At 38.9% G+C, this 288,358-nt stretch overlaps 11 protein-coding genes and 2 long non-coding RNA genes across 32 annotated transcripts; 9 read left to right on the forward strand and 4 right to left on the reverse strand.

Annotated features, from left to right (window-relative positions):
* Positions 1-3,736: 3,736 nt before the first annotated feature.
* Positions 3,737-4,831, forward strand: LOC129719545 (uncharacterized). The gene has a single exon (XM_055670940.1). It carries the CDS (start codon positions 3,737-3,739, stop codon positions 4,829-4,831), a length of 1,095 nt encoding a protein of 364 aa, XP_055526915.1.
* Positions 4,832-5,673: 842 nt separating this feature from the next.
* Positions 5,674-10,627, forward strand: LOC129721567 (probable E3 ubiquitin-protein ligase HERC4). Of its 3 annotated transcripts, none has more exons than XM_055674291.1 (10): positions 5,674-5,893; positions 6,149-6,206; positions 6,270-6,382; positions 6,436-6,622; positions 6,881-7,274; positions 7,336-7,750; positions 7,815-9,424; positions 9,485-9,710; positions 9,762-9,875; positions 9,939-10,627. In XM_055674291.1, the coding sequence occupies exons 3-10, from the start codon at positions 6,314-6,316 to the stop codon at positions 10,089-10,091; spliced, it is 3,168 nt and encodes a 1,055-aa protein (XP_055530266.1). In that variant the 5' UTR covers positions 5,674-5,893; positions 6,149-6,206; positions 6,270-6,313; the 3' UTR covers positions 10,092-10,627. The 3 variants fall into 3 exon arrangements, with proteins under 3 accessions (XP_055530266.1, XP_055530268.1, XP_055530267.1); XM_055674293.1 differs by having other exon boundaries at positions 6,436-6,607; XM_055674292.1 differs by lacking the exon at positions 6,149-6,206.
* Positions 10,628-19,865: 9,238 nt separating this feature from the next.
* LOC129721570 (uncharacterized) lies at positions 19,866-49,582 on the forward strand. Of its 3 annotated transcripts, none has more exons than XM_055674303.1 (6): positions 19,866-20,025; positions 20,083-21,054; positions 21,110-21,521; positions 21,575-22,443; positions 22,501-22,848; positions 49,457-49,582. In XM_055674303.1, the coding sequence occupies exons 1-5, from the start codon at positions 19,951-19,953 to the stop codon at positions 22,843-22,845; spliced, it is 2,673 nt and encodes an 890-aa protein (XP_055530278.1). In that variant the 5' UTR covers positions 19,866-19,950; the 3' UTR covers positions 22,846-22,848; positions 49,457-49,582. The 3 variants fall into 3 exon arrangements, with proteins under 3 accessions (XP_055530278.1, XP_055530277.1, XP_055530276.1); XM_055674302.1 differs by lacking the exon at positions 49,457-49,582 and adding an exon at positions 30,124-30,304; XM_055674301.1 differs by lacking the exon at positions 49,457-49,582 and having other exon boundaries at positions 22,501-30,304.
* Positions 31,366-130,834, forward strand: LOC129721582 (uncharacterized). 13 transcript variants are annotated; one of them, XM_055674328.1, is made up of 7 exons: positions 31,366-32,113; positions 32,177-32,397; positions 93,145-93,885; positions 111,127-111,221; positions 128,619-128,693; positions 129,883-130,131; positions 130,304-130,834. In XM_055674328.1, the coding sequence occupies exons 3-7, from the start codon at positions 93,799-93,801 to the stop codon at positions 130,425-130,427; spliced, it is 630 nt and encodes a 209-aa protein (XP_055530303.1). In that variant the 5' UTR covers positions 31,366-32,113; positions 32,177-32,397; positions 93,145-93,798; the 3' UTR covers positions 130,428-130,834. The 13 variants fall into 13 exon arrangements, with proteins under 13 accessions (XP_055530303.1, XP_055530305.1, XP_055530294.1 ...); XM_055674319.1 differs by lacking the exons at positions 31,366-32,113; positions 32,177-32,397 and adding exons at positions 57,510-58,193; positions 58,264-58,543; XM_055674321.1 differs by lacking the exons at positions 31,366-32,113; positions 32,177-32,397 and adding exons at positions 57,510-57,932; positions 57,988-58,543.
* On the forward strand, positions 49,409-50,357 carry LOC129719546 (uncharacterized). Its single transcript, XM_055670941.1, has one exon. It carries the CDS (start codon positions 49,449-49,451, stop codon positions 50,355-50,357), a length of 909 nt encoding a protein of 302 aa, XP_055526916.1. The 5' UTR covers positions 49,409-49,448.
* Positions 130,835-137,346: 6,512 nt separating the features above from the next.
* LOC129721579 (ubiquitin thioesterase OTU1) lies at positions 137,347-138,966 on the reverse strand. The gene is made up of 3 exons (XM_055674315.1): positions 138,361-138,966; positions 137,932-138,263; positions 137,347-137,873 (listed from the first exon to the last, which is right to left on the reverse strand). The coding sequence occupies exons 1-3, from the start codon at positions 138,761-138,763 to the stop codon at positions 137,661-137,663; spliced, it is 948 nt and encodes a 315-aa protein (XP_055530290.1). The 5' UTR covers positions 138,764-138,966; the 3' UTR covers positions 137,347-137,660.
* Positions 138,967-140,395: 1,429 nt separating this feature from the next.
* Positions 140,396-141,124, forward strand: LOC129721586 (protein Asterix). Of its 2 annotated transcripts, none has more exons than XM_055674335.1 (3): positions 140,396-140,495; positions 140,567-140,732; positions 140,797-141,124. In XM_055674335.1, exons 2-3 carry the CDS (start codon positions 140,612-140,614, stop codon positions 141,003-141,005), a joined length of 330 nt encoding a protein of 109 aa, XP_055530310.1. In that variant the 5' UTR covers positions 140,396-140,495; positions 140,567-140,611; the 3' UTR covers positions 141,006-141,124. The 2 variants fall into 2 exon arrangements, with proteins under 2 accessions (XP_055530310.1, XP_055530311.1); XM_055674336.1 differs by having other exon boundaries at positions 140,415-140,439; positions 140,510-140,732.
* Positions 141,125-141,245: 121 nt separating this feature from the next.
* LOC129721577 (uncharacterized) lies at positions 141,246-142,851 on the reverse strand. 2 transcript variants are annotated; one of them, XM_055674311.1, is made up of 4 exons: positions 142,641-142,851; positions 142,474-142,554; positions 142,166-142,416; positions 141,246-142,078 (listed from the first exon to the last, which is right to left on the reverse strand). In XM_055674311.1, exons 2-4 carry the CDS (start codon positions 142,524-142,526, stop codon positions 141,312-141,314), a joined length of 1,071 nt encoding a protein of 356 aa, XP_055530286.1. In that variant the 5' UTR covers positions 142,527-142,554; positions 142,641-142,851; the 3' UTR covers positions 141,246-141,311. The 2 variants fall into 2 exon arrangements, with proteins under 2 accessions (XP_055530286.1, XP_055530284.1); XM_055674309.1 differs by having other exon boundaries at positions 141,246-142,416.
* An 8,843-nt stretch (positions 142,852-151,694) lies between these two features.
* On the forward strand, positions 151,695-152,749 carry LOC129721580 (general transcription factor IIF subunit 2). Its single transcript, XM_055674316.1, has one exon. The coding sequence runs from the start codon at positions 151,818-151,820 to the stop codon at positions 152,637-152,639; it is 822 nt and encodes a 273-aa protein (XP_055530291.1). The 5' UTR covers positions 151,695-151,817; the 3' UTR covers positions 152,640-152,749.
* On the reverse strand, positions 152,627-157,042 carry LOC129721572 (importin subunit alpha-6). 2 transcript variants are annotated; one of them, XR_008727436.1, is made up of 9 exons: positions 156,888-157,042; positions 155,399-155,578; positions 155,122-155,337; positions 154,840-155,060; positions 154,518-154,781; positions 154,115-154,454; positions 153,887-154,046; positions 153,385-153,821; positions 152,627-153,323 (listed from the first exon to the last, which is right to left on the reverse strand). XR_008727436.1 is itself a non-coding variant. In XM_055674305.1 (8 exons), the coding sequence occupies exons 2-8, from the start codon at positions 155,576-155,578 to the stop codon at positions 153,637-153,639; spliced, it is 1,566 nt and encodes a 521-aa protein (XP_055530280.1). In that variant the 5' UTR covers positions 156,888-157,042; the 3' UTR covers positions 152,627-153,636. The 2 variants fall into 2 exon arrangements, 1 of the variants encoding a protein (XP_055530280.1); XM_055674305.1 differs by having other exon boundaries at positions 152,627-153,821.
* A 1,513-nt stretch (positions 157,043-158,555) lies between these two features.
* On the forward strand, positions 158,556-159,594 carry LOC129721584 (protein MIX23). The gene is made up of 3 exons (XM_055674332.1): positions 158,556-158,744; positions 158,894-159,166; positions 159,225-159,594. Exons 1-3 carry the CDS (start codon positions 158,703-158,705, stop codon positions 159,330-159,332), a joined length of 423 nt encoding a protein of 140 aa, XP_055530307.1. The 5' UTR covers positions 158,556-158,702; the 3' UTR covers positions 159,333-159,594.
* A 15,106-nt stretch (positions 159,595-174,700) lies between these two features.
* LOC129721587 (uncharacterized) lies at positions 174,701-194,419 on the reverse strand. Its single transcript, XR_008727437.1, has 3 exons — positions 194,256-194,419; positions 180,473-180,502; positions 174,701-174,975 (listed from the first exon to the last, which is right to left on the reverse strand). It is a non-coding gene; the product is annotated as an uncharacterized LOC129721587 (long non-coding RNA).
* A 15,277-nt stretch (positions 194,420-209,696) lies between these two features.
* LOC129721588 (uncharacterized) lies at positions 209,697-211,285 on the forward strand. The gene is made up of 3 exons (XR_008727438.1): positions 209,697-209,951; positions 210,098-210,163; positions 210,228-211,285. It is a non-coding gene; the product is annotated as an uncharacterized LOC129721588 (long non-coding RNA).
* Positions 211,286-288,358: the final 77,073 nt, after the last annotated feature.

Here is a 288,358-nt window from a genome sequence, read left to right on the forward strand (position 1 = left end):
ACCTTCGTCATCAACTTCAAGGCAGTCCCAAACAGGCTGAAATGCACCGACATCTCTGACTTTATTGTGCAGAAACTGAATTTTCCCCCGACTCAGGTCAAACACCTCCAAATCATCAACGGCCGTGTCTACGTTGGAACTGAATCCCCCGAGATGGCCCAGAACATGGTCCAGAGCCACAACATGCAACACGAGCTGGAACACGACGGAAAACTCTACCGCATTCCTCTATCCATGGAGGACGGTACAATGGATGTTAGGATCCATGACATTCGACCGAAAATTACCAATCATCAACTGGTACAAAGGATGAATGAATACGGACAAATTCACTCTGTGCGAGAAGAGACCTGGAAAGATTTTTGGCCTGGTGTACCTAACGGCGTTCGTATTTTACGAATGGTTCTCTCCAAACCGAGCCCATCTTACGTACACATCGATACAGAGATGTCACTCGTCACCTACCGCGGGCAAGTGGCGACGTGCAAACACTGTAACCGAAATGTACACTTTACCCAAACCTGCGCTGAATATGCTAAATCATTGCGACCATCCGTCAATGACCGCCTCACTCTCGCGGACGTCGTCAAGAACTCCAACACCGTGAGCAGCGCTGACGCTGGAAACTCGGCGGAAAACAGCTTCGATCCCTACGTGGATTTCACCGAAATCAAGCGAGCAAGGCGCAGTAAAACCAACAAAACTGTCGACAAAAATACACAACGGGACCGATCCAAATCCGCCGTTTCAATTGCTAGTCAAATTTCCATCTCCTCGACCGAATTCCCAACTGAGACGCCAGTGGGCGAGCTCGGCCCGGAGAGTGTCATATCCCCAGAGTCTGAAGCGGCATCGACATCTCACAATACAGAAGACACCAACGAAATGGACACAGCGGACACCAACGGCATCGAATCATCACCTTTCTTCGGTTTTCCCATCACTGAACTAAATAACAGCAACAATAAAAGGAAGCACAACAAACAACAGCCAGCTACAAACAACATCGATAATGGGAACCGTTCTACACAGTCCATCCCCCGTTCCCGATCCCCATCAAGAACAAAGCCCAAAAACTAAAAACACCCTCTAGCGCTCCCCCCTATACACCTACAGACAATCCCCACCCCGCTCCCAACCACTCCAATAACAATAGAAATGGATAATTCACCGCATTTTTCACCATCATTATCAGAATCGATTCCGGATGTCCAAAATAGGCCTTCGGAGAGATGCCTCGCGTTGCAGTGGAACCTCCGTGGTCTACGCGCTAACAAGTGTGAGTTAAAGCAACTCATTGCGGACTATCAACCTACTGTAATAGCCATCCAAGAAACTATGGTCAACGCCGAAACTATACCCGCAGATTTCATTGGGAAGGATTACACACTACTGGTTGAAACCGGCCCCAGCCATACGTGGACCCATGGGGTTGGCCTGGCAATCCGCGAAGGGATCCCTTACGAAAGACTCCAGATCCAGACCACCTTGCAGGCGATAGCGATTCACATGCAGATACCCACAGCTGTTACGGTGGTTTCAATCTATCTTCCGCCTAACTCAGGACACGTCGGTGACCAACTGGCAGGGCTCCTCGAGCAACTGCCTGAACCAGCTCTGGTACTAGGGGACGCACATCACCCTGCATGGGGATCCTGTCGTGCAGACACCCTCGGTCGGTTTATTGCCGAAAAAGCTCTAATGAGAAAACTCGTGATCTTAAACGATGGTTCTCCTACTCGCTTGAACCTTGCTAATGGCTCCATGTCATCGATCGATCTGTCACTCTGTTCGGACTTACTCGCCCCGAAACTAGTCTGGAAAGTCCTACCCGACACGCACAACAGTGATCACTTCCCTATCGGAATATTTTTCCCCGGGTGGTCACAGTCTGCAAAGGCTAGGCAAAAATGGCTCTACGATCGTGCAGACTGGAGCCAGTTCGAACGGCTAACCTCAGCTTCAATCCGACCCGGCGCTTTGCTCGATTTGGACACCTTCGTAGAGCGGATACTGTCGGCAGCAAAAGTTAGCATTCCACAGACAAGCGGAAAGACGGGTCCCAAGGCGGGCCCATGGTGGTGCCCGGAGGTTAAAATCGCTATCAAACTTCGGAGGAAAACTCTGCGAGCCCTACAGCGGCTTACTGACGACGAACCGAAAAAACTTGAGGCCCTGCATGCGTTCCAGCAAGCTCGAGCAACCGCAAAAAAGGCTGTCCGGGACGCCAAAAGACAATCATGGGAAACCTTCGTGGCCAAGATCTCTCCTACAAGTTCGACGACGGAATTGTGGCAGTGCATCAATACACTGGGTGGCAAACGCCGCCATAGCACTAAAGCTATTCGAGGCCCATCAGGTCCAACTGACGATCCTGCAGAAGTTGCTGAAATACTGGCTCACCGCTACAACGAAAGGTCAGCAACCTCCAGCTACCCAAAAACATTTCAAATAGCAAAGGCAAAAGCTGGGCGCAGTTCCTCCAAACCTGCGACCGGTGTTTATAAGAAATACAACGCGGATTTTACCCTCAGTGAACTCATCTGGGCGCTCGATAAAGGGAGAAGTCTCTCCACAGGCCCCGACTCAGTCGGGTACCCAATGCTAAGACGGCTTCCTTTGTCAGTAAAAACTGCACTTTTGGAGCTGTTCAACCGGATCTGGCACAACGGTGTTTTCCCGAGCAGTTGGCGGACTGGTATCGTCATCCCAATACCCAAGCCAAACTCAACCGAAACTGGACCGGCGGCCTTTCGACCCATTACACTCATAAGCTGCATATCCAAGGTCTTCGAAAGGATGATTAATAGGAGACTAATTACGGAACTGGAAGCCAATGGACGACTCTACAGACGACAACATGCCTTTCGATCCGGCCACGGGACTGACACGCATTTCGCGAACCTAGAAAGGTACCTACCAGACAAAGACGAACACTGTTTGATCGCGTCGCTGGATATTTCCAAGGCGTATGACACTACCTGGAGGCATGGCATTCTGAGGACTTTGAAGAAATGGCGTGTATCAGGACGGCTTTTCAACATACTGGCCAGCTTCTTATCGAATCGTACGTTTCAAGTAGCGGTAGCAGGGCAACTATCACAGATACATACACAAGAGAACGGAGTCCCGCAAGGCTCTGTTTTATCCGTCACTCTATTCCTCGTGGCAATGCAACCGGTTTTTCAAGCTGTTTCTAATGGAGTCCAGATTCTTCTCTACGCTGATGACATCTTGCTGGTTGTGACTGGCTCTAAAAAACAAAGGCTAGGTCGGAAACTACAAACTGCAGTCAACGCGGTCGTCAAATGGGCAAAAAGCATCGGCTTCGCAATATCGCCGACCAAATCAACCATCTTTTATGGGAGCCCCAATCTTCGCCGACAACCAAAGAAAGACATAACTATTGACCGCATCCCTGTTCCAAAAACAAACCAGCTCAAAATCTTGGGAGTTATATTAGATCGAACTTTCAGCTTTAGAGCCCACTGCAGGCTGACCGTTAAAAATTGCGCCACCAGACTACGCATTTTGACCATCGTTGGAGCAAGACTACCTCGAGGTGCCCGTCGCTCACTTCTGCAAGTAGGATCGGCGATTATCACATCACGCTTACTTTATGGAATGGGAATAATTAGCAGAGGAGACTCGACCGTGAAACTATTAACACCAACATACAACCGGATGGTCAGACTCGCTTCCCGGAGCCTTCGTCACTAGCCCTACACTCGCTATAATGGCCGAAGCCGGAGTACTGCCTTTCGACCTGCTTGTTTTACAACTTCTAGCACGACTAACAATCCGGCTGCAAGAAAAAAGCTGCGACGCTTCGAACCTCCCAGTGGTCCGCAGAACTAGAGATCTTTTCACTAGAAAGACCAATTCGACCATTCCCAACACCTGCCGACGGCCAAGATCAACAGACCGTGAATGGAATGCACCGAAACCGCTCATAATATGGGACGTGAAGCAACAAATCAGAGCTGGTGACCCTCCAGATAAGGTTCGCCCCGTAGTACATGAAGTAATTGAGCGACGCTTACACGGGTACACCCTGCTCTACACCGACGGGTCCAAAGGTGACGAAACAGTTGGGTCAGGCTTGTTCGGGATAGGCATTTCAAAATCGGAAGCACTACCACAACACTGTAGCGTTTTCTCTGCGGAGGCTCACGCTATTAACATGGCACTTAAGTTCCGGCACTCAACCCCAATAGCCATCCTAACAGATTCTGCTAGCTGCCTATCTGCTCTCGAATCCGGTAAATCTAGTCATCCCTGGATCCAAAACATCGAGAAGGCCATACGGAACAGAAACGTCCAATTCTGCTGGATTCCTGGCCACACCGGTATCCAAGGAAATATCATGGCTGACCATCTGGCGAAACAAGCCAGAAATAACAACCCACAGGAAGCCCCCATACCAGCCATGGATGCAGTAAGGGAAATCAAACACACCATACGACAGCAATGGGACCTCATTTGGCACGCATCACGGGACATAAAACTACGCGAGATTAAACACACCACCAACCCATGGAACGACAGCAAAAATGCAGCTGACCAACGGGTGCTAACACGACTCAGAATTAGACACACTAGGCTTACTCATGGGTTCCTGATCCAAAAAGCTGATCCACCTGAATGCGAATGTTGTGGAACCACTGTGGATGTTCGGCACATCTTGCTGGACTGCAGAAAATATCAAGACGCACGGATAAATGCCAACATCGATGCATCGAGTCTTCAAACAGTTCTCAAGAACAACACAGATGATGAAAACAAAGTTATAACGTATCTCAAAGAATCCAATCTGTACAACCAGTTATAATATTATATCTTCAGACACGAATGCACACCATATGTGTAAAGTGTCTTTAATAAAATAAAAAAAAAAAAAAAAAATATTTATTATTAATTTTAATTTATTATTTTATGTTCAATAAAGCATACTTCTACCACAGACAAACAGACGTGCCCCTCCAGAAAAATAACGAGAATAAAACAAAACTTAAAATAAACTTAAATCTATTTTACTGACTATAAAGTGAGCTAATCGGTGCAATTGAGAATTGCAACGATTTTTGTTGGAATTTGTTGATAATTTGACTTGACATATTTTCTAATGTTTCTACATTAGTGAGCCTATGTAGTTCGTTTGTGCTAAACCAGGGAGGACACTTCAATATCATTTTCAAAAGTTTATTCTGAATCCTTTGAAGTGTCTTCTTCCTGGTTGCACAACAACTTGTCTAGATGGAAACTGCATATAACATTGCTAGCCTAAAAATTTGTTTGTAAATTAACAGTTTATTCTTGAGACTTTGTAAAAAATTACTCATTTTAATCAGAACTGTTTTGTTTCGGGCCTAAATTTTATTAAAATTATGGACTGAAAAATTTCCTCTAACAGCGGCATAATTTTAAATAACGCAATCAATCTATCTCAAAATTAAGAAAATAGAGCATTTTTATTTCCTTTTTCTAGCAATGCTTATTGAGGTGCAGGGGGAGAGGGGGTTCAAAATGAAACGTTGTCTTCTAAAATTGGCACCTCACCCGCCCAATTAATCTTGTGTGCTGTTCTCCAACAACTTATCGGAACAAATTTTCGATGTTTTCGATCGAAGTGGCTACGACCATTTGAAAATGGCCACTTGATTTGACGAAAGGTGTCAAAAGAGAAATCTGCATGAATTTGTTATTCAGTGTGTGGTTTAAAATCGCTGAGCATTTGAGTTTAATTGCACAATTTGGAAGCGATTTTATAACACATAAAATTATAAATTTGGCTTATCAAGAGTTTGTTAAGTTTGGAAACAGGTTTTTAGTTATATGGCGAAGCATTCACAAATTCCGAAACACCCAAATCCAAGCATATTTGGAACAGCAGGTTTGTTTTGTTATTATTCTTTCGAGACTTTTCGTCGTCATAAATTCGGTCACTGTCCAACTTTTTTTCGCACACGGTGCGAATATTTTTATCAATATAAGATTATTCTAGAATAAAAGTGGATCGTAGTTACGGACTAATTGTGTCAGTAGAAAGAAACGAAAGTTCTACGTCACATCGAATTGTCAATATTGATTTTCTCTTTTTCAATTGTTTTTTTTTGTGTTTACAATGGAACACCAAACGCACTATCAGCTGTTAAATTCACTATATCTATGAATTTATCAGAACAGTAAACCGCAGCATTTGAAAAGTACGTCGATTTTTCTAGAAGTGTGAAGCTGCAAGTCATGACATTCGTGTAAATTTGTTTCAGATTTGTTTGCTCGCAGTCAGTCGAAGTATTAATCTCAACTTAAGATGGCCATCTACTGTTGGGGCAATAGCGTTCATGGTGAGCTCGGTCTGGGCGGAATCGAAGAAGAGCAGGTGAGTGTGACTTCTTACGGATTGTTTGCATCAATAACCGGTTTCAATTGTAGGTAATGCTTCCTCGAGAGATGAGCTGGTGTCACGCAACCAGCTTACAGCAGGTTGCTTGTGGTGGATCACATTCGCTGCTCCTGACCGATGATGGCAAATTGTTTGCTTGCGGAAACAACGACCTAGGCCAGCTTGGGCACGACACCGCCGACGTGCCAAATAAAAGGCCACGTATGTCGCGGTTTAGTATGTGACACTTTTGCCACAACAAACGTTTACACTAGTATTCACTTTATTTGTAGATCTGTTTTATTAATTTTTGCTTATTGCCCTGTTTTGGCTAATTTTAATTAATTTGTTGTAGTTTTCGTTAGGTTTGCTATTTAATAAGCTGCACGGAAATATTTTGTTTGGTGTGTGCATTTCTTTTCTGTGCTCACAATTCAAAATATTCTGGCTTTTATGTAACATTTTTTCGTCATTTTATATTCTCCCTACAACCAGAATTTGTTTCTTCGTTGGAGAACTATATCATTACGCAGGTCCGCAGTGGATCGGCACACTCGTTAGCTTTGACCAACTGGGGTCAGTTGTTTAGCTGGGGTTCAAATGCCGTCGGTCAGCTGGGACACGATAGCGATCAGAGCAGTTTTTCCACGCCTCGGATGGTCAAATCGATTGCAACGAAGACTATCGTCCAGATTGCTGCCGGTCAAATGCACTGTTTGGCGCTGACGAATAGTGGAGAGTTGTATGCCTGGGGTGCCAATGGATACGGGCAGCTGGGACTGGGAATGACTAATGAAAAGATATCGAGCCCAGCGCTGGTTAAATCGCTAGCAGGCGTTCCAATAGCTTTTATTGCTTGCGGTGGGTGTCACAGCTTCGCCATTTCCAAGTAAAATTTGCTGTTATATTTTATTTTGTTGTACACAATAATTGAAACATTTCATTTGTAGATCAGGAGCAATATTTTGCTGGGGTAAAAACACGTTCGGTCAACTTGGCCTAAACGATCTCAATTCACGCTGTTATCCGACCCAATTGAAAACGCTGCGTAGCCTCGGTGTACGGTATATCAGCTGCGGAGACGATTTTTCTGTATTTCTTACACAAGAAGGTGGTGTTTTGACCTGCGGGGCAGGCACTTTTGGGCAACTTGGCCATGGAACCTATAGCAATGAAATACTACCAAGAATGGTGTTCGAATTAATGGGTAGCAAGATAACGCAAATTGCATGCGGCCGGCGGCACACACTAGCTTTTGTACCGTCACGGGGCAAAATCTATGGCTTTGGATTAGGAGGTGTTGGTCAGTTGGGCGTGGGAGTAAGTACCAGTTTTAATACGCCACAGATCGTACGGGGGCCATGGGTAAGTACTATTACAAGTACATTTTAGGAAGTTGTTATATAGAAACATGATTTACCATCACCAGGTCGACTCTTCGATTCAACCGAGTACAGAGCCCCCCGAACTAGTCGTCAGTAAAATATTCTCTGGCGGGGATCAGTGTTTTGTTTCGCTTACAACATTGACACTAACAGAAATCAGTCCCGCCGACTATCGGCTGTACGAACCAGTTACCCAAATTCTTTCGATGTCTGTCGAAACTAGTAAGAAGTTATCCGTTATTCAACATGACGAAACCGTAGACATGGACCTGATTACACTGGTGGAAACGGTGTTCAAAAGTTTGGCCTGCTTCAACGGTTCCTGGTTAATGCCGAATGGTGAGCATCTGTGCTGCACATCCAAGCATCCAGGAGTGGACATCGAAGCGGCCGAAGAGGCTTTCGGAAACATTCGGAAAATCGAGCATGATACGCTTAAACAATCTATCTGGGAAGCTATTTCCTCAGATCTACTTAGTTCGTTAGTTGCCTCACCTGCCGACGTAGAAACCCTTCGAGTATACTTGACGCTTCCCATGTACCATGAATTCATCAATTCGAAGAACTACCTTAAATTGCATTCGCCTTTCAGTCGAGCAGTACAGAACTTGCAAAAAATACCGTTACAAATTGTTTCCCAGTGGTGGTCTCGGCAAACGAAAGAATACTTCGAACGGTTAGTTGAAAATTTTAAAAGTGTTATTCTGTACATAATAAATTTTAAGTTCCCAAAACCGGTTGGTGGCGAAGAAAGGCAAGCACTCTGCTATGAGGTAAATCTTGCATTAATGCTAAACATTCTGGAAATCTTGTACAAAATCAACAATACTCAGCGATCACAAAAGCTCACCCAACAACAGTTTCAAATCAATGAAATCGATGATCTGGTCGATATTCGACAGGACTACGTACGCTGGGTAATGGATGCGCACGGAAACTATTTCTCACTGTGTAATTATCCATTCATTTTCAACGCATCATCGAAAACAAGGCTTCTGCAAACGGATCAAGCTATACAGATGCACCAGGCGATGCAAAGTGCCGTAACCGCGAGCTTCTTTGCCATGTTCAACCCGGATGCAACAGTTTCGCAGTTTATTGTGCTAAATGTAACGAGAGAGAATATTGTAGCAGATACCATACGAGAACTGGCGCAATACACGGAAAATGATCTGAAGAAACCTTTGAAAATACGCTTCCATGGTGAGGAAGCAGAGGATGCTGGCGGAGTGACCAAAGAGTTTTTCATGCTTTTGCTCAAGGACGTATTGGATCCGAAGTATGGAATGTTCAAAACATATGAAGATTCCCGAGCTATTTGGTTTACTGAGGATTTCTTCGAGAATGAAGACAGAATGTTTGCGCTGATCGGAATCTTGTGCGGATTGGCGATATACAACTTCACTATAATCAATCTTCCATTCCCGTTGGCGCTGTATAAAAAGTTGCTGGGTGAAGCAGTGGATATCGGTGATCTTCGCGATTTAGCTCCAATAGTTGCCAATTCAATGCAGAGCATTCTGGACTACTCAGAGCCAGATTTCGAGGAAGTGTTTGATTTGACCTTTTCAACCACCCGAGATTATTTCGGCGAAATTCAAACGATCGAGCTAAAACCAAATGGCGAGAAAATTCGAGTAACACAAGAAAATAAGTTAGTAATCTGAGACTGATATTTTCTGAAAGATTTTGTTTTAACATTCGTCTTTTGCAGGGAGGAGTTTGTCAAACTTTACATTGACTACATACTGAACAAATCGGTGGCAAAATCATTCAAACAGTTTTACAATGGATTCATGAAAGTGTGTGGAGGTCGCGTATTAAAGCTGTTTGAAGCACAAGAACTGATGGCTGTCGTCATTGGAAACGAGGAGTACGACTGGCTGGCACTGGAAGAGAATGCCGAATATAGAAACGGATACAAGTCTAGTGATCAAACGGTGGGTTTGATTTATTTTTTTATTGCAAACAATCACTATTTTAATTATTAGATACGCTGGTTCTGGGAAGTTTTCCACGAGTTGCCTTTAGAGGAGAAAAAGAATTTTCTGCTTTTCCTAACAGGCTGTGATCGCATACCGATTCAGGGTATGAAGGCTATCAAGGTAAGCATATTTTTGGTATTAGGGTATCAATTAAAATTATAAATTCATTTTTAAATATTGCAGATCTACATTCAACCCACCACAGACGATAAATTTCTCCCTGTAGCTCACACGTGCTTCAACCTTCTGGATCTACCCCAGTATCAAACGAAGGAGAAACTGAAATACAAACTACTGCAGGCTATCCAACAGACTCAGGGTTTTAGTTTGGTGTAAACTGTCGATTGTGCGTGTTCTGAAAACCGAGCTTTACAGTATGCCGAGTTATGAATGATTACGATGTGTGAGAAAGATGATAACGCCAAATTTTACACGTTTCTTCACTTACATTCGACAGCGGTTAATTCTAAAATATATCCGTCGTGTCTATAAATCTATAATTTTTATTATTAATAATTGCTCTAATTTTGATTGAGTTTGATACAATTTAGAGCATGTTCTGCTTACACCAAAAATTCAACATTTTGCACTCTGATTCGGCCGATGGTCCTGAGATACATAGTTTGCAATTCGAAAGTACCGCTAAGATGTGCATGCATTTGGGATTGTTCTATAAATCTGATTCAATGTTATTGTTATTTTTTATTGTTTTGAAATTTTGAGGTTATAGCTTTTCTGATAAAACAACTTTGTTAATGCGAAATTTTGCGAACCTTTTTGTTGCGCATAGGTAAGCTGTTGTCTAGTTTCGCAAGTATTACGAAAATTGAGGATTGTCTAGAATTGAAACTGTTAATAAGAGACTTTTTCATAAAATCATTGTTTATGTTATAATTTGAAGCGTATCCGAAAGGTCATTGTTAGGACGCTCAAAGAAAAGTCAATGATGCTAATTGGTACTTTGACTCAGGAGCTATATGGCACGGAATAAGGTATTGCTGCAGAACGTGAAGTGCTACCAAACTTGTCCCATATACGGATCTTTGGAGCAAAAGTAATGGTCCCAATCCGAAACAGAAGCGTCGTAGGTGTGACCCCGAGGCATACAAATGCCGTATGGTTGAATTCGACGAGGACACAGAGGGCTACCGAGCTCACGATCCGCGGACGAAGAAGGTATTCGAAAGCCATGATGTAACCTAACGAGGCTGATGTCGTTTCCTAGGTGTTAGAAGTTAACGATAGCACACCGATGGTCATCACGCTGGATGTTGACGATCCACCTCGGTCACAGGTGTTAAGGCGCAGTGGTCGGGAGCCCAAACTTCCGGGCGAGTACAATGATTTTGTTGTACCGTGCAAAGGTGTGCCCGTTCTAATTTTTACCAGCATGCTGAAGCAACCACTGAGGCAAGAGGTTCATGTTTGGACCCTGAGATGTCGAACCAGTTCAGCTGTGTGGCTTCTCAGCAGCAGTTGATCGACAACGGCACGTGGACTCTGACTTAACTTTCTAAAGGTAGGAAGGTGATCGTTGCAAGTGGGTATACACCTCGTCATCAAAAGTTTTTCGCAGCGAAAGGGAATAAATTATGACGAAACATACTCCTCGGTGGCTCGTCACAGTTTGCTGCGACATCTATTCGCGTGATCACTTTCCTCCAAGGTGACTTGACGGAGGAAATATTCTAAGACCGTCAAAATCCAACACTTATGTGCCAACTAAATAAGGCACTGTATGGTCTAAAGCAGACAAGCCACGTCTGGAACAGAGAGCTAGACCAGCTGCTAAAGGAGTTCGGGTTGACTCAGGCGAAGTATGACCCCTGCGTTTAATGTTGCCTCTAAGCCCGCAACATGATCTACGTGGTGTTCAAAACTGTCGACCTGAACCACTCGCGACATCTCCGATCCCCACGGCTCATCATCAAGCAGTTCTGGAACCCCCAGACTGCGGAGCAATACGCGCAACAGCTCGAAGCGGTACTACTCACGGCGGAGGGGCTTGGCGCATGCCTCCCGACGGCTGGTGCAGCATTCGAACATCTATCGGAGAGACCGCAACGGCGACACTACACTATAAAAAATCGACACGTTACTGCCAAGTGGATTCCACTTACTTCTGTGCTAATAGATGAAACATTTCATATCTAAGGGAGCATGCATAAATGACGTAGCTTTTTTTTAGGTTTTTTGACCCCCTCCTTCCCCATCGTAGCATTTCGTCACAAAGTCAGACCCTCCTCTAGATAATGACGTAGCTTTATAACATCACCCTCCCCCCTCATTACAATTTTTTTGCAAATTTTACTATCAAAAAAAAAAAACATTGTATCAAAGATGATCAAGAAAAAACAAGAAAGTAATAAAAATAACCCTAAACAGTAAAAAACCTTAATAAAAAAGAATAATTAGAAAAATCCAAATATTTTTCTTAGTTTATATTTGCTACGTAGCTTGGCTTGACCCCCCCACTCTCCTCCTTGTCTCATTTCGTCGCAAAACTGCAAGCCCCCCTTCCCCCCCCTAGAATGCTACGTCATTTATGGATGTTCCCTAAGTGGAATACACTTACGTTTCACTTCAAGTGTCTTACAATTCGGTTTGCCATGTCATGCATACCAAAATCAATCTTTTTACACTCAGATTTCAATGCTAGAACGCGTCGAATGCTAAAACACGTCAAAATACCGTGAATTCAATTATAAATCGACATGGGTCGACCTGTTAAAACGATTGGGTTGGTTTATTGGTATTCATGTGTAAAGAGCATTTGGTATGAGCGTGTGATTTTTGACGTTGACTAACGTCTATATCGAAGTTGGGCACCTGAATTTGAAAATCTAGTAATTCAACCAGGGAAAACCAGGGAAAAGTGGTCAGGTTTTGAGCGCTTATTTTTCAGTCATTTATAATCAGGTTTTCGAGGTTTTGGCATCAATCGATCAGAAATTCTTCTACGGTTTAAATTATGTAACAAAAACAAACTATTGTTTAAGATACACTATTGAAAAATTGGTAATTAATATCGATTGTCTAAATCATACCGCGCAGCCAATCACTACCTCTCTTCCCAAGCACAGTCGACACTAACGGATACAATCGATCTGACTTTGTTATTATTGTTGTTGTCACTTTCTGTTTCCGATGCTTATTTACGTTCCTTGTGATTTCATTATCTACTTAGCCCCTCCTTCTTTCTAACTACCCAACAAACAATTTTGTTGTTGGCAAGCTTATAAGGCTGTAGTTCAGCCGAGATCCACCCAATAGCAGCCTAAAAAGCTGTAAATCAACAAAATTGTTCGTTGGGTAACTGACGAAGCCTTGGTATAAAAGGTACCGTTCGAACATTTCACTCCATCAGTTCAGTTTACTAGCAGCAGACAGCAGTAGCGGACATCAACACCGATGGCAGTAGGCGAAGTGGATCAGCAGCGGGCAACAGCGGCGGTGGTAGTGGTTAGCTGCAGTTCCTACCTCTTTCAGTTCGGCTTCCCTTCGATCTGAGTTGGACCCCACCTCAGCGGTAATCCGATTCAGATATCGTTGGGTTAATACAACCCGAAACTGAAAGAGACTCGCACTGTGGTGGTTTGAGATGCCACCATCATCCAGCGTATGTATATTAGGGTGGGGAATCGTTATATGGAAAAAACAAAACTTGATAGCAGAAAGCCAGAACCAAGTTTTTTTTGTTCTGTTTGGGGCCCCAAACAATCCTGAATTTATTGCAAGTCGATTGGTTTTGTCTCCGCTGGGCGCATTGCATTTTAAATTTATATGGGAATTTGTATGGAAAAACCAACTTTTTTGCATTTTCCATTCTGAAGAGCTCAAAATGGTTCGAACCATAGGTTTCATGACTTCAAACGGTAGGTTTTTTGATGCCTAACAACTTGGCCGAAGACACTAAAGAGCTAGGGTGTGCCAAAAAAAAAATACTAGAGCTGTTCAAAGTTGAGTATGTCGAAATTTATGTTGAAAAATATTTTTTTCTGCCAACACTGCCAGTGTACCGGCGTCAGTAAGATTTCCATCAGAAGTTACCTCTGAATATTGACCTAAATTTGTTCCGCTTCCGCTTCAACCTGGTCAAGCCATCTAGCCCGTTGGGCCCTCCGATTCCTGGTGCCGGTGGGGTCCTTGAAGAGAACCAATTTTACCGCACTGTCGTCAGGCATCCTCGCGACATGCCCGGCCCATTGTAAACAAAACTTGATAGCAGAAAGCCAGAACCAAGTTTTTTTTGTTCTGTTTGGGGCCCCAAACAATCCTGAATTTATTGCAAGTCGATTGGTTTTGTCTCCGCTGGGCGCATTGCATTTTAAATTTATATGGGAATTTGTATGGAAAAACCAACTTTTTTGCATTTTCCATTCTGAAGAGCTCAAAATGGTTCGAACCATAGGTTTCATGACTTCAAACGGTAGGTTTTTTGATGCCTAACAACTTGGCCGAAGACACTAAAGAGCTAGGGTGTGCCAAAAAAAAAAATACTAGAGCTGTTCAAAGTTGAGTATGTCGAAATTTATGTTGAAAAATATTTTTTTCTGCCAACACTGCCAGTGTACCGGCGTCAGTAAGATTTCCATCAGAAGTTACCTCTGAATATTGACCTAAATTTGTTCCGCTTCCGCTTCAACCTGGTCAAGCCATCTAGCCCGTTGGGCCCTCCGATTCCTGGTGCCGGTGGGGTCCTTGAAGAGAACCAATTTTACCGCACTGTCGTCAGGCATCCTCGCGACATGCCCGGCCCATTGTAGCCTCCCGACCTTCATCAGGTGGTCAATGGGAATCTCTCCAAGTAGTGCCTGCACACCTCCCAAGTGTCTGGTATGCACCGGTAAACGGGACGCCAAACACGTCATGGGAGGCCCCAAGTGTCCGGCTGCACGGCCGGCTACTAAGCAGGCCTGAGGGTGATACAGTTAAACCTGAACCACTGCTATGCGGCGCAGCAGTTGCTACACCAAGCGGCTGCTGAGTCGTTGTCGGACGTGGCCATCGTCTCGGACCCATACCGTATCCCAACCGGAAACGGTAACTGGGTATCGGACAAGTCTGGGAAGACGGCCATTTGCACGACAGGCAGGTCCCCGGTTCAGGAGATTGTGTCGACCTCCAGAGAGGGGTACGTTATTGCCAAAGTGGATGGAGTATTCTACTGCAGTTGCTATGCTCCGCCAAGTTGGTCTACCGAAACGTTCGCGCAGATGGTCGATCAAGCAACCGTGGAACTGACGGGCCTATGGCCGTCGGTGGTTGCGGGTGACTTCAACGCTTGGGCTGTCGAGTGGGGGAGTCGCTGTACAAACCAGAGGGGCCAGGTCTTGTTGGAAGCTTTGGCAAAGCTCAACTTAGACTTGGCTAACGTTGGTACAAAATGCACCTACAGTAGAAACGGTGCCGAATCGATTATCGATGTGACGTTCTGCAGCCCGGGACTGATCACGAACTGGAGGGTAGACGACAGCTACACGAATAGCGATCACCAATCGATCCGCTATGAGGTAGGCGTGCGGAAGCAAGCAGCAAGTAGGGCCAATATTCCATCCTTCAACGGCTGGAAAACATTGCATTTCGATGCAGATGTTTTTGGGCAGGCAATTAGATGGAAGCACGAAGGGGGTGAACTGCTCCCGGATGTGGACCATCTAAATTCGATGCTGTCATGGGCGTGCGACGCCACGATGCCTAGGTCTCGTCCGCCTAGAGAGGGTAGGCCACCGACATACTGGTGGAGCGAAACGGTAGCAGGCCTGCGCAATGCATGCCTCCGTGCAAGACGGAGGATGCAACGCGCACGTTCCGACGAGCAAAGAGCGGAACGCGGTGTCGCATTCAGATCCGCTAAGGCAACGCTTAAGAGCGCAATCAGAGCCAGCAAACGAGCCTGTTTCGAACGACTCTGCGCCAGTGCCAATTCGAACCCGTGGGGTGACGCCTACAGGATCGTTATGACCAAGACTAGAGGTGCGCTAGCCCCGGCCGAACAATCACCAGCGATGCTAGAAACGATCATTCAGGGCCTCTTCCCAAGCCACGAACCAAGTCCCTGGCCTCCGGCTGACGAGTCACCACCTACCGTGAGTGACGGCAGCCGTGCAGAGGCTGACGATGCGGTAAGGGTGACGGAAGATGAATTGATCGAGATCGCAAACTCCCTGAAGGTAGGCAAGGCTCCGGGACCAGACGGAATCCCGAACTTGGCCATCAAGACGGCCATCAAAGAAGCCCCCGGGTTGTTCAGGGCGGTCATGCAGAAATGCCTTGACGACTGCCTCTTCCCGGACGTGTGGAAGCGCCAGAGGCTGGTGCTGTTGCCGAAGGTTGGGAAACCACCAGGTGACCCATCGGCATACAGACCAATCTGCCTGCTGGACACGGCGGGCAAGGTGCTTGAGAGGGTAACCCTCAATAGACTGGTGAAATATACAGAAAGTGAGAACGGTCTATCAAGCAACCAGTTCGGTTTTCGAAAAGGTAGGTCCACGGTGGATGCAATTCTCTCCGTCACCAGAACGGCTGAGGTTGCAATCCAACGCAAGAGGAGGGGCATTCGTTACTGCGCAATCGTCACGCTTGACGTGAAGAACGCGTTTAACAGTGCCAGCTGGGACTCCATAGCCTTAGCGCTACAGAGTCTCAGAGTGCCGACGCCGCTGTACAAGATTCTGGGCAACTACTTTCAGAATCGAGTGCTAGTGTATAACACAAACGAGGGTCAGAAAAGCGTTCCGGTTACCGCAGGTGTACCGCAAGGTTCCATCCTGGGTCCGGTACTGTGGAACGCTATGTATGACGGCGTGTTAAAACTAACACTCCCTCCAGGGGTGGTGATCGTGGGCTTCGCCGATGACATAACTCTTGAGGTCTATGGCGAGTCTATTAGAGAGGTAGAGTTAAAGGCCGCGCTATCAATACGCGTAGTGGAAGACTGGATGCACTCCAGGAAACTGGAGCTAGCGCACCATAAGACTGAAGTTATTGTTGTAAATAACGAAAGTCTGAGCAGGAGGCATCGATTAGTGCCGGTACATGCACTATCGCCTCAAAACGCTCGTTGAAGCTTCTGGGGGTTATGATCGACGACAAGCTCACGTTCGGGAGCCACGTCGATTATACCTGCAAGAAAGCTTCCATGGCTGTGGCAGCGCTATCTCGCATGATGGCAAACAGCTCGGCGGTTCGTAGCAGCAGGCGCAAAGTCCTTGCTAGCGTCACCACGATTATACTCAGGTATGGAGGACCAGTGTGGTCCAAGGTATTGAGTACCTCGTGCCATCGCGGCAAACTCGAGAGTACGTACAGGCTAATGCGCCTAAGGGTCGCGTGCGCATACCGAACAGTGTCGTACGAGGCGGTTTGCGTCCTGGCTGGCATGATGCCCATCATCATCATCGTCAAAGAGGATGTAGAGTGCTTCGACCAACGCGACACGAGGGGTATTCGCAACTCCATACGGTCATCCTCAATGGCCAGGTGGCAGCGGGAGTGGTCCAACACTACAAAATGTAGATGGACACACCGACTCATTCCAGAGTTAGCAGGCTGGATTAATAGGCGCCATGGGGAAGTAACCTTCCATCTGACACAGATCCTGTCAGGCCATGGCTGCTTTAGGCAGTACCTGCATAGGTTCGGGTACGCCGAGTCCCCTATGTGCCCCGCTTGTACGGGTGCGGAAGAAAGCGCAGAGCATGTGTTCTTCACATGTCCGCGCTTCGAGCGGGTACGGTACGAAATGCTGGCAATAAGTGGGATGGACACCACGCCAGAGAATATAGTGCGTAGGATGTGCGAAAATAGGGAAATCTGGGATGCGGTCATCACGGCAGCATCACAGATCGTTAGTATTTTGCAGGGCACCAATCGACGGAAAACCATCGACGTGCCCCAGTTAGTTAACGGTTAACTAACTGGCCTGTATAGGCTGCTCTGCTACCCATAGAGGTTAGTGCGTAAAGCACGACGGGCCCTCTCCCTGAAGTTATGCCTAACGGCGGTCCCGGGGAGACCAAGGGCTTTAGCTGTTCAGCTTAGGTTGCTCAGCATGGGTAAAAGCAAGTAGTGCCTGCAGCTTGCCTGCAGGTGGTCAATGGCAATCTCTCCAAGTAGTGCCTGCTGCTCGTGGTTCATACGCCTATGCCACTGTCCGTTTTTGGTTTGTACTCCACCAAATATTGTCCGCAACAAACAGATTTCGTTCAAATACGGCCAGTGCGCGTATGTCCTTCGTGAGCAGCGTCACGGTTACGAGTCCATGGATAACTACGGGTCTAATTAGGGTTTTGTACATCGTCAGTCGCAGTGGTGAAAAAAGTGTGGCCATAGGTGTCCAATAAGAAGTGTTAGAATTATGTAGAGTAAGCCATGACTGTTTGACATCAATGAAATTCTCATCATTTTTATTACATAGGTATGTCAACCGAACTAGACGTTCTTTCTTCATCAAGATACAATAGACAATTGCACGGTGACGTCACAAAAAAGAAGAACGAGATTTGACAGCTAACGCGGGTTTGTTTACATGGACTTGTAAATTTTTTGGCTAGAGTGGAAATGCGGAAGTGCGTTGTTAAAAACTGCGTTTCCAAGAATAAACTAAAATATTGCAGTTATTTTAACTTTCCATCCAATTTCCCCAACCGGTACCTGAACAATTCAAGTGCTAAACGAAGAAAACTCTGGTTTAATGCCCTTCAAATGGAGGAAAACTTTCGGTGGAGGTGTAAACATGTTTGTTCTCTACATTTTAAATTCGGTGAATGCTTCTCCAGTTTGCGGGGAGACCAAATAGTTCACGATATGGCCTGCCGTCACCGAGGATGAGATGTCGTGCGATTTGAGGTGTGCTTCATATGGGTTTACGAGCCCGATAGACCAAATTTTTTCAGCATAGCGCTTTTACTGCCTGGTGGTAACGAAATCGTATAGGCGGAGAGTTTTCCGATTTTTTTCTTACTCGTATCATTCATTTTCACTCCTATCACTAAAAGGTGAATGGAAAAAAAGTTCCAACACCTTGTAAACAAACCCGTGGGAAGTGTCAGAGAAGTGAGGTTATTTTTTATGTGCAATGATCTATAATAATGTTTGAACAAATACAGCAAATGTAAAAAAATCCTCAAATGCTGCTGAAAACCTAGCTCGAAATAAACCGCATGTGGAATAAAACAAGTACAGGGTGCGTACAACATTACTGGTCTGAATTTTAAACCTCGATATTTAATAGAATGGAAGAAATGTCAAATATAAACAGATGGCAAAAAAGAGAGTATTCGTTCCTCGGTTGTCAATTTTCCTCGCACCGAGACAAGTTGAATGTTTTCTGTGCGGCATCGTTGAATGGGATATCAATAGCAATCGCTTCACTTAAGTTTGAAATCTCGGCGACATTTTGAAACGGCCTCGTTTTCGTAAGCGATTAGGTAACTTTTTCGAATTATTTATTGAAAAATACCAAATCGTTTGAGAAAAAACCTATTTAACAGAGGTTCATTAAAGAATAGCTGCTCTGAAAATTATGTTAGTAGCATGATAATTAAGTCCGTACCCTGTAGGTGCACTTTTCTCACTTTTATGTTTTCCACCTGGATCCCCTGCAAAACTATCCGATCTGAGCCAAACTTTCTATCGGTTAGGTTTAGATCAAAAGAAAACTTTTTATGCCCTGCCTGGGGCGGGTACTGCAGTTTATCTGGTTCTAGACAATTTAATAATTCACGTTCCTCTCGAGCGACAGTAGAAACATTCGGCTTCCACAAAAACTCCCTTCGAAGTCAGTTCGGTATGTGATTAATGAAATTGCAGAGACAACGGATGTTTTCTCAAATGATGAACTTTTACTGTTAGAGCTGAATTTATTATTCATTTACAGAATCCAGTTCTAGGTGTTTGGGGCGGTTGGGTTGAACAAAGTTAAAGCCGGCTAAACATGTTTTCCCTAGATGATGGAGGCGCGTGATGTTGTATGCAACAGTTGTTAGCGACGGAGAACCATGATTTCCGTTTTTTTTATTACCATTGTGCCATTTAAGTGGGTCAAGTTCGTTAGGTCGAGGGTACGTTTTGTTTGATCGATAGGCACATCACTGTGAGGGAAACAATCCTAGTGTAAAGGCACGCCAGTAAGACCGATCCACTGGATTTTAACTTGAAAGTGAAAGTGAGTCAAACGAAAATATCTACCATGGAGGTGATGGAGGAAGGCAATCTTATGGACAGAATTCCAATTCTGCTCCAGCGAGATTTGCAGTACTACGAGGTAAAAATATTCCATCGCATAAAATCTGCTATTACGTAACATTTTCTTTTCAACAAGGCCAACCAAAAAGTTCTCCAGGAGAATATCTGTCCTGGTGTTGTAGGTGGCAAGCTGGATTTTCCGCGCTCAGCTTCCTTCGCGTCGGTGAAGATAGTAGTCTGGCTGGAGGATGAATATTTCGCAGCCTATCGGAAATACTCTGGCTTGCTACATCTAAGTGACGTCCTCCAGGATCATCATGGCAAGGACAGTGACGAAGCGGCCGGGTGTGGCGGTATAGTTAAGTCTTCGGATCCGGAGAAGTTTGTCCTGCTGGTGGTCAAATCGGTGGACAATCTGCTGGAACATCTCCACACTTTGTCACAGGAAGCTTTGGATCATGCCGACCTCACTGTGCTGACGGCCACGATCGGTGCGGCAGCTTTAGTCAAAAACAGTCTCTTTGTTTGGCTCGGATGCGTTACGAAAAATGTTTGTCCGCCGAAGGGTGACGAGAAGGGTGGTTCGCTGAAGATGAGCTACAAGCAGTATTCCGAGATGACGGAAGCGCTGGCTGAACGTTTACTCGATCTTCACTGCCGTTTGCTTACGCTTTATATCATTCAGGACTCCGACTGTCTACATTGGGAAAGTCAGCATCCATTTTTCGAATCCGAGCGTGGTTCGTACACTATTCAAATGTGGTGGCTTTATATGCAAGGTACAAAACAGGATTTATGGAACTCGGTACCCCCAACGATGGCACAGCGGGTTTTCGCTGGAATGCTGAACGAAACTCTTACCGTTCTTACTGTTCGCTATACCCAGACCGTTCCGAGTCGTGCTCGCTCAATGCTTCTTTTGGTGGACATTTCAAATATCTTGCTCTGCGTTGGCGAGCTTCTGCCGGCTATCTGTGAAAATGGAGAGGCCTTCGTTGGACTCAACATAACCAGCCAGAGCAAGATCATTCGAGACATCCACTCGAAGTGCCATGAACTTTTTTGCTGCCTGTTGCTACGAGGTGTCCCCTTGGGTGTTCTCTACAAGGTAACTGCTTTTACAGACCATTGGGTCATCAAATAAAATATACACCTAATTCCAGATCACCAAGAAAGGAGTCAACTCGATCGCTATGTTTAATCAGCGTCAGGGGCTTATTACACCTTGGACCATTTTCGTTATGCCAAAGTTGTTTCCTGTCAATCAGAATGGTCATTGGGCTACGCGTTGCTCTGAACTTCCAACGAATACGGCACTTTCGTTGGAGTTGAAGGTCCTGCTGGCGGCTCCCCAGGCCAACTGGTGGTTGCTACTGAAGGTTCTTCTTATGCGCGACGCTCATCTGTCATCGATGATTTTTCATCATTTGATCAGGAATTTGCCATCGTGCGATAATTTCATAACAAGTTCGAAACAACCATCCATCAATCGGGAGAGTATGTCGAAGAAATGCGAAGGTTTCCTCTGTGGTTTGGAATGTAACGATATCGTTCAGTGGTCACTGGAACAGCAAGGTAATTTGAACTGGTAAATGTTTTCTTCTATTGTTTTGCACGTTAATTTTCAGACCCGATTGGTCAAACCAACTACCAAGTGCTGATGGGTTTAACCTACATCGTCATCATGGCTGGTAAAACATCCGACGTTAACAAAACGCTGATTTCTGCCTTGGAGAAGAGTAAAATGAACGATTGGGCATCCTGCTTGGATCGCCGACAGGTTTGGAACCAGAAGCGTCCACCGTGGCTGGAAGCCATACTGCATCTTATCTACCCAATACTGGAGCCGATCATTGTTATGCTTGTTTCGGCTGTACAAACAACAGCTAGCGTTTACCAGGCAATGTCACTCTCCTTGTCTTGCTTTTCGGAAATGTGGGATTGCATGCCTGACTGTCTATATACAGTGATTACTTGCCTGACGGAGATTCTACCCGCTGAGATTCGACCGCTTGGTAATTCAGTACTTATTCAGCTGTTATATATGGCCCTGTATTCGAAGTTGTTAGAAGCAGCTGAGAGTGAAACTGAAGCCGAGTTGAAAGAAGCTAAAGAACCAAAAGAAGCTCAACCCTCCACTTCGGCAGAAGGTTTCGTTTCCACCGTTAACATCAAACCGAAATCAGTAATCTGCCAAACTTTGGCCGAGGCGATCTGTTTCATAGATGAGGATAATAAGCACACCGAACAGATTAATACATTGATCAATCAAGCCCGGGAAAGTCAACGAGCAGCGAATACATTGGACAATGAAATGGAAGAAGCGGTCGGATTGAGTTTTGCGAGTACTTCGAAGATTGAAGAATTAGATGCTTACATCCACAATACACCGAGTGTTCGTTCGGAGGAGGAGTTTGACGTCGAGAATGCGGAATACATTGCAGAAATGCTGGTGAGTGACATACTAGTAACGGGCGTTGGCAAGCTGAGCATGAAGGTAATTTGGCAAGTTTTTTAAAATTTTTTGGTTGATAGCTTAAAAAATAACTTCCAGATGATCTATCAATATATTCGGAAAAATTTCGAATGGATATTGCAGCAGTTGGGCGTTAGCGATGTAGAGGTTAATCCACTCCAGCAAAGTCCAGGGCAAAGTATAAAGGAGAAACAGCAGACGTTGATTGATGTTATGTTTCACATTGGAAATCAATCGTTCGATCAGCTACTCAGTGGTCAGCTGGACATTGATTACAACAGCTGGTTCCAAACGCCCATGTCGATGAGCGCGGAAAAGGCTTGGCTGCAGGTGTGCCAGCGCTGGGAGTTTCAACCTACGGCGAAGCTGTCCGTTCACGAGGCGCTGATGGTTTCCTTCATTACGGCCCAGTTGAAACCGTAAAAGGTAATACTAATTGAGCAGAAATTTTCATTAGTTTAGATATGTTATTCATTAAGCAGGGTGTGCAAAATATGCATGTCTATCATTACCATACTATACTGGATGTTAGGTAAAATCAGTCATAAAAAATCATGCGACAAAGACGCAGAATTTAGGGTAGAATAAAATTAGTAACAACTGTCTGACCTCTCAGATTAACGTAAAAATTTATTTATCGTCCACAATTTTTCATATGGCTATCGGCAGAACCATCAATGGGAATAGTTCGACTTGAAGCTGGTGGATGGTTCTTGGATTAAAATTCGGTTGAACAGGAATTCTAATCCGAAACCTGCAATTAGCTCTGCCAATGGTAGATGGACTTCTCGTGATGGCTGCTGGGTCTCATTATACCTAGAGCGTAGTTGATTCGTCCCACACCTTGATCCAGTAGAACATTGTAATTCACCTTTTCAAACGTCCCAATAATAGTGGCAGATTTCTATATCCAGGTTTTGGCGTTCTTGTTGATCTTGGTGTATACCATTGCTACAGTAGTTAGAGTTGTGACAGAAAGTGACCAAAGTTGACTTTGCTTGGGCTTGATGTATTTCCGTATGACGAAACAAATTAAGAGTAGTCGTCATTGGTAACGTTTTCCCCGTCTGTAAATTTCCGCGGTCAACGCTTGAAGGTGTCCACTGTTTACAATTTGTTTCGCCTGCCCGTTAGACAGGGGATGGTAGGAAGCGGTACGAATGTGAATGATTCCGGATTTTTCACAGGACTGCTTGAATATGGTACTGTAAATTTTGCTTCTGTATCCGTAACCATTGCATCAGGTTTTCCAAATCTTGCCGAATTCTTTTTCAAGAATTCTATTTTCAATGGCACGGTTGATTAAGAAGTTTGGAAGAATCAACGATGTCCAGATCGTACTTTTTCTTGATTGGTCCGGAGGAGTCCAAATGAATCTGTTTCCAACAACCTTCTGTTTTCGGCTACGGTTGTGGCTGAAGTTAGGGTGGCAATTTTGTTCATATTTCTGGATATTTTCATCGATCGCGATGAATCTACTTCAGTATTCTGCCACAAAAAGCCTCAAAAAGTCTTGGATCAGTGATTTGTTTGACTGCTGGCCAACCAGTGATGATGTGCTGGATATCCGTCTGAAGCAGCTTGTCTTTCGAATCATTTCGAATGTGACTGAAAAATTACTAAGCGAATCACATTAGGCGTTGTCCAATTCTTCTTCAATGACGACCGCAGCAACTACGAATTTTTCATCAGGCTTCTCGTGTTTGTTGATCAATCGTGATATGACGTTTCAATATCCGAACTGGTCAGTTGAGACATATTCCACGTCGAAGTCAAACCCAAATCAGTGTTCTTGAAGCGTTAGCGATGGTTTTGATTTGTCCATCTGAAAACTAATACATGATAATGGCACCTATTTCTGTCTTCGAGGCATCCCCTGCTACGACGATGTTGCGAAGCAAGTTTGTAGTGAGTAGGTAACAAATCCGTCTGACTTCCTGATACCGTGCATTTACGATTTTATCACGGTCAAAAAAAAATGGGCGTGAATTTGGCGAAACCGTGAATTTTTTTGTTTCGGATTTAATTGAAATTTATGATATTTTGAGTAAAATGATGCACTTGCATAGTTGAATGGAATATAAGTTCGAGATACAAATGAATAAACAAGAAAAGGTTAGTTTTTGATATTTTCTCCATTGAATTTTCGCGGACTTTTTCATGGAAATTATACATGCAATATCAATATAATTTGTACTGCTCATTATTTAGCATAGCTAGCAGAGTCTAACGCTTGTTTATGTGAAATTGTGGAACCGCTAGATTTGATAATTTTTAAAACCACGCTATATGAGGAATTTTTAAGTTTTTAACAGATCTTCTTTATCAACTGCTCGAATAATACGTAATATTTGCTTCAAAGTCAATGAAATACGTATTTCACGGTTCATTTTTCTCATAATTATGACACGAATTATTTGTGACAGATATGACACTTGGTTGCTTCAGAAAATTGATCAACTAAATTGAGTTCATGAAACTATACACATGCAAGGACACAAGGCACACATGAAAATGATGTTTCGAATACATTTTCTTCAACTGGAAGTACATTATTCTTGATTTAAAGTTTTTAAAAAAAACGTGATAAAAACGAATAAAAACCGTGAGAAAATCGAGCGTGATGTTGGCGAGTAGTGATAAAAACGACTGTTGATAAAAGCGAAAAAGATTTGTGAAGAAAAAAAAAAGCGAAAAAGCACTGTATTACCGGAAGATTGCTCGGGGAAACTCCCCAGAAAGGTTCTGGGCCAACAAAGTTAGTAGATGACCCTAGTAAGGCTAGTAAGTCGGCCTTTTCGTTTCCTTCGATTCCACAATGACCAGGAACCCAGTATAAGTTAACCTGGTTTTTCATAGCTAACTTTTGGAGCGACAGGATATGTATACTGACGAGATTATATTTTTTTTTGATGTCCCAGCACACTTCCCGAGTGTTCCAGTGGTAGAAGCTATAAATCTTTTAAAAGATTGGCTTCTTTCTCATCGATGTGACAACTCTTGGAAAACTTAAGCACGTAGCTACTTAAAGTCACTCGACTTTGCATAGAAGACAATTATTTTTCATTTCGTGGTAAATTTTACCCTCAAACAAAAGGAGCACCGATGGGGAGTCCTCTTTCACCGTTCCTATGTGAACATTGTATGGCACATTTGGAAAATAAACTTAAGGAAAAACTCATTACAAGATCGGTAGTGGAGGTATGTGGATGATTTTTTTTTGCATTTTAAAACAGGGGAATTAAGCAGGTTTACAGAAATGTAAATAGTATTCAAAAAAATCTGGTTTACTGCGGAAATTGAACAAAACAACAGGCTCTCCTTCTTCAGATGTAGTGGTTGTTGAAAACTTCTAACACTTTGAATTCGAATTTGACATAAGAAAGATTCCCAGCTAAAAAATTACTATGTTCCAGAAAGTCGATTTTTTCGATTTTTTTTAGATAATACCAGTTCTCGACGTATCGTTCTTTTTTTCAGTGATGGCATAAACTCATGCAAAGTTGAACTGAGTAACACTTTTCCAGATTTTAATTCAACTTGAATCTGCTTCATCTCGATAGTTTGATTTATTTTTGCACAGCACATTCTGATCGATTGAGTTTAAATGCATGCAATGCATGCAGTGCACGATATATTCAACGATGCAGGCGATGATGTGACGCGATAAGTTTTGTTTTTAGATCGAAAATATGTTTTCAAAGGATGGGTTTTATGTGCAACCGAGAATAAATGAGCGAGCAAGTTTTAAAACTCACTTGGATACGAGTGCAAAGTAACACTGCCTACCCTGCTGTTTTTTCATCGATATTTTTCATGAAACTTTGACCGCTTTGAGGCACGTGTTCCCCAAAGTTCGATTGAGGTGAAAGTTGTTATGAAGGCTTTTTTCGAGAAGAAGAAACTCATTGCCGCCCTACAAAACATCAGCTTCTTATGCCTGGATACCGCCAGGCATGTCTAAACCTACCACATCACCGCTTGTGTGTTTCAAGCGATGCCACGGAGGGTATTTAGATTGCCTTCAATGCGTATACAAAACGAAAACCCCGCAGTGTTCTAGATAAAACAGCTCTTGTTCGAAAGATACGGCAAACACAGGCCCGAGTGTTCTTGATTGCGTGAGCCCTCGGGAGCCCGCATGCCTACACGTGTTTTCTCAAACGCTTCATTTTTTCAAAAGTACATATGAAAAAAAATATTGCAGGTGGTTGTATGCGATGGCTAACATCCAACTATCCATTATTATTTCATTGTCAATCTCTTCGTGGCGACTAATGCTTGTGTGTTCCCCGAAACTGCGAGCTCTCGGTTGCCTCATGTGCCGAAGTTAAAAACCCTCGGTTGGCGTGTTTACGAATGGCTCTCCAGTGTTTTGTCTTGATCTCGCGACAAAGGGTAATACGAAATTCCCTGCGTGGTGTGTTTGTTAGCAGATGGGACACATGCGCTTTGGAGTGCTGTGGTTTCTCCATGCCTGGATACCGCAGCCGATAATTTTGGACATTCTGCACTTGTTGCGAGACAGAATTTCTTATTGAAAAACACGAACTCTTGACTTGCGTGCCGCGAAAGTACTTTACTACGACGTCGCGGTTCTTCTTTCATCGTGCAATGTGAACAAACAACAAATGACATTGAATCGACACCATGCGCATCAGTTAACCTATTTATAAGACGAAAGCTTACACCAATCCTAATACATAGAATGCACATGGTACGCTCCTACCTCCTACACAACGATGAAAAGTTATAGGTATATTCGAACTTATTGAACATCTTGTAGTTTATTTTGGCACCTGGACTATTTTTTTTTGTTATTTTCGCTCATTTTCCGTCGGTCTAGTTCCGTCAGTGTTGTGCCAATCATCGACACAAAGAAATGCGACACCATCCAGCACCCTAATCCTCAGATTGTGTCGACTAGGATTGAATCTGGACCAGTTGGGTTCGTTGTAGTGAGGCTTGTATTCGCAATAATCCGGACATCCAAAAATGTGAAAGAACACTTTCAAAGTATTGTTCTTCTTACATGACTATTTATTTCATAACAATTGTATATGGTTTACAAATTTAAAACATGATTATTCTCCATTGATGTAAAAATAAGTTGTACAGACAGCTCTGGCCCAGATTTGATACAAAATGTTTGTCATCTTTGGCATTCTGCTTCTATCCGGAAAGCGTCCTCTTCATCAGAGCCCAATGATCTTCGATTGGGAGTAGCTATGAACAGTTGGGGGATTGGCGGTTTTTGGTACAATATTGAAATTATTGACTTTGTACTACTTCATCACGATATTTATTGGGGTAGTAGGCCATTTTTTTTGTCCTGAAATACTCTTCGATATCATTTCTGGCCATTGTACTTAGTGCAATAATAGCCAGTAAAGCGCTAATTACGAAATGACAAAACAAATGCAAGTAGGTGGAAGTATAGACCCCCAGCTATGTTTGAGTGAAAAGAGTCGCTCATAACTTGAATATTGCAAGATTTACACTGCCGCGCATAGTGAGTCCGTCCCATTTGCATTTTCACCAGAATTGAGTTATTAGACGGTAGCTAACTAAGCATAGATTCGATACAAAAGACGAACTCAACAACTTCCTTCTGAAAAACTTCGGGAAAACATCCAAGCATGTTGTCCCGTCTCGTAAGAAGCAATGTTATGAGATTATATAAAAACGCGTTTTTCTTGGCTTCATGCTTGTCTTTTCTCCTCAGAAAATCTCTAGAGTGTAGAAGAACATACTTGCACTGCGGAAACAACTGCTCTCACACTAAAGAGCAAATCAACGCACATGCTAGAAGAAAACGACGGACGATTTTTATCTGGCGAGCTTCCAGAAAGCACTGCGGTAGAATCTGAAATCTCTCTCTTGCGTGCGAGACCATGAACTATGGTGTACTTTCTCACACGTATGGACATTACGCACAATTATTACACAGCAGAGCTGTCTGCGGTGCTTTTTACAGTTTGTTTCTTGAGCATGGCAGAAGAGGAAAAGAGATTGGGAGAAAAAAATAGACAGCGTTGCTCGTGTCGGTCGAGTTTACTACCCTGGTTGAACTCGTTTCCGCGGTGTAGCTACACGAGAACTACACTTTTGACCGGTGGGTCGCCAGTGAACACTGAGGTGTACTTCTGCGTATTCTCTGTAGAGTGATTCACCCCTCTTGTTTCTAACAGATGTAGGGTGAGCTGGAAGTGTGTTTGTCTCTCTGTAAGTTGGTTGAGACTTGAGACACTTTGGAGTGGAGAAAGAAGTAGTGTTGTGAAAGCATTGCTGCACGCAGGCACATACTGAAAGGAAAGAGCGCGGTGAATTATTTCTCCGCTCTTTCCACATACTGAGGATAATGACAAGCATGCTTGGCTTGCTGAAACTGCAAATGGGACTGAATTGCTATGTGCGACAGTACACAGTACCACCACACAACAATCGACACTCGGCGTTGGAATTCGAAGGCCACCAGTGTGGTTTGCGGAGACGTTACCAACTACCCTAGACCGACACCCTGGGACGAGTATTTATGGTTTTTGAATTTTTTTTTTACTTCCATCGTTATCATTCTAAAGAATTTTTAAATATCTGAATGGTAAACGTTTCGTAATATCCTATTTTAAGAGCGTCGATAACATTTCTATTTTAAAATACTTATCTGTTTCGTTCTGTTTTTCAATGTTTAACAATATCGCACGCTTAGCCTTGGAACTAATAGCGGTCTCGATCAACTAGATTATAGTTGAGAGAATTCGTTATCGATATTGTTTTTGGCACATTCTGCATGTGTAGGATAAGTACAACGTGCACCGTGCCCCAGTGCTGAGTTGAGAAAATTTTCAGCTCGAAAAGCTCCTTGACTCGATCGGGAATCGAACCCGATATCACAACCGTGTGGGAGAGCTAGCCGACCGACATCGCTAACCACAGACCACTTGTTTAAATAGTACCACAATGTTTAAATAGTACCCCAATACTTTATTTCTGATATCTGTTTGGTAATTTAATTATAGTTCGATAATGATAATTAAATTTAAATTCATATTCAATCTCATTTTTTCCAGTTCCCTTTTATTTTTCATGCTTAAGTGTTCGTGGATTTTCATGTTTCAATTTTTCTTACATTTTCAAGATTTCTTCTCCTATCTTTTATTGAGTTCCTCGTAAATGACCACTCCATGTCGTTTCCAAGCTTTTTGTATTTCGCTTCAAACTCAGTTTTTCAGGTTAATGATTGTGAGCTCCCGATGAATTTTTGCTAGCTTTTTACAGCCAATACGGTTTCGCAAATCATTTCCGGAAAGGCAACGATACTGCTCAGTATAATGTGATTTTTTTCACATCCATAAAAGCATTTTCAACCCAAATTACGCTGATGCCGGGTTCCCAAGGAAATTTACTAAATTACTTCGCAGACCTTGCGACACAACATTAACTGAGTTGTAAAATAGTAAACATAGAATGGCACATGGCGTTAGCTTCTCAGTCTGCCTCGCGGCCTCGTTATGATACCGGGGTACAACAGAGTTCATTGAATATTTTATTAACCGATTTCCTTCGATTTGACGGTAGGTATACATGCGCTTCGCTGAATTTACACCAGGTCCTTACCCGCTTTAAACTGTCAACCGCCGCTCAATCGCAAGGGACCGGTTCACAAGTTCCACCAAAGTTTGCTTCTTGTATCTTTTTCAGACCGGTCGGCGACCGACGGACGGAAGATGATTGTTCACAGAAATTTACGATGCTATTTTATGTGGCCCCATTTGAGCGACGATCCCTTCGCTACGCTCATAAATTGGCGTTTCCAACATCTCATCATGTTAATAATTGATGCTTTTACTGTAGGTTCAATTTGGAACAGCAGTATGTTTAACCAGAATAAATAAATAAATAAAACTGTAGTCGCTCTTGATCAGCCGTGTTTGAATATCACGATCACCATTATCATTATTTGTTTAAAAGATGTCACTTTAGGATGTTACCAGACAAGGCTTGCAAAGTGAAAAATTGATGATAAATATCTCAGAAATGCGCTACCTTCCTGTCTGCCATCGACGGAAGCATTCACAAGTTTACACCCAGCTGCTTCCGGGTTATCTAATTGGAATCATTTTCCACCCCGATGGAGCTGCTTGACTCGGTTACACTCGATGCTGACAAACTATTAGCGTCTACCGGAGAGGAACCGCCACTCGTGGTAAAACTTTCCTACGCCACTTGATTTTTGAAAAACGCAGGAAAATTCAAGTGGTAGTAAAATTCCCGTTTGCAGCAGCATAATCTACAAAGTTGCACCACATGGAAAACGGGATGGAGAGATACCTTCAGCGGATTGTGATGCACGGATTCTGTCTGTGTAATTCTACGTTGTTTGTTCTGGATAGTAAAAATGGATGATATTCGCGAAAGATTGATGATGACGATGATGATTATAATGATGTTGATAATGATGTTGATGATGAATGTGCTGCCCCTTTTCAGTTGTCAAAATTTCAATTAAGGAGCATGTCATACAAAAATAAAAGTTAAAGATAGGTTGTAGAAGGATTGTGTTAGTTTCGTATAAATTCCAGTTTTTTTTTTAAATGTCACTGAATTTTTTGTTGGAAGTGAAATTTTGTTGGGGCCCTCAAAACGTGGGGGCCATGCCCTCCCCCTCTAGAACCGGCTGTGGTGACGATGATGATGATTTCATCAAATCCCAATCATTAAAAAAGTCGATCGATGAAATCGTGCCACTCTCGCTTGCAACGCAACATTTTCACTTGAAGAATTCTCAGCATACAACGCTGAGGTAGTACTAGATACGATGAAACGAGAATGTGAGATTGGCGAAGGGTGGTTCGCACGAACAGTTTGGGGCGCTTCGGCAGTGGGTTGATTTTCGTCGCTCGAGAGGAAACAGGGAAATAGTGCTCTTAGTAGCAAATCGGTAATCACCATCGCTACAAGCGGATCTGCACAAGGGATAGTATATACAAAGTACCCGGTGAAGCGGCACAATTCTCGCCTGATTCGGCTATCAGCAAGTCGTTCACATGTTTACCCAGTGGGTCCGTTGTAGTCGAAGCGCACTAAGCAGGAACTGATGGATTGTTTCCGTCACATGTTTTTGTTTGTGTTTGGGTGGCGTTAATTTGCTTCCTTGGTTCGCGGCGATAATTACCGTGTGCTGAACGTTCATTGATAATTATATACCAAGAGGAGTTAGGGGGAAAAGTGAGTTAAGTTCAACCACAACTTTTGAACTGTTTAACTAATAGCTGCTTCTAAAAGACAAATTGCGTCGAAGTGCATAATTTTTTAAGCAGTCATAAAACAATGTGACCATAAGGAAGCTATAATCCCCATACACTAGTAGCTTTCCAGGGGGACATTACCATATTTCCACGAAATGATAGGTCCCGGTGAATAATGTCACACTGCTTCCTGACGTTCACACTGCTATCTGATTGGAATTCTTTACGGTTTGAAGTGTACACGTTTCATTGTTAGCACTTCTCAGGCAACGCTAAAATACGGCTGTAACTCAGTACCGGGTGTCGACTTACACTGAGCGAAAATGAGTCAACTCAACTTAATATTCCTGTGTCAGTCGGAACATAAATTTCATTTCGGTGTGTTTCCTGGGAGGCGAAGGTACAGAATATGCTTATGCTACCGTGAAAAAGGACTATCCGACGTATGAACTGCACATTTTCCACCCACATGCACGACAGCACCTCTACAAGTGGTTTATTTATAGGATGAAATGGATGATATGGCTGCAACGGGGGAAACAGGATTGTCACGTACTTCTCCACCGGTTCTTCGGTAGTCTGCCCGGCGTAGTGCAAATAAGTGGAGCTTTTTGATCAACAAGTAATATTTATGATCCAGTTATCAACTGCTTCAGCCACAATGCAGTGACAACGTGAGAGAAAAAGGCGCAAACTATGTGACCGAGAGTGCAGGAAAAGAGTTAAGGTACAGCGGAAACGCGCATATACCATTTTCCAATCCTGGATTCGTCTTCGCTTCATTGTACGTTGCTCTGCTGAATTCATACAATATTTGGTTTAGGTTGATGTGCGCTTGCTTCAGGTTGAATTGATGATGAATTTTCTTTTATTTTTTTCATTATAGTTTTGTTGTTACAACCATTGTCGAATATTTTTGGAATAAAAATTGAATCATTACTTATACAGACTTACACATCAGACATTGCTAATTAATTGTGGCCCTCCGTGTGCAGGACAGAACAGCCGGCGTCATTATGAAAGGTTTTTTTTAGTATACCAGAACAATTATTTTCGAATATAACGAGTTCACCGTTGCTGAACTTCAATTTTACTTATGCCCAACAGTGCTGCGACATATGCCGCGTACAGTGAATGTTCACTAATTGCGCACAGCCGAGAATCACATTTCACATTTTGGAACAAAAGGACGAACATAAATGTTATCTGTTAACAACCACTTGCTTTGCACAGGAAAAGTCCCCTTAAGCAGACTGCCGGAATAAAAAAACACGTACATCCCCAGACGAACATTTGTAATTTACAGCCCTCATCACATGCAATTTTCAACCATCATCACATCACATCTCGTTGATTACGATTTTACGCTCGTGAAAGCTTTCGCTGCTGCACTTCTTGCTGAATGAATAAACCCTATTCTCTGGTGTTGCTCTGGAGTTGTATGCAAAGAATAAAACTATCTGCCAGCATCTGCAGTGAAGAAAACAACTCACAAATCTTCCGCCAGTAGCATCCGACGCAACGGTGACGCGGCGCGCCCCATTGAAAGAGAGTGAATTGCTATGCAGTTTAAAGCTTCAGCATTATGCGAGACAGGGTAGGTACGCAGGGATAATAAAGCGGCATTTGATTACAGTCGACCTGAATAACCTTTCGTTTGCATCACGTCGTCTAGCAGCGACACAACAGAACACTCTCGTGTGCGAAGTCGATTTTCACAGTACATCGCGAAAATAAATGATACTTTTGGCATTGAACTTTTATGGGGTGTCGAGGTTTTCCCTTCAACAAGCTTACAGTGTTGTTTACGTTGTATGTCAACTGCTTTTCTATCCGATCTGAAAGCAATTCAAGGAAATAGGTCTATTCATATATTCTACACTTTCAATGGAAATTAATGGTGTGCAATTCACCGACTTAACCTTCCGTTTGTCACATGATTGGACGGTCTTATTTGTACGACGTTGGGTGGACTCACATACATTTGTATACAATTATTCGATTTCTCATAGAAAAGCATAGCAAAAACAAATGCTCAACTCCAATCAGCTTCTTTACAATTCGGTGCAGAAATTAAAAAAAATTAAACCAATGATTCGTTCAAATCATATTTTTATATGCATTTATTATCATTAGCATGTTGCTGAAATTGCTTTTCCAATGCAATCAAATAAATAAAGCTTAACATTCTCTGCAAAAGTCGAACCTCCTTGAACTGATGTTCATCTACAGTTTCACCGATTTTTCATATAAACTCACTGTCGCAGTATCACACTTAGATTTTATTACCGAGAACTCAACAGCTGATAAACTCAGCGAAATGTTCTACAAGTTCTCGGCAGAATTTTCAAGAACTTCGGCAAACGAAACGTCAATACTTGCTGGTTTACGGTAAATCGATATATTTGCTGAATGTTCGTCGAAATATATTGCTGACATTCGTTAAAAACTTCGCCGAGCTCAATCAGCTGTTGGGAAGTTTGCCGAGATAGATTAAGTGTGAGTCCACATTTCTGTTACTCGGGGCTTTGTTTGATCTTTTGCTCGATGCTCCAGAACTATACTCTATGCAGTTTGGTTTGTATGAAACTGAACAATTTCCGAAATTAAAATTCGTCACAAAAATTGAGAATTAATTCTCAACTGAAGATAACAGAAATTAAGAAACAAAAAAAATTGTTGTGTTGACCGTTGTCGCAAGGATGTAGATTACACTGGTCTACAAAATTAAATGGTTGGTTGAAAAAGGAACAGGAACAGGAATGGTTGAATAGCTACAATCTTTCATTTTTCTCGGTTTGAGCTTTTGGAGTGAACTTATCCTGTAAAACAAAAAAAAAAAGAATACAAGAAAGAATAACTCGAAAGAAAATGAAATTTTAGGAGATTACTGAATGATTTGAACGGTTTCGTTCATATAAAATATATTAAAATTGAATTCAAAAATGGGTTTGACCGGATGCAAGTGTCCAAGAGTTAATAAAAGTACAGTATTTGTACAGCAAACGAAAATAAATGATCTGCTTAATTATTGCTAATTAAATTCGTAAGCTCATTTTCAATGAATCATGGCGTGATGCATGCAGCGAAGCGTAATTCACAGTTTTCCACGCTGTATGCTCGATGTGGCGGGAAAGTTCACTGCATTAAAAAATCCAAACCGTATGAAAAGCATAACAATACTGCATCACCAGGGGAATTTCAACCTACACGATAGCCGGCAGCTAGGATGCATCGGAACAACATTTAAACATGTATCCGGTGCCAAAGGATACAGCCAGGTGGTTACAGGAGAGTGCCGGGTGTACATCCAATGGCACACCAGACAGTTTATGTTACCGCTAGACCAACAAGTATATCTCATTATAATGTAGTTGCACTGCTTGGCTTATACTGTAGACAAAATGTCTCATGTCCTGGCCACAGACGTGTATACAGACGACACCAAGTCGTTGAAACATTTAACAGCGGATTGCATGCGGGGAGAGTTACAGCGAAAGTGATATCTTTGGACTTCGGAGAAAAAATGTGATTGGAATCCTGAACTACTCGTCCGTTCGTACGAGAAAAAAATTAATGACACAATGACATTGATGACAAGTGGCTTAATGATGCAGTAAGACAGTAAGAAGTTTTACAATCCTTAAATCAGAAAATATTAGCATTTAAAATTGAAAATTTCAACCTTTTCTTTTCTTACCTGAACCGTCACATTTCTCATCGTTGCATGAATGTCTCGGGATCAAAAATTTGACAAAAAATATGTCCGCGAGAATAAATAAAGGGTTTTTTTGATTTTTATTCGCTACACGATGAAAAGTTATTACATTCATTCGAATGTTTTCGACCGTTATCCTAGTTGGTCACGCCACAATACAAAACTGAAACGATTTTCATCTCAAATCCCAATTAACTTTTCCTTGGGACAAAATAAACACACTGAATATCACTTAGAATATCAAATACCATGCAATATTTGGGTGCCTATACCAGTGATGTTGCTCTTCTGCGAAACGTAGTAGAAGTGAGACAAAAAAGTTGCATCAGGACTTTTTTAATTAGATACTTTTAGCTATCATAAGCTACTATTCGCCTACAGACATCACAATAATACGCAATACGCATCATTGTTTAAATTTTAACAAATAAAATATTTACTTTCTTTGCTGATACTCCAGAAACTATTTTGTTCACTTTTTGAGAGACCCAAATAGTATATCAAAGAAATCGGGTAACGAAAAATGTTAACAACAATTACAGGCCTCGTTCGATTTTGGCAACACGTCCAAATTTAAATTTTTCATGATGCCTACCGGACTGAAGAGAAAATTCAATAGTTAATTACAGTGTCGGACATAAGTTAAGCAACTAGGTGGTACAGCAGATAACTTTTAGTATTGCTTGGAGTAGGATCAATTTTGCAAGTATTTATTCAATCCAAATGTTACTCTAACAACAAGTAATTACACACCATTTTGTAGAATCACGTTGGGGAAAGTTTCTTGGCAAAAATCATCGTATTTCAACTTCTTTTGTGCTTACATAATGTTATTTTAAAATAAATAACTGCAACCTCTCTGAAATGACGTAAATGAAAAAAAAAAAAAAAAACATCTGAACCCGAAAGCAATGAGTGTCGCTTAACCCTCTAGTGCCCAAATTAATTTTTAGACGGACTTCGAAAAAATCATTATGAGGCCTTATAAACATTTTTTGAGTCCTTATTGAAGCTTTTTAGAGGTTTGACTAACGACCGTCTAGAGGCGGCACTGGGCACTAGAGGGTTAAATCTATATTTTTTGAGTCTGGTTTGCATACCTCGAACTAGTTGCTTAACTTATCACACAATATTTATTTGACACGGCACAATACAAATTAATGTTTTACGGAGCCAATCAAATCGCTAAAGGCAATTTTTTTATCCTCGCTGCCGAGTACGAGCTGAAACTAAATCTAATACTAAAACTAACGTGTTTTTTTTATCCGAGATTCGTTAGTTGCTTATCCTATGTCCGACAATGTAAGTAAAGCCTTGGTGCTACATTCCGATTCGGAACTTGACCTTCTGTTTTTTTTTATACACAGACTTCGCAGCCGACTGTTTAGTGTACAGGACAATTGCGGGGCTAGCGCTACGATCCTACTGACACTAACAGTCTCTCCCAAGTAGAGACTCGATCCTACGACGACTGGCTTGTTAGGCCAGCATCGTACCTCGAGACCATCTGGGAGATGTCCGACACTGTACAGGGTGACAAAAAATTCCGGTCACACAGGAAAATCTCAATATTTTAAAGAATAAGAAGAAAATCTGAATCTGGCTTTCATAGCTTTATTCAATAACTCATAAAGATACTTCACAGACGATATCTCGGAATTACACCACCTTTTTCTGATCGAACCAGCTTCAGACGTCTCGGAAAGTCGTTGCAAGTGGCGCGCACGTGCTCCATCGGCATCTCGTCCCAGATTTTCGTGATAACTCGCTTCAATTGCTCCAAATTTGTTATTTTATAGTCGTTCAGCTTCGACATCATGTATCCCCACACGAGATAATCCAGTGGATTCAGATCCGGAGACGACGGAGGCCATTCATTCTTCGAAATGAAATCGGTCAAGTTTTCCTCACACCACGCCTGAACAACCTTTGCGGTGTGAGATGGGGCGCCATCTTGCTGGAAGCAGTAGTAATCGTCTTCAAACAATAGTTCAGCTTGAGGCAGAACATTTTTATTCAAAACCGTGTCCAGGTAGTACGCTGCGTTGATTTTGACCCCTTTATCGATAAAAATAAGAGGCAGTTTACCTTTCTTGCAAATGGCTCCAAACCATCACTGACGTCTTATTTTGGAACCGGGAAACGTTCAGCTTGTCCGCAGGAGCTTGCTGGAGGCTCACACTCCAAACTCGATCATATTGGCGATTGACTGTTTGCTTCGAAACGAACAGCTTCTCGTCCGAAAATATAATCTCGTCATCTGCGTGCCAACCGAGCAACTCCCGCGACCGTTGGTACCTCTTGTCCTTTCTAGCTTTGGTAACCCCATGAACCACCTGTTTTTTGTACGGTGTAAGTTGTAAATCCTTGCGCAGAAGCAGGCGGATTGATTCTCGGTTCATTTTAAGGTTCCTGGCCAGCTTCCGTGCAGATTGGGCGGGATTCCGGCGAATCCGGTCTCGTCTCGGAATATTCAATAAAAGAGAAGAATTGTAATTAGGTGATATTAGCAGGATGGAAAAAGGGTCGGTGTATTACAGCAGTGAGCTTGAAACAGAAGGGTAAAACTCACACACAAGCACGTATATAAATGATAAGCATATCACTTACTTTAATAGTGATACTGCCAATCATATGAAGTGCGGAGTAAAGAAAACTCCTGGGCAATATGAAAATAGATCAAATGTTTCTTGTCGCAGTGATGATTCCACACAGGAAAATAGTTGAAGAGGTTGTTTATCAGACACGGCCGCAGAGTTAACCTAGAATACGACAGCCTGTCTGATGTCAACGTTTTCCTTTTATTTTGTATGGCTGAAGGGCATTGGGACTAAAAGAGCCACTGCGGCCATCATATTGATTATTTTTTGTGGCAGGCCCTGATTGCTGTACACAGATTATGACTTTTTGATGGAGTAGGGTTGGTTGGTAGTAATGCTGTGTTCCAATTTGGTATCGCATAGTCAAATAGACTAACGACCTTTTTAGGATTAGAGTTCCATACCTGATATCGAGTATAAAGGTAATGCCCGAAGAAATAGTACCTTGCAAATGCAAGGACTTCACAATAACAAAGGAGGTGAGCGGACGTTTCAACTGCAAGGTTGCAGAAGCGAGAGTTTCCACATCCGACAATTCCGATGTTCTTCAGGTGATAAAGAGCAGGACAGTGTCCGACAGAACTGCGAATTTTCAGCAACAAAGTATCAGTTGAATATTTTTGACGTAGGACTACGTCTAACCGCACTATATCGAGATACATTCTGCGGAAACTAAAACCAAGGTGTAACGTCGGAATGAAAGATTTCAAACGGTAACACTGATGTAACCACATGATGGATCACAATAATCAATACGTCGTTGGATTGATAAAAAGATGGACAATTTTGTGATTCTTCATATATCATTGTTACTTAATTGTTAAACAGTGAAAATTGATGAAAAGTTTCAAGGTCGTATTTTCACGAACAATGTACCAATCACATGCGAGCACTCCTTGCACAGATTTCATGAGTGGACACCAACTGCCTGCTATGACAACCTCCATTCAGTGGCAAAAAAAAAAATTTGACAGGGTCTCCCCGTCCCAATAGGTCAACTAATATTTGCTTCCATGAACCTAGACTATTTTGATGTCTTGGAAGTGAAGCTTTTACGGAGAGTTCGTAACAACCTCCTTTATCAGACAGTTAAATGATCTGCTGTGAGAATGTTATTTAAACTGATGTCTTGAAGGAAAACATGCTGACACAGGCAACAGTACTGCACCGAGCCATGTATGAGAAGACGGTCGCTCGTCGTCAGTGCAGTAGCACTCGATTGCCATTTATGTGCAGTCAAGCCAAGTGGAAACAATGAAGCTGCTGTCGACGTACAGTGGTGCGTGTTCGCACACTACGCTGTGCGGCCGGGGATAAAATAATTCTGTACGCAACAGTGTATCACGATGTTGGATGTTGCATCCGATATGTGATTACAACTGAACGGATTTTGACCACCAATGCTTTGATCGAACGACGACGGTTGCCAAAGCATGTGATACAATAATTGACATATCATTGTACATTGTAGGGGTAAACAGGGTAAGACCGCCCACCGTAGTTTTACTACCAAGTTATATAATAATTGAAAAAACTCATTAACATGTCTATTACAGTATAATTACATAACATTTTGCACCCCTTTCTTTTTTGATAGTGCGTGAACGGTCACAGAAATATTCAAAAACAACCTTCCAGCTGGCAACCAGTCAATGCGCTATTGTTTTGCGGCAACGGGACTTAAGGTTTTTCTGTCTAAAAATCTATAGTTTTATTCGTGAATATACGTTTAATCGCTTGTCTGAATCTGTCTTCTTTCGGAAATATCGAAGGCCGTGAGAAATCTTGTAATTTTGACTACTTTTTCGGTGGAATATGATAATGTTCCACTGGGGGTTAAGTCGCCCACTATACATGGGGTAAAACCGCCGCGTATACAACTGCTTGTTGTTTTACTTCAAGACCCAAATGCCTCGACACTACAAAGGGTATATTTTCAGGATCAGTAAAGCAATTTCAAGCCACATAAGACACCGATGTGAAACGACCATTTTCGATTTGGTTGAAGCTTTTCTAGTAATATTTTAACGCCAATAATTTTTGAAAAAAGTAAACTTGTTTAAAAATAGTAATAATGAACAAAAATAATTTTAGAGCCAGGACGGTTTGTTTGATCGGTATGACGTCTCCGGCAGAGTTGAAAATAGTAGTTTTTTACTTCCAAAAAAGTAAACACTGTAAAAAAATTAAAAAAAAGATATAAAAATAGAATTAAATTTTTTTTTAATTTATTTCAAAAAAATCATGTTTTTGCCAGCAATATCTACAAAAGGTAAGCTAAAATTTGATGGTTGTTGAATCATGGAGTAATAAAATATTAATAGCTCAAATTTTGTAAAGAATTTTTTTTGGGCGGTTTGTTTGATGTATAGAGTGGTTGGTAATTTTGTTCTTCAAAAAATAAAAACATAAATAAATGAAAATACGAATAAAAAAATTAATAATAATTATTATTACTCTATACATAATAAGTCTTCAAAAATATCATACAGACAGGTTTATTGAGTTTTTATTTTTAGCTTAAAGACAGGTTTATTATAAATTGAAATGAAAAATCTATTTATTTTGAAGGCCACAAAATGTTACCTAAACATTGATTTGAACTTGGATAACCAAAAACAAAAAAAAGTTAAAACTTAGAAATTTTTTTCCAGATTTTTCACAGTGCATATTTTATTGAAAAAAAAAAAAATACCATCTACAACTTTGTCAAAAACACCATACCGTTAAAATCAACCGTTTTGGCCCTAAAAATATTTGTTATAATTAAAAAAATGGTGGGCGATCTTACCCCGCTGGTGGGCGGGCTTACCTCGCATGAAAAATATCTGCACATTTTCAATGAATTTTTAAAATTGAAAAAAAAAGCTGGGAAAAAACAAAAATATTTCAGTTCTTATTTTTTAAATGCGGGTATTGAATAGAAGAACCTTTTAGCGAAGAAAAAATGAAATTGCAGTCGCAACTTTTTTTTCTATAAGCAGAAATGCTTAAGGGGGCGGTCTTACCCCGCTTACCCCTACATTGAACAGTAAATTAGTAAAAAATTCAGTTGAAATCCACTTTTTCTAGTTCAGTTTCGCAGCTTTCAACCAATCACGAGCTCGCTTTATATAGCTGCAACAGATGTTTTCTCATAGTTTTAAAGTGCTTATTGTATTACAACCCCTGAACAGATTTCCACCACCAATGTCTTAATCGACAGGTAGAATATTGCGAAAGATTGTTATACAATAATTATCTCTTATCCCTTATAAATATCTCTTAAACAAAAGTTGAGTTAAAAATCGTGGACATTCTACTAATCAGAAGCTTGCTATCCCGTTGCTCGTTTCGTTCTGGTTGTCGTGACGAGTAGATTCGTTTCGTTTTGGTTGTCGTGACGAGTAGATGGCATTTGAACTGCAACCGTAGTGATTTTCATGTCCATGTTTAATGATAAAAACTTCTTTCAAACTCCTAAAATTAGAAGTTGCATTGGGTTGCTGCGTTTTAGAATTCTACACTCTGTTTTTCTCAGATTTATTTAAATGACCAACTATAGGCTATTTAAAAGACAATAGAAAACCAATATGCTTCGTAAAGATTTTTAAACAGATAGTTCAGATAGCTCGTTTAAGCTGTACTGATGGTTATATGTTTCCAGTTGAATAAATTTAGTTCAATTTGACAATCCTAGTTGCATTACGCGGTTGTGGTATAGAGAAAACCCAAATTATATGCATTTTGACGTTAGGTTTAAAACATTCATATTCGTATTTTTCAATTACAAAAATATTACATCAGCATCTGCAAGAAACTATTACTAAACATATAAATACAACCTGTCACACAACACAACATATAAACACAACCGTGTAAAGATACTAAACATGTGAACCTAAACATATGAACCTGTCATTGCCGGACTTGTAATTGAACAAAATTACGCAAACATCAGTTGGAGAGGTTAATGTTGTTTATCAAACCGAGCTAGGTTTATTTTTGAAAGAAACAGACCGATGACTTTCAAATATGGCATATTTTTGTTTGTTTTTTATTGGTATCTTGAAACTGATTAATTTTTTTCTGGTTCAGCTGTTAGTTTCAAAATTTTTGTAAATATACATTTTCCACTAAAAACTGCAACTATTTATCGTCACTTTTCCAACTAACTTGTAAATACAGGATTTTTTTATGTGACATCTTTGCTAAACAGTTGTAAGAAACTGACAATCATGCTGCTTTGGAATCGGTAAGTGAGCTATCTTTCACAAGCGCAATTGAAGATGAAAGGAAGTTTACTTTCTACTAAATCGTTCTCAATTAAGACCTATATAAAAAATTGCCTCTTCGCGTGTTGAAGAAATTTGTCTGCATTAGGATGAAAGGTATTCATCAATGTTAAAAACAGTTTTTTTTTTTCTCAAATAGATGTCCTTGAAAAAAAAATCTGAATTTTTTCGGTTGTCAAAATCGGACCATGTTAAAAGTAAACGCTTTTCTTTTTATGACTTTCTGGTGGCATATGACCTCAACAATATGTGGCCACCAACGAACTAGTTTTAGGATTGTAAGTTGTTAGAGGTGTCGCTTGATGGATTTAAGCTCAATAATCTGAAAGTATCCGGAAAGCACCGGGGACAGGTCCGCATGAAGCCTTCAACGACCTAGACACTTGATATGACCCTTCCGAGTAATTAGAGGTATAGCACGGTATTAAGTACTGCTTTGATCATGTCTATTTTGGTTTCGGCTGCGGCAACATAATGGACAAAATGGCTTTCTTTGATGGTTGATGAGTTTGAATTGGTTGAAAGCAAAACAAGAAAATTAAAGATTATGATTAAACATAACCGATCGTTTTTGGCTTATGCGTGCCAAAGTCGAACCGTGTCGAAAGTGAAACGTGGTTAAATCGAACAAAGTCTGAATTCTCTAAATGAAATATAAAACTATCGTAGTCCTACGTCAAACATGCGGTCGTGTCTTGGATACCACCCTCGTACTATTTTTTATTCTCGCTTATTTTCCGTTGGTCTTGTTCCGCCACTGTTGTTGTGCCAATCACCGACGCCCGCGAGGCCATGACCCTAACTTACGACCCGTTGATTAGCGGACCAGGCGTCGAGCGTGGTTGGCGGAGATGTTACCAATCGCGCTAGGCCCCCGCCTCAGTTGAAATTGAATGCTGTGAATATCGATTTGAGCTCGAACGAGCTGGGAATGAAATTACTTTCAGGTTAAATCGGTTGACAGTGGTAATACTGACTACTGCGATTTCGCACGCGCTGTGTTGTTTTAGCGATGTTTATGTGTTTGGGAATGTAGATGCTCATTTACTTCATCAGGTTTATGCATTGGATTGGCCCAGATCAAATATATTCTACATGTTTCTAGACAATATCATTTTTTCACTGACATGATTTTCAATGAGAATGGACACGGGTGGCACTCAATGTCAGTCTCAATCTGAGAGAATGAAATTATTGTTGTGTGATATTCATTTTGTAGTTTCGAAATTTCGCAGCTCTGGTGTCCGGTAATAACTCCCGTATAAAGACGTAGCTCACCACGCTTGAGACCGAGAAGCCTCTTGGTTGTAGCAGGGTTTCGAGAGATAAACTGTTAAGCTTGTCTGCCACTCTGTGTATTGTTCCATCGGTTAGCTATTTCTAGCGTTTTCCATGATTTGATTTCGCGCTTGACGGCGGATTTGGAGGTGCCCAGAAATGGCTCAGGTCCAATGAATTGCTGTGCTGATCCTTGTCTTGCGAGGTAGTCAGCGTTTTCATTGCCCTCGATACCACAGTGTCCATATACCCAGTACAGTAGAACTTCATTTTGCCGGGAATGTATGTGTTTATTGCAATAGGTCTGAAAATACACTCGATTGGGGTTAATCAATTTGATGATGATCAGCTCATTTACCTCTATAGCCGGCACCGGTGTAACGACAATGAACAACAGCAGAAGCTATGCGGTTTCACTCGTTGCCGTATCCAGAACAAGAATAAAGTTGAATCGCAGTTTTTCCCAGTTTCGCAATACAAATGTACGCATGCTTGTGCATCGAGTCGTGTTGCGAGGCTTTAACGACAACACTTCCGTTCTCCTGTCGGATAAAAGGGTCGAAATTTTACTGTGATGTCAAACTATAACCGTCTTTTTTCAAAACGCAATATCGTAAATGCTGTTGCGGGACTGAGAATGAGAACAAGTACAAATTACAATCGGCCCTTCTCAGGGCCACAAACACGTTTTAAGAACATTGTTGAATTATTTCTTGCCTTGATTTTGGGGCATTGTATTTCACAACAGTAATAACACTTGCCGGTTTGTTCAATACATCGACATTTCGGATTGCCATTCGCCGATGATTCTAATTCTCTTGTTATCTCTGGCAGATTTTCCTGCTATCGAAATCTTCAAACAGCTACCGAAATCTTCAAAACAGCGGCCAGATGGACGGGTGCTTAAACACCCACATACCCAGCGCGACCAGCCAGAAATTGAAACCCGACTTTCCTTTCTTCGTTACGATTTGTATGGTACCGGTATAGTCTTGGAAAGAATTATACATATAAGGGAACATCCATAAATGACGTAGCATTCTAGAGAGGAAGAGGGGGCTTTTGCAGTTCTATGACGAAATGTGACGATGGAGAATGTGGGAGGTCAAGCCAAGCTACTTAGCAAATATGAAACTAAGAAAAAAATTAGGATTTTTTCTAATTGTTCTTTTTTACTACACTGTTTTGTCCGTTTAGGGTCATTTTTATTACTTTTTTGTTTTTTCTTGTTTAGGGGGACTTGGCTCAAATGCCCTATCTTCTGTAGTGAGAGTGACTAGCGTATCGGAGATGCCTGGCGGTTATTGGGGGAAGCACAGGATTCTTTCATCAATTGACGATCCCACTTTCTATTGCTCCACAGCTGGCGATCTCATTTGCCGATTTTCAGGGGGTACAAGCACTGTTTCACTCTCAGCGATACCATGCAAGCCATTCTCAAGCGATTGCATGCTTTGGAAATCATTCAAAGCAAGGACTTGCGTTCCTTATGATTTGAAGCCAAGGGACGTACAGTGTTGTTTTTTCGCCTGTGACTAACTGCTGCAGCGGCAAGAAGCTCCACCAGACATTTCATGTTTAAACCGAAGAACAAATGTTGTTATGCGGATTGAACCCTAGAAATCCTAGTTTTTTTTGCTCTGTGCAGTGGATCCGAATACGAAGCGTGTGGATTCGTTTACAAGCAAGCGACCAATCTAAGCGTTTTCATGAAATACCGAACGTAGGATGTTTATCGTAGTTATTAACCAGTTTAATTTGAATTTTAAAACTATTTGCATCGAATTCTCGATATTATCATAGTGTAATTGTGATTTAAAACTCGACTTGTGTTTTATACTACTTTACTGTTTTTAAGACGATTTATTATTTTAGTTCAAATATTAGTATTTGCGATTTAATTGTAAATATTTTAATACAGTTCGTGTTGTTCTGATTTGGTGTTTTATGTGCTTGTTTCGTATGAAAAAAAAAAAACAAACCCCATAGAATTGTTTCTGTATCCATCACCATCAAGAAAGCGTGTTTGTACATCTGAGATACATATATTTTTTCGTCGTCGTCTGCCTCAGAGATCGAGAGCTTTCCACTACCGCGCAGGAGGAGATAACATACGAAAGTAAACAGTTTCACATTTATGTTTGCGAAGTTTACTATCAAAGAACTGACAGGGTAGAAAAGCAACAAGCATTCACTGATGACGACCCTTAAGGTGTGCTTCTGATGACGCGAAACTCATTATACAGCACTTAAAAATGTACGACAGATAATATTTACTTGTCGGGACGAGGATTAGTCTGCTCCTTGGTTTAATTGTTGTCAGGTTAGTTTGTATAGCACGATTTCGGTTTGCTATTGTTTTCCTTCAAAAGACAAATAACCACCTGTTCATCGCCATCCATTACATTAAACATTAGACATAAATGCAAAAATAATCGCATATTTAAATGTGACAAATCAGTTACGAGTTTTTCAACTGGTCCATAATCTTTTGATGATGATAAAAAATGGGGATTCCTAGAATCATGAATAAATTAAACAACACAATCTGCAGCCCGTACGACATAAATTATCCGCACTTGGTTGATAACTGTCACAAACATGAAGTTTGCATTTATTCCGGTGCATTGAACTTTACTTCATTGGGTAGCCGGCATTGTTGAGACAAAACTGTTGGGCAATGGCCTCCTCTAAGGCAACAGAGACGCCAGACGAAAACCGTTGCCAAATAAGTATTATTTATAGACCATTCTTCGCTCACTTCGAGTGTCTTTTTCTGCACCGATAAAATACGGTTGTGCAAGAGCTTTTTTCGTCGCTCATAGAGCCAGTAGAGTAGCGTTCGAAGTGCAAAGTTTTTACGAAATCAAGATCTACTTACTTTGATTAGTTCGGAAAGAAGTATATTATCGTAACGATATCACAAAAAAAAATTGCAGTAGAGAAAAGGGTATGTCATTAACTTTTATGTTTACATAATTTCCAAGATGTTGCGTCCTAAAACACAATTCGCATCAAGTACATCGTCTATCAGCTCAGAACTAAGCATTTGACAATGTTCGGGAAAGCTATGAGATTATCCGAAATGGGGGTAAAAAGGTGGCCATTTTTAATTGAATCAACTTTTACTAACCTAATTGCTCTTTCAAGCACCATTATGAAAGATGATAAAACGGTACATGTTGCTCATGAATTGAATTCAATTGTATATATTACTGCGCTGACTACTTACTTTACTTTTATGTAAATTATGACCAATATTGCAGATTTCGCATTACCATGCGTTTCTACCAAGTTTGCATCTATTATTTATTATTGAAAAAACATGCTTTTGTCCCAATTCAGAAGCTCCACACCAAAGACAAAATTTTCAACCTGGTCTTGCAAACCAAAAACACGCGACGCCCTGCACAAGTGTGTTAATAGCTGTCCGCAAACCCCTTCCCCAGGAAGAGCTCTTTAAATGTGTTTTATGCAATGTCGATTCGGGATGCATACGTTTTCTTTACGTTTCTATTATTCAGTGTGACGTTCCATCGACGACGGTAGAATGAAATCCCCGTCCCTCTTGTTACCCCAGAGGCGAGAATAGAAAATGGAAAATGCACACACGGATGCGGATGTACGCGCTGAGTTTGACTAGACGACACGATGCGGTATCTTCGTTCGGTACTGCCTGGTGCCACTGTTTTCGAAGCCAAAAATACCCTCACGCTTCGATAAGTTTTTTCATCCACTTAGCTGAACGAGCGTCGTCTCCGTGACAACATGGTGGTGACACCGGCTAGCGAACCATTCCGATTGCTTCTATGTATACATGTTATTTTCGACATTTAAGTGCGTGCCCTTCTTCTCTGATCGTTGTTGTTTTCACTGTTGAAAGGATCGCTCGTGTCACCCTGCTGTATAGTGGATTTTTTGGAAATAGTAGCACTTAGGTGGGATGGAGTTACGTTTACTGTGTTCTATCGTGCGAAAAAGTTTTCGTACTTTGAAAATTTTAATGGTTGTGAGTTAGTGCTATCTGAAGCCTGATAAAGGCCAGAAAAAAAATCTTTTTTCAAAGTAATTAGATGCTTTACTGATTCCGGACGTTTCGTACAAAAACATACATTTTACACTACCGGTTATCGATTCACAACAAAATAACAACCGAATTAGTACTACTCCTCTATCCACATGCGGTGCAGTTGTTGAACTAGCGTAAATATTAATTCGTTTGGTAGCGAAAACGTAATTGAAAATCAAATCAAAGTGTTCCCACTTTTATCGCCGAACGCGAGCTCTCCAAATACCAAAACAAGATAATCAGCATGAATGGTGGCAGAATTGGAGCGGAAACAAATTAAATTAGCCACTTGTTTGCCAACGCGACAAAACCGTAGCTCAATCAGCCGAATAATTAAGCGAGAGCCAGGTTGGAATAGTTTTAATCTGGATTTGTTTTAATCACAAAACGATCTAGCTAATGCTAGCAAAATCGGTGCCCCCCGACTGAAAGTAGTCACGTGGTAATCGTTTTGGTGCTTTATGTTTTATGCTATACGCATATAAAGCAGGAGCACAAATCAAGGATTTTACAAAAAAACTCATTTGAATTCTAAATAATTATTCAATGAATATTTTCTTAAAAATCATTTGGTTTGGGTGGGTTAATTCTTTTTATATTATTGGCTTGAACAGTGTGGTTAAGAGTACTTTCATTTTAACAAATGGCTGACCCGGCAAACTTCGACCCGCCCATTTTATTCTCCTGATTTAACTAATTTTGGAACCCGAAGGCATGAGAATTCTGAATTGTTCTTTAAAAGGTAGACCTTGCGATTTTTAAAGTCATTGCAAATGCATGGCGATTCGGATATTGGATGCGTTTGGACTCAAAAGGCAAATCGTTTGAAAGACAGACAGACAGTCGGACGGACAGACAGTTGGACAGACAGATAGTCGGACAAACAGACAGTCGGGCAGAAAGACAGTCGGACGCACAGTCGAACAGACAGACAGTCTGACAGACAGACAGTCTGACAGACAGACAATCGGACAAACAGAGAGTCGAACAGACAGACAGTCGGACAGACAGACAATCGTACAGACAGACAGTCGGACAGACAGACAATCGGACAAACAGACAGTCGGACAGAAAGATAGTCGGACGGACAGTCGGACAGACAGGCAGACAACTAATAGGCTAATAAATTATTCCAAATTTTGCTGCAAATGATTAAATAACCCTTCTGAATGTTAGGAAAGGCAGAAAAAGTAAACGAAAGTAAACAAAACGAGAGAATGGGAAAAAACATGATTTCAAATTGATTTCAGAATCGTGAAGCCCTAATCTAAATGCCAGAAATGGCCCAAAAAACGATCACAGAAGGTTGAGCACAGAAAAAATGAAGGTGAGCTGATGATGGTACATACAGCCCAAAAATGTCAATAATTCATGAATAACTAGTCTAACGTACTCGGCGTTGCTCACTATAAAATGTTTTAAAATTTCGATTTGTTTTGCGGGTCTCTTAAATTTCAAAATAATGATAGGAGTTGATTTCTGGTTTCTCAGTATCCTATCATCAAAAAAGTGCTGTGATTAAAATGATGAAAATATTCATCCCAAATCAATTGGGAAACGATTTATGATCCTAACAAGCAAAACTCAAAATCTTTTGCATTAACGATTGCTTCACGGATGACGAGTAAGGAATAAATAATTTCAGAAACCGCAATTTGATATTCATACAAGTTTTACTTGTCAACTGGTGTCCCTTTTTTCTTTTTCAAGTATAAAGTTATTTTCCAAATAAAAATTCAATGACATCGCAGTAGCCATAAACGCTAGCCTTTATTTTTATTTCGTACATAGTTGTTTGTGTCAATCGATTTATTTTGTATCGGCTTTTGTTTTTTCGTAATGCACAGCTTAACTGCCGACCATGTGGATGACCACCAGTTGGATGCAAACTACAATAGGCTGCTGTACCTGCTAAAAGGACAGATTTTGCAACTTTCCGATCCTACCGAGGTTACGATTTGCAGAAATTGGATACAACGCTTCAACACAGCCCGGCCGGAAGAAAAATTGGACCGGAACAAACTTACCAGTTTGCTGGTCGAACAACTATCGGATGATAATTTGAGCTTCCCTTTTATTTTTATGAAAAAAATCAATCAGCCACTTAGTTCTTTGGTGTCAGAATTTAAACAATCATTCACCGGTACAAGTCTAGAAGCAGATAGGCCATCTCAGATGGAGATGACCGACATTTTAACGAACTTGAATGATCTCTTGTCTGATGCTGAAACCTTAAATCTTCACGTTGAAGGTGACTTGGAATCGATTCGAAGTGATAGGAACGAAAGCGCGCATAACCAGCGTTTAAGTAAAGAAATAGAGCAATCGACTGAATTGTTGTCACAATTACGCTCTCAATTGGAGTACTACGAAACGTTGAAGGTGGAACTGCAGAATTTACTCACTCAAAAATTACCACAGCTATTCGAACATCCGGAAATAGAAATCTCCTTTAATGATCTTCTCAAACCAGCAGATATCGACTGGATCCGGTCGGCTGTGCAAACAGTCAGGCAGGAGATATGTTCGTTGCGGAAATCATCGTCCACCGTCAGCCTAAGCGAGTGCGTGGGAACCCAGACTGCAGCAGAATTTGACACGTCTGACATGGAAGCATTTTTTGAGCGGAAATTTGCCCGCCTATACGTGAGAGAGCACGCACGACAGATGGAGCAACGGTCTCGGGATGGTCTCACGCAAATTGAATTGTCGCGAAAGTTTGCCAAACGTTTTCAGCTAAAGAAATAAAAATACAATAAAATGTTTTTTTCCAGTATTCCTTTTTTTACAGTCTTTTACCAATAATATTTTATTATTATCATAACTTTTTTTAACATATAAAAAATAAAATCTACATTCGGAGACGAAAATCCACGTCGGTTGATTAAAATTCAATACAATTCTGGAGCTATCAACGGAATCGATTGTGTTTGCAAAGTGTCGCTTCATAAAGAGAGCTTGCCAAACCGAGATGAGACGCACAAAAAAATCGAACCAGTTGAGCCGTTTTAAGAATAGCACGTTCCGACATTTCGAGCACGAAGTGGATCTGATTCGAAACACCGATAGTAAAACATTTTGAAGTTTGTCTGCGAAAGCATTAATTAAAAATCATGAACCTCTCCATTGTGCACGAGAAATTGTTATTTTTCAGTGCATCAATTAAATCCTGACAGTATACCTACACTTGCGTTTGGTGCGCTACGAGCGTCGGGTACTCGACGGAAACAAGGAATGATACAAGAGTTTACGACCGAATCCAGCCGGGAGGCTCCACTTAAGGAGCGTTTCGAAATAAAACACGTGTTCTTGAATGGAACCTACTACAGCAGTGTGTATAGTGACAACTCTGGTGATGACTGCGATAGTGCCATCGAGCGGTCAAGTGCTATGTGATGGTGCTGAATTTTTACCCATTCCCCCAGCCTATAATAACATCGAGCACGAGTTTCATACTTTTGTTCAGCGAGTGCCATAGTGAAGAACGATAGAACTTTTGAAGGCTCTTTTTTTCTTTGAATTGCGTTTTCGTAGCGTTAAAATGAACCAATTTATTCTAACTGCGGAATGAGAAAGCAGCAATACGTCTTTTCTGAGGCATCCGAAGGAAAAGTTTTCAATTTCAATAAGAAAATTCAAAAGTGTTGTATGAATGTAGTTTGACGAATTCGAATGTCGATTCTCACGAAAACTACGCTTGAATTGTTTTCTACTGATTTACTTTGCGTATTGCAAACTGAATCGCAACGGAAGAATTGATTTAATATTGTTTTTTTTTTTTTCAAGACGTTGATCTATTACTATTTTGAGTTTATTCAAACATATGCGTATGGAAAATACACGTGAAGAAAATTATGCAATAAATCCTTAGTATTTTTAGAACTGAATTCCTATTTTTGATAACGGCTTTTACCCGTTAACACAAGTTCATTAAGCAGACAGTATGAGCAGTAGGGAGAGCGGGATGCGGTATATTTTTCCAAATCTGTATCATATTTCCAGTCTGCTTATTTTTCGGAAATCCTTAATAGTTTATTAATTTGTATGGATTTTGACAATAATGAAAGATTCGTAACTTCAAGATTACATAGTCTGCTTTGACAAGCGAATGGCTATGAGTTCGAATCTTAGGTCGTTTGATGTCTCAAGCATAGGTTTCTTCTCAAGCTACTCCCCCCCCCCATCCTCACTTTTAACACTTCCATCACGCTGAATTCTAGAAAAAAGAATCAGAGCAATGCACAGTTGAATATAAAATAAATCGCTCTAGGGAATTATAGTAGCCGATACCTTGGCAGAAGCAACTAACGAGGCTGGTTAAAAAAGTGCAGTATTAAGCGTAAAAGGAAGGATAAAAGTATACAAAATCCGTCATCTACCACGGTGATATGTACCTTTCTTTCTCCAAAGTCTTGGAGAGATGCAGGAGTAAACTCAGTCTCCGGCAATAACGACTGTAACACCTCCTTCTTTTCTTTCCTAACCGGGTGTAAGGAGGTAGCTGGCACCGTTATCGATCTATACAAAGCGGAAGATTGATTTTCTGTGTACATTGAAGGTAATAAATTACTTTAAAATAGTCGTCTATGTACGTGGTTTTTTTGTGCAACTTAATTAGCTCAGATCCATCAAGCTTAGTCTTGGTGCTCCATTCCGATTCGGAACCTTCTGTTTATTATACACAGACTTCACAGCCACCAGTTTAGTGTACAAGACAATTGCGGGGCTAGTGCTACGGTCCTACTGACACTCGAACTGACTCCAACCAACGACGACTGGCTTGTTAGGCCAGCATCGTACCTAGAGACCATCTGGGAGATTATGTAGCTTATATATACACTCAAACCTCCATGAGTCGATGTTTTCCTATACTCGATGATATTTTCAGTCCCTTTAATTTCCCATACAAACTCGCTCCCAGTAGTCGATATTTCTATGAGGGGCCATCCACATACCACGTGGACAGATTTTTAACGATTTTGACCCCCCCCCCTCCCTGGACAACCGTCCATGGACAACTGCCCATATAAATTCTAAAAAAATTGTATGGACCGTGGACATTAACCAACCCCCCCCCCTCCACACACACAAAGCTGTCCACGTGGTATGTGGATGGCCCCTTACTCGATGCCTCCTTCGCTCGATGGTCCCGTATGGTAACTATGCTGTTATTTGGTTTCTATGAGCCGATGTTGTTTTCAAATTCCAAGTTCTTCCAAGTCCAAGTTCGGGAAGCTGAGAAGCCCGCAGAAGATGAAGGAAACTGAGAAATGAAGGAATAATGTGCTGACTGATGTTTAAATGTGATAGGTTAGATCGGATTTTCATTATTTTTGTTAGCGAAACTAGACGAAACAACAACCTCTATGGTAATAATACTGGAAGCTCTATAATTAGGAAAAAATCTTGCTTCAACATTATCTAACAAAATTTATGATCCAGCAAGAAATCATTTAATAGCAGAGGCGAATCACTATTCATCAATATTAGATTTATAGTATAAAAAATCAACGGACATATAAAAATACCCTAACTTCTTATACTTATTTTTAACTATTGCTATCAAAGGAAAAGTTACTTTTACATGGTATATTTTTCTGCAATTTAAATATCTATAACACTGTCGATTACAGTATTTCAATAAAACATGTCATTTTTTAGTATATTATATTTTACACATTGACATTTTTGAATTATTTTTTCAGAATTGTGATTTTAAATGATCAATCAATATCGTAGAATAAAATCTCTATCAATATCAAACAAATTCGCAGCTATATCGGAAACAATCGGTCAGGATCGATTCACGAAGCAACATGTATTGACTTTAGACACCTGTTGCTACTAAAATTGAATAATATATTGAGTTTAAAATGACAAAAAATGGTGTACACAGCTCTATGCAATCTATTGTATGAATAATTGACGTTTACAAAAATTTATTCTATGAGTCGCTATTTCCTTGAGTAGATGGTCCCTTCGATATCGACTCCTGGAGGTTTCACTGTAATTCATGGACTTTTATGTCGTTTTCGTTTTTGCGGTGTAGCTACCCCGCTAACTACACTTTGTCCTATCACTGTTTTTTTTTAAATTTTCCGGACTATCCCGGACTACCCTTTTTTCTGTCCCGGACGCGCAAGAAACAGAGTGCAGTTTTGAAGACACCAACACATTCACACGTATGTATCAAAATCAAAAAAAAAATGTGTCAAAATCGGTTTGCTTTGATTATCGTTCTTCGCGTGTCAAACATCAGGTTGAATTTTATTTATTTTATTTTGTTATTTTGTCATTTTTCAGTAAATTGGCAAATTTTTCGTACAGTAGCACAAATGCAATAAAAGACAATAGCGATAATGACCAAAACAAAAGTGACAGCTACCTCTGGTATTACGCACGCCATTGCAACTGCTCGGAGTGTTTTTTTTTTCAGCTGCAAGCGTAGTCCGGGACGAGATAGTCCTGCCGTAAAAACGAATTCGACATAAGATCATCTCTGATAGTAAAAAATATTGCTTGCTATGTCTTCTCGTTTTACTTTTTTTGTGTAAAAAATATCAATAATAAACAACGTTTCAATATTACATCCAAGCCTTCTTCTGTATTCTAGTAACCTTTCCTGAAAAGGTAACCCGCCATGCACGATTTAAAAATTTGCGCCGGAGATGAATATTGGATTCTGGACGTCATCGTGATATCGAAAATATACATATTGCAGAGCATAGATTCGTTTTTCATAAAATTCTGAAACCGGAAGTCGCCATATTGAATTTAAAAAATGTCTTGGGACTTTTATTTCTGTTTTCTAAAGGTCATCCTGGTTCCGGACTAAAAGACCTGATTTTCTCATAAATTAAGACCCCTTCACTCTTTGATAGCATGGGGGTGATCGTTGTTTTTTACGTAAAATTTACCAAGGAGTACGATGAAATTATCAAACTTAAAATGAAAATAGCAGCATTTGCCGAAAAATGTTAGCTCAGTTTTGAAATACAAATATAGTCTATCTGGCAACACTCCCGGTCAAAAGTAATATTTCTTGTATTCCTTGGTTTATTTTCTTCGAAAGTCATATATCAGTACTTTTCTGACATTTTTGTCTATAAATTGTAAAGAAAAGAAAAAGAGTTTTCGAACAAAATATGCGTTATATTGCAACAAAGAGCCCTTTGAGCGGTGGTATTCCATTTCCCAATCGACGCCAGCATTCGGATTATTTTAAAGTGAACCATTATGATTAATTTTTTCAATGATAGGTTTGTGCTTTTACGTGAGCACGGAATCCACGGCTCTACATTTTTTGATAGTACAGTGTTGAGCATTTTAAAAAACTGGCAGCACAGTTCCATTCGACTGCACCGTACTTTTCAATCGTTCTGATAATTAATAATTTTTCAATGATTTTTGTGTTATTAACTTGTTAAACTTTTGTAACTTTTTCTAGTTCGGGTCGTGGCGTGTGAAATGTGTGAAGTTCGTCCAAAACTAACTAGCTACTAAGAGAAATTTTGCTTCAAAGATGTGTATTTTTTTTTTCATTTAATTCGTTATTCATGCGCAAGATTAGAAAACATTCGATCGCATCGTTTACCACATTTTTTCCTAATCGGACGATGAAGTACATTTTTTCAGATTTGCGCAACAATATAACTTTTTTTTATTTTATCCTATATATGATTGCTATTCAAATTAATCGTGTTGAAATTTCCTAGGACCTCGTTACACGGATTTTGCAATTTTGTTGGTTAGACCAATTGCTAAGTTCTACTGTTTTCCTGGAAAATCCGCGTAAAAGCGACTGTAGTGTACTTCACACCAACTTTTCTTATAAATTCCATACCTTCTGTCGTTCAATTACGTCTCTCAAGAAATCGTGTAAAATTGAAATCTAAAGACGGAAAAGGGAAAAATATGTCCAATTTCAAATGCTAATAAGTTGGTTAGCTTTTAATGGATTTATTTTTGCTCCTGAAGTAATCGATTAGGAAATCATCCCTGCATCTGCCGAAATGCAGAAAATTTAATTATTCGAACTATTCTACTATTGAAACATGTCTTGCCTTGTTGTAACACAGATTTAGACCTTTGATTGGTCGCTTTACCTAGCACGGTCGACAGAATAACGTACCTAGCGAACCGGAAATGCACTCATAGGGATATATAAGAGCTAGTCTGCTCAAGCCAATCATTTTAATAGTAGATGACGACTAGGACAGTCCTAATGAAGTAGCAGCGGATAGTAGCAGCGGATGTCAGCAGCAGTATTGGCAACAGTGTCAGCGGTAGATGCAGCGGTACTGTCTGTTACCTTTGTGCGATAGTGGCAGCTTCAGCGGTAGGTGTACTGGCCAGCACTTTCTCCCGTGAAAAGCTCTGCCATATTCTGACAAACGTTTTTGGGATGCTGGCAATCAAAGCCTGTCGGCCGTCAAATTTTCAGCGTGAACACTGCTTTCCATTGTGTTATCATAAGAATATCTTATTCCCACTGTCGGAGAAGACACAGACAAACGATTAGGAACATATATTCGTTATTGAATTGAACAACAAATTGTCCTTTTGAGGACAAATTTATTACCTAATAGAAATTTTAAATTCCACAAATAATGTTACAAACACCCTTCTGTAGTTCTATGTCAACCTTGCGGTCCTGGCTTTGAATATAATCAGTTACTTTTAGTAGTAGTGTAGTCCAAGCACGGTATATTTCGTAGATTGCAGACTGATGACTATCATTTTCACCTCAATTGTTTGAGGAACAACGATTTGGAGTGACATTTTAACCAATCTATGCTAAAGTAAGCCTGACAGTCATCATTGCTGGTTCATCTTTACCGTAGCTTGAGGATATTGCAATGGATATTGATGCGGTACTTACTTAATAGGAGGCCACCGACTCAGCGACACTCCCGTTAGTATTACGGAATTGGATAAAATTGGGGGATTAGATGGGATTCGCATCAAGCAAGCGATTGTTGAGTCCATTTAGCGTTACCCAAGTTGCCCCACGAGGAGGCGGTCTGACCTCAGGCGGACTCTTTTGCAACCCACAATCAATAAATTAGTTTTGCATACCGTTTTGATTCAAAATTAAAACAGTCTCAAACTTCGAACACTTCACAATAGAAAACGAATTATTAGAGCTAGTTTAATAAAAAGCATGATTACTATACAACATTTCGTTCCTTGGAATGTCCTTCACCCCGGTGATGTATAGTTCTTTACTGTAGGGCCACTTCCGGGGAATCAGCACGCGTTGAAAAAAATGACAGTCAGTATTTAGACGGTTTGCCTATCTATCTCTATAACAGTGTTCGGAGTTTGAATCAAAGCCAATTTCTAAATTCTCCTTGTTTTCGTGTACAAAATGTCTTTAAATCTGTATAAATAGCACTTAATTGCAACAACAATAAAATAACCTACATGCTAAACCTTCAAGGTCGATGAGAAAGTGCATTTTTTGTGTTGATTTTTTAGTGCAAGAAGTTACATCATGGCTTAAGTGTTCAACATTTGATGCATTATGGTATAAAGAGTCCATGTGCAGAAATGCTTGAAATGTTCGTAACGTTTTCAAAACAGCTGCAAAAGAAAACAGTCTTATTGATTGTTCTGCAGCTTTTCAGTACTCGTGCTATCGCAAATTCATTTCATAAAATTTTCTGTATTGACATTTTCTATACAATGAGCACCCTGAAAAATTTCTGATTTCATAGCTATCAACGGTCTATCGGACACCTTCTTATTCTCGCTTCATAGATTTGTTTATTTTGAAGCTTCAGGACAACCCACAGGGGATGCAACGTCCAATGAGAATGCGTAGTACTAGAGCTGCAAAGGTTTTTCGCTCTGCTAGTCTAGACAAATCCCACTTTCGTTCTACCAGTCGTTAGCCGGCTGTTGGCGCGCTCGGTTTGCACAGCTAATTAGGCGTTGTGTTTTTCACTCGAGATTGTAGATAGGTTTGGAAGTTTTCCCGCTGGTTGTGTTTTTGTTATTGTGGATTAGTGTTCTACAGCCACTCTTGGGCTACTGTTAATGCTCGGCAAGAGAGGCGGAATCGGTCTCGAGGAGTTGAACAAACTAGTGAAGGGGATGCACGCCAGCGTCATCACCCACAATAGCATCCGGTGGCAACTGCAATAGTACAATAGTGGGTCAAGTGATGTCCCCAGATGGATTAGTGTCTTAACCTCGAGGTGACGAAAATGAAAAGAGATTAGAGGATAGAAAAATCACACCGCCCTTTTGTGAATAGGCTAGGCAACTCAATTCAGTTCCGTGGGTGATAAGCGTCTGTTCGACTGAGGCTAGTGTGAGGTAGAGGATTTTCCGGTTAAATAACGATAAATAACTCGGTGCTTGCTATTTTTAGGAGGAAACAAACAAACTGTGAAAATAGAACTGCTAAATGTAGCGTTCCACAGTTTGGTTTTAATGTCATTTCGGAGAAAATGAAGCCGATGAGTGTCACATAGAAATGATACTGCTGTTGATGATGTGGTTTTAGGCAAATTTCAAAAACATTGTTTATTTTTCCATACCTAACAGACACCCATAGGATCCGGAACGGACGGACTGGTAGGTGTATGCCACATACAGAATACTGAAATTTTGTGCGTTTTTTGATGCGGATCGTTCTACGGTACAGATTTTACTCGGTTCAACTGTGTTGTGATATCCAAACGTGGCAGTATCGTGCCTGAAGCAAGTGAAACAAACGTAGCTCTTTTCGACGACGTTGACGAAAGGATTATTCTACTGGGGGTGGCAAGCGGTTGGCTGTTGGGTGCGATAAGTAAGCCATTCCGATGCGGACGCAGTGTATGTTTCTCTAATTAGTACCCGAAGCGAACTTTATCCTAGGGAGAGTACAGCCGAGCGAATTTATCATGGAAATGCTATGGAAAAGATCTGCTGTATTCATAGAGGTAGCTATAACCTAGTCATTAATGTGATGGCATAACTTTGGCAATGCTTTGGAAGTTCAATGGCTTTTGGTTGCAGTTATCATAGAATAAATCTAAATTAAAATAATATTCGTTAGCTGCGAATCAAAAACTCAGAACCAAAAATACTTGATGCGACTTTAAATTACTATTCTGCACCTGCAAATAAAAAGAGTAATAAAATAGAACGCTCTGTCATCTGAAAAAGCAAAACTTTCAAGGGGTGCTAATAGTAGGTGCCACTAAAACACCAGCTGCAAGCGAAAGTTGGGTAATAAGTAGGTAGTTCATGATTTTTATTTTGCAGGAAAATAAAACTCTTCCACTGGATTTTTTCCAGGTAATTTATTCAATTTTCTTCTCGAGGGGTGCCTTCAACAAAAGCTTTTCACTTCCATGCTCTTCACCGGGCTAGAGCTATACGCAGGTGACGGAAAAAGTAGGCACTCTTATGCGCTCTTTCTGCTTCAAGTGTAATTCTCCTGGGTTCAAGTAGAGCGGTAAATAGTTGCCATGAAAGCTGGGCGAGACGATGTACAATGCAAAATAAACGAGATGTTTTGTGATTCAATTGAAATTAGGTCTAATATAGTAGAATGATTTAATGTTACAGTGCTACCGAGCGTGATTATTTTATTCACGACCAAATAGTTGCAGGTAAAAAAAAAACATTGCGTTCCCGGTGCTAAAGTACGGGAATGTGTACCTACTTGCTAGCTTTCGTGATCGAACGCAGTCTTAAATTCGCATTTGAATATTTTTTATCGCTTACGCACTTTGCATATGATATTCGGAAGGCTTGTATTTTTTTACCTTTTTTGGCACGTGTAATAAATATGGAACGTAAGAAATGAAACTTTCAAAGAGCGATGCGTTTTATATTTATGTAGTTAAGAGCATCATTTTTGCGTTGCAGGCAAAAGCAACGAGAGAAGTTCACGCTTGTTTCGATATTTTTTGCTTGAGTAGGTTTTTGGTCTCCTATCTTAAATCACTACAGGAAATATTAACAACTATTTACGGACTTAGTCGTTTGAATAATGTTTTAGGATTGATAGAGATTCGGCTGAAACTGTCGAACAAGTTCGCCTGCAAATGCGAACTAGCTCACACTAACAATTTATTACCTGGAGTAGAACGAAGAGTTGTTTGATTTTTTTTTTGCTAGCCATAAAGTTTGTTGGTTATTTTAAATATGAGACGAAGGAATTAACTTTATTTTTGAAGTTCAAGGATATGAGCAAACAGAATAGGCTTCAGAACAGTTGTCCCAAATGACGATTTGTATTGCAGTTTTGTTCGTAAAGCTCATGCATTCTATCAGAAGCGACTCGTCCATAAGTGCAACCTGTGCATAGCACACGGGGACGCCAGGCAAAAAATATATTTCAAACGCAAACTTATATTCATATTTTAATGGTTTTTAGTTTCACTTTCAAATAGTAACAAAGAGAATGACTTGCGTGATTAAGCGGACATGATTGTGATTATTTCCTCAAATTGCGATTTTCAGAATTTGTAGTTGAACAGGCAGATTTGAAAGCCACGAGTCGCCCCTGCATTCTATATTTAGCTAGTTTTATTTTGAAGATTTTTTTGCTGAACAAATCTAACTCCTTTGCCTGTATATAAATTTTTGTAAGCAATTTAATCATAGAATAAGTTCCACTGATTTTAATTTGCATCATGTTTATGATTATTTTTGAATATTGAAGACATGGGAATTTGAAATTGAAAATGCATGCACTCAAAGGGCAAATCATTTGAAATGATTAGTTGGAATGATAACATCCTCGCAATTGAATGTTTTTCAAAGAATCGTTGCTTGTAAAACATCGGTCCTTGTCCCATTACATAATTTATGTTGGTTGAGGTTCCTTTTTAAACAAGGGAAGGGTATCAAATATCGATAAAAACATTTCCTGTACTTTAAATCCGATTTTGACTCTATTTGCCCTATTAATTTGTTTCTAAGGGAGTCCCATTTCATAGAAGGTGGAGGAGTATCGAACTACCATAGAAGTATTTTTTGCTGCTAAAAATCTGCACATGTCACATTCGTTTGCTTTTGCTTGAATAGTTCTTGAATTATAGAGAAATTTATATTTCATCACTATGGAAACCCTTTATTGCAGGGAGGGGATGGGTCAACGATTTTTTTTGTTTTTTTTTCTTGATTTAAACAATGATATGCTTTTTCACGTGACCATTCGACATAAAACTGTCCCAGCAAAAAGAATGGATGTTCAAGGTTGAATACTTCAAACTACGTACATTTGTATGTGGTATAAATTTTCATTCAGTTGTTCATTTAACTATTTTGCCACTCCACCTTTAAATTAATGATATGACATGATAGGTCATTTTTTTATATACACAAATGTATTAAATCTCTGAGATTCTCATATTATTTTGAGCCGGAGCTTACCGAATGGAAAATTACTTCGGAATGTACTGCAAGTACTCAATCATTCTATAAAAAGGTCGGCAGAGCTAACACCTTGTAAATCCCGAAACTGAGAAAGTTGCGGAAATGAAGGATAACACAGTGCAAAAAATTTTTTGCTTGGCTTGTATGTATGATTTCTTGATGAAGTTTGATGCGAAAATAAATTCCCCCGAGTTTGAACGTATTTCAACTTAAGGGGCAACAACGGCGCCATTTTGAATTTTTTAGAAATCGGAAATTTTCGATGTTTTTTCGACACCATTTTGTTTTTAGACCAAATATCGAAATTCTAAGAGTTTGTCCACATATGAGCATCCTCTTACCTATCTTTAAAAAAAAAACAGATCTTCAATCGGACAAAAACTGAGTTCAAAACGGTGATTCTACGAAACCGGTTTAAGCATGGTTATAGTATATTTCACAAAGCGAAATAATGTCGAGTATGCCTGAGCATTAATGGTAATGCGCCTATAACTAAAAATGGTAGTCAAATTATATCTTATATTTAGTAAAAAAGTCTCAGAAATTGATTGGTAGGTGTCTGATCTATCGTCTGCCGGGGTGAGATTAAGCCACGGGGGTGAGATTGAGCCAAAACGGGAAATGTTTGTACGTTAAATTACTTGTGATTTCCAAAACCTAATACCTCAAATTCAATACTTTATGAAACATGACATATTTATTCACAACTTAAAATGGAATATAGATAATATCAGTGAACTGTTTCGCTTCAAGAATGTTTCAAAGTACAGGGTGAAAAACATGCGCAAATAACGTTATCCAAAAATGTCCCAGGAAAACCTACCCGATCAAGAAATCACATCAACTTACTGCTCAGTTGGTACGTTAGGATGTCGTCTCCAATGTGTTGAGGAAATATTATGCATTGAATCTGTGCCGGCTCAGAAAATAATGTTTCTCCAAACTGTACACTTTTCGAGCCCTTTTGGGGTGAGATTGTGCCAAGCTATATTGAACGGCACAGTGTGCGGAATTCACATTCAAAACAAAATTATATCAGTATACAATAAAGTTTTTTTTACACGGTTTTTTACACGGTTTCATTTTACACGATCCTTTTGTACGACGATTTTCCAAATAACACGATTTTTTTACGTCGTTTTCCCAAATAACGCGATTTTTTTACACAGTTTTTTTTGCACGATTTTTCGTCTTCGCGTAAAATTGTTACAGTAAGTAGCAGTAACGGTAACAAACTATAATAGGCTGTTTTTTACACCGTTTCATTTTTACACGGTTTTTGTTTTACAAGATTTTTTTTACAACGTTTTTCCAAAAAACGCGGTTTTTTACGACGTTTTTCTACACGATTTTTTTTTCCACGATTTTTTTTGCACGGTACGTAGGATCGTATAAAAAAAAACTTTACTGTACACCAAAACACATGCATTGTTTACATAGGGTATGTTTTTTTTCCCCACAGCATAAGGTATGTTGTCTAACTATGGTATTCTTTGAAATAATGACTAAAAGCTTGAGAAGCTTACTGTTCTCAATTGTTAGATGGAAATTTTCAATGATTGATATTACTTATGGAATGTAACAAAACTTTGTACACCAATTCTATATAAACAGATGACTTTTAAAGCGAAGTAGGAGGGTTGTGGGTACGTTTCCAGAGGTTTTGAGATCTCCAATGGAATATACAGTTGTCAATGACACATAATAATTGAAACGAAAAGTCTTCTCAAACTTCATGCCCTAACGTTTTCCCTTTTTAGGCTACCTGGAGACGCCACTATGAGTATAGAGACTGTCTATAAGCCACGTTCTCATAACTAATTACTCTATGTATCAATTTGATCCAGCCATACATTTTTTTATAATTCATATGAAACATAGTTTCTGATCAACCCCCTAAAGCCCCTTAATAGTCCACGTTGTTTATGGTCGTCCCTATACTTACTGTTTTATCATGTTAGTCATGTGGATTGTTCGTAGTCACACTACTGTTCATTTAACAGGTATTAAATTCAACTTTTTGTTTTTGGCACAATCTCACCCCATAGAAGGGGTGAGATTGAGCCAAAGTTCATGTATTTTTAGCAAAATTATAATTCATTGTAACTTAACCATATTTGTTGTAGTTGTTAACAAAACATTCTAGAATGCATTGGTGTATTTTGGATCGAATTCTTTGCTTAAATGTGTGCGTTACAAGCTTGAGAACAAAAAAGCATCATTTTTTGGCACAATCTCACCCCGGATGACGGTACGTAAAACGTCAACAACATGTCGATTTTGCCCCAACTCCCCTACAATACTAAAATAGGTTTATCTCGACGTTCAATTACCTTTTTTGAATTCTGTTTGACGAAATATCAAGAGTGTAAGCGATACTCAAAAATACAATAACAATTTGTCTTCACATAGTCCTCTCCTTTTTGCCGGAAGGGGGTTCCATTTAAAGATGACCACTTTCGGTTTCTGGAAAACAGCAAAAAACTGATGTACAGAATCCAAAAGGCGAGGATGTTGTCATTCCGATGAAACCAATCATTTCAAACGATTTGTCTTTTGACTTTGATCATATCCTATGGCCGATTTGTCATGCATTTTCAGACTATAAACACCAGGAATTAATTAATTTGGATTATTTGAAATTATTCAATTTAACACAAAAATGGGCGGGACGAAGTTTGCCGGGTCAGCTAGTGATCTATAAAAAAATCACAAGAGGGTTGTGTGCAAAGCCACGACCGCAAGGTTGAAGTATAATACTTTTACAAGAGAGTTAACCCAGCTGCTTGCGTGTCAGTCATTTTTCCTAGTAAATAAATGTTGACCGCTCATTGGCAGTATTGAAAATTCTGTACAAATGAAGTTGAAGTACTGCTCAATTTCAGTTTGCACATATAAATACGACCTCACTGAACAGGAAAAGCACAAACTCTTTGCCGCGCAAAAACAAGTTTCAACAGTCAGAGTATATGTACATGTGAATTCAAATTAAGATAATTAACTTTTGGTTAAAGCTCAGAACGAGAAAATATTAAATCTTCAATTCATTTGTTTGGTTGTCCTAAAAAGGACAGTTTGTTGTTGAAAAAAAATCGAATATGACGCTGATTGCATCTTTGTGTTACGCCGATAGGGGAGTTATGGTGAACTTGCGTATGACGAAGGCTTCGTATTACCTGTTTTATTGAATGGGAGAAAGAGGAATATTGTAAAATTTTGTTAACAATGAATTCAAACAATATTACCAAATCGTAGTCAGGCACTCTGATAACACAGTTAAAGGCTGTTTTCACACTGAAAACACAGTGCAACAAAAATTGACTTTTTTTTCTGCCTTGGCTTCCATATATAATTTTTTTGTGTATTTTTATGCAAAACTAAATTTCCCCGAGTTTGAACATATTTCAAATTAAGGGGCAACAATGGCGCCATTTTGAATTTTTGAGAAACTGGAATTTTTTGAGGTTTTTTCGACGCCATTTTGTTTTAGGACCAAATATCAAAATTTTAAGAGTCTGTCCACATATAAGCATCTTTTTACCCATCTTTTGAAAAAAAAAAAAAAACAGATCTTAAATCGGACAAAAACTGAGCTCAAAACGGTGATTCTACGAAACCGGGTTTGGCTTAGTTTTAGTATATTTCACAAAGCAAAATAATATCGATTATTTTTGAGCATTAATAATAACTCGCTAATATCTTGGAGTGGTAGTCAAATTATATCTTATTTAGAGTAAAAAAGTTTCAGAAATCGAATGGTAGGTGTCAGATCAACGTAAAATGTCAGCAGATAAACCTATTTTCGTATTATAGGGGAATTGGAGCAAAATCGACATTTTGCTGACATTTTACGTGGGTCAGATACCTGCCATTCGATTTCTGAGACTGTTTTACTCAAAATAAGATATAATTTGACTACTACTTATGATATTAGCGAATTACCATTAATTCTCAAAAATAATCGATATTATTTTGCTTTGTGAAACATACTAAAACTATGCCAAAACCGGTTTCGTAGAATCACCGTTTTGAGCTCAGTTTTTGTCCGATTTAAGATCTGTTTTGCTAATATGTGGAAAAACTCTTAGAATTTTGATATTTGGTCTTAAAACAAAATGGCGTCGAAAAAACCTAAAAAATTTTAAGTTTCTCAAAAATTCTTTTCTCAAACTCGGGGAAATTTGTTTTCGCATCAAACTTCATCAAAAAATTATACATAGAAGCCAAGGCATAAAAATCGTGAATCAGACAGCCAGCAAAAGTTTTGATTGCCAATTTCCAGAATGCTTGTGTAGTTGCCAAAATAAAGCAGAGCTCCACCGGAGGAAGGCCGAAACTCTCAACCGGTAAGGATGCTCCGATAGCAGGAAAATAGTGGTTTCGCATTCAGGAACGGCATCGTAGTTAGAGATTCTATTCTATTCACCCGGCCTTAGGTTAATGTACAGCCCTACTTACGGCTGTACATTAAGGTACGGCCGGGCGAATCGGTTCGCGCCACTTTTCGCGTTTAGCCTCGCAGAGGCCTAATGCGCACGGCCAACGCAATAAAAAGGTTTTTTTCACATTGAAAATTAGACACGTCTTTACTGGAGTAAGTGTTGGCAAATGCATCTACCGCTAATACCGCCGCTATCGTACGAAAGCGTGTCGTTTCATTCGGGGAATAATATCAACAACGAAAAATGTCGTGCGTCTAAGCACACCCGAACTGTTTCGCCGTGCCGCTTCCATTTACTTCTTTATAACATCGGCCTCAGGGAAGTATCGGCTGCACCTACCGCTGAGGCTGTTACCATACTGCTACTGGTACCCAAAGCTATTAACTCTTCAAATTAAGTATTCTATTTGTCCTCAAAAGAACAACTAATCAATTCCATATCGGATATATTGCAATCGCATCTCTGTACCAACAGTAATATTCTTCTGAACAAAATGATCCAACTTTTCCATTAGAGGAAGTGCCGGCTGATGTACGGCAAAAATCTCGCCCGATCGCTCGCGTTGGCGTTCAGCCTGGCAGAGGCCTGAGACGTGGTGACCAACCACAGGGCAAGTGATCTGTTTAATTCGAAGGCAGCCACAGGCCCAACCCGTTGATATCTTCTGTTACTGCTGAGTGCTGATATCTGCTGCTACTGCTGTCAACGTTGTGGACGGTCCATCCAGCTCACCATCCGACTGATGAATGTAGCTAGGGACGTTGCGATACCACCGATACTAATACAGAATCGATACTTCTACTTCCGATACTCGGATATTTGGTATCGATGTTTTACCAGCGATACTTCATCAATATCGATACACACCTCTCAGTATCGAAAAGACTCAAAAGAAGAACGAACGAAGCAGAAAACTTGCTGTTTCCTGTGCCATTTTGATGCATCGTATGCATGCATGCCATCTGATCGGCAATGCCAATTTAACAGAAATTTCTATAGATTAACCTACGGGAACAATCCTTTTCTACGGTCATGCAGATCCGAAGGTAAAATCTACAGAGCCATGCAAGCGGCTCTTTTCGAGAACAGGATCAATTATTAAGGAAAAGCCTAATCGACTTTAGACTAAGTTTCTGCAGAAGCAGGTGTTTCTAGATTCAGTAAATTTATAGACCATTTTACGAACTGACAGGTGTCACGTATTCTGCTGTTGATGATGTTGCTTTTACGTGCGTTATGTCAGTGGTTCCGAGATTTCTGTCAAAATTTCATTCATAGATTGAGTTCAGAAACGTCTCGTTAAATGGTCTATATAAATGGTTTAATTGAATTAAACGTTTTATCTTGAGGTATAAATAATAAAAAAGAATTATGACTTATACTTAGAATGAACTGGTATCGCACAACGATATATTTAGGTATCGATACGTTAGCCTCGATACTATCGGGATATCAGTACTTGCTCTCGATACAGGTATCGATCCTAAGTATCGATGTTTAATGGTATCGCAACGTCCCTAAATGTAGCTAGTTTTCCCAGAAACACTCTTTTATAGCCGAAGGGTGCTACGAAATAGGCCACGCCTTTCTTTTCAGTTGTACCATTTTCTAATGTTCTTTAGACGAATTATTCCACAATTCGAATTTGATTTTTGTATCCAGCGAATAAACACCGATCGTGCTCTCACACACGCAACGTTTTAACCCCTAACCGTATTGCGCTTGTAACATCAAGCGATTTCGTTTGCACGCTGTTGCGTGTTGCATCATGTTGCAACTTGGCAGCTGGGAGACGACGAAATTCTGTTCATGCTGATTGATTGAATCGACTTCATATTAGCTCTGCATAGTCGAACTAACTGCTTTTGTGAATGCGTTCAACAGGGCAGTTTGTTATTCAAAATCGGTTTTGCTGATCACAGCCTTTGCGATGCCCCAACAGTGGGGGGTTAACTCAATTAAGTAAATATTAGACAACTGCAACAGAATTTTATTGCATCCCGCACAGAATGTCTGCTTGTATTGATGCCAGAAAATTATTAACCACCAATTACTTGTTTATTTGCCTTGGAAAAGAATGAATGAAAAAGATATACGGACAACATGCACTGTGGAAGCTATTTCACATTCAGTAATTTAGACGGGCGCTACAGATTTAAATTGCTAGGATCCAACACAGAATGCTTGCTTGCGTTGTCAAAAATTATTAACTTTCAATGACTTGTTTATTTGCCTTGAAAAAGGCATTTTGTTGTTCGAAATTTGATTTCCTAATGGCAATCTTCATGCTGCCCCAACACGGGGGGAATAATGGCAGTCTGGCGACACACGCTGAGAACAGCCGTGCTGCTCCTAAGACGTGGTGACCAACCACAGGACTAGTGCTGCTGCTAAGGAAGAACGACTGCTGTTGTCACTGTCTAGAACTATTATGAGCGGCTTCGGCTGAAACAGGCTCTTATATAGGCCAAATAGCATGTTTTCAATTGCAAGGTATATGATTCTGTTGGCCGTGCTTGAGAAGCAATCATATAACGACCAATCAGAGGTCGAATTTTTCGTTTTGACAAGGCTTGACTATTTTCAATAGTACAATAGTGTGTATAGTTAAATTACAATTATCTTCTTTTGGGAAGAATCTTAGAAGCTTTTCCAATCTATTGCTGCAAGAACGAAGGAAATTCAACGAATACTAACCGATTTATTAGCATTCGAAATTGGACTTATTTTTCACTTTTTACGGTTTTAGATTTTCATTTCACATCCCTATGAAGCCGAACTTCCTGAGAGAAGTATTCTACTTCAAAACACTACGAAAAAATCCCGGTATTGCAATCAACACTGTAATATCATTGTCAGTGCGGCGGTTGGAAGGGACATCGAATATTTTTCACTGGAAGACCTGATTCAGTTGATTGCGAAACTCACTGAAAAGCATCTAGCCATCTCTCCACCATACATAGTAAGTCGCTATACAAGTGTGAGAACGGCAAACGCTCAGTTACAATAATAACTTCCACAAAGCACTGTGTGTGGTTGATCGAGGCGTGTACGAGGCATGGCGCAATAGTGAAGAGTGATCGATATTGGTCTTAGGGGAAACTACCTCTCCTAGTAGTTTGTTTAGCCAAAACACCATGCCGGAGACATCGGAGATTGCGGGTTCGAGTTCCGTCTGAACGAGAGATTTTTTCAAGTCACACCCTCAGCCCGTGATCATTTTTCGCATCCTCGAAAAATAACATACATTGCCTACTTTTTAACTTAAAAGTTCATGAAGCATTCCTGGGAACTTTAATATTCCTAGCAAAGATTACTTTTTTAGAAATTTCAATGAGTATTCTCGTAAGCCAATGTAAAAGCGATGAACCCATTTGGCATTTTGACGCACTTCTGCATACACTAGGGGCACTCACAAGAGGGGTTAAAAAACTATCTTTCTAAGGCTACTATATTGAGCTCTAGGGTAACATTGTTTCGCTTTTGTCGACCAGCGTTATCATTGTGCAATCGTTTTTAAAAAATTATCATATAACTTCATTTTTCTCTGCCATTGCCATTGGTATTTTTTATCGCCATGATGTTTTCATTTCATAACTATTATTTACCATTTCTATCGGCATAATATTTACAATATTCATAATTTATTTTATGGTTTTCATAAATACAATAAATTTTACATTTGTATGACTCTTTGCTAAGATGATTTAATTATTTTTGTGAGGCAGTTCCAATCATTTTCCATTTCATTTTTAAATAAAGAATTTGAAAATTAATCAATTTACATTTTTTAGTATTTTTGATTCAATATAATCATTACTAGAGACAGTGGTAATTCGCGGCAAAAAAGTTGAAAATTCGCGGGTGACAAAATAGGAATTATTTAATATTCGCGGTAAATTCGCGGCATCTTTTTTCTTCAGGAAATACTAAAAAAAGTGATTTTGCTTTTGATAAAAACAAGAATAAACTGTTATATTTAATTTAATAAACGGTAATTTAACCGTACGATTCATTTTTATTTTCATTACTGACCATACTGTGTTAAATTGTTTTCAGTCAAATTTTGGTGTCGGTAGGCACCTACTGTTCAAGTTATACTGTTCAGGATCCAAGTTATAAAGTTCTGAAAAACGTCCGCGTTCCGAGTATTTTCATGGAAACCTGATTTTCTTAGTCTCCGTAGGTTTCAACTCAGCTCTTCAATTTTCAAGCTTTATATTTTCAGAGTGACGTCTTCTGAATTCAAAGATGGTGAAAGATTTTTTCTAGCATGCACAGATTTAGAGAAAAACGAGTTTGAATTCACTAAAGTACGAACTTGATTTTCTCCAAATCTGTGCATGCTAGTAAAAGTCTTTCACCATCTTTGGATTCAGAAGACGTTACTCTAAAACTATAAAGCTTGAAAATTGAAGAGCTAAGTTGAAACCTACCGTGGAAGACTGAGAAAATCAGGTTTCCATGAAAATACGTAATTGGTAATTTTAAACTGGTTTTTCTCAAAATGTTTGCACGCTAAAATAAATATTGCATCGCGTATGGATTCAGGAGACCTTTCCACAAAAATGAAGAGCTTAAAATTTGACGAATGGTTTTGTTGTTTGAATTTTTTTAAAAATACGTAGTTTTGTGATTTTTTGTGACATTCCCAGTGTTTGCTCAATCTGTTTGAAAAATTAGAAAAAAAACACAGACATATTTGCGTCTCACAAAAACGGGGAGGGGTCCAGAGGGGTGGCACCTTTACCAAAACTTAGAGCAACTAATCCCGTTGAGTAAACTTCCCAAGTTTTCCCAACTCGGCCGTTCCAGTGCTGAGAACGAGCATTTTCAAAATACAAGTTTCGCCTCGCGTCTTCACGGGTTAAAAATGCTTGCATGTATTTAGATCATTCTGCAACTCCGTTTTTTTGGCTGCACACTCTGGAATTCTAGCATACAGGTCACCAATTGCCAAAATCTTTGCTTTTAGAGGATCTAGCAACCAAACCGTCAATTCAATCCAGGCTACCAAATATTTTATTTAATTGGTTACGTAGGAAAAGGCCTCCCGTTGCCATCGAGGTGCGCATTAATCTTCAGGTTTGTCCGTGTCGCTGCGGTTTTGCATCACTTTCGCGGGTTTTTGTAAATTTCGCGGCCAATGCTGCATTTCGCGGGATTCGCGGCTTCCGCGAAATCGCGATTTACCACTGTCCCTAATCATTACCATTATTATTATCATATTTATATCTATTCTATGGATTTGAATTAACATTTTTTAAAGATTTTCATCATCATTTTGGTTATATAGTTATTTTTCATGATAATACTAATCTTTTTCTGTCAGTTTTCCTCGTCATATTCTAAAATAATTTTAATCATAATCACCATCATCTTCAATATCATTGTTGAAAATTTGCTTTTTTTTATTATTAATGTGGATGTTCAACCGCCTCCATTTTATTTTGATTTCAACATGCACGTGCTCAAAACGCTAAATGTCAAGAACCATCGCATCACACTCAAGTTCCCAAATTAGGAAAAAATGTTAAAATTACTCCAATTTTAAAGCCGGATAAGAATCCAGCTGAGGTTTCAAGGTACCGACCAATCAGTTTGCCTTCTTCGATAAGTAAACTATTTGAGAGAATTATTCTTAACAGGACGATGTCACACATCGATGAAAATTTAATTTTTGCAGATGAACAGTTTGGATTTCGTCATAGGCTTTCCACTACTCATTAATTGCTCAGAGTTACTAATACTATGTTGACGATTTCCTTTTTTTTTCATTATTAACTGTGGATGTTCAACCGCCTTCATTTTATTTTGTTTTCAACATACACGTGCTCAAAACGCTAAATTTCAAGAACCATCGGTTCACACTCAAGTGTTCTCCGAAACATTCACTCAAGAGGTAGTATTAAAATTCAGGGAATCATTTTTTGCGAACATCGGAGAACTCTCAAGAAAGCTATGCACTCGAGAAGTGGTGTTTTATTGTTTCGTTTCTATTCAACTAGATTTAGCGTAAGGACATGAATCGAATACGCAAAAGTTTGTTGTGCATTTATTGCACATGAATTGACAAAATTTTGGTGTGTGTGAATATCGGCATCTGGTTTACGGGCACTCGAACTGACCGGGGATTTGCATTAATGCGATCCGCATTGCGTCATTTTAAGGAATAAATCACTTAATCGATTGTCTGCATTGTGCCAACTTTCGCTCGCTTTGATCGACGAATGTTTTAATTTGCAGAATATGTAACTGCAACGGTTGAGCGCAGTTGTAATTAAAACCCATTCTGTGTCGTCATTTGCGAGAAGTGGTTTTTCCCCTTCGGAGATCTTTCTCGGTGATATGTACGGTACGCGTACGTTTAGCTCTTCAATTAACAAGTAATTTTCCAACCACGTAAGATTGGGTGAAACTTTGTTAGCACCGGGGAAACCCCGGGTAACCGCGGGGTTCATGCAAAGACAGTGGAGGTGAGATTCCTTGAAGCATTTGTGCTTTTTCGTTCGGATTGCCAGCACAATGAAACCGCAAGTACTGGAGAAAATTACCGGATGAAAAATGAACTTATTTTGTATGGCTTCATTTACTTTCATTAAATTAGAGAAGAATGCCAATTGAAATAAATGTAAGTTGTTGGCGTTTAAACTTTTGTTGGCTGCCAGGAGCCTTTTTGCCAGCTAGTGCTGTGCTGAGAGATTTAATTACTGTGCCGCTGGAAAGAGGCTACAGTGGAAAACGGAAATGTGTTTTTTTTTCGTTGTAAGTAATTAACAGTACAAAAATAAAGCCATACTTATATGTAAAGAGTTGTCGACTTGCTTCTTCAATATGGAGGCGTGAGGTTTCGTTTGTCGTTAGCTTGACTGTAAATGTCAAGTAGTAAAGTAAGTTGAATGTGATCAGATCACAAAACCTGATTGAGCTCTGGTTTCATTGCTAAATTTCTGTGAAGTGGTATATTATAACACAGATCAGTGCATAACACATTCCATTGTTTCTAGAACTAATCGAGAGCCGTTTTTGGAATTTAATTTATCAAACTCGAATAGACGAATAGAAAGCCGGAACACATTGTCCGAAGCAATAATTGCCATTTCTATTGTACGCCAACAGGACGAATCTAAACGGAATAATCTACCCAACCCCTCTTTCCATTGTTCGCAATATTCAGCAACGCGTAAAGTTGGCTCCAAATCGCCAATCGATGCGATACGGAGCCCGGATTCCGCTCAGAAATTACCAGCAAATTGGTTTAACTCGATTCAACTCAAATTGCCCCTTGGTATTCACCAGCAAACGGCCAATTTGCCACTCTCGAATGGTTGTGATTTTTTTCCTTTGTTTTTCAGTACGTTTAGCTCTACTTCATTCCAATTGCTAGAAAGACGAAAACTTTTTTTGTCATGCCCAACTCGGCCAGGGGCAATCGAGTATTGTAAACTCTGTACACCCTAGATGGAAATACGGAAACGAAACTTTTTTGGCGACCGAAACCATAGCCCCGGGCAAGAGGAAGGCTTGTTTAGAATAATCTAGCTTTTGACCTTGTCGTTTAGTTCACCGCCATCTAGGCAAACAGAGCAGAAAATTAGATTTCTTTCACCCTTGAATCTATTTGCTTCGCGGCGCTTGTGTTTATTCCTTCTTTCGGGAGAACTGACAACACTGACAAGTTTCTAATTAAACTAGGTTGATGCTGTGAGAAAGTGTTTTTACCTCATCGTCGGTAGTATGCGTAAAGTTTAGGAATTTATTTGGGGTATGGTCTGTGTGAGGGCTGAGATTTTATGTTAACCAAATAGGTTGTTTTCACTCCCCATGTTGCTTGTTTAAATATGAATAGAAAAAACTTATCTCTAAGTCAATTCGTAATATTACTCGCTTGGATTCGTATTCGGATGCATTTGGCCCTGGAATTCATGGCGAAGAGATCGGAATTTGACTGTGATTGCGCGAACGCGTGTGCTTTATTTCCTTTTGACTTGCACGGCAGAAAAAAAAACATTCAAACAGGATAGAAAATATTGTTATTTTATTATTTATTTTAAATTAGTTTCACAACTTCCTCTGCGCCTTTTCACTCTTTGGTGTTTGTGAATTAAATAAACGGTTGAGTTCTTTAAATTGAAGGTAAAGCGTGAAGAGATAACTCAAAATTTCAACCTTTATATTTGTTATTTCAACGTTGTATTTCACCAAGTTTGTAGCTTAAAGTATCCAACAAATCGTAAACATAAACCTACATTAGAAATATTTCTTGAGAGAATTTATGCTCACGGTACGGGACGGAAAAAACGTAAACCACTTGAATACGCTTTTTATGATTGCAGTTGCTAAAAGATGGCAATAAAAAAAACTAGAAAAGCGCATGGCAATGATATATGTAGAATTCTGAGCGAGATACCTGTAAGCAGAAAAAAACTTTGAAGATTTTTACTCGGATGCCACCACGAGAGCAAGTGGCTCTCATCACATTAAACTTTTCCACAACTTTACGTATGTATCAACGTAGGAAATAGATTGCGGCTACAGTTTATTTTACTTTTGCTCGGGGTAAACATTTTGGTAATGCTGTTAAAAACTTTAAACAATATCCGTCGGATATTGTTATTGTGGCTGGGTTTTGTTTATTGATTTATGATTTGATAGGTATAAACTGTATCTTTGTCGGCGAAAAATGTTTCAATTCCACGATAATAATCTAAAATCATAGAGAAAGCTTCAATAGGTGGATGCATCAACGGTCTTATGTACGTATTTGATATAACCTCACTTCAAGCAGGAACGTATCGTATAATACTTTTGTGGAATTTTGTTACCCTGCGTTTCCACCTGGCCATATTTACGAGGCCAACAGAGTATGCAGGCAGGCAATTGTGGGAAATGGATTGCAGGCATCAAACATGAGGGCCGGAGCACGTGCGTGGGTCAATCTCCATTCGCTCCATTGGTGGTTTGCCATTCTAAAGTTTATTTCAGCCGGAGTGATTGCATTGGAATTCGATCCGCTTTATCGGCATTAAATCGAATCATAAATATTCCTTATTAGGGATATCAAATCAATTGGGATTCGGTTTCCCTGTGATGTTTTTCAGCGGAAAACTTTTGTTGAAGAATGCCATCAGCAGTAACACTGCCCAATTTGTACACTTTGCTGGTCGCTATAATGGTGACCCCTGCGGTTTTATTCGAGGAATATATATGTACATCACCTTCAGCGTTGTACAAGTTTGGCGCTGGTGGCTGTCCATTATGATGATTTGCGAGTTTCGCAGATTGGTGGATAAAGCTCCAAGGAAAACTTCGGTAGCAACAATGGTTCGCTATTTCCGTAATTCGATACATACCTTTTGTGCAAAATTTGAATATGTTGGAGAAACTAGCTGTATTTTCCAACTTAGAACTATTTGACGTGAACTGTCAAAAAACTTAAAAAGTAGAAGTGTTATAACTGATGTAGGCTCTAGAATCGACAGAAACGTAAACAAGCCATCCAGATGAAAAATTAACTGAATCAAAAACAAATAATCATATTTCGCCCCATTCGGCAAACAAATGACCCTATTCTGCCGACCGGATTAGCATATTAGTATTCATGACGTGATGGCAGCAACTGGCTTGCTCTCTATATCGACTGTTCTTGACTGGGCTTGATTTGGATTCGACATTCCTTGATATCGTGCCGATGTGAGCTTCTAGACGGCACCGTACGGACGAATTGTATCCATTGTCGTCACTAGGGATTAAACTTTTCCTACCCCACCAGAAAGTAGTATGTAGGTGTAAGGTTCAGCTGAATTTGGCTCATAACTCATTGTTTTCCTAGATTTATTGACACTGACGAGTGTAATAAGAGGACAGGGGCTAGAAAGGAAGCCAAGCAAGCGGTTCGCTAATCGTTGTAGGACGCCCAAATATTTTTTTGAAAACATCATGTGTTTTCTACCACTTTTTTTTCGCGGGATTTCTCTTCAAACTTAAAGGAACAAATATTTTACTAAGGTAGTCAGAAATACGATATGAAAAGGAGTCAAAAATCATATTCAGCCATATTTAAAAAAAAGTGTGAGACTAAGTTTTTCATTTTATTTAGGAATATGCCAATACTACATACCTTTTGTGCATTCAAAAAATATTTAACAAGGAATATGTTTACTAGGGTAGGGGAAAGTGATCGATTTTCCAGAACCAAGTTTTTTTGGTTCCTTTTGAGGTCCCAAACAACCCTAAACTTACTTGAAGTCGAGTGGTTTTGTCTCCACTTGGCGCATTGCATTTCAAATTTGTATGAGAATTCATATGGGAAAACCTACTTTTTTGCATTTACCTTTCTAGAGAGCTTCATAATGCTCTAATAACGCACTACACTATGTTAAAGTATAGTATTTTAGATGCCTAACAACTATGCAGAAAACACTTAAGAGCTAGAATGTCCCTAAAAAGAGCTATAGCTGTTCAAAGTTGAGTATGTCGATTCAAATGCAGAAAATTTTGTTTTCTGCCAACATTACCAATGTACCGGCGTCAGTAGGATTCCCATCAGAAGTAATTTGTCGTAACGAGTTTATACACTCAGCTGTATCAAGCAAACAAATTTAGGTCGATATTCTAGGCGTAAATAGAATTTACAACGTATTTCAGAGGTTACTTCTGATGGAAATCAGACTGACGCCGGTACACTGGCAGTGTTGACAGAAAAAATGATTTGCAACATAAATTTCGACATATTCAACTTTGAACAGCTCTAGTATTTTTTTGGCCCCCCCTATCTCTTTAGTGTCTTCGGCCAAGTTGTTTAGCATCGAAAAACCTACCATTTGAAGTCATGAAACCTATGGTTTGAGCCATTTTGAGCTTTTCAGAATGGAAAATGCAAAAAAGTTGTTTTTTTTTTCATACAAATCTCCATATAAATTTAAAATGCAATGCGCCAAGCGGAGACAAAACCAATCGACTTCCAATAAATTCAGGATTGTTTGGGGCTCCAAATAGAACAAAAAAAACTTGGTTCTGGCTTTCTGCTATCAAGTTACGTTGCTTCCATATAACGATTCCCCACCCTAATGTTTAACTTGAACTACAATCGTAAACTTTGACATATATCTGAATATCATAGAAGTCTCGTTGAATTTTTGTGATTCACCAAACTTACCTTACCAGTCCCAAACCGTGATGTGGTCTTTGCTTTTTACGTAAGACCGTCTACAATCCACTCAACCATTGCTGCAATTCGCCAGCTCTGAAGTCTGTCGAATGTCGTCTTTCACCTGATCGATCTATCTGCCATCTCTGCACCTCTACTTCTCATCCCTGACGGATTGGTTTCAAGAACCATCTTTACTGAGCTGTCGTCAGACATTCTTGCGACATGCCATGCCCGCGTCCATTATTCACGCTCCGTTCTCTATCTGCAGTCCACCGAAGATGGTACGCAATACCTTCCGCTAAAGAACGCAAGGACGCGTTGGTTAAGCATAGTCTATTTTTTTTTTTTTTTTTATTTTTTTTTTTTTAAAGGGGGGATTTGTTAGTAGCTTAAGTATTTATGATAAATATTAGTAAATAATGAGTATGTGTGTCCAATCACAAATGGTGACTTCTCAACACTGTTAGAAATTTGTAATTTTAATTGTTAGGATTTGTTTGCTTTCGCAATTAGGACTTATCATTCGTAGGGATTTAAACCTACTTGTCAGAAAAGGGGAAGTAAACTTACAACTAACTTAATTGCTAACTTATTGGCTATAAAGAGAGCTTATCGTAGCAATTGAGGATTGCAACGATTTTTGTCGAAAATTGTTAATAATTTTATTTGACATAGCTTCTAATGGTTCAACACCAGTAAGTCTATGTAATTCGAGTGTACCAAACCAAGGAGGACGCTTCAAAATCATTTTCAGAATTTTATTCTGAATCCTTTGAAGCGTTTTCTTCCTTGTTGAACAGCAACTTGACCAGATCGGTACAGCATAAAGCATTGCTGGTCTAAAAATTTGTTTGTAAATCAAAAGTTTGTTCTTTAAACAAAGTTTAGAATTCCTGTTAATGAGAGGATATAAACATCTCGTATATTTGATGCACTTGGCTTGTATACTCTCAATGTGCTCTTTGAAAATAAGTTTTTTATCATAAATTAGTCCCAAGTACTTAACCTTGTCGGACCAACTTAAAATAACCCCATTCATCTTGACAACGTGATTGTTGTTTGGCTTGAGGAAAGAAGCCCTAGGCTTATGCGGAAAAATTATCATTCGAGATTTAGAAGCATTGGGAGAGATTTTCCACTTTTGCAAGTAGGAAGAAAAAATATCTAAACTTTTCTGCAATCGACTGCATATGACACGAAGACTTTTTCCTTTTACGGAAATGCTTGTGTCATCGCAGAACAATGACTTTGTGCATCCTGGAGGCAAATCAGGAAGATCTGAAGTGAATATGTTGTACAGGACTGGACCCAAGACTGAACCTTGAGGCACACCTACTCTGACAGGAAATCTATCAGATTTTGAATTCTGATAGACAACCTGCAGAGTTCGATCAGTAAGATAATTTTTTAAAATTTTGATTAGGAAAATTGGGAAATTAAAAGTTTGCAATTTCGCAATCAAACCTTTATGCCAAACACTGTCGAATGCTTTTTCTATGTCTAAAAGAGCAGCTCCAGTGGAATAACCTTCAGATTTGTTAGCTCGTATCATATTAGTAACTCTGAGCAATTGATGAGTTGTGGAATGCCCATGGCGAAATCCAAACTGTTCATTTGCAAAAATTGAATTTTCGTTGATGTGTGACATGATTCTGTTAAGAATAATTCTCTCAAACAGTTTACTTATTGAAGAAAGCAAACTGATTGGTCGATAACTTGAAACTTCAGCTGGGTTCTTATCCGGTTTTAAAATGGGAGTAATTTTTGCATTTTTCCATCATTTGGGAAAATATGCAATTTTGAAGCAGCAATTGAAAATTTTTACTAAAAATTCCATTGTGCTCTCAGGGAGATGTTTGATTAGTATATTAAAGATTCCATCGTCACCAGGTGCTTTCATATTTTTGAAATTTTTAATAATTGATTTAATCTCATTCAAGTTAGTTTCAATTATTTCTGCAGGTAAAAAATTCTGGGAAGAAATTAAATCAAATTGACGTGTGACTTCATTTTCAATTGGACTCACAAAATTCAAATTTGAGTTATGAACACTCTCAAACTGCTGAGCAAGTCTTTGAGCCTTTTGTTCATTGGATACAAGAAAACGTTCACCATCTTTTAAAACTGGAATAGGCTTTGAAGGTTTCTTAAGAATCTTCGACAGCTTCCAAAATGGTTTTGAATATGGTTTCAATTTTTCAACTTTAGTCTCAAAATTTTGATTTCTCAGAAGAGTAAATCTATGTTTAATCTCTTTCTGTAAATCTTTATAAATAGTTTTAAAAACAGGGTCACGAGAACGTTGATATTGACGTCTGCGGACATTTTTCAAACGAATTAGAAGTTGAAGATTTTCGTCAATTATTGGTGAATCAAATTTCACTTGAGCCTTTGGAACAGAATAATTTCTGGCATCAACAATTGCACATTTTAATGCGTCCAAAGCGGAATCAATATTCACTTCGTTTTGCAAATCAAGCTCATTATTGAAATTTCTCTCAATATGAGTTTTGTATCTTTCCCAATTAGCCTTGTTATAATTAAAAACAGAGCTCATAGGGTTTAAAACTGATTCACGTGATAAAGAAAAAGTTATTGGAAGATGATCAGAATCAAAGTCAGCATGTGTGATCAAATCACTACATACATGACTTTGATCTGTAAGCACCAAATCAATTGTTGAAGGGTTTCTTACAGAAGAAAAGCATGTAGGACTATTCGGAGACAAAATAGAATAGTATCCTGAAGAACAATCGTTGAATAAAATTTTGCCATTGGAATTACTTTGAGAATTATTCCATGAACGATGTTTAGCGTTAAAATCGCCGATTATGAAAAATTTCGAACGATTTCTGGTGAGTTTTTGTAAATCACCTTTAAAATAATTTTTGAGCTCGCGTGTGCATTGAAATGGTAAATATGCTGCGGCAATAAATAAAATCCCAAGTTCAGTTTGAACTTCAATTCCCAAAGTTTCAATAACTTTCGTCTCAAGATGGGGAAGAGCACGATGTTTGATTCGGCGATGAATAACAATTGCAACTCCACCGCCGGAACCCTGAATCCTATCATATCTATGAACCACGTAATTGGGATCATATTTTAATTTTATGTTAGGTTTCAAAAATGTTTCAGTAATAATTGCAATATGCACATTATTTACTGTTAAAAAGTTAAAAAGCTCATTCTCATTGGCCTTCAATGAGCGAGCATTCCAATTTAATATTTTAATTGTTTTATTTAAAATCATTGCTAAATTTTAAATTAGAAACAAAACAGGCAGTTGACATTAGAAAAAATATTTTCGGCAGCAATATTAGCTGGAGTGATAGGTGTACAATTATTTTCTAGCCTGTTTTGCTTACCCATATTAACGGTCATTTTCGAACTACCAACACTAGGCGGTATAATGTTCGAACTACCTGTAACCTGTGCATAAGTTAAACGGGTATGCAAAGGAGTAGGTAAACTATGCGTCACTGGTACGCTTGGAGAATTTTGTTTTGAAGTTGGTTTTAATTGAGAAATTGAATTTTGTTTACCTTGCCTTGCCTTAACAATTGCTAAACGGACTGGGCATTGATAAAAATTTGACATATGGTTGCCGTTACAATTCGCACAGCGAAAATTTTTACTCTCTTTCACAGGACATGTGTCCTTTTTGTGAGAAGAGTCTCCACAATTAAGACATTTTTGGTCCATGTTACAGAATTTGGAACCATGGCCATAACGTTGGCAAGTACGGCATTGGGTGATATGCTTTTCACCTCCGCCATACTTCCTATAAGTTTCCCACTTTACACGCACATTATACAAAGCATGTGCTTTTTCAAAAAATTTTAAGTTGTTAACCTCATTGCGGTTAAAATGAATTAAATAATTAACAAGGGAAATTCCAGTTCTCTGACTGTTTTCGCCTCGTGATTTTTGTTTCATTAGAATTACTTGGGTAGGGGCTATGCCAAGTAATTCTGTTAAAGTAAGTTTGATCTCATCAACGGTTTGATCGTTGGTGAGACCTTTCAAGACAACCTTGAACGGCTTGGCGTTCTTGGTGTCATATGTAAAAAATGTGTACATCTTGTCAGTTAAATACTGAACAAGACGATCACGACCCTTTACTGAGTCGGCTAATAAGCGGCATTCACCTCTACGGCCAATTTGATAGGTAACTTTAACGTCAGAAACAAACGTTGAAAGTTCCTTTTTGAATATAATAAATTCAGAAGAAATAGTTACCACAATAGGTGGAACTTTCTCCTTTTTTAAAGATTTTATATTTTGTATAGTTTCATTATTAATAACTTCCATTTCACCAGCTTCTTGCTCAGGCAAAATATCAAAAGGATTGTCACTACAGACACTCGATGTGTCAGAAAGAGATGCCTCTCTTTTCCTCCCCGCAGCGATGCGAGGTTTCTTTTTCCGTCCAGCCATTTCAGGTGATACGAAAAAAGTTAAAACAAATGTTAAATTCAAAAGTAGGTAGTCTTGAGAAAGACTGATGGGAAATAACTTTCAGGTAATCTTTAAAAGACACACTGACAAAACACAAACTTTGAAGCTATAGGCAGTCAAAGACCAGTCCACAAGCAACCGAAAAAACGTCTGATCTGTAGGACAGTTCAAGACGCACTGAAGCATAGTCTATGTTTTATGGCCGTAGAGGACTACCTCCAGGACCTATCAGTGTGCTGTAGATAGTTAACTTGGTGCAGCGATGAATTTTACTCGATCGGAGCGTCCTCTGGAGACCAGTATGTGCGATTTCTTGCCATAATGCACCGATGAATTCTTCAGCTGGTATCGTTGTCGGCCGTTACCAGTGAGGCCTGGATATAAGGGGGTGTAAAGAGGGCAAATGCCCCGAGCATTCCAAAGCGAGGGGCCCCCCTAGGCCCGGACCAGACGTGAAGACAGAGTGACGACCTTTTTTTTGCTCGTCACCTCTTCCAGCGATGCATTGTTATTTCAAAATTTAAAATTTTCTTACCGACGAAAATATTTGGCCCAGGCCCCCCAGCACCTAAATCCAGCCCTGTCCTTACGTATTAGCCAACTTCACAGAAGAATATCGTGCCGCTCGTGTTAATCCCCGCTCTGCTAATCACATCTTTAAGAGCAATATAAAACAGCGGGCACGAGAGACCATTACTTTGCCTTGAACCTCTTCAAGATTCGAATGGGCTAGAGAATATCTGCTCTGTGGTGACGCGGGTACCTATGAATCCCGCCTGGTAGTACGCCATGAGCTGCTTCGAAAATGGTGATAGTCGACGGCAGAGTATTTGGGAGTGTACTATGTAGGCGGCGTTCAGCAGAGTGATTACCCGGTAATTGTAGCACTCCCGTTTGTCGTCCTTTTTGTAGATGAGACAAACAATACCTTCCATTCACTTCTTCGGTACCTACTCGTTCTTCCACGAAACGGCTCTAAAGTTTTTCTTTTACCGTATTTCAGCAGCTCACTGGGAAGTTGGTCCACTCCAGTAGCTTTATTGTTTTTCAGGCTCCAGGGGATCCTGTTGTCTTCTGCCCGTGCACCAAGATCAATTGCCATACCGTACTCGTGCTTTTTCCCGGAGAGGTGGAAGCGACAGATATTGGTCCTATTGTCGAAGGTAGGGAAACCGCCAGGAGACCCAACGCCATTTAGGCTTATCTGTATGCTGGACACCGTGGGCAAGGGGCTTGAGAGGATTATCCTCAACAGACTGGTGAAGTACATGGAGGATGTAAACGGCTTCCGGAAGGGTAGGTCCACGCTGGATGTTATTCCCCTCACCAACAAGACCGGCGTAGCGCTAGCTGGAGCTTCAAAGCGCCTGCGCTTAGGAGCATCCATGTACCGGTGTTGTTGTACAAGATTCTAGAAAAATAATTCCAGATTCGAGTACTAATTTACAACACGGAGGAAGGTTAGAAGTGTGTCCCAATTACCACAGAAGTACTGCAAGATTTTTTCCTGGATCTGGTGTTGTGGAATGTCATGTATAACGGTGTGTTGGAACTCAAGTTTCTTGTAGGAGTTGTGATCGTCGGCTTTGAAGACGACGTTACGCTAGAGGTCTACGGCACAGCAAGTCAATCGAAGAGGTTGAGTTGACGGTTGTGCACTGGTCAAAAACTGGGTGCGCTGAAGAAAATTGGAGCAAGCGCATCATCAGACGTAGGTCACGGTTGTAAATAATCGTTAGAGACAGTGGTAATTCGCGGCAAAAAAGTTGAAAATTCGCGGGTGACAAAGGAATTATTTAAAATTCGCGGTAAATTCGCGGCAACTCTTTTCTTCAGGAAATACTAAAAAAAAGTGATTTTGCTTTTGATAAAAACAAGAATAAACTGTTATATTTAATTTAATAAACGGTAATTTAACCGTACGATTCAATTTTATTTTCATTACTGACCATACTGTGTTAAATTGTTTTCAGTCAAATTTTGGTGTCGGTAGGCACCTACTGTTCAAGTTATACTGTTCAGGATCCAAGTTATAAAGTTCTGAAAAACGTCCGCGATCCGAGTACCTACCAAAACTATAATACCATACCAATTACACTTTCGAGTATTTTTAACCCGTAAAGACCCGAGACGGAACTTGTTTTTTGAAAATGCTCGCACTGGAACAGCCGATTTGGGAAAACTTTCAAACAGATTAAGCAATCACTGAGAATTTTCATACGTATCAATTGCTCCATGTATCAAATCATGTCAGGTAGATGAAATATGGTATGTAAGAGTGAATTTTGTAGTTTCTAAATTATTTCAGTACACAATCACAAAACTACGTATTTTCATAAAAATTCGAATAAGAAAATAGTTCTTCAAATTTTAAGCTCTACATTTTTGAAGTAAGGTCTCCTGAATCAATACACGATGAAATATTTATTTTAGCATGCAAATATTTTGAGAAAAACGAGTTTAAATTCACTAAAGAACGTATTTTCATGGAAACCTGGTTTTCTTAGTCTCCGTAGGTTTCAACTTAGCTCTTCAATTTTCAAGCTTTATATTTTTAGAGTAACGTCTTCTGAATTCAAAGATTTCAAAGATTTAGAGAAAAACGAGTTTGAATTCACTAAAGTACGAACTTGATTTTCTCCAAATCTGTGCATGCTAGTAAAAGTCTTTCACCATCTTTGGATTCAGAAGACGTTACTCTAAAAATATAAAGCTTGAAAATTGAAGAGCTAAGTTGAAACCTACCGTGGGAGACTGAGAAAATCAGGTTTCCATGAAAATACGTATTTGGTAATTTTAAACTGGTTTTTCTCAAAATGTTTGCACGCTAAAATTAATATTTCATCGCGTATGGATTCAGGAGATCTTCCTCATTTTTGTGGAAGCTTAAAATTTGACGAATGGTTTTGTTGTTTGAATTTTTTTAAAAATACGTAGTTTTGTGATTTTTTGTGACATTCCCAGTGTTTGCTCAATCTGTTTGAAAAATTAGAAAAAAAAAACAGATATATTTGCGTCTCACAAAAACGGGGAGGGGTCCAGAGGGGTGGAACCTTCACCAAAACTTTGTGCAACTATTCCCGTTGAATAAAATTCCCAAGTTTTCCCAACTCGGCCGTTCCAGTGCTGAGAACGAGCATTTTCAAAATACAAGTTTCGTCCCGGGTCTTCACGGGTTAAAAATGCTTGCATGTATTTAGATCGTTCTGCAACTCCGTTTTTTTTGGCTGCACACTCTGGGATTCTAGCATACAGGTCACCAATTGCCAAATCTTTGCTTTTAGAGGATTTAGCAACCAAACCGTCAATTCAATCCAGGCTACCAAAATATTTTATTTAATTGGTCACGTAGGAAAAGGCCTCCCGTTGCCATCGAGGTGCGCATTAATCTTCAGGTTTGTCCGTGTCGCTGCGGTTTTGCATCACTTTCGCGGCATTTCGCGGGTTTTTGTAAATTTCGCGGCCAATGCTGGATTTCGCGGGATTCGCGGCTTCCGCGAAATCGCCATTTACCACTGTTCCTAATAATCGTAAATGCAACAGGCGTTGGTCAGAGTCGGAGACTGCACCATTATTACCTCAAAGCGATCTTTGAAGCTCTTGCGAGTTATGCTCGACTACAAGCTAACGTTAGGGAGCCACGTCGACTATGCCTGTAGAAGGGCCTCATCAGCTATTGCTACACTATCTCGTATGATGACCAATAGCTCACCGAAGCAGTGAGTGCAAAAAAAACCAAAGCCACTCCCCGACATAATACTGGAGGGGTTTTAAATTGGTTCAGAACAGGCCGAGTAGCAGCATCACTCCTAAGTTTCCTTCTGAGTTCTCTTCTCAGGTGTCTGTTAGTAGATTTCCCTGCCGTCTGCGCTTTACTGCATCGACTGTTTGCATTCGCCATCAAATCGGTCGTTTCTATTATCCGGAGCCTCCATCTGGATCGAATGCTCCTCCAGCCATTTTCAAGAGTAGCTGCGCCTGCGGAAGAGTAGCTTCCGTGTGTAACGCTGCCTCCAGCTGCTGTGCGCATTCCTGTACAACCTCGGCTTCCCAGTGTTGCTCAATATTTGGTCGCGGAGTTCGACCTCGGTATTATACACCGTTGAGCGTTTTGAGCGCATGCATACAGCTACTAGGTAGTGGTCCAAATCTATATTCGCACTATGGTAGGTACGAACGTTGATAAAGTCGGAGAAGATCCTACAGTCGATTAGATTCCCTGTCTGTTGCTCGGGTGATCTCCAGGTAGTTTAGTGAATATCCTTGCATGAAGGTAGTTCTATCACCTGTGATCTGTGATAAGTGCATAAACTTCTTCCACACCACTTTAAAGTAGTGAAATCAATATTCACCCCGAAATGTAGCTATCTTGGTCGATTGATTTGTTAAATTTTCCCGCTGAGATAGTTTGTCAACTTGTTTGGCTCTATTCATCAGCCACCTACCTTTGTGTTGGTGTATCCAGATCAAAAGCATCATCACGGGAGTGCCAGTTCGTTTGATAATATGCACGCTAATCTGACTTTACTAATTTTTTGGGCCATTATGACTGATATGGCTGCCTGTGACCATTGTACTAAAAAGAGGAAGACGAGCGAATACCAAAGCGGAACCGTCCCGCTAAGCGTCGTTGCGGTGAGCCGGAGACTGTTAATGAACCGGCCGTTTGGCACCAGACAAATCGAAAATTTTGACAGACTAGTGGCTAGTTCTTTACCTGATTTGCTTTTGGATGTACCTTTCGCTTTTCAACCCAACCGTGACCATCGATGTCTTTGATAAGCTGGTCAAGGATGGCCTAGAGACACGACACGCAGCTAAGATTTTGTAACAGGTGTAGATGCTGATAGGCCAAGAATGCCGCGATAACGCGAATAATTATTTAAAGGATGACATAAAATGGTCAAGTAAACCTTGAATCAGTTGAGAGCGGTACTCTGAGCAGTCAGACGTATACGAGATACAGCTAATCGCCAGCCAATCGAAATGGAGGCGGAATAAACGGGTGAACCGGTGGAGAGCGCCACAAATTAATCGTAAATTATCTTTGGACTTCACTTATCTACAAAAACTCGTCGAGAAAGGTTGCACGAAAAAGCTGAATTGAAGTAGAAGCGATATTGCCCACTGTGGGATAAAATTACAAAAAGTGGAAAGCGGATAAAATTATATAAAAAAGTTGTAAAAAAAGACCAATCTTAGAGAAACAGCCTCTAACCGACGCCTAAACACCATTTTGTATTACCCCCCTTCATCCCCCCCCCCTACTCATTATTCCCACAGGACATCATGTCCCTCTATGAAAGTGCTCGAATCCAGCCCTATAACGGAAGAATTACCTTGGGATTGGACGGGTGAACCTGTTCCACGAAGCGTCAGGACATGGGCCCTGGAAAGTAGTGTGGCAACGATCGCTGAGCGGCGGTGAAGAGAGAAAGGAGACTGCAGCCGTCGATAATGAGGGCCCTGAATGCAAGACAATGGAGAGACGAAGTAGGAAACAGAAACTAAGAAAGTGGGAGACGAATAAAAAGAGTTGTTCAAGACGAAATTCCAGAGTTTGATTGACCAACACCTTAGAGCGTTAGCCGACCCTGAGGCGGTGAAGGGGGAGTCTCAGCATTGCTGGCTCTATCGGCCCGCTAGTTGCAGTTGTCTCTTTAGTGAAAAAGGCTGCTAACCTCTAGTCACTAAACTTGGTTTCGCTCAAGGTCGGTATTCACCCGGAATACGAAACCATTGCCATTGCGTGCGGGTGGGAGGGACGTGGCATCCAGAATCTCAGTTCAGGAAAGTACCATTATGCTAATATTACATCGTGCTCTGATTTATCCTTCGTTGCCAGCATCAATCAATGCCCATTAGACGATTTCCTCGACTCATGGATTCACTTCACGACTGTACCGGCATGCAAGACGAGACTTTTTTTGGACTCAGTTTTCACTATGTAGGTACCAGAATGCTAGAGGCTTGCATACAAAAACGCACGATCTTCGCTTACGTCTCTCGAGCTATGATTACGCCGCTCCGGTTCTGACAGAAACCTGGCTTCGGCCGGATATTCAGGATTGCGAGCGTTCCACAGTGTTGCCTTTGCAACAAAAAGAAAGCGAGTTCCGAAATTGTATAACTGTTTGTTACGTTCAAGTTAAACTTTCCTGCAAATGATCAGGATATAGTATGGAGTATAATCTTAGGTTTTAATTTCACCTACGTTTTGTAACTTTCGTGGTCCCCGTGGCTCTGTGGTTAGCGATGTCAGTCGGCTAGCTCTCCCACACGGTTGTGATATCGGGTTCGATTCCCGATCGAGTCGAGGATCTTTTCGAGCTGGAAATTTTCTCGACTCAGCACTGGGGCACGGTGTATCGTTGTACTTATCCTACGCATACAAAATGTGCCAAAAACAATATCGATAACGAATTCTCTCAACTAATCTAGTTGATCGAGATCGCTATTAGCCCCAAGGCTAAGTGTGCGATATTGTTTGAAACTTTCAATCTCGTTTAACCCGGATTACAATGTTCGATTATACAATATAACTAATTTTCATAAGTTAATTTTATTTTTAATATCAAGTACATTTGTACGTTTAGTTGAATTATAAGCCGAATAAATATATTAATAGCGATATAGAACAGATTTTACACGTGCGCACTTGTCGGCGATCTCCAAGCAAAAAGGAAGTTTTATTCTTTGGAATCGAACTCCTTCCCTTAATTCAGCATCCGATGACAGATCTGCGTTATTCGTCGCGGTCGGCATGTCGACTTGAAGGTGCGCTCACTGACGAGGGGCGTTCGCAACACACAGATTATCAAATCTTCCGTCGGGTCACATCAGGCTTTAAATCATCTAACCAGAGCATGTTGTACACTTATAGCAGTCAAATCTTAGCACCACTGTACTCTGATCCCGTTGCATGATTATGACATGCTATATTGGGCCTATGTGTAGTCCAGAGCTGTACAAGACGAACAATGATATCACGATTACAATTTACATTGAATTTACATTGGAGTTATGACGAGGATATCAACGGATATCTGCCTTCGAATACATCAACCAGGCAGAAGATAACTTGCATAGAAATGCTTGCAAATGGATTGAGTCATGTTAATTCTTATGTAAATGCAAATAGGCTTCCGATCGGTGCCGCGGAAGCCTTGGTGGAACGTTGAACTTCGTACTCTACGCAATGACACACAAGGAATACGCGAGCAATAGTCAATACAAGTCGCTACTTGCAACCAGCTATGAAGATTACGTTGAGAGTCAAAAGAAACGTAGTCAATCCTCAAGCAAATCTCTTCAATGTTCTGGAATTACATGCGGTCACAGAGAACGTACAATCTCGTTCCTACTACGGTTTCTTTAGTTAGAACAACGGCGAATCCTCCCAATGAGGTGGCTAATTTGTTTGCCAAGTTTTATTTCTGTCCGTTTACAATGCAAGCAGCGCACCTCAAACGACTTGAATTTCTCTTCTGCTGAACTTCACACCAGATGACATCCAGAAGACATCAGCCAGTCCCGACGCGACCAAGAGTCCTGTACCAGATGGTATTGCTCCGCTCTCCTGGAAACACTGTGCGCGCTCACTTTCGCCTCCGATATCCTGTATATTTAATCGTTCTTTGTTGGAGAGGGCATTTCTTAGTCTTTGAAAAAACTGCATCTATTACACCTGCCCATAAGCCCTGCAATTCATAATAACGTCGGGAATTTTCAAGGGTACCGTAAAATTCATTGATGATTTGTGTCCTCGTATATCAAGCAGTTGTTTGCAAATGACCTAACGATTTACAGGATCATCACTTCCATTCTCGATTGTTGTGCTCTCCAACGTGATATAGACTATCTGCTACAGTGGTGTGAAGAAAATGGAATGAGAATAAATGTCAAGAGATATGGAATAATCTCTTTCCCTCGCTGCTGTACCACTGTCAATCACCAGTACACCTTGAAATCATCTCCGTTAAAACTTGTCCTCTCCATCCACTGCCATTTCATTTTAGTCCCCGAAGACTTTACGCACTTCCGACTTGGTAAGAAGTATCAAAATTGACAGAAACGGTTAAAAGCTTTAATCTTTTTTTCAGCATGAGCTCTAAGTCTGGTCGAAAAAAGCGAAAAAAATCCTCAAACTCGTGTTTTTTTTTCAATATGTCTTACTCCTGTGTTCAACATTTAACTTCTTCAGAGAGAATTAGAAATTACAATAAAATGCACTTCGGAACAAACGCAATACTACCTTACAAAGCTGTTAATCTAATAACGTGTGAGGAAAAAAATCCGAACAACTTTTGATTTGGTCTACGATTTTGAAGTGCTGCACAAATCGAAAAATCCTTTTCCACAAAATGAAGATCCACTTTCATATAACTGGTAACACGACTAGTCGATTCTGTCTAGTGACGATTAGTTGGGAAAAAGGCATGGTCGGAAGAAGATCGTCGTAAATTGATTTGCAATTTTTGTGAGCGAAATGAAGAAAAATCTAAAAGTGAAGTGTTACACTATTCTAAAGATCTTGGATATAGATAAAAACAGTTATATACATTATTGACAAACTCTTCGAGAATGAAAATACCTTCAAATAAAAATCTGGTTCCGGAAGAAAATGCACTTTGCAAGAGTGCAAAGTTCGAGCGAAATTAAGGGCGGAAACGACTGGTCGGTCGGCGTAATCATATCGTGAGCTGGGCAATAAATATTCGATTGATTCAAAAACGGTGAACAAGCATCTGCATGAAATAGGTTTGAAACTTTAAATATTAGTACCATAAAAATTACAAAGCAGTGTTTTGGAAAGACCTTGCATTGTCAAACTATGCTAATGTAACTTTAGCGAATTTGCGGCAAGGCAGTATCGGGTTTATTCTGAAAGGAAACAATCCTCAAAATGTGCCACAGCTGCAGTCTATTGAAACTTTCTGAGCAAATTTGAAGCGAATGGTCTACCATAAAGGTTACAGAACAAAAAACGTCGATGGTTTGATAGAAAAATCAAGATGGAGCTCAAAACAATTGAAACATCCGGAATTTAGGAAGCTATAAAGCAAGTACCCCAGAGGATCAGGAAATCAGCGCGATGTGGAGCTGAGTTTTTCCTATGAGGTTCGTAAATGAGTTACATTTCTTGAATAAACAAACAAGTATAGTAAAATAAGTTACGCAAGATTTTGATTTGGAATTGAAAGTTTGTTCGGATTTTTCTCCTCATACGTTATGCAATATTTTAATACATCGGTAGACTCCCCTAGTTCTGGACAAAAACGGGTAAGAATGGATTGGTTGATATGAGATACGCCAAATGGACTCTTCATTGTACATGTGGAATTCAGAAATCCTCAAACCCATATGAGTTTATCAAACGCCACATGAGTAAAATAACTTCTATTAAACGTTGACAAAACATATTCTAGATTTTACTATGATTAGTCAATTAAGATGTTTGTGTTTCATTCAAATCAACCGCTTGCTCAAGATGGTTGATAAGTAATTTATGCTTGCTGTATTGTGAAAGTTTCGATTTCTGCTCAGTGAAAAATAACCCATAAGAAAATCCTATAAATCGAAAGAGTAACACAAAACCCAACAACCCAACCTTATAATAGCTCCAGAAATGTAATGATTTGTGTAGTGTTCCTAGTGTCTACTCCAATCCTTTGTTCTATATTGCAAATACTCGAAAAAAAAACCTATATTCACTTAATGAAATGCAGACTATTGAAAACACTTTCTCAACACTCACAACAACGCCGCTATCAGATCGGTACGGTGATGCATCAACTTTTCAGGCTATTAGTGTACAGAGGATATTTAACGGTGCATGATGGACGCCAATTACGGCATGCAAAAACCAGGACCAGTGCATCAGCTTACCAAAAAAACTTTTTTGCTCTCACCCTACAAGGTGCTTCCCACCCACGACAGTGGCAGCTACCTATCGCGTAAAGTACGGATCCGCTTTTTCGAAGTTCGATCACGTCTGAACTCGAAGCCTATATGTATCCCACGTAGACGAGAATACGGTGACATTGTAGTTCAGTTAATCACATTCCGAGCGGACCGCGTGAGATGAAAAATATGAAACAAAAAAAGCCGGTAGCAAGAAAAGTGAAGTAAACTGTGGGCCTTGTGTCAACGAGGTTAGTCAGAAGCTGCCGGATCTTACTAAATATCGGATTTTGGCATTTCATTTGTAATGATAAATGAACTGCTTTTTAACTCCACCAGTGGAAATTCGAAACCCTTCAATGAAAAGTAAAAAAAAAACATATGGCCGGCTAATGTACACTGATTTGCTTCCACCCATCAAATTGCAATTAAACTTATTGAATTTCGACGCTGATTTACCATAGGGAAAGAAATTCAATTGTCACGGAAGCAACTTTGCCCATTACCTCTTTCTGTGGTCGAATATGCTGCCAAGCAAATGTGCAGTGGCAACTTCCCACGATTTTCGCCAGTAGCAGTGCAGACAGAGAGAGTTTTCTTTGTGCTTACTGGGTCATACCGCAATTAAAAAGGAACACGTTAGCAAACTGTGTGCCTTGTGTGAGTGTTAGTCATGATTTACTTGAGAGTAGATTAAATTAGTAGAAACCATGGATTAACTAGGCACGGTGCTCCCACCGTTATTATACAAAAAATGCACCAAAGAATCTACGCCATTCGATTCGTTATGACGTCCAGAATTTCTGGTCAAAATTTCAAAATCATCGTACGTACATTTTTGAGTAATACCCTTTTGAAGGTCGTAAAGTACAAAAAAGTGATATTAAAACGACGAAATACTCAATGTAAAGCACGTTTTTCAGCCATAATTTTATGAAACAACTTCCAAAATAGTTTCTACACACTCCAAGTATTATATTTCAAGACATTTACAGCTGGCGGATAGATTTATTTGAAAATCCCACAGTGCACAGTGGTCTAAATTCGAAAAATCTTGATCGTTCTAGATTTTACTATGAAAAATTGATTTTATGTACTCAATGTCTTCAGCAAAATTGTTTCATGGAACAAGGCCTTACTTTTGGCGTTTTTGGTTTTTCGATCAGTCCACCTAACAGTTAGATAAAAAAATACTTTTTCTAATTTTCAATATACCGGATTGCTTCCTTCAGCCAAGTTGTGGAAAATTTCAAAAGAAAAACAATTGCTGAATACTGCGGTGTCCTATCTGTACGTTGAACACGACAAAATAGAGTTTTTTGTGGACCACCCCTCCTTAAAATCAGTTTTTTCTCTATAATTTTTTCTGTAATTGTCAAAACAATAAATTTTACAAAGTTTTGAGGAAAACTTCGTTGAATGCATAAATTCTTAGAACATTTTGCATTGTTTTGACCACTACAGACGAAATTATAGACAAAAAACTGATTTTAAGGAGGGGTGTTACACAAAAAACTCTATTTTGTCGTGTTCAACGTACAGATAGGACATCACAGTATTCAGCAATTGTTTTTCTTTTAAAATTTTCCACAATTTTGCTGAAGAAAGCAATCCGGTATTTTGAAAATAAGAAAAACTATTTTTTTTATCTAACTGTTAGGTGGATTAATCGAAAAACCAAAAACGCCAAAAGTAAGGCCTTGTTCTATGAAACAATTTTGCTGAAGATATTGAGTACATAAAATTAATTTTTCATAGTCAAATCTAGAACGATCACGATTTTTCGAATTAAGACCACTGTGCACTTTGGGATTTTGAAATAAATCTTTCCACCAATTGTAAATGTCTTGAAATATAATACTTGGAATGTGTAGAAACTATTTTGGAAGTTGTTTCATGAAATTATGGCTGAAAAACGTGCTTTACATTGAGTAATTCGTCGTGTTAACATCACTTTTTTGTACTTTACGACCTTCAAAAGGGCATTACTCAAAAATGTACCGTACGATGATTTTGAAATTTTGACCAGAGATTCTGGACGTCATAACGAATCGAATGGCGTACTCAGATTCTTTGGTGCATTTTTTTTTTATAATAACGGTCTGTGGGAGCACCGTGTAGGATTTCTATATTAAAATAACAGTTCGAAATGCCAATTAAATAGTAACAAAATACCTTTCATTTATTTGTTTTATAGGTGCTGAATACTCTATTGCTGATGTTCGAAAGCCAATAAATGAAAACATACAGATGAAATCAAAGCTCAAAAAACAGACAGGCTTTTCACTCAAATCGATACAGTTCTATGGAATTTTCTACAGTAACAAAATAAATCAACCAGGCTTTCCCGCAGTACCCGTTTGATAGTTCAGACCCAATTGATTGCGTCGTTCGGCAGGATTTGTAGAGATCAGTATGTGAAATTGATTCCCGGACTATCGACGCAACTATTCTGTGATAGGCGTGCTTAATTAGATTTATGTGGCATGCTGCTAGCCGAACATTTTGCCGCTTCTCGCTAACAAAGGGAGGTGCAGGTGAATCCAATCATAACAAACGGAAGCGAATATAAGTTGTTTCAACTGCAGACGCTGTACAAATGTTTTGTGAATTACATAAATCAAAACATTAACAGTGAACCCGTCACGGCCAGCGAATACAGCGATGAAACGCCGCTAGACTGGGTTGAAGGGGTACAACAATACGACCGCTCTCTACAACGATTTCGGCTGCTAGGGGTCGAACGCAAAAAGGTTGGAACGGTTTTCCTCAACATAAAAAAGCCGGAGCTCCCCGCTGTGAGCAGTCTGGGGAGAAAGCAGAAAGACGCCATTGTCGGTAATAGCAATGGATGCTAGAAACAGGCGGCGACAACTCGGCGCCCCCTGCTACTGCCTGCGGCCGCTCATACGGATTTTGGGAGTCGTCACGGCCATTGGTAAGTGGACGATTGTACTCTGCTAGGTTTGCTCACACGAGCGATGAAACGATTAAACTTATCTTTGGGACGTTGTTTACCGACCTTCCAATGGGTGCTTGTTGTTGACCTTTCTTTCAGTGTAAGTTACAAACTTGGGAAATAGATTTGGGAAATCGTTTTTTTTTCTTCTTTTTAACGGAGAATTAGTTTTGTGAATTGCGTGGTTCATTCCAATTGGTGTTATTTTCAACAGTCTCGCTATTTTTTACTGGTAAAAATATTAATAAAAAAAAAGTCTAACAGAACTGAGTTTTCAGAGTTTTGCTTTCGAAAAACTACAAGTGCTTTTTACTAGTTGAAATTTTGCATAATCAAACTTGTTGCGTGCGAATGCTACATATCATGCTTCTGTTGGTTGTAAACACGAAATAAGATGTTTAATTTTCTTACGATTTTATTATTTAGGGAATGAAACGCCATAACGTCACACCACAAAAATGAAGAAAATGATGTCATTGTATTTTGGTGTATGATGTTCATTAAAAGTCGATACTGTGCATAAAAACAGTGGTACATATTCACGAATCTTTTTTCTGATTTCAATCCAGGGTGGTGGGTTCTGCTGAGAATGTGGAATTCGATGAGAAAAATCATTATTCTTCGTTTAACATTTAAACGTCTTGGTAAAAGACTGAAATTGTGGAAAGATTTCTCCGCGAAGCCGCAGCCCCAGGAAGCTACATGAAACAACTTATTATACTTATATGATATTATATTAAATGATGAAAAAAAAGTCATTGAAAGGAAGAATTTGAATTTGGTAGAATTTGAAAATGGGCGGAGGGAATTTACAACATGGGTACTAAGCAAACATCACTGAACGGGGTATATCATATATATTAGTGCGTATACCGCGCGCAGTCTGACATTAGGGCATGATTGATAAGCAAAATGATAGGCTTCTGAAAATAATATTACTATATCTGTCACTGCTATAGCATAAAAAAGCAAAGCCTTGGTGCTACATTCCGATTCGGAACTTAACCTTCTGTTTACTATACACAGACATCACAGCCAACCGTTAAGTGTATATCACAATTGCGGGGCTAGCGCTACGCTCCTTCTGACACTAACAGTCTCTCCCGAGACAAGACTCGTACCTACGACGACTGGCTTGTCAGGCCAGCATCGTACCTCGAGACCAATTGGGGAGGCTGCTATAGCATACGGTGCGTTTTAATCAGCCAGAACTACACAACGCGATGCTCTGTCTGCTCGTCACGACTATCTTAACGAGAAGAGCGATCGATTTTCGCACATTCTCTATTTATAGTGAGCAAACAGCAGCCTAAAGCGAGCAAAAGGGAAGCGTGCCCATCATTGGTGAAGGTTCGAAACTGAACTGACAATAGTGACTTTCAACTTAACTTTTTATTAATTTACCATCGCGAAAATATAACAATCATGTTACAACAAGTTGGAGGCACCTTTAGTGGTCATATTTCGTTCAATAGTAATGTAAATATTTGTTACATTTTTCACAGCAGGCCACGCTATTAAAGTTAGACGTAAGCCTACGTCAAAAAACGATCAACTCAGTTGTAGAAAATGGCTCTTGCGTAATTTTCGACTAGATTGATTAAATTAAAATCAAAATTTTAATATTCTTTAAACTGCTGAGCAAGCCTTCAGGCTTCCAGTTTACTTATCAAAACAATATGTTCTCCGTTTTAAGTTACTTTTATTTCCATATCTCTTAAAGGGCGTTTCCAGCACAAAAAAGTTAGTAAATAAAATACAAGTCGGGCTTGATTATACATAGAATCGATAACAAATGATTCGTTTATGTATAATTTTAGACTCGAATCTACAAAATAAAAAAAAAAGAGCGTGACTATTTGACTACTGCAATCCATGCGGAAAAATTTTAAAATTAATACAAAAAAAAGGGTGTCGAGAATAGTTATTTTTGCACTGCGTAATTAATGGACGTTCCCTTATTCATTCATAAAATAAACAAATGTTGAAAAAATAAAAATGAATAGAAAAATATTTAAAAATATTCAAAAAAAAAATCAAAATAAAAAATGAAAAATAAATACAAAAAATATCAAAATAAATGTTAAAAAAAAACAGAATTCAAACAATTAAAATAAATCTAAAAAAAAAGGTTGCGTTTAAAGTAAACAGCTCGATAAACACTGATCAAAATTTTTGATTTGCATGATTGATTTTACATGAAATATATCTACAAGATACTATAGTTATTTGTAAGAAATGTGTTTTCAGACTTTGGGTCCTTTTTTCGGTCCTTTTATTGCTCCATAAAATGAACACAAATAAAAAGAAAATTAAGAAATAAAAACAAAAAAAAAGAAAAATATTAAAAAAACATTCAAAAACAAGATAGGAAAAAACAGGAAAAAAAAACAAATAAAAAAAAATTGAAAAATATCCAAGAAATTTGAAAAAAAAATTAAATGAAAAAAAAAAACAGAAATGAAAATATCTAAAATAAGCAAAAAAAATAATTTTAAAAAAATTTGAAAACTCTAAAAAAACAAGTTGTTGTTTTGGAGTAAAAGTAAACAGCTCGATAAACATTGATCAAAATTTTAGATTTGTTTGAATGAATTTACAAAAAATATATCTACAAGTTATGTACTATAGTTTTTTGTAAGAAATGTGTTTCCTGACTTTAGGAGGATTATTAAAAAATTAGTTGGCCCGTAGTGGCTAGCCACTTTCAAATGCATTTTGGACTATTAAAATTTGGTATTTAATCTAACATGATGAACTATTTTTTTGAAATATCGAGTTGAAGTTCAAGATGTAACTATGATACTATCGACAATTCGATGCAGATGGCCAGCGCTGGTTTGAAACTCAATTAAATATTTAAATTGCGATAAATCCTACGTTCAGTAGATCATGAAATGATTGATTGCTCACTCGAAAACGAATCTGCACAGCTGTTTTCTCCAATATCAAAAGACTTTTTCTCCATTTTTTGATTATTTTCGAAAAACTGTTTTCTGACAATTTTTTTTTTAATTTCATAACTTGAATAATAGTTAATTTTCTCAATTGTTTGATGTTACATATGTTATATTCAAACTAAACTTACAAAATAACTACAAATGAATGTGATTGAAAAAAAAAACAATTTACAAAAACCATTGCTCATGAAAAAATACTGGATTGCTCAAAAAAATATTCACACATGCAAAAGTTTGTCTCTGCAATTTGTTATTAACAACAGCAAAGCTTGGAATAACGAAGTACTCTCATTGATGGGTAGTTCAAATCCCTCTTCAATACCCCGATATAACTTCACACATGATAAATAACGCGCATAAAATATCTGTCATCTGCGTTCCATCACAGAAACCTTTTCTAGTGTTGCGTAACAACATGACAATCCTCATCCCATCACCACCACCTTTGTCTACTTTTTGTTTTCGTCTTCTTTTACATAAACAAACAAATATTATTTGATAATAAATAAAAAAAGTTGGCTTACTGTAGCGCATTTGCAGGATAGTAGATAAATCTATGTTTAATTTTTAAAACTTTGAAAACTTCATGTCGATATTCCAAAATATCTGAAATCAAAATAGTACATAATGTTTAAAAATAATGACCAATAGCTTAACCTGATCCCAGCGGAGAGAAATCAGTTTTTACCTCAAAAAATGTACTTCAAACTCTTATTACTCATACTATATACACAATTAACACAAACTCTATTGCTCATTGAAGATCAATCTGTTCTCTAACCTAACTGAATCATTCCACCGTGAAAAATTTTCTAGTATAATTATTGAACTTGAATCAGAGTTTGAATGTCACCTGTCGAGAATGGGTTTATCTTATACTCTTAATTTTTTTAGTAACAGCTAAAATTTTTACGTATCAGCAAAAAAAAATTATCCCTTTCTCCATACATCTTGAACGTCGTATAGTATACATAAAAAATTAATTTGGGGTACAATATGTGCAGTATGCCTCGTGTAGTTTAATATCTTTCCTATTTTTAAAAATATGAAAAAAAAAATCATATTGCTCTATCTTTATTTTAAACTCTAAAGCTTAAGAACATTTTTGTAAATTTTGTTAGAGCTTTGAGAAAGAAAGTTGGATAGATTTCAAGTGCGGCTTGTCACGCGCCATAAGCTTAACTTGAAACTCGATATGGTGTTTTGCATAAAATAGCATTGCCGAGTTACACCCGGTTCTCTTCAATTTTTATAAATACTCTTACACTACACACTTGAAAAAAATGCAAACTGCTTATTTTCTCGAGCAAAAGGTTTATAATCCCCATAATGTTCTTGACTATTTCATAGTCTATCCTCTAGTGGTGGGCACCATACCGCTAATTCGCTAATCGCTAATTAGTGACGCTAATACTCAGTTGGCGGTTTAGCGATTTCGCTAATTTTTCAGCTGATTAGCGAAACTGTTAGCGTCGCTAAAATTTCGGCCTTCGCAACGCTAATCGCTAATTCGCTAAATATTTTAGCGAAGCGAGAATAGAACTATTTAGAAAAACTGTGAATTGCTGATGGCGTACGTAAATTGCTTCGAAAGTTGAACTTTACTACGAAAGTTACTTTTGTTAGTTTTTTTACCCTAGAATGAAGTTCCAGTTATCGTACAAGCCACAGGAGCATTCTGAAGAACAAGCCCAAGGTCTAGATTGAATTTTCGGCACACCAAGAACTTTTGTAAATTGCAATGCGCTTGAAAATATGACAAATTTGGTTCTACTTTTTCGATTCAGATAATAATTGAATTTTTATGAAAACTTTCCTAAAAGTATCTATTTTTAATGCAAGATGGATAACTTTAGTTACTCCTTGTTATTACAAAGTCAAGCTTGAACACCGTTTCGTGAACCTCTCATTGTAAATAGCTCTAAGAAGTAATTGTTTTCATTTTTTAACCACAAAAGATCAAAGTGGTCCAAATCTTACAAAACACGAGCAATAAGTATAGCGATATGACTATTTACATATTAATAAGTTAGCGATTAGCGGTTAGCGAAAACTCCGCTAATGTGGGTTTAGCGTTTAGCGTTTAGCGGTTATCGAGCTAAATTTTCCGGTTAGCGGCTTAGCGATTAGCGTCGCTAAACGTTCAGTTAGCGGTGCCCACCACTGCTATCCTCAATGAATTACAACAGGTACTACCTTATTCCATAACTTGACAACCTAATTTTGACAGAACTTATTGGACATGTAACTATAAAGTAACGTTCATAATCAACTGATAGTGCTTTGGCTAACTTTCGATTTCATTGACATGCTTGATATCTTTAATACTATGTCTTTCTTACATCTTAAAACTGCCTTCCGCCCTTCATTACGTTTTTGGCGGTTTTTGTCGATGCTCCTGCATCAGAACCTATAGCCATGTGCTAATTTAACACGTGTGCCGAATATTAGCTAAGACGCAGTTAGCTTTGATTTCCTTGCGACTTTCTGCATACCAGGCGAGAGGAGGTGAGTGGAGGACTAAAAGCAAAGGTAACTTGTAGTCAGAACAGGAGTGTTTGCGTTGCTACACTAAAAAAAATAACAAACTTTAGTGTACCTCAGGTTCAGAGTTTGCTTGGGAAAAAGGCAACTTGAGTAACTTTCGTTTTTCGTGCGCGTGACTGAAAGACAAGCAAACTATATATATTCCGATGCTTCTTATTTATTCAAAAACAACAAAACATTTATGAAAATTGCACCAATTTTTTTCTGATTCGATCATTTTAGGGAAAAACTTTTTAGACTATTTTATAATTGAGTCCGACCTGTAGAACAAAAGTTATCACCAGTCTGGTGGACTCCGGTAGCGGAGCCAATCGAACCGGAGCCAGTCGAACATGATAGTTTAGAAAAGTTCAAATTTGAGGGAAGTATTGAGACCGCAGCGTGCTAAAAATTATCAAGATGATTTCAACTATTTCAATATTGATTCAAAGACTCTACATGAGACAGTAAATCACTCATAAAAATTTCTAGCACAAACTGGTGTTCTAGATAAAAAAAATAAAAGACGGCAAACAAGTCTTAAAAACATAGTTGAATTATATTTGAAGAATATTTTTAGCTCTCATGTGTTGTGCATAGATTAAATTAATTTATATTTGATTTCAGGTTATATTACATAGAAACAGTTTACATAAGATCAACAATTAGACGAAAATTTGATGTTCAACGTTTCAATAATTTAAACAAATACTGCAACACTGCCAACTATTATGATCAAATTATCCGGTTGCCAGATCGCATGATTTTTAAACAGACAGACTGTAAATATAGGGACTGTGATGACACCCCGTTCAGCATACAGATGCGAGGCCGAATGGACGCCCGACCGAATGGACGCAAGGTCGAAAGGATACAAGGCCGAGAGGAAGTGAGGTGGAATAACGTATTATCGTCATCATCATCACAGCCCTCTTTCAATAACATGTATTTCGCTTTAGAGTGTCATTTGAAAAGCAATACGCCTTCGGCCGACTTGCTGTTCGAGCGGCTGTTGTCCTTACTCGCTACCGCTCGTTCGAACTTAACTAAGGTAAAGACTCTGTTTGAGTAAACCTATTAAAACAGTAGATCAGTCGTTCGTGTGTGAGAGGCCGCCGCTGCCGACGACGGGTCGGTGACCGGGTCAGACTGTGGTAACCACGGCGCCTTAGCGCGATGTGATTTAAAAAAAAAATGTTATGCCCAACCTGAATTGTTTGGAAATATATTTACACTTGAACTAGATACACGGAGTAAGAAATATCTAAGTTTAATAGATAATTCATTGAATGACGCTTTTTGTTGATAATCGAACGTGCGACATATTTTTAATAGACATTCTGGTGCGAAATGGATGTTGAAAACCCGGGACACATAGTCACGATAATTGAATCTCATGCGATCCTACAACGTATTCGGTCTTGCGTCCATTCGGTCTCGCATCCGTTATGCCTTATGGCAGTATGCCTCGTACCCATTATGGCTCACATCCATTATGCCTTGCGTCTATATGCCTAGCATACTATGCCTAACATCCATATGCTTTGTGTCTCGTTTCCGAGGACTGTAATCTTAATGCGGTATATTTTTTCATGTGTAGACCATATTTTTCAGTCAGGTTATTTTTCGTACCACAACCACATACCGTAAAACGGGGTGAATATAAACAGTTCCCGATATATCTTGCAGTGTACAAAAAATACTGTAATGTCTAGAATGTTCTATAAAGTTTCAAAACATGGGGTTTGCCCCCCTTTATCAAGTGTCTAACTACCATTTTAATAAAATGAGCAATTCATTAATTTATTGTAAAAATAGTTGGAGGGTGGTATCCAAGACACGACCGCATAGTTGACGTAGGACTACAATAATTTCATATCTTTATTTTGAAGCTATGTTTGATTTGAGCTCGCTTTACTTTTGTAGTTTGCTTACTTTATTTTAACCAATTTAAGCTCAAGATCTTCCAAAAGGAAAGTATTTTGGTTCGGGTGGTAACATCAAGTATCTAGGTCGTCAGCCCAAATTCATCAAGCGACACTTCAAACGACTTGGAACTAAAACTAGTGCATTGGTGGCCATTTCTACTGTTAAGGTCGTCTTTGATCACTTAAAAAGTCAAAAAAGTCATGAAAAAAGAAACGTTCATTTTTGGCACGGTTCGATTTTGGCAACAGAAAAAATTCTGGCGTGTTGCCAGAATCGAATGGGTATTTGATTATTTCTTTGCAGCACTCTATCTTAAAAGAAAAAATATTCTCTTTAACATTCACAATGGTCCAGAAACCAAATTTAGGGGAAAATTTGTGTTAGAGAAAAACTTTTTTTTTACAAAGTTACTTAAAATTATTGGAGCTATAAAATTGTAGAACAAGGTTTTCTATCTACAAAAATAAAAAAGTTAGATACTTTTTTTTTTTATTCTCGCTTATTTTCCGTCGGTCTATTTCCGCCACTGTTGTGGCCAATTACCGACGCCCAGGGAGGCGACTCCACACCCAGGTCCCTAACTCACGACCCGTTTATTAACGGACCGGCGCCAACGGCTTTATTTCCTCATGCGATGGAAGGCGGGATCCCAGAGATTTTTCGCCTCAGAAAATCTCCCGGTGTCGGCTAGGATTGAATCTAGACCAGTTGGGTTGGTTGTGAGTGGATCACGCCACCCCACAACCATCGACACCTATGTCGGCGGTGGGATTCGAACCCAGGCGTCGAGCGTGGTTGGCGGAGACGTTACCAACCACACTAGGCCCCCGCAGTGAGTTAGATACTTGATAGCATTGAAATATTTGGTCACCCTGAAATATTGCTATAGAGCCTTAGACCCAAATTTCCCCCTAAATTTGGTTTCTGGACCACTGATGAATACCTTTCATTCTAATACAGTGAATTTTCTTTATTACACGAAAAAGCAACCTTCCATAAAATATTTAATTGAGTACGATTTAGTAGAAATTAAACTTCCTATATCTATTTGTCTTGTTGAAGTTGGCTCACTCACCGATCACAAAGCGGCAAAGATGTCACATAATTTTTTTTTCCTACAGTTACAAGCTCGCGGAAAAAATATCGATAACGCAGTACAGTTTTAATAGAAAATGAATATTGACATAGAATTTTATTTTTTGAACATGTTAATATTCAATTTAAACATTTTATCATTACACAGACTCAATCAGAATTTTTTTTTATCAGTTTCATAATACCAAAGAACAACGAATATGTTCGTTATCTTCGAATATAAACTGGGTTAGAGTGATGCACAACATTAGCCACAGCAATTAATGTTTGCATAGCGTTGTTTAATTACAAGTAAGGTTATGGGAAGTAACATTTTCTTGCAAATGCTAATTCAAAAAAATTTTCAATTGAAAAATACAAATACTAATGTCGGAACTCTAATATCAAGATGAAATGAATTTGGTTTTCCTCTATACCGCCACCGCGAGATGCAACTAGAATTGTCAAATTGGACTAAATTCATTTAGCTAGTAAAATATAATCATCAGTACAGCTCGTTTAACTGCCTATTTAAAGATCTGTACGGAGCATTTTGGTTCTCTTATTGTCTTTTAATACCCTACATTCTGTTATTTAAATGAATCTGTAAAAAGCAGAGTGTAGAGTTCGAAAAAAAACAACGCATTCGGTTGTCCCCGGCGCCGCAGCGTATTTTGCGGCACCCGAAAAATCATATTGAATTCTGATATTTACTGCTATACGAAACAAGAAGAAGAAGAAGACAACTCAAACGGCAATTCGATTGTGTTCCACGCCCCGCTGTGCTTCAACAAAAGCTGTGCGTCCGAAAAAGCTTCACCTTCAAGACATCGAAATAGTCTAGGCTCATGGAAGCTAACATTAGTTGACCTATTGGGACGGGGAGATTCTGTCAAATTTATTTTTGCCACTGCTATACAGGATATCTCAGCAGGCAGTTGGTGTTTATTCATGAAGTCTGTGCCAGGCGTGCTCGCATATGATTGGTACATTGTTGGTGAAAATTCGACCTTGTAACTTTTATCCAATTTTCATTGTTTAACAATGAAGTGATAATTAAAATTGAAGAATCACAAAATTGTCCATCATTTTATCAATCCAAAGACATATTGACTATTGGGATCCATCATGTGGTTACATCAGTATAACTGTTTGAAATCTTTCATTCCGACGTTGCATCATGGTTTTAGTTTTCGCGGAATGTATCTCGAATTAGTGCGGTTAGAATATTGCATGTTTATATTCACCCCGCAATGGGGCGAATGGAAACACTTATCAGTCGAATTCGTTTTCCTTGTTCCGATGAAAGATTTAAGTTTTATCTTGGAGAAAACAGAACAATTGAACCATGTTTGTTGATATGAGAGACAAAAAACGTTATAAAGTGTTAAAGTAGTAAAAATGTTCGGTTTTTTACTTCATGTTTATTATTTTATGAATGAATATAATCTTTGTGAGAGTGTTTATTAGAAACAAAAGGATTCGGGGTTTGGTCAAGCATTTTCACCGGCTCGGGATCTTCCTGTATTCCGTCTGGGACACGACATCCATGAACACTTTGTCTTAGTAGAACTGGAAACTTGGTCCGTTTCTCTCGGGTTGTTAATGTCTTTGTCGGTCCACGTCGAGCATCATGCAGCAAATAAATCAGACTTTTGCCACATTTTAGATTAGACTAGCTTTGTTGACTGCCTGATTGGGTTCTAAAGATAACATCTGAATGCTCACAAAGTAATTGATTTCATATTTCGTGACCGCTTGACAAAGGGACAGTTTTTTTCTGCGTAAAATCTGTTATTTCTGACCATAATAGGCTTAGAATGCACAAAGTATGTTTCAGGGATCATTTCACATAAAAAATATGATTGCATTTCACAAATCCACTTTATTTCGTGCAAAAAAATATTTGCTATGGCGTTGTTTCTATTCGCCCCGCAAATCTGCAAACCTGGAGCTCCCACGAAACACACATAAAAGGGTGATGAATACCTTAAGGTAATCCTTAAATTCACTGTACAAACTTGAAATGCTTAACTACCGACCCAGTACAGCACACGAACAAGTTGTAAGTGGAACAAAAGGGCTTTCACAGGCAAAGCTTTTTGGCACTCGGGAATGCTCAGAACTTGAGCGTCCATTTTGTAATTTTTTTAAGCAAACCGACAGTAGTGCTACTAATTCATGAATGGGTTTACAGGACTCGTTTACTATTAAACTATTCAACAAAAAATTCTTCGCATGGTTTTTAAATATTATCAAAGACTTATAATATTTTTTTTTTAAGAATTTGTTTATTTCTAAGTTAAAAGCTTTAACAGATAATATTTACATTTCAACAATCTAATTCAAACTCCAGTGAAGTTAGGTCAGGTTAGGTTAGGTTCATTAGTATTACAATGTATAAGAAAGCTTGAATATTTTGCAAACAATGTCAAAGTTTTAGTTTTTATTGTTTTTCGCAGGTTTCTCAACTGTGGTCTCAAGAGTTCTCCTATCTGAAGTCTGCGCCATCCGTTCAGCAGCATGTTCACCTTCCGTTGTAGTAAACTCCAGGCTGGTTCCACACGCTTGCATTCGCTCAGTTTGTGCTCCAATGTCTCAACAGCGTTATTGCAATATAAGCAATTTTCACCGTCGGCTCTGTTCATCCGAAACATCAGCTTTCGGTGTTCAAGTTTTCTATTGATCAATAGAAACAAGACACTCCTTTCGCTTGAATTAATGCCTCGTATATTTCTCCAAATCAGCCGCCAATCTGCTGTGGGGTAGTCATTGGACACCGTGGGTGAATCAGTCTGTTCAACGTAGTAATTATGAAGCGTTTCTACGGATATATTTTGTTGGACATGTGGAGGTAGTGTTCGGAAATTTGAAATTATTTTTAAACAAGGACAATCTATGGGTGGGGTAGGATTTGCTTGGGAAAGAAAGGACATATAGAAAGGGAGGGAGTTCATGTCATTCATATGCCGATTGATTAGAAGCGCTTTGCACTTGAGTGCCGGTAAATGTAGTTTCAAACCACCTGCCTCCTTGCTTCGCGCCAGCTGTTGCATTGGTTCACATGCCGTAATACCACGCCACAGAAACATTCTCATAGTCGAAGTCAGTTTTGCCGTATGGGCGGCAGTTGGAGTGAGAATCGATGCGAGATACCAGATCTTTGACGTTATGAACGTGTTGAGGAGTATAACTTTCTGGTATAAGTTGAGTGTACGGAGTGAGTGTAGATAAATCTGCCTGGAGAAACTCAATACGATCGCATCCCAGTTCAGTTTATTCATCTGCCGAATGGAGTTAGCGAAGGTCACTCCCATCACACCATCAACGAAATCGGCCGGAAAGTTTCCCGACAAAGCCTCGTTTATGACGAGGGTGAGCTCTCTCCATATCACATCGAAAGTTTTAAGATAGAACTCTCGAGGCAGGGAATCTCCACCGGGGGATTTATTTTGGCTGCTAGATTTGATGGCTGTGTAAATTTCAGCCGCTGTTATGTCGTGCATGCAGGACTCACTTACCGGATCGTTTTCTGGAATCATTCTCTCGCATTCGAATGTGTTCTCCGTATCTTCTTCCGTCTAACCCACAGCATACAGAGATTGGTAGAAGTGAAGCATGTGCCGTTCGATTTCGGTAGCGTCGTCGATGAGTTGGTTTTCTTCGTCGCGTAGCTGTGAAATATTTGTTTTTCTTCTGCGTCTGTCGCCCAGCTGGAACATTGATATTGGTTCTCCCGCTATAAATGATTCATTTAAGCGCATAAACGCCTGCGTGAAATTGCGCTGCAGAGTTAGCATTTTCGCTTTCACCCGGTTTATTGTACATAGCATTTCTGGGTTTTGGAAATAGCCATCGTACGCTTGCCGTAATTCTCTATATAAACGTTGATGTTTTTGATGAAAGTCATCAAAGGCCAGCTTCGATTTCCAACGGAAGAAAGATTTTAGTCTCGGTTTAGCGTACGATAGCCACCACTGTATCCATGAGGGATAGTTTCGTTTCTGACGAGTCCAGTATTGCCATTTAAACTGCAATTCGTTTATGTTTTCTGTTGTCAACAAATGGGGACGTAGGGACCAAAAACCGCGTCCTGGCTCATGGCCTGATTGAGGAAGGCAAATGCGTGCTGTTAACGCCTTATGATCCGTAAAACAACACACATGCGCATCGGTTGACCTTAACATACCTCGTAGTCCTGGGCTAACATAGATGCGGTCTAACCGAGATGATGAGTTGTGTGAAATGTAGGTGTAGCCAGGGGTAGTTGGGTGAAGTTGTTCCCAAACATCGAGAAGGTTTAGCTGCTGCACAGTTGCAGAAAGAGCGGGACTGTGGTTGCTTCCAGTAGCATCACATCGCCGCACAACACAGTTGAAATCACCTCCTATCAATGTGTGTTCTGTAGGATGACGAATATAGTAAGCGAGAGTACTATTGAAGAGACGCTCTCTCTCCGCTCGTAGGGCCGTACCAGATGGAGCGTAAACGTTGCAGATGGTTGTGTTTTGAAGCCGTATTGCGATTATTCGTCCGTCGAGACTCTTCTCAACGTTCGAGAAACGCAGGTGATCTTTCAGTGCTATTGCTGTTCCTCTACGGGAGTAATCTATATTACACACAACGTTGTACCCAGGCAGACTGATTTGATCATTTTCTACTTCCTGCAAAAGTGCAATGTCTATGCTCATTGTTTGTAGAAACGTCCTAAGCGCGTTTAGTTTTGTTGAGTTTGTGATGGTGTTTATATTTATCGATGCGATGTTATAGCTAACGAGATCCATTAAATATTATATAGTCTAAAGAGATCTATATATTATCAACTTCAATCTCCTCAACTTCTTCGTCGTCAGCGTTGTTTTGTCGCGATTTCTTGCCTGGCGGCCGACCAATTCGGCGCTTGCTGCTTCCTGAAGCTGATGAACAGTCTGTGTCATTTCCATCGGTTGAGGTAGTTTGTCGGGTAGTCATTCTGTTGGTAGTAGCTACCAATGCCGGAGGAGCCATGAGCGTCACGAGTTGATCGGAAATGTTCGTTTTCGCGAACTTCAGATCGATAGTGTTCGGTACAGAGAGCTTCGTGTGAGCTAAGGGCAGCTTCGGAGCTACCGGTGCAGGTTTAGCTATGCCTGGTCTTTGAAATAGCGGATTCGGTTTTGGTTTTTCATTTTTTCCTCCCTCTCCGGGCTTGGGACCGAAAGGTTTGGCGGCTGTGTTCTTCTGTGTAGTAACAGAGGGTTTCGTGGCGGATTTTTGTCCCGTTTGTTTTGCAACATGTCTTCTGCACCAGCAGCTTTTTATTCTGCACACACGAGATGCCGTTGTGAATAAATTCGCTGCAGTGGCGACATGTTTGCAACTGGCCGAAGTACGTCACACTTGTCGTTTGTCCATCAATCGTGATGTAGCTTTCAATATTGCGCTTTACCATCATGCGCACTATTTTGCTTCCCGTCGAAAGACCACCGATGCGATATTTACTGTCCCATACGTGATCGGTTACCGACAGAACCTCACCGTAGTCACTAAGAATTTCGGCAATTTGCTCGTTCGTTATGTCTTCGGACAAGTCCGATAACTTTACTTCTACCGCTCTGTCCTCCAGTGTAATCCGAAGCGTGTAGATTTTGCCATCTACTTCGGTTTCGTGCTTTTTGTCGTGTTCTGCTAGGATCTTCTGCGCCAGCTCCAGGTCAACGACCTTCACAAAAGCACATCCAAGTGTCTTACTTGGTTGAAGACGAAGCACCTGTTCGTACTGTAGACCCAACACGGTACCGACAAACTCGTGAAGCTCTTCAAAGGACGGCTTTTTCGGTACGTTCGCGTAGTCGATGCGAAACGTGTTTTCGCGTCGAACACTCATCGCGCAGATAAACGCGGCGAAAAATCACTCAAAACGGTACTTAAACGAAATGGCGTTGTTAAATAGCTTGCGTATGACTTCCAGAGAAAAAACACGTCTGCTTTCTTCGAAAGTTTAGCGCTAACTATTATCATATTTCAAGGTCGAAAGTTTTGTTTCTAATCGCCCTGCTGTTTTTTTTTTCACCCCGTTTTACGGTACACTATCTGCTTCAATGGACTTTCGCCATAAAGTTACATTTTTCTTCCTCTGGGCAGACGTGTAACAAATTTTTCAATCGTTTATTGCAAGAAAGAACGAAATCCGTTGAAAACACAGTCCCTACATCAAGCTGTTTTCACAACTGGCCCTAACAATATCGATGAAACAGCTACTTCACGTAGTCAATAACACTTCAATTTATATAAATATTACTATTTCATCTCTTTAAATTGAACGTTTTTTGCAGTATTGTGCTACAAAACAGATCACCACTTCTCACACTTGTGACGCGTAGTATTGTCATGGTAACCAAACAAAACTGCATAGCAGAACATCAGCTTTAGAAACAATACCACGGAAAGGGAGGAAATTGATTACCTTAACTTCGCAATAGAAAATATTAATCAAAAGATGCTGATTTTTCAATACTCCATAACGTTTGTGCAGAAAAAATTTAATTTCCGAGAAAAAGTCCTTCTTTAAATGTTATGAATAATGAGAAATAAATCTTGGAGTACTATCGTACAGTTGAGGAAATCAAAGTGGGAGGCAATAAACTTGTGTTTGTATTTCAACTATCTGTAAATAATTTTCAACGCAAGTAGGTCGCGAGAGCGCAGATATTGACGTATATACTGATTTTTCAAACAAACAATCAATTGATGATTTGTGGCAATTACTGCAGAGCTAAATTTTCCTTTGCCAGAGAATAATTCACATAGCACAATGAACATCTAAAGCAGTATCATCATAAGTCCTTTTTGGCAATTTCAATTCAATATTCAGATTATTCTCAATTTCGAGTTATACTTCTTTCTCAATTAGCCTTATGGTAATTAAATACGATGCTAATTTACCAGTTTGCCTCGAGATACGATGCTGATTTAACAGGCCAGCCGTTTCGTATGCTCGAATTGCCTCTTAATAGAGACTGTTGGTGCTAGCTAGATCGCAGCGCGAGGGTTTAAAGCGTTTTCACGAAACAATTTAAATGATTAAAAATCACAGGAAAATTGGAACTATTACCTACCTACTTTTGCAATTCTCCTTTTAGGCAAAATTTCTGCTGCGCTTGTACATTGAAATTTTCACAGTCAATTCGTCTGATTTCGTGGAATTCATCAAACTGTTGCTTTTAACGGACTGTATGTGTTCGTTATCTGCAGGCATAGGACCTTTCAGAAATTTGAATTATTAAGCTTGGAGTTTAAAAAAAGGCAAAATACATACAGCGCCTCCACCGAATTTGTACTAATGGAGACGCGCGGTTATTGATGATTACAGTATTTCTTGTGACGCAAACGTCGCCCAAGTTACTGCATATTTAATGGCAAACACTTGTTTATGAAGAGCATCAAGCTACGTACCAACCGGTTGATCCTGCCATGCTTCACTTCCAACTCGCACCCAATAGTGTTTGAAGCATAACAAAAAATATAACTGGATCCCATTGTACTTCTGAAAACACCTCCAGGTGTTTACCCGAGCGAATTGCAGCTTACTGACTGCAAGTAATATTATAATACCGGTGCCAACGATAGCGTCCTTTTTTTCTCATTGAGCGCAGAGATTGCATCCACACTGCTGGATGATAAATGATCAAATAGCGCAAAGCTGTCACCACGCTTGAGTTTATGGAGCGAAAATAAGCGGGAACAATGCAACAGCAACAGTAGCAGCTGCTGCAGCTGTGTTACATCGAAAGGACAAAAAAAATGTCCCCCATGTCAGTACCGTGTAAGCCACCAAAAAAATAAAACGGAGACGAATTCATGTGTGAGACGTTTATGTCCTCCACCACAGGGTAAAATCAAGTTACTTGACATTCTGATATGCGTGGATGGGGCACCAATCCAAGCCAAATGATCCTTTTCCAATCATTGCTCTCTTTGCTATCATGTTCTTCCCAACAAGCTCAAATTCAATCAAAACAAACCAATAAAATGATCGTATATCATACTGAGTAATCCTAAAGAGCGTCATAAATTCTATACCTTCGGTACCGGAACGCAGTCCTAGTTCAACATGTATCGTTTTCCCTCATTATTGCCATCTAGTGTGGAGGTGAAACACGAATCCTGGGGGAAATCTGTTTGTTCAATAAATCAGTTACGGATTTTTTCCACCACCTCTGTTTCACTGAAGCGTAACGACCGAAAGTCAATATGCGGAAACACATTCAACTTATTGCGTGGCACAACAGTCAAACATGTTGAAAGTACCGTCGCGCGGTACTACGCCAGAGGAGGAGATTACGTGTTGACTTCATCTGATGATGCTAGTCACTGTGTAACGGCTCTTGTTTACCGTGTGTCACGTTTTCCCATGTGCTCCTCCGTCACTCGTGAATGTATCAATTTCCTGTATCTCAATCAACTGAAAAATGAAATACAGTTCAAATGTAAGAGCTCATGTTCATCGATTCAAAATATTCTTCTCATTTTTCTGGCGATAAAAACTACAAAAAATCACCTCGTACAAGGGCTTCGTCATGCTTTGACTTAGATTCTGTCTGCATTCAAGATCCAAAAGCTATTTTGGACCACCTTTCGCGGTTACCCGAAAACCACAGAGCTATTAAAAACTGTCGGTTGCTGATGCTACTATTAAAGCTGAATAGTTTTTCCATTACAATTTCAACCGCATTCTATTTTCTCCCAACATGCTGCCACGCTGCTTGTCGCTGTTCCCGCCGCAGTGGTCAACGGAATCGGAGTGGACATCATGGTGCACGGTTTCACTGCAGGTGTCTATATCATGTAAGTAAATTGAATGCATTCTAGGTTAACCGATAGCCATTAAAACATGTTCAAACACGACAGTCCACAAAATAGATGCGCTTTGTTTAAGTTTCAAACATCTGTTGGCACGTAAACATCAAAGAAACACGGATGCGTTCGGTTCCAGTCATTTTCACGCTTAGCGTGTCCCGGTTACCCTACTGGTAGCGGTGATAAACACAAAAGCTGCACACTCGACCCGAAAGCAGATGAGAAATTGCTCCGGAAATCGTTTCCGCACCATTACTTTCGATTAATATACCGTTTACTCCGTTCAAGCCGTAGTGCAGTCACCGTGTCACAGGTTAAGTTTTGTCGCGCTGAAAGGTTTAATTTCCGTAATTTTTTAATTATGTACTGTCGTTCTACACATATTTTATGTTAAAGCTCGACACCGAGCACGAGCAGAGAGCCGAATGAACAAGAGAAATAGCCAGGATAACGCACAATATCGGTAGAACTAGCTTAAAATGGAAACGTTATAATACTATGATCTTTGCCAGCGGTTCAAAAATAATGGAGTTTAATTTAACTTTTCCTTCCCTTTAAAACTACGCCACTGAAATACAGAAAAATCAATGCCACAAAAATATAACTCGTATACGAGAACCCACAGTTTTTTGTCAGTGTTGACCTTTCGATTTACTTTTTTCTTGTTTTGACCGTCTTCAGAAAAAAGGTAGATCTAAATGTCAACAACTTACTTACTTACTTAGATGGCCGTACGTCCTAAGACATGGCCTGCATAACGTGGTTCCGCCAATTCACTCGGTCCATGGCTGCCTGCCTCCAGTTCCGCGGGCACCCGGTACTTTGCAGATCGTGCTCCATCTGGTCCACCCATCTCGCTCGTTGCGCCCCTCGCCTTCTCGTTCCCGCCGGATTTGAAGCGAACACCAATTTTGCAGGGTAGCTATCCGGCATTCTAGCTACATGCTCTGCCCAGCGTATCCTTCCAGCTTTAGCCACTTTCTGAATACTGGGTTCACCGTAGAGGCGCGCAAGCTCGTGGTTCATTCACGCCTCCACACTCCGTTCTCCTGCACACCGCCAAAGATGGTTCTTAGCACCCGACGTTCAAAAACTCCGAGTGCTCGCAAGTCCTCCTCGAGCATTGTCCACGTCTCATGCCCGTAGAGAACGACCGGTCTTATTAGCGTTTTGTACAGGATACACTTGGTGCGAAGGCTCAGATTATGCGACCGTAGTTTTTTATGGAGCCCATAGTAGGCACGACTTCCACTGATAATACGTCTCCTTATCTCCCGGCTGGTATCGTTATTCTCAGTTACCAGAGAGCCGAGGTACACAAACTCGTCGACCACCTCGAACTCATCCCCGTCGATTGTTACCGTAAGATGGTGTGTAGGGACTCTAAACTCACGGCACTTTTGGAGGATCTGCCGCAGTGTAAAGATTTGGTCAGTCGTAGACCGTCCTTCCATGAAGCCGGCCTGATAGCTTCCTACAAACCTGCTGGCTAATGGTGACAGGCGTTGGAAGATGACCTGGGAAAACACTTTGTAGGCGGCATTCAGGACTGTGATCGCTCGATAGTTCTCGCAGTCTAGTTTGTCGCCCTTTTTGTATATGGGGCAGATAACCCCTTCTTTCCACTCCTCCGGTAGCTGTTCTGTTTCCCAGATCTCGACGATCAGCCGATGCAGCGAGCTAGCCAGTTTGTCGGGGCCCATCTTAATAAGCTCAGCTCCGATGCCGTCGTTTCTGGCCGCTTTGTTGGTCTTGAGCTGCCGGATCGCATCCTTAACTTCGCTTATTGTTGGGGGTGGCACATCTTCGTCGTTCGTTGCACCGACCAGGTCTTCTCTGCTCCTGTTGTGGTCTCCTGCTTGCACGCCATTCAGGTGTTCATCGTAGTGCTGCTTCCACCTTTCGATCACCTCACGATCATCCGTCAAAATGTCTCCATTCTTATCCCTACACATTTCGGCTCGTGGGACAAAGCCTCTGCGGGATCCGTTGAGTTTTTGGTAGAACTCTCGTATTTCGTGTGTGCGGTGCAGCTGCTCGAGTTCTTCGCTTTCCTCCTGTTCCTGACAACGCTTTTTTTCCTTGAAGAGTTGGACTTGCTGCCTCCGTTTCAGTCTATATCGCTCCACATTCTGACGGGTGGCTCTACGCAGCATTGTTGCCCGCGCTGCGTTCTTCTCGTCCAAAATCTGCCGACATTCTTCGTCAAACCACTCGTTACGTCGATTCGGTTGCACGTGTCCCAGGACTTCCTCCGCAGCACTGCTGATAGCTGTTTTCACGGCATTCCAGCGATCCCCTAGAGGGGCTTCTTCAAGCTCTCCCTCTTCTGGCAGTGCAGCTTCGAGCGATGACGCGTACTGTGTTGCGATGTCGTGTTGCTTCAGTCGCGCGAGATTATACCGTGGCGGGCGACGGTACCGCATGTTATTCACAACGGATAGTTTTTGGCGTATCTTAACCATCACTAGGTAGTGATCCGAATCGCTGTTAGCGCCTCGATGTGATCTGACATCGATAATGTCCGAGAAGTGCCGACCATCTATCAAAACGTGGTCGATTTGTGTTTCTGTTCCATTCGGTGATCTCCAGGTGAGTCTATGGTGAAGGCTATGCTGGAAGAAGGTGCTACGTATGGCCATGTTCTTGGAGGTGGCAAAGTCGATTAGTCTGAGGCCATTTTCATTCGTCAGCTGGTGTGCACTGAATCGTCCAATCACCGGTCTGTACTCCTCCTCCTGGCCAACCTGAGCGTTGTAATCCCCGATGATGATCTTGACATCATGTTTTGGGCAGCGGTCATATTCACTCTCCAACTGCGCGTAAAATTCGTCCTTGTCGTTATCGGTACTTCCGAGGTGTGGGCTATGCACGTTGATAATACTAATGTTGAAGAAACGGCCTTTGATCCTCAACCTGCACATTCTAGGGCTGATTGGCCACCAGCCGATCACCCGCTTCTGCATCTCTCCCATCACTATAAAAGCTGTTCCCAGCTCATGTGTGCTTCCACAACTCTGGTAGATGGTGTGACCATCCCTGTACGTACGCACCATCGTCCCCTTCCAGCATACCTCCTGCAGCACTACGATGTTGAACTTGCGGGTCTTCAATTCCTCGGAAAGCACGCGGGTACTTCCTAGGAAGTTGAGAGATCGGCAGTTCCATGTTCCGAGAATCCAATCATTAGTCCGTTTTCGTTGCCTAGGTCCTAGCCGATTGTTCCGGTCCGTACTTAACGTTATTGCGTTCGTTGCTATTGTTTTTTAATGGTGCGGGCTTGCAAGGCCAGCGACCAACACCCCTATGTCGCAGGAGGGCCATCGTAGTGCCATTGTTTAGAGTCCCGGGCACTACCAGGACTTGGGAGGGACACTGCGTTACTTAGAACGCTTCTGTGGGTGTCGATCCCAGGAAACTCCCTTCCGAGGAAGGAAGCCCCGCCCGCTGTCAGCATGCGACCAGCAGTCCCACCAGGGTTGGTTACCCGATCTTCCACTGGTTACTCGCACATCAGTTGGTACCACGAGAAGGTAGGGGTACGGTAGCTGGAAGGCTGAGGTTCACTAGTGGGAACTGTTATGCGCCTTTGGTCCAGTCATTAACCAACCAAATGTCAACAAATTATAGGTATTAAAAAGTGAATAAAAGTTCACCGAAAGTCTTTTCAATTTCGTCAAAATAATTCCCGAGTTGATTAGAGTTCGAGAATATATAAATAGTTGAACCTACGGTTCCCAAATAGCTACAATGATCCAGTTAGGTGTGTGTTCGGGAATTAATAAAAAACAGCTGTTGCTTGATCCTCTTTTCTTCCTTCACGCCAATGGAATAAATAATTTTAGAGTCAGAACGGTTTGCAAAGTTGCAGGTAATGATTTTGTCCATAAAAAACAAATAAAAAATATTTTGACAATTTTAACATTTTTCTTCAACTAATCAACTATCAAATATTGATTCTGGAAGGACAAACTTACTGTCTACAACTTTACCTAAGACATTATACCAGTCAGACAAACCGTTCTGGCTGTTATTTTTTTTTTTTTTTGTATCTCTTTTGGTATATTTTAATTTTTTTCCTTATTGCTTCATGATCAAACAACCATTTATGTTAGAAAACCTTTTCGGTTTGATAACAAATCTTTTCAGCTGTTTGTTGTAGGTTTAATAACCTAAAATTACCGAGATTACAACATTGTAACCAATCTGTAATTCTATCTGCAAAGATAAGAAAGTTAGATTCTTTGATTTCATTGCAACTTTCGGTCACCCTAATTGGTGATATCATAAAAATAAGCGCTTTATAAAATGTAACAACTTTGTTACAGAAAATTTTTCTTTCTTATTTTTAATGACTATAATGCAAGTCAAGCTGTTTTTATTTCTATTTCAAGCAGTAAATGTGAAGCTAACGATTGAAAAATGTACTAACTGGGGAAATAGTTAATTAGAAATTTACGAAAAAAAAAATAGTCCAGCAGGTGGGACTCGAACCCACAACTTTTAATCTCCGGTCAGATGCGTTTCCGATTACACCACCGCAAGACGTAAAATTTTTCTCTAGAATATTTCTACTGAGCTCTAGAGTCAAATTTTCCCCTAAACTCGTTATCTGTTAATGGTGAGCCTGGTGTCTCCATCGCTTAATCAGTGGGAGGGGGCGCACGGTTAATTTTCGAAGAAAAGAGGGTGGGAACTTTTAACTCACTTCAAGCTAAACCAGGGCTACCAAAATGCACACGAACAGCTAATCAGGTATTCTCTCTGTTTTACAGAGTTCTAGTGCCAAACCTGCGTTGACAAGTGTTTGAAGCTTTTTCAAATAGGACAATGGTCAAACTGATTGTGGAAGTTCAAAAATTTAATTTTCTCCTCAAACTCTGAGTTTCGCGTTTCTCTTACTCGATCATGAGAAGAATGAGACGAAAAAGTAAAATAAGAAGAATGAGGGAAAGAATAAGCGAAATAATATAAAGAATAATAAGATGAAAAAAATAGGAGGGTGGTATCCAAGACACGACCGAATAGTTGACGTAGAACTACAATAGTTTTATATTTTCTTCTGAGGCTCTGTTTGATTCGAGCTCGTTTAACTTTTGGCACGGTTAAATTTTGGCACACATGTGCCAGAAACGAGCGATTATGATTAATCACATTTGTCTAATTTTCTTTATTTTTTAACCAATTTAAGCTCAACATCCTCCGAAAGAAAGGTAATTTGGTTCTTTATGTTGCCGAAGTGTAGGGAATCGTTAAAACGCTCCCTGAGAAATGACTGGAACATGTTCCGGTAACATAATGATCATGATCATGCCTCTAATTACTAGATATCAGTATCTAGGTCGTCAATCAAATTTCATCAAGCGAGACCTCAAACGACTTGGAACTAAAACTAGTTTATTGGTAGCCATATCTACTGTTAATGTCGCCTTTGGCCGTTTCAAAAGTAAAAAAATCATGAAAAGAGAACCGTTCATTTTCGCATGGTACGATTCTGGCAACAGAAAAAATTTTGGGGTGTTTCCAAAATCGAATAGGATCTGTATTTTTATTATTAATTTGTAGCCTTCTATTCAGGTAAATTTAAACAGTTTATCAGTAAACAGAATCAGAAAAAAATGAATCAGTTTCAAGATACCAAAAAAACAACGAAGATGCCATATTTGAAAGTCATATGTGATGAAGATGTTAATGTAAAAAAACTTTTTATTGAAAAATATAAATATGAATGTGGAAACTCTATTATCAAGATGAAATGAATTTGTGTGTGTTCCAGAAATGAATTTGTGTGTGTTCCAGATCGCAAAACGACACCTACGCGTCGACCTCGACAGCAGCTATGTAGTCTTTTGGCTTGGCTGCACACAAATGAATATCGAGTTCTTCTGCACTAACAGATGACGAGTGACCACCCGCATAGTAAATAACCATTAAACGTGCCCATCAACTAGTTCGGGATATAGTCCCGACTGTATGGGGTATCGTTACACCATATGGATTATCATCCGTTTATGATTATTGATTATGCGGGCAGCGCTCTATTCAAACATTGCTCGGTGCAGTACTGTTGCCTGTGCCAGCATGTTTCCCATCAAGACATCAGTTTTAATAACATTCTAAGAGCAGAACGTAAACCTGTCTGATAGTGGAGGTGGCTATGAAGTTTCCGAAAAAGCTTCACCTTCAAGACATCAAAATAGTCTAGGCTCATATAAGCAAACGTTAGTTGACCTATGGGGACGGGGAGATTCTGTCAATTTTTTTTGCCACTGTTATACAGGATATCACAGCACTCAGTTGGTGTCTACTCATGAATTCTGTGCAAAGCGTGCTTGCATGTGATTGGTACATTGTTCGTGAAAATTCGACCTTGGAACTTTTATGAAATTTTCACTATTTAACAATGAAGTGATAACGATAACTGAAAAATCACAAAATTGTCCATCATTTTATCAATCCATCCATCATCCAACGGTATATTAATTATTGTGATCCATCCTGTGGTTACATCAGTTTTACCGTTTGAAATCTTTCATTTCAACGTCACACCTTGGTTTTAGTTTCCGCAGAATGTATCCTGATATAGTGCGGTGCACCAGATCGTGCATCTTTCTTCACCGCGCACATCCACCGAGTGCAAGGCCTACCACGGAATCGACGACCTCTTCCTGATTCTTCTACACTGAATATAGTTTTGGCGGCTGTCTTGTAGGGCATTCTGGCTACATGTCCAGCCCACTGAAGGTTGTCACGTTGTAGCCTTTAAAACTACAAATAGATGATGGTGCTTATTATGGGAGTCACTTCACGGGGAAATCAGAGTGAAGTTAATGAAGTCAAATTACGGGACTCACGTAAGTGAGAAAAACGTCGCAAGGTGACATCTGCCGTGAAATCTGGGTTATTATGAGTGTCAGGTTATTATGAGTGAAGTGGAAACGGAAAAAGCGACGTTTCGCGTGGAATTATTTCACGACCAGTTGTGATGATGATTTCACGAAGATAGGAAAGTTTAAAAATCGATTGATTTGTGATCTAGCGGTAATATATATGGGATTTATTTTCCAGTAACAAGGCGAATCTTTTTTTTTTCTTGAAAAAAATCGGCTCTCTGGAACTTTCAAATTTTCGAGCTGCGGCCAATGGAACGTAAGAGAAAAATTGACTTTCGAATTTCGTTTAGCGGTAGGGCTTAAAAGTTTCCTCTTGTAGAAAAATCACAAGAAGGTTGTATGCAAAGCCACGACCGCAAGGTTGAAGTAGAATACTTTTACAAGAAAGATAACCTGGCTGCTTGCGTGTCAGTCATTTTTTCTAGTAAATAAATGTTGACCGTTCATTGGCAGTATTGTGATCTCTTTTTGTCTGATATTTTGAATGAAGTTCATTGGATATTTTTAAATTTTGTGCAAATGAGAAGTTGAAGTGCTGCCGAATTGTAATATGCACATTTAATACGACATCATTAAACGGGAACGGAACAAAGGCTACGGTTATGCAGAACGCGAATGCCGGCGCGATGCGATTCGCCTTACCGTGGTGAAATGTACAGCTCTTTTTAAGGCGAAGTAGAGCTATACATTTCAACAGATTTCGTCTTGCCGAATCGCATCGCGCCGTTATTTGCGTTCTGCATGACCGTAGCCAAACACTAAGCGACGCAAACACGTAATAATAGTCAGAGTATGCATGTAGATGAAGATAATTAACTTTGGATTATAGCGCAAAACGAGAAAATATTAACTCTTCAAATAATCATTTGTGTTCTTCAAATTTCAGTTGTTCAACTTAATATCCGATGAAATGTTTGTTTATTATCTGATGAAGCTCTTATATAGGCCAAATGATGCATTCCCAATTTACTAGGTCCATAACTCTGCCGACCGTGCTTGGGAAAGCGCGGTATAACGACCAATCAAGGTGTTTTGACAAGGCTTAAGAGTTTTCAATAGTACAATAGTTCGAATGATAAAATTGCAATTTCATGCATTTGGTAGGAATCTTAGAAGGTTTTCTAATCGATTGCTGCAAAAACGAAGGAAATCCATCGAAAACTAACCGATTTATTAGCATTTGAAATTTTTCTCACTTTTTTCAGTTTTAGATTTTCATTTTACATCCCTATGTAGCCGAACTTCCTGAGAGAAGTATTCTTTTTCAAAATTAAATCTTCAGTAATCCATTTGTTGTCCTTATAAGGACAATTGTTCAATTTATCATAGGATGTAGTGTTTATCTTACATCTCTGTGTTACCTTTATAGTGAGGACTAAGGCGCACGGTCAACACAATGAGAAAGGTGTTTTCACATTGAAAACTAGACACGGCTTTACTGGAGGAAGTGTTGGCAAATGCATCTACCGCTGTCATACGAAAGCGCGTCGTTTCATGTGGGGAATATCAACAACGAAAAATGACGCGCGTCTAAGCATAACCCGAACTGTTTCGCCGTGCTGCTCCCATTTACCTTTACATCGGCCTCAGGGAAGTACCGGCTGCATCTGCATCTACCGCTGAGGCTGTCACTATACTGCTGTTGGTACCAAAAGCTATTAACTCTTCAAATAAGTGTGTTATTTGTTCTCAAAAGAACAATTGTTCAATTCAAAATCGGATTTACGCAATCGCATCTCTGTAATATTTCCGACAATAATATTCTTCTGAACAAACTGATACAACTTTCCCATTAGGCCTCTGCCATAATAGACGCGAAAAGCGACGCGAACCGATTCGCTCAGCTGTAGGTTAATGTACAGCCATCAGTAGAGCTGTACATCAACCTACGGCCGAGCGAATCGGTTCGCGCCGCTTTTCGCGTCTACTATGGCAGAGGCCTTAGAGAAAGTTGCTGGCTGATGTATTCACTTCATGCAAGCCTGCTGCTGATGCTTCCCGCTACCACACTGAAACAGCATTTTAGTGAAGGGAGTGTCGTTGCATCAGCTGACCCTGCTACTATCGATGCTGATATACCCGCTGCAACAGCTATGCTATGCATAGCCATGCCACAGTTGTGGCCGCTATACGCTGGCCCAACTGCTGAGCAACTGCAACGCTATTCGCAGCCATGCCACAATTGTGGCAGCTATCCGCTATCGATGGTAGCCACCGCTCGCTCCCGCTGCTGCTAAGGGAGGACTGCTGTCGTCGCTGTTCAGAACTACTATGAGCGGCTTCGACTAAAACAGGCTCTTATATAGGGATGAAAATAGGAATGAATTATTTTACATACGTGGTGGAATGATATAACTTGAAAAATATGTGTGACTTCATTCTGGTTCAGAGCGATCATTTGATAAGCTCCACCTCTTTTTTCAGTTTCTAAAGTTTTTCCTCAGTTTCGTAGCACGGATGCACAAAAATGATTTCTTGTGAACATTCTGTCGAGCCGGACCGATAGCACTCTCATTGAAGCAACAAATTAACATGTTTTGTGTCGTGTTGCGCAGCTTGATTGAAGAAAATGTTCCCGTCCCCATGTCGCATGTAAGCAGATTACTGCGTTCAGTAGACAGTAGATAGTGTATCCAGCGAATAAACACCGATGGTGCTCTCACACACGCAACGGTTTTAACCCGTATCTTATTGCGGTTTGTAACATCAAGCGCTTTCGTTTGCTCGCTGTTGCGTGTTGCATCATGTTGCAACTTGGCAGCTGGGAGACGACGAAATTCTGTTTATGCTGATTGATTGAATCGACTTCATATTAGCTCTGCATAGTCGAACTAACTGCTTTTGTGAATGCGTACTAACAGGGCAGTTTATTATTCAATGTCGGTTATGCTGATCGCAGCCTTTGCGCTGCCCCTACAGTGGGGGGTTTACTAAATAAAGTGAAAATTAGACAACTACAACAGAATTTGATTGCATCCCGCACAGAATGTCTGCTTGTGTTGATGCCAGAAAATTATTACCCTTCAATTATTTTTTTATTTGCCTTGAAAAAAGCATTTTGCTGTTCAAAATCGGTTGCTAATTACAACCTTTGAGCTGCCCTAACATTGAGGGAATTAAGATACACGGACAACATGCACTGTGGAAGCTATTTCACATTCAGTAAATTAGACGGGTGCGACAAATTTAAATTGCTAGGATGCAACACAGAATACTTGCTTGCGTTGACAAAAATTATTAACTTCCAATGACTTGTTTATTTGCCTTCAAAAAGGCATTTTGATTCCCATAATTGGATTTCCTGATGGCAATCTTCATGCTGCCCCAACACGGGGGGAATAATGGCTGTCTGGCGACACACGCTGAGAAAAACCGCGCTGCTCCTGAGACGTGGTAACCAACCACAGAGCTAGTGCTGCTGCTAAGGAAGGACGACTGCTGTTGTCGCTGTCTAGAACTATTATGAGCGGCTCCGGCTGAAATAGGCTCTTATATAGGCCAAATAGCATGTTTTCAATTGCAAAGAATATGATCCTGTCGACCGTGCTTGGGAAGCAAGCATATAACGACCAATCAGAGGTCGAATTTTTCGTTTTGACAAGGCTTGACTATTTTCAATAGTACAATAGTGTGAATAATAAAATTACAATTATCTTATTTTGGGAAGAATCTTAAAAGATTTTCCAATCTATTGCTGCAAGAACGAAGGAAATCCATCGAATACTAACCGATTTATTAGCATTTGAAATTGGACATATTTTGAACTTTTTTCGGTTTTAGATTTTCATTTCACATCCCTATGTAGCCGAACTTCCTGAGAGAAGTATTCTACTTCAAAATGTCCTCATACAAAATTTCAGCTCAATCGGCTTCCCGGGAGTGAAAATTTTTGAGCTAGAAAACTCCCACATTTCACTTGTCCTATTCTCAATTTCACTTCACTGGCAATCTCACTTCACGGAGGTGATTTTTGTCACCTCACTTGAGCTGGAATCGGGAATAGGTCTAAAAAAGTGAAGTGAGCGTGAATATATTTCACCGTGAAGTGACTCCCGTAATAAGCACCGATGACTCTGCAAGTTTTACTCCCGGAATTTATCGAGGATCTGTCGCAGGGTGAAAACTTAATCCGTCGTAGAACACTCCTGCCGAAAAACAGCCGACGAAAAATTTTGTTAACGGTCTCAATCTGAATAACAGTATACGAGAGAGCACACTATGCGGAGTTGATTAAAGTAATGCTTCGATAGTCAACAATCCAGTTGATGCTCTTTCTTGTAGATTGGGCATATGAGGCCTTCCAACCAGTCGTTCGGCATTTATCCAACCATATCCTCAGTATGATCTGGGATACCATCTTTCTCAGCAGCCTTGCCGTTTTCAGTCCACTAATCGCCTTTTCAACCTCCCCTTGTGTTGGTTGGTGGCTTCACAGCTTGTTCGTCGCTCATAATGAATAATTTTTAGCTCGACCACAATCAGTGCACAGTGGTCCAAAAAGGCAAAAAGTGGAACTTAATTCCATAGTGCCTTTCACTTTTATCCTACCCGTATAATCTCAAATAAAAAAAAAAAACTAACTTTTTTGTGTTGAGAGATAGAGGAATGGTTTGTTTGGCAAAGTTGTAGAAAATTGAAAAATATGAAACTTTGCTGCACAAACAAAATTTATACCTTCATTGAGTATAAAGTTATGAAGGATTTTCTGTTGAAGTTACTCAAAATATAGTTTTTTGTATTTAACTTTTGTCAGTTGCATTTTACAAGAAAATGATGTTCGGAAGAATCGTTGGGACACCCAAAACACATATTTTTGTCAATGACCACACATCTCCAGGACTCTTCCTTACGAAATTATAGCATATTTCAGCTTATTTTTTCGACTCATCAGTTTTTAGAGCACTTCAGGTGCTGTAGTTGGTCCCGCAGCTCGAACAGCCCCAAATCCATTGACGAATATGGATAATGAACCATGGTTTGTAGTTGCCGCCTCCATGGAACGTTGTTTCAATTGATTAAAGTGTTAATGTGTTATCGTTCTTGCAGTAATACGTTGTAATTTACTCTTCCAATTCGTTCAATGATCGTGGCTGCTTCCCATTGCCAAGAGTTGCTTTGATGGACTTAAGCATACACGACGTCACCGGGAGCGTTTCTTGTTGAATCGGTCATTTCGTTGTGCTGCTTTCGCTTGTTCTGCTGAGTTGGCATGATAAGGTGGAAGCAACATTGATGGAATAATCCGAATTGGTCGTCCAAACATTATTACTGCTGGAGACTTGTTGCCGAGGTAACTAATAGTTGTGTTGTTCGGTAGAATAGTAGAAACGTTTGTTGTTTCCTCTAAAGTTTCTCCTGATTGAGGTTTTCGCTGGGTACGCTTCAGAATGTCTACGAACCTTTCCACTAATCCGTTTGACTGGGGATGGAATGGTACAGTGGAAACGTGGCGAATACCTCGTTTTTTGCAGAAAATTCAGAACACGTTGCAAGTGAATTGGGTACCGTTATCCGAGACTGGGCATGTCGTTAGGATGTCGGACGACAACCCGGTGAAATGGTTCTTGATAACAACCCGACTGGAACAAGGCGACGGGGCGCGCAGCGAGCAAGGCTGCTTGATCAAGTGGAAGACGACCTGCGGGGCCTCCGCAGACGACATGGCTGCAGCCATGGACCGAGTTGAATGGAGACGACTTCTTCGAACAGCAAGGGACACTTCGGCCTGGAGCTGACTGGTAAGGTAAGGTATCCGAGACGATTGTTTCTGGTTCAGCAGTGCAGCATGGAGTACAACTCCGGACGAATTTTTATGTGATTACCGATTCCTGGCCAAAAGACGAAGCTTCGTGTATTGCAGCTCCGTTTTCAGTACCTTGTCAGTCTTCTTTGCAGTCTGGATAGCTTGGTCGATCGCATCACGAACAATGTTCACCATGTCATCTTGTAGGTAAATCGCTGCTACGACGCAATCTACATAGTCTTGACGATGCAGCCAAGGTTCGACTCCTGCGCCAGTCCTGCCACAGTCGTTACATAAATTACACGGCAACACGCTACGCGGTCATCCGAGCAAGGCTGCCTTCCTTCATCGAAGGTGAGACAGCGAAAGCACCGCACACTGTTTCCAAAGCTGCAAAAACGTGATCGAAATTATTTTGACCCAAAAAACTTGATTTAAGAGCCACATTGTCCTTAGTAAAGTTGTTTCTTTAATCATTATCCATGTTATAGAAGTTATAGTTTTGTGATTAATCCACTTAACAGTGAAAAGTGAAATGTACTTTTTTTCATTTTTGCACATAAAAATTCATCGTCTTCAGCAAAGTTGTAGCACATTTTATAAGAAACAACTTTGTCAAAGACACCATACTTCTATCTGCCTATTTAAATGGACTTATGTGGAGTTTTCTACAGATTGCCACTAAAAATCAGTTTTTTCAATATAACCTTTAGTAGTGATTCAATATAACCTTTAGTAGTTTATTTTTATCTCACATATTTCTCTGGTTATTGACGATTTTTATCAAAACAATGCATTAATTTACTAATAGATATCTTCGAAATCTGCAAATATCTGCAGACTAAACCATTTCTATATCAAAGGATAACTAAAACATCATTCAATCCAGATATAAGCATTTGTCTCTCGCTGTCTCCTGTGTTTCTATCTGTAAGTAAATTGGTGCACTATTTTAACAGAAATCTTCAATAGCTAAATAATTATAACAGATAGAGAGATAACAATAAGCTTCCTTCGGTGAACTCATGTGTTTTATTATACTGAAAAACATTGTAGAATATTTAAGAAATTTAGAAAACCACTATAAAAAGTTAAATAAAAAAATAATTTTAAGGGGCATTTTAAAGAAAACTTTAAAATAGTTTAAATGAACTATTTGGCAGATAGAAATATAATGTCTTCGACAAAGTTGTTTCTTATAAAATGTGCTAAAACTTTACTCTGCAAAGTGGATTTTTATATGCAAAAATAAAAAAAATAAAATTCGTTTCGCTCTTTTGGGTAGATTAATTACAAAATTCCAACTTTCATAGAATGCAGAAGAATCAACAAAACAACTTTGCTGAAGACACTATGGCTCCAAAATCTTTTTTTTTTTCGAGTAACAAGTAATTAGTGTGAATTAGTGCATTATTCAAGTAGGAATCGTCAATAACTAAAAAAATATGTGAGATAACAATACACTTCCTTCGAAGAAATTGTTCATTTTATTGAAGCAAACAATGTTATAGAACATTGGAAAATTGTAGAAAATCACTTCTAAAAGTTATATTAAAAAAACTAATTTTTAGTGGCAATCTGTAGCAAACTCCACATAAGTCTAGGCAGATAGAAGTATGGTGTCTTCGACAAAGTTGTTTCTTATGAAATTTGCTATAACTTTGCCGAACTGTGGCTTAAAAATCAAGTTTTTTGGGTCAATATAATTTCGATCGCGTTTTTGCCGCTTTGGAAGCAGTGCGCACCGGTGACCATTTAAACTCTGGTCGAAGAGTTTCAGCGGCTCATCAATCTCAACCCAAGTAACACCCGCAACATCAAGTTATAACAAGTTATAAATAAATTGCAAGGAAAACATCTAGTTTTAATCCACTCGTATTGATGTTATATATCAGAATTATAACATGAAGTTCTATATACATTAAAAATTGCACTGTATTTTCGATGTTTTGTGCAACGTAAGAACCGACGATCACATTATGCGACGCGACGCGAGACCAGACAAACAACACTTATTGTTCTTACAACATATGTTGTTTGTCTGGTCTCGCGTCGCGTCGCATAATGTGATTAAAAATTGTTTTTAAAACTGATTTATAACACGATTATAATCAACTTTTGCTTATATTGCTTATATTGATTTAGACGGGCAACGGAAGCAAATATGATGAAATCAGTTGTAAATGTGTTCGGTGGTGTGAATTATTTATTCTTCATCAAGTACAATGTAGATCTAAAATATTACTATCGATATATAATTCTTTTATATAAGTTGTGTAAAAAATTAATTTAAAGTAAAATTTATGTTTTACATTGGCACCGCTCCTCGCGCTTTTTCAGTTATTAATAAGTCATAAATCAGTTACTTATACTTATTAAAGAAAAACCGTGTTATTTGGGAAGTCGGGCACCACAATGATCGAGCAACCCTCTAGTTCAAAGTATGCGATCCATAGCATCTCCGAAAAGAAACCCGGTAACCAACAACGTCCACCGGAATCGAAAAATAAGTCCATCCCTCGTATTCCCTGCTGGCAGTGTGGACAAATGCACTATGTTCGTGACTGTCCATTCTGTGACCATCCTTGCAAAATATGCAATCGCACTGGTCATAAAGAAAACTACTGCGGCTGCCCAAAATCTTCAAGCAACTCTTCCACTCAACCCCGGGCAAAAAAGCTATTTAAGCAGAAGGTCAGTTTCAGACCCGACGCCAAAAAAATTTTCGTGAACGATATCGCTAACAGCTCCAGAAAACGAAAATATGTGACAATCACCATCACCAATGTCGCTGTTTCGCTACAACTGGACTCCTCAAGGGATATCACAGTAAAATTTCCAAATCAATGTTGAAGATATCGGGCTGCCCGCAGCTGACACCATCATCGATTGAAGCATCCAACGCATCCCGTGGACTCCTTGCCCTCATCGTTGAATCCTATTGTGAAGTCACCCTCAATGGCATGGTCAAGCGTGGCCAGTGTTTCGTGACGCAATCACCATACTTCAACATGCTCGACATTGATTGGATCGATATCTTCAGCCTATTGTCAGCTCCATTCGATACGCTTTGCAGTAAAGTCGCAACAGTTCCGGGGTCGGGTTTTAAGGAATCACATCGCAGCTTCAAGCTAACCTTCCAGCGGATTTCGAAAATTCATTGCAGGAAGAGAAGCTTATTGAGCTATTTCCCAAGCCTAACGCCAAGCGTGTTTTTTGTTCGAAGCGACCAGTTCCGTTTAACACAATTTCGCTGATCGATGACAAATTGACACGTTTTCAGTCGCTGGGAATCATCGCCCTTATCGATTTCTCCGAAGAGGCCACACAGATCGTCGTAGAACGCAAGTCGAATGTTGAATTTCGTATTTATGTGGACTATTCCACTTGCCTCAACGATGCTCTGGAAGCCAGTCACTATCTTATTCCAACTCCAGAAAAACATTTCACGCAGCTCAACGGAAGCGCCGCCTTCAGCATCACTCACTTCTTCACTCACTCACTCACTTCTTCACTCCCTCACTCACTTCTTCACTCCCACACTAACTTCTCACCATAAATACGCACCGGGGTCTCTTCAAATTCAACCGCCCTGCACCAGGACTAAAATCAGCGCCTAGGACTTTCCAACGACTTGTTGACACAATGATTGCTGACATTCCTGGGATACGTTTGTTTCTCAACGATGCTATCATCTTCGGACCAACCTGGGAGGCACACAAGGTATCATTGGACATGCTTGTTCAACGTTTGAAGGAATCTGTTTCTCACGTCAAACTGTCTATCAAGCATTTGGGGCTCATTATCGACAGCAAAGGTCTCGATGCAGGAAAGCACGAAGTTATTGCTTCTATTCCAGCATCAACCAACGTTTCCGCGCTCTTGTCTATCCTGGGGCTGGCAATTGCTACGGCCAGTTTGTTCGTAACAGCTGTGAGCTTCGCCATCCTCTCGACAAACTACTCAAGAAGGATACGAGGTGGCTGTGGAATACTGATTTCTTGCCCTAACCTTTGGCGTAACAAAGTTCCACAAGTATTTGTTAGCTCGCCAATGTAATGTATTCCAAAAATACTATAATACTTGACACTTTATTGAGTTTGCTTTTGTCTAGTTTGACAGTTAAAATTGTAATGAATAACACTGTCAACTTACGTGAGAGTATCGCATAGTAATTGCTCGCCGGGTTCATCGCTTCATCGTTATGTTTCCGAGAAAACTCATTTAAGTCTCTGAAAAAATGTTAGTGGTTGGGGCACCAAAATTTACAGGAATGACTCAAAACCTATAATCTATCTTTTTTTCTAGTTTGAGCTTTAGGGCGACACCTTTGTTGACCAGTGTAATTTTTCTTTCGACCACAGTTTGTAGTTACTGTGATTGCTTAGAATGGAACAAGTAGCAGGACTAATATCGAGTTACTTTAGCGACTTGATAATGATACGAGTTTTCCGAATCGGATTCGCTGTAAAATGATTTATAAATTTACATGAGTACTGATGTTTGACTTTCAGCTTTATCCGTAAAATGTGACGAAATATTTGATAGATATAGTTTAATCAAACTCGTTTTTTGAGTCTTAATCAAATAGTAAAAACTTTGTACAAAGTTTTTTTTTCCAAATAGAAAACAAAACACACACATATGGTTTAAACAATCAATACAATAAAGGTAGACTACTCTCGCACTGTTCACTTTGCAAATGGGAAAAGTTTCGCTACATATTATCTTTTCACTTTCCACTTTCAGAGTTGCCTCTGTCCTCATATTCCTGCTAGAAGTGAAATGGCTGTTCATACTCTTCGTACAACTGCTGTGTAGAAGGTGAGTTCTTTGATTTTGTCACCCGCAATCATTCCCAACTCGATGGCTTCTATTAGATAAAGTACATGCATGTGTCTCTCGAGTGATTTGACAGATTTTTCGTGCTTGTTAAATGACTGTTTAGTTTGATGATGCAGTACCTAATATTTTTTTATTTCTACCAGCTTGTTTCATTTTGTTCGATAAAATTAATGTCAGAGATTCAGTTTCTGAAGTTTTGTAATTCCATTAAGCAGAAGAGCTTTTTGTTTATTGTTGCCTAGGGAGGCTTCTAGGCCACCGTCAGTCTGTGCCCGATATTTTCACGAATGTTTAAGTAAAAGGTGAACGGAACGCACCATATCTCTTACCGGTCACGGACATGAATGCAGTCCAGTCCTTCGTTCAGCACTCTCGAAAACACCATCGAATGGACAAACTTTCCCATGTCTTCGTACATTATGGCACACCTTCATTGATAACAAGGAAGATATATTTCGCTCGGTTCATTTGGCTTACTACTGCCTGTCACAATGTTTTGATAATGTACATACGCAAGCTTTGATTATCTCTCCAAGGATCCCGCCTACTATGGAAAATTTTTAATTAAATGGTGTGCACGACAAAATGCTCAGGCGGATTGCGACGGTTACGTCAGTAAATTTCTGAATATAAGTGGAGCTTTGATGAGCTGATTTTTACAAAATAAAACTCTCTATAGCAATGGAAAAATTCCGGTAGCATCATTTAAAGACCGCAAATTATTGGTAAATGAACGAATACATAGAGCAATTGTATCCCTTTCTGCCAGTCCGATTCATGTCAATATTCATAGCTATACGACATAATCGATGAAAACCCCACAAGTGTCTTTGTTCCTGCAGACCGTGCTCCAAAGCTATAAATAAGCAACACATTGCTTCTTCCAGAATAAATCGCCAGTTGGCAGCGTGCCATCCGTTGAATGGCATTCCGAAGATTTATCACTTGAAGATAGGCTGGCATTTTTACCTATATGGCTTTCGGAAAGTCCATCGTGGTGAACGGTTCGATAGCACGAAAGAAAGCTTCCCACGGTATCGCTGGAAATAATCTTTTGTATAATTACCCATATAGCTTTAGGTAGTGGAGGGGGGCGATTCGAGTTGAAAGTTTATCTGATTGTATTATCCTTATTAAATTCCACTCTCCCGTTTCTATCTTTCGACAGCCACGATTACTCGGCAGGCTGTCACAAGTGTTGGAACTTTTGCCGGTTCTGCGGTGGATGGCGGCTCTCGTTTCCCTATGTGGCCTTAGGCATTGCGCTGATAATCTGGCCCCATCGACTGTGGCTGAGTCACGTGGCCGGAGGGCTGCTGATAGTGCTGGCCTTACTGCGACTGCTCACCCTGTGCCAGTTCCGACCGGGCGGAAGGGACGAGGAACTGCTTAACCACTTCGACGACCACGTAGAGAAGTAAGTGCGCTAACTATTCAGCTAGTTTTTTTTTAAGTTGCAGCTTGAAACCTCATATGGTAACACCTAACAACTGCTACTTCGAAAAATGATCACGCGCCCCCATCAGAATATAATCTTTATGGATACACAAATTTCACAAAAATTAATGTCGTTTCTTATTTGCCCTCAGATATGACAACCTCAGTGATGTGCTAGTGGATGATTCGATGCCCAAGCCTGGACAAAGTCTCGAAGACGATGAAGGGCACGAAGACGAAGACGACGAGAATACTGTCACCAACGGAGTCATTTGACAGGACTGGCAGAACCAAACCACCGATGTTGGTAAAACAGCTAGAAAATCGTTCCGTAAAAACATGAGCCAAAGCTACGAAAAGCTAGAGAATGACTGCGATTGTGATGTTATCAAGTAGGAATGGGAAGCAGGCTGCCACACCGTGGTGAGGTAGCGGCAGTACCGTAATACGTAGGGAGATATATATTATAAGACAAATCTTGTACACATACAAATCAATGTTTACACAGTTGATAGCGAAGGGTTTGTTACATTTTTATTTTGGTTTTGCATCACCATACGGTTATTCGAGGAATAGTATGAAAAAGCTTTACAAGTCATTTTGAGGTTAGCACGTTTATGAAACATGAGTTAAGTTATTGCATATATGTAATAAAAAGGTTTGATAATAAAATAAAAACCGAACTATCGAACTCGTCCATCAGCAAATATTTCTCCCTTGTCAAAAACAAAATTTGATTCCACACTAATCCTCAGGACTCGCACATCAATCGTCTATTGATGATAGAAAATCACACCAGTTGTGATACGTCTTCGTACTGCATAAATGATCTTTTTCTGTTGGATAGTTGGAGTTGGAAAATCTAGCAAACACGTTTGCAAATAAAGCCAAGCAAAACTTGAACGGAAAAACTATGAGACGAATTCTACTAGGATGGTCTTGCAGCTTTAGTTGTTTGTTGCGTTTTTCGCCTGCGATGATGTATCTTTAATCTAAGTATTGAGCGTAAAACATGGCTGATATACGTTTAATCAATTTTCAAATTATTTCCGAAAAAGATCAGACAAGTGTACAGAAGCGAGCTTTGCGAAAGGTAAAAAATATGTATGAACAGGTTACATCGAATCATCACAATCCATCTTGAGCTCGAGGAATTATAACCAATCATCAATGCTTTCCGAGAGAAGTTTAGTTTGGGTCAATTATCACGAATCTATCTTCATTTGTCTATTACCAGCATATCTAAAAAAATATATTTTAGTTTCGAATTGATACCAGTTAAGATTTCTCTAATACGCCCTTTTCTGTTGCTGTCTTCCGACGCAACCATTCGTTAATCTGAGCAGTTCTGCTGATTCTGTCACCTACCATTTTCTGTTGTCGCCACTGGTAGCCACTATAGACTCCTTCATTAGCACTGTGTGCTACTGCTACGGGAGGCATATTCAAAACAAACTGTGGTAACTGTACAGTTTTGAGACCACCGCTTCTTACCACCATTGCAATGGAAAAAAAACACGAATATTTGGTAGACGAATTTTGACCAGTGTTTATTATCGTTTGAAAAAATAAGTTTCCTAGCATCGCAGAAATATTCCGCATAAACATTCGTTGCGATTTCTTATTTGAGACTTTATACGCATATAATTTTTCTAAACCACTTTATCTCACTCAAAACATGATCTGTATAACTTCAACTCGACTTTCTTAGCAGCCTAGCGCGGTGGTGGCTCGTGCCATATAAAGTATTTTCCTCCACTCTTCTCAGTCCTGGGCTACTCGTTGCCAATTTTCATATGGTTCTCGACACTCGCAGATCTGTTTAAACCCGGTCAAGCCACCTAACGCGTTGGGCCCCTCTGTTTCTGGTGCCGGTGGGATCCTTGAAGAGAACCGATTTTACTGCACCGTCATCCGGCATCCTCGCGACATGTACGGCCCGTCGCAGCTTCCCGACCTCCGGCAGGTGCACTATGGGAATCTCTTGAACTAGTGCCTGCAGCTCGTGATTCATACGCCTACGTTACTCTACGCTTTCGGATTGTATTCCACCAAATATTGTCCGCAACCAAGCTTCGAAAATGTACTGCAGTGTGACACTATACTGACGACTGTCCTCTCCTTTTATTATGACAGTCTCATGTATAAGCTATTCATGAGAGCTCACATACAGCTAAAGCTTACACAGGCAACAAAGCTGTCTTATGTTACACACAACAGCTCATTTTGAAGCATGTACACTAAGGTCGCTTTTTACGCGGTTTTTTTTACGTGGGTTTCTTTATACGCGGGTTTCTTTTTACGCGGATTCCGGAATTTACGCGGTTTTTTTACGCGGATTCCGGAGTCTATGCGATTTTTTTACGCGGATTCCGGAATTTACGCGGTTTTTTTACGCGGATGCCGGAATTTTTTTTTGCGCGGATTTCGGTTTCCCTTCACTTGGAATGCAGTAATCACGCTGGTTTTTTTACACGGATTCCGGAATTTACGCGGTTTTTCTTTTACGCGGATTCCGGAATATACGCGGTTTTTTTACGCGGATTCCGGAATTTTCCCCTTTTTTTACGCGGATTCTGGAATTTACGCGGTTTTTTTTTACGCGGATTCCGGAATTTACGCAGTTTTTTACGCGGCATGTATCCCCCGCGTAAAAAGCGGCTTTAATGTATTTTGTTTGTTCGGACATGAGAATGTCCTGTTGGTTTGGCATGTGCAGTTGACAGTCTGCTGATCAGGTACGGTTGTCATCGATGATATTGAACTCGCGTTCCTTTTTTTTAAGCCGATGCCGTAATAAATACGAATATATTTTTCCATTATAGATATTATTCCCCGAATGAAAAAAGCGAGTTTCGCATCGTCTCGCTTTTATTATAACATCGGCCTTATCTGAGCAGGCTGTCAGGTGAATCATAATCACCTGACAGCCCGCTCGGATTTGTTGCGAAGGATTTCGCGTTGTAAAAGTTGTCATTAGCGACAGTTTGAAAGAACCAACAGACATAAAGAGGTGAAAAATAACAGCCCGTTTGGTATTGCATGTGCGCCATCTTTAGTGGCTGTCGGGCCTACAGAAAACGTCAAGATGGGCTGCGTGCACGGCGTGCACTGTCCACCATTACCGCTCGTGAAAAGTTGGATTGGTCTATTGGCAGCGTCCTGCGAAAGTTAAAGCACAGACTAACAGACATAACACGTCGAACAAATTTTCAATAAAATCATCGTTTTGATGATTCCAGTACTTTACGTTACGTTTAGCACCATCTGCTGTCGTGTTCGCGCTGCGTCATGTATTTCGACATCAGCACCAGCGTTACTGCATGTGTCAAATGGGGAACTACAAAATATGTATGAGATTGCATGACAGCACCCCAGACGACGTTTCCGCGCGATGACTGTTATTCGATTGAAAATTTGAAATAAACGTTTTTTTTTGGCGATGGAGCTAGGTTCCAGTGTTACGTCTGTTAGTATGTGGTTTAAGTATGCCCGATTTACGGCTTGAATACGTGGTTGGATCTCCTTACTTGTGATATTGTCGGTGGATACCTGAGATCCCAAGTAAACGAACTCATCTACCACTTCGAGTTCCTACTGTCCGTGGGAGGTAAATGCTGGTTTCTTTCGAGTCTCTCCCTGTCATCTACACTTAAAGGCTCTAAAGCCTGTATTTCACTCTTTGACCAATGGTCAAATATTTGACCTTCTGACATAATGGTCAAATTTATTTGACATCATGGTTGTTGTTTGCCCCATGTAAAAATTGGAGAGTGACAAATAATTATCTTTGACCAAATTTTTATCTGTCAAAAAGTGACAAATACTTGACGCTTGGTCAAAGGGTGTACTACAGGCTTAATACACCCTTTTGACCATTGGACAAAGAGTGTAATACAGGCTTAAGTCTTTTTTTATGCCGGGGGGTACGTGGTTTCTAATCATTTCTGCTAAAAACTTAAAAAAAAAAAATAGTAGCAGTATCATTTCCGCTTGCTAATCGAGCTGAAAATCGTGAAAAAACACGAAAAAAACATTAATGTATTGGTTTTTGACACAACAATTTCTAGTCCCTCTTAGTCTCCACTTTTAGCCTGGGGTAGATTGCCTCCGCCGTCGCAAAGGTTTTCGTAATAACGTCAAGGTCGTCACAACCTTTGTTGAAAATCGTGCCCCTCGTTTCGATGCTCGCTCGTCACATTACACCTTGTGATGTTCGATAAAAAAACGGATCATCAATGAGAACGTGATCAATTTGATTTGTTTTTCGGTGGTTTGGTGATCGCCGTAAATATCTTTGGCAGTAAAAGGTGCTTCTTATCAGCAGGCGAAAAGCTGCGAAATTGATGCATCGGATGCTCCGCACCTTCTCACCTATTTATTTATTTATTACTCCAACGAGGCTTTAACCATGACCTTCTCAAGTTTGCGACAGATCTCCTGCAGAGCCACGATACCGACCTTACGGGGTTCTAACTGTCCATACAACACTTTGTTTTGCCAACAAAATTCAGCGACTTGCAGTTCCAGGTACCGAGTTTCCATTCGTGGTCCGTTTTTCGTTGCCTAGGTCCGTGCCGAATGCTTCGAGATATTTTCTTGATTGTTCGTAGCGTAAATGTTTAGGCGGTTAGCTTACTAAGACTACAGTACCGGCTGCCATCTTGGCTATAGCGTTCGTTACAACACGTTTTATCATTCAGCCGCACACTTCGGGTTAGACGCTGTTGTGAGCCGCCCCTGAACTGGAAAACAGACGCTCAAAAAGGTTGGGATTTTCTCCGAGGAAATCAGTTCAACTCGAATGTTGTTATAATTTAGCGTTAACTCATGACTTAAGCCAAACTATGAACTTAAGCGATAAGTATGCAAAGCTTAGCTTAGCTTAGTTTAGCTTAGGTAGAATGCCCGTAGTTGCACTCCGAGATTGGTCGAATCAAAAAAAAAAAAATGCAAAATGAACCAGATGAATGGTGCTGGGGACTAGCATTACATTCTCATGGTACAATTTTCACTGGTTCACAATGCTTTTACCAGTGACCAATAACGACGCCGGCTACGACTAAAAGGCTGTACTACTTGGGAAGGAAAGGGATGATGATTTTACACGAAACCAAGTCTTTTGCACAAACAAAATCTATTGGGCCACACTAACTTGCAAGCAATATGTGATGCACGAAATATTTAGTTTCTTATTCATATTTTAAGATTGAAGAGCTGAATGACCCCTCAGGTTGAAGGCTCTATAATAAAAATCAATCTATCAATCATATTTTAAGACACTCACAGTACCAAAAAATGAAATTTACAACTAATACAAATGAAAGCACATAACGGTTTCTAGCACATAAAGTGAAAAACATATACAATTTCACACCGTTAATAATGCACAATACAGAATCGTTTTAAGCCATGTAAATTTGTACGTTAATTGATATAAACTTTAAGCTTCGAATATAAATATGCATGCAAATTCACGATATATTCATTTACATTGCATGTGAATATAATGCCACACGATATATTACATGGTTTCCAATGCTCCATTTATGTGCATTTAAAGTAATGTAATTTTTTTTACTGTGCTTGTTTGGAAACATTCCATAATTATTATTCGATGCCTACTGAATACAAAAACTAGCTAGGTCCCATGCATACAAAACCTAACAGTCCGATCAGGAATAACCATGACAAGCAATCGAATATATCCTTTTCTCGCTGGTTATCTTAAAGGTAACGGTTTATTTTATTAGGTTACCTGTTAAATGTCAAATCTGTCTAACTTTCTTGCTTTCAAAACCCAAGTAATACTTGAAATGAAAAAAAATCCTGTTTTAAAAAAAAACTATCTTTTATTGGTAAAATGCCAAACGAATAGTTTTAATCACCAATGATATTTAAAAATTTTAGAAATGCTGCCAACATAACAATATTCATTTAGAAGCTAGATAAATCATAAAATATATGCCCTAAAACAAATCAATTCAAATAATCAAATACAACAGATATTTAGAATATTAGTAATGACAATTTGCATATGATTTATTAATTTATTAATTAATTAACAAATCTAAAATATCAACTGATTGAACGGGATGAATACTCTCATTAATGCTTGCTGTACTTTTTGAGATATTTTCAAATATTAGATTGAAGGACGGCTTGTTGTTAGATTTGGTCAGATGTCCCTTATCTTGTCCACTACCATCGGGTTCTCCAAAGTTTAAAAAATAGTCACTAGGAACAAAAAAAAATTGTGTTACACTGGGGTCGCTTTTTACGCGGGTTGTTTTTATGCGTTTTTTAAACGGGATATTTTTACAATAACGCGGATTATTTTTACCCGATTCGGAAGATTATTTGTAGGCGGTATCAAATAAGTTTAGTATAAATAAATCGAATCTAATCTTTTAAATGCGGTACAACCAACCGCGTAAAAAGCGACCCCAGTGTATTATCTGTAGATAGCCACTAGACTCACGTCGCCCAGCAGAATTTCACCTGGAGGGCAGCAAATACAGAGCGATGATCCTGCTTCACGATCTAACTGTTGGTCCTACCAAGAACTTGGACCTTAGAATCGGATTGTGAGCCACGCACAGTGCGCTTGCTGTCCGGACAGTCAAGATAGGCAAGAATACCAAATATAATGGTAACTACAGGCTAATACATAAAACAAAACTGGAAAACGCAAAAATCCTGACGCGAAACTTTTTCTCAACCGTTCTTGGTCACAGTTTCCTTCGATCCTATAAACTTAAGCGATAAGTATGCAAAGCACAAAAAGTAGCCTTTGTGGTAAAAAACATCGAATTCCTTGTGTGAAAAACAGACGAAAAGGTTATTTGAAATAGCAAATTTTACCAAAACGGCATCCGAACGACACATCCTAAAACCCAAAATGTATGTCTAAATTAATGCACGCTAATTTTGTAAATGTTTTTTTTTTCCACTGCGTCGAAAACTAAATTTTCAACAACGCTAACATTTTTGCTATTCAATTCAAAAAATGATCGAAATGGCTAGAGAAAAATAAAAAAACTAGCGATTTACCTAGAATACAAAGACGGTAATGATTTAATTCACGAAAGTTAGAAACAGCTCGGGATCGAAGGGGGTTGGTTTGTTTGAATTGATGTCTTCGTTATAGTGTTCAGGTGGTTTGTATCACGCCGGAATTTAAACTAGCATCGGATAGGATTTTTTAGCAGTAATAAAAATTTTATTAAACAAAAAAGCGTTGAGTAAAATTATACATTACAGTAGACGCGAAAAAAATGAAATTCCTAGCTTTTAATTAAAATTCCACACTAACAAATTTAAAAGATGCATTTCGATCTCCTGGGGTGAGCGCGATATACTTGAACATGCATGAGCTCAAACTATGAAAATAGGCAAATAAAAAACACAAAGTATTCCTCTACACTTCGATAGAAGAATTTCGTTTTTGCAACCAGACACCATTAGTCGAATATCCATTAAACCTTCCGATGTCCAAGGCAACCGATCCTACACTTCTCCGAAATTCACGTGTCCATGTTTTGTCGCATGCTGCTGTGCCTCGACCTGTCCTTTAAAATGACATCCGCAATCATTGCACTTGAGAGTAAATTTGTTTACGTCCGTAAATTGGCGGGAAGATTTGGCTTCTTTTGCCAGCTGTTCGGCCTGCTGATAAACCATGCTGTCCTCAACTGGGAAAATGGTTTTCGGAGGTTCTCCCTGGTAATATGAAAGAAAATTTGTTTAAACCATATGAAGTAATATAAAATTTTACTACCGAAGTCGATTCCAGGTACAGTGGATCGTAGTGAATTCCATCAAAAAGTAGAAAGGCTCGCATTCCATAATTTTTATCTTCACCGAAACGATTTATAATTGCGTTCGTTATATCTACGACATCGAATTCGATTCCATGGTAGGCAGAAAGAATAGATACTTCTATTGCTCCACCCCATGATTCCGGCTGCAAAATCCATGCACAATATTCATCATTTGGACGCCCTAGTATTCCCTCGTTGTATTCTTGCTTATCTCCATTAACAGTGGAAGCTATAATCTGTCTCATGTATTGGCTATTATCTGGGTCAACTTTTCCAGTCAGAACAAAACCTTTTTCAAGAGAAAGGGAATACAATTTTCAGGAGAAAAAATACTAATGTTACTTTCAGAAATAAAATCAAATGCTAATGTTGCACTGAAAACCTACCAATGCTGGTAAAAAGACACGAATTATCACTGGGAACAACTTGTTTTAGAAGAATCCCACTACCATCTTCACCCTGAGCAGCCAGTTCTTTGGCCAAAGCCTCATCTTCCTCCATGCGTTTTGCCGCTTCCAGTCGTCTGCGTTCTTCTTCACTGAGCTGTCGTTCCTCTATGATCAAAGTGTCCCCGTTACTCACACCAATGACGGATATCAAATTATCATCGTTGCTGAAATCCAATTGCTTGAATGGTGGATATCCAAGAACTACATGCAGCAAGTCCGAGGGGATTTTGGTCAGTTCGGTTATCTTATCCTTTAGAATCCGCACTGTACTATCCCGCGTCAGACTGCTCACGATGTGCTGCTGGCCAGTTTTCGTTTTTAGCTTCAGCGATAAACTCATTGTTGTGCTTTTTCGAACGGTTAATTTTTCTATACAATAAATAAACTATGAGGTATTGATGTATCTTTTTTCGCTAAAATTTCGAGACTTGGCTAGTGTGAAGAATAATTTGTTTGTTGACGTTTCAAAATGCACAAATCGTACTGGCGATTGGATTGGAGATGCTAAATTTAATCATCATAATCACGAGAATGCAAATGCCATTATTTGACATACAAGTAAAACTTCGATGTTTTTTGAAAACAGTGATGCTAGACGCTTTAGAAAATAAATTTGAAAGAAAAAGGGGCATAACAACCCTATTCGCGTTGACGGTGTTGCTGATATTTGTTTGGTTTTTGCATGCGAAAAAAGAGGAAGGAAATACTTTTGCTTTTGTCATCACGCACATTTTGACAATTACATATGAGTGTTCACGTAGATGCGAACAGCCTTCAAAATCTCTTTCAACGCGAATAACCCGAATGCCAATATACAGTCAGTCAACAATAGATATGCAGTGTAGACACAATGAGCATAAAAGAGAGGTGAGGAGGAGAGTGCATTTTCCTAGTATTAGTAAATGCTTCAAAGGTAAACAACTAGACGAACTCAATGGTAAACTCAAATAGCTACGTCACTATTTGGCATCATCTCTGGGCAGAAGGGGGCAAGCAGAGGGGCGCGTGCAAGTGTTAGTAGGTTTTCTCCTCACCTCTCTTTTATACTCATTGGTATAGACACTACTATTGTCTATAATATCCCGCATAATCAATAACCATAAAACGTGCCTAACAACTAGTTCGGGATACAGTCCTGATTGTATGGGGTATCGTTAAACCATATGGATTATCGTCCGTTTATGGTTATTGATTTTGCGGGATGCAGTGATGGGCCCCGCTAACTGGAAAACTTAGCTTGAGAATCGTTGAACGCTAAACCCGTATTAGCGGAACGTTTGCTTATCGCTAATTTATTAATACGTAGATTGTCATACGGCTATATTTATTGCTCATAAAAACAAAAACAAAAAAAAAACATTTACTTTTGAGTACAATTTACAATAAGGGATTTTAAATTCACAAAATAGTGTTCATACTTGAGGATTTAATAAAAAGAAGTAGCATAAAAAGTGATTCTTCTTGTACACACTTAAAATTTGGTACCGTGTCTCGTTATTTTTTGCCGAGAACGCTGCCACTGAGTGCTTGGTTGAAAAAATAATGACAGCTGTTACATTTTTTTCGTGAATCTCGGTTCAACCTAACTGAAATTTCGGTATAAAATATTACCGAGCTATCACTACCGAGATTATGGATATGTGACAGCTGTCATTATGTAAACGGTAAATATTGCTCATTCGAAAACTTTTCATACTTGGTGTTTTGAACATTTCTTTTATATACATAAGAAACTGAAGAAAACCACGGCAAGAGACAAAATTGCTCTTTAAAAAATGAAGTTTGTCATGATAAATAACTATCTTGTTGCTTCACTTTCATCACTTGTAAACCTTAGATCCTCTTCATCGTATGATTAAAAATGTTTCCACGTAACTCGTTTTTTCCGGTGTATGACACATTTTTGCTATGTTTCAATCGTTACGTAAAGAATCAATGCCACATATTGTGTGTTTTTGACAACTCGCGTAACATTTTTTGTCCTTCTAATTAGTCGAGCACAGGTAAGTACAAGAAGTACGACTTTCAGCTGAGGATCATATACTTTAATAGTAAAAAATAATAGTTTTTCGGTAAAAATTTGCAGATTTTTTTCTACAAAAACGAACATTTTTAATACGTACGATTTGCATGGTATTTCCAGCGATTTATATCTAGCTTTGCGATATACAATCTATTACTAAGAATAATGACTGCTACCGTGGATCCACGTCGGCCAGACAAGGTAAATCGTTACAAACCGGTCGACTCTGGAAACCAAGGTGCTGGCGTTGGAGATGACTTGATGCCCGATTACATGAATATCCTAGGTATGTTTTATCTTTATAAATGTGCCTCTACCATTGGATAATAATGACCATTAACGCTCTACAGGAATGATATTTTCAATGTGTGGCTTGATGATGAAACTAAAGTGGTGCGCCTGGCTGGCTCTGTACTGTTCCTGTATCAGCTTCGCGAATTCACGTGTCAGCGATGACGCCAAACAGGTTCTGTCCTCGTTCATGCTAAGCGTTAGCGCTGTCGTGATGTCCTACCTGCAAAATCCGACACCAATGACTCCGCCCTGGCAATCAGTTTGAGTTTTTCATTGTTAATCTGACTTAGATTTAAGAGACGATTTGTGCGCTTTCGTTTTTTGCATCTGTTGTGAAAATTGGAGCATTGTGCATGGAACCAAATAAACCTTATTTGAAGAGAAGTTATATGGAAAAGATTTTAACAAAGAAGAGAAACTTTATGGGAAGGCGAATGTTTTTAGTCAAATGGTTTCGAAATTACTTTAAAGAATTCTCATACGATATCAAATGAATAGAAACATGTAGGTTTAACGTTATATTTTATTAAATAACAATACAAAAGCCTCTTTCTTCACAGTTGGAATCATCTCAGTCGATTATGAATACGTTTTCCGTCAAGCGATTCATCAATGGGTTCAAATCGTTGGCGTGCAAATCTTTTCCCCATTGTTGTTTCAGTATTGACTCCGCTATAGCTGTCGGACTTTGGCTTGTGTCTACCGTGTGTTTGGAAAGATGGATCGTAAAAAATACAACCGCATTGTGTACCAGTGGCTCATAGGCATCGCAGATTGAAAAAAACACCTCAGCTGCGCTAGCCGGTATGTTGTCCAAGTTCTGAACCACTAAGGTTCCTTGATCTTCGAGCTTTTTTCTGTATTGGGTGAAAAATAAATGTCTGTTGGCAATAAATTCCGGATTGCGGAAATACTGACTCTCCAATTTAATTGGTTGACGATTTTCGCCAAAGCATTTAGAAGTCGCGCGTACTATATCTTCTAACCAATTTGATTTGGGCGTTGTTGAATTGTACAAAAATATAAAGGTAGCGGGCTCTCCAGGTTTTTGATATATGGCACGATTGACACTCACATTCAGTATTTTCCAAGACAGCTGGTCTACGTTGGAATATTTAGAATTGAGATCTAGAATGCCTCTGCATTCGCGAACTTCTGGAATGGTTGCAGTTGGCTTCCAATAGTGATAACAACCAGCTAATATGGCTAATATGACTACAAACAGCGCTAGTATAATATATATAACCGATTTGTCGAACTCGGGTTTTTCAACTCGACCACCAGGCTTAGGGTTCGATTTATTTGTTGGTTTATGAATGTTATCAGACTCAACTGAACCTGCAGTGGTTACAGTGGCATTGTCCTTTTCAGGCTTAGGGTTCGATTTATTTGTTGGTTTATGAATGTTATCAGACTCAACTGAACCTGCAGTGGTTACAGTGGCATTGTCCTTTTCAACCTGACTGCCATTAGGGTTCGAACTATTTGTTGGTTCATTAGTGGCATCATCAGTGTTAACTGAACTATCTTTCATAAATTCAGACGTATTTTTAATATCCTCTGAGTCCGACTCTTCTATTTCGTGGTGTGTGCTCGTCTTTTCTGTCGATTGCTCTTGTATATCCTGAGCTAACGGCATGGATCCCGAATTAATGGTGCCCTGCGTAGATTTTACTCTACAGGACAAAAAAATACATTAGTTGCAGGTCAGATTATTACCGATTGTATTCTACTTATGATAAGTTTTTCTTCCTCTGATAGTGCGATTAACAATGTCGTCAGACATTTCTGATTCTTTCGTAAACTTGGATGTGCTTTGGATATAGAAATAAAGTTTTTTTTAACAGGAAAAAGTTTGAATAAAAATTCATTGTTTTTCAATCGATGGTGAAAAACATACCTAGCAAAATTTCTTCAGCCACTCTCGGAGTCTCAAGTTTGTTACTTTAATAATTGCTTGAATCAGCACCTTAAGTATGGAAGTTGATAACAGTAAATCAGTAAATAATAATAATAGCGAAAAATGAAGTGATAAGGTGATAATAAACTAGATAGATTTTCAAGTATCTGTCGGAAATTGTGTTATTAAAAGTTCACAGGCAAAAGTGAAATCAGAGATGCCAGATCTGTTTGAAAAGATTCAATAGCAGGGATACCAGATGTGCAGATTTATCAGTAAAATGCAGGTTTTCAGAGTTTAAAGTTTCTGCAGATTCGGGTTATTCGCGTTGAAAGAGATTTTGAAGGCTGTTCGCACCTACGTGAACTCTCATATGCAATTGTCAAAATGTGCGTGATGACAAAAGCAAAAATATTTCCTTCCCTCTTTTTCGCATGCAAAAACCAAACAAATATCAGCAACACCGTCAACGCGAATTGCTGCTAGAATCAATATATATATATATATATATATATATATATATATATATATATATATATATATATATATATATATATATATATATATATATATATATATATATATATATATATATATATATATATATATATATATATATATATATATATATATAAATATTAAACGGGACACAAACACTTATGGTTCTTACAATGTAAAAAAAAAAAAAAAATTTACCTTTTTTACCGACCGGTTTCGGGTAAGCTGTTACCCATCTACGGGGCGATGTCCAACTAATTAGTAGGAGAGAGTTACAATTTCAGTTTGGTGAGGTGGAAGAGAGGCGATAGTATGGGAGCATCATCCTCGTTCATAAGCGGCTGTTCCGATGTCATGATATGCATCGACTCCCATGCATTAAGTTGCGACGATTTCCTAATATTTTTCAAAATTTTCGCGTTGTCCCAATCGACATTGTGTTGGAGGGAGATAGCATGACTTGCCACACTTGACTCGTTGGCTCGTTTGTTGGCAACAGCTTTCTTATGCTCTTTTAAACGAACTTTGAACTTGCGCCGTGTTTGGCCAATGTACACAGCTGCACAATCCAGTTGAATGCCAGGATTGTGCAGCTGTGTACATTGGCCAAACACGGCGCAAGTTCAAAGTTCGTTTAAAAGAGCATAAGAAAGCTGTTGCCAACAAACGAGCCAACGAGTCAAGTGTGGCAAGTCATGCTATCTCCCTCCAACACAATGTCGATTGGGACAACGCGAAAATTTTGAAAAATATTAGGAAATCGTCGCAACTTAATGCATGGGAGTCGATGCATATCATGACATCGGAACAGCCGCTTATGAACGAGGATGATGCTCCCATACTATCGCCTCTCTTCCACCTCACCAAACTGAAATTGTAACTCTCTCCTACTAATTAGTTGGACATCGCCCCGTAGATGGGTAACAGCTTACCCGAAACCGGTCGGTAAAAAAGGTAAAATTTTTTTTTTTTTTACATTGTAAGAACCATAAGTGTTTGTGTCCCGTTTAATATTTATTCGCGAGTTCTTACGTTGCACTAAAATTTAAAATTTAAAGTATATATATATATATATATATATATATATATATATATATATATATATATATATATATATATATATATATATATATATATATATATATATATATATATATATATATATATATATATATATATATATATATATATATATATATATATATATATATATATATATATATATATATATAAGTGCACAATTTCTCAAAATGTGTTCAGATTTTGCCATGACTTCTGCCAGAGCGAGCGCAATGTTCTCAGACTGCGGATAGCTTATTTTAGATGTCGAATGCGATGTGAGTTTTCGGAGTTTGCCGGTTTTTCGAGCACTTGCAGACGTTACAAACAACAGGTGGTTTTGACTCGGTTTTGATTTGAAAAATACCTACACTGAAAAAAAATCACATGCTCATACCAAATGCTCTTTACACATGAATACCAATAAACCAAGCCAATCGTATAAACAGGTCGACCCATATAGATATTCAATGGAATTCACGGTATTTTAACGTGTTTTGGCATTTGACGCGATTTGGCATTGAAATCTGAGTGTAAAAAGATTGATTTTGGTATGCATGACATGGCAAACCGAAGTGTAAGACACTTGATTTTGTGCTGTGAAGTAAAACGCAAGTGTATTCCACTTAGATATGAAATGTTTTATCTATTAGCACAGAAGTAGGTGGAATCCAATGGGCAGTAACGTGTCGATATTTTATAGTGTAAAATTAATTTGACCATTATGTCAAAAAATCAAATATTTTTCGCGTAATTTTTCAAAGGGACCTAAGTAACAATGACAGATTCTCTCCTCTCTCACTTTGTTTCGTTAATTACGTCGTCATTATATATATTTTCTAAGCTTTCTTCCCCTTAATCGAGAGATAGTAATACTGTCTTGCTTACTATGCATTGAGTGTTATGAAATATGGAAAAAATAACATAATTATTGATCAAAGAGAAAGTAAACAAAGAGAGTCTCTCAATGTTAGATAGGTCGCTTTGAAAAATTACGCGAGATTTGACCATTGGTCAAAGAGTGCAATACATGCTTAAAGGCTGAATTATACTCTTTGACCAAGCGTCAAATATTTATCACATTTTGACAGATAAAAATTTGGTCAAAGATAATTGTTTGTCACTCTCCAATTTTAAAATGTGGCAAACACGGGCAGACAACAATCATGATGTCAATTAAATTTGACCATTGTGTCAAAAGGTCAAATATTTGACCATTGATCAAAGAGTGTAATACAGGCTTAAGTCTTCTTATATTTGCGCTGACTTTGTTAAAGCGCGTGCAAATTTTTGGCCTGTGCGACGCGAACACGGATAGATACTACACTGTAAAAAATCGATGCGTTACTGCCAAGTGGATTCCATTTACTTCTGGGCTAATAGATGAAACATTTCTCGCGTAATAGTCGCAAAATGTAAACAAACGAATTTTTAATGTTATCATGCAACTTGTAATGAAGGAGCTTATTTCATAAAATTTGTGAAAATTAGCTTTTCGACACTTAAACGATTTTGGCAAAACGACCGAACTACCCTGCTTAAACTTTTTTACTTATACCCTTTTTCTAGCAAACCGACGAAATTGCGAAACGAATGCTATCTCAGATACGCTCTCATAAAATCGACGAAACCGACGCGAAAAAAAAACATTGCTCGACTATCACTTACACCATTTTGACCTTGTTTATGTTTCACTGGACGCAAGTGGAATTTAAAGACACCCAACGACGCAAACAAAATGACGTATATAACGAATGATTTTCAATCTGACGAATCTCACACAACATTTTGACGTAAATAACGCACCAGCTCACAGCATACCGTTACGCTCAGACATATATCAAACGCTAGTTTGACATTATGACTTGTGAAAAGGGCGTATTTACGTTTGGCTGAAGCAAAACGTTGTATGATTTATTTTTGCCAAAAACTCATTCATTCTCAAACATAATTAGAATCTTCAACGCAGTAATGTAGAACATTAGTTAGAAGTACTATTTAAAAGTATCCATTAAAATAAATACTGTTTCGTTTTAAAATAGGATTCGAAATGTTGAGTGAAAACTTTCAAAGTTGATTTTCTCAATTCGAAGCAAATGTTAGAATGGTCGATTTGAAAAATTACGTGAGATTTCATATCTACGTGGAATCCAGCTTTTTACGCACCATAATTCCAAGCAGCACGCATTGTTGCAATGAAGCAAATGCAACTCTCAATGCAGCATTCAAAGGTTGTAATAAATCGCATCCGTTACTTTTATTCAACTTGTAAATAACCGAAAAAGCGCAGGAGGTGGAGCCTATATGCAACTAACAGTGCTAGGTGAATCATCATCTGCATCGATAGCCGCTGCAGTATAGGAAGAAAAGAGAGGAGAAATAAAGTTAAGTTTGTTTACCTTTACTGTCATTACTCTTCGGTGATGGTGTCGCGAAGTTTAATATAACAACATATATTATAAAAATCCTCAAATATATCGAACTTTTTCTCTACTTAGGCTTCTGATAAATATGTCATTCTACCTGCGATTCAAAATTTACCGTGCAAAAAATGTTTTTACTTCGTAATTACTCACGCGCGTTTTATAAAGTGTTGTAAAAGAAATTTTATGATTCAAACTCGCCAAATTATAAACAATGTTTTGGGAAACGATAGTTCAGAAAACCGTGCTCAGTGGATTTGCAGTGTTAATCATGCGGAATATGGAATAACAAAACCATATTTCCAACAATAATAATTTATCATTCGTTTATATTAGAGATGGCTGTTTACTGTGTGGTAATTCTAGCAATATATGGTTCAAAAAGATGTTGCTATACATTTTCATCACTAGTTTGCTTTCCTTAGGATAAGACGTTTGTGAAACAACAATATGCAACATCATGTGACATTATCGTTATTTAAAAGCATAATGAAATATGCAGTTGGAAATAGATTGCAGAAAACTATTGAGCAATTTCTAGTTTTCAGTTACGAGAATTATACACGTAAATAACAAAATGTTGCTAAATTCTTTTATATTTCTTCAGAGTAACCGAAAAAGTTTCTTGCACCGTTAAAAAAGTTTCAAAACAACAAATCTTGAGTAGTCTCATTTGAAAACATGTTGCAAGTGCTGCTTGGGATGGCGGATGCTATAATGCGTGTTCGTAATTTGTGAACCTCTCTGCTTACGTCAGTTCAAAAAATCTTTTATTTATAACTATCCCTATAGATGCCAGAGTTTTCATTAAAATTAGAGAAAATTTATTTATTTTTCTTCTGGCTCTAACGGGTCCTTCCTTTTAACACAATACAAATGTTGTTCATTCTCCTATTGAATCCTAACGTTAGAAAGAGAAAGTAAACTTCTAATGCGCCTTGGTCCCTTCACATGGGAGTGGCTTATCCTAAAGTCCTAACTAATACCCCGTTCACACTACACCGCATATCACCTGATATCAGGCGATTCGTGCTAGGAAATATTTTTGCTATTTTCATCCCGCACATGTTGACAATTACATATGAGAGTTCGCGTTGGTGCGAGCCAACTCGCTGGCATCTCTATCCTAATCCCATTGCTCTTGTTGTCTTGTTTAGCTTTGACCTGTTTTCGTTTTCTTCTCTTTTCAATTACCAAAGCAAATGTCAAATCATATCAGCTCACTCTAATGTGAACGCTCGAGGGGATATCCGATATCATCTGGCGATATCAGGTGATATCCGGGGTAGTCTGAACAAGGCATAAACAAGACTCCTAAAATACACACTTTACGAGTGAGACCGTTTTCATGTTCCTTATCATACCTCTATTCACGAGGTCTAGCGCGGATCTAGCATGCTCCTAATCAGCTCGATCGTGTCTTATGGCCTCTTGCTGTGCGATCTTATATTTTGCTCTCGCGACACTAAATTATTCAATTGTAAAAATATCGCTTTCGGAGCGACACTAATGTTGCCAAATTTATTGTTTTCCTTAAAAAATACATGAAGTGTCAAACTGACGTAAGCAGAATTGTCAAAAGTGTAGGAAACATATTACGATTTTTTCATTAAAGCGCCCGTCATTATGGCGCGTAAAAAGCTGGATACACTTGCGTTTCGGTTCACAGCACAAAATCAAGTGTCTTACATTTCGGTTTGCCATGTCATGCATACCAAAATCAATCGTTTTACACTCAGATTTCAATGCTAACAAACGTCAAATACCAAAACACCTGGGATTCCAATGAAAATCGATATGGGTCGACATATAATAAAATGATTAGGTTCGTTTATTGACATAAATATGTAAAGCGCATTAGGGCGCATTAGCGTGTGATTTATTTTCAGTGTAGGATGGATATGATTTGGATTTCAAGTTGATTTTCAGGTTTTCGAGCAGTTGTAGACATTTATGAAAACATCTGGCATCTCTGATTGTTGCTACTATCGCCTACACGGTAAACGGATCCTACTCAATTTTAATTAAATTTAAATTTAAACCGTAACATAAATTTTAACCGTAACATTTGCCATGGCGGACGAAAACATGCGTGTAGCCATGTTTTTAAGCTCTTTCTCCGTTTTTTTTATTAATTCCTCCTCCGTTTTCGCGACAAAATTGTTGGAATAGATCTTGCGCTTCAAGTTTGCCCAGAAATTCTCGATGGGAAGCATGTGGGGGACATTGGGCGGATTCACCGACTTCGGTACCACATCGATATTCAGCCGCTCCATCTCCTCCTACGATCGCTTCGAGTAGTTGGCCGACGTCAAATCTGGCCAGAACACCGTCTCTTCGCGCTTATGGTATTTCTTGATGAACGACGCAACGTCTGTCAGGCACTTCGTACTATAAATTTCCCCGTTCACGGCCAGCCCGGAGCGAAAGAAGAGTAACTTTGACATCCCTTTCTCGCTGATTGTCAGCCACAGCCGCACCTTCTTGGGGAACTTGGTCTGTGAAATAAACTTTACCTCGGTGCTCACTTCCTTCGTGGGGGAGGTAAAATACGAAGAACCCTGCTAGTCGTTGCCATCCAGGGTGAGACAGGTCTAGTCGTCCATCACCACTGCCACGTCGCGATTCGCCGGGAAAATTGAATTGACCATCTTATTCAACCGCTGTCGCTGCGTCATTGCCTGCAGCTCCGAGACCAGTGGTCGGGACTGCAGCTTCTTGTATGCATGTCCATGTTCTCCAGATACTTTTTCACTGTTTTAGAGCATGCACCAACCTCTCGGCCAAGTGCACGCAGCGATTTAGCCACTTTTCCCTCGGTCTTCCTCTTCAGCATCCTTTTGGTTATCAGCAAGCTTCTTGTCACTCAGGGTCGTTGGTCGACCAGAACCGGGTTTTCTTTCGATGCTCTGATCATTGTCCAATAGTGTCGAAATGTTTTAGATGCCAGAACCGGCATACCCGGCGTCCACAAAGTGCCGCACGATGTCTGTTTTTGACGCCATTTTGAAACCCATGAAATCGGGAATTTTTTGTCCATTTTTTTACCGCAAACGTTATTGCGGTTATAGTAACGGCCCAAACAGAATGGATACGTTTGCGTTGCGTTGGCGTCAATTTGACAGTAAATGTATGGGCTAACTGTCAAATTGCCGCAAACGCAGCCGCAACGTATCCATTGTGTTAAGGCCTTGAATGACAAATCTTACGATACTGCGAATGATAATTCAAACTACCGGACGAGTTAAACAGTTTGTTTTGGAAAGTCTTTGAGTTTTACGCCGGGAGTGCTTTCTACGGAGTAGTTTCAAGCCGAAGTTCATTTTGAAGGTTGTGTAATAAGGGAAATAATTAAAGCAGGCAAAATTCTGTCAATTTTTAAATGGCCAAAACTTCACGAAAAATGAATCAATTCAGACAAAACAGGTTTCATTTTACTGGAAAACTGTCCTAGATTCCTAGTATAACTTGAGAACTGGACGTGACCAAGGGTCACTGGAAATGTTTCAGATTTCCGGAGTGTGTGCCAAAGTGTACATTTTTGCAACGCGTAGAACTTTTTCTGACATTCTGTTTCACATAGGTTTATATGTTGTCAATAAATCAGAATTTATTTCAGGTTCATTGGTAGCCAAAGATTGAAAATTCGCCAAGGAATCATCAGGTATGAATTTATTAGTATGGGTGTTGATTTTGGCGGTTTTTTCCCTTTTGGGTACTAATTTTCTTTGAGCTTGCAGCACTCTAGCAGAATTCAATCGAACATTGTGGGTGTGTAGGTCTTATTAAACCAAGCAACTTTGCAAACTTGCGTTTGAAAATTTATCTGGATTAACATTTAAAAAGGTCAGATTGAAAGTTGAGACCATGATAATTGTTAGTCAAAATTTCGATCATCATGTGACAAATTTCAGGAACTCATTGCTGAAAATTGCACTCTTCAGGTTGGGTAAGTTCATCGAAGCAGTCCCAATTGTTTGCATGCTTTGGTTGGAAAAAAATTTTCAAGAATAAATGTTAACATGTGTACCGTTTTTTGAACCCGTTTGTCCCGTTTTTATCCCGAGAAAATCTGGTCAGCCTACTTCAAAAATATAAAAAAATGAGTTTAAGATCCTACTCTGAAAAAAATATAATTTTAAAAACAAAAAATGATTTTAGAAAATATCGGTGATCTCAGATTTTTTTAAATGAAGTATTTTAGATAGACAATTTAGTTGCCTAAAACGTTCTATGCGTTGCAAAAATGTACACTTTGACACACACTCTTGAATCCGAAACATTTTCGGTGTAGGATGGTCACACCAAGTTCCCAAGTAATACTAATATAATACTGTTTGCCAGTGGAATGAAACTGGTTATCAAAATTGATTCATTTTTCATAAAGTTCTGGCCATTTAAAATTCGAGAGAATTTTTTTTATCTCAATTATTTTTTCCACCCCCTGTTTAAATCAGGATACTTTTTTTGGCGCAACAATTTCGTTGATTTGGATTTTTAGTTGAACTAAAAATTGTTTGTTGGGTAACAGATACTTTAAACTTAAACAGTTCCAACAGTTAAACTAAACAATTACCAGAGAATTACCAATAGACTGCCGCTATGCATGTCCATCATATTATAAGAGTTGGCAAGCCAAAGAAAATGCATTTTATTACAATTTCGTGTCATTGCTTTTTATGAGATGGTGCGAAAAGTTTAGATATTTTTTTAAAGTTCTCCAGTACTGAGTTGTCGAATTTATCTGTTCATAGGAAACTAAAAACTATAAATACCTTTTTAGTTACCATTATTTCTCAGAAACTCAGTGACATCCGGGGGGAACCTTTACACCACCCCCAACAATGCTAAATCTTGTCGAATAGCAACAAATACCCAGCGGCAAAAGCAACTCCTGGGGAAGGGTAGGTGAGGTCTCCTTCTTTTGGGTCTCCTCCAGAAACCAGCCGCACTGACTTGGGCTCACCCTTATAATATCGATAATTATCGTTAACGTCAAAAAATTGACGATAATATCGATGTCAAGCACTTATCGATATTATCGATAAGTTTCCCATCACTACTATCGCCCATCTCTGCAGTGATTTGTCAAAGCAGCTGCCTGCTGCTTTTATCTGTTTTATATATTTACTGTCTACCCGCAAATCGAATAAAAAGTAATTTTATACTCAATTTGTTAAACCTGAAAGACAACACAATGTCCAAGGAAAATGAACCGATCAAGGTGGACAAAGAGTTGGACCTGTCAAACGCGGGCCGTGGTGTTTGGTTGGTAAAAGTTCCTAAATACATGGCCAACAAGTGGGAGAAAGCACCCGGGAATATCGAGGTTGGTAAACTCAAAATTTCCAAACAGGTGGGCCAAAAAGCACAGGTATCGCTAACATTGTCTGATGCTGTGATAAACATTGACCCATCCGAGGAAATCCCGCGAGACCACCGACTGGATGTCTCGGTGGTTACCAAGCAAACGCTGGGTGTGTTTTCACACAGCGTTCCAACGGCTGCCAGTACCACCCGGGAGGACGCTGTCCCTGAACCGGAGAAACTTTTCATGGAGGGACGGATAGTGCAGAAACTAGAATGTCGCCCGTATGCAGACAATTGCTATATGAAGATGAAATTGGAATCAATTCGGAAAGCGTCTCAACCGGCCCGCCAGGTTAAATCACTGGAAAAAATTGTACACAACTTTAAGCCCGTTTCCGACCACAAGCATAATATTGAGGACAAGGAACGAAAGAAGGCCGAAGGTAAAAAATCTCGCGACGACAAGAACGCCGTCTTGGACATGCTGTTCAACGCGTTTGAAAAGCATCAGTATTACAATATTAAAGATTTGGTCAAGATTACTAGACAGCCGATAAGCTATTTGAAGGAAATTTTGAAAGAAGTCTGTGATTATAATATGAAAAATCCTCACAAAAATATGTGGGAACTGAAGAAAGAGTATCGACACTACAAGGATGACGACAAAAAGGAGGAAGATAAAGAAGCGAGCGATAGTGACAGCGACTGATAGTAAAAAAGAAACGAATATATTTGAACTTTTAATGTTATAAGCTCTGTAACAAAATAAGTCCTTAATAAAGTTTAAGCGGATCTGTTCCAAACAACGAAAATGTTTATCGTATTCGTATTGATCACCATTAATATCCTTTTTATTAAGCGGGAGCTTACGCGAAAATGAGTTTAAATTAATCACGATTTCGGCATTGAATGAAACATAGAATAGGACTGTGTTACGTTATGTTACATTTTCCGCGGCCTTTTGCCCTTAAATCGTAGCACTAGTAAACACTAATCACAATTTGTTTTTGTTAGTCAGAAATATCATATTGTTCTGCTTTTTTCCTTCTTTTGCCTGATGATTTTGCACTTTTTGCATTGCTGTGCCTCTCTGCCCCGATTTTTTTTCTTAGAATTAGAACCAGATTTTGCGATGCAGCCGAATAGTAGAGAATACAAAACTTTGTAGGTCGGCTCACAATCGTTATGTTGCCTTCATTTGTGGATTCAAATATAGTATGCTTCACTTCTCAAACTTGCTCCATTTTCTTTGGGTGTTTGTGTTTGTATGTATGTATGTTTGTAGTCCGTCATCACAAAAGGGTGGTCGATACAAGGCCATCAAATATTACGCTCTAGGCTTGTGACTAGGGCTTCAGCTCTGTGTATGTTTGAAGTCTCGTTAACCTTCATGCTGCGCAGTAAACAGAAAGTTAGATTATTAATTACTTGCAAGTTTCTGACTAACACTGAACCTTTGAAAATTAAGTTCCTACTGCACTAGCTATTCACAGTATCATTTCTTATATTCGGTCCAGAGAGTTGATTAGCCTACATCGGAGGATGGTGGGCTGTTTTGTTGGGTCATTTTTATTCGAAAGCCGTCTGTCCGGTCGTCGTCCGTCATAATCAAATCGAGTGGGATTTTGTCAGTATTTTTGGTTTTCTCGTTTATCTGCTTCGCACACTAGAAGATCGGTATGTAGGTTATCAGCACGGTTCGTGATTTAGAACTGATAGCCATCCATTGGCACAGATTGATCGGCGTTAAACTGGAACTGGTTGTTTTCAGCGGATGGCGCCACAGCTACATCTTCTTCGTCGTTGCTAAAGTATGTCTGGATGATGTTGAATACCTTTTCGTAGATTTCCTTGTTTTGATGTGATTGCAAGAACTCGATTTTATCCAGACCTAGAATGTTGAAGATGGTAATCAGCAAGAGCAGCAAGAGTCATTAACTGCGGGGGATTTCATACCGTAACATTCCTCAATCAACATTGCGTATGGATTAGGTTTAACCTTGTGTTGATTGCCTGCTTTGAGTATGTTCTCCAAACCGTTCAGTGCTACCGTCACAATCTTCGGGTCCATTACGGTTAACAGCTCGCACATAGGTGGTATACATCCGGATTGAACCTAGAGTTAACAATTGAAAATGGTTATGGATGGCTATTCTTATCTGCTTCGAGGGTAAAAGGGCTTACCAGGTATTTAATTTGATCCACAGTACCCCCACTGGTGGCATTGGTAATCGCCCAGGCAGCTTCTTTCCGAGTTTTAAAGTCCGCCTTTGATAATAGCTCGATAATGCTTGGGAAAATGTTTGCGTCAATAACGGCTTGGATTTGCTGCCGATTACCGGCGGCAATATTCGAAATTGTCCAGCATGCCTCCTTCCGGATAGTTTCTTTCGGAGAACTAAGTAGCTGCAGGATACACGGTAAGGCATTGCAGTTGAGGATCAGTTGTGTTTGGGTATCATTGCCGGTTACGATGTTTCCTACAGCTCGCAGCGCTGCCGAGACGACGTTATTATTGTTGTGTCTAAAGAATGAAGAGAAAAATGTTTTTATGTTTTTAAAGAATACTTTCAACCGCTGAACTTACAGCAGCAGCTCGACAAGTCTCCGACAGCAGCCAGCCTCTATAACTGCCTGAATATTATCATTCGGTCCATCGGATAGATAACTCACAGCCCATACGGCGTCGCCCAGCACTTCCACATCTGTGTGGAACATCAACCGAGCGAGAATCGGTAGTCCTTTCTCCACTTTGGTGAAGTCCGGCGGAGGATTCTTACCACGACACAAATTCGATAGCGCCCAAACAGCATTTCGAGTTAAATTTAACCTGCCTGATGTACTCAAAACACTACAAAGGAGAGACGTTAAATAATGCTCCGAAACATTTAAAACTTTTCGATGCGTACTGAAGTAACGGTTCCAGAACTCCGGCATCTAGAACAAAATTTCGACATTCTGGTGAATCACCCGCAATATTGCCAAGCGCCCAAACGGCCTGTTCCTGCACGTCAATGTGAGGACTCTCAAGAAGTTTGATGAATATCGGCACAGCACCGGCCGCTATCACCACGCTCGTTTGCTCTGAGGTACCGGAGGCAATGTTGGTCAATGCCCAAGCGGCTTCGAACTGTCGAACGATTTAGCTCAATATTATTGAATGATTATTATCAAAAATAATGGTAACTTACCTGCAGCGTCGAGTTTGTCGTATTACCCAAGAACTCTACGAAACGGGGTACAATATTATGTTGAATAACCAAATCGATTGGCGGATTTGGTTCCTTCGATAGTAGTTTGCGAAATTTTTGCGTTGCAGACAGCTGATCCTCTACGCTAGCGCTGTACAGCGCTTCAAGTGTTTCCGGTTTAATCAATGCATGCTGGTCTGGTGATTGGGTTTCGTCCTGATTGGAAAAGAAAACAACGTGCAGGAATAACTTCCAACAGAACTTAACGGATACCTACAGCTAAAATTGCATCCTGGTCCAGTTCCTCGGCAACGTTGACATTGCGTCGTTTGATCAGCTGTTGTTCCCGTTTCTGTTTGCGCAACTGAATCCCTTCCTCCTCCCGGCGCCGGCGCATCTCTGTCGAATCCAGACCGACATTTTTGTACCGGTGACGATGGGCAGCGTTGTTCGACATCTAGGAAAACAAAATTCAGAACATTCGTTGAATGGCAACAAAGAAAAGTGTATGAAACATTGGGATCTCAACGAATTTATTAAGAGAAGCACCCGGTTACAAAAAGAGCGAAATAGAGCGGCCTTGAACGTTTGAATTGATTCGAATGAATTTAAGAATGATAATAATGTAATGCTAATAATAATTTGAACGAAAACAAAAATAATGCTGATTATTTCAATGCAGTTAGTAGCCTTCTGAAATTTCAGCAGTCTAAAATCTATGGCTGAAAACTGACCGACCAAAAGCTGCCGAAGTTTTTATCGACTCTCCGTCGGAAGCGGCGACAGATTACTCAAACATATTATGTACTTAGATTTTTTATTTAAGTTTAAACGAGGGGTAGCATTTTTGTCCCCTAAGCAGTGATCGGTTTACATGTAATTGCAAACACAAATTAGCAGTTTCTTTAACGCAGTTTAAATTACGTTTTTTAACGGTTGACTTAACCATAAAAACACTCAGAATTAAATGCAATTGAAATTGTGCCGAGAAAAACACAACGACGATCACGTGGACAGAAAAACTTGCATAAAATCGATTGAACTTGGCCTCCGTTACTTTTTATTAACCTCTTACGATTTATGTATTCCATCACCATCATGTTTTAGTTATCAATTTAGAATTTATTTATCGTTTTTTTTTTTCTATCGCCATATTCGGGTTCATTTTTATTCGGCCTTGCGTCCGTATGCCTTCCAGAGTGTCATCATATCACTATTGAACTTTGCTATCCAATGAAATTCACTCAACCAAGAGCGATCCGATCTAATTGGTTTAAGAAATCATTGAATTAGAAACACAATTTCGGTACGGCTAATAAGCAGCGACGAAATCCCTCCCGTCAAAAGGTCAAGTCACAATGATATGGTAATTCCATCGCTTGCTATTCTTACACGCACCAAGTCCACCATCGAAATCTTTCAGCAGCATCCATTCTGCAGGGTTTTTTTTTACTCCCCCTACATTGTAAATTGTGCGACAACGGCAATGACATTAGTCATTTTTTCCTTTTCACCGACTGACGGTCGTGCTACCAGTAGTAGAGCAGCAGTTTTCCGTACTGCGCGAATTGCACACACAGATAGAAGGAAAAGAATCGTGTTCCACATTGATGCCTTTGCAAAGCCCCTGCTCGAGACAGCGACATTCGAAGACAGCACATTTTCAATTGAAGAAAATCAACATTTGCAGTGTGCTTCCACATTCGAAACAATACAGCTTAAACAGGTACATTACTAAACTAGAATTATCGTTAAAAATTACTTACTTTGGCTTTCGATTTTCAGGTGAAACTTGGTGATTTACACAGCACTGCGAGATACTTTCACATTCATCAGAAAAAACGTCTAAAAAATTTTGCCTGCAAGACAGTTCTGCTCGATCTGAAGTATCGAGCTTTTAGGTGGAAAGGGTAACGGAGGGACAGAAGAGCAAACCTTTGACAGCGAACGAAATAAGTCTACACACGCACGGTGTGCTCGTGGTGCCTTCAGGGATGTAGAGTGTTTTCGTTGAGGGTTGTGCTATTTTGAAATAAGTTTCAGCACTTCACTCTAGAATTATCAGTATCAAAATGTCTGAACAAGAAATACATAAGACGGAAAAAGAAGAAGACGGCACAGCAGCATTGAACTCTAACAACGAGCCAAACTCAAATAGCGATTATGAACGTGAGAAAGCTCGGTATATAAGGCTGCTGCACACGTACAACGACATCAAGGATGCGGCACAAAAAGTGTTGGGAGCATTAGCCGTCCTCGAAGGTGTTACCGTGAGAGAAATGCACGAGCGATATGGAGTGCCATTAGATGATTAACCACGTATGTTGTAATATAGGTACGATATATGAAATAAAAATAAATTATCAACAATAATTTAAACATTCTTTTTTTTTCTCTGGGCCTGGGGCAGACGTGAAGACAGAGTGAAGACCATTTTTGCGCGTCTCCTTCCAGTGAAGGGTTGTCTCTAAATGTTTTAAGGAATGAGGGCCCCACAAAAATATTTGCCATTAGACCCCCAGCCTAAAAACCTAAATCCGGCCCAGGTTTCTGTCCTCATGAACTATTCAAACAGGAGTTTTTTCCTAGAGGCTGTAATACTCTCTTTGACCAAGCGTCAAATATTTGTCATTTTTTACAGATAAAATTTTGGTCAAAGATAATTGCTTATTTGACAAACTTATTACACTTAGAAAACATTTGACAGAAAATTCTTTGGTCAAATATGAAAATTCTAAGCCGGTGTCAAATTGTTTTTGATCGTTACACTATTTGACGGTTTATGTCAAACTTTTTCAGTAGCTATACAGATAAGTTCGGGGTCTGAAATCTCGCTGGTTTATTTCTCGGTTGATTGATTTTAGAAAAATGTCACCGTCGAAAGAATCGCATGCACACAATTAGACTTTACCGAGGAAAGATTACGCAGTTAAGTTTGTATCCGTGACCGTTCACCAAGAGAAAATTTGTCCGTTTTTTCATTCACGAATTTTTAAGAGCAGCAAACAACAATCATGACAAAATTTTGACCAAAATATTTGACAAACGTCAGTACACTGACAAACACACTAAACATGTTTGAAAAAACAGTAGAAAAATATTTGACAGAAAGGTTTGATGTCAAATAAATTTGACCATTGACGGCTTAACATTTTTTTCGGAAAAAACGTCAATTAATTGACCATTGGCCGAAGAGTGTAACGATTCGAGTATATCATTTTAAATTTTTATTTTGAAGTCGATCAGAAAATACAATATGGAAATCGAGTGAATGAAAATGGTAAGCTTTCATCAGATTAGCATGATTTTTTTTTTAAATTTATGGAAGCTGTCGTAGAAGACAAACCGAAATCTTCGGCGACTGAAACTGGCATTTGTTCAACCCTGACGGCATTGTTTTTGAACATCTTAAAATTCTCTCCACCAGCCCCCCAGCATACAAATGTCAAATGAAAGTGTAAGTGCCGCAACACGCATCTTCGAATGATTTTATTTGATTTTTCCAAACCTCTCAGTAATTTCTGATAGAAAATAGGGGCAGACGTAGCAGACATATTTTAGATTTAGTTGATAGCAGTAAAATGAGTAGTAAATATGAATGTGGCGATTTTTCACAATTTCAGGTAATGCTTACTCAGTTCAGCATGTTCATGATACAGCCTAAGCGGTTGTGTAATCTTCCCTGAGTGTAACTAACTGATAACGCGGCTTTAATATAATATGTGTTTCACTAAGCTGTTCAGCAAAACCCTTTTATTTTTCAATATAACAGGAAGAACTTAAAAGGATGCGAGACTTGGATGACAAAATCATATACGCACTGAATACCTCATTACCGACTGAGTCCTTCAAAGGCCAGGTCGATCCGGGAGTCAAATGCCGGGAACTGCATCAGCAGCTTCAAACAGGAAACAGTCACCGACAGGATGCTATTAAAAACTGCATTGTCCTGTGTGCAGATACCGTGAAACAGCTCAAAGAGAAGCGGGAGGAAAGCCGGGACGATATCGCGCTTAATAAACAGTTCAAAACGGAACAACGAAAGGTTGGTGCTTTTTGGTTTACTTTTTCAATTTTGTGCTCAAATCTTATTATTATCGTAGCTGCGTCTACTCCAAGCTGAATTGAGTGTTGAGGATATCATTCGTGAGCGTACACAGAAAGCTTTTAGAGAACGATGTAGACTGTTCGTGAACCTAGACTCGTTATAGAATCGTTTGGCAATGGAAACAATCGCAACAAATGTAAAATAAGAAAGGATATATCCCACTACACTACCGCAACAACTTTTTGAAAGCATTTATCAACATAGTTTTGTCACGGCTGGAATTTGGTTGACCTTTGCAGCAATATCCGTATAAAGTTAAATCGAAAAAAGGTAACATTGTTCGTTTTTTTACTATGTAAACATGAAAGATGAACATCGAACATCCGTTTTATTATGTAGTTGAAAATATAGTTAGCCGGTTTCTAGATTCGTAGCATTATCCAGGAATGTGTTATTGAAAATCCTTAGAATCTGTGCTGTGAACTTTATTCTCACAGTAATCACACCCCACTCGATACTCACAGGGTTATTCAAATAACGTGACTGTGAATTTCATCGATATATTATTCATTAGGTGAGGTGACTATAATGATGCTCCTTCGTGATGGATCTGAGCTAGTAAAGTTGCGCAGAGAACCACCGTAAGATTGCTGATTGGGGATTATTTCACCATTTTCAATGTACAATTCAGTAGCTTCCGCTTTGTACATATCGATAACGACACCAGCTACATCCTTGTCAGTTAGGGAAGGGAAGAAGAAAGTGTTACAATAGTTGTTGCCAGAGACCGAGTTTATCTCTGCATCTATAACGATGGGGCACGGAAAGGTAGATTACCTCGTCACCGTGGTCAGTGACGGATTTTAATACTTTTACTTCCCTCTACACGCCTATATCCCGTATCAACCCAACAATGTCGCATGGTATCATTTCTCGCCAAACATGTAAAAAGGGCCCATGTGCCATATGTAAACAAGCCAAATTTTCTCGTTTTTCGATCAATACAAGCGAAATCTTCTCTTACCAATAAGATTTATTGATAAAAGAATTTGATTGATAAAATTGATAAAAACGTGAAATTGTGGCTTGTTTACATATGGCACATGGGCCCTTTTCACATGTTTAGCGAGATTTGACATATAAGGCAATCCACGGGTGACGGTTTTTTGCTTGTACGTTTGTTATTGTTGCTTTTTTTCAAGCTGTAAAATCAAAACACGGCCAAAACCGAAATCTTTTAATGTCGGTAATAATATCAAAAGTGATTTTATATTGTTGTTTTTAGGATTGGCACTCGCGATACTAGAGCTACCGATCGGATAACATTTGTTTTTCACGCTTCTGGATCCGGATTGTATCCAAGTTGAGACCGATCGAACATACATAAAGCTGTCATAAGTTGAAAACAGACTGAAATCAGCTGATCGCAACTGTCTCGTGGATTGCCTTATTGAACATTAAATGTTCAATGTGTCAAATCTCGGTAAACATGTGAAAAGGGCCCATGTGCCATATGTAAACAAGCCACAATTTCACGTTTTTCAATGAATACAAGCTTAATCTACTCGTACAAATAAGATTTTTTGATAAAAAGTGAATTCTTTTATCAATAAATCTTATTGGTAAGAGAAGATTTCGCTTGTATTGATCGAAAAACGAGAAAATTTGGCTTTTTTACATATGGCACATGGGCCCTTTTTACATGTTTGGCGAGATTTCTCGACTTCAAAAGAAATTTAATGACATTTACTTCATTTGGCAATACTCTCAATGACACCAATAGATGCCGCTTGAAAATCGTTCTGTACGTGGACGCAAAAGCTATCCAAAGTTGAAAATGTAAAATATTTAGGGAAGTTCTGGATAGACTCGGTACCTATATAGACTCTCCTGTTCCTCTTTACCGAACCTGCCAAGCATCGGCAATTATAACTGTTTTTTTTTTTCAAAGTCCCTCTGATACCGAACGATATGATTCTACTAACATTCGACCTCATGACCAATAATAGGGATACCATCTGTCCTGATTAATGATGAGTCCTGATCCGTGAAATGTCAGGATTTTAAAATGTTATTTATGCGTTATTATTTTTTTATATTCTAGCTTTAATCCTGATTTCCTTGGGATGTTCAATTTCGTAGCGTGGCGAAATGCAGAATTTTCGAAAATTGCTCAGTAACTTTTTTTGATTCCAGGCTGCAACGCTCACTGCGATTGGTTTTTTTTTTCATTGGCTGAACCCCCGCATAAACAAAAACCATAAACGGATTATAGTCCAGATGGTTTTACGATAAACCACATGGTCGTGACTATACCCTGAACTAGTTGTTAGGCACGTTTTATGGTTCTTGATTATGCGGGTCTCAGTAGAGTGATAAAAAGAATCAAGGCGTTGACCGTTACCATCTGACATTTGTTACGATTGAGTTGAAACTCTTTTCGTGTGTTGAATTCTAAAAGTATCTTTTAATGCGTAATAACTCAAAGTGGTTTGATAAAAGCGGATCGTCAGAGATACACTTAGTTTTTTCGCTAGGTGTCTTTTTACACAGATTTTCGAATTGACGGTTTTTTTCACACGGATTTTTGAATCAACGCGGTTTGGAAACCTAAAACGGCTGAGTGTTAAAAAAAAACAGGTAAAATAAATAAAAGAGTATTTTAATGCATTTAAAACTGTACATCACATATTACGTGTTACAGGGGATAGTCAAAATAAGTAGGATAGGCAAAATTTTGATGAAATTTGAAATGCTGTAGATTTGCCAAATGTTATTCGGTTTTGATAATTCGAACACCATTGAACTGGAAAACTTTTGAAGTTTCATATTCTGACCTCAGATCTGGGCTAGGTCACCGGATGTAGAAAATATTCCTGAGTTCCGGTAGGCATGTCGAACCTGCTAATTTTTGTGATGGATTTGGTAATGGGATACCTGATAATAATGCTTATTTGCATCATTGGCATAGATGACAAAATCATTTCTGAAGCGAATGGTTCATCAAGATCCGGAATCGGTCAAGAACTCATCGAAAAATGGCTATTTTTCATCCGGAAGTCCTAAGAGGAACCTTTAGTAGGGGACATTTACGTTTTTGCACCAAATATAGTGTGTGACACCTCTATCTTCAGGATTTTTCATCAGGAATAATCCAAAGAACATATTTCTGATCACAGACTGCGTTGGCCACTACCAGAACAATCTAATGCCCCAGAGGGACCCGGAAAGGGGACATTTACATTTTTACATCACCTCTAACACCTCTATCTTCAGGATTTTTTATCTGGCAGGTTCCAAAAGACATATTTCTGAATATAGGGTACATTGGTCACTTTCGGAACAACCTGGATGCCTCGGATGCACCCGTAGTGGGGAAGTTTACATTCCTGCATCAGATTCACTTTATTCAAAAATGCAAAAGCCCGCACTCCCAGTTCCTACAAAGCATCCTGATCGCTCCGGCAGTGACCAATGCAGCCTATATTTAGAAATATGTCTTTTGGAAGATGTCCGATGAAAAATCATGAAGATAGAGGCTATATTTGATGCAGAAATGTAAATGTCCCCACTTCGGGTTCCTACTGGGCAACCGGATCGTTCCGGTTGTGGCCAACGCAGTCTTTATTCAAAAATATGTCTTTTGGATAATTCCTGATGAGAAATCCTGAAAATAGAGGTGACGCACGCTATATTTTGATGCAGAATCGATATCATTTCTTATCACATGGTTGAATCGTCCACAGTATTATGCTGCAGCAGTATTGCTAGAAAAATTCAATGCTGAGCCGTTCGTCAGACATTTAATCAGTTTGAGGGAAATAACTTTTTCTACAAACATCGTAGCGTCTTATGGTCTTCAAAAGAGTTTTTTCCAGGAAAAGTTACTACAAATATCTCTAGATTAATTAATCGAATATATTTTGAAAAAATGAATTTTCCCATATGAAATCGTATGAAAACTTAAGAAATCGGGGGCAAAAATATAGTTTCACCGATCAATCTTTAAATTTACACAGTTGTTGTAGGACCCATAAGGAACACGAAAAGTGCATGGGAGCGAAAAATCAACACCAGGATGAAGGCAAAAATTCACCGCCATATGGCCTTTTCTTGCTGCTGAGTGATTAATATCAGCTGGTTTTTCTCACGGGTGTACTTTGTAAACATCTGTGGTACACAACCGATATTACATGTGAAAATTCTTGGAAAATCCGTGTGTCCATTTTTCCCTACCTTAGTGTGTCCATCCTGCCCGACCTGGCTGTAAATTTTTCAAACGATCGTAGCTCTTTATCGGAACATCGAAAATCTGCTGGATTTTCACGAGAAAACCGAGGAAATACTAATTAAACATTTTACCATCGGGAATAAATAAAAACACATAAGTTTCACGAGTTTTCCACTATTTCTCGTGGAATGAAAATTACATCAAATAGAGCGTTCACGAAAATATTCTTTGTTTCACTTACAAATTTGACAGTTTGCTTGCTGAAAACCGACAATGCATCTCAAAAGTATTAACACACTACAAAGAAGGAATTCGCATCACTTAACTATCATAAAACGTTCTAGCACAGACAGACGTCCAAGCAAGAACAACATTGATCAAAATTTCCGTGTAAATTTTCAAAGTAAATTGCGTTATAAATCACTTGTACACTAGCGCCGCCTGGTGACCTTATCGCTACAATACATTTTTTTTCGCTGGTGCACGAGGCTGGCGGTACTGGTAGCGCTATCTGGTTACGGATTGCTACTACAAAAAACTTTACACAAGTTTGGAACTCAGCTTGGACGTCTGTCTGCGGTTCTAGTTTGTGAAATATTAAAAGAGTCCATCTTACCCGCAATGTCTTTGCCTACTTTCCCCTACATCCCTATGTAGTCAAACTTCCTTAGGGACGTAGTTCTACGTCAAAAAAAAAAAAGATTTATCTCACTAAATTTTTTTCGTTCACATGAAAGAATCACTTAATTTTAAACTTAATTTAAGACTATTTCAACTTCAATTATTTCAGATATTATAAGGTGCCGGTAACAACACTCACGACACATCTTTTAGAGTCTTGTGATGTTGCATTACATTGACGAAGAAAACCAAATATAGACGAAAATTCAAATTGATTGAACTACTATAGAACTCGGAAGAAAACTTTTTACTACTAAGAGCTCGATTAAATTTTCCGTATCTTACAACTCATTTCATAAACAACTACCTTACCGTGATAAAATATTTCACGAAAGCACGCTTTTTTATGTTATTTGTGGTTTTCCAACAACACTCATATTTACCCCACAATTTTCCTTTTTGTCATCAAAACGGTAGGAAGAACCGTCCTCTAGAAATATTATTAAGTTAGGTAGGAATATCTTTGTTCATGCTTATTTATTTGGGTCACTACATCCCAGTTGTGCACCTCCTGTCAACATCCTTCTCAGATTTAGTTCAAGCCTCAACGAATTGTTCATACTTAGACTCATTTATTTATTTCGTCAAGTAAATGTAGACTACATACAATATTTCGTGACAGTTATTACATATAATGTTTACAATGTTTTTCTCACGTGCTTAGCGTTATTTGTAGTCTACAGTCAAACCTGTTTTTGTGCGAGGGATAGGGACCGCACAAAATAAATCGCATGAAAAAATCATTTGAAACTTCACGTACAGTTACAAAACAATATTTCCACAACATTATTGAAAAAAAAACTTTTTTTATGCGGTGGATAGGGACCGCATAGAAAAAATCTCAGGTAAAAATAACTCGAAAGTTGTTGATTCTGATTTAGAATACCTATGAGAACAATTTTAAAACAGCGGATTTATAAACGTAACTTTTAAAAAAATACTAATCCTTTCAACCGCTTTCCTTCGCAGGCTAGCAATTCGTGACTTTTCCTACGTAAAACTGATTCGAATAGTAATTTTTTGACGCAACACTCATGTAATGTGTTGGAATCCATTCCAAGAATCGGAAAATATAAATGGCTAAAAATTGACTTGAACTTGAATAATTTTATAAAAATGGTAACAAAACACACAAAATGAGTTCATAGTGCTTCTAAAATGAAAATTCATTGAAGAACATGACAATAACTTTTTACCTTTGTCCTAGACAGCTATAGCAATCACTGGCAAAACCTAGGGGTAAGACACTGTTGAGATATTGCGAAATATTTCCAATATTCAATATCAAAAAGTATTTACCGTTCCATTTTCGGGCACCCCTCTATCTATATCATAGCTCATTGCCATTACATCAAGCGTTACATTATCGTTGGAGGATGTCAATTGACAGATAAACGATAAATATCAAAATATATCAACCAATATCGTGTAATATTGTCGCAATATTTTTTATGAAAATAAAGGTGTCTAGCCCCTAGGGCAAAACCGAAGATATGAAAGTGCTCTAAAGGGCCGAATGGCATATAGCCAGGGTTGATATTTGTTGACACTCTTGAGTGAAAGTGAAAAAAAAGCATCCATAAACGTTATTTTTTTACAATCCTTTCAGAGTTCTCCCTTCCCGCTTTTTGCATGGAAGTGAACTGAAAAAACACCTCATTATATTCCAGGCGATGGAAGCAAGACAACAAAATCAGTTTATCAGTTAACGAAGATTGTCGAAGTATCGGTCAGTGTCAGTGAAAAAGTGTTTCGGTGAGGTTCATTTTGGTTGAGTGGACTGTTTGTTTTTCTTTTTCGCTTTGAAGTGAAGATCATTTGGTTGGATTTGTCGTCAAATTTTATTCCGTAACCGTGAACGATGCGCGCGATCTTTTTCATCTGAGTATAACAGCACGTTACTAGGACGAAAATCTAGTGTATCTGAAAGAGTGCTGCGATCATTGGAAGTGAACATTGAAAATGATTGGCTGTAATTTTCGAAGAATTTTGCTGGGGAAAATGACTTTTATCAGCACTGCATATAGCACTCGACTCAGTTCGACGAGTTGAGCATTTTATGTATGTGTGTGTGTATGTGCAACTTTTCAATCTCACTCGATTTTCTTGCGAACGATTTTCATAAAATTGTTCTAAAATGAAAGGTCTAGTTGCCCCATAGAACCCTATTAAACTTTATTGTAATCGGATTTTTAGTTTGTATGTTATCTTCAAAATGTGGAAATCACGAAAGTTCATTATCTCAGAAACTATCGATCCGATTTAAACAAAATTGGTTTTAAATGAACGGGCTGTTTAAAAAACCTTAACTTTTGAATTTCATAAAGATTGGGCGTGTTGTTCATAAGTTATGGACAGAAACGTGTTCTGGAGACTATTTAATCTCACTTATGTTTCTCAGAGATGGCTGGCTAAAAATATGGAATCCAGCTATGAAAAAAAAAAACATATTCCGAAGACTACTTAAACTCACTTTTCTCAGAGATGGCTGAACCGAGTTCCACAAAATCATCATGTCAAATGGAAGGTCTAGCTGCCTCATAACACCCTATTGAATTTTAATGTAATCGGACTGTAACTTCGTCTGTAATGTATCAAAATGTGAAAATCACGAAACTTCATTATCTTATGTCGTTTTCGTTTTCGCGGTGTACTACACTCAAATGACACTTTTGACACCGAAAATGTTTTATTTGATTTTTCGTGTTACCCTTTTTCTGTCTCTCCCTACACTTTTCTGTCACTGATGACACCCGAAAAAAGCAGAGTGTGCTGTAGGAAGTTACCAACACATTCACACGTATGTGTCAAAACTGGTTTGTTTTGGTTTTCGTTCCTCGTGGTAAAGTGTCAGGTAAATTTTTTCTCAGCACATTTGCGAGATGGACATATGAAATGGAAACGAGACAAAATGACGAATGCGATAATGACCAAAACAAAACGAATTGACAGCTATCCCATTATTACGCATACCAATGCAATGACACTGAAAATGTTTTATTTGAAGCTGCAAAGTATAGCACGGAAAAAGTGTAGTACACCGCGGAAACGAAAACGACATTAGAAACTACACAACCGATTTGAACAATACTGATATCAGACGAAAGGTCAAATACGTGGTTCAAAATTTGTGAAAAGAAAGTCACATTCGAAATAGAAAAATCATATTTCATCGAATGCTTTATATTCGAGTCTATATATAACGGAGTCCAAACTTAATATGAGTACAGTGACGTTTCGCTCATACCACGATCAAAAAAAAAATCGAGTCATATATTTGGAACATATTTATTTCATGCTATTTGCATGTGTTAATGTATGTTGATGTGTTAGAATGTTTCAATGCTGGCTACCAAAAATTTGTTATTCAGAGTGATAAATAAATCTAGCAATTATTATCAAGGTGTATTTTTCTTTCTGAATATTGAAGTGTTCGTGTGAATCTATTTGAACAAATAATAAGTTTGTATGAGAAAGGCTGGGTCTCACTACTAGGTGGATTAATTTGGGTTTTATAAGGATTTTGCCATATTTTTAAGCTTTCGTTCCTAAATCGGAAGTTAATCGCAACGATCCTGACTCGTATCACATCTGTTCAACTGAAGAACCAAAAATGAGACAAAATCTCTTTATTTTAAGTATCGACATCTAGCGGTGGAGAGAACCCATTTTACACTCGAAATTTTATTACGCTTATTTGCCATTCATTCAACAAACGGACTGTATGAGCTCTCGCCGCTTTTTCGTCGAAAGAATCCTTTGTTCTCCCCAGTACTGGTATAGCGAGGGTGCCTTTTCATCGTACAGTACCACCCGCATACGTGCAACGGTTTTTATGTATATATATTTTTAATGAATTTCATTGTTGCCCAAGTTGAAAACTGAATATCTTGACTAACGACAATCATTTTTTTACATTGTACCTAATGCCGTAGGCAGTGCTGTGTATAGCGCGTCTGATATGCATAACTTGCAATGTTAGGTATAAAAACCTAAATTAATCCACCTAGCGGTCAGACCCAGCCTTTCTCATTCAAACTTTTATTTGTAAAAATAGATTTACATGAACGCTTCAATCCAATAAATGTATATTCACTCTTTAGGTTCTAAAATATTGATGTTGTAATCTATACATATAAAAATGTAGTCCGGTCTGTCAGTCTGTTTGATCCATATAGGCTCGAAAACTACCGAACCGATCGACGTGAAAATTTGTATGTAGGGGTTTTTGGTCCCGATAAAGGTTCCTATGATAGTTTGAGACCCCTCCCTCTTCTGGAAAGGAGGGGTCCAATACAAATGAAACATACATTTCTGCACAACTCAAGAACAAACCAAGCAAATGAAACCGAATTTGGCATGTGGATGTTTTAAAGGGTAATAAATATGTTCATAATGGTTCGACGCCCCTCCCTCTTATGGAAGCACATGTGTCTGCACAAATTTCTGCACATCTCGCGAACTAATCAACTAAATGGAACCATATTTGGCAGGTGAATGTTTTTAGCGGTGACAAATGATACACAGCTGCTGAAATCGATCACAGACCCCATTTTGGATTCTAGGTTGGCGACTTCCGGTTTCTGGGAAACAGCGGAAAATGATCGAATTACACCCAATATGGGTGTTTCTTCAACCAGAATGACGCTCAGAGGCCAGAAATTATGTTATATACCATTTTGAAATCCAAGATGGTGACTTCCGGTTTGTGAAAAACAGCCTAAAATAACCAAATACCATCCAATATGAGTATCTCTGGAACCAGAATGATGCAATGAGCTAACAATTGACCTCAGGCACCATTTTTTGATCATATCCTATGGCCGATTCGTCGTGCATTTGCAGACTTTAAACACATCGCAAGGAATCAATGAATTTGGAACGTTCAAATAGTACAAAACCACATCTAAATTATGTTGAGGGCACATATATCAATCAAAGCAGGTATAGTTTTAAATAGCCTTTGAATTTCTTTTCTTTCCATATCTTTTGAGCCACATATCAAATTGTTATGAAGTTTGTTATTTGTAAGTTTGAGAGATGACTTGTTCGTATGACACTAGTTATGTTCAAATAAGTCATGTAATCTTTGAAATAATAGACTTTCGTTGTTTTATTAACTATTTAATACATAACGATGGCTTGAGTTCAATTATAACCAAATGAAATGGGAACGTATAGGGCAGCCAAACTTTGAAACCACGTGTTCAATCATAATTCATCAGTTAACCCTTAACTAGCCCGCTCATCTGATATTAATATTGATCAAATCGGTTGTGTAGTTTCTGAGATAATGAAGTTTCATGATTTTCACATTTCGGTACTTTACAGACGAAGTTACAGTCCGATTACAGTAAAATTCAATAGGGTGTTACGAGGCAGCTAGACTTATTAGTTGACACTAATTTTGTAGAAATCGGGTCAGCCATCACTGAGAAAAGTGAGTGAGTTCAAGTAGTCTTCGGAATATGTTCCTTTTCATAGCTGGATTTCACATTTTTAAACATAACAGGAAAAGTAATAGTCTGATTGCAAAACAAATCAATAGGGTCTTATGGGGCAACTAGACCTTCCATTTGACACTGATTTTATGATTTTATGAGCCATCTCTAAGAAACATGAGTGAGATTAAATAGTCTTCAAAACACGTTTCTTGTTATAACTTTTGAACCACAAGTTCAATTATTATGAAATTCAAAAGTTATGGGTATTTCAGGTAGCCCGTTCATTTGAAATCAATTTTGTTCAAATCGGTTGTGCAATTTTCGAGATAATGATGTTTCATGATTTTTACATTTTGAACCATAACCTCTAAACTAAAAATCCGATTACAATGAAATTTAATAGGGTCTTATGGGACAACGAGACCTTTCATTTGCAATTAATTTCATGAAAATCGGTCCAGCCATCTCAGGGAAAAGTGAGTGAGAATAAAAATCTGCACATACACACACACATACACACACACACATACATACAGAAAATGCTCAGCTCGTCGAGCTGAGTCGAGTGATATATGCCATTCGGCCCTTTGGAGCACTTTTATACTTTCGGTTTTGCAAGTGATTGCTATACCTCTCTAGGAGAAAGGCAAAACGGTACGAGAAAAAATGTTGTCGTTGGTTGAGAAATTTAGTTTCCAAGTCCAAAGAAAATATTCAAGTAAATCAACAGGTTAAAATAGTTTCAACAGTCGCAAGGTGTACGATCCAAGAAAATTTGTTAAACAATGTTTGAATGGTTGAAAGGTTTTTAGTTTAATTCGTTCTATTTACGTTGATTGTGAATTATTACTGAATTTCCGCTTTAAAAATCTCTTGAATGCGGTCCTGTCTTAACTTGATTTTGATAGATTCAACTATTCAAGATCACCTTTTTGCCTGGTCATTGAGGCAAAGAAATAATAATTTTTTGGTGCATGTTCACACTATTGGAGCGAACTGTTCGAACGATGCACTGTAAAATCAACGTAGTATGGAACAGCAAAAAATGAATGCGAAAGCTTGGGCACCGATTTGCTGCAGAGTTTTGTTTGAAGTTGCATATCTGTTCTGTGGTTCTATTGAGGCTCTCCGATCGATGAAGGATGTAAGGCACTCTCCGTATTTCCTGGGGAAAATACGGGAACATCTGAGTGCCTTATCCGAAAAATCTTCTCAGATTACCTTAGTGTGGGTCCCTTCTCATTGTTCCATTCCGGGCAATGAGAAAGCGGACACTTTGGCTAAGGTGGGTGCAACAAACGGTGATAATTACAACAGACCTGTTGCCTACAATGAATTTTTAAAATTTTCACGTCAGAATACACTTATCAACTGGCAAGCCTCGTGGGATAAGGGAGAACTGGGGAGGTGGCTACACAGCATCATCCCCGAGGTTTCCACCAAACCTTGGTTTCGGGGGTTGGATGTAGGACGAGATTTCATCCGCATGATGTCTCGGATTATGTCCAACCACTACGGGTTAGATGCACATCTCCTGCGTATTGGGCTGGCGAGCAGTAATCATTGCGTTTGTGGGTGTGGGTGCGTTTGGGTGAGTGCTGAATTCCGCGGCGCCAGATCTCTGATTTTGGATACCCTCAGGGCCCGAGGAATACAGCCCTATGTGCCAGTGTCAAATAAATGTTGTGAAAAAAAAATTGATTTTTGAAAAATTTTACCAACCAAAGCATGCACACAATTATTCATACGATGCATAGCGTTTGATGAAATTTAGCGTAGGAGACTGTAAAAGAGTTTTGGTTTTTGCAATGAGTTTCTGAAACGCGTCACATGGATGATTGAGATTTTGACTAACAATTATCATAGTATCAAATTTTAATCGCGACTTTTTTATCAGCTCACGACAGATGTCCTTTTCAGTGGTGCGGTACTGTCAGGAAGGCACAGAACGTACTCAGTAATATTAGAAAAATCCTGGCTGCTTGGAAACTTATTTTCCATTTAGGAAAATTTCAATGCAAAGCCTTATTTGAAAATTTTGAAAGGAGTCTCCGAAAACGGTAAAAAATGGCAAAAAAACGTGACGGTTAAAAATAGTCGAAAAAAAAACGGTACTGTCCCGTTCAAAACGGTACGTCTGGTCAGCCTAATTGTGGCCTGAGTTGAAAACTGAATATATTGACTAACGACAATCTTTTTTTTTACATTGTACCTATTGTCGCAAACAGTACTGTGTATAGCGCGTCTGATATGCATTACTCGCAATATTTGCATGTGAAGGATAAGTACAACGATACACCGTGCCCCAGTGCTGAGTCGAGAAAATTTCTAGCTTGAAAAAATCCTCGACTCGATCGGGAATCGAAACCGATATCACAACCGTGTGGGAGAGCTAGCCGACCGACATCGCTAACCACAGAACCACGGGTTTCCAACTCTAACCAAACTATTAAAGTAATTTTACTAACTGGTTAAAATGGTTTCAACAGTCGCGCGGTGTACGATCTAAGAAAATTTTTTAAGCAATGTTTGAATGGTTGAAAGATTTTCAGTTTATTTTTTTCTATCAATGTTTATTGTGAATTATTACTGAATTTCTACCTTAAATATCTCTCGATTTTTTCTCGTGTCCGGTCATTGAAGCAAAAAAAAAAGAATAGATTTTCATGCATGTTCAAACTATTGGAGCGAACTGTTTGAACGATGCACTGTAAAATCAATGTAGGATAGAACAGCAAGAAATGCTTGCGAAAGCGTAGGCTAGGATTTGTAGCAGAGTTTTGTTCGAAGTTGCATATCTGTTCTGTGCTCGTATCGTTATACAATTATTAATGTATTTTTGTTCCTTTTTCCCGAATCAATGCAAAAAATGCCTATTATTTGATAATAACCGCGTATATATATGAAATATGCATTATTTATTGTGATGAACCAAACGATTGATTTTTTACTTTATCAGATTTACTTGTACTAAACTTATTCAATACCGCGTAGAAATAATCCGCGTTATTGTAGAAAATCCCGTAAAAAAGCCGCGTATAAAAAAAAACCAATAAAAATCACCCGCGTATAAAAGATCCCAGTGTACACTCAGGTCGCTTTTTACGCGGCTTTTTCTACGCGGTAAAAATGTAATTTTAAGTTGAATTTTTGTCCGGTACGATTTGACTCCATTTTCAACTTTACAATTATACTTATTATGTGCGGCATTGATGACAAGATTGAGTTGGCTACATATGTGCAGGAAATTTTGCAAATTGGTACTAAATATTTCTTTTTTGTACAGTTTATGTGCTTTTTGCCTTTGATTTTTAACTTTTTAGACGTGTGTTAAACCACGCTGGTACTTCACTGTGCTGTGTTTTTCTTCTTCTTTTCATGGGGATAGTTTCTGAAATTATATTCTGCAGAATTGTCTGGAATTAAGCTACCTACCTTCCTTCAGTATTTTTTGGATTCTGCAAACTCTTTGTAAGAAGTCTTGTTGTTGACTTGTTGCTTGTTCATAGTTGGCTTTTTTGAATTCCGGCACTTCCTCATATTCCCAGATCCGAGGAAGATCAACTTTATAAATGAAAATTGAATATTTTATTTCTGTGTGGAATACTTATTTTTTTCCCTAAAGATGAAAAGTCTTCCGTTCAGTTTGTAAACAAGAGGTTCAGAAATAAATTTTGTTAATTTTTCACATGATTTATTTAATGTAGGTTAAAAATGTTTCATCCTTTCCTACGACTGGGAGTAATAAGGATTCGTTCTTAATGTCTGGGAAGGATTCAGCATTGCGCTGATTAAAGTCGTCATATAAGTGTAGCTTTACTTTCGATTTAACACTTGATACAAAAGTTTCGACGATTTGAAAAAATAATTCAAAAGATTGTTTGTGAGCACGTTAAGGTGAAAGTACACAGATGAAAAAAATATGTTTTTTTAGCAAAAAGTGCTTAAGCGCACACATGTTTGTTTTGATGAATTTCTTTGATTTTGGCTGGACTTTTTATGGGGTTGAACTTCTGACAGTATAGGTGCCAGTGTGTCAGTTACATTCTGTTGTTCATTCGAAGATGTTTTTGGAGTAATATTTCGATTTAAGTTAGTATTTCCTTCCTCAAAAGAGAGTGTCGTTTTTGCGTTTTGTTCAGAATGTGAAATATTAATACTTGCTTCCTCTGAAGAGGGTTTCATGGTTGCATCCTGTTTGGAATATGAACATTGTCATCTTATACTTACACTTTTTTTCCAAATTGAGCATCCTTATTTGTGAAAATTAACGTGACTTACGCCCAATTGCAGCAGCCGATGTGTCTGTTCGCTTAGTAGAAAAGTCCCGTAGGTCTTAACAAGGACTCTATGCGAAAAACCCAGCTTTGATGCTGAATAGATCACCCCTCGCTCCGCGAGACCCTGCCCTTTTTGGTAAAACTGTCATTTTTCGTCAAAAACCTTATTTTCATTTAATTATGGCTACAAATTCACAATGCCTAGAAATGAGCTGAAACATTGTTTTTGAAAACAAAAAAAGTCAAGGAATCCAGAAAAAAAACTATTGGTTGTAAGCGGCAGTGTTGCATTTGAAAATTTTACAATTTCACATTTTTCGAATGTTATGGTGATATGGATAAGCTTATTCGCTTCACTATTTAATTTTTACATTTTCGTCTGTCAAACTGTTGCACTATCATTCGGTTCGGTCAGCGGATATTGTTCTGGTTGTTGTTTTTTGGTAGTAGTTTGCAAGGTGATAAAACGTGTATAAAGTTTTATTTAAATTACTATCGGGTGGGTCATATTTCGAATAATTTTTGATAATTATGGCTGAGATAGGTCAAAAATTTATTTTTCATGCTATGATATGCAGTTGGCAGTCAATCAGTTTCACTGACCACAGGTTGTGTGAAACAAGAAAATGATGCATCTACGCGAATGTAAAAAATATGCTATCATTTTTGATTACTAATCCTTCACTACTTAAAACCTTTCTCCTGTTCGGCAATTGAAACTTCACTATCCCACGCTGTCTGGTAGCCAATTATTAACTTCGGTATGCTAGCTTTATGATGTTCAAAATTCACTCATACAGCTAGATAACCAAAGAGAACTTTGACACCTGATAAAGAAAGATGGCTCCGGTATTAACGCACTGTGTGCACTCGAACCTGCTTTCTGCTGCTAGATGGCAGGATAAGCGGCGAATCCGTTACTCACCGACTTCACGGGTAACTGAACTGAACCAACGAACAACTAATAATGGTATAATTGTTCAACCAATTAGTACGATATCGCGCACACATTTCCTATGCCTGACCGCTCCTCCGCACTGTCCTGTTGCAGTTTTGTGCTGGGGGTTGGTGGCCAATCCCGCAAAGATTGTCGTGGGTGATGACGCTTCGGTTCCGCTTATCTATCGGGCCGCGGTGAGTAGTTTATCGATCAGTCGAATTGTTGAAATGCTAAAAAGAAAGAATAATAATAGATAATAGAAAAAAAAGAACCACTCTCTACACTACACAGGCAACGGGAACACATGGTCACGTATTAGCTGATAAGTGATAATTATTGTTATTAGAGCTTGAGTTCGGGAACGCGGCTTGCACTGTGTTGGTTTGAAGCGCGAGTGTCCGCCGTTGTTTGGTGTTATCAAATCTCTTGTAAACAGATATCGGTAACATTCTAATCAATTTCACATACATTATTCTGGTGATAGCGGTCTGCTCTGTTCTTGTCGCCGTTGTATTCGCACTGACAGTGTGCACCAATTGGATTTTTTCTTTACGTAGGTAACGAGTTCGGTATCACCGTCGGAATCGGTAGAAATGAGTTGGGTGATAATGTACGCGCTTACGTACGGTAACTGATATTGATATATTCAATCAATTGTTTTTTAATTATTACTCGCTGTAAAAATAACAGCAGTTGTTTTGGACATGGGAGGTCGATGGTTTGTGAGGTCACAAAGCGTCGATCTAAACTGGGACAATTTCATGGTGCGGATTAATCACGTTTTGAGTGAAATAAGACCGTAGAATACCTAGATAATGGTCATCGACCCTAGAGCAGTCGAGTCTCTGAAAGGCGTTCCTTTGGTTGTTTTCAGTTTTTCAATCATTTCGCAAACCACTGTTAAGCGTGCCCCCCGTCCTCTCTGGTAAATCGCTAATTGACACGTGATTGCTTTCTATCCAATCTGAGCAGCAGCAGCACGTAGCCGCAGGCTTAACGGATAAAAGAAAATATCCACGGCCTAAAACTGTGCTGTTGGCAGCTGATGTGGTCAAACTGTGATCGACGGTGTGCCACCCAACACAATAATGGCGCAAGTTTTGCTGGGGACATTGCGGCAATAAGAGCAGGAAAAAACTGTTGGAAAATTATCGAAAAGGCCACCCGCCTGGTAAATGATCACTCAAGCGGTAAAACGGTCCTTGAAAACGATTAGTAGTCAGAGAAACATGGACCAATCGATGCATAGTTCGCGATCGAACAGCGGGTTGTCAATTGTTCGTTTGAACCACATTTTCCGTAAATTTTTAGAACTCAACCACGTGGTAGTGGAAATTTTGGCCTCACGTCATGAGGTTTTGTTGTGCTGTGCGTGGTGTCGAAGCCATGGATTAACGCGCTCACTTTTAAGCAAGGTTATATACGCCATGGACCATGGACGTTCGTGACCGGCAAGAAAAATGGAATTACCAACTGTGAACCAACAATCTTAACTGATCAGCCTTCGGCAAAAAAAAAAACGAAATGAACGGACGGACCCCAGCACGACAATAACTTGTTATTCTCGATGCGTTCCACGTTCCACACTTAGGTACTTGCCGGCGATCGATGCTCACTTGCTCGCTAGTGGACAGAGTTTGAGCTATCGGCGATTTCAAGCTCAAGCACAATGAAGACACATGAGATGAGATGAGGAGAAGCGAGACACCGACTGGTTGCTCTTGAAGACAAAGTGGTTTCAATTAAGTGGTTCGTTTGCAGCGCGTCTTAGGCCGAAGCGAGGCCCCCATGGTGATGGCGGCGGAGGCCGTTGGTCAAGATTTATGCGAATGTCGCCCGATGGAACTGGTTTCTGCTTTTATGCTAATGTGAAATCCGATCCCACCGTGACAGATGCGATTTGTTGTCGCCCGCTCTCTCGCTCTCCCTCGGGTATGTACCACTGCAATATATGCATGCCACGTTGGGCGTCAGAAATGAATTTCAACCTCGTGACGTGACAGATTGAAAATTAATTCCTTCTTCTGAGAGGGAATCCTCATCAGGATGGGGCAACTATTCCGGTGCATGTTACGGATAAATTGCTCCGTGTTTCCCATGGCTTTTATCGGAAAGTTCTGGAGGTTGTTCTGATATGAAATAACCTTTTCTGAATAATATCCAACATTTGAACAGAGGAAACATTCCAAGGTTTCAAGCTTTTAGTTTCATTTGTCGAATCACAAATATTGAGGAGCCTTATTTAAAAAAAGTTTTGATTCTATTGTTACTTCGTTCGTCTCTGGGCATCCGACCACCTTGAGATGAAAATAGTTTGAAATAAACCATATTCTGCACCTGCCAATGCCTCACATATGTAGTTGCCTTAATGCACAAATAAGTCAATCTTTTCAATAATATAATTCCTAAATTGGCAAGTACTCTTCTACCAACGAAAAAAGCTTAACTGAAATAAGCACGAAACTCATTATCATTAGATTATTCCAGAACAAAACTTAAACAAAGCGGTTTACAAGATTTAGTGCCGGATCATTACACCGACATACGTCATCCGTGCATTAAAAAACAAACTATCGGCCAGGGGCTCTACACTTTCGCTGTACGCTTCACCTCCAACCGGTGGTCCGCGGAACGATCGCTTTGCGGTCACCGAAAAAGGCAACGCCAAGTAGCCGCTGACAATGTTGGCACAATTAAACCTTGATTCCCGTTGCCATTTATAGCAGCATGTGCTTACTAGGGCTACATTATTATACTACAAACGGCGATCGTTCGGTGCGGCTGTCAGCGGTGCTTCCAGAGCAAGGAAGCGACCAACGAACGGACGGTATTCTTCTTACTCACAATCGGTGAGAATTTTTTAAATGTCGGAGATTCCATACTGGGGCCCGGTCTACACACGATCACGCAATCGGTGACGACCATCTTAGATGAAGTAATTAAAAACGTGTTGTAATTGTTTAAATTTTTACTTTTTACCTGCCCTTTCCGTTGGCCGTAGAAACGCTTCTTCACTTTGACTGAGGAACAGAAGAAAAAAAAAACAGTCAAAGATTAATGGTTGACTGAGTCATCGCGCGCGCTTTACTGGCAGTCAGAGCTGATTGACTTTTTAATATTCTTATTCTCTCTTTCTCACTGTTGCAAAGTGGCCTGTTTGGCTTTTTTTTTCGAAATGGTAAGAAAGAATCTTGTGCCTACAAGAATCAGAAAAGGAATTGTACACATATACCTGTATCGATTGACAGGTGTTCACCCGACCGCTCCGCTCAGTCCGGCGTGGGAGGGTACGTACGATTTCCTATATACTGAAGCTATAGAATAGATTTTCAGTCGTTGGATTCGCTACTTTGTCTGAGATCCTCGCTGGATGGAACATTTTCCCACGCGATCTTGTAACCGGTACCGATTTTAGGGTCGACCTTTTTTTGTTTTGTTTTGGTTTGATTGATGACTCTTTCGATGGCTATAATAATTGTCTTCTGGTTCCCCTCAGGGAGATACCACCAAAGTGCAGTGGGACGGTGTCATATATTTTTTAAATTGCGGGCTTGGCTGTAATTATGAATTCGACAGATAATCGGCCTTTGACATCTAAACGCTATGATATAGCTTTTTTTACTTATGGGGTTTCCTCCTTTTTTCCGCTTCTTTTTGCTTGCCTTCAGTTAAGTTTCAATTTCACTTATAGAAACACACTCTTTTTATGAAATGTATGTAACCAATCATTTGATGGAGTAACTCAAAATAAGCTTGAGACTAATCAGCTACAAAAGTCACAACAACGTAAACTTCATCAATGAAGACTTGATTGGCACTTACGCACGAACATTATCTTGATTAACGTATCAAAGACAAAAATAACTGAACAGATTTATTCCCATTGTTTGCATAGCAAAAATACTATCAATATGATACAAAAAAATTGTGAATCATTTTCACAAAAGCTGAGTATACCACATACCCTAAAATAATAGGATTCCAGGTTTTGCATGTTTTTTTTTTAAACAGAAAACCGTGGTAAATCGTTTTTTGCTGAGATATTTTTTTTGTACAGCTTCTTGAAATAACACGTTTATCGGCACGGGTTTTTACATGATCCAGTACCTTCTGCTAAAAAAAGTTTACTGCGTACAGTAATATATTTTATGCAAAAAATCTAAGTTGTCAGCGAGAAATTAAGAAAATACAATTAGACAGGTTTTTCAATTTCGCTATCGAATATTGACATCACGCTGTCCTCGGAAGGTTTTACTTCTACAGCAGTCGTGCAGTAGTTGGAAAGTTGAAAACTTTTCTGGCTGTTTTTTTGCTTTTTATATTGAAGTTCTTACGTATGACTAGGGCATACAATAATTTACCATAAAGTATTGAATTATTTTAGCAGAGCAAAAATGTTGCTATTCACTTCTTCTGGTAGTCACATTCCACATCAAATCTCTAATTACTTTCCGAAATTTTAAAAATGTCTTCAATTAAACAATCATACAATCACCATATACAAGGGGTGGACAAAATGATTGAGACAGGCAAAATTTTATCAATCTTTAAATAGTCACAACTTCACGACAAATGAATCAATTTTCATGAAACCGGTTTCATTTTACTGGAAAAACTATTCTAATTTTCAAAAACTATTCTAGTTTTCAAAATTTACTAGGGAATCTGACGGGACCAACGGACACCGGAAATATTCCAAATTTTAGGAGTGTGTGTCGAAATGGGGATTCTTGCAATGCTTATAACTTTTTCTCACATCTTGTTTCTTTTAGGTTTATATGTTTACAATAAACTAGAATTTATTCCGAGTTCATTGGTACCCAAAGGTTGAAAATCCGTCAAGGAACCATCGAGATATGAATTAATTAAGTATGTTTTTGGCAGTTTTTTTTTTTGCTGTTGGATACATAGTACACGAAAAAGTTTTTGTTATTTTCTTTATAAGTTTGCACTGTGATTTGTTCTGAAGAGTTTTAGGCAACTAAATTATCTATCTTAAATCCTTTGAAAAAAAATCTTAAATAACCGATGTTTTTAAAATCATATAATTTTCGAGAAGTTATCAATTGACAATCATTCTCTATCTCTCGTCATTATTTAGATATGCTGATTTATAAGAAACAGGTTTCAATACTTCAAACCTTTTGAAATGTTAGTCCAGATAAATTTTCAAAAAAAAGTTTGCAAAGTTGCTTCGTTAACTAAGGCCTACACACCCACAAAATTTCATTGAGTTCTGCTAGGGTGCCCAAGGAAAATGGTACGCAACAAGAGAAAAAACTGCCAAAACCAACATCCATACTTAATTAATTCATATCTCGATGGCTCTTCGACAGATTTTTGACTTTTGGGTACCAATGAACTCGGAACGAATTCTAGTTTATTCGAAACATATAAACCTAAAAGAAACAAGATGTCAGAAAAGTTATAAGCATTGCAAGAATCCACATTTTGACATACACTCCTAGAATCCGGATTATTCCCGGTGTCCGTTGGTCCCATCGAATACTCTAGTATTTTTTTGAAACTAGAACAGTTTTCTAGTAAAATGGAACTGGTTGAAATTGATTCGTTTTTCGTGAAGTTCTGGCTATTTGAAAATTGACAAAGTTTTGCCTGTCTCAATCATTTTGTATACCCCCTGTAGATAATAAAGATGAGAAAAAGGCTTTCCTTGTTGAACACAAAATAGTATATTTCCAAACCGTTTAATCAGAGTTTACCTACCAGAACTTTGCATACCAGTTTTCATTAGGCCTGTAAAGAATAGAAAAATAACATAAAATTAGTAACCATTCAGAAATAATAATCAAGCTTATTCACCGTCTCTTATTTGGTATTAGAAATCAAAAAAAAAACGCTATTTCTATAATCAAGTCATTCGCTTTCTCCCGTATATTATTCATCCATTTCCGCTTGACAGGATGCCAAACATTTGCATAATTCATTATAATGTAGACAGAGGCGTTCATCGGCAACCCAAATGAATCAACACACTTTCCGAGAAAATGCCGCGCTCGCCTACTTTTCTATAAACTATCGGTTTTACGAATTACTGGACTTATACATAAAGTGATGTGCATTCGCCGCCACGCCATAGATATCGCTGAGACATTTCTCACTTTTTGCATCTTGTTTATTAGCGATTCACGCTGAACACATTGAAGGATTAAAAACTGTTCCCCAAAGCTAGCTGTGAGTCTAAATTCAACTAGTTGGTTTCTGGTGGAATCCGTATTAGAAGGCATGCGTTATCGAATCATGAGAAGTCAACATGAAACTTCTATAAAGTACCCTGACCGACCCCAGTCGAGCGTAAAAACCCGCCGTTAGAGTCGAAAACGTTGCGTGACACTTCTGCCTGCGGTCCTGCCTGCGAGGACTGTGTGTGCCCCGTCGTCGTCAACGTGCAGCGCAGCAGGTTCGTTGTTTGTTTCGCACCGAGGGTGGAATACTGATCAGCACAGCTGGCCGCGATGTTCCACACACCACCGGCCGGTAACTGACCGAGGATTTTTCGAAGACAGTTTTATGTCGTGGGCAGGTATGGAATTTAAATCACTTTCTGTTGAATTGGTGTGGCAATAGTCAGAGCAGCAGGCAAGTCGAAGTCATAGGTCCGGTTCGGCCTGCCATCGGCCAGCAGCAGTACGTGGAATTTTGTCAGTTCTGCTGCTGCTGCTTCACCGCCGCGGTAGCGCTCAGATGGTCGTTGGTAATTTTCGCCTTGTGCAGATCCTTGCATAGACTACTAATTTTGAATGGTTTGCAGATTTTTTAATTTTAATTAGAGAACAGGTTTATGTGCGTTGATTCTTTCCTGGAAACGGAGCACAAAACTTACCCTCGGGCTTGAGGTGCTGTAATTTTACTGTTGAAGCGGAAGCCGTGTAAGGCTTTGTCAATTACTACATCCCATCCAATGCTATTTTGCTGCAATTAGGAGTGATTAAAATTATGATTTGAGAGGCAGTCGTTTGGTATGTTAGCTGTTATTAGTACTCAACATTCGTGTTTGTTTTTACGATCCTAACCGGCTAGTAGAGCTGTTTTTATTTCTTGTAACTCCGAATAATTATTTTTATTTGTAATTTAACACGCCTCTAGCGGATTCCAATCTTGGACTCCTGAAACGTCAACTGATTTTGTAGCCAGTGAACTCTGCTGAGCTGTAGTCAATATTTCCTCAATGTTCAGCGAAAGCAATAATAAATGACACTGATATGCATATTCAGAGACTATGTGGATCATAATTTTCCTCATATTTTCACAACTGTATCGTTAATTCCAGCGAATAATTTTCTCAAGGTCCCTAAATTAAACTTAACCGACACTCGGAATGAATAGTTTGAAAAAAAAAAATTATTCAAAAAAATCGAGTAAAACGCAACTTATCTAGAAATCCACCCGATGAATCATGGAAAATCCGGAATCTGTGTAACAAACCACGCCAAAAACTGCGTAAGAAGCAATTTTACTGTATTTTCAAACGAAATCATGACAGATTCCTATAAATATAAGTTTCTTTTTTAAAACAACACATCCAAACAAAATCAACTTTAAAGTCTAAAGTACACTACCCACCATAAGTCTGGAAATACAGATATCTTGTGTTTCAGATGACCTGGAAAGTTACGCTGTTCGGCAAAGTTGTTGGGCAGACTAAGGGCTTTTGTGTGGTGGAAAGTTTAGTACGGAATTTCGGCGATAGCGAGCACGAAACTCGTCGCATTTTAACGAGGACTTATCTCACGTCTCCCACCTGTAGAATGTTGCGATCTTCAGCAACCTTGTGCAATAGTTTGAGGCTTCTGGATGGTGGAAAATTTAGGACGAAATTTCACCGCGACGGGACACCAGTGTGCACGCAATTCTTTGACTTTATCTTATCCTTCGACTCTTACTTCTACAAGGGAATTTATCATAACGTTCCCGATCGATTTTTAGCTTCTATCAGGGTGACAAAAACCTGAAAAAATATGGACAATCAGGAAATGTCAAGGAATTTATGATAAGAAAAATCGAAGAATATCAGGTAGAACTGAAAAACATTCGGGGGAAAAAATTAATCGAGTTGCAATCATTTTTATACAGATTCAATAACGCTAAAATGGATTTTTTAACATGATCCCGATAACGGAAACATATATATTTGTAAAATTTGTTCTTTTTTGGCTGTTTGAATACAAAATTTTAGGCTGTTCTCCGGAAACCGTAAGTGCCACCTTCGATTTCAAAACCGACATGTGGAATCGATTTTTCACCTCTGAGCATCATCCCGATTAAGACAGTACCCACCCATTGTTGGTGATATGTGGTAAGATTGGGCTGTTTTCTAGACATCGGAAGTCGTCATGAATTTCAAAATGCCGTTTGGAGTAGGAAATACTAATGCACACTAGTATCACGTTGTGGCAGAATTTCGATCTAAACTATTGGCCTACCAGAAGTCCTTAACCGTTAAAACATCTTAACTGAAGACGGAAATTTTCCTTGGTTAGATTTACGAGAGAAATTTAATATTGCAAATTTCCGCTGAAAAGCGAATTACAGACAACTTGCAAGCAAAATGCAGACAACTTGTACGTCAGATTTATCGTATACCAGCATACGAGAGTGAACGCGATAGACTGTAGAGATACGATTAACGAAGGCATTCTGTCACGTTCGCTCTAGTTGAATGGTATACGATAAATCTGACGTGCACGTTGTCTCCATTTTGCTTGTAGGGGAATTGTGGGTAAAATGAACAGGGGTGGTAAAATGGACACCCGTTTAAATCTCGACTATTACGTTGAAAAATAGTACAAACTTCTTTGGCACCTTATCTTAGAGGCACTAGAAGCTATTTGAGACAAAGTATGCGACATGAAACAGTCAAACAGTCAAAATAATAAACAAAAACAAAAAAAACACGTGTACATTCGTGGTGGTGATGTTATTTTTGGCCTTCAAAAAATAAGGTTTTTTCTAGTGTAAAACAGTATATTATAACGATTTTTCTGCAAATATCTGTATTTAGACTACTAACCAGAAGAAAGCACCAATGGTTAGTAATTGTTTAAATGATTTTCTCGATATTTTTAGGCATTTTCAATAATATGTATGTGCGAGTAAAATGGACAGCCCCTGGAGATCGTGAAAAAATTGTGGTAATTGCTATTGAAAATCTAGATGCTTCGTTTTTATATCCGAAAAACGCAAAGGTAAACTCGGACCGATGAACAGATGACCACGGCTAAACGTACCGTTGAATGCGGAATGTCCGTAAAAAAAGCTTCCGCCATTTCTCAGTTTCTTACGAATAAGGTCATATATTGTTATTAATTCTACGACAAACAATGAAAATTTAACTGTTGGTGAATGCATAAGTGTGTCACGTGCTATAGAACAACATTTTACTTTCTGTAAAAGGATAATTAATGTTCACGCCCAAGGTGTTCATATTACCACCTCCATATGTTCATTTTACCCACACGTGTCCATTTTACCCCCAGAAAACTGCTTTCGAAAATGCTCATGAAAACTACGAAAAATACTATATTTGAGTATTTCTACTTATTTTTTGTATTAACCATTAGTGACTCAGTTGATGTGCGCTATCGACTCATAGTTGTAGTGTTAAACTGTGGAGGAAATTGGGAAATGGCTTCGGGTGTCCATTTTATCACCCCTTCCCCTAAGTTGTCTGTAATTCGCGTTTGGGTCCATCCACATACCACGTAGGCAGCTTTGGGGGGGGGGGGGGGGGGGCTTTGGCTAATGTGCACGGTGTATACATTTATTTTAAAATTTATATGGGCAGTTGTCCACGGAGGGGGAGCCGCGAGAAGCGGTTTGCAAAAGTGCAATTTACAATACGTCCATAGACAACAATGGTAGAAGTTTTTAAGATGCAGTTTTTCAATGATTTTGATATAGAAAAAAAAAACTCTGAGAAATCTCTTACTAATAATTTTTCAAGGTGGTTCAAGGTTTCCTTGAAAAAATACAGTTAGAAAGACGAATCCAGAGTAAAAAATAACTGAATGAAGGTTGATATTTTCTCAAAAATGATTGATCAAATAAAGCGGAAAATATGCAGAAGGATGAATTTCCCTGTGTGAAGCCTATTGTCCCGGTTTTCTCGTCTTTTTTTCCCGATGATTTGAAATTCCCTTTTTTTTCCCGGTAGAGTGGTCACTAATACTATATGGACTTTAAATACATCAAAAATAAAAATCTGAATTTATTTAGCTTTCCAACAACTTCCTGAAATCTGTGCGTTTTGTCTTCAACTAATCAGTATGTGACAATTCTATTTAAACCGCCCATCGACGCAATGTCTTATAAGGATCCAATCCCTAGATGGTAACCTTCTCTTTTCTTTTAACTGACATGAACATACGTAAAATTGTACAAATTACGTGTATGAATGTAGCGAATAAAACATTATTATTTATTTGTAAAGCCATCTGACACAGGTATGGCTTAATGATATAATAAATTTAAGTTACATTCACAATTATACTAAACGTTTTAAAATGGTTATCGTCCACGAGAGAGTTGTCGTTTGAAGGCATCAATCGAAATTCCAGAGTCGAAAATTTCGTCGAAAGCATTCATTTGTGCGGCCATGAATCGGACTGGATTGAAAAGCCCATAGTTCACTCTGCTCGGCTCGAGGTATAGAAAGTCCCTTGTGCGGCGTGGTCTCGCACCAGTAGCTTACATCGAGCTTCGTATGAGTGCAAGTCTGACGGGTTATTCCAGGGAAGCATGCGAAGAGCATATCGGGAAAATTTCTCTGGACGAATTCGATTCTAGCGATCCAGTTTACTAGAGCGTACTAGCGAACAGGAGAGCTATCGAAGACAGTAATGATCCAGAAACTCAGTAGTAATCTTATAATATATCCCAGGTTAAAGCGTGGACGAATTGTGAGCGCGGGGGGGGGGGGCTTTGGCTAATGTGCACGGTGTATACATTTATTTTAAAATTTATATGGGCAGTTGTCCACGGAGGGGGAGCCGCGAGAAGCGGTTTGCAAAAGTGCAATTTACAATACGTCCATAGACAACAATGGTAGAAGTTTTTAAGATGCAGTTTTTCAATGATTTTGATATAGAAAAAAAAAACTCTGAGAAATCTCTTACTAATAATTTTTCAAGGTGGTTCAAGGTTTCCTTGAAAAAATACAGTTAGAAAGACGAATCCAGAGTAAAAAATAACTGAATGAAGGTTGATATTTTCTCAAAAATGATTGATCAAATAAAGCGGAAAATATGCAGAAGGATGAATTTCCCTGTGTGAAGCCTATTGTCCCGGTTTTCTCGTCTTTTTTTCCCGATGATTTGAAATTCCCTTTTTTTTCCCGGTAGAGTGGTCACTAATACTATATGGACTTTAAATACATCAAAAATAAAAATCTGAATTTATTTAGCTTTCCAACAACTTCCTGAAATCTGTGCGTTTCGTCTTCAACTAATCAGTATGTGACAATTCTATTTAAACCGCCCATCGACGCAATGTCTTATAAGGATCCAATCCCTAGATGGTAACCTTCTCTTTTCTTTTAACTGACATGAACATACGTAAAATTGTACAAATTACGTGTATGAATGTAGCGAATAAAACATTATTATTTATTTGTAAAGCCATCTGACACAGGTATGGCTTAATGATATAATAAATTTAAGTTACATTCACAATTATACTAAACGTTTTAAAATGGTTATCGTCCACGAGAGAGTTGTCGTTTGAAGGCATCAATCGAAATTCCAGAGTCGAAAATTTCGTCGAAAGCATTCATTTGTGCGGCCATGAATCGGACTGGATTGAAAAGCCCATAGTTTACTCTGCTCGGCTCGAGGTATAGAAAGTCCCTTGTGCGGCGTGGTCTCGCACCAGTAGCTTACATCGAGCTTCGTATGAGTGCAAGTCTGACGGGTTATTCCAGGGAAGCATGCGAAGAGCATATCGAGAAAATTTCTCTGGACGAATTCGATTCTAGCGATCCAGTTTACTAGAGCGTACTAGCGAACAGGAGAGCTATCGAAGACAGTAATGATCCAGAAACTCAGTAGTAATCTTATAATATATCCCAGGTTAAAGCGTGGACGAATTGTGAGCGCGTAATCAAGATTTACACCAAAATCAGGAAGCTACCCGTTGTAATGTTTGATTTAGTACAGTAAGGTCGCTTTCTACACGGTTTTTTTTACGCGGGTTTCTTTCCACCATTACTCAAAAACGGTACAAGATATCGACTCATTTGAATCACGTTTTCCGTTTTAGGCCACGAGTGATCATATATCAGTTTTCAAAAAAATTCACAATTTTTGGTGTAAATACTCAAAATTTGAAATATTGAATTTTGGTCTCTAGATTGCTCGCTATCATATTCAAACGAGGTTTTAACGTTTTGGGACGGTTTTCTTTGTTATCTGTGCAACTCAAAAAAGTCGTTTTTTACGCGGGCCCATACAAATTTGGAACGCATCCCCCGCTTAAAAAACGACCTTAGTGGACTGTGTAATCAAATATGATTGAATTCAGCTTGCGGTGAAATGTAATACGTGGCACTTCTGAACACTTATATCGTTTTCGTTTTCGCGGTGTAGCTACACTTTTTCCGGGTTATACTTTGCAGCTTCAAATAGAACATTTTCAGTGTCATTGCATTGGTATGCGTAATAATGGGATAGCTGTCATTTCGGTTTGCTTTGGTCATTATCGCCTTCGTCATTTTGTCTCGTTTCCATTTCATATGTCCATCTCGCAAATGTGCTGGAAAAAAATTTACCTGACACTTTACCACGTGGAACGAGAACCAAAACAAACCAGTTTTGACACATACTTGTGACTGTGTTGGTAACTTCCTACAGTACACTCTGCTTTTTTCGGGTGTCGTCAGGGACAGACAATGAGTAGTCAGAAGACAGAAAAAGGGTAGTCCGAAAAGTCAAATAAAACATTTTATTTTCCATAACTTTATGGTGTCAAAAGCGTCGTTTGAGTGTAGCTACACTGCGAAAACGAAAACGACATTAGTGTCAACAGATTCTTCGTGCACCATGCCTCGAACTCGTTGATCGGACATATTTTTTTTCATTCTTAAAAAAAGAAATAAAAACAGAATTTGAATTTATTATACCGTCTGCCTAATACGGCAAATAAACATTTGAGTGTAGGAAAACATTGTTTGTAACATCATTTTCTATCATTTGGAGAATGAGTCCCCAGGATTCCAGACTCGATGCGATTTTGGGACGCCCTAAGGTCTATATTCTCATCGTTTTCGAAGTCTAATTCCATAGGATCGCTCTGTGTATGATCGAGAAAACATATTAGAATTGACCTGCAATCCAGCGGACGGGGTAAGGTAGCTTTTTATGGCAAGTTTGGAGACGAACTATCATAATGTAACAGAAGAAATTATACCTTGTTTATTTATGATTCCTTGCTCATCAGAAAGAACTGGTAAGGCGCTTTTTAGAAGCATAAATCTTGATAACAAGGTAAGAAGCATTGTCATATTTACAATTTAAATGCATCTAAATCTGTGGTTCCCAAACTGTTTGGCTCTGCGACCCCTTTTGCAAAACAGAAACAGCTTCGCGGCCCCCTTTGCGAAACACAGAAGGCTTTCAGAAGAATTTCAGATACAGTTTTTGCAATGTGAGGCTGCGTTTTTCAGTCTCATTTTTAAGTCTAATTTGTTTCGTGTCTTGGTCCTAATGCGCACAATAGTTGAAAATCTGCTTTCATAGATATATTTGAAAACAATTTTAGTTACCCGTCAAATTTACCGAGAACTTCGCGGCCCCCCTAAATTAGCCTAGCGGCCCCAATGCCGACCACGGACCCAAGGTTGGAAACCATTGATCTAAGTGATAAATTTAACGATGCGAAAATTTATTTTTCAATTGCTGTATGAATTAAATTGGTTTCCAATATGGCCGATTTTACTTTTGACATACCGTTTTGTTACAACATTATGATTCAACCCAAGCTATTTATTAATAATTAATTTACCCGGCCAACTTTGTTCTGCCCACTTTTTCTCTTTATTTAAAAATTTTTGAACATTGAAATTCCAAATTGATTCCACTTACTTCCTAAGATTGACCCTGCCATGATGAATCGGCTATTGGATACTTTTAAACTCAATAAGAAACTCGGTCGAAATTATCAGTTTTATTGAACATCCTTGAGCTTGAATTTGCCTTGAAATATCGTTACTTGTAATATATTGGTTTTTACATGCTTTACGACCGATGTTGGCATAATTTCGGTTGGTTGAGCTTTCTAAGCATAATGCGTTGAATAAATGATTATTCAAACTGTGTACTGCTTTATTCATGCAACCTACTGATTCCCAGTTTCGTTATGAATAATTAAATTCTAATCGTCAACATTTTGTTTTTTTTTTTTACCGCCAGAATTGCACGTGCCATCGAAAAATCGTGAACCACTAGATTCTAGATGATATTCAGAAACACTTTCGTAATTCGGGACTACGAAGCTGCTGATATTTGCCTGGTTTTCCGCATAAGGGAGTAAAGGACAGAAATATTTTTGCTTTTGTCAACACGCAAACTCTATTCCATATACTGAGGCCATTGTCGGAGTCCTTTGTTGGCGATTACCAATGTGGTTTTCGAGGGGGACGCTCCACTACGGACCAAATGTTTACCCTGCGTCAGATCCTCAATAAATTTCGAGAATTTAACTCTGCAGACGCACTATCTGTTCGTTGACTTCAAGGCAGCGTACGATACAGTTAAGAGAAATGAGTTATGGTGAATTATGGTCGAACATGGTTTCCCAACAAAACTAGGTAGGCTGATACGTGCCACCATTGAAGGACCTACATCATGCGTCAGGATAGCCGGTGAGATATCGGACTCTTTCGTGACGTAAGATGGTTTGAAGCAGGGAGACGGAGGGCTATACGGAGGGCCGGCGTGCAAAGAAGCGGCACAATCATTACGAAGTCTCACATGCTTCTCGGTTTTGCGGACGATATCGACATCATTGGTATCAACCGTAGAGCTGTGGAAGAGGCCTTCGGACCTCTCAGGGGGGGGAAGCAGCGAGAGTAGGGCTCATCATTAACTCTGCCAAAAGGAAATACGTGGTGGCTGGTAGAGAGCGTGGTAGTCCGACGGGTGTTGGTGCTGAGGTGGTGTTAGGCGGGGAAACTTTTGAAGTATTCGACGAATTTATTTACCTGGGTACACTAGTGACATGTGACATGTGCAAACAGGGCCTTCTACGGATTGCGTAACCAGCTGAGGTCTCGTAGTCTGCAAGCCCGTACTAAACTTGCACTCTACAAAACACTTATTCCTCCCGTGGCCCTCTACGGCCATGAAGCATGGACGTTGAAATAGGCCGATCGGCGAGCTCTTGGTGTTTTTGAGCGTAGGGTTTTGCGTTCAATCTTTGGCGGCAAACTAGAAAATGATGTTTGGCGCAGACGCATAAACCATGAAGTGTACCAGGTGTACAAATTGGCGGATATAGTTAAGTGAATAAAACACGGCAGGTTGCAGTGGGCTGGGCATGTAGCTAGAATGCCGGAAGAACGACCAGCGAAGATTATATTTGGCAGAAAGCCCGATAGAGGCCGTTGACTTCGAGGTAGGCCTCGCACTCGTTGGATGTTTGCTGTCGACGAGGATGCCCGCGAAATAGGTGTTAGGGGAGATTGGAGGATAGCAGCCCAAGACCGAGTGACATGGCGACGTATTCTGGATTCGGCATTGAATCGATAATCGGTCTGTCGCCGTAAAAGTAAAGTATAGTAAGTACTTCTTCATTGTTAACAATTGTTTCTCGAAAATTTCTGTGGCCGGATGCTGAAACTGCAAAATCAAGTAGCTTAAGTAATTACATATCCCCAACAAATGAATTATTTTTCGCAAAAGAAATTTCTTTTTTGGAGGACTATTTAAAAGAGATTTTTCCGATTGATAAACAAACAATACCTGAAATCGATTTTTGTTGTTTATAAGTAACACAACACTATCACTAATGAAATAACTCTTTGCAAATAATATGGTGGCAGCTAAGTGATGCGATCATACTCCTATCAGCCTCTATTTAGCTATTTTCGGTTTATTCTATGTTCAGCCGGCTCATTATAGAAGCATAGTTAGCTAAGTTTTCATAGACCAAGAGACAGAAAGAATGCTGTTGGGGCCGCGCACAAGGGTGTGGGGTTTATTTCAATAGAGAACAAAATTATTTTTATTTCCTGATTTGAGACCAATTTTGACCAACAGACAACATAATGCTATTTGAGCAGGTGGGTTATTTGAAGGAAATACAAATGTTACCATTCTTAACCCTCTTAACCCGCCAAGCTGGTTTCGAGGTACGATGCTGGCCTAACAAGCAAGTCGTCGTAGGTTCGAGTCTCGGCTCGGAAGAGACAGTTAGTGTCAGTGGGATCGCTAGCCCCGCATTAGTCCTGTAAATTTACATATACGTTTTCATAGATGGTTTAAAAAAAAAACGAAACAAAAAATGATTCGTAAATATAAGAAGCTATTTTACTCACTATATAAAATCAGAAACCTTTGGTCTTAATAGAGAAAAATTTTGAAAAAGAAAAAATAAATAGTTTGAGATGCGTGGAACTAAGCTTACTTTTTGCAATTTTGTTTTTCATGTATCGGTTATTGAAAAAGAAAAACAGATCTTCTCATAGGTGCTTATTTGGTGAATCATCAAATGTAGATTGTAGATCATTGATGTTACTATTTTTCGCTTTAACGATTTGAGCTGAATTTAGGTTTTCAGAATTCCTTTGAATGATCTCAACTTAACCCGTTTTAATTTTTCCATGTATCTTAATAACCTGAGCAATTCATGGTAGACGCCTTTTCGACGAGCAAAATTTTTTCGATAACTTTTTGGGTAAATAAAATGTGTATAACTCTTACGGTTATAGAATCAAGATATAGAAATTGTTATATAACTTTGTATATATAGAAATTGTTGTAAATCTCTGTAAAAATTAACAATTAGGTAGGAAAAACCGGTAAATTGAAAGAGGTATTGTTCAACATGAGGGAACAAAATTAGACCCTTATGATGAAATTTTTCTAAAGTAATAAATAGCTAAATCCTAATTCCTTTGAAAAATCCCCGATTTTTTTTTAGTTTTGCACTTTTTAAATAAGGCAAATTTTCTTGTTTATCATAGATTTTTCAGTTTTCTGTTCAGAAACCAGAGACTGATAAGTAGTAATATAGTATTTATCGTATACCATAAAGTAATCTACATTCGTGATGAAGTTCTAATGAACACACCAGAAGCTTAAAAAAATAATCTAACTGTGTGGATCCTGTCATGTTGAACCCACGTGTAAAAAGCACAGATCATGCCGAAATTCATTAGCAACAAGGTTCAGCTTTACAGTAATTGACCATTAGGTTGCAAAAATGTGCACCGTAATCGCGCAAAAAAAACAACTTCCTGTAGACGAAAAAAAAACATCTCTAGCAAAATCCAGACCAAAGCAAAACAGGATAAGCCGATAATGGATTCCTAGAACCAAATTTCTCTTCTTACGAAAATTCTCGTAACATATAATCTTGTTCTTCCCCTGTGTAGCTTTGCCTTGCACAAAAAAAAAGAGAAACCAAAAACCTGCCTTCGCCCGATCGGTCTAATCGAAAACACAAAAGTTAGGTAAAGCATCCTCCCGAAAAAAAGGGATGATTTTTGGGAACGCCGTTGGGCAAAAGTTAATTTTCGGGCTCTATCTATGTGCTTTTCCTTTCACCTTGAACCCTCTACCGACCTAGAGGGAGAAGGTAGCCGTCGAGACTAGAGCACTGCCTTCAAATCTCTTCCCTTTCGCTTCGACAAACGATTGTAGATGATCGTACATACAATCAGTCAAAGTGTACGGAAAAGGGTAAAGAACGATCGTTTGTTGTTTATGAAAACATACGTACACTCACACACACCGAGTTTTATGGGTATTCGAAAAAGATCATCCCCTCATCAGCGGCTTTCAGAACCTGCTAAGTAACAAAAACAACATCCTGCGTGAGATGCGATCTTCCACACACAAAACTTGTTGTGCACTTGCAAGATTTCTGGTAGAACACCATCAATTCCCGGTGAGTCGATTCGATACGGTCTCTCGTCATTCTCCCCCTCGTTTTTGTACGTCAGGCGTACCTACATTATTACTCAAGTTTAGCATCAAAATTCCTTACATCAACGTAGCTCGGCTGACCGGACCAGCAGCAGTGACCCGTTTGAAGCAGCCCGGCGAGACCGAGAAAGAGAGTACCGCAATTCGTCTGGCCTTTGCTACCGCGGCTCGGTAGAGCAGCTTTGCTACAGGTTGAGGTTTCGGTAACGGTTGTACACTCGAGCGGGGAAAATTCGAAATGAAGGATCAAGTTACAATTCGAGGTCGCCGTCGGCTATGAGGCGAAGGTTGCCCTCGTATTTGCGTCTTCATAGCTTTGAGTGAAAGGGGTATTCTTCGGCCCGGCTGGACTGCTCTACCTGACATGATCGACAAAAGTAAACCGGAAATGCATCAGTGCAGAACGTATAGTAATGCAACACCTGTAGGGACCACGTGGTTTATTATGATTATTTTTTGGGGTTTTTTAACATGGTTCTGCATAATTCATGCACGAAAAATCAAACGCTGGTGTTTCGCTTTGAGAATATATGTCTTCTTTAACGATAGTTGATCGATAGTTCGATGATCAGTTTCGTGCATTTGGAAGAAAAGGTGTGTCATGGAATGTATAAAATTCTAAGAGAAGTTAACGATTTGGAGGTTAACCACCGATAAAATTAAAATGACGAAGTGTTGCTCACGCCACCGCCCGGTGGATATGGGCTTACTAAGTGAACGTGAGCGACTGCATAACTGCGGATAGTTTCAGGCATTCGGAAATCCCTCCCTGCCATCTCTTCCTCCCGACTGGTATGAGGCGGTATTTCAGTTTAACCAGTAGTACCTACCGGTTAAACTGAAATACCGCCGTACCGGGCCTAGCTTCTTCCACACAAATTAACACTATCTTCAACACGTGCAAAACTGGTCGCTCGTTCCGGTTGTGACTAGGCGAAATAAAATATATACAAAATGTCGATACCGTCATCGACGCACGCTGCTGACAACAAACTTGCCTGCTTTAGACGCCGCTACCCTGAAGGCATTCACCAGCTGACAGCCAGCATGTGCAACTTTATCAAAAATTCAATCATATGCCGTTGTTTTTTAAAGGTTCAGCTCGAATTGCCCCAATCGAACCGAACCCGAAGTGCTGAACGTTCCGCCACAGACGATGTACTTCGAAATTGGAAAGCATAAATTCAAGCAAATGGCTGCCGAATTATTTAGCACATTTTAGTACAAATTCGGTCAATTTTTATATACTTGTTTTAAATTATAAAGGTAAATCAAAATGGCTGTTCCAACGTTTTTTAGTATGCATAAAATTGGGTATTCTAAGTTAGTTTAATATGATAAAAAATTACCTTTAAATTATTAGATTGAAGAAGGCTCTGTTGTTGGTTTACTAATCGGTCACATCGTTTTTTGTTTCGTTGAGCCCAGCTTGTCGTCGTTCCTAGCAGCTTAATACTTAAGCTATAATGTGCTTCGTTCCGAAAACTGCCAAATATTTTTTGTTTTCTTCATGCTTTCGCTTGAAATTCGACATTGAATCAGTAATTAGAAGGCAAATAGCGGGATAACGCGTCAAAAGTATGAAATTGTTGGAATAATATAAAAAAGTTGATAAAAATAAAATATAAAAAAATACTAACTGCACTCCAAATTTTCAGAAAGCATCCAGTTTATCTTATTAACTCGTTCAAGTCTCTAGTACTAATCAATTACGGATGAAATAGATGAACGACGATAAAACATTCCAAATGGTTACAAATCGTAAAATTTTCGGAATTTTCGACACTAAACAAATGAACATTTTCTCTCTGAAGAAAAGTTTTTTTTGTTGGCACTCTTTTCATGCACTACAGAAGAAGCCCGACAATTGGAAGAACCATCATGGAAGAGCCGGCCCACGGACCGGCGGATATCATTCATTTCGCGGAAGACGCGCGCAAAAAAATATCTCTCCTCCTATATTGATCGTTTCTACTGAGTCACTATTTTTTGCGGTCACTGCTGCAGCTGCCGTTGCACTAACACATTTTCTGGGTGGAATCTGCCCCGGGAAGCTGGGCTGAGCTGAACCGAGCCAAACCGAGCCCGAAGAACTGAAGCACTTGCGCACATCTCTACAGCCAAAAGCAAACTGACTCAAGCTGGAACGTGATTCCAGCGAGCAACGTGTGCAAGAGGCTTACAGCACCTTTCCATCCATGGCTCAGCAGGTTTAAGGCGGTAGTAGTACCTGAGCTTGGCCGCTCAACTTCGACTACACGATGGTATGTGTTGTTGGACGCCGCAGCCTTTGTCGGAGCTCTTCTAAATCAGCCATCGCACCGGTGTCGATGTAGTTGTGGTGCGGGTTTGTGCGTATGTGCCCTGCTGGCTTGCCGGGGCAGGTTGACGCCGTTGTCAGCAACGACGACGACGACACGTTAAACCGGCACAGGGCGATAGATTAGAAGCTAAGGAATCTGTTTTGCAGGTGACTTTTACAAAATTGTAATTTTGACTGGGATGAATAGGAAGACTTATTTATTAGTATCTATGCGGAAAAGAAATTTAATTTAATTGACTAAGTATTACTTATATATGCATTGGTAGGATAACAGTTTTTACTAACAGATTACTGAAAAATTTTGGACAATTTAATACAATTTCAATTTTTTTCCATACATAGTTTATAATTTGAACTAAATGTTGTATTGTAGATTTTGGCTGAGCTAAGAAAACTACTTCTTCAAAGAACACGAACATATCGAAGAAATGTTTTGAATTTTTTTTTTTAGTTTTTTCTATGAAACCAGTCCACTTATTTGCCACGAGAATAATTGACATTTCGCTACATTATCATAATTACCGATCCAGCTTACAACCGCAAATTGTGGCAATGCCATTGAGTTTAGATATTCGGTCGGATTGTTAATAACAGCGTTTTGGTTCGTGACGAAATCCACTGATTTGGAAGAATGCCGTTGTTTATGGATTTCATCTTAGAATATGAAATTCAATTCATAAACATCTTTGTTTTCATCAGCCAAAGTCACACTCAGCCAATAGTGGTTCTTATAATTGGGCCCGTTATTCGGGAACACATTTAACTGGCAAAAGTCCGTAAGGCATTTTCTGTGAGTAGTCGAACCCCCTTCGCTCACAGTAACTCGTTCTGAATGAAACCACTTTGGCAACAGCAGAAATTCAACAAAATCAACTAAAGGTAAGTATCAAGAATTCATTCAGTTAGAATTCATGTTGATTTAAAAATTTTTGTTCCAAAACATTCCGATAGCGGCACTCTCGTCAGAAAGCAATCCCACCGGAACCAATTGAAATCAACACAAAAATCAGTTAGAATTTTTGCTACAACACTTATTGTATTGCAATCTATCATTGTTATGCGTACTGATTACCTCCTTTCTTTTGGACAATTATAACAGGAATCCTGCCAAGCCAATTAAACCCAACGTAAAATATAACAGAAAGCAATTAAAAGCAGCACCAACATTAATTTAGTTTTTTTGCAAGATTTGGACCACTGCGACCATTATTTTGATCTTTTGTGGTATGTTGTGGTATATGGAACACCACAAAATGTATGCAACAAACGTATAAACATGTTCAAATCCATTAATCCAATCTGGAGTGGTGTCGTTATTCAGTGAAACCAACTTGTTTTTTAGTTATCGAGATTACAAAAATCACGATTCTATCAGTATCCAATTCATATACCATTGATAGAAATTTGTTTATCATTCGCGGTGACGCAATTCAAAATCTCAAGCACGAATCAGCGACTTACTTGCTTGTTCTTCTCAAAAAAAAAACCTAACCAGTGCAGGTCAATAAACTTGGAAAATGGATTGTTTGGATGCACGAAACTAATGGGGAAAAGAGATGATAACTCGAGTTTAAATTTACTGCAGAAGTTCGTTGAAAAGTTTCCGGTTTCAAACCGAATTCTCGTAATCTGAGGAGTAAATTATTCTCGCTTCGATCATTTATAATCGAAAGACGAAAGAAGCCAGAGTGTATGATTTTGTTGTTGTTCGTGAATTTGTTCGAGGTTTGTTTTAGCGTGAGGATGTCTTAGGTTAGCTAGTTATAACGTTTGCGGTAAAAAAATGGACAAAAATTGCCGATTTTTCATGAGTTTACCTTTAATCGCACTGACGAAACTACTAATGGTAATGAATTGGCAAAAAAATTGACAGCTCTATCAGTCAAACTCTAACTGTGATAACGAAAAAAGTGAAGCTACTCTGTTCAGATGTGTGCGCGTTCGAAGAACGGGTCCCCGCCGCGTCAAAAACGGATATCGTGCGGCACTTTGTGGACGCTGGGTATGTCCGTTTACGCATCTACAACATCTTGACACTATTGGACAACGATCGAGAGCATCGAAAGAAATCCCGGTTCCGGACGGCCAACGACCTTTAGCGGCAAGAAGCTTCAAAAAATGCTGAAGAGGAAGACCGAGGGAAAAGTGGCTAAATCGCTGCGTGCACTTGACCGGAAGGGTTGGTGCATGCGGTAAAACAGTGAAAAAGGAATGGACGGTTGTGTGCAAAGCCACATGAGTTAATCTTTCATTGAATGCATTAACTAGTGCCCGCTATCGCACAGAGACTGCATTTCACTAAAGTGCCTCACTGCATCAGCTGCCAGCGATGCTGATACCCGCTGCAACTGCTACGCTATCCGTAGCCATGCCACAGTTGTGGCCGCTATACGCTGCCATTGGTATCCGCTGTACCTGCATCAGCTGGCCCAGCTGCTATCGATGCTGAGATCCGCTGCAACCAGTGCGCTATCCATTGCTATGCCACAGCTGCGGCCGCTATCCGCTATCGCTGGTATCCACTGCACTGCTAAGGGAGGACTACTGTTGTCGCTGTCTAGAACTATTTTGAGCGGCTTCGGCTGAAACAGGCTCTTATATAGGCTAAATAGCATATTTTAAATTGCAAGGTATATGATTCTGTCGACCGTGCTTGGGAAACAACCATATAACGACCAATCAGGGGTCAAATTTTTTGTTTTGACAAGGCTTGACTATTTTCAATAGTACAATAGTTTGAACAATAAAATTACAATTAACTTCATTTGGGAAGAATCTTAAAAGATTTTTCAATCTATTGCTGCAATAACAAAGATTAGCATTTATTAGCATTTGAAATTGGACATATTTTTCACTTTTTTCGGTTTCAGATTTTCATTTCACATCCCTATGTAGCCGAACTTACTGAGAGAAGTATTCTACTTCAAAAGTATCTGGAGAACATGGACATACATGTCAGGAAGCGGCAGTCCCGTCCACTGGTCTCGGAGCTGCAGGCAATGACGTAGCGACAGCGGATGAATAAGATGGTCAAGTCGATTTTCTCGGCGAATCGCGACGTGGCAGTGATGATGGACGACGAGACCTATCTAACCCTGGATGGCAACGACTGGCAGGGAACTTCGTATTTCACTTCTCCCACGAAGGAAGTGAGTTCCGAGGTGAAATTCATTTGACACACCAAGTTCCCCAAGAAGGTGCTGCTGTGGCTGACAATCAGCGAGAAGGGGATGTTAAAGCCGCTCTTCTTTCGCTCCGGGCTGGCCGTGAACGGAGAAATTTTTAGTACGAAGTGCCTGCCAGAAGTTGCGTCGTTCATCAAGAAATACCATAAGGGCGAAGACACGGTGTTCTGGCCAGATTTGACGTCGGCCCACTACTCGAAGCGATCGTTGAAGGAGATGGAGCGGCTGAATATCGATGGGGTACCGAAGCCGGCGAATCCGCCAAACGTCCCCAACTGCGTCCAATCGAGAATTTCTGGGCAAACTTGAAGCGCAAGATCTATTCCAACAATTTTGAAAACGGAGAAGGAATTAATAAGAAAAAACCGAAGAAAGAGCTTAAAAATATCGTGTACAGCTTTCACCAAGGAAGTGACGATGACGATAAGGACGTCTTCTACGCGTAACTGGAGCGTGCATACGATAGCAGTAGACAAAACGTCGTTATCGGAGATCTCAACGTTCAGTTGACCAGGAGGAAAGTTCGGCGCAAACCGGCTTTGAATTCGCCACCTCCAAGATCATGGCCATACGTAGCACGTACTTCCAGCATAGCCTCCCATATCGGTACACCTGGAGATCACCACAACAGCCTGAAACACAAATCGATCTCGTTTTGACTGACCGAAGTCACTATCGGGTATTATCGACGTCCGAATCTATCGTGGCGCAAACATCGATTCTGAGCACTATCTCCTGATGTCAACAACCGCTATCGTCGCCCACTAAGGTATGATCTGGAGCGACTTAAACTCCCCGATGTCGCTACTAAGTACACGCAAAACTTTGAGGAAGCGATACCAGATGAGGGAGAGCTTACCGAAGCCCCTCCGGAGGAGGACTGCTGGAGTACATTAACAACGTAGCGAAATGTGCTGTTGCATTCGTCGGGAGGAGTCGACGTAACAGCTGGTTTGACGAGGAGTGTTAAACGATTCTAGACGAGAAGAATGCAGCGCGAACATTGATACTGCAGCAAAGGACCCGTCATAACGTGAGTCGATACAAACAGAAACGAAGACATCAGACCCATCCTTTTCAGATCAAAAAGCGCCGCCTGAAGAGCAAGAATGTGAAGAAATGGAGCAGCTGTAAGAAACACGTAGATTCTTCAAGCAACTAAACGCATCCTTCGCAGGCTCGTAGCACAAGGAGCTGAAATGTGTTGAGATAAGATGGAGAAAACTTGACGGATGAACGTGAGGAGTTCGACAGGTGGAAGCAGCACTACAATAAACACCTGAATAGCACAGAGGTAGGGGACCAAGACGGTAGGAGTAACGACTTTGTCAGTACAGCGGATGAGGGATACATACTGCCCCTCACGATAAGTCTAGTTAAGGATGCTATCAAGAAGCTCAAGAACAATTACGGCCACGATGGATGGTGCACAGTGCTATGTGAAGATATGGGGTACGGAATCAATCCCGTTTGAAACACGCAAGTAGCTTCGACAAGGCGACGGACGGTCTGTCCTGCCTCCTGTTTAAGATTCCACTTGAAGGTGTTAAAAAACTTGCAGCCTTTAACATGCGGGGCATGAACTTCAATCTAGCCAGCTCATCTGCTTTGCTGACAACGTACACCAAGCTAAAACGTGAAGCGGAAAAGGTTGGATTGGGGATCATTCATTAAAGATGAAACGCATTTAGGGGGGGGGGGTAGAAGGTTTCGAATATTGTGACATTTTGTGGAATATGAGGGAGGGGGAGTTAGCTTGAGTATGATATCACATTTCAACTAAAAAAAAAATAAATAAAAAAGACACATAGCTATACCACAGAGTTCAACTCTGAACTTTTCATGATACTTGCATCATTCATTCATAGCTCTGCGATCACTTTTTTTGCTTAAGATTCGCTTGATATGCTTGAGATAAAATAAATGACAATTTTTTTTGCCTTTAAGATGCATATGGTTTGTTAGGTCAATTTTACCGTGCATGTTTGTTTGTGAATGATAGTGCAATTTTGTTCATTTTTAGTATCTCTCAATCCTACAAAACGTGAACAAGAATGCTCGGTCATTGTAACATGTGGAGAAGATTTGGATTGCGAAAACAAGGAAATAAAAAAGGATGGTTTTTTAGAAAATCAGCAACGATGCTGCAGTTACTGCCTCGCTTTTCTGTGTCGTCGTTATGCGACTCTATCAACAGAACCGTTGGACTAAGGATTAAACACCTTTTCAAGTTATCTTTTATAATCTTCTTTTCCTTTCAGTTTCAGTTTTTCTTTTAGTAAAATCTCTCTAATTTAGAAAAAAATGCATATTTTATAAATTTCTCAATTTTTCGTCAATCATAACAAAAGAAGGGAGGGGGGGTATAGAAACGTGACGTAAATAAGGGGGGAGGAATTCAAATAGTTGTGACAGTTTGTGACATGGTGGAGTGGGGAGGTAATTTTTTCCAAATTTTGCGGGACATCATTAATGGATGGTCCCTTGAAGATATCGGAATTATAGGACGCTCGAGAAACTGGAGACAAGCTGCCATTGATCGAGTGCGTTGGCGTAACATTGTGACGCAGGTGAAATCGATGGTTTACTATGTTATTATGTACTGACTCAGTAATATTCTAGGTTATTAATAAAAAACGGAATTAAAAGAGTTTTGCTAAGACTAGTAACGATTTTAGGACTTTTCAAAATGTTTTTTTCCTATGATATGTTACTATGAATTCATTAGGACTATTTGACTGTACCTCTTAGCGACTTGGTGCCTATCCTGTGACAAAATGTCATTTTTACTCCAAATCATCACTGTAACTACCTAATCAAAAAAGGACTTTTGTTTTGTTTTTGTTGACAGAGAAAATCACATCAAGTTAGTTTAGTTTTGTACGTGAACGCATAGACTATTTAAAGTTAAAAAACTCAAATACTCACGTGGAATTGTGGGCTGATTCGGGTTAATGCAAATGCTATCGAAGGTAATTCGTTTAAAACTGGAAACTAGAAGAAGAAAACCATTTCTGATGAGAGAAATTTAGCAAATACTTAAGCAGTTCTAGTGATATTACTCCGGTAAGGGGCTTACGTCATTTTATGACATAAAGCGCGGAGTACAGAAAATCCCTGGGTAAAATTACAATAAATCAATCTTCCTGGTCGCAGTGATGAAGTAAAGACAACGGGGATAAATCAGTCATCTTTTTTTTTTAATTTTAATGTGACAGATTATGCTATTAGATTGGTAATTTTTTTTTAATGAGACACATTTCGAATATTCACACGTACAATCAAGAAAGATCAACTCTACGAAACGTTAAAACCCGCTCAATGTAATTCTTATCATTTAGAATTTGTATTACTTAAGCACATCTCTGTATCAATATACTTTTGTTGATGCGCAATACAACAATATAACTTAAATTCATAGAAGAAATAATTACATGTAAATGCGCAATCATAATTCATTCAACGTAAATTTCAATCGACAACGTTAAAATAATATTTAAGCAACTATCTGAGAACAATACTTCCAATCCCACCAAAGTTTAGAAACTATTTCCACACACATGACCACCGTTTCGAAAGTCTCCACCGATACTCTCAACGCCTGCACACATACGCAGCACTCGGAATCAACGGTCCAGTCTGTTGGTCACGTCATTCCTGTTGGGGTAAAAAATCTCTCTCGGTATTTGCTTTTTTTCTTGTTGTCCAAGAGCTTAGATCATTGATTCATGGAGTGTTTCTTGCTTTGGCGACACCGGCTATGGTGACTTCGCGCATGGCGATTGTGGTTTAACCCTTTGCACGTCCCGCATGATTGATTTAATGACACATTTCTTCAAATTCGTTCGCGCCAAAAAATGGAATATGATACAGCTTAGTGACTACAGCACGGCACCCGTTCTGAACTGACCAATGAAGAAACCAGTTTTTTTTTGTTGGTCACCCTGTCCGAGCGAGTGAGGCTGTTGTTATTCTCCCGTACCTACTATGTGCTGTTATCGTTTTATTTTTTGCTGATTTCGGCACACAACCAACACCACCGCGCCAAAGATCTCTTGATTTGGAAACCACGTCGAGTTTTTTTTTCTGCGCTGACCTCTCCATAAGACGAAGATCAATAGAAAGGACACAAGATCGCAAAAGTAAGGAAAAAAAATTCGCGATGGCCTCTCAAGTTGGGGAACAAGACGATTTCGCATTGTTTCCAGAGCGTAAAGATGAAGAGGACTTAACTTTAACGGTCAACTCGAACCTCGACGACGACGTTCAACTACTAACAACCGCCAGTTACTGATCGGGGGAACAGAGGAAACACGCCAAAATGATCGTCGGAATCGTTGTACGCATTTGCTGTTTACGCATGTAAGCTTCTTCGTTACCTTCGGTAAGTGTTACCGGCGCGCTCGGTTCGTACACGAGAGGCCAAAGCAACGCGGGTTACACGTAGGTAGATGTAACATTCTTGGTGGGGATAAATTTTCTTTTTTCTTTCTTCCCGGATGCTGGGATTTTTGAATACATTATATACTGATTTTTTGTTGTGTAAAATTTGCCGTGATTTTGGTGAACAGTTATGCAGATGCTATTGAATTCGATGTATTGCGATTTACGCAGTATCGATTTTTAGTTTTTTTTGCAATATTCCAGCGGTAATTTGTTTCAAATTACACAAATTCTTGTTAGAAATTGTGACTTGTAAAAAAAACCTTAAAATATTTCGAATGTCAAATGTCAAAAATGCCTAAAATGGGAAAATGTAGAAAAGAGTCAAAAACGGAGACATCATGAAACAATGTTAGCAAAATGATAGTAAAAAAACGTTAGAGCGTTGAGTATTGAAATATTTTAAACGCTCCTGGAACAAAATGGCAAAAATATTTTTGAATAGAGCTCAAACACGATCGTTTCATTAGAGAACTATTACTACTTTTCGGTACCGGTAATTTCCCACTGCTGAAATAAAAAGGAATCGGAACTTTCACATCACCTCAGTTTCACATTTTATCCACTTAACACTTGCTATTTGTCGCACATAAAATTTCCTGCAGTAATGCCGATGGTCATGAGAGGTTAACGTCGTCAGGTGCAAGTTGTAAGTAAAAACAAGCTATAGTAGTTACTAAAATCCTGTACAGGAGAACAGTTGCAGCGATTTAGCCAAGTTCATGAACAAGAAAGATGTTCGTAAAAAGGCTAAAAATGTTCCTTTTTGGCGCTGTGTCTGGTGTGAATCTTGATTTCCGGTTATGGATTATTCCACGATCCCTACATTTTTGACGCCTTACGTCTTACTGCAACATACAAACGATTTGACCAACAGAAGAAACTGGCGAACACCTTTCACAGGGCTAGACTTTGGATCTCCCGCCTGTGTGGGAAACACCGTCATTCAGGCATGTCCCCAGCTTTGTAAAAACTAAAACCAACCGTTCTTCTGAGGACGGTCACACATTTTCATTTGAAGCAGTAAAATAAGTTTTTCACATCTCAGTACTACAGTACTCGTGAGTTGACTATCAAGAAACAGGATGCTAGTAACTGTTGGGAACTGTTAGTGTCATAGTAGGAAAATATAATACTGTGATTGGTTCGCAGTAGCTTTACAAAACAAATAACGTACAATCTGTTACAAAATTGGTATATCATCGTTTTCGTTCAAAACTTGCAGAACTCATAATTCATAGTTTCGAGAAAAAGGGGTTTGGAAATTGGCGCTGGAAATTACTATTTACATTTCCATAAAAATTCAATACTACTCATTCTTTTTGGGACTATTTGGTATTAAATCTTTTGAAGATAACTAGAAGAAAAACCTTAAATCAAGTATTAAGTAGATTAAAATCAATATCTATACATCAATATCACATGCGAAGAAATAATAAAATATGGATAAAATGGCGCTACTTCGAATTTTTTTGGGGTGTTCAGCATTCAGCATTCCTGCATTTTATCAGTTACCAAGTAGCCCATACCAGCCAGTAGATAGCCGACAGAACAAATTTCAAACACCTTACAATCAAATGATTTTGGGGCGCTAAGAAGCGCCATTGGTGTGTCGCAATAGTGACACCCGGTTATTTTGTTTTATTTCTCGTCATTGCAGATTGCCATTTGCATATGATATAGGATGATTCTAGTTCAGTTATTATCTCGACAGCATTTTGTACCATTTTCAAAACTTCATCAGCTAGCAATCGCAAAATAAACACTAAAAAAAAAGCGTGAGCGGTAATAAACTAATTTATTTCCGAGCTTCCTTTGGTAAAGCTCTGCCTTCTTGCAGCACCATGGATTCCGCCCATTCTTTCGCAAAACGACAATACTGGAACCGTTGACTGTTACTACAAGTTCAGCAGCTTGGTAAATATAACTAAATTTAAACATTCATGAAATGTTCAGCACAATTGTTTTCCATCTTTCTTTCAATCGGGTCAACATGAGAAATATCTTCCCAAGCCTATTGCAGGATATACATAAGACAGGCTGTCGTAATTCTACATTAACCTTGCAGCCGTGTCTTATCAATAACCTCTTCAACTATTTAATGTTTAATCAAAAATGCTTTTTCGTGGTTCAGTCTCTTATTCGTTGCAATTCCATTTGCCTTGAATACATAACCCTTCTGGTGAATCCTGTAAGTCTGTAGGTTCGATGAATTATTAAAACAATTGAAACTTGCCAGAAGAAACATTCGATTAAAAGTCCACACGATTTTTCGAATTCCTGGCTCCTATCTTGTGGAGGCCTCATCAATACGAAATTAAACCAGCAATAAATGTGCTAATCGGCATAATCATCATCAAGCGAAAATAACCAAAAATAATTTTAATTTCTTCCCCTGCGCGTTTACCTTCTCACCCTTTTGCGCCTTCCTGGTTCGTTTCGAACGCCCGATACGATAAAATCGAGCTACCCAAACTCTAATAAAAAGCATCATTATATAATTTATCATCCACCCCGCTGACCGTTGTTCTGCTCCAGGAGGCGGATGAAAAGCAGTTCGATGGCTGTTGCTATCCACGGATGCTGCCCTGCCTGAGTCCCACAGCAATTGGATGAGAGTCAAGAAGCAGCGGGCCCTTCCTGTTATTGTGTGTGCGCCTTTCGGGGGCTGCAATCAACCACTAATATCAAAAAACAGGCTTGCCGGGAGAAAGAGCTGAAAATCGGGCCATCGTTCGTAGCAGCAGTTCACTCCTATATAATGGCAGTTTTTTTTTTCGGGTGCTTGGGATAAAAGTTTAATCAAGAACTAAAGCGATACCATTGGATAGCAAACGGGCTACGATTGGGCACGTCTTTCAGGGTTCATGTGCTTTTAGCAGCTTGAAATAAAAAAAAATCAACTATTTCACAGCCAACGATTTGTTCATTCCAATAAACTTTTAGCCACTGTGACAGTATGCCAGTCATTTTAAATTTCAGGTGAACCCAAATTTGTGCCTGATCATCGCTCAGCTCCAGACAGGTTACAGGCCACATCGAATGTGACAATCTTCTTTTAAATCAAGACACTTGGCGGAGAACATGTTTTCGTTGGGAACATGAACCCCGAAATGTTACTTTTCGAGAAAAGCAAACTAAAATGTTCATCGTGAAACTCTTCTGCAGAATCCACTGCATTCATGACAACGATTTCAGCAGTTTCGCAGCAGAGGTGCCGAGAGCCTCACGATGTTCTGCGACCGGGGACCTGGTGCATCCCATCAGGCGACAAGTTGAATCCCACGAATCGAGCTCGATGCAGTAAATATTTATCGAATGCGGCAACAATAAACTAAATTCATGCGACAAAGAAGATTGAAAAAAATGCTTCGTCTTTCTGCGAATGACGATGATCTGTTGGTTCGACGAAAAAAAATTTCAAACGTCACATAACATGAAGGAAAAGGAAAATTTGTCACGGAACTACAAACGAATAAAAGACCTACTAGAAGTTGTTTCAAGCTTAATTCCTTTTCTTTATCAAACCAGCAATTGTAGATCTGGAAGCTGTTAGCATGGCCGAGATGAGGAGTTCGACTCCCATTTTACCCAAAAACCGTTACTCCTAAAGGTCAACTATTTCAGCGTCATTCGATTCCTCTTAGCGTGAACCGAAATTAAAAGATATCTCAACTCGCCATGTATCCCGGGGCCTAAAAGTTCATTCACATCGACAAAGTGTGACTATATGTTTAAACATTAGAGTGAAAGAGTAGAACCGGTCAACCCACTCCTTCATTGGCTGCTGTCTGTTGATGGGTGATAAAGGGAGACGGCAGGGCTTAAAATCACAAAAGAAGAAAAATCACTTTTAGACTCGAAGAGTGCCACAGACCCCTTGTGTCTTTTACTCTTTTCTTCCAGAAACGATGTTGTCAAAAACCTGTCAAAATAGCCCCACGGAATTATCTTCATCCGCTTCATTTGCAGCACCACGCCTTGGCGTTCTTCTCTATGCTGCTGCCGATGCTAACCGAAGCTGTTTCTATAATCTTGATTCTTTCTGGAATGTTAAATCTATTTTTCTTCTTTAACCCGTTCGTAGTCCCCGGTGATGCGATTATTGTTGGCGATACACTGTGTAGGTTCCCTGATGATGCGCTAAGAAATGATTCTATTTTTAAATCACAACGTTCGATAAAAACATAGTTTCTAACTAATACCACAAACATTAGCGTTGCCGTGCGTTATAATTCAAAATTTCAAAAGACTTTGCCACAGTGCCGGCCAGCGTGCAATTCATGATCCTGCGGGTAAGATCATCTATGAACACCTCGGGATAAGTCTGTGCAGTCAAGACGATTTGCCCTTCTATCCATTGCTAAGCTTGAACGAGCGTTTCTTTTTCTGCTTTATCTTCATCTTTGTTTGCTCTCAATCAAATGGGCTTTTTAACGACAGGCTTTTACTCATCTGCTTCGATTCGCCCTGCACGGAACTGCAGAGCTAGCTAGGAGTCATGGCGATGACTTTTGTAAATCTCTTTTACCAGCACAGCCGACGAAGGCAACGCAACACAGCAGGATGCGTGCGCAAAGGAAAGCAGACATATTTTTCTTTCTGGATTCCTTCGAGTCACGAAAAGAAAAGCTGACCCTGCGTGACGTTGACTTTTTCTTCCAGATCTGGTTCCAATCGGGAGATTGGGTGTATTTTATTTAAAACGGTGTGCTCCCATGGAGAATGCAGATTGGACTGAATTTATAGAGATATCCTTTTCGGGCGGTCTTCGTTCTGAGGTTTGTCGTCCGGCCAAACAGCACAGAAGACTTCAACCGAAGGACAGCGAGAAACCTCGCTCGGGAAATGTTCTCTGCTAGAGATGAAAAACTGTTGAAATTTGATAGCAGATTTAAATTAGGAAAACATTTATCACCGCTTGAACACTGCATGGTACAATGGTGTCGAATTTCTTTAATTTTGTTACATTTTATTATATGCCAGTTCATCCAGTAAGACCTCGAATTATAAATAAAATAAATGTACCTAATAATTTCATGGAGCAGTCAAGAAACTTCATCGCGAAACGCGTTTTCGATTTTATTACATGTATCGATGGACATTAAATGGTTGCAGCCTTCATAAATATTCACCTCAATTATCTCTGTAAAATTGATCATAAGTGCGGCAATCTCATCTTGAATTCCACAATCACGCTACAACTTTCTATGTTGTAAAAGTCAATCAATAAATGACGGGTCTTTACGATTCTTTTCGAGCTTGTGTGAAACTAGAAGAAATATATTCATTTATTTTCTGTGATTTGGCGTTTATCAAATGTCATGTTATGTAATTAAGTTTCGCCATTAAGTTCTCGTTTTTTGATGCTTTGAAAAACAGAACAGGGGAAAAATATGTCGAACTTTAAAAGCTTTTAAGTCGGGTAGTTTTCAACGGATTTACTTCGTTCAATATTCGATTGAAAAAATCATCTAAGCATCCGCCAAAATGCAGAAAATTGTAATTTGATTACTTGAACTATTGTAAAAAGCGAAGCAAAGCCTTGGTGCTACATTCCGATTCGGAACTCGACCTTCGAATTCGCAGCCAACTGTTAAGTGTACAGGACAATCGCGGGGCTAGCGCTACGATCCTAACAGTCTCTCCCGAGTCGAGCCTCGAACCTACGACGGCTGGCTTGTAATCGTACCTCGAGACCAGTTGGGAGGGTTCATCACATCTTGTAATAATATTTCTCAACATTAATGAGCGATCAAAATAATGATGATGATTTGTAGGCAGCATTTCAACCTATCAAGATTCTATTTTCAGTGAGTTATCACGAGTTTACGTAGCGGAAAACTTCAAAAATTTAGATATATCTCATATATTCGCAATTTCACATGTATTTTCTTGATGGTGAGCAGTCTACTACATGCTGATGAAAGTTTCTCACCAGCTGTATTCTTTTTGACGCCAAGAACATCCATTTTTCGCAAAAATCGCACCAAAAACAGTCTCCTGAGTATATGTGCCTTGGCTAAAAATAAATCTATCATCATTTTCCTAGTTTTGAAGTTCAAATCCAGAAGTCGCACGGTCGTTTTTAATTTTACGTTAAATCGCCAATAGAATAGAAGTAGACAGAAATAGTCAAAAATAACAGGCGACGGTTGTCCTACATTTACGAGCGATGGCCTACTGCGACCAGAGATTCCAGATGTTTTTAAAAAATGTCTGCATCTGCTCGAAAATCCGGAAAAATCTTGAAATCTGATTCGAAAAAATTCGCTCGCGCAGGCAAAAGTTTGTAAAAATCTGCACACATTTTGAGAAAATCTGCGACCATGACAAAAATCTGCAGAAACTATGAAAAATCTGCAAATACCTGTAAATCAATAAAAAACTGCACACGGACTTCGAAAATTGCGTTTTGCAGACAAATCTGCACATTTGGTATCCCTGACTGAGACGCACATCAAGGAAGCGAAATCATGTGAAAGTGTTGACCGTTTATAAGCCTGGTAAGAACTTTTTTGCATCGCATATTGTTTGTTCCATTTCTGTTCAGTGATGTGGTATTTATATGCGCAAATTTAAATTTAGTAGCATTTTAACTCCTTGTTCGATTGTTCTAGAACAAGGATTTTGAAGCGCACCCTGTATTACGCAGCATTGCATCATCCCGAATGTCCTGCGAATTAAACTATGCAATAGTCCGCGCGATTGCATCATCGTCATTCCTGATTGGCAGACCAATGAACGAACAGCAGAAACTCCCGCCACTAAAATATGATATAAATACAAGTGTGCTTCATTCATGGCTAAATAAGTTTTTCAACCTTTGTACCGAACGTATCGCGAAATAAAGTAGAAACAAAAAAACGATTCTGTTTCTTGCTCAAGCCGAAACAAAGCGTCCTTGTCAGGATCTGTGAAGAGTTAATTGCTGTCGCTGTGCAGAAGCGTTTTTGGTTTAGATTCCGCCGTGTGCGCTTGGCGTTGATACTTCGTCATATGAACTTTCTCACTGATCCGTCATCCTAGTTCCCACAGCTTGGTTGGAACGCATTTGGAGGCAACACTCCTCGTTTGCACAAAATTTTAAAAAGGTTCAAGAAACTTAATATAAAATATTGAAACACTTTACCATCCGAAAAGAAGAAAACGCTCATTCTAAACCGTTCCAAACCTTTCTAACATCGACATAGGCTATATAAGAGTCAGCTTTTGCTCAACCAAATCATTTTACTTTTAGATGGTGCGACCGTCGGACATAATTCAGCAACAGCGGTTGGCAGTAGAGGCATTTCATGGAAAATAGGTAAAAAAATATTTTTTTAGCATGTCATTTACAATGTATATATAGTGTATATATTTTGTGACAGTTTGGAAAATTTGGCATAGAAAAAAAAAGTTTTACAGTGTATATAACGTTTGCGTTAAAAAATGGACAGAAATTGCCGATTTTTTATGGGTTTACCTTTACCACCATCAATCATAGTAACCCATGAGTCAACAGAAAAAAGTTGATAGTTCTATCAGTCGAACTCCAACTCCGAAAACAGTGAAGCTACTCCGTTCAAAAGTGTGCGCGTTCTAAGAACAGTACCCCGTTGCGTCGAAAAAGGACATCGCGCGGCAGTTGGTGGACACTGGATACGCCCATTCCGGCATCTAAAACAACTTGGCACTACTGGACAACAATCAGAGCATTGAAAGAAAGTCCGGTTCGGGACGGCCGACGACCCTAAGTGACAAGAAGCTCCAAAGGGTGCTGAAGAGGAAGACCGAGGGAAAAGTGTCTTCATCGCTGCGTGCGCTTGACCGGGAGGCTAAACAGTGGAAAAGTGCTTAGCAACCATGGGCATACATGTCAGGAAGCAGCAGTCCCGTTTACTAGTCTCGAAGCTGCAGGCAATGACGCAGCGGTAGCGCCTGAATAAGATGGCCAAATTGATTCTCCCGGCGAATCACAACGTGGCGGTGGTGATAGACGACTAGACCTGTCTCATCCTGGATGGCAACGACTGGCAGGGCACTTTGTATTTAACTTCCCCCACGAAGGAAGTAAGCACCAAACTGAAGTTCCTTTCACACACCAAGTTCCCTAAAAAAGTGCTGCTGTGGCTGACGATCAGCGAAAAGGGGATGTTAAAACTGCTCTTTTTTCGCTCCGGACTCGCCGTGAACGGGGAACTTTATAGTACGAAGTTCCTGCCGAAAGTTGCGTTGAAGACGTGGTGTTTTGGCGTCGGCTCACTATTCGAAGCAACCGTTTGAGGAGATGGAGCGGCTGAATATCGATGTGGTACCCAAGTTGGCGAACTCGCCCAACGTTCCCAAGTTGCGTCCCATCGAGGATTTCTGGGCAAGCCTTGAGTGTAAGATCTACTCCAATAATTTTGTCGCGGAAACTGAGGAGGAATTGATAAATAAAACGAAGAAAGATTAAAATACATGCCTACACGCATGTTTTCGTCCGCCAATGGCGAATGTACCGGTTAACTCCCGGAAGTCCGCACGCTAGATCGTAGAATTTTTTTGCGAGTAAGCTAACATAATTACCTTCCATGAGAAATTTATCAAACTCAATTATCTGTCTTAGTTATTTTTTTACCACCATCCGAAAAAAGTGTCTATTTTCTTAACGCATATGTTATATTGTTATCTATAGCCGCAATTTAACTACCTACAATTTTCTGGAGACACCGTTCAATCAAACAAGTCGGTTTTCTGATATAGAAATTTTTATCCATTAGTCACCATTTTGGATAGGCTCTTTTGAAACAGCAGTCGCGAGTCATGAAGGACTGATATAATAACTGAATTATCAAAAAGGAACAATTGTGAAAAGTTTCAGCGAAATCGCAAACAATCGATCAGCATCGATCGGCATCGATTTGCGAAGTTGTTGTGTGTTTTCTTCTTTTTACACAAACCAAACAAATGAATTGAAGATTAAACATTTTTCTCTAATATCGCGCTAGCTTTGAAGCTTGCATATACTGTTGAAGTTTATGAGGTAATTCTACGTCAACCTTGCGGTCGTGGCTTTGCACACAACCCTTATGATTTTTCTAATTGTCATTTCTGATTTGGTTAGAACTTTGTACGGATGTTTATATGTGCTAAAGATGTCCTTTTGTGCTTTTAGTTCTTTTTATTTTGAATCACGACTAGTCTTCAAAGAGGGCTTGTGTAAAATGGTATCGATGAATAAAAATATTTTTACGGATGGAACGGATTGTTTGACAGGAGTAATGTTTCAGACAAAGTTGTAGGTAGTTATTTTATCCTTGCGATAAGAATAAATACATACTGCTTTTTATGTTTTTTGTTTTGTGAATGGAGATTGAATAGAGAGGAATGGTCATGGAGAAATAAAAACTAAAAAGAATATATTTTTTAGGGAGCTTTTTGAGATAGTAAGTTTATCATCTTTTCAATCTTTTACCTTGAAAAACGAAAAAAAAACATTCGGGGTGCATATCTTAGGTTCCGAAATCTGGTCGTGATAAAAAAATAACTTAAGCAATTGAGTTTAAGCTTGACGACCGCACATTCCGTAGTTGCTTTTCCGTGATAGATCTGAGCTAGTAAAGCTGCACAGAAAATTACATGTATGCCTACTTGGGGTTTACCACCTTCAATGTACAAAAATTCAGTAGCTTCCGCTTTATATAGATCGATAACGATGCCGGCTACGTCTTTACGGTCGTTAGGGTAAGGTAAGAGACCGTAAGGAAGGAGGTGTAACGGTTGTCGTTGTCGGAGACCGAGTTTATTTCTGCATCTCCACGACTGTGACGAAAAGGAAGGGTTGTGTCACCGTAGTAAGTGACGGAATCAAACAATGTTGCGCGCAAAGTTAACTCGTTACGAAGGCAAACGATGAGTTTTCTTTTTGTCTGACTCCGCGAATATATACGAGCGGCGCTCGGAAACCGTATAATAAATACATAAATATCTTGGTGCACCTCGCGAAGTCAAAATGCTCCGAAAACCCTTAGATGAGAAAAATTCACTCGGGCCGAAGACGCGTTTGAACCGAAGTGTTATGCATAACAGCTCGATTCTCTCCTACCGACGCAGATGCGCAGGGATACGGCGATTTGTCTATTGAGTACAATAGTCCAAAAACTTAAAAAAGTTCTAATCTTATTTACAAAATATCAAAACAATCGCATTATAAAAAATTAAAATTAATTAACAAAAACATAATTACATAAATTTTTGCATAATCATGCTGGGGAAATACTGGGACATCGTAGTTCAAACAGGTAGCAGCACACGATTGTTTAATTGCTATCACATGTAAATTGTTTTGGGACGGGGTTGTACCGTAGCAAAAAAATGTTTTCAAACGTGGATCTTGTCGCAATACACCCATACTCTCCTACCAGTGGCAACCTATTGCACATACCAGATAAGTCAATACCACAAAAAAGTTAAAGGGTATGTGCTTGAGTGCACAAACGTAGGCTTGCCGTGGGACTATGGTGGGTGTTAAGATTTATTTCTGCCATAGCCATAGTATATAACACATACCAACCGTACAAATACCATACATAATAATCCATGAACATTTCACAAAGAAACAACATACACCTGTCATAAGCCACAGCATACAAATATCAATACCCACATGTCCATAAAAGCGTAACAGTTCCATGTAATTTCTCATCACTTTATGCTTAAACATCAAAAACTTCTTCACATACCCGGTGCTCTCAAAAAATCGCAAGAAAAAGCTTTTTGTTGCTGAATTGATTAGAAAAATATGAATTTTTGTCAGTCCCATGTTACTCAGCGCTGAAAATAACTAGCATAAAATAATGGTCACTATCATAGAAATACCAATTGAAGCATTAATAAGAAAAATAATTTACTTGTTGCCTATACATGTTTCCGTCATAAATATATTTACCTCGTATAAATGCATTTTTGCACACACATGTTATACACACACGCTATTCACACATGCACACACAACCACACACACACACACACACACACACACACAACCACATACACATACTCACACACACTCACACGCACACTCACTCACACACTCACACACTTACACACACACACACACACACACACACACACACACACACACACACTTACACACACACTTAAACACACACTTAAACACACACTTACACACACACACACTTACACGCACACGCACACATACGCACACGCACACACACGCGTGCACAGACGCGCACGCACATACACACACGCACACATACACATACGCACACGAACACACACGCACACACATACACACACACCCACACACACTTGATATATGACACACTATACCTACACTATCGGCAGCACCCAAACGACTTCCAAGTCTTCCAATGGTCCCTTCCAACGGCTTCCAATGGTCCCCAGTGCCGTTCACGTCCAATTTCGGTCTGTATTCTAACAACGATATCTGAATCAGATTACCACTGGTGGGGTCCAACTCAGATCGGAGGGAAACCGAACTGTTTGCCTTGACGGTCGACCAGGAAATGTTCTTCTCTCAACACGGAATGTCCTTTTATAGCGTCACTCAGTGTGGGGAACTTGGGTGATTGGGGGAATAACCAATCACGTGGAAGCATCTCTGCTTTCTTTCTTCGTCGCTTACGTTGAGTGATGAATGCGATGCTAATTGGCTGGCATTGCTAGCCAATGATTGAATGCGTAAAATCATTTCGTCTATGTTTTTGAAGTCTGCGTTAGAGAAATATACCAATCGTATGAAAAATGTATGTGGAAATTCGACCTTCAAACTTTTCCGCAATTTCCACGGAGTAATAAGAAAATGGTAACCAAAATTAGCATGTTATACAAATCTTGTATGTTTTAGCTTTCCAACGGTATATTAACTATTGAAATCGGAACAGTTGTTTGAGCACTATTAGCATCTAAAATCTTCCATTCCGCCAACCAAAAACGTTACATGTTCAATCTAGTTTTCATAGAATATACCTTAGTATAGTGAAGAAAGACGTAGTCCCACGTCAAAAAATCACAGAATGCGCTTGACAAAGCATTGCTGTACATTCAACGAAAATAGAGGGAATCATATACAGTGCGTCTTGAACTGTCCTACAGATCAGACGTTTTTTCGGTTGCTTGTGGACTGGTCTTTGACTGCCTATAGCTTCAAAGTTTGTGTTTTGTCAGTGTGTCTTTTAAAGACTACCTGAAAGTTATTTCCCATCAGTCTTTCTCAAGACTACCTACTTTTGAATTTAACATTTGTTTTAACTTATTTCGTATCACCTGAAATGGCTGGACGGAAAAAGAAACCTCGCATCGCTGCGGGGAGGAAAAGAGAGGCATCTCTTTCTGACACTTCGAGTGTCTGTAGTGACAATCCATTTGATATTTTGCTTGAGCATGAAGCTGGTGAAATGGAAGTTACCAATAATGAAACTATACAAAATATAAAATCTTTAAAAAAGGAGAAAGCTCCACCTATTGTGGTAACTATTTCTTCTGAATTTAATATATTCAAAAAGGAACTTTCAACGTTTGTTTCTGACGTTAAAGTTACCTATCAAATTGGCCGTAGAGGTGAATGCCGCTTATTAGCCGACTCAGTAAAGGGTCGTGATCGTCTTGTTCAGTATTTAACTGACAAGATGTACAAATTTTTTACATATGACACCAAGAACGCCAAGCCGTTCAAGGTCTCACCAACGATCAAACCGTTGATGAGAACAAACTTACTTTAACAGAATTACTTGGCATAGCCCCTACCCAAGTAATTCTAATGAAACAAAAATCACGAGGCGAAAACAGTCAGAGAACTGGAATTTCCCTTGTTAATTATTTAATTCATTTTAACCGCAATGAGGTTAACAACTTAAAATTTTTCGCAAAAGCACATGCTTTGTATAATGTGCGTGTAAAGTGGGAAATTTATAGGAAGTATGGCGGAGGTGAAAAGCATATCACCCAATGCCGTACTTGCCAACGTTATGGCCATGGTTCCAAATTCTGTAACATGGACCAAAAATGTCTTAATTGTGGAGACTCTTCTCACAAAAAGGACACATGTCCTGTGAAAGACAGTAAAAATTTTCGCTGTGCGAATTGTAACGGCAACCATATGTCAAATTTTTATCAATGCCCAGTCCGTTTAGCAATTGTTAAGGCAAGGTAAACAAAATTCAATTTCTCAATTAAAACCAACTTCAAAACAAAATTCTCCAAGCGTACCAGTGACGCATAGTTTACCTACTCCTTTGCGTACCCGTTTAACTTATGCACAGGTTACAGGTAGTTCGAACATTATACCGCCTAGTGTTGGTAGTTCGATAATGACCGTTAATATGGGTAAGCAAAACACGCTAGAAAATAATTGTACACCTATTACTCCAGCTAATATTGCTGCCGAAAATATTTTTTCTAATGTCAACTGCCTGGGGCTATTACGGCAGCTAAACTTTCTTTTTTGCAACAGGCAATGTTCGATCTTATGAACGCCATGTTGCAGGCAAAATCAATGTTTGAAGCCATTCGAATAGGCACAAATTTTACTATTAAAATTGTTTCTAATTTAAAATTTAGCAATGATTTTAAATAAAACAATTAAAATATTAAATTGGAATGCTCGCTCATTGAAGGCCAATGAGAATGAGCTTTTTAATTTTTTAACAGTAAATAATGTGCATATTGCAATTATTACTGAAACATTTTTGAAACCTAACATAAAATTAAAATATGATCCCAATTACGTGGTTCATAGATATGATAGGATCCAGGGTTCCGGCGGTGGAGTTGCAATTGTTATTCATCGCCGAATCAAACATCGTGCTCTTCCCCATCTTGAGACGAAAGTTATTGAAACTTTGGGAATTGAAGTTCAAACTGAACTTGGGATTTCATTTATTGCCGCAGCATACTTACCATTTCAATGCACACTCGAGCTCAAAAATTATTTTAAAGGTGATTTACAAAAACTCACCAGAAATCGTTCGAAATTTTCCATAATCGGCGATTTTAACGCTAAACATCGTTCATGGAATAATTCTCAAAGTAATTCCAATGGCAAAATTTTATTCAATGATTGTTCTTCAGGATACTATTCTATTTTGTCTCCGAATAGTCCTACATGCTTTTCTTCTGTAAGAAACCCTTCAACAATTGATTTGGTGCTAACAGATCAAAGTCATGTATGTAGTGATTTGATCACACATGCTGACTTTGATTCTGACCATCTTCCAATAACTTTTTCTTTATCACATGAATCAGTTTTAAACCCTATGAGCTCTGTTTTTAATTATAACAAGGCTAATTGGGAAAGATACAAAACTCATATTGAGAGAAATTTCAATAATGAGCTTGATTTGCAAAACGAAGTGAATATTGATTCCGCTTTGGAAGCATTAAAATATGCAATTGTTGATGCCAGGAATTATTCTGTTCCAAAGGCTCAAGTGAAATTTGATTCATCAATAATTGACGAAAATCTTCAACTTCTAATTCATTTGAAAAATGTCCGCAGACGTCAATATCAACGTTCTCGTGACCCTGTTTTTAAAACTATTTATAAAGATTTACAGAAAGAGATTAAACATAGATTTACTCTTCTGAGAAATCAAAATTTTGAGACTAAAGTTGAAAAATTGAAACCATATTCAAAACCATTTTGGAAGCTGTCGAAGATTCTTAAGAAACCTTCAAAGCCTATTCCAGTTTTAAAAGATGGTGAACGTTTTCTTGTATCCAATGAACAAAAGGCTCAAAGACTTGCTCAGCAGTTTGAGAGTGTTCATAACTCAAATTTGAATTTTGTGAGTCCAATTGAAAATGAAGTCACACGTCAATTTGATTTAATTTCTTCCCAGAATTTTTTACCTGCAGAAATAATTGAAACTAACTTGAATGAGATTAAATCAATTATTAAAAATTTCAAAAATATGAAAGCACCTGGTGACGATGGAATCTTTAATATACTAATCAAACATCTCCCTGAGAGCACAATGGAATTTTTAGTGAAAATTTTCAATTGCTGCTTCAAAATTGCATATTTTCCCAAATTATGGAAAAATGCAAAAATTACTCCCATTTTAAAACCGGATAAGAACCCAGCTGAAGTTTCAAGTTATCGACCAATCAGTTTGCTTTCTTCAATAAGTAAACTGTTTGAGAGAATTATTCTTAACAGAATGATGTCACACATCAACGAAAATTCAATTTTTGCAAATGAACAATTTGGATTTCGCCATGGGCATTCCACAACTCATCAATTGCTCAGAGTTACTAATATGATACGAGCTAACAAATCTGAAGGTTATTCCACTGGAGCTGCTCTTTTAGACATAGAGAAAGCATTCGACAGTGTTTGGCATAAAGGTTTGATTGCGAAATTGCAAACTTTTAATTTTCCAATTTTCCTAATCAAAATTTTAAAAAATTATCTTACTGATCGAACTCTGCAGGTTGTCTATCAGAATTCAAAATCTGATAGATTTCCTGTCAGAGCAGGTGTACCTCAAGGTTCAGTCTTGGGTCCAGTCCTGTACAACATATTCACTTCAGATCTTCCTGATTTGCCTCCAGGATGCACAAAGTCATTGTTCTGCGATGACACAAGCATTTCCGTAAAAGGAAAAAGTCTTCGTGTCATATGCAGTCGATTGCAGAAAAGTTTAGATATTTTTTCTTCCTACTTGCAAAAGTGGAAAATCTCTCCCAATGCTTCTAAAACTCAAATGATAATTTTTCCGCATAAGCCTAGGGCTTCTTTCCTCAAGCCAAACAATAATCACGTTGTCAAGATGAATGGGGTTATTTTAAGTTGGTCCGACAAGGTTAAGTACTTGGGACTAATTTATGATAAAAAACTTATTTTCAAAGAGCACATTGAGAGTATACAAGCCAAGTGCATCAAATATACGAGATGTTTATATCCTCTCATTAACAGGAATTCTAAACTTTGTTTAAAGAACAAACTTTTGATTTACAAACAAATTTTTAGACCAGCAATGCTTTATGCTGTACCGATCTGGTCAAGTTGCTGTTCAACAAGGAAGAAAACGCTCCAAAGGATTCAGAATAAAATTCTGAAAATGATTTTGAAGCGTCCTCCTTGGTTTGGTACACTCGAATTACATAGACTTACTGGTGTTGAACCATTAGAAGCTATGTCAAATAAAATTATTAACAATTTTCGACAAAAATCGTTGCAATCCTCAATTGCTACGATAAGCTCTCTTTATAGCCAATAAGTCAGCAATTAAGTTAGTTGTAAGTTTACTTCCCCTTTTCTGACAAGTAGGTTTAAATCCCTACGAATGATAAGTCCTAATTGCGAAAGCAAACAAATCCTAACAATTAAAATTACAAATTTCTAACAGTGTTGAGTAGTCACCATTTGTGATTGGACACACATACTCATTATTTACTCATTATTTACTAATATTTATCATAAATACTTAAGCTACTAACAAATCCCCCCTTAAAAAAAAAAAAAAAAAAAAAAAAAGAGGGAATCATATGCTCCCGATAGTTTTTCAGTCTGCGTCTGCTGTAGAGAGAATAATATCGTTGTCTCTCGACCGATCTTTCCTGTCATACACATTAAACGAGAAACTCTGAAGCAAAATATCACCAACACTAATTCTTATCTTTTGATCCCCGTCTCTCCTCTGAACCATTATGTTAGGGCGAGAAACATCGCACAAGCGAGCAACAATATTCCGCTTCGGTTTGGCCCGGGTTTTTAAGCCTATCATCAAACCGTATTTTGTTTTACCGTAAAAGCTATTTATGACAACGAAATTTTGCTTATCGAGGCCCGATGACCAACCTCGTTGTTTTTTCTTACGGTTAACCAAATGTCTGGAGAGGAATGTGGTAGATTTAGTGAGAGGGATACGTGTTGGTGTCTGTTCCTGGATATCTTTTTTATAGTCTATTGTTTTTCCTCAAAAATCAACGAAAAACTAAAGACTATTTTCCTTGAAAAGGCCAAAACCCCTGGCCGAAACGTCGGGCAGTAGTAAACACCCGTTTTGTAAAATGAATGTAAAATTTCCAGTCGAACTATTAGTATTTTATAGGTTCTTGGCAGTACTGCAGTACATTTTGCTGGTATTGATGGAAAATCGTTCGATGTGATCAGCTCTGTTGAGTAATTATTTATTTTCAATAAATTAGCCTTTATCTTTTGATCCCTTCGTCTTTTTTTCTCACTTTGGAAATCTTCGGGTTAGATATCCGTGTAAGGTGGCAACCTTAGCCGCTTTCGGTAGAAAAACTAACAAAAAACTAAACAGTTCACCAATGCAGATGGCATTTATCATCATTTTGCGTCCGGTCACGTTCACGGTTTACTTTGATCTCCCAAAAAAATGACTTTAACAATTGCATAAAAAATGTCCCAATTTAGTTTTTTTTTTCATTATCGTTTTTGACTCGGCTGAAACTTTGCACAAATTATCCTAAGGGCTAAAAATGTTATTTTGTTTTAAAAAAGTAAAGCCTTGGTGCTAGATTCCGATTCGGAACTTGACCTCCTGTTTATTTATACACAGACTTCGCAGCCGACTGTTTAGTATACAGGACAATTGCGGGGCTAGCGCTACGATCCTACTGACACTAACAGTCTCTCCCGAGCCGATACTCGAACCTACGACGATTGGCTTGTTAGGCCAGCATCGTACCTCGAGACCATCTGAGAGAGTTATTTTGTTCTATTATTTTTTATTTTGAATCACGACTAATTTTTGAAAAGGGCCTATATGAAAATTGCATTAATGATTACGAATATTTTGGTAGTCAGAGCGGCTTGTTTGATGGATAGCTAGCCTCCGACAAAGTTGTAGATGATAATTTTGTCTTTTCACAAACAATAGGTCGTAAATTTGTTTTGAGTAAAAAAAAATATATTTTTAGATATGTCATCTTTTAAATAAATATCATTTGGTGTCTGTACGAAAGCATATTACTCGAGATATGAACAATGCATTTGAATGATTCTTTTTGTATTTGTTTTGTTTCAGTGTTCAGTGTAAAAGTGCTAACAGATATAGCACTACAGAACTATGAACTTGACAATGTTTGACACCCCTTCCTGATTTAAGAAGGAACCTCAACTAACATATAAAGATTAGTCGAAAAGCATTCAAAAACCAACGTATTACAAGCAACGATACTTTAAGAAAATTCAAGTGCGAGGCTGTTCTCATTCCGATAAAACTAATAATTTCAAATGATTTACATTTTAAGTTTAAACGTATTCAATATACGATTCGCCATGCATTGGCAATGACTTTGAACAAACCGCAAGGACAACCTTTGGAAGTATGTGGAATCAATGTAGAATTCCCATGCCTTCAAAGTTCAAAATGATGAAACAAGGAGAGAAAAAAATATAGCGGGGGGCCTAGCATAGTTGGTAACGACTCCGCCAACCACGCTGGTGACCTGAGTTCGAATCCCAACGCTGACATAGGTGTCGATGGTTGTGGGGTGGCGTGATCCACTCACCAATTGATCTAGATTTAACCCTAGCCGACACCGGAGGGTTTTCTGAGGCGAAAAATCTCTGGAATCACGCTTTCCATCGCATGGAAAGTAAAGCCGTTAGGGCCCTGGGTGGAGTCGCCTCCCCGGGCGTCGGTGATTGGCACAACATTAGCGGCGAAACTAGACCGACGGAAAATAAGCGAAATTAAAAAAAAGGAGAAAAAATGAGTGAAACGTAGTTTGCCGGGTCAGCTAGTTTTTTATAAATTTTTATTTTATGGAAACTACAAAAGGTTAGTAAAACATTGATGGATATCTTATCATAAAGAAATCAAAAAATGAAATTAAAAAAAAAAATTTAAAACCGGAACAGTTTGCTTGATTAGTATGATATGTACGTCAAAGTTATAATCTAAACACAATTTGTTAAAAACATGTTAAGCGAAAAACACATAAATTCTTTCAAAAACCCTATTTGTAAAAATTCTGATTTTTTTCTACGAAATCGACACAATGAGTTCCTATTAATGATAAAAATATTTTTAGAGCTGGAGTGGTTTTATTTGGTTGGACTTGTGTCTTCGTTGTAGATAAACACTTTGGTCGTAGAAAGAATATAAACTGTAAAACAAATAAAATTTTCTGAAATTTCTTTTTATTTATCTAAGATCGAACAACTGTTATTGGTATGCTAACACTGTGTAGTTTTTGTAAAAAAAAAACATTCTATGAAAATCAGCTTTTCAGGATAATCAATTTTGAATTTTCTTTTCATTACTTTCCTAAAGAATGATTAATAGTGTTTTTGCCTTTCTCCTAGAAAGGTATAGCAATCACTGGAAAAACCAAAGGTATAAAAGTGGCCCCAATGGCCGAATGTCATATACCACTCGACCCCTTTCGACGAACTGAGCATTTTCTGTATGTATGTATGTATGTGTGTATGTGTGTGTGTGTGTGTGTGTGTATGTATGTGCAACTTTTTTTTCTCACTCACTTTTCTCAGAGATGGCTGGACCGATTTTCAAAAAATTAATTGCAAATGAAAGGTCTAGTTGCCCTATAAGACCCTATTGAATTTTATTGTATTCTGATTTCTAGTTTAGAGGTTATGTATCAAAATGTAAAAATCACGAAACATCAGTATCTCAGAAACCACACAACCGATTTTAATAAAATTGGTTTCAAATGATCGGGCTGTCTCCAGAACCCTTAACTTTTGAATTTCGTAATGATTGAACATATGGTTCAAAAGTTATGTAAAGAAAAGTTATCCTGAGGTTGTTTAAACTCACTCATTTTTCTCAGAGATGGCTGAACCGATTTTCACAAAATTAGTGGCGAATAGAAGGTCTAGTTGCCCCATAGGTTGCTATTGAATTTCATTGCAATCAGATTGTAACTTTGTCCGTTGTTCATGAAAATGTGAAATCACATAATGAAAGTAAACATATTGACTTCCTCCTAACGATCACTGGCTAATTAAAAGGTAGAAAAGTGATCCAAATGGCCGAATGTCATATACTACTCGACTCAGTTAGACGAATCGAGCATTTTCTGCATATAAGCATGTATAGGTGTATATGTTTGTGTGTGGGTGTGTACGTGTGTATGTGCACCTTTTTTCGCACTCACTATTCTCAGAGATGGTCTGACCGAACAGATTTCAATGAAATTAATTGCAAATGAAAGGTCTAGTTGCCCTATAAGACCCTATTGAATTTTATTGTAATCTGATTTCTAGTTTGGAGGTTATGTATCAAAGTGTAAAAATCACGAAACATCAATATCTCAGAAACCACACATCTGATTTGATTGAAATTAGTTTCAAATGAACGGGCTACCTCAAAAACCCTCAACTTTTGAATTTTATGAAGATTGAACATGTGGTTAAGAAGTTATGGAAAGAAACGTGTTCTGGAGACTATTTAATCTCACTCATGTTTCTCAGAGATGGCTGGCCCGATTTTTATAAAATTAGTGTCATATGAAAGGCCTTGTTGCCCCATAAGACCCTAATGATTTTTTTTACAAACGGATTATTGCTTTGCCTGTTATGTTTAAAAATGTGAAATCCAGCTATGAAAAGAAACATATTCCAAGACAACTTACTTGGACTCACTCATATTTCTCAGAGATGGTTGACCCGATTTCCACAGAATTAGTATCAAATAAAAAGTCTACCTACCTCATAACACCCTATTGAATTTTGCAGTAATCGGACTGTAACTTCGTCTGTAATGTATCGAAATGTGAAAATCACGAAACTTCAATATCTTAGAAACTACACAACCGATTTGAACAATATTGATATCAGATGAACGGGCTAGTTAAGGGTTAACTGATGAATTATGATTGAACACGTGGTTTCAAAGTTTGGCTGCCCCATACGTTACCTTTTCATTTGATTGTAATCAAACTTAAGCAAGCGTTATGTTTTAATTTGTAAAACAACGAAAGTCTATTATCTCAAGTATTACACGACTTATTTGAACATAACTAGTGTCATACAAATGAGTCATCTCTCAAACTTACAAATAACAAACTTCATAACAATTTGATATGCTGTTTAAAAGTTTTAGAAAGAAAAGAAATTCAAAGGCTATTCAACACTTTACCTGCTTCGATCAATATATATGGCCTCAACATGATTTAAATGTGGTATCGTACTATCTGAACGTTCCCGGCATCGCTCGTGATTAAATTGTTCGAAATTAAGAGTCATTGCTTTTATTTCGCTATTTCTTAAGTACTAACATTACGTCAAATTTCATATTTTATACTTTAATTACAACATCAATATTTTAGAACCCAAAGAGTGGATAAACATTTATTGGATTTAAGCATTCATGTAAATCTATTTTTAATAAGTTAATAAGTTTGAATGAGAAAGGCTGAGTCTGACCGCTAGGTGGATTAATTTAGGTTTTTTAAAAGAAAAAAATACTATCTACAACTTTGCCGAAGACGTCATACCGATCAAACAAACCGTTCTGGATCTAAAATTATTTGTTATACTCTATGCCATTTTAACAGAAGCTATTTTCAAAAATCAATCGCGATTAAAAAACAATATCCGAATAGCACAAAATTGGCTTATATTTCTGGAAACTCTACTGTTAAGAGGTTAATTTTTTGCCAATTTATTATTAATTCAAAGTTTTATTATTCTTTGGTTTGTATTTAATAAAAACCAATTAGCACAACATTAAAATGCAGGAGGAGGATTCTATTGAGAAATATAAAACTGGAATCGATTAGTTTTGGAAATTTTCAATTTCTATCAGTTACTTCAACTGCATGCGTCAACCCTTCCCCCGCAGTTCTATCGGTTGACGGTTTCCCAAGATTCGAATCGAAAGAAGACTCCTACTAACTTCACATCTGCAATCAACTCGATCTAGGGTATGATGCTTTCGACTTCAAAGCATAGCATCGAGCCAGCAGCATTTAGACCCCACGACTTCGCGTTGCTCAGTATACGATGTATGCAGACTCACCGAACTCCGCTATCGTAGTCCTATCTCCGCCCGTCGGATGGACGTTGTGACTTCCAGCACAATAGAATCCGCAAAAGATAGCCGATGAGATAGCTCTTTTTTTCCTACTCCACTTAAGACAGACCCCACAAAATGTCCGTAGAGAGGATCTTGCATTCGCCCGTATAGAAGTTGTACAGCATCTTGATGTACGGGTCCCGCGGGATACGAAATTTAATGCTCGCCAAATGGAGCTCGCGGGGTCGAACAAACCCTGGTGAGATTCTTTCAGATAGTTGAATAAATTCAATTCGTGGTACCTCATTCACATTCTCCATAAACCATGATCACTTCAGATTGCATTGTTTCGAAAACATAATGATCCGTTCCACCCCACTTTACTCGTAGAGGAAAAATGAATGGACCTTGGCGGGCGGTTAGAGCAGAGGGCTAAGGTGTGAGGGTAAGTGTAGCGCAAAAACAGCTTAAGTCAATTCATTTATTTGAACGAATGTTGCCAACGGTGCCCTCCGTGGTTTGCCGCCGGCTGGAACTTCGGTTAACGCTGGATACTAACATGATCTCGAGGAATATTGCGAGATTGAACAAGAACGAGGCATATTGGCAAAGGCATTCGGCCGAGGAGAAGGTAAATCTCAAGACAGTCATTAGAAACCGGCTTTTTCCTCTCTTCCCGGTAACCCCACAAGACACACACGTGCGCACGCCCGCTTTTGCACCTACAAACCGACTATAGCGTCCCAATGCTGTATGTATGAAACATATAAGAGATCAAGTTCAAGGAATAAAGGAAGAGTAAACAGAAAAAAATTAAGATTAGCAGAGAATGAAGCCGGAATTTTGGCGGATTGTTCTCTGTGGGGCAGCAAAAAAAGCAGGGAGTGGATCGATTTGTGGCTAGATATTTGACGCATGTTTCAATACATGACCGAATTCTGGCAAAAAAAGCATGGAATATTTCCTCTAATTTAAAATCGAAACATGTGGAATGTGGCAATGGTTGCATCGGTGTACGGTATTCCATGGATTTCTGCAACAAAAACCATGAGCTCGGCATGCCGATAATAACGTAACATCAGAAGCTCGAAAGACGAAAAAAAAACTCCATCGCCTATTGATCCCGTAAAATGCCGTGTCCATATATCTAAGGGGCAAACACGCAGTGGGAAGGTTTACCAAACAGGGTATGCAAATGGACAGCGCTCTCGGACAATCAGCAATGTTATTGGACTTAATGGTGCCGTTTATCGTTGGCAGTATTTCACTTGCCAGCTCAGTGCTATGTACGGGACGAAAAATGACCACAAGATAGTCGTACCCACGGACATAAATTAGAAGAAATACGATCTCTGATTCTGAGCTCGGCTGGCCGAGTTTCGGTTGATAAATAGTCACATAATAGTGGATATTTGCCATCGTGACACCGGCCACGTTTGTTTTGGTGTGACAAACTTGTTTGTTGTTACTCACGGCAGACCAATTCCTAATACTTCTGTAGTCTGAGAGGCTTATCGAGAGAATCGCAAAAATGTTGAAGCAAAGCTCGTTGACGTCAATGTAAATTGGGATAGAATGGTACACAAATCGCTGGTAGCAATTTTTCAGTGCACATGTGGATAGATTTGACGTCAAATAGGGCCAATCGTTTCAATTTCGATTTTGTTGAGAGTGATAATGTTTTCGAAATAAATCAGATGTTCACGAACTAATGAGACACGCAGGACTAGCGAATATCTGAAGTCAAATTTCAATACCATTTATACCGAAGTTTTATTTATTTCGGTAAAATTTGATTTGTGAAAATTTATCATTCAATACGATCTCGACAATATTAAAATTTGAGAAAAAATAGGTCATAAAAATGGTGTTCTACAATGAACTGCTGAAAGTTTAAGGCAAAATTGTAGAAACTTTCTATGAAAAAGTTTTGCAGTACTCAAGTCGGAAATGATGTAACAACGGTGTAGTATCTATCGAAGTATCATTGTTTGTTAGCAGCAATAACATTTAACACAAAGTTTAAAAGAAAGAAAAGATAGCTCACAATTGATTAGAGTGAATTCATTTGTAAGTTACATTTTGTTAGTTTTTCGTTGGAGAGGAGCATGAATTTTGTCACCGATAAGAATCAAATATAATTGCGAAATATATCATACATTGTTAATTAGTGTTGGACATCGAAACGAAAACGTTGGGGCCGCGTTCCGGTCCGGTAAAAAATCGGATCTAGCTCGTTCCGGTCCGAATGGCTTTGTTCCGGTTCCGGTCCGGAGTCCGGTCCGAAGTCCGGGAACAAAAGTTGCTAGTTTTTTCGAGAGCGTTATTTTAGTGAAAAAAATATCATATAGACTTTTATGCATGTTGGAAAATGTTTAACTAAATCAGAACAGTACAAACTAAATTTTGCAATTTGTTTTTCTATTTTTTTATTATATTTATTTTCTAATTGAAAAAGTTGGAGGGTGGTGTCCGTAGGACTAGGACTACGATAGTTTCATATTTCATTTTGAGACTACAGGCTATATTTGATTTAAGCGCGTTTTACTTTTGACACGGATCGATTTTGGCAAACATGTGCCAAAAACGAGCGAATATGTTTAATCATATTTTTAAATTATTTGTTTTAATTTTACCAATTGATTCTTCCAACAGAAAGGTATTTTGATTCTCAGTACTAAAAACCGTACCATGTCTCTAATCACTCGGGTGGTCAGATCAAGTATCTAGGTCGTAAGAGGCCACATGCGGACCTGTCCTCGTTGAGTTCCGGTTACTCCCAAATTATTGAGCTTAAATTCATCAAACGAGACTTCTATCGACTTAGAACTAAAACTAGTTCAATAATGGCCTTACCTCCTGTTAAGGTCATCATAGGCCACCTAAAAAGTAGAAAAGCCATGAAAAGAGATCGATTCATTTTTGACATGGTTCGATTTTGGCAACAGAAAATTTTTTGGCGTGTTGGCAGAATCGAACGGGGGTCTGTATTTTGATTATTTATTTGCAGCACTCTATTGCAAAAGAAAAATCAAAAAGCCACAACCGCAAGGTTGACGTAGAACTACATAAGGTTATATAACTTGTATTGAATATGTTTGAAATTTTGTGCAAAAGAGGATTTGAAGTGCTACCGAATTTTAGTTTGCGCATACATCACTGAACAGGAATGAAACAAACACTATACAACGCAAACAAGTTTCAACAGTCAAAGTGCATGCAGATTAAAATAACATTTTACACCCAATTCCAACGCAAAACGAGAAAATATGATATCTTCAATAATTTGTTTGTTGTCCTTATAAGGACTGTTGTCGTTCAATTTCGTATCGGATGTAATGATGATCGCATCTTTTCGTTACCCCGATAGAGGAGATTAACAAATTTTTCTGATAACACAGTTGAAAGCTGTTTGCACACTGAAAATTTGACGGCCCATGTACTTTGAAAGCCAACATTTCTAAACCTTTGTGTGTTGTCAAATTACGGCAACTTTTCATAAGAGGAAGTGCCCGCTAATGTAGCTACTACTGATACTGATCGCTACTGCACAAAAGCAGCTTTTACTAGAGGAAGTGCCGCTGCACCAGCTAGCCCCAATATCGCTGCTAATACCACTGCTGCTGCTGATGCTATCCGCTCCCACAGCTGGTACTGTTAAGTAAGTATTATTGTGGTCGCTGTCTAGGACTAATATGAGCAGTTTCAGCTGAACAGGCTCTTATATATATGCGTTATCACTGACAGTGCGAATAAGGTATTCCTTGTGATAGATAACACAGTGAAAAGCTGTTACACTCAAAACTAGACGGCCCCTGTATTTTGAACGCCAGCAACTTTTTCTGGGATGCATTTACTAGTGCTCGCTATCGCACAGAGACAGCATTTCACTAAAGGAAGTTCCCCACTGCATCAGCTGGCCCTGCTACTATCGATGCTGAGCAAGGATGGTCAAAATCGTATTAGATAATTATCATGAGTAAATCCTTTTGGACTCTGATCACGCATAACACGCGATGTTTTGTATCGTCTCTCGAGAAGAGACCTTATGTGACAAATGTAAATGTAAATAGCCGAAAGAATTCTCCGTGAACTTCATAGCCTATTAACTATATGCGAATTTGTCGTCGTTTGTTCATACGCTGTTTCGATTCTCTTATCGGCTCCAATCGGTAATTCATTATCATCTCCCGATCCGATCGAGTCGTGAAAGGAAATCCTAGGTTTGAATCATTTTGTGAGTGAGAGTGTCCCGATAATCGTAAAATTGTATCGCAAACCAAAAACTCAGAGAGGGAAAAAACTGCAAGCGGCAGAACAACTAAAAAGCAATAAAAAACAGTTACTTTTTGCATACTTTGTTAACTTTTTGTCGAATCTGTTTATATTTGCGCATTTTTTTCCAAAATGTGTGTAGGTTTTCGCATGTTTAAACAAAATTGCTTATTTAAATAAAGACATAAATCAACATACATCAGTGAAAATTCAGTGAAAAAGTGAAAAGTCCCTCTATGCAAATAAAACCGCCGAGAAAAGGTACATTGAGTTGACAATAACAATAGTTAGCAACATTTTGTTAAACGATGAAAAATCTATTTTGCTGTCAACACTTGCGACTCAGAAAGAAAGGGGGATAATTTTGCAAGCGATCGCAATCATTTCCCTCTTCCGATAATTATCGCCTCGCGATTCTTCCCTTTCGTTTTGACACTTCAATTCTATCAGTGAAGAGTGAATCATCGGTTTGTAGAGCTATTGGAAATTCAATCTTCGAGAGAGAATAAATTATCTCAACGAATCTCCGAAATGGCACACTTGGACTGGCAATCGTATGATAATTGTTACAATCGCCTGAGAGACGAAGTTGACTCACATGCTGAAAAAGATCGAATGTTTATCACCGATCACCATCATTGATGCTGAGACCCGCTGCAACTGCTGCGCTATTCGTTGCCTTGCCACAGCTGCAGCCGCTATCCGCTGTCATTGGTATCCGCTGCACTGCTGCTGCTACTAAGGGAGTACTGCTGTTGTCGTTGTCTAGAACTAATATCAGCAGGTTCGGCTAAAGCAGGCTCTTATATGGGACAAATAGCACTTTCAAATTACTAGGTCTATAATTCTGTCGACCGTGCTTGGGAAGCAATCATACAACGACGTTTGCGTTTTGACAAGGTTTGACAATTTTCAATAGTACAATAGTTCGAATAATAAAATTACAATTTTATGCATTTGGTAGGAATCTTAGAAGATTTTCTTATCTATTGCTGGAAGAACGAAGGAAATCCATCGAAAACTAACCTTTTTATTAGCATTTGAAATTGGACATATTTTTCACTTTTTCCGGTTTTAGATTTTCATTTTACATCCCTATGTAGCCGAGTATGTAGCCGAACTTCCTGAGAGACGTAGTTCTCGTAAAAAATTGGAGTGTAGTAACAAAAAAGGCTGGTTCTACAATTCTCAACTGATTGAGCATGTATGCCGATGGCATTTTATTAAGCACAAATTCAGAACAAGTTGTGCGAATCTATCAGTTGTTCACTAGTTTCGAAGTGATAGCAAGAGCGAAATTGAAATAGCAAAAAAAAAATTGTAACAACCAATGTCTTTCTAATATTATAAAAACCATATGATCAAATAAGCATACAATATAGGTTAAAAAGGCGAGCAAAGCCACATGGGTTGACTTTTAATAAAAACAGCGAAGAAAATCACAAAGAATGAACAACTTGCTGCGTTCTATGACCTAAATTGAATAATTTTTTTTTTCGCCGAAAATGTCCGGGGTCCGGAAAGCATTACCCGGTCCGTTCCGAAGTCCGGATGGCTCCGTTCCGGTCCGGTCCGGAAAATAATCGGACTTTGAAGGTTCCGGTCCGATCGGACTTCGGACCAGACCGGACTTTTGCCGGACCCTACCGGTCCGATGTCGATCACTACTTTGAAATAGTACAACACCAAATTTAAATGAAGTTGAGGCCACATATTTTGATCGTAGCTATAGTATTAAACAGTCTCCGGGTTATGTTTCTTTTTATAACTTTTAAACTACATGTTTCAACATTATGAAATTCATTGTTTAAGGGTGTTAGAGTCCATTAATTTGAATTCAACTATGTTCATAGCTTCTGAGATATAGAAGCGATTTTCACATTTTGCCGCAACGCCAAAACTGAAAGTTTGATTACAATGAAATTCAATAGTAACCTAAGTGGAAAATAGACCCTTCATTTGACATCAAGATAGGAAGAATCGGTCAGAGCATCTCTGAGAAAAGTGAGTGCAAAAAAAGGTGCACATACACACGTACACACCCACACCAACACACACACACACATGTACACCTATACTTGCATACATGCAGAAAATGCTCGGTTCGTCGAACTGAGTCGAGTAGTATATGACATTCGGCCATTTGGGTCACTTTTCTACCTTTTAATTAGCCAGTGATCGTTAGGAGAAAGTCAATATGTTTACTTTCATTATGTGATTTCACATTTTTATGAACAACGGACAAAGTTACAATCCGATTACAATGAAATTCAATAGCAACCTATGGGGCAACTAGACCTTTCATTTGACACTAATCTTGTAAAAATCGGTTCAGCTATCTCTGAGAAAAATGAGTGAGTTTAAACAACCTCAGGATAACTTTTTTTCACATAACTTTCGAACCATAAGTTCAATCATTACGAAATCTAAAAGTTAAGGGTTTTGGAGACAGCCCAATCATTTGGAACTAGTTTTATTGAAATCGGTTGTGTGGTTTCTGTGATGTTGATGTTTCGTGATTTTTACATTTTGATACATAACCTCTAAACCAAAAATCCGATTACAATGAAATTCAATAGCAACCTATGGCGCAACTAGACCTTTCATTTGCAATTAATTCCATGAAAATCGGTCCAGCCATCTCTGAGAAAAGCAGCGTTGTTAAACTCGCTCGCAAAAAGCATGCGATACTCCAAGTGGCGTTCTCGCCGCTACCAAAATCTCACACTAGAGATACTCCTGTCGTACTGTTTCTCGTTCTCTTTTACTTTTTTCTTTTCACACTACCGAGCGTTGATGCTTGCGAGTTTTCTCACACACACTCTCGCTCGTGTACTTTCCCACTCGCGAGTACCTCCCTTTCTCGCGAGCACAACCAGCGGAGGTGATTGTTAAGACCGTCGAGACGCATAATGACGATACGGAGTGACAAGGCACGACGAAGCGGGGTGGCAAAAAGAATATTTCGACGAGTAGGCAGGGATGCCACATATACAGATTGATCAGTACTCATACAGATTTTTTGTGTATTTTTCATACAGATATCTGTATATACAAATTACAGATTTTCTAGAAATAGTACAGAACTATACAGTTTTTTTTTGGTTTTCATGAAGTCACGAAATAAATTTTTCGATATAGTTGAAAATCGAAAATGAACTCAAATGCTATTGAGCGTGTTGGAGTTTCCATTATATTTATATGTTACGCGCAAACGTGTGCATAAATGAGTCAATGAACAAACTATGTTGCGTTTTTTTCTTCTAAGGGATATGTTGAGTAAATATGCAGATTTTTATATAGATTGAAATATCACCAAGGAGTTTTCCTGAGATTCGAAATACAGATAAAATGTGGCATCACTGCGAGTAGGTATTCCGATACCCTACACGTTCAAGCATGCGATTCTATATAGATTCATCACCCCACTTTCGGCTGTCGGTGCACGATGCAAAACTGCTTGGCATCAGTTCAGCGATTGACAAACCGCATGCGTGAGTCGGTGAACGAAGCATTTTCGTTTTCGGGCACATTTTTTCAAGCACTCCTAGTCAAGTACTCTTATTCGAGTACTCGCGTACTCGGCGTGAGTAAAAAGATAGAAGAGAATTTGCGAGCGGTTGTATGCTGGCTGCTGCTCTGGCAAGTGCGTGAATAATAAAGAGTGTCTCGAAGGTGTGTGTGCGAACGACTGGAGAAGCGTAGCACACATCTGATTCTCAAGCAGAAAGGAGTGGATATGTTATGCTTCTCGCTCGTTTAGCAACGCTGGAGAAAAGTGAGTGAGAGAAAAAAGTTGCACATACACACACACATACACACACACATACACACACACATACACACATACATACATACATACAGAAAATACTCAGTTCGTCGAACTGAGTCGAGTGGTATATGACATTCGGCCATTGGTTTTTCCAGTGATTGCTATACCTTTCTAGGAGAAAGACAAAAAGATTTACACCAACACCCAAAAAATATACCTTGATAATTTCTGCTGGATTTGTTATTCATTCTAAACAACAAATTTTTGGTAGCCAACAGCACAACTATACCGAACATTTAAAATATAACATTCACACACAGATGAACATACATTAACACACACACACACATATATATATATATATATATATATATATATATATATATATATATATATATATATATATATATATATATATATATTTATATATATATATATATATATATATATATATATAAATATATATATATATATATATATATATATATATATATATATATATATATATATATATATATATATATATATATATATATATATATATATATATATATATATATATATATATATATATATATATATATATATATATATATATATATATATATATATATATATATATTAGGGAGGGGAAAAATGATCGATTTTCCAGAACCAAGTTTTTTTGGTTCCTTTTGGGATCCCAAACAACCCTAAACTTACCTGAAGTCGATTGGTCTTGTCTCCGCTTGGCGCATTGCATTTCAAATTTGTATGAAAATTTATAGGGTAAAACCTACTTTTTTGCATTTAACTTTCTAGAGAGCTCAATAATGCTCTTATAATGCACTACATTATGTTAAAGTATATTATTTTAGATGCCTAACAACTTTGTAGAAGACACAAAACAGCTAGGATGTCCCTAAGAAGAGCTATAGCTGTTCAAAGTTGAGTATGTCGATTTAAATGCAGAAAATCTTCTTTTCTGCCAACATTACCAATGTACCGGCGTCAGTAGGATTCCCATCAAAAGTAACCTGTCGTAACGAGTTTATACACTCAGCTGGATCAAGTTAACAAATTTAGGTCAATATTCTAGGCGTAGATAGAATCTACAACGTGTTTCAGAAGTAACTTCTGATGGAAACCTGACTGACGCCGGTACACTGGCAGTGTTGGCAGAAAAAATGGTTTGCAACATAAATTTCGACATACTCAACTTTGAACGGCTCTAGTATTTTTTTGGCTCACCCTAGCTCTTTAATGTCTTCGGCCAAGTTGTTAGGCATCAAAAAACCTACCGTTTGAAGTCATGAAACCTATGGTTTGACTTCCAATAAATTCAGGATTGTTTGGGGCCCCAAACAGAACAAAAAAAACTTGGTTCTGGCTTTCTGCTATCAAATTTCGTTTTTTTCCATATAACGATTCCCCACCCTAATATATATGCAAATAACATTAAATTCTTTCAAGTCAATATTTAGATTGTTTATGTCAACTTTAGTCAGTAGATTTCAAATAATTTATAATTAAATGTTGTTCCTTATACATTAATTTGAATGATCTTATCGGTAAAAATGAATTTTTTTAACTCAGTTGATATAACTGATCGTTTCTAAGGGGCATCCAATGAATGGGCAAATACCAATCAATAAGGGTTCTTGAAACCTTGATTATACCCAGTGGCCAGAATCCGACCTCAAACCCGAATTTGATAATAATAAAATCATAAAATTCATCATAAAATTTCCATAAATTTATGATGGGTTTTATGATTTTGTGATTATCTTATATATTTTATCATATATCTGGGTATTTCGATGGCGAAGATGGCGAAAGTTTCCGATCAACAGCCTAAAGTGACAAACATCATCCAATACGATTTGGGGTAGCGATGTGACACCCGGAGGCCAGAAATCATCTTCAGACACCATTTTAAATTACTAGACAGTAGCATCCGTTTTCTGGAAACCAGTCTGAAAGGGATAAACATACGCAATGTGAGTTTTTCAGTACCGTAAACTGGGGTGACTTTGATCACCGGGGTGACTTTGATCACTGTACCTCTTTTTTGAAAATGTGGTAAAAAAGCGCTCGTAGTGCTTGGGACTTGTCGTAATCTTCACTGAATGCGTGGATACATGTTCGCATTGCTACTACTCATGCATTTCCTGCTATTTCAAGGAGTGTTTTTCATGCTAAAATAATAATTGAAAATAAAGTGTATTTTTGGCGATTTTTGTTGCATACAAACAATCGGTTCAAGCAGATTCAAAACAACAAGTTGCAATACGTAAAGTTTTTTTTATTTTGTTCCCAGATTAGTTCTTAAGATGAACAAATATTATAAAAATACATTTTATTGTTATTTTTGCAAGTTTTGCCTCAAAGGCAATGTTGAGTCCCAATATTCTCCACAGCGTATTACATATTTCTTCTTAACAAAAACCCAAGACGTGAAGTAACATGCAAATTTGGACAATTTCATAAGTCATATTCTTCGTGGACTAGTTTTTGATGATTTTAGACCACCTTCTCTCTCAGTGGATAACAATTTATATATATTCTAAAAATTTTGTATGAATCTTGTACATTCGCCATTATAAACTGTTCACGTAGAATGTGAATGGCCCCCAAATTGCCTTCCATATTTTTAAACTCGTTAAAGCCGTTGAAGGCTGTTCAATTTAGTGAAAGTAGCAAAGTGTTACACCAAATTCATCAAAATATTGAAGTGATCAAAGTCACCCCGGAATGATGATTGGTGTAAAATTTTTAGAGCATATTCAAAAACAGCAAAAATGTTGTTAAACTTTTGAAGTAGTGACTGAATCTTTTTCAATGCATGCGAGTTCTTATTTTAAAAATATCGAATAATATTGTTTTCAGTATATTCTGAAAATATTTGAGATACAATCAAAAAAGTGATCAAAGTCACCCCAGTTTGCTCAGAGGCCAGGAATCAACTCTATACTACATTTTGAAATCCGAATTTGCGACTTCCGATTTCTCGAGAACATCCTTCAATTGCCAAATATAATCCAATAAATCCAATCTACTCTTTAAATTTTAGAATATTGATGTTGTATTTGAAGGAATAATTGGAGCATAGTATTTGAAATTTGACGTAATCTTTGTACTAAATAAATAGTTTTTCTATCATGAAGACTCCTATTGTCGAACTTTAATCAAAGCAGCTAGTTTTAAACAGCCTTTGGGTTTTGATTCATTGTAAGTTTGAGGAACAACCTGTTCGTTTGACACCTGTTTTCTGAAATTAGTCTTTTAATCTTTGAAGGAATAGACTTTCAATATTTTTACAATTTAGCACATAATGGTTGAAATAAAAGTCCGATTACCCTGGTCAACACAAGTGTGGCCCCGAAGGTCAAACTAAGAAAATATGAAAAATTATAACTTTTCCTGTGATTTTTTTTTCTAGGGCAACTATTGTGAACTTTAGAGCAGCGTTTTTTTCCCTTTTACCACCATTCTTTTACCCATTTTGTTCAAATCGGTTGTGTAGTTTCTGAGATAATGGAGTTACATAACTTTTACATTTTGATAAATAACAGACAAAGTTACAGTCCGATTATAATAAAATTCAATAGAGTATTATCAGGCAACTAGACCTTTCTATTGCAACTTCTTTCGTGAAAATCGGTCCAGCCATCTCTGAGAAAAGTGAGTGAGTTTAAACAGTCTTTGAAACACGTTTCTTTGCATAACTTTTGAACTACATGTCCAATCATTAAAATATTATTTTACAAATAGTTCAAAAACAAGCCCGTTCTTTTGACACCAATTTTGTTCAAATCGGTTGTGTAGTTTCTGAGATATTGAAGTTGTGTGATTTTCACATTTTGATACATAACCTCGAAACTAAAAATCCGATCACAATAAAATTCAATCGGGTCTTAAGGGGCAACTAGACCTTTCATTTACAATTAGTTTCATGAAAATCGGTCCAGCCATCTCTGAGAAAATCGAGTGAGCTTGGGAGACCGTTACATACTTAAACACACATACAGAAAATGGTCAGCTCGTCGAACTAAGTCCATTGATATACGAGATTCGACCCTTTGGAGCACTTTTATACCTTTGGTTTTTTCAGTGATTGCTATACCTTTCTAGGAGAAAGGCAAAAAGTTATCAAATCTCGCGGAATCCGATCATATAATCTTCAGGGGAATGGAAGTTCATAGCATCACGAACACATCCTCGCAAATATCTCATCCGGTAACGTCCGGATTGACATTTGCGACCCGGTTGAACAATGCTGTTTATGACAAATTTTGACGTTAAGTGTTCACGCGTACATGGGAAATGAAAAAAAAAATGCTGATTGGTCCCTGCCTCGTGCTCTAAACAGAGTTTTAGCTCTGTAAAAATTGAATGAGATTAGTTTAGTGAACGAACTTCAACTAATTTAAGTTAACTTAAAATTAACTTGATGCACCGAATCAATAATCCGGGTAAATAACACTCCGCACAAAAGGTTCTTTCCAACCTACGTAGGTTCCACGAGGCATCATATAATCTGTGAGCTTTAAATTAAAAATTCAAAATAAAGTAACATCAGTAACATTAAGAAGAAACCTCATTGAATCCAAAAATGGCCGACTTCGAGTCACCACTTCGAATTTTCGAAAGCACAAGACTCGGAAATACTCATTGCGTTTCCTATGAAAATTTTATTTTATGTTTGCTTCACCACAGCAAACATAAAATAGCATCGTGAATCTTTTATGTTGTCTTCCATTTTGTCCCGATTTAGATCATCTAGATTATTTATCTTAATCAAAGTTGGGATTTCTAATATTTGTTGTATATCATGTGTTAAGTTAGGCGATAAAGTAAATGAATAACAGAGATAATTTCCACAAATGCAAAACTAATTAAATATTTGTTTTCACAAGACATCTTTAGGGTTTTCAATCCTTTGAACTTTAAACATTAAATTTGTCAAAATATTCAAAGGGTTTTAGCTTGCCGTGTTACTTAATGCCAATTTCTTAGCAAGTTACCACAAAAGATCAAAACAATGGTCGCAGTGGTCCAAATCTTACAAAAAAAAAAGAAAAAAAAAACAGGATAGGTCTTCCGATGCGAAAGGAGCCACTCAAATGTTTGTATCACTTTCACTGTGACACCCTGTATTATACATTTCTATAGAATACCATAACCGAATCTGAATGAAGCAAGTTACAGCCAGCTATGCGCAATAGTTCGCATAATCGACAAAGAAAGTAGTAGATCTTTCAAAATGATTCCTAAAATTGCTGTAAAATTTTTTTAAACTTTGAATTAACCTTTATCATCCAAGACTGCCCTAACACGTTTAGGTGTGCATTTCGCGTGCCATGTTAAAAATTCGATTTTTACTTTTTTTTAGAGCAAGAAATGAATGAGTTTAAATAAACGTCTAGAACAGTAAGGTGAATAACTATTTTTATCTTAGGCAACATTAAAAAAAAGTTTGGTTATTCAATGAATATTGCACTACCAAGGGCGTGGAATGTCGTGAAACTCTCGATGACCTTAAAAAAGGACCAAAAATAAGATATTGCTGTAGCTAATTAGATATACATGTGCAACACGAGATCGGTGGTTGACCGCAATCAAGCTGAGATCAGCATAAGAAATCACAAGACCAAATTACCCATTCCACTTGGAGCCGAAAAATCAACTCCGATACAGGCACTATACACGAAAAATGCCCACAAAGTCCCGTTACTCTTGAGACCCCGCGTGTGGGTATGCGCAAAATATCGTGTTATTATCGAACAACCGAATCGAATTTTCGCCATGTTTCCCGAAACGGCCGGCCATGTAACAGGAGAACGAACAACACACTGGACAAGAAACAGAACTTGCAGTACCCCTTGCAATGTTGCCACTGGAGCACCCTGATACTCCCCCTCTCCCGGGTTGACAGTCAGGCAGCAGCGGTTCAAACGATCCGGACCGGATCGTGACTTGGGTCGAGACGGCTTTTCGAATTCGATTGCCTCGCCCGTGTCTCGCTGTGTTCCAAAACGGAGCGCGTGTCGCCTTCTGCACCAATACCAGCCGCCGCGGTCTTGTGGTCTGTGGTCACCGCACCGCATCATCACGCGTGGTACCGAGCGGAGGTGGAGGACTGGGAAAGATATAGGAACACGGGCTCACTCCCGGGGTCCGAATCGAAACTTATAACGGAGCCTGCTTTGAGTTGCAACGCACGTTTTTATCGAGCCATTAGCTATTCTTGCGTAGATCGGATTGCGCCGGGGACTCGGGCGTGGAAACTAGAGCCTGTGAGCCTCGACTCTCTAGGAGTATTACCCCGAATAGTGCCGGCTGAGTCATTCACGGCATTCACTAGTTTCGGATAAAAAAGCGTTAATGGTGATTATATTGGTTACCTAGAGGAGAACCGTTTTTGTTGTTGCTTGAAAATAGGTTCGAAAATGTTGTTGACGAGCTAGATAAAAATGACACTGGCTCCACATAACACGCTCTGGAGAAGAAACCGAACTGTTATAGTCACATTTTGTCAAATTTCGTTCCAGCTCAAAATTATCCTTTTTTTGTGATTTAATCTAAATACAGTACAAGCAATCACATAGTTGAACATTATTACTGCTCTTTTCTTCACGAAACTGTTCAACAAATTAAAATTTTGAATGAGAAAAATCTGATAGATTGGTGCTAAAAACTAGTAAATCTGATGAGAAATGAGTGGAGTATGGACGCCTACAACTTGATCGGTTCCTCGGTTGTTGTATTTTATGATTTTCATCTTGTCCCTTCACCCTTCTATAATATAATAGCTCTGCGTCAAAATAAACAATAACCTCCTGCCGTTAACCAACCAAATCAAAGTTATTTAAATTACAGTGATCGAAATTTTTGGAAACACTTGAAGAAGTAGTAAACCTTCAATTTGAAATGCGGTGGCATGCTTTCAACATCTTGAAGTTTAATGGAAAATTCGAATTTATTGCACTGTTGCTTGGTATTTCATGTAACGCTCATAAAATATTTTATTTCTTCTCATTTCGGGGATGGCGCAACGATTAAATCTACGATTACGGAATAAAATACCGCCCGGTTCGTAACTAACCGAACGAATCTCATTCTTTGCTATACAGGGGCCAACGTTCCTTCGTTATCGTGAAATTTACAGCATCAATTAACGAGTATCGCCCGATACACGAAGAACAATAAACCCGGCCGATAGTGAGTCGGGACTAAAACGAGGAAAATTGAAAATTCTGACAGCAGAATGGCGTGCAATCGCGGAAAGCATCGTTACCCGGTTTGGGCCGACGACGACGCGAAAACAAAAATACACAGTGAACTCATCGTTAAAAGATGTTGCGCCTTTTGGGTCTGCTGTACCTCTGATCGGGGCTGATTCGCCCACTGCCGCCACCCCTTCACCCCACGTTCTACCGCTCACCACCGGCACCGCATCGACCGTACGAACCAGTCGGCGGCGTCGTTCTTATTTTCTTACCCCTATTACACCGCGTGCCTACCATCGCGCAAAGATGACGGGCCTGTAGATGATGTAGCACAAGTCGACTTTTTGGCAGTTCCAACGCGAAACTGGCAAACTTGCTTCTCGCGAGTAGCAGCAAGAGCACACACGAAAAAAAGGAGATCAACGACCGATCTTTTATCGTTGTTATTTTCGGTTTCTCCCGCCTCCGAATGGTCGTCGGCAACGCGTTCGGTGCGTAGCTCCAGAACCTACCTACCAATCAGTTCAACCGTCCGTGCATTCACAAGAAGTGGAAGGTGGAGTGCTGGTAGTGGTGTTGGTGAGGAGTGGCCAAGATGAAAGAAACGCGAATTGCTGCGTATTTTCGGCCTCCAGATGTAAGCGATAACCTTTGTCCACCCTTGAAAGGTTTTTTTTTCTTCGTCGAGGTAAACGTTCTCTAATTATTGCAGATGCATCTATCTGGTTCGATGAAAAACAGTTGCTCGTGGCAGGAGAGATAGGAATGAATAAAAATATTTCGTAGAACAAAAATTGTTAGATATTTCAGTATATAGTTTTTAAAATTTAAATAAATTTATCCACCTCTAGCCTTAGAGGCGTCGTACACAAATTACATAACACAAAAACCTTGGTTTCAGACGCCCTTCCCCCCTAGGTAACGTTTGGTAGTTGTCTCCCCCCAAAAACACATAATGCTAAACAACCTAACCTCTCTTCAATGCCACGCAATTTTCCTGAAATAATTCATAAATTTATACAAATACATTTTCTGATTGTTAAGTTTGTTCTCCTTTCGGTTCTAGTAAGTTAAATTATGAAAGTTTGATATAAAAGTAAGGCTTTGAAAACAATAGAATAATATGCAAACAAGTAGCTGACATGCATACAATGTTTCGTGTGCTTTGGATCTCCAACTTACTTGAATATGTATTCGTGACACCTCAGTTTTTATGTACTTACTGAAAGTTTTCGTTGTCCAAATAAACAAATTCAAGTTCTTAAACGCAGGATAAACTCATGGAGCTCCAAATCATGACTTACATCTGCATAGGAAATGATAAAAACAAGCTAAGTAAGTTGAAAATTGATAAAATTGTTGCAGTACACCCCCACCATGTTTGACGAAGTCTTCAGATTTTCTAGACTTTCCCCAGTTTCGAGTGATAACGTTAAACCCAAAAAACATTATTTTGGTCTCAAATGGCCAGATGACCTTTCCCCAATCATTAATTGCCGTCGAACGAGGTCTTGTACTCAGGCCAGTCATCTCGATGTTTTTCGCCGAAAGCCAAAGCTTCTAAAGCGCCCTTTAAGATTCTGTTTATGAAGACGATTTTCCACTGTTTGAGGTATCTTATGGACGATACACTTTTTCTCTATTTGTATTTTGTAACTGATAGACTTCGGTCTTGTTCCGTCTTTCTCATGAACGTCTTGTCAGTCCGTGAAAGTGTCTTTTACGAACGTCCTAATCGTTTCACTGGTGTTAAAGAACCACTCGTTTTATGTAGATCTAGATTTTAGACCCCTTCTCCACACGTAACAATAAGAAACATTTGATATGACTCCCCCTTTCAATTTTAGGAAAATATCGCACTCAAGTAACACACAAAACATGTTAGAAAAAAAGTGACAACGAATATAGTCATATAAGTGTACTACAAGCGCAATTGAAAACTTGTGTTATTATATTGTGTTTGAAGTTGTTTTTCATCAGAAATACAACCGCATTTTCAAAATAAGCTCGTTTTTTCTGGTTTTGGAGATGTTTTTAATAACATGAGTTTAAGAATAACAATCACTATCACTTGAGCTTTTCGTAAGACATTACACCATCTAATAATAACATTACGTACCTGTAAAATGCTTTTCCCTAGTACAATAGTCGTAGCATTCAACACCCAACTTAAAATTACTTGATCAAATTAATATTTAAATTATACGAACGATTTCTATATTTTTTCGAAGCGGGTCAAAACACGCCATCAAAAGATAAACAAAACGCTTGCAGTGTAACCAATATCACTTCAGTTTTTTGTTATTGTATACCTCACAACGTTCTCTAGTTTTGTTAGATTTTATATCCAGATAACGTTGAAACTATGGGAAAACAATTTCAATATTCAAGCGAAAGTAATAATTCTTTTTGAAAGGGTAAATATTATTTTCTGTCATCAATTTAAAATCAATTAAAACTGCCACTGATAAAAGCTATTGTCGATCTAGTTGCACTGCGCAGACACAACACATTTGCGCATGCGCTGGTTAACAGTTGTCATACTCATAGCAACAGATTTGCGCATTGCCGTATTAGTACTCGAGATGTATTTTACCACTTAATTCTATCAAGTTAGCTTGCTTTCATGCAGTTATCGGTACTTGTTCTACTAGAACATGTGCCTTCATGTTTTGCGCTTTTCTGGTGATAGAGATGTCATGGAATAGGTAACGTAAACTATTCTATACCAACGTGTGTTATTTGGGCAGTTACGTAACTGTCACACTTTACCTCCCCTCCCCCCTATTTAACAATAAGTAACGCAAACTCATCCTCCCCCTTCATGCGTTACGTAATGTACGTGTACGACACCTTATTCAAAATTAGAGCTTTGACACAGACTTTGAGACAGACTTTGACTAGCCAAAATGGTGACTAATGGATAAAAATTTCTGTATCAGAAAAATGGCTTGTTTGATTGAAATGGAGTTTTGAGCAAAATTGTAAGTAAGGTTCTCGAAAAAATATGTACACTTAAATTTTTTTTTCTGTGCCAAATTTCCAAATTGTTACTAAATATTATATATTTTTTTCAGGAATCTATTTTTTTACACATTGAAGATGACAATTAGTACTACTAGTTATGGTAACTCTACATTTTTTGACATTATTCCGAATAACATTAATGCATAATTGCTCTGAAAAACATGCATATTTGGCATCTAAGTTTATAAGTATACATTGTAAAACGCTCTTTATAAGAAGTATACATTTAAAAAGGTAATACTGTCCAAGGGTCTGTTACATTGTAAAGATACATTGTAAAAACGTACACTCAAAAAAAGGTTACGTCCAAAGCATCTATAAATTTTCAATCTCTTTGAAGATAATCGTGTTCCGACATCGTTTAATTAAATTCTAGTGGTCATTTCGAATCATCAAGCTCAACTTGAAGTTATGAAAATGACTGTTTTTAGCGCCCTTTTTTGTCAGACAACTTACTCCTTCAGCCTTTAGTAGCTCGATTTACTAAAGCATATTTTTAGAAACTTCCTATATTATATTTTATAACCACAATGCCTTGATAAAATTGATAAAATTCTGTTTTTGAATTGATTACTCGAAAAATGATTCCAAAACAACCAAAAACATTTAAATGGTCAGGGGCCGTTCATATTCCACGTGGACAATAAAAATACTATTTTAAACCCCCCTTTCTTACTATTTATTTACTTTTTTTTACTAAGAAAAACTGAAAAACGATTGTTGTTGTGGTTTGTTCAGTGATTAGACATGAAAGAACTGAACATGAATGTGGTTAAACATGAAGTGATTGAACATGAATGGAATGGGCTTCAAATGGTGAGTTGACAACCTGGAAGGAACGTCAAACATAGCTCCGGCCCTCACAAGTTCCTATTTCACACCTCCCCGAGTCATACACCAGACTGCCGGTTGAAACGTGGACACAACTGGTTGGTGTTGCCTGCGCAATGTTGTCATCCGATAATAGTGATAAGGTGCGACACGATGATTGGCGCGGTGGTGGTAGAGGAAATGCTACGCCAACCCGAGCGTCTGTTCACCAAGAGATAAGTGAAGGTGTTTGGATAGGTATGTGCTAAACTGTAATCATAATTAGTCGTAAGAGGGAACGTAGTGATAAAGCCAAAAAGTACCATTCATACTAAGAATCACGTACACTTTTAAATGTGTTTCGCGCGAGAAACTACCACCAAATGAAAGAAGTTAAAGGTTCCAGCTGCATATATCTGCATCTAAGTCGATGGAAAGCGGCTAAAGATGGTAACCATTTCGTCTGAATTTTATGCTTTTTACTTAGTTTCTCAGAAGGGCTGTGATTTATTCAGCTCAAATTTACAAATTTGTTCTTGAACATTTGTCATTAATCGAAATTTGATAGGGGAACTGCTCCATTATTCATCTCATTTAGCCGATATTCACGAAAAATGCACGGATTAAACAACAAATTTTCATGAAATCATTGAACAAATAAACAAAATACGTTTACGTGCTCTTATAGAATCGTCCAGTATTGTATATTTAGTAAACTTAGCTAGATTTATCCTGAATTTTGTAAAACAAACCATTTTGCACAACGCTTCCATATCCATCACAAAACTTGAATCACTGCTCGATTATTCATCTCACGACGCCCCCATATTCATCACACTGCAGTGTACTGTTAATCATGAATGAATCACATTAACATGAATGAACGTAGCCGCAGCCCGTCGTAGTAGGTTACCTAGATATACGCTGTAGTTGTTTACGTGCAAATATGGTAACCTAGGTAACCACGGCAGTGCTGTCCATTTATGTCAATTATGTCGGAATAATTCAACATTTTCAGTATGATTTGTTCGTATTACCAGAAACCGATTTGGCAACTTTTGATTTTCTTCAAGGCAGTGAAAACAGATGAAAATACATACAGTTGAAATTTATTAATTGTAGAAATTCATCTCATATATTTCTGCCAATTCAAGCTGGTTTTTGGAAATTTGAGGTGAACGTTTCAAAAATTAAAGTATTCTTAGTGTAGTGAGTGATTTTGTTTAGTGATTAAAATAAAAAATGGTCCGCTAGTGATGAGAAAAACTTTGGTTGGCTGCTGAACGAGTCCCGTTGTAGCCGTACAGAACAATGCGCGGGTTTTGTTTTCTGAGGTAGGTGATTGAATTGAATGTGTTCGATGCAGATGTCTGACTATTATATCAAATTTAGAGCTTTTAAGTGAGTTTTTGAGGGTTCTACTTTATGAGAAAGCAGATCGATTTAGTTAGAAAATATGCGTTTTTTTCTGTTTTCAATTGTGTTTTCATGTTGTATGAGATGAATATATGAGCTGAGATGAATAATGGAGCAGTTCCCCTATTTGGTGTTGAAATACGGGAGGTTTCTGTGACAATATCAAATTTAGTTGAAGTTATTCCAAGGGTAGAAAAGTCAAACTTTGATCGCTGTTAGGGTTCGCTTAACGAAGTCCGATTGAGATTAAATTTTGCACAGGGCTTTTTTCGAGAAGGTAAAATTTTTGCAAGCTGCCGCATTTTGGAATTCATTGATCAAAACTTTTTCAAGAATACTACTGTACAAAAATGATTTTTGACCACTCTTGCCATACAATTCGAACCACTGTGGTGCTGTTGGGTGAATTACCTGTGTCTGGGCTAAATTCATCATAGACCTGCACCATGATAATAAAGAAAACTAAGTGAGCATAGTGCAGAGACCTACCCAAACGTTACATAATAGGTTATTTGAACCAGCTAGAATCCTCATCATTGTGCTTGTGCCTATATCAATGAGCGAAATCAGACAGTAAATGAGCGCTATCTATATTTTCTCAGTTTCAATTGAAAAAGACTCTCTGCGAGGGTTTTCAGTTTTCTAAAAAATTAAATATTTAGAACATTTCAAAATTTATCTTGTAGCGAATTCATAAAAAAATATCAGACTCCTCTGGCTGCTTTATACAGTTTGTGCCATTTCGCCATTATTGTTCGTAAATGATCAATCAACAAATAAGTTGCAGTTCGTTGTTTTTCTTATCTGGAACTACTCTGAACACAAAACAATCTATGCTACATTGTGGATCAATTCAGCATTCAAAATCTTGCTATTCTTATTGCTCTATTTATCGAAAATCTAAAATTAAGCGAATTCTTCCCCACCCTGATAGCAACGCGAGCGGTCGAATTCGTCTGTCGGTTTTCCTTTTGCGTTTTGCAAAATTTGCATGTAGGCATTTGCTATACTGCTGCTCAATCGGAATTCTCAAGTGAAATGAATGCAAAGTCATTCTGATCCACGCCATAATCAAACGACCCGCCCAGAATTTCGCGTCAGCTTGTTCCGCATGTCGTCGAACCGGCCGACAGTAGAAAGGTGCGCACCGGCAACTGGCTTTCGGTTGAATCCGATCCGAAGATATTCAAATCAATCAACCATTAAATTTAATTCAATTTAAAGCCGCATCTCAATTTTACCATAAGCTCTTACGATCGAGCTCTTAATCTTCAACTGCTCCCTGCTTCTTGCATTATCACCAGAATGGGTAGTCATTTTGCCGGGTGGGGTTAAGGTGGTGTCATTCTTCGACGGTCTTGAAGTCATACCTCCTTCATCGTAACCTCCAGAATCCCGATCTGTTTTCCTCTTGTCGTGACGTCTCGCGTTGACTGTTTGAACAAGAAGGAATAATTTTATTCCATAAGCATACATTAATCACTCGATGTATGCTGGTACAGGGCGGCAGCAGTGAATCATAGTTCAGCATGGTACATCGAAAAAGAGAGAGAGAGAGAGAGAGAGAGAGAGAGAGAGAGAGAGAGAGACTTCTTACGGCTCTGACAGAGTGCTGCTCTTGGCCTTTGGAGGAGATGGGCCGCAAAGAACTGATCATCAACTTTACCACTGACTGTGGGTTGCTGGCGCGCAAGCAAGGGTAGAGATGTATGCGGACAGATCCTACAGCGTACAATGATCCATGACTCGAAGCGGAGGCATCGGGTAACGAAGCACCGAAGAGTCCCGCACTGAGGAAAGTATGAGCATAGAAGCCACGCAAATTAAGCCCGCTGAGATGTAGCGTGAACAGAAGAACTTCTAACCGAACAATCGTTTCGCGTTCGACTTTGGATGCACAGCATCCGGGACAGTGCTGGCTAACATTGTTTGCACATCTCGATTTATTATCATTTTGGATGAAAATATTTATCAAAGCTATTATGTCAAATTAGGTGTATCTAAAATATTCAATACTGGAAATAGAAGCTGGTAGCGGATTGGTAATAAAATTTGGACAAGAAAATTATTTTCCTTTCTTAACATGACCCCAGTCACTCCCTATGAGAAGCTTTCAATTTAAAAGCTGCATTCCATGTTTTTTTTTTTTTGAAAATGCTCAACCCTTTTCCGGACCCATCCAGAAACAATTTGCATACATATTGGAATCGCGTCCCTTAGAGATTGATTTATTTCTCACAAACGAAGCGGTCCAAAAGCCTGCCGTTCGACACTGTACCACAGATCAGGCGGAGAAACGTGCAGGGCAACGGTGAGTTCTAGACACGAAATGACTCTCGAGAACCACTCGTCGTAACTCTATTGACTATACCAGGCGTGTCTTGAGGTCTGGCGCAAAATAAGGCAAATGGGATGTAGGCGTTGATGAAAAGGTTAACGATTTGTTCATTATGTGTACGATTTTATATTTTTCTTCGTCGTATTCACCGGGTACTATTATCTATACGGTCCCTCGGCCGCTTGGCAAAACCGATGAACGTGGAGTTGCCTAGGAAATTCAAGGTCTCTTCAGTTCAATCTTGAACTCAAACTCCGGGGGCTATAAAACGCCGCGCGGCTATCTTCGCAGCATTGCGGGGGATGCTAGGGCGACAGGAGAGAACCGTGAAAAGAGTTTGCATTACCCTAGAGCTTCGTTCTTCTCAATCAAGCAAGTTCCATGGCGACAGAGCGCAGTTTGAAAATCCTGCAAATAATTATTGTATGTAAACTTGACGCTCAAGATGGTAAAATAATGCATCATTGTTTGCCCTCCCTAGAAGGCAGTTGTGCATATGGTGCACTATTTATAGCACCCTTTTGGCATCCCTTGCCTTTGGAAAGAAAGACCCCCACGCGAGGGGTCTCTTTGTGGACTGTCTGTCCGATTGTCGGTGGGTTTACGATCGTGCGTTTATCATCTTGTCTCTGGGAAGGGGGAAAGATGCCGAAGCAGAACGTAACAACGCATCATCGTCGCCGCGCTGGAGTGAGGTGAGGGGGCACTGTCCTACAGCATGGGCGATATTCGTTTCGTTTCGTTTCGTTCCGTGGATTGCGTCCCTGCGAGCGGAATCAAATGGATAACAAAGCGTGCGCAATAAATTTTCCGCAAGCCCCTGCACTAGTGAAGTTTGACTGCAAACGTTGATTAAGCGGAAAATCTTAATATAATCAATGTCGGTGGACGAGTTCGAATGAGACGAGATGGATTGCGTTTATTCCGATGATTACTGCAGCAGTCGGGTTACAGAAAAACTGTGGATGGAATTAATTTTTTCTAGAAAAAAATCCTGTTCTGTTATGTTTTATGCTCTTTGTGTTATATTTAGATACTTTTATCAATCCGACATTTTGAAATAATCTCCATGAATTATTCAAATTAGAAAAAAACAATGATCACTATGAATAGTGTTTTTGACCGATACACAACGTTTTCGTCACAAGAGACATCGTTTAAGTTTTTTAAAATTTTATTCAATTAGCCATTTTCAGTAGCTGCCATTTTCATGGCATGATTGAAAATAAAAAATAAATGTAAGCAGAACATGATGTATTTTTATTCCGTTTTCATTATTATGAACAGGTTTAAAAAAAATTAAAAGCACGAGCATGAGCATTGTCGACCACAAGTTTCAGAGTTGCAGTTAACGTATGTTGACATGCGTTAATGCAAGAATGAGTTTACCTCTGCATCTCCACGAATGATACATAAAAAGCATTAGTGTTAGTATGATGGTTAGTGACAGAAAATATCAAACTATAGAGTAAATCTATACTGTAGTATACTTAGATATAAAAGCTAGATGAAATTTTCGAATGATAAATTCCAAATACGTCAATTATCTGTCTCGTGAGATTGTATCGAAATACAGAACTATCACGTCTCTTCGTTATCCGTTAAATGGCATATCATATCAGCCTACAACTATTATACAATACGAAGACATTTAACAAAATCCAAAATTAAAATTATACCTATAATGCTACTGACAAAAATGTACATCACTTAGTATAACTGTCAACAATAATTAGACAGAATTTTGTTCAAGGGGGAATACTGTGATCATCAAATTAAATGTTAAAAACTGTTCCTCGAAAACCGGAAAGATTTTTCAAACGATACCTTATACGAGCAATCCTCAATAAATCCATCACATTCGACAGTGTTTGGCATAAAGGTTTGATAGCTAAATTGTCCAATTTCCGTTTACCTCTTTACATCACAAAAATGATACAAAGTTACTTGACAGACGGCACTCTTCAGGTTAACTATTTGAGCTGGTGTACCTCAAGGAAGGAGACTGTTAGTGTCAGTAGGATCGTAGCGCTAGCCCCGCAATTGTCCTGTACATCAAACAGTTGGCTGCGAAGTCTGTGTATAATAAACAGAAGGTCAAGTTCTGAATCGGAATGTAGCACCAAGGCTTTGCTTTTTTACCTCAAGGAAGTATCTTGGGCCCAGTCTTATATAATCTTTTTACTTCTGATCTTCCTGATTTACCACCAGGATGTGAGAAATCTCTGTTTTGTGACGATACAAGCATTTCCGTAAAAGGAAAAAGCCTTCGTGTCATATGCAGCAGGCTGCAAAAAAGTTTAGATATATTTTCTTTATACTTGCAGAAATGGAAGATTTCTCCTAATGCATCAAAAACACAATTAATTATTTTCCCCATAAACCAAGAGTTTAATTTCTCAAACCCACCAATCATGTTGTTAAGATGAACGGTGCAATCTTAAATTGGTCTGGCCAAGTTAAATATTTAGGGCTAATTTATGATAAACATCTTACCTTCAAGGAGCACATTGAGAATATCCAAACAAAGTGCTATAAATATATAAAATGTTTGTATCCTCTTATCAACAGAAACTCTAGACTTTATCTCAAGAATAGACTGTTAATTTAAAAACAAATATTTAGAGCAGCAATGTTATATGCAGTCTGCATCTGGACAAGTGGTTGTACAACCAGAAACAAGATGCTTCAAAGGATTCAGAACAAATTTCTGAAAATGATATTGAAGCGTCCTCGCTGGTTTAGCACGAATGACCTAAACAGGCTTACTAATGTAGAAACATTAGAAAATAGGTTAAACCAAATTATCTAGTTTCGACAAAAATCGTTACAATCCTCAATTACAACGATCAGCTCACTTTATAGTCAGTAAAATTAGGCTATGGTTTAATTTTAAATTCATTTTTTTTTTCTTGACAAGTAGGTTCACAATTTTCCTACAATTATATTCACTTAACTGCAGAAGCAATTACAATCTAATGACTAGATTAATGAAAATAATAACTGATCGGTTCACTTTGATGAATCCGGTCATTGAAAAACATCAATAAATCATTACCAATTAAAAAGACATTAAGTTTGTTTGAAACATTTTGCATTTAACTATGACTCCGGTTTTGTTCATATGCATATGATTCCACGTTACTGGCCCTAGCGTCACTAAGTTGTGTAGGGGAACATGAATCGCTGAAGGTTGTTTTGGCTGCAGAGTATTATTAGGGATGAGCAAGTCGTTCATATGAACCGGCGCACGAAAATGAAGCATGATTTTTCGAGCGCCCCAAAATGATCGTTCGTGTACGTGATATATATTCTGATTGCAATCTATTTCAATATATTTGCAGTACAACTGTTGCATTATGCTTTTCACACATTTATTGTTCGATTTTAGTGTAAAATTTGATCGGGAAGACACATTGATTGTACAAGACTTGAACTTTTGCGTGTAGCCATTACAAAAATGCGTCATTTTACGTGAGATTTCGCATAGTAATTGCTTGTTGGGTTCCTCGCTTTGACGTTATATTTCTAAGCAAACTTATTTAAGTCTCTGAAAAAAAAACTTAGTTGCTAGGGACACCAAATTTCACAGGAATGGTTAAATAGCTGTTTTCTTTCATTTTTTTCGGTTTGAGCATTTAGAGTGCACTTGTGTTGACCAGTGTTACTAAAATTAGGTTTATAACGTAATAACTGTTGATCTTTTTGGGACAATGCCTGAGTGTCTTCTTTATCCCACACATCTACTATTAGCCGCTGTTGAAAAGTGGCATGCTTATTATTTATACGTGCTTGCGTGTAATATGGTTTTACCCTTCGTTTTGCACGCTTACCACTCCACTGTACCGAGCTTCGTTCGTCCTGCCAAATGTCGGCAATTATGATTTCCAGAAAGAGTTTCGTTGTGCCTCTTTTAGGCCAGTTTTATTATAACAGAGACTCCTTTTTGCCTAATATCACATAAATAATGAATGGGACTGATTTTGTTACGGTGGAAGTGTGTTGAATCCATAAATGGCGGACTTCGAGCCACCACGTGGTCGACTTTGAATTTCCAAATGCTTACCACTCAGCAATAGTTAATACGTCACTTGTGAAAACATATCTCGCGTAATTTTTCAAAAGGACCTACCTAACATTGAGAGTCTCTTTGTTTACTTTTATCAACTATGTTATATTTTCCATATTTCATAACGCTCATTGCATAGTAAGCAAGACAGTATTACAATCTCTCGATTAAGCGGAAGAAAGCTTGGAAAATATTTATAATGACGACGTAATTAACGAAACAAAGAAAGAGAGGAGAGAATCTCTCATTGTTACTTAGGTCCCGTAAACTGGGGTGACTTTGATCACCGGGGCGACTTTGATCACTATACCTCTTTTCTGAAAATATGGTAAAAAGCGCTCGTAGTGCTTGGGATTTGTCGTAATCTTCACTGATTGTGTGGATATATGTTCGCATTGCTACTATTCATGCATTTCCTGCTATTTAAAGAGTGTTTTTCAAGCTAAAATATTATTTAAAAATAAAGTGTATTTTTGGCGATTTTTGTTGCATACAAACAATCGGTTCAAGCAGATTCAAAACAACAAGTTGCAATACGTAAAGTTTTTTTAATTTTGTTCCCAGATTAGTTCTTAAGATGAACAAATATTATAACAATACATTTTATTGTTATTTTTGCAAGTTTTTCCTCGAAGGCACTGTTGAGTCCCAATTTTCTCCACAGCGTATTACATATTTCTTCTTAACAACAACCCAAGACGTGAAGTAACATGCAAATTTGGACAATTTCATAAGTCATATTCCTCGTGGACTAGTTTTTGACGATTTCAGACCACCTTCTCTCTCAGTGAATAATCATTCATATATATTCTAAAAATTTTGTATGAATTTTGGACATTCGTCATTATAAACTGTTCACGTAGAATGTGGATGGCCCCCAAATTGCTTTCCATATTTATAAACTCGTTTATGTCGTTTAAGGCTGTTCAATTTAGTGAAAATAGCAAAGTGTTACTCCAAATTCATCAAAACAATGAAGTGATCAAAGTCACCCCGGAATGATGATTGGTGTAAAATTTTTAGAGCATATTTAAAAACAGCAAAATTGTTGCTAAACTTTTGAAGTAGTGACTGAATCTTCTTCAATGCATGCCAGTACCTATTTTAAAAATGTCAAAGAATATTGTTTTCAGTATATTCTGAAAATATTTGAGATACAATCAAAAAAGTGATCAAAGTCACCCCAATTTACGGTCCTTTTGAAAAACTACGCGAGATATCATCATGTTTGTTATGGTGACGAAAACATAAGAAAGTGTTTTCATAAATAGCGCATTAACTATTCCCTATTCTAGTGGCTCTGAAAATTCGTAGCCGACAACGTGGTGACCACGTGGTGGATTCTACACACTACCGCCTTAAGAGGAAGTCACACAAAGGTGTTATAGAATTCGGCGTGAAGGAATAGTAACCTATGCTTGAGTCCTTTTTGACATTGCTTGGCTTGATTCTACTAAGATTCGAACCCACAACCATCCGCTTGACAAAGCAGACGCTGTTACCTTCCGATTACGCAGCTCCCCCTTATGTAGTACCCATTTAGCGAGACAGTATTGGTTTGTTGTTTTTGCTTTTGGTTTTAGCTCCTCCTCCCCTACCTCTCGACTCAGTTCAGCGAACTGAACATTATCTGTATGTGTGTTTATGTATATAACGTTCTCTAATCTCACTCACTTTTCTCAGAGATGAAGAGATTTGCAAAATTTTAGCGCAAAATTAAAGGTCTAGTCGCCACATAAGTTTTCGAAGAATTTCATCAAAAACGGACCATTATTTATCAAGTTGTGAAAATCTCGAAATACTTATCTTAGAGATTTCAAGACTGATTTAAACAAAATTAGTGTCAGATGAACGAGTTATCTTTTAATCCTTTATATATTGAAAACCTAGGAGCTTGTGGGTCAAGTGGTACGGATCGAAATGTGGAGAAAACCGATTAAAATCTTATTTAAAAAATTCAAAATCAGTTTTTTGTATAGATTATTTAAAAATTCCTGTATGCTAACCTTCTATATACCTTCCAAATGAAACCAAAATCTTCAAAACAGAACGTTCCTGTTGAAGGTAGTCCAAGTTTAAGTTTAATTGAAAATGAATCAAATCATCGAAAAACAAGCCGAACTGTTAGTAATAATGTTTGTACGAATCAGGACTGGATCTAGGGAATATTGCAAGTAATTGTATTTGATAGCGTTTTGACAACATACATTAAAGCAGTATTCTTAATTCTTAAGTTTCAAAACTACGTGAAGCTCTGTCGACTGCATTTTGCTCCGGAAAAGTTCCTAATCAAGTCTTCATAAAGGGAAACGAGGTGTGCCCAAGCAGACCGCTGGCGTATGCGAAACAATATGAAATAAAGTGGTTGGATATCTGGCCTCCACGACAAGGACTTGGGGGGGGGGGGGGGGGGCAATGCTGCAAGAAGTTTGCCAAGAAATACCTAATTTTACAAGCGATCTGCTCATGTGGCATAAGGAGTGCGCCGTTTGTAACTACCGGTACTGTAAACGGGGAGATCTACCTCAAGGAATGTCTGCAGAAGCGTCTGCTTCCTCTGTTGAAGCAACAAGAGGAACCTACGATTGAATCTATGTCCTTGAGTGGTACGAAGCCAACGAGTGCACTTTCGTACCCATGGATATGAACCCCCTCAACCAAGGATGTGAAATATCACTCACGCTCATTTTTGTTGCAAGCCGATAGCTCGCTCAATGAACACATTTTTTAACCACTTTGTATAACTAACTTGAAGTCCTTAAGAAGTATTACTTAACTTTGTGAGCGTACGGTTATGACATTGAAGTTGTATAAAATAAATAAATATGCCAAAAGCTAACTAATGGGTTATATTTATTTTAGGACCGGTCAACTAGCGAATTTCGATGTGAGACGCCCTTTATGTATCATTAATTTTAAGATTTTATTTGCGAGAGTTTTGTACTGGGGATAAACTCTCAGAACAGTTTTTGTTTAATACTCAAGTAAATATTTTTTTACCGAGTTTTATCAAGTACATTGTAGTTAAAAATGGTTCCGGTATGATCCTACCAACACGCACAGTCTCTACCAAGCCAGGATTCTAACATACGACGACTGGCTGTTAAATCAGTATCGTACCTCGATACCAGCTAGGAGATATCAGTAGTATCATAATGAATAGGTGATGCGTGTGGACTTGATATTCGCGATACTTTTGGAGGATTTGCCACAGCATGAAGATTTGGTCCGTTGTCGATCGCCCATCCACAAAACCGGCTTAATAACTTCCCACTTTATTGGTAGGGAAAGCCTTCAATCTACCACTAACGACAACGGCTTGAGGTTAGTGAACTTCGCCGCGGCCACGGGAATGGCCATCTGTAGTACCCATTTTGCACGTCTGAACATTCGGAAGCACACCTGGAAACACCCCAATGGAGAGGCCTGCTCCCAGATCGACCACATGCTGATCGACGGCCGGCACTTTTCAGACGTCATAGATTTGCGGTCTTTTCGAGGGCCAAACATCGACTCGGATCATTATCTCGTGGTAGGCAAGATTCGCGCCCGGTTGTCCAATGTATTTAAATCGAGATCGGCGAGAAAGATACATCTGGACATCCAGAGGTTATCAGCGGAAGGAGTTGCTGCAGAGTATACTCGGAAAGTTGATAGACGGATCGATGAACCAGCTGGAGTGGACCTGAACGAGCAGTGGAAGCACATCCATGATGCGGTCAGCGAAACAGCGCGAGAAGTGATAGGCATGACAACGGGAACCACGCGTAGTGGGAAGAATCGAGCCTACGCCAACACGTTAGTAGCAGCTAATCGTGTAACGCGTCGGATGCGGGAGAAATACCGGGAGGCAAGAGCTGCTGAAAAGAGGCTTCATCGCCGTAAGAAATGTGAGCACTACGATCGCGTCCTCGCGGAGGCGGAGAATTGTTTCACCAGGCACGACACGAGGACCTTCTACAGAACGATCAATGGAATCAGGAACCGGACCGTGCCAGTACCTGCCATGTGCAATGACAGGAAGGGGAACCTGATTACCGATAAATCACAGGTGGCCAGGCGTTGGAAGCAACATTTTGAAGTGGTGTTGAACGGTGAGGAAGGGAGGAGAGTCGTCGAGGGGAACAGGATAGAAATTGGAGAGGACGGACAAGTTGTGGACCCACCAACATTGGACGAGGTGAAGAATGCTTGCAAAGAGCTAAAGAACCACAAAGCCGCTGGGAAGGACGGCTTACCGGCCGAACTTTTCAAAGTTGGGAGCGAGCGGCTGTGTAGTGCAATTCACCAGATTATCCTAAGGATATGGTCTGAGGAGCAACTACCTACGGACTGGTTGGAAGGACTCATATGCCCTATCTACAAGAAGGGACATAGACTCGAGTTAGTCTGAATAAAACATGATTTGATATAACAACAATTAATTCTTAAGACAAAATCTAGAATGAACTCTTGATAAAAGAATGTAAACATTTCATACACATGTTGCATTTTGATTGCAATTCTCAATGTACTCCATGATTGTAAGATTTTCATTATAAATTGTAGGTTTTCATCTTGATCAGATCAAGCTTCAACCAAACCATTCATTTTGATAGACGTGATCATTGGTTTAAAAAATAGAACTCCTAGATTGAATAACTTAAGTAAATATTTTGTTATCAAAGGATTTTTTTGCAGTTATAACATAAGCTTTTATGTGCAAACGATATTAACTTCTAGTTGTTGTATTTTTTAAATTGTTTACTTTTCATCTAGATCTGGATCTATTTATGTTATTTATCACTGATCTAACCTGAGCGGGGGCCTAGTGTGGTTGGTAACGTCTCCGCCAACCACGCTCGACGCCTGGGTTCGAATCCCACCGCCGACATAGGTGTCGATGGTTGTGAGGTGGCGTGATCCACTCACAACCAACCCAACTGGTCTAGATTCAATCCTAGCCGACACCGGGAGATTTTCTGAGGCGAAAAATCTCTGGGATCACGCCTTCCATCGCATGAGAAAGTAAAGCCGTTGGCGCCGGTCCGTTAATAAACGGGTCGTGAGTTAGGGTCCTGGGTGTGGAGTCGCCTCCCTGGGCGTCGGTGGTTGGCCACAACAGTGGCGGAACTAGACCGACGGAAAATAAGCGAGAATAAAAAAAAACTGATCTAACCTACCCCTAAAAAATAATAACTTATTTCTTTAGAAACTTCGATAAGATATGTATCTCCACTACGGTATCACATACCTACTCTGAAATCATTACGAGGTAGTGCAGGTTACTATTCCATTTTTCGTGTTTAAATCAAACCTGCCATACAAGAAAGCCGGCGCGATTACGTTTGGCACTTTTTTCCTAAATGACCATAACATTTAACCTGCGGTCAAGCCGAGCGATCATAAAGAATCGAGACCTCGACGAGAAGAACCTCGTCGTCATTGTATTGTGCGTTCAAAAATGGGTTACCTTAAGTACCCCTGCGCAAACCGGCTGCTCTTGACCGCTGATGTGCTGCCGAAGCCTGCAACATTATTGCGCTGAGCTGAGGATTACCGGCGGCAGTCGAACTGCAGCATTAATGCACCTCTGGTAGAAGGGTGATTTTTTTTATCTCTCTTTTTAAAAATGATCGTTAATATGATTGACTGGCATGTGATCAATCAATCATGTGCCGGGTGGGGGTGCGAGTGCGAGCGCGAGTTTGCTTATAATGGTTTTGAAAGTATGGTTTTCGCTAGAGGAACAATTAAGTTTCAGTTCGAATTCAAACTATTTGATTTTGATACGTTTTCGGATATGAAATCCACAATGTGTACCCTCGACTAAAATCTACATTTATTACCAAACGGTTGCGAATCCGGTCAGATCTGAATGCTTTGATGGCAAATAGGATTTCCTGTTCATAGATCTGAAACCACTAACCAGAGCGAACAAGCTGGATATTTTGGCATTACTATCACGACCGAACAGTGGTTGGACAGCTAATGAATGACTAAAAACCTAAATTAATCCACCTAGCGGTCAGACTCAGCCTTTCTCATTCAAACTTATTATTTGTAAAAATAGATTTACATGAATGCTTAAATCCAATAAATGTTTATCCACTCTTTGGGTTCTAAAATATTGATGTTGTAATTAAAGTATAAAATATGAAATTTGACGTAATGTTAGTACTTGAGAAATAGCGAAATAAAAGCAATGACTCTTAATTTCGAACAATTTAATCATGAGCGATGCCGGGAACGTTCAGATAGTACGATACCACATTTAAATCATGTTGAGGCCATATATATTGATTGAAGCAGGTAAAGTGTTGAATAGTCTTTGAATTTCTTTTCTTTCTAAAACTTTTAAGCAGCATATCAAATTGTTATGAAGTTTGTTATTTGTAAGTTTGAGAGATGACTCATTTGTATGACACTAGTTATGTTCAAATAAGTCGTGTAATACTTGAGATAATAGACTTTCGTTGTTTTACAAATTAAAACATAACGCTTGCTTAAGTTTGATTACAATCAAATGAAAAGGTAACGTATGGGGCAGCCAAACTTTGAAACCACGTGTTCAATCATAATTCATCAGTTAACCTTTAACTAGCCCGTTCATCTGATATCAATATTGTTCAAATCGGTTGTGTAGTTTCTAAGATAATGAAGTCTCGTGATTTTCACATTTCGATACATTACAGACGAAGTTACTGCAAAATTCAAATTCCGATTACTGCAAAATTCAATAGGTCGTTATGAGGTAGGTAGACCTTTTATTTGATACTAATTCTGTGGAAATCGGGTCAACCATCTCTGAGAAATATGAGTGAGTCCAAGTAAGTTGTCTTGGAATATGTTTCCTTTCATAGCTGGATTTCACATTTTTAAACATAACAGGCAAAGTAATAATCCGTTTGTAAAAAAATCATTAGGGTCTTATGGGGCAACAAGACCTTTCATATGACACTAATTTTATAAAAATCGGGCCAGCCATCTCTGAGAAACATGAGTGAGATTAAATAGTCTCCAGAACACGTTTCTTTCCATAACTTCTGAACCACATGTTCAATATTCATAAAATTCAAAAGTTAAGGGTTTTTGAGGTAGCCCGTTCATTTGAAACTAATTTTAATCAAATCAGATGTGTGGTTTCTGAGATATTGATGTTTCGTGATTTTTACACTTTGATACATAACCTCTAAACTAGAAATCAGATTACAATAAAATTCAATAGGGTCTTATAGAGCAACTAGACCTTTAATTTGCAATTAATTTCATTGAAATCTGTTCGGTCAGACCATCTCTGAGAATAGTGAGTGCGAAAAAAGTTGCACATACACACGTACACACCCACACACAAACATATACACCTATACATGCTTATATGCAGAAAATGCTCTATTCGTCTAACTGAGTCGAGTAGTATATGACATTCGGCCATTTGGATCACTTTTCTACCTTTCAAATAGCCAGTGATCGTTAGGAGGAAGTCAATATGTTTACTTTTATTATGTGATTTCACATTTTTATTAACAACGGACAAAGTTACAATCCGATTGCAATGAAATTCAATAGCAACCTATGGGGCAACTAGACCTTTCATTTGACACTAATTTTGTGAAAATCGGTTCAGCCATCTCTGAGAAAAATGAGTGAGTTTGAACAACCTCAGGATAACTTTTCTTTACATAACTTTTGAACCATATGTTCAATCATTACGAAATTCAAAAGTTACGGGTTCTGTAGACAGCCCGATCATTTGAAAGTTTTATTAAAATCGGTTGTGTGGTTTCTGAGATATTGATGTTTCGTGATTTTTACATTTTGATACATAACCTCTAAACTAAAAATCCGATTACAATGAAATTCAATAGCAACCTATGGCGCAACTAGACCTTTCATTTGCAATTAATTTTATGAAAATCGGTCCAGCCATCTCTGAGAAAAATGAGTGAGAAAAAAAAGTTGCACATACATACACACACACACATACACACATACATACATACATACAGAAAATGCTCAGTTCGTCGAAAGGGGTCGAGTGGTATATGACATTCGGCCATTGGGACCACTTTTATACCTTTGGTTTTTCCAGTGATTGCTATACCTTTCTAGGAGAGAGGCAAAAATGTGCTCCAATCGAATAGCGAGACAGATTTTGGTCGTTGTCTATGTCGTTCTCATTAGAAATTCAAATTGCCTAGAGAAAATCATAACTTACGGACACGTGAATGGCGAAACAAGTCAATAAAGAAAAGTTCAAGGCCCACTGAAGAGCTGCTTACTGAATTACGCTGTGTGCCTTCTGGGAGTGTTGACTTCTTTACGACTGGTGATACTACCGATCGGACACCAGGAGGATAATAATATAATAACTTTAAATAGGCGACTTTTATTTCGAATTTCATACCTTGGATTGAAATTATGGTCAAGATCGATTCGAACGGTTCGTGGCTTAGCCGTTTAAATCTCCAGAACGCTTAAATAAAGCTTTATTACCCTCGCAAATTTCTGCAGAGCTGTAATTCAATCATGAGAGAGTAAAACACCACCAATTCGTAAATATTAATATTCTTCTCCGTCCAAATTAATCACCTTCGTTGCTTCCTCGCCCTGCCCTGGTACTGGAGCCTAGTATATGGAGACGCCATAAACAGGCCGGGTATCGTATCACGAACCGAACCAGTATTAATGCGGGATTTTTCGCTGCTCCCTCCTTGTGGGTTGCTTTCTCTTCTTTGTTTTTCACTCGCACAACTCTGCGCTTCGAGCGAATTCGTTCTTCCTGCATCTCTACCGCTTCTCTCCCTCAGAAGCTGCGTGGTATCCACTTTCGCACACCACCCGAAAGGTGACTGTGGCAAAAAATATCCTTTTCGGTATAGCCTGTTGCCAAGTGACGGTTTTTTTTATTTTCTTTCTTCTTGGCGTTCTTTGCGAATTTGAATTGAGCGAGCAAGCGAGCGGCGTAGTAGTTTTGAATTGTTTGAAAAAAATCTGATTAGGTATAAAATTTCATATGACTGGCATTTCCCGACTCCTGGAAAATAAATGAAAATGGAAAGCTTTATTCGTACTAAAATTTTTTAAAACAAAGCTTTGTGACAAAAAGTGCATTGTTTAAGTTGGTAGCATAGCATAGCATATTTGATCGCCCGTGTGTTGCCCGCGATTGACCAGAATCAGCTGAAATTGTACAAAAAACCGTCAAAATGGTGCCTATGAGTAGCAAACCATTTTCAGTGTACAATTCCTGGTGATCTTTTTTGAAGTAGAATACTTCTCTCAGGAAGTTCAGCTACATAGGGATGTGAAATGAAAATCTAAAACCGAAAAAAGTGGAAAATATGTCCAATTTCAAATGCTAATAAATCGGTAAGTATTCGATGGATTTCCTTCGTTCTTGCAGCAATAGATTGGAAAATCTTCTAAGATTCTTCCCAAAATAAGATAATTGTAATTTTATTATTCACACTATTGTACTATCGTAAATAGTCAAGCCTTGTCAAAACGAAAAATTCGACCTCTGATTGGTCGTTATATGCTTGCTTCCCAAGCACGGTCGACAGGATCATATACCTTGCAATTGGAAACATGCTATTTGGCCTACATAAGAGCCTGTTTCAGCCGGAGCCGCTAATAATAGTTCTAGACAGCGACAACAGCAGTCGTCCTTCCTTAGCAGCAGCACTAGCCCTGTGGTTGGTCACCACGTCTCAGGAGCAGCGCGGTTTTTCTCAGCGTGTGTCGCCAGACAGCCATTATTCCCCCCGTGTTGGGGCAGTATGAAGATTGCCATCAGGAAATCCAATTTCGGAAATCAAAATGCCTTTTTCAAGGCAAATAAAAAAGTCATTGAAAGTTAATAATTTTTGTCAACGCAAGCAAGCATTCTGTGTTGCATCCTAGCAATTTAAATTTGTCGCACCCGTCTAATTTACTGAATGTGAAATAGCTTCTACAGTGCATGTTGTCCGTGTATCTTAATTCCCCCAATGTTAGGGCAGCTCAAAGGTTGTAATTAGCAACCGATTTCGAACCGCAACATGCTTTTTTCAAGTCAAATAAAAAAATAATTGAAGGTTAATAATTTTCTGGCATCAACACAAGCAGACATTCTGTGCGGGATGCAATCAAATTCTGTTGTAGTTGTCTAATTTTCACTTTATTTAGTAAACCCCCCACTGTAGGGGCAGCGCAAAGGCTGCGATCAGCATAACCGACATTGAATAACAAACTGCCCTGTTAGAACGCGTTCACAAGGACAGTTAGGCCTCTGCCATGGTGAACGCGAACGCGAGCGATGGGGCGAGAAACTTGCCGTAGGTAAATAAACAACTCTCTTTACGGCTGTTCGGCATTCTGGGTTTGGCAATAAAACTTCTGCTGGCTGTCTGATTTTCAGTGTGAAAACAGCGTTCAACTTTGTTGTCAGAGTGCCTGACTACGATTTTGTAATATTGTTTGAGTTAAATGTTTACTAAATTTTACAATATTCCTCTTTCTCCCATTCAATAAAACAGGTAATACGATGCCTTCGTCATACGCAAGTTCACCATAACTCCCGCAATCGGCGTAACGCAGAGATGCAATCAGCGTCATATCCGATTTTAAATTCAACAACAAACTATCATTTTTAGGACAGCCAAACAAATGAATTTAAGATTTAATATTTTCTCGTTCTGAGGTTTAACCAAAAGTTAATTATCTTAATTTGAATTCACATGTACATATACTCTGACTGTTGAAACTTGTTTGCGCCGCAAAGAGTTTGTTCTTTTCCTGTTCAGTGAGGTCGTATTTATATGTGCAAACTGAAATTGAGTAGTACTTCAACTTCATTTGCACAGAATTTTCAATACTGCCAATGAGCGGTCAACATTTATTTGCTAGAAAAAATGACTGACACGCAAGCAGCCGGGTTATCTTTCTTGTAAAAGTATTCTACTTCAACCTTGCGATCGTGGCTTTGCACACAACCTTCCTGTGATTTTTTTTCACTGGTCAATAACGTGCTGGCCACGCCCAATGCAGATCAATAGAGGAAGGGATATCGGGAGTGTTAGTTCAATACTTGTTGCTACTAGAGACCGAGGAATCCTCTGGATCCTCCACAAGTATCAAAGGAAGGAATTAGTGTTAGTGAAAAGGAATTGATCTGGATCCATCGAGGTTGATGGTGCGATCTTTTCTACACAAATTCGCACCCGATATGGTTACTTCTCGGTCTCTGGGCAACCGGCCACCAGGAGACGATATAAATGAAACCGCGCCACGATCGCTGCATACAGGAGAATCGAAGTTGCTAGCTATGTTCGGCAACCTACAAATCTTAACAATTTGTATCACACCAAACGATATAATCCCGATATTTATTGCGAATAATAACGATATTTTGTCGCGATTATTTTAAGTTTTTTTTTGTCGCGAATGATTAATTTATTACGATATTTATCGAACGAACGAAATCTACTCTGAATCGCAACGTGCACGGCTAGTCTTCAAATAAATGATTTGGTACACCTCGGAAGTCACAACACACCGAAAATCCTTAGATGAGCAAAGCTCACCCGGGCCGAAAACGCGTTTGCACCGGAGCATTATGCGTGACCGCTCTACTTAAAAAGTGCGTTGTTTAAGTTGGTAAATCAAAAACTAATAATCCGAATGTAAACTTTATTTCTTATATGTACCAGAAAATTATCAGCCTTTGATATCCTTTAATTCCTTTTGTTATTCTTGTTATTTTTTGTTAAACTATTTAAGTTTATATGGACATACTATTTCAATATTATTTATCATTTTTCAGATTTTGATTTTCGATAAAGTAAATAAAGACAAAGTGCAATTATCCTTAGAGAGTTAGAGAATACTCGAAGTTAATAACTGTCTCAGATTTTGATATTTTTAGTCGTGAATGGCTTGGTGTGTGTTTTTGTTCTATTGCAAAAATATGATTTACAAGCAGAAGGCTGACAACAAGGCCCGCTGAGTGTTGTGCGTGCGTTTATCTCTACGTGGAGATTAACTAATTTATACTGTTTTCCCTCAAATAAAATTAGTATATTCAGTGAGTTTCAAAGTTACATAGTTGCTGGTTACCGGAACAGTGGAAAAAGGAGTGACTAGGACATTTTGAGGAAGCTAAGTAACATTTCATTCTCGAAATTTGCTGTTTTTGTTTTTTTTTTTTTTTTTTTATGAGAGGGATTTGTTAGTAGCTTAAGTATTTATGATAAATATTAGTAAATAATGAGTATGTGTCCAATCACAAATGGTGACTTCTCAACATTGTTAGTAATTTGTAATTTTAATTGTTAGGATTTGTTTGGTTTCGCAATTAGGACCTATCATTCGTAGGGATTTAAGCCTACTTGTCAGAAAAGGGGAAGTAAACTTACAACTAACTTAATTGCTAACTTATTGGCTATAAAGAGAGCTTGTCGTAGCAATTGAGGATTGCAACGATTTTTGTCGAAAATTGTTAATAATTTTATTTGACATAGCTTCTAATGGTTCAACACCAGTAAGTCTATGTAATTCGAGTGTACCAAACCAAGGAGGACGCTTCAAAATCATTTTCAGAATTTTATTCTGAATCCTTAGGAGCGTTTTCTTCCTTGTTGAACAGCAACTCGACCAGCATAAAGCATTGCTGGTCTAAAAATTTGTTTGTGAATCAAAAGTTTGTTCTTTAAACAAAGCTTAGAATTCCTGTTAATGAGAGGATATAAATATCTCGTATATTTGATGCACTTGGCTTGTATACTCTCAATGTGCTCTTTAAAAATGAGTTTTTCATCATAAATTAGTCCCAAGTACTTGCACAGATTTAGAGAAAATCAAGTTTTCATAAGAACTCGTACTTTAGTGAATTCAAACTCGTTTTTCTCTAAATCTGTGCATGCTAGAATAAATCTTTCAGCATCTTTGGATTCAGAAGACGTTACTTTAGAAACACAGAACTTGAAAATTGAAGTGCTAAGTTGAAACCTACTGTGGGAGACTGAGAAAATCAGGTTTCCGTGAAAATACGTACTTTAGTGAATTTAGACTCGTTTTTCTCAAAATATTTGCATGCTAAAATGAATATTTCATCGCATATTGATTCAGGAGACCTTATTTCAAAAATGTAGAGCTTAAAATTTGAAGAACGATTTTTTTATTTGAATTTTGATGTTATTTTTAGTTTTGTTATTGTGTACTGAAATAATTTAGAAACTCCAAAATTTACCCTTACATACCATATATCATCCACCTGACATGATTTGATACATGGAGCAATTGATACGTATGAAAATTCCCAGTGTTTGCTCAATTTGTTTGAAAAATTAGAAGAGAACACAGACATCCCAAGCAACCAGAAGTTCGAATTTCACTTAACAAATGAACTTAGAAGTTCACATAAGGTTCGGATTTGGTTCCGCGGAACTTTCTTGCTGAACAACAAGACACATTACTCACAAACCGAACTCCATTCTAAATAAAGCACCATGAAAGTTCATGAGAAGCTGCTTGTTCCCCTTCATTGGAACCTTAAAGTTCACATAAAGTACACACGTGAACTTCAAAACACCCGGAAATTAAAGTTCGGTTAACATTTTATCCGTACTTCTAATCAGCACGAAAATTCAGTAGAAGCTGCCTACTACTCTTCTTTGGAACCTTAGAGTTCACATAAAGTTTACACGTGAACTTCAAAACCCTTAGAATTGAAGTTCGTTTAGCATTTTATGCGTACTTCTACTCAGCACGAAGGTTCAGAAAGAAGCTGCTTACTCCCTTCATTGGAACCTTGAAATTCACATAAAGTTCACACGTGAACCTCAAAGCCGCCGGAAATTAAGCACGAAAGTTCAGGAGAAGTCTATGTCGTACTTCATTTCCACTTCAAAGTTCATGTTAAGTTCTGACTGATGCTTTACTCTATTTTGGCGAAAATGAAGTTTGCTTCAGGATTAGTGATAGAAAATAAGTTTTTCAAAAACAATGAAGAAATATGGTTTATTTTATTGTCAACGGAACTTAATTATCTAAATTTATTGCAAAAAGAAAACAAAGCTATGATTCCAATAGGTAATATTAGAGTGCTTAAAGGCTTTCACTATCTAAACACATTCTTTTGTTACCTTACAGGAAATCAAAAATGAATTCAGGTACCCAGGAGTTTGCAGGGCAAAAGAAAAAATAAACCGGATGTAAGATGTGAATTCCCATTAGACACTTGTTTGCGCGTGATGCTTTCTTTCATCCCTGAGCAATTTGCCCAAATCTTGCCTGTTTTTATGTGAGGCCACTGCATGATGTTGCTGGTTTTGGAGGTCCGAATCCATTTCTCGTTGGTCGTTTCGACTGCGGCACACAGCATATCTGTTGACCGAAAAAGTTTTTATCGATTTTGAATATTTATCATATTTTGTGTATACTGCTTACCAGAATAAATTTTTAATAAACGTTTGGAAGGAAAATATTGCGTACACAACCTTTTTCAATTACATTACCAACGAACTGCAGCAAAATCAAAACAAACTAGAGAACTGTCAAACTTACGTTCACATTGCGCTCTGCGTGTACTTTTTCTGAACATGAAAGTTCAGAAAAAGTTCCGCGTCAGCCTTTTCTGAACTTCCTAGTTCGCATGAGGTTCCGCTTGTACTTCATCTGAACTTTCAAGCTGAAAGAGAGATCCGGTATGTTTCTAGCTATGAACGTGTAGGTAATGAAGAGAAATCAGCACATCGAGTAAAATCGATGCTGATATCATATAGCGGGAACGGAGCAGTGGTATGAATCTAGGCTTCAAAGAGGGAGGACTCGAGTTCGAAGCTCGTGTAGTGAGTTGCAAAAGAAATTATGAAATTTAATAATAAATGAAGCCAGACATTATTCTTCTGATCTAAATTTCTTCAGTAAATGATTATCATGGGATTGAAGCAACACGAATGATGAGTGAGGAAATTGAAAAATTGCAAATTGATTTTTATTTTAAGTATTTCGAAGTTTTCTTTCCAAGCTGAATAACGGTCTGTTCAGTGACCTAACCGAACTTTATGTGAACTTTCTAGGTCGGTTTAGAAGCTGCTTTGCATGCTACTCGAAGTTTATTCAAGAAATGCGAACTTGAAAGCACGGTTAGTTACTTAAAAATTGAGCTGAATAGAATTCTATTCATGATCGTTAGATTGGCTGATTAGTCTATGAATTCTACTTTTATCGGAACTTCTGGTTACTTGGGATATTTGCGTCTCACGAAAACGGGGAGGGGTCAAGAGGGGTGACATCTTTACCAAAACTTAGAGCAACTATTCCCCTTGAATAAAAGTCCAACTTTTCCCAAATCGGACGTTCCAGTGCTGAGAACGAGAATTTTCAAAAAATAAGTTTCGTCCCGGGTCTTTACGGGTTAACCTTGTCGGACCAACTTAAAATAACCCCATTCATCTTGACAACGTGATTATTGTTTGGCTTGAGGAAAGAAGCCCTAGGCTTATGCGGAAAAATTATCATTTGAGTTTTAGAAGCATTGGGAGAGATTTTCCACTTTTGCAAGTAGGAAGAAAAAATATCTAAACTTTTCTGCAATCGACTGCATATGACACGAAGGCTTTTTCCTTTTACGGAAATGCTTGTGTCATCGCAGAACGATGACTTTGTGCATCCTGGAGGCAAGTCAGGAAGATCTGAAGTGAATATGTTGTACAGGACTGGGCCTAAGACAGAACCTTGAGGCACACCTGCTCTGACAGGAAATCCATCAGATTTTGAATTCTGATAGACAACCTGCAGAGTTCGATCAGTAAGATAATTTTTTAAAATTTTGATTAGGAAAATTGGAAAATGAAAAGTTTGCATTTTCGCAATCAAACCTTTATGCCAAACACTGTCGAATGCTTTTTCTATGTCTAAAAGAGCAGCTCCAGTGGAATAACCTTCAGATTTGTTAGCTCGTATCATATTAGTAACTCTGAGCAATTGATGAGTTGTGGAATGCCCATGGCGAAATCCAAACTGTTCATTTGCAAAAATTGAATTTTCGTTGATGTGTGACATCATTCTGTTAAGAATAATTCTCTCAAACAGTTTACTTATTGAAGAAAGCAAACTGATTGGTCGGTAACTTGAAACTTCAGCTGGATTCTTATCCGGCTTTAAAATTGGAGTAATTTTTGAATGTTTCCATAATTTGGGAAAATATGCAATTTTGAAGCAGCAATTGAAAATTTTCACTAAAAATTCCATTGTGCTCTCAGGGAGATGTTTGATTAGTATATCAAAGATTCCATCGTCACCAGGTGCTTTCATATTTTTGAAATTTTCAATAATTGATTTAATCTCATTCAAGTTAGTTTCAATTATTTCTGCAGATAAAAAATTCTGGGAAGAAATTAAATCAAATTGACGTGTGACTTCATTTTCAATTGGACTCACAAAATTCAAATTTGAGTTATGAACACTCTCAAACTGCTGAGCAAGTCTTTGAGCCTTTTGTTCATTGGATACAAGAAAACGTTCACCATCTTTTAAAACTGGAATAGGCTTTGAAGGTTTCTTAAGAATCTTTGACAGCTTCCAAACGGGTTTTGAATATGGTTTCAATTTTTCAACTTTGGTCTCAAAATTTTGATTTCTCAGAAGAGTGAATCTATGCTTAATCTCTTTCTGTAAATCTTTATAAATAGTTTTAAAAACAGGGTCACGAGAACGTTGATATTGACGTCTGCGGACATTTTTCAAACGAATTAGAAGTTGAAGATTTTCGTCAATTATTGGTGAATCAAATTTCATTTGAGCCTTTGGAACAGAATTATTCCTGGCATCAACGATTGCACATTTTAATGCTTCCAAAGCGGAATCAATATTCACTTCGTTTTGCAAATCAAGCTCATTATTGGAATTTCTCTCAATATGAGTTTTGAATGTTTCCCAATTAGCCTTGTTATAATTAAAAACAGAGCTCATAGGGTTTAAAACAGATTCATGTGATAAAGAAAAAGTTATTGGAAGATGGTCAGAATCAGAGTCAGCATGTGTGATCAAATCACTACATACATGACTTTGATCTGTTAGCCCAAACCAATTGTTGAAGGGTTTCTTACAGAAGAAAAGCATGTAGGGCTATTCGGAGACAAAATAGAATAGTATCCTGAAAAACAATCATTGAATAAAATTTTGCCATTGGAATTACTTGAGAATTATTCCATGAACGATGTTTAGCGTATCGCCGATTATAAAAGATTTCGAACGATTTCTGGTGAGTTTTTGCAAATCACCTTTAAAATAATTTTTGTGCTCGCGTGTGCATTGAAATGGTAAATATGCTGCGGCAATAAATAAAATCCCGAGTTCAATGCCTGGCTCCAACAAAAACGGGATTGAAAAGTTGGAGTTTAAAATTAACCATGAGCAAGTTCAGATCTCTTTTTTACTATCTTTAGAGAATGTTTTTGATTTAAAATCCAAAGACGCATCAGCTTAAAACTCAGGATTTTTTGTAAATTTTGAAACGAGTCTTTGTGGAATAAAATTTAATCATATTTGGCATCATTTGACTGTAAAATGAAAAACTTTCGAGTTGTGCCGGTGTTGTACGAAACTGACGATATCCCCACCTGACTGTGAGGACCACTCCCAGTCTTTCTTTCAGTTAATTCATTGTGCATCTTGAGTGGCTCGGACCCATCACGGAGTAGCAACCATTGATATGTACAGTCAGAAATAAGCTAAGCTATTGCAAAAATATGATTTATAAGCATCGAAATGATATGCTTTAAGATTCAACCATTTTTTCAAACCCCTACCGTATTTTTTAATATTTGGCTGACTGTGATATATGTTTTCATTTACGCTGTAAACATCTTACCAAACTATAATTGACACATAAACGATGTTAAATAAAACCAGATTCGATAGATCGAATAGGCGTCTTATTTCTCCTCTCATCTCATGCACGGATTGCATGAACAGAAATGTAATATTAATATTAGAATTTTGATTTTTTTGCAAAACTATCATAAAAAAATGCCCAAGTTAAATTTCACATATTATCTGTAGAAATTTTAGTGTTTATACATAGTTTTTACTTAACTGGCACTACTTTAATTGCTCGGACGAGCAACACAACAAATGAACTCGCGTTTGAAACCCTCTAATTTTGGCACCGTAAAATCTTCTGCCCAAAATTACTCATAAACAATTGCATTAGGAACGCATAACTTTTTTTTTACCACCGAATCATTCCATTTCCGCACCGTCGTCGCCGTTGTTCGTCCGGACCGTAGGATAGGCCACGAGGAAGCCAAGGCACGATCGTGTTCTGATCATTATATTCTCCGCGCTTTGCTTCTTGCCGATTCTTCTTCCGCATTTCGCCACGCCATTTTTGAATCAATATTATTAAACTAATATAATTTAAAATTTCGTGCTCTTTCGCGATCTCAGCATCTTGGCTTCAGGTTTTGTTTTTCTTTTCGTCTTCAACTCTTACCCGTCACGGATCCGTGTGGGGAACCGCGGTAAAGATATGCTGTGCGGCAGTACGGGAGGTAACCGCTCATGAAGGGGATCCTTGCGGGATCCAGTGCTGCACACATTTATTGTCGGTTCGATAAGCGAGGAGCCCGCAGGAAGAGCAGAGGATCTTATTATTTTATGCTGCTTCTTGCTGTCTCTTTCGCCGGTGTTTGCGCCAAGTTCGGGCTCGAACGAGAATGAGAAGCAGCGCAGAAGAATGAGCAATTTTTAAATGTCAGTTTTTTGAAACCGGATACAGCTTGATGTATGTTATTTATTATTTTTTATCTTGTATCATATTTTCCAATAGGCAGAATATTTACGTCTTGCTGTGCTTCTCGTTATTGGATAACACTTGAAAAATGAAGTCGGACTTGTGGCAAATAGTGACAGAAAAATTCACTAATCTGCTTGACTAAAACAAGCTGGTTAAATGCTGAACTGAAATTTGCCACAGTTCATTCCGTCTTTTCTCACTTCCTTCAACCGGCATAAAGATTTTCACTTCATTGCTACATGGCACATTTTTAATCTCAATTTTCGGTGACTCTAAATTGATTTTCGTGTTTCTGCTTCTTCTGTTTTTACTGGTGGTTGCAGGTTTTTTTCACTGCCTTTTTCAGCCGCGTTTTTTTTCTTTCTTCTACTTTTACCCTTTTGCCTTCGTTTTGCTCCCTCCGTACACATCTTCGGAACAGGTCGAACCGCGCTAACCTGCGATCAGCCGGAGGCGAACTCATTTTATTACACACAGTGAAGTTTATAGATTACACGGCTTCATAAGCTTTCCAGCATACGGAAAAAAATCCACCGATATCAGAGAACAAAATTACAACTCGTTTCGGTTTGCTTATAGTAGAATACGTTCATTGTCGCACCAAATCGTTCTGAAATTCACAAAGGGCAGCACGAAGAATATGTTTTCAATTATACATTTATTTTTATGTGTCTGTTATTTTACGGCATGATGTTTATTACACCTTAAATTCGGCAAATTGCTTTTGATCCACTCATAAACCATTTCTACAAATTTTGTTGCTCAATACGTATGCAAGGCCAAAACTTTGGCACTGCATTTCGAAGAGAACAGGAAAAATAATTCGGCAGGGAACTTTAATTGACTAACTTCACCCGTAAGATATTAGATGTTACTAAAATTTTATTCTTTGATATGAGTATTTTTTCTATTCAGGTTTGGACATTTGATTAATTGCACTTTTGTCATGATTATTGTTGTACAAAAAGCATAGACTGTAAATAAAACTGAAAGCATGATTTTTGTTGAATATCATTGAAGGCACAGAAAAAAATTAATAATTCGTTTTTAGAACGGTATAACAGATAAAAAACACACTGGATAACCTGACGAAAACTATAACAAATTTTGCCAAATTCTGAGGAACAGCAATATGCAACACTCAGCAGTATAGTAAACTGTTGCGTAGCTTAGAGTACGCTGCATCTTATGCTATCTGCTTTCATCTATAGTTTATTTGACACGGCACAAATACAATTCAATGTTTAACGGCGCCAATTATATCTGGTAGCTTACTTTCTAAAGTATCTTAATAACTAAAAGCAAATTTTTTATCCTCGCTGCCGACTACGAGCTGAAACTAAATCTAACTTAAAGCTAGAATGTTTTGCATTGTTTTTGTTGTTTGATGGTTTTCCATCGCCATAGGTAAGCAGCATATTGAATATGTTCCGCTGCTGGGCCAAGATATTACGGACTGGCATATTGGGTTGTCTCCCTCGGGACCTGAGAGTATCGTGCGGGTCTAGTTGCTGTTTCCGGATCCGGGGTCTTAACGTGTTCTTGTCGTTTGGTTGGATGTAGGCGGAAGGGAATAGGATTAAACTGGGGTGTGGATGGATTTCAGGAAAACGTATATAAGGGACATGTAGGATAGGTCACGGCTCGCCAAGACATCACGAACAGGAACAGCCGGCTGCCTACTTTCGGCCTGCAGGGAAGCTATTAATTTAGACCTGGCGTCACGGTGTACAGGGCATGACCAAACCACATGCTCTATGTCGTGATAACCCTCACCACAGGCACAGATACCACTATCCCCGAGCCCAACATGACGGAGATGCGCGTCAAATCTATAGTGATTGGACGTAAGCCGGGACATCACGCAAATGAAATCCCGACCTACATCCAACCCCTTGAACCACGGGTTCGTCGACACCTTGGGGATTATGGAATGTAACCACCTTCCCAATTTTCCTCTGGTCCAAGCATTTTGCCAACTGATGATCGTATTCTGACGTACAAGTGCGAAAAATTCATTAAAAGCAATTGGTCTTTCATAAATATCACCATTTGTTGCGCCCACCTTAGCCAAAGAGTCCGCTTTCTCATTGCCCGGTATCGAGCAGTGAGAAGGGACCCACGCTAAGGTAATCTAAAACGATTTTTCGGATAAAGCAATCAGATGTTCCCGTATTTTCCCCAGGAAATACGGAGAGTGCTTAACATCTTTCATCGATCGGAGAGCCTCAATGGAACTGAGACTGTCCGTAAAGATGAAATAATGGTTCGTGGGCATTTTTTCGATAATCCCTAGGGTGTACTTAATTGCAGCCAATTCTGTGACGTAAACAGAAGCAGGATTATCGAGCTTATGGGAGACGGTTAAATTGTTATTGAAAATACCGAAGCCAGTGGACCCATCAAGAAGTGATCCGTCAGTGTAGAACATATTGTTGCAGTTGATGTTTCGATATTTATTGGAAAAAGTTTTGGGGATCTGCTGCACGCGTAAATGATCCGGGATTCCACGAGTTTTTTCTATCATGGATGTATCGAAAAACACAGTAGAATCAGAAGTATTTGATAAGTCGACACAATTTGGAATATTCGAAGAAGGGTTAATATTTTGGGACATGTGATTGAAATACAATGTCATAAAATGGGTTTGAGAATTAAGTTCGATTAACCTTTCAAAATTTTCAATCACGGGACGGTTCAAGACCTCACATTTGATAAGAATACGAGAAGACAGGCTCCAAAAGCGGTTTTTCAATGGTAGTACTCCAGCTAAGACCTCCAAACTCATCGTATGGGTCGATTGCATGCAACCTAAGGCGATACGCAAACAACGATATTGTATTCGCTCCAGTTTGATCAGTTGTGTGTTTGCTGCGGAGCGGAAGCAGAAACACCCGTATTCAATAACAGACAATATCGTTGTTTGGTAAAGCCTTATAAGGTCTCCTGGATGGGCTCCCCACCATTGTCCGGTTATTGTACGAAGAAAATTCACTCTTTGTTGACATTTTTTCATCAGATACCTCACGTGACAACCCCAGGTGCCTTTAGAGTCGAACCAGATACCAAGATATTTGTGTACCAAAACCTGAGAAATCGTTTTACCCATTAATTGTGTTTGAAGCTGAGCAGGTTCATGCTTCCTAGAAAAAACTACTATCTCAGTCTTCTCCGGAGAGAATTCGATACCTAGCTGTAAAGCCCAAGCAGACAAATTGTCCAAGGTATCTTGCAATGGTCCTTGCAAATCGGCAGCTTTGGCTCCTGTAACAGAGATTACACTGTCGTCTGCAAGTTGTCTTATCGTGCATGAATTTGCCAGACATTCGTCGATGTCATTTACATAAAAGTTGTAAAGAAGGGGGCTCAAACATGAGCCCTGGGGAAGACCTATGTAGCTAATGCGAAAAGTTGCCAAATCGCCGTGCGTAAAATGCATGTGCTTTTCGGACAACAAATTGTGCAAAAAATTGTTCAAAATTGGAGAAAATCCTTGTCGGTGAAGTTTGCCCGAAAGACTGTTAATAGAAACGGAATCAAAAGCCCCCTTAATGTCCAAGAACGCAGACGCCATTTGTTCTTTGCAAGCATACGCCAGCTGAATATCTGTTGAAAGCAGCGCAAGACAATCATTCGTCCCTTTGGCACGGCGGAAGCCAAATTGAGTATCCGATAGTAGGCCATTTGATTCGACCCAATGGTCTAAACGACGGAGTATCATTTTTTCCATCAATTTCCGGATACAGGATAGCATTGCAATCGGCCTATAAGAGTTGTGATCAGAAGCTGGTTTCCCTGGTTTTTGGATGGCGATCACCTTCACTTGCCTCCAATCCTGCGGTACAATGTTTGCTATCTGCTTTCATCCGATACGAAAAGAATTGGGTTGTTTAGCTGTTCACGGATTTCCGATTTTTAAATATTATCTGAAAGAGTGTAATTTATTATCATTATCCTTCGATTTTTTTAATTTAGAATAAAAATTCGCTCTAAATCGCTACAATGACAGTTGGTATATGAGCGAACTGTCATTGTAGCGATTTCGAGCAGATTTCGAGCAGTTTTAAACCGTGATTTGCAAAGCGAAGGACAGATCTTTCAGATGATCTAAAAACTGATATAGCTAAACAACCCAATTTGGTTGACTTCCTTCTAAGTCGCAACACGATACAACGAGTTATTTTGTTGTGTGGCTGAGAATTTCGCCAGTCTATTTTTACTGGCTGCTCATACGAAATGAGGTTTATTTTTCATGCATTCGTATAACATATGGAATAATATCTGCATTTTACGAATAGAGCGTCCTTCAGGGAAGTTTCTGGATGGGATTTCCCGGGAAATTCCTTGATGAAATTTTTGCGGAACCAACATTAGGCGTCTAGCGATCTGCTCCAAGGAGTAGGCAGTAAAATATTTGAAAAAGCTGATTGGATTCTTCAAATGGTTATAGTTGACCAACAAGGTGAGGAAGGTTCGAGTTTGACAGAAACATCAACACACAAGGATAAGCTCAGAGTCAGTTGACTAACAATCTCCAAAAATTGTTACAGAACCCAATGTTTATGGAACCGAGCTCTACAGACAGTGAGCGGTTTTTTTTATTCTGGCTCATCTCTAACTATAGAGAGTTTAAACATTTTTGTAGTCTTGAAATCGTATTTTATGGAAACCTACCAGCCAAAAATAAAGTTCAAGTTTGCCGTTTTTTACTTTTTTTGTAATTACCCTCTCACTTCTCGAGATCCCGGGATATCCAGGGCAAACGAGTTTTCATTTCTCGAATCACTGGAAGCTGGAAATCGTCGGAAAATGGACGCTCCTTTTGCGAAACTGGTAAAATGGCATAAGTTGTAAAAAAGGTGGTGCCACTTACAAACTTTTATTTCTATGAATGTTCATTCGCCGATATTTTTTTCATGTTTAGCTGGGAACTTTTTCAAGTACGACAATAGAAACCCGTTTCCAACGTCGGGAATGTAGCTCAAATGAGGATCGGTTTTTTTTTTTATCAAATTGCAACTTGCATCCACTACAGTTTCTTTTCTATATGGGCCTAACACAGTAACCAGGAAGATTGATCTATTATGATACGCTACAGATATGCATTAGTTTGATGTTCGCCCGTAGGCGTAGCCAGAACTAACCACTTAAGGGTCAAGCCCATCAAAACTCTAAAAGCTAAATTCAAATTGGTATTTAAAAAAAAACAGAAATATTTTTTTTTATTAGAACGAATTCCTAGAACTAGGAAATTTTTTCAAATATCTACGGAAAAGTCATAGGGGAACTGCTCCATTATTCATCTCATTAAGCCAATATTCACGAAGAATGCACGGTTTAAACACCAAATTTTCACGAAATCATTGAGCAAATAAACTAAATATGCTTACGTGCTCTTCTGGAATCGTTTAGCATTGTATATTCAGTAAAATTAGCTAGATTTATCCTGAATTTTGTAAAACAAACCATTTTTCACAACGCTTCCATATCTATCCCAAAACTTGCAAAATTGGTAACCTAGGTAACCACTACAGTGCTGTAAATTTATGTGAATTATGTCGAAATAATTCAACATTTTCAGTATGATTTTTTTCGTATTAACAGAAACCGATTTTGCAACTTTTGATTTTTTTCAACGCAGTGAAAACAGATGAAAATACATACAGTTGAAATTTAGGAATTGTTGAAATTCATCTCATATATTTCTGCTAATTCAAGCTTGTTTTAGGAAATTTGAGGTGAACATTTCGACGTCGCTCTTCCCTGACCCTCCTTGGCTACACCTATGTGTTCACTAGAATTCGACAATCAAACTAATTGAAAATTGATTCAATCAAATTTGAAATGCAATGCGCTAAGCGGAGACAAAACCAATCGACTCCCGATAAATTTAGGATTGTTTGTGACCCCAGTTGGAACAAAAAATACTTGGTTTTGGCTTTGTGGTTTCATTTTTTTTTTCTTCATATAACGACGCCCCACTCTACCCCATATTAATCACACTGTTAAGCACTTTCGTGAATGGACTTAGCCTCGTGAATGAACGTTAAATCGGTAACCTAGGTAACCACTGCAGTGCGATCGAGTTATGTCAATTATGTCGGAATAATTCATCATTTTAGGTATAATTTTTTCGTATTAACAGAATCTGGTTTGGCAACTTTTGATTACACTGTGAAATGACAGATTATAGGTATTCAACAATCCTTGTGAATTATGATGTCCCTAGCCATTACTGGTTTTTTTAGAGACTTAAAGGAGTTTCCTCGTAAACATAACGTTAAAGCGACGAACCCGGCGAGCAATTTTCATACGACAATTCTAAGCTTCTTTGTTTTCTTCTTCGGCTTTGTACTGTCTTCAGCCTATCATTCGCCGTTAGATCCCACCTGAGTTTTCTTGAAATTCAATGAAAATTAAGTCAATTTTATTTTATTTGCACGATGATCTCACAATTCTTAAACAGAAATAATATAAACAGTCACACAGTAGAAAAAGTTTGACAGCTCTATAAGTCGAACTCTAATCGTGATAGCGAAAACAGTGAAGCTAACGTTTGCGGTAAAACATGGACGAAAATTGCCGATTTTTCATGGGTTTACCTTTAACCGCACTGACGAAACTACTCATGCATCATCAATCATAGTAACCCATGAGTTAGCAAAAAAAAAAATTGACAGCTTTATCAGTCAAACTCCAACTGTGATGGCGGAAAAAGTAAAGCTACTCCGTTCAGAAGTGTGCGCGTTCAAAGAACGGTAGCCCGCCGCGTCAAAAACGAACATCGTGCGCCACCTTGTGGACGCCGGTTATGCCCGTTTCGGCATCTACAACATCTTGACACTATTGGACAACCATCAGAGTATCGAAAGAAAGCCCGGTTCCAGACGGCGGCCAACGACCCTGAGCGACATCCAGCGCAGACATCTCTGAGCGATCCAGCGCAGAGTTGCGCAGAGTACCCTTCTTTCGAAGAGAAACAACAAGTGTTCGGCACATATCGGATTTTAAAAATGTAAATTTGAATTGCACACTGCAAACAGTCAACAGAATAACGAATGGCTCGTATTAGTCTGATAATAACAGCGTTTTCAAACATGTTTCGGTATGATTAATCACACTGTTTTCATATTAACAAGTTTAACCCATCAATATTCCGATATTTAACGCAGTATTAAAAACTAATCATTGTTTATGTTTCGTATCACCAACACTGTGTACCAAAATCATAATTTAAGTTTATATCATACCAGTCACATGTAAAAACAATCGTGTAAACACAAACCATGACATAATAAATCGCCTGCTAATTTCTACAGAACAAATAGTAAATTATTATTTTGACGTTAGGAACTGCATATTGAAAATTCTCCTTGAAGATATTAAAACTGTATTAAAAATGAACACAAAAATGAAGATGAAGGTGGAAGTGAATAAAAAGAAGAATGCGATAAAAAGACGCAATTTAATATAGTCACTTTGAAAAAAACAAATCAAGCGTAATTTTCATCACGAAGCATATTTTTCAATTGATTTTTTTTTTATTTTCCTAATAACTAAATAATATTTTTATGGTTTTTTATGGCATATGAAAGTCTTTCAAGAATCATGCATTTTGTACTCCAAAAAATTGAAACCGACGTAAAATTTTCCTCATATAATATATATAAAAAATATGAAAATTCCCCTGGCGTCAAAAATACACATTTTCATGCAAAAATAACATCAAATTCGGACTCAGCGTCCCAAAATTATATAAAAACCATGTATTTTCCATGATTTGAAGACATTTTTTTACTTGGCCAGCATTTGTATGGAGTCGCCCCACTGTGCAGTGGTGATGGACGACGAGACCTATATTACCCTGGATGGCAACGATTAGCAGGGCTTTTCGTATTTCTACCTCCCCCACGAAGGAAGTGAGCTCCGAGGTGAAATTCATTTCACAGAACAATTTCCCCAAGAAGGTGCGGCTGTGGCTGACAATCAGCGAGAAAGGGATGTCAAAGTTGCTCTTCTTTCACTCCGGGCTGGCCGTGAACGGGGACATTATAATACAAAGTGCCAGCCAGAAGTTGCGTCGTTCATCAAGAAATACCATAAGGGCTAAACACGGTGTTTTGGTCAGATTTGGCGTCGGCCCACTACCAAACTTGAAGCGCAAGATCTATTCCAACAATTTTGTCTCGAAAACGGAGGAGGAATTAATAAAAAAAACGAAGAAAGAGCTTAAAAACATGCCTACACGCATGTTTTCATTCGCCATGGCGAATGTTCTGGTTAACTGCCGGAAGGCCGCTCGCAAAGGCGTAAAATTTTTTGCAAATAAGTTAATATAATTACTATTAATGGGAAATTTATCCAACTCAATTATCTGTCTTAGTTTTTTTTTTTTCACCAGCATCTGAAAAAAGTCCATTGTTTTACAGCAAACGTTACTCCCTTCAGAAGTTTGCACGTTCAATCAAGGGACATCATGTGGTACTTTGTGAACGTCCGTTCCGGCATCTACACATCTAGACAACAATCAGAGCATCGAAAGAAAATTCGGTTCCAGACGGCCAACGAACCTGATCGACAAAAAGCTTCAAAGAATGCTAAAAAGGAAGACCGAGGAAAAACAGTGGTCAAAGAGTGAAAAAGTACCTGTTGAATATGGACATACATGTCAGGAAGTGGCAGTCCCGTCACACCCTGGATGGCAACGACTGGCAGGGCACTTCTTATTTAAGGAAGTGAGTTCCGAGTTGAAGTTCATCTTACACACTAAGTTTCCCAAACAGGTGCTGCTGTGGCTGACAATTAGCGAGAAGCGGATGTCAAAACCGCTCTTCTTTTGCTCAGGGCTAACCGTGAACGGAGAAATTTAAAGTACAAAGTGCTCGTCGGAAGTTGCGTCATTCAACAAGATATACCATAAGGGCGAGGACGCGGTATTCTGGCTTGATCTAGCGTCGACCCAATACTCGAAGCGACCGTTGGAGGAGATGAAGCGGCAGAATATCTATGTGGTGCTCAAGTCGGGGAAAACCTGAAGCGTTTGATCTACTCCAACAATTTTGTGGTGAATTCTGAGAAGGATTTTTTATATAAAACGAAGGAAGAACTCAACACCATGCCTACACGCATGTTTTCGTCCGCCATGGCGATTGTTCCGGTTAACAGCCGGGAGACCACTCGTAAGTATTTTTTGGCAAGTAAGCTAATAAAGGGTGATTTATTTTGCTATTTGGTTTTTCGTGTATTCAGATTTGACAGTCCACGCGGGAATTCTGACAGTTGTCAAAGTCTAATGTACTCAGTTTGGTTTGCCATTTTACCATGAACAGACTTACGACTGAACAACGCTTACAAATAATCGAATTTTATTACCAAAATTCGTCCTCTGTGAAAAATGTTTTTCGCGCACTACGACCATTTCAGTGACGAAGCTCATTTTTGGTTAAATGGGTATGTTAATAAGCAAAATTGCCACATTTGGATCGAAGATCAACCAGAGACAATACATGAATCGCCAATGCACCCAGAAAAACGCACGGTTTGGTGCGGTTTACACGCTGGAGGCATCATTGTCCGTACTTCTTCAAAGATGATCAAAATCGCAACGTTACGGTCAATGGCGCTCGCTATCGCGTGATGATTTCTGATTTTTTTTGCCGGAAATGGAAAAGCTGGGTCTTGTTGACATGTGGTTTCAGCAAGACGGAGCAACGTGCCACACATCGCACGAATCAATGGACATATTGCGGATTGAGTTCGGTGAGCTATTCATCTCATGAAATGGACCGGTCAATTGGCCGCCTAGATCTTGCGATTTAACACCGCTAGATTATTTTTTGTGAGGCTACGTTGAGTCTCTCGTCTATGCGGATAAGCCAACAACAATTCCAGCCTTGGAAGACAACATTACACGCGTTATTCGCGAGATACCAGCCGAAATGCTCGAAAAAGTGACCCAAAATTGGCCTATTCGTATGGACCATTTAAAACGAAGGCGTGGCCAACATTTGAAAGAAATTATCTTTAAAAAGTAAATGAAATAAACCAATTTATCGGCTCAAATAAAGATTTCATACAGTTTTGTAATTTTTATGCGTTTTTTTTTTAAGAAAAACCAAATTCTCAAAAAATCACCCTTTATAATTGCCTTTCATGCGAAGGTAATCAAATTCAATAATCTGTCTTAGTTTTTTCCTAAGTCAGAAGGACACTGATATAAGATCATCTATCGTAATTTTAGTGTCTGCCATTCAAAAAGTTATTGAAAAAACGTAACAAAAAGCTTTATGTAGTTCAAAGTCAACCTTGCGGTCGTAGCTCTGGGCGACACCTCTTCTGTTATTTTGAAAAGCTAAGTCGTGAAAGCTCAAATTAAAAAAAAACAAATCGAGAGTGATGATAAATACTACAAGGAATACAGCCCTAGGGTTGTGTGAAATGGTGACGTGGGACTAAACACTGTAGTTACTGTAATTACAGACACAATAAGTTCGTTTTTTCAGTGATTTACGTATTTTAATTCTCGCCTCCCCTTCATTTTTTCAGAAATATAGGTTATTACACTCGAAATAACTTCTTTTACACTTGGTGATGTTGTGTCTGTAGTGTTTTATTTTTGTGCAAACAACATTTAACAATCATACCGAAGTTAAAGTTCAAAAAGATTCATTTTGTTTTTTGGTTAACAATTTTGTTTCATTTGCCAACAATTACATTCACTGTATTACAAAGACAGTTAGTATAGGTATGTTATTTTATTTGTAAAGTTAAAAATAAAAAAAAATCTAACAATGTTGAAATGTAAAAAAAAAGATTTTGAATAGATCTAAGTAAAAAAATAATAAGCACTCGCCGGCTATAAATAAATTAGTATTTTTTGGAACTTACTCGTTCGATATTATATCGATCATGATTATTTAGTGAATATCCAAGATAAAATAACTAAAAATAACTTATACCGTTGCAAAAATGTTAAATTCTTTTTGAGTAGTTTATGATTTTTATGGTAATCATATTCATGATATCCAATCAGTAGCAGTATTGCAATTTTGATTGCACGCGAATAGAAGTCGTGCCCTGGGCTCTGCATTTTGGAAACAAAATAATGAAACTGATATACTCGCGCTGTCATTTCGATTCGAACAGTTTCATTTTCACTTGATTCCTTTCGGCTACTGTCAACGAATCACTTCTTTCTCTCTTTCCCTCTTCTTCTTTCGGATCATTTCAAATGAAACTGATGACTATTTCAATCGACGGAGAGGGTGACGGAGAGAAAGACTCTTTCCTTTCCTTAAGCGTCTCAATTGAATTTGGCACCGTATCGCGTCGTCTGATGGTAGTTTTCTAATACCGCAAGCCGTAGTTAGAACGGCAAAAGCATCCAATAAATACGTTACACAAGTTTTGATCAATATTTCCTCCCTCTTTCCTATATAGATGCGAGAAGTACTGTATGGAAGCCTTTTGTCTGCGTCAGCGCTCATTGTCATTGTCATGTGAGAGTGATGGTGCTAATCTCCACTTTCAATTGAAAAGCGTTTGTATCAATTTCAAGCCCTTCAGTTGTCAGAATCACAGTCAGCGTAGGCGCCATCTTCAGGGGGCAAGCCACTTTTTGCCAACCGCCCCTCCCCCCCAAATATTTTTTCCGAGGGGCAACATATCATTTTGCCCCCTCAATAATTCTAGGAAATTGGCGTTTTTTCTCGTTCTACTGATAGTTTTATTTGTTGACGTAGAACTACGTTTTACTTTAGCATACCACACAGTGATGCAAACTGAAAAACTGGGACGAAATTTGTCCCTTTTCAAATGCTTATAGTTTGGTTGGTTTTCAACCGATTTTCTTCGTTCTTGCAGCAATCGATTGGAAAATTATACACGCATCTGCCCAAATATAGAAAAATGTTGTTTGAATCTACGAACTATTGCACTATTGAAAATTGTCAAGCCTTGTTGAAATAAAAATAACGACCTCTGATTGGTCGCTTGCTTGCTGTGTGTGTATGATATGATATGATGTGTGTATGTGTGTATAATATGGTATGATGTGTGTATGATATGATGATATGGTATGATGTGTGTGTGTATGATATGATATAATGTGTGTGTGTCTATATGATATGGTATGATGTGTGTGTGTCTATGATATGGTATGATTTGTGTGTGTGGGCTGTTTATGGTTTTTAACTCGGCACGTTCTGCTAACTGCTGAATCCGGTTCACGAAATTCACAACCCTTCATTAGTAGACATTATAACTCATTACCCAAGTAAGAATATTGGTTTTATCAAAGTTTTATAGCGCTCAATACAGCCAAAAAGCGCAATAACACTTTGATAAAACCAGTTGTGTTACTAGGGTAATGAAACACTCAATGCATTTGTTAATAGTGTACGAAGTTCTACGTCATTTATGCGGTCGTGTCTTGGATACAACCTCCTACTTTTATTTTTAAACTTCACAACCCTCACGCCATTTTGCATAATCGTGGTCTATGATAGTTACTATCAAAACTACCATACCAATCACTTAACGTCAAGAGGTATCGCACGCAAAAATTTCAAGCAATATGTTTCTAGAGTCAGATAAATCAGATTTTTTAGAAGCTCTTTTGCCAGCCCCCCCCCCCCATCCCCCCCTCCAATAATTTAATGAAGTCTGCCATGACAGCAAGAGCTTTCGACTGGGTGTCATGTGACTCACGAAGTGCTTGAAAATGATACAAAAGCTTTTCAATTGAAAGCGACGGGTCAAAACGTCACTATAACCTGATAATTGTCAATTGAAAATGACTTTGTCAGGCTCTGGTCGTGCCCGCTGCAATGATAGACGACGAGAAACTAGCGGAGCTCTGCTCCAAATATACTCTACGGTACTGTTGCTTTTGCCAGCATGTTTTCTTTTAAGACATCAGTTTCTTCTACGCTCTAACAGCAGGTTTAGAAATTGTTCAAGAAAAAGGGTTGTTTCAAACTTTTCGAAAAACCTTCACCTTCGGGACATCAAATTAGTCTAGGTTCATGAAAGCAAACATAATTTGACCTATTCGAGGCGAATAATCAACACATGGTTAAAACCTCGTTAAAATAATAAATAAATAAATAAATAAATAAATGGACCTATTGGGACGGAGATACTCTGTCAATTTTTTTTTTTTTTTGATTTTGATACAGAGAATATCACTAGAAATGATTGGTGATTGGTCGTCTGTGCTAGGAATGCTCGCAAGTGATTGGTTCATTGTTCGCGTAAATTTGTCCAATGAAAAAAGAATGATAACTAGCGTATTACAAAATTGTTCAACATTTTATCTATCTAATAACATATTGGTTATTGTTATCCATCATGTGGTAATGCTGTTATTATCATTTGAAATCTGACGTAACATTTGCCAGTTTCATTTCCTATTAACAGAATGCATACCAGTATAGAAAACAAAGACGTAGGCCCACGTCAAAAATCAGTGTGCTGAGAATAGTTAAAATGGTTTCGTTGGAGTCAACATGACGTTCAACATTTAAAAAATGTGATGATGCGTGCATGCGATCCAGGGTGAACTACATAGCCCGCGATGGCTGCCTCCACCGACTAGATTAAAACATGCCAAGACGCCATATTTAGCACCACTATTTAACAACTAGAAGAAAATCGTGACCTATAAAGTCGTTGACATTTTTCTATAAACATAGTAAAAAAAATATCAACAAGCGAAAAAATAAACGAACATAAACGAATTTACGTGAGCGCTAAGTTTTAAAATTAGAATTGAGATACATTTTATTTTTTTAAACGTAAAAGTTAAACGTTTCAATTTTTATTTTTTATGACTAAAATTGACATCAATCACGACGAAATTTTCACCTAACCGGTGAGAGCAAACTTAGCAAACACATTCTTTAATCTTCACAACAGCAAAACGATTATGTCTAGGTAAAATGCAATAAGTGGAAATTGCTGCCGGAGTGGGCTGATGGTATGTTAGAACCCAGCGACTGAAAATACATTTTTGTTTTCGAAATTACTTTCATAAAAAAATAAATTAGTCGTAAATGTTAATAAAAAAAGGCCCCGAGACGGTGTAGCCAAGCGAGTATTTGCGAAATGTTCCAACGAGTGGCGTCTTGCGCCCGCTACGGTCCATGTTCATTGTAGGCTCCAAAGGAGTAGCAGGAGATGGAAGAGCGTACACACGGAATGTGGGTTGTGGTGTCCCTTGAGGTAAATTGCACGACACTGCCGGTCTTTCTTCATACGTTGCCGAAAGCTATCTATACGAGACAACCAATGTACCTTTATGTTTTATGGTTTCTGCCTGCTTATTGACCACGGAGTGCGAAATGTGTCAGGACAACGGACGCACGAAGTTGCGTGTAATTAAAATTGTTCACGATCGTATATTTTTAATTTGCATCGAACCGGTTCAGGTCAGCGTTATTATTCTGTGGTGTAGAACAGTGCTGAAAGCAGTCTAGTTTGCCCATTCGAAAATACTCCCAGTTCCTATGAGCTCTGTCTTTAAACAAAAAAAAAATCAATTCCACCGCTCGATTAAAATTCAATTAAATTCAAAATCATTGAATTTACTACATTAATTTATAGTTTACGTTGACCTCAGTTTTAGCCTATAAGCAGATTCGTAGCCCAATAGCACATATGTATGTGACAGACAGCCAGCTATCCACGGAGGCCCTTCGAATGGCAACGGGGCGCAAACTCGAAATTATGAAGCCAATAAACTTGAATCGCTGAACGGTACTACAGTTATGACCAATTAACCACTTTCGTCGTCCGTAGTGGTCTCCCCCCTGATTGGAGCCAAAGCGAATTTCGGGTCCGTCCAAAAACGAGTTCAGAACGGCCCCGAAGAAGAAACAGCGCAACCAGAATCTATATTCATGTAAATAAATTGAATGGCTTTCGAAATCGGGAAGAAAAAGGAAGGTAAAACCACAACGTGGAAAAACAGGTTTTATCAAATTCAACGTTCTTGGTATAATGAGCGTCCCACATCACTTTGGCTCATTCCATTTTACGACTATGCTTGCTGGCTAAGGGATCGGCGGCTGCGCGCGCGCTCTTTCCTCCACCGCGAACCACCCCCGCAACTCGCTTCTACACACTTCCACGCGCATCAGGTGCCAGTTCAGCAGCATCCAGCACACCAGAAGTACCGAACCCTCTCACCATCATTAACTTACCGGCCGCTTCGCTCCGGGATGGGCGCGAATGCGAGTTTCTGATTATGTACCGTGCGTGCGGGTGACTTCAGGTTAGGAGTGCTGAAGGATCCATGATACAACGCCTCGCAAGATTTATGCTATTTTGGGAACGTACTCAGGTGTCCTTCAACATAAAATCAAGGGGAGTGCCTGCGCGGAAAAAAAATATCTTCAGCTGTCGTTGTCTCAGTAAAAAATAAATAAGCTTTAAGTTTCATTATTCATCTCATTAAGCCGATGTTCACGGAGAATGTTTTCAATACCAAATTTGCAGATACCATTGAAAAAATAAACAAAATACTCTTACCTACCTTATGAAATCGACTATCAATGAAAATACAATCAATTTAGCGATAGTTATCCTATGTTTGTAAAATGGACCATTTCTCAAAACGCTCCCATATTCATCTTATCACTTGAATGACTACTCTTATGTCGAATTAATTTTTGCGGTGTAGCAAACCGTCTCGAACTACACTTTGCAGCATGAAAAAAAAACACTTTCAGTGTAGTTGCATTGGTATGCGTAATAACAGTAATAGCTATCAATTTGTTCATCTCGTAAATGTGCTGAAAAAAATCACCTGACATTTTACCACTTGGAACGAGAACAAAAACATACCAGTTTTGACACATGCGTGTAAGTGTGTTGGTAACTCCCAAAAGTACACTCTGCTTTTCTCATGTGTAGTCCGGGAAAAAAAGTGTAGTCAGAGACAAAAAAAGTGTAGTCCGGAAGGTGAAGAAAAACAGTTACAGGATAAAAAGTGTAGTCCGAATGAAGCTACACTGCGAAAACGACATAACATTCATCTCTCAACGAAAAGTAGTCGCTTAATATCGTAGTAGGTTATCTAGGTTACCGATGTTGCATGTTATCAAACCAATACAGTACTGTCAAATTCAACATTACTTGTTTGCTGTACAAAAACAATGAATTTTAGTTTTGACGTATGCTGTGTAGAAATTAGCATAAATCAAAAAGATGACATAAGTTATTTATAGAAATCAGTCTTTGTCTTCGATTTGTGTCAATAATGTCGAAATAAAGCAGCATCCTTGATCTTCAAAGCTAAGCAAAGCCTTGGTGCTACATTCCGATTCGGAACTCGACCTTCTGTTTATTATACACAGACTTCGCAGCCAACTGTTAAGTGTACAGGACAATTGCGGGGCTAGCGCTACGATCCTACTGACACCAACAGTCTCTCCCGAGCCGAAACTCGAACCTACGACGACTGGTTTGTTAGGCCAGCATCGTACCTCGAGACCAGCTGGGAGAGTTCATCCTTGATCTTCATGTGTGTTGTAATAAAAATGATTTGGCAGCCTTTGATTTCGCTGATCACTACAGGTTTTGTCCTAGAGCTCAAACTGGAAAAAAATAAAGGTTTAGAGCTTTTTAACCATTCCAAAAACTATTTTGAGCTTTAGATGAGTAGCTGTGTGGTAGCAGTGTGACGAATCTATTTCTATGAGATAATTGAATTTCGAAGTGTTAATATCCGCATATTATATCAAATTTAGAGTTGAGTTAGTAAAGTTAGTTTTGACGGTTCTCACTTTATGACAATCCTTAGCAGACAAGAAGTAATCAAGTCAACGGATTGATGGACTGATCTATGATTTTCCAGTTTTTAATTGGATTGTATTTCTAGATGAAAAGGTACAGATTTGCAACCAACAATTCAACCCCTCTCCATCGAACGGTTCGAAAAGTATTTGGTCGCTACCCCCCGATGAACGAACGAATTCAGGTGGAAGCAGAAGAAGAAGAGAAACATCGAGCAAGCAATCAAGCAAGAAGCAGAATATTCTTCTCCTGTTCAGGCTCGAAAAGGCCTCAAGAGGCAGGCAGAATCACTTTTAAAAATAACCAACCCAACCGTTTGCCGAAACAAGCCACTAGCAGCGAGAAGGAAGAAACGAAATCATAACATCATCCACTTATAATTTTCTCCTCATCTCTTCGATTCGTTGTTCTTTCGTTATTTTTTTTTCTTTCTGCCTCGTCGTTTTGTCTTCATGCTTTTTTGGTATTTAAGTGCACAGCGCGAGTGCGCGCCAAACTGGCCATGGTCCACATTCAAGACTGGATGCTGTTTGTGTTGCTGCCACGAGGATCCCCGTTGTGCTTTTACAGACAACGCTTTTCGTTTTTTCTAGTTGTCGATAGAAAAGACGAATAATATAGCTGAGTCACTCGTAAAGGGGTAATATTTTCGTGAAAAGTTGACAATAATAACTTTTTTTTTGGTTATCGAAACTGAACTCGCAATAAGACCAAAAGTTACTTTATTGCAAGATAAGTAAGCTAAAGTTTTCGTCCACTGCTGATTCCTGATTTTAGAATTAGAAAAACTTTAAAAGTCATCACTATATTAAAAAACTTTAACAGTCATCACTAATCTACTTACAAACGTACTATCAATCAAACCATCGAGTTTCTTCTATATGTTACTTTTTTTTAAATCTAAATCACCATTTATGAAATCCAAACTGTATTGCGTTTTGCAAATTCTTTGAATTAGATTTTGTGTTGGTACGGGTTCGAAATTCTGGTTTACTGTATGGCGTCGTACACAATTTACGTAACGCTAAAAATCTAGATTTCAGACCCTCTCCCCC

The sequence above is a fragment of the Wyeomyia smithii genome, chromosome 2, assembly GCF_029784165.1.
Source record: "Wyeomyia smithii strain HCP4-BCI-WySm-NY-G18 chromosome 2, ASM2978416v1, whole genome shotgun sequence".
NCBI lineage: Eukaryota > Metazoa > Arthropoda > Insecta > Diptera > Culicidae > Wyeomyia > Wyeomyia smithii.

Bases quoted from the DNA above. Each gene is read 5' to 3' on its own strand.
- LOC129719545 (XM_055670940.1), top strand. From the start codon at position 3,737: ATGGCCGAAGCCGGAGTACTGCCTTTCGACCTGCTTGTTTTACAACTT.
- LOC129721567 (XM_055674291.1), top strand. From the start codon at position 6,314: ATGGCCATCTACTGTTGGGGCAATAGCGTTCATGGTGAGCTCGGTCTG. The intron at 7,275-7,335 runs GTAAAATTTGCT...TTTCATTTGTAG, and splicing joins CACAGCTTCGCCATTTCCAA to ATCAGGAGCAATATTTTGCT. The intron at 9,711-9,761 runs GTGGGTTTGATT...TTTAATTATTAG, and splicing joins ACAAGTCTAGTGATCAAACG to ATACGCTGGTTCTGGGAAGT.
- LOC129721570 (XM_055674303.1), top strand. From the start codon at position 19,951: ATGGAGGTGATGGAGGAAGGCAATCTTATGGACAGAATTCCAATTCTG. The intron at 20,026-20,082 runs GTAAAAATATTC...CTTTTCAACAAG, and splicing joins GAGATTTGCAGTACTACGAG to GCCAACCAAAAAGTTCTCCA. The intron at 22,444-22,500 runs GTAATTTGGCAA...AATAACTTCCAG, and splicing joins TTGGCAAGCTGAGCATGAAG to ATGATCTATCAATATATTCG.
- LOC129719546 (XM_055670941.1), top strand. From the start codon at position 49,449: ATGCACAGCTTAACTGCCGACCATGTGGATGACCACCAGTTGGATGCA.
- LOC129721582 (XM_055674328.1), top strand. From the start codon at position 93,799: ATGCTAGAAACAGGCGGCGACAACTCGGCGCCCCCTGCTACTGCCTGC. The intron at 111,222-128,618 runs GTAAGTAAATTG...TTCCACTTTCAG, and splicing joins ACTGCAGGTGTCTATATCAT to AGTTGCCTCTGTCCTCATAT. The intron at 130,132-130,303 runs GTAAGTGCGCTA...ATTTGCCCTCAG, and splicing joins TTCGACGACCACGTAGAGAA to ATATGACAACCTCAGTGATG.
- LOC129721579 (XM_055674315.1), bottom strand. From the start codon at position 138,763: ATGAGTTTATCGCTGAAGCTAAAAACGAAAACTGGCCAGCAGCACATC. The intron at 138,264-138,360 runs GTAGGTTTTCAG...CTCTTGAAAAAG, and splicing joins GTGTCTTTTTACCAGCATTG to GTTTTGTTCTGACTGGAAAA. The intron at 137,874-137,931 runs GTAGTAAAATTT...TCATATTACCAG, and splicing joins TGTACCTGGAATCGACTTCG to GGAGAACCTCCGAAAACCAT.
- LOC129721586 (XM_055674335.1), top strand. From the start codon at position 140,612: ATGACTGCTACCGTGGATCCACGTCGGCCAGACAAGGTAAATCGTTAC. The intron at 140,733-140,796 runs GTATGTTTTATC...AACGCTCTACAG, and splicing joins CGATTACATGAATATCCTAG to GAATGATATTTTCAATGTGT.
- LOC129721577 (XM_055674309.1), bottom strand. From the start codon at position 142,526: ATGTCTGACGACATTGTTAATCGCACTATCAGAGGAAGAAAAACTTAT. The intron at 142,417-142,473 runs GTAGAATACAAT...TTTGTCCTGTAG, and splicing joins GGAAGAAAAACTTATCATAA to AGTAAAATCTACGCAGGGCA.
- LOC129721580 (XM_055674316.1), top strand. From the start codon at position 151,818: ATGTCCAAGGAAAATGAACCGATCAAGGTGGACAAAGAGTTGGACCTG.
- LOC129721572 (XM_055674305.1), bottom strand. From the start codon at position 155,578: ATGTCGAACAACGCTGCCCATCGTCACCGGTACAAAAATGTCGGTCTG. The intron at 155,338-155,398 runs GTAGGTATCCGT...TTTTCCAATCAG, and splicing joins ACCAGGATGCAATTTTAGCT to GACGAAACCCAATCACCAGA. The intron at 155,061-155,121 runs GTAAGTTACCAT...ATCGTTCGACAG, and splicing joins CGACAAACTCGACGCTGCAG to TTCGAAGCCGCTTGGGCATT.
- LOC129721584 (XM_055674332.1), top strand. From the start codon at position 158,703: ATGAGTAGTAAATATGAATGTGGCGATTTTTCACAATTTCAG. The intron at 158,745-158,893 runs GTAATGCTTACT...TCAATATAACAG, and splicing joins GCGATTTTTCACAATTTCAG to GAAGAACTTAAAAGGATGCG. The intron at 159,167-159,224 runs GTTGGTGCTTTT...TTATTATCGTAG, and splicing joins TCAAAACGGAACAACGAAAG to CTGCGTCTACTCCAAGCTGA.